The 280,330-nt window shown below is 41.2% G+C and overlaps 3 protein-coding genes and 1 long non-coding RNA gene across 11 annotated transcripts in view; 2 read left to right on the top strand and 2 right to left on the bottom strand.

Moving 5' to 3' along the window:
- Window positions 1–11,644, bottom strand: part of mtmr14.S (myotubularin related protein 14 S homeolog) — an 81,499-nt gene extending 69,855 nt beyond the window's left edge. For 2 of the 4 annotated variants that reach the window (XM_018259766.2, XM_018259767.2), the window contains exons 1-2: window positions 11,417–11,642; window positions 326–474 (exon numbers count right to left, since the gene is read on the bottom strand). In XM_018259766.2, coding sequence (XP_018115255.1) covers window positions 326–474; window positions 11,417–11,506 — 239 coding nt within the window. In that variant the 5' untranslated portion in view covers window positions 11,507–11,642. 4 annotated transcript variants of the gene reach the window in all.
- Window positions 11,645–48,274: 36,630 nt separating this feature from the next.
- LOC108715905 (LHFPL tetraspan subfamily member 4 protein) lies at window positions 48,275–142,593 on the top strand. 2 transcript variants are annotated; one of them, XM_041561759.1, is made up of 5 exons: window positions 48,275–49,146; window positions 128,575–128,811; window positions 131,052–131,068; window positions 133,566–133,678; window positions 139,388–142,593. In XM_041561759.1, the coding sequence occupies exons 1-5, from the start codon at window positions 48,741–48,743 to the stop codon at window positions 139,422–139,424; spliced, it is 810 nt and encodes a 269-aa protein (XP_041417693.1). In that variant the 5' UTR covers window positions 48,275–48,740; the 3' UTR covers window positions 139,425–142,593. The 2 variants fall into 2 exon arrangements, with proteins under 2 accessions (XP_041417693.1, XP_018116933.2); XM_018261444.2 differs by lacking the exon at window positions 133,566–133,678.
- A 15,332-nt stretch (window positions 142,594–157,925) lies between these two features.
- Window positions 157,926–239,307, bottom strand: LOC495433 (histone-lysine N-methyltransferase SETD5). Of its 4 annotated transcripts, none has more exons than XM_041561761.1 (24): window positions 239,092–239,306; window positions 204,697–204,758; window positions 197,789–197,972; window positions 193,733–193,847; window positions 192,451–192,665; window positions 192,265–192,323; window positions 191,124–191,311; window positions 190,631–190,669; window positions 185,351–185,593; window positions 184,702–184,844; window positions 183,724–183,841; window positions 183,027–183,136; window positions 181,325–181,574; window positions 180,109–180,354; window positions 179,063–179,383; window positions 178,101–178,343; window positions 177,357–177,474; window positions 176,220–176,476; window positions 169,047–169,103; window positions 165,961–166,440; window positions 161,248–161,540; window positions 161,021–161,154; window positions 160,507–160,586; window positions 157,926–159,379 (listed from the first exon to the last, which is right to left on the bottom strand). In XM_041561761.1, the coding sequence occupies exons 3-24, from the start codon at window positions 197,857–197,859 to the stop codon at window positions 158,810–158,812; spliced, it is 4,350 nt and encodes a 1,449-aa protein (XP_041417695.1). In that variant the 5' UTR covers window positions 197,860–197,972; window positions 204,697–204,758; window positions 239,092–239,306; the 3' UTR covers window positions 157,926–158,809. The 4 variants fall into 4 exon arrangements, with proteins under 4 accessions (XP_041417695.1, XP_041417694.1, XP_041417696.1 ...); XM_041561760.1 differs by having other exon boundaries at window positions 184,702–184,850; XM_041561762.1 differs by having other exon boundaries at window positions 184,702–184,850; window positions 193,742–193,847; window positions 239,092–239,305.
- A 50-nt stretch (window positions 239,308–239,357) lies between these two features.
- On the top strand, window positions 239,358–241,732 carry LOC121393372. Its single transcript, XR_005961031.1, has 2 exons — window positions 239,358–239,940; window positions 241,380–241,732. It is a non-coding gene; the product is annotated as an uncharacterized LOC121393372 (long non-coding RNA).
- Window positions 241,733–280,330: the final 38,598 nt, after the last annotated feature.

The following is a 280,330-nucleotide window of genomic DNA, read 5'->3' on the forward strand; positions in this document are numbered from 1 at the left end:
GGATAAAATGGAGTCTATGGGAGACAAACTTTCCGTAATTCGGAGCTTTTTGGATAATGGGTTTCCAGATAACAGGCCCCATATCTGTATATATAGATAGATATATTATGGAACAATTCATTCTGAACAATATACTGTAGCCTCAACTGTGTGTTCGCAATAATCCCATAAATAAGGAATCGGGAAGCACATTAATGTTTAACTTTGCCGTACAGTCTTCTAACTTGCTGCGACTTTTGGAAAACACGCAAAGGTTACTGATCAATATTCTATAAATGAGAAGTATAGGATATGCAGAAGTTACTGTCCCCATCCCTGCACATACATGTTTTTATCTTCCGGTGCGCTCTCATACTCCAGAAACACAATTTGCCGGGGGTAATGGCTGCAAAGCTCCCCATTGGCATTCTGAATGATGCTGAAGCGATAATCCTTGCTGAACAGTTCCAAACAGCGCTTCTCGATTCTCTCCACCTGAAAAACAAAGAACAGTTTTATAGCGAACATTTGCCCTTTACACAGGGCCGTCGCTAGAAATCACGGGGCCCCGTACAATATAATTTTCAGGCCACCCGGGCCCCGCCCACCACAAACCCCGCCCCAGATTCCGCCCACTCCACATCACAATTAAAAGACCACACAGACATCAGCGCTATAAAAGGTAACCCCCCCCCCCACACACACAAGTTTTAAAAAGCTATTGGCGACCAGGTCCCCCTTATAAGTTGAAAAAAAATATTGGCGCCAGGGCCCCCCCATAAAAGTTTTTTTTAAAAGCATTGGTGCAAGGGCCCCCCTTACAAGTTAAAAAAATTGGGGCCCCAAAAATTCAAAAAAATAAAAAAACAATTGATGTTCAGAGGAACTGAACTGATGGCTTCCGGATTTCAATTTCGGCTTATTTCGTGACTTTGGGTCTTTTCGCCGCTTCAGGACTTCAATTTTGCTGTTTTCGTGACTTTGGGTCTTTTCGCCGCTTCAGGACTTTAATTTCGTCTGTTTTCGTGACTTCGGGTCTTCTCGCCGCTTCAGGACTTCAATTTCGATGTTTTCGCGACTTCGTGTCTGTTCGCCGCTTCAGGGCTTCAATTTCGGCTATGTTAGTGACTACAGGTCTGTTCGCCGCTTCAGGACGCATTTCGGCTGTTTGGGACTTAGGAAAGGAGGCAGCACGGCTTCAGCGCTGTCAAGGGGGGCCCGGCTCCTTCGAAAAGTTCAGCACTGCCGGGCCCTCCTTCAGGCCCGGTACACTTGTACCCCCTGTGCCCCCCCCCTGATGGCGACCCTGCTCGGTCATATGGTGTATAGTCGTCCTTTTGTTGCTAGTTAATGGGGTTGTTGGGGGATGTTTATAGCTGTAGTTTAAGTACAGGTATGGGACCTGTTATCCAGAATGCTCGGGACCTAGGGTTTTCCGGATAATGGTTCTTTCCGTAATTTGGATCTTCATACCTTGTAAACATCAAATAGACCCAATAGGCTGGTTTTGCCTCCGATAAGGATTAATTATTTCTGAGTTGGGATCAAGTACAAGCTACTGTTTTATTATTACACAGAAAAAGGAAATCATTTTTAAAAATGTGGATTATTTGGATAAAATGGAGCCTATGGGAGAAAGCCATTCCATATTTCCGAACTTTCTGAATAATGGGTTTACAGATAACGGATCCATACCTGTACTGCTAGACAGCAACAGAATGGGCACGGCTAAGGTCCAACACGATGTACTGAATACCGTGTTATCACATTAGGTTGCAAGGCATCCCAGCATCCTCAGCTGAAACTCCACAGGATAGGCTTGCCATCCAAATTTACAAGTAGAATTTGATTTGCTTTTAATTTGAATTGATTAACTGAAACATATAGCGTCATGTTCAGGAAGTAAATGAAATGTGCCTTATCTAACATGTATATTATAGTATGATCCCATCCATATGTACCAATCCAAAATGGCATATTTGACATAGTAAATAAAGGCCATGAAGTTTGTCTAAACAAGTGCCACCTGTTCATTTTGGCAGACACAGTCGGCAAAACAAATGACATTATTGAGAAAAGAAAAGTCTTGTGATGTCATTAAATGAAGTTGGTGAGCAGGGAGGAGTCCTCTTATGTTTCTCTGGTCATTTCTGGGCAGCGCGACATTGCACGACTTTCCTCGTCGGTAACTTAATTTTCTGCTGACTGTGTGCAGCTGGCTGAAATGAACGACGGGTGGCACTGTTGTTTCAAATTTCAGTATACAAGCATTGTGCCGCCAATCTTGAAAACTAGAAAGACAATAACGGGCATTGCAATTTTCTATCAAATTATTTTCAGTGGTTTACATATTCTGTGGAGTGAAGTGGAAAGGTTTGCTATCTAGCAACTAGTAGGATGTAGAGGGGCCACATGTTTGCCACCTGTTTCATGGTTTGTATGGGGGAGAGAAATAACAAACAAATTGCAGTACTGACTTGTAGTGAGGAATGTCACCTGATTTGGTTCAGTGCTTGTTGTATGGAATTACAAAACATTACAAAGGTCAAGTCACGCATAAGCATACTAATTATTCATTGTACAACTAAGTTACACTAAACTACACTACGGCCTTAAATGAGAACTAAAGCCTAACTAAAGAAGTAGCTAGAAATGTTGTACATTATGTTTTGTGCTTCTGTACCAGCCCAAGGCAACCACAGCCCTTTAGCAGTAAAGATCTGTGTCTCCAAAGATGCCCCAGTAGCTCCCCATCTTCTTTTCTGCTGATTCACTGCACATGCTCTGTGCTGCTGTCACTTACTGAGTTTAGGGACCCACTCACAATATACAGTACACATAGAATAGAAATGTCACAATATAAGGCTGATTAGTAATTAATACAGATAATTACTACATGGCAGCACAGACACCAGTGCAATTAGCATCAGAATATAATAATCTGTAGCTTCAGTTTATATTACAGGCAAAACTAATTTTCTGGATAATTAGTGACGACCCATAGCTTCTCAACAGCTGCTCAGAGCCCACTGAGCATGTGAGTGTCACAGACACTTTCCAAGATGGTGACCCCCTGTGACAAGTTTGAAGTCCTGGATCATTGCTGCTATTGACAAGCTGAAAGTTTTGGCTGGTGCAATAAGTTCTGTATATAAAATATGGCATTTTTAGCTATATTCATACATCACATGAACTTACTGCACCACAAGCCTAATCAAACAAATGATTTATGCTTTCGAAGTTGGCCACAGGGGGTCACTATCTTGTAACTCTATTAAACATCTTTGCAAGACCAAGACTATGCACATGCTCAGTGTGGTCTGGGCTGCTTGGGGATCGTCATAAATTATCAAAACAGCACAAGTCAAATAATATCTGCCAGAAGTCGATACAGCAAGACTGATTAATAATCAGAATATACAGACTGCACTGGCTCCTGTGTTGTCATATAATCTAATGTGGATTTTATAGTTTTTGTATTTTTTAATACAAACTTTCTCCAACTCTGCAGAACCAGTGGCTGTAAAATAATTCTTCAAATAGAATCCAAGTTTATCTGTTTAAATCTGGCTCCATGATCTTTGCCCCTGCAGCTGGAGTTGGAAACAGTAAAGAGGTTATAAAGCCAAAATAAAATGCAATACAAATCTCTACACAGTCACCGACTGCTCTACAGAGAAACAAACAAAGCTGCTTGAGTTCTGCATGGCTGGGAAGTAAGGCGAGGGCTCCCCCTGCTGTTCATAAGTATTATTGTTTCCCTGCCCAGCAGTTAGGGACTGTCTGACAATTCCTATCCACAGCAGTAAATCAAGGGAGAATTTCACTGCATACAGTCAGGTTTCTCATAAAAACGGTACACATTTTAAAATTTAAAGTATATTTTTCATTTAAGAAAGTAAAAATTGGATTTGATTTTTTTTGCCTTTACATGCCCTTTAAACTATAGACTTTGATTTTGACAAAAACGGTAAAAAATAAAAAATGGAAAGTAACTGAAAAAAGTCTTTATTTCTGGGGAACAATCTAAAAACAATTGAACTGAAAAAAGTGTTTGGGAGGTGAACAACTCCTTCAACCAGTCAGTAGATTACAAGGGAATTGCTCGCTCTTTATTCACTATATAATGAAGATGTATAAATATACACTAGACCTGAGCAAACATTTGACTAACAAATATTTCATCCTGGTGCAGTGACAAGAAGCCATATACACCTGGGACAAAGGGTTTATATACTGTAAGTGCAGTCAGGTTATGACAACTGGATAGGGTTCATGATGATGTTCATGGGCCCCAAGACCTTTTCAATGAGGAGCAATTCCTCCTGCACTATTGGATGCAATCGTTTTGAAGTCCAGTAACGTCATTTGTGGTGTTCAGCACGCAACTGATTTGTGCACACTGTTCTGTAGGCACAAGAGTGCTGCGTCCATTGATGTTTGGTGCAACTGCCTGGTCCTATGGTGGCAGTAGCTCCGGGGTTTGTGTCAATAGGTGCTCAATTTGGGCCTTTTAGAACCACAAGTTCAGTTGCAGTCTAACAAATTTCCCAACAGCCAGTGGCACACAAAGCTAGGGATGCACAGAATCCAGGATTCAGTTTGGGATTCGGCAGAATCCTTGTGCCTGGCCGAACCAAATCTATGTAAATGAGGGGTGGGAAGAGAACTCACATGACTTTTTGTCACAAAACAAGAAAGTATAAAAAAAAAAATTAAAAAATATGTAAATTCAGATTCAGTTCGGTATTTGGCGGAATCGTTCACAAACCCAAATCCAAAATAGTGGATTAGGTGCATCCCTACACAAAATCCATTTCGCTAGAGTTACTTGTGTGTAAAATTGCATTTCTGTACAGCTGCATTCCATTTTGAATCAATTAAAGGAAAACTATACCCCCAAACCATGTAGGTCTCTATAAAAAGTTATTGCATAAAACAGCTCATATGTAAAACCCTGCTTCATGTAAATAAACCATTTTCCTAATAATATACTTTTTTTAGTAGTATGAGCCATTGGGTAATCAAAAATCGTATATTGCCATTTTAAAAATAAGGGCTGCCCCCTGGGATCGTACTATTCACTGTGCACACAAACAAACCAAACAAACTATACTTCTTAGGTCACATGAGCCAATTAACAGACAGAGTTGTGTCTTTTGCTTCCACACTTCTTCCTGTTACAGTTAGAGCTGCAGTATTTCTGGTCAGGTGATCTATGAGGCAGCACACAGAGCACCACAAAATGGTGTTTCAAGGCAAGAGATGTAAAATGGCAATATTTACTTAAATATAAATACCTGTTTGGCAAGATTCTTTTTATTATGCCACTTAATTTTATTTAAACTATCTGTGGCTTAACTATTCATTTTGGGGGTATAGCTTTCCTTTAAGTGCAGTTACACCTACTGACGTCGAGGAATCCTGGAGCTACTGCCACCTCTGAACCAGGTGGCAGTTCCAGGGTTTTTTGAGTGGCCTGCATAAATAGGGGCGTAGTTACGTGCAGGTCAGGAAAACCTCAAACCGCACCCGATCCGAACCCACAAAATGTTGCCATTGTAGGACCCACATCTAACCCGTAGCTGCATCTTCTTGCACTGTACACTACTTTTGTTCACGCTTCTGGTTCCAGGAGTAGAGGAGGAGTGTATAAGACCAGGCTAAACCACACCCAACCCTAACCCGCAAAGGGTGGCCAAATTTCAACACAAACCCACCCAACCGGTAAATGATCCTTGGGTCACCCCAGTTTGCAGGTCACCCTGCACATCACTAGTGCAATGCACTTGCACCTAAAGAATACGGTGTGTTACTTGCACACCAAAAAATGACACCTCACAATTGTGTCTAATTTTACATTTAAAGGGGTGGTTCACCTTTAAGGTAACTTTTAGTATGTTATACAGTGGCCAATTAAATTGGTTTTCACTATTTATTTTTTTATGATATTTTTATAATATTATAGTTATTTGCCTTTTTCTTCTGACTCTTTGCAGCTTTCAAATGGGTGTCGCTGACCCCTTCTAAAAAGCAAATGCTCTGTAAGGCTAAAAATGTATTGTTATTAGGGATGCACCTAATTAGGGTTGCCACCTTTATGTCTGGGCGGGTCCGTGGCGTCAGTGGGCGTGTCTGTAGTGTCAGTGGGCGGACCCGTGACGTCAGTGGGCGGACCCGTGACGTCAGTGGGCGGACCCGTGACGTCAGTGGGCGGGCCCGTGACATGAGTGGGAGGGGCTATGATGCAGCGATCAGCGATTGGCCAATCGCCTTGTCAATCAAGGGAATCCCACCCGGTTTTCCTTATTTGGAAAACCGGGCAGGAAGTATAGACCCGGGCAGCCCCTCAAAATACCGGGCTGTCCGGGTCAAAACCGGACAGGTGGCAACCCTACACCTAATCTAGGATTCGGCCTTTTTAAGCCGGATTCAGATTCAGTAGAATCCTTCTATCAGGCCAAACCTAATCCAAATTAGGGGCAGTAAAGGAAATCGCGTGACTTTTTGTCACAATAAAGGAAGTAAAAAATCCTTTCCCCTTCCCACCCCTAATTTGCATATGCAAAGTAGGATTCGGATTCGGTTCTGTATTCGGCCAAATCTTTCGTGAAGGATTCGGGGCTTTGGCCGAATCCAAAATAGTGGATTCGTTGCATCCCTAATTGTTGTTGCTACTTGGTATTCCTCATCTTTCTATTCAGGCCTCTCCTATTCATATTCCAGTACCTGATTTAAATCAATGCATGGTTACTAGGGGAATTAGCACCCTAGCAACAAGAATGCTTAAAATGCAAAGTCAAGATTTGCTGAATAAAACACTAAACTCAAAAACCTTAAATAATAAAAAATGAAAACCAACTGCAAATTGTCTCAGAATATCACTCTCTACATTATACTAAAAGTTATCTCAAAGGTGAACAACCGCTTTAATTTAAGTTTAAGTACATTCATTTTGACGAGAAAAAAAAAAGCAAGCCCTGCATAGGAAACAGCAAAGCCAAGTGAGTTCCTCAGATGTTAGTGGTGACCATCAGGATAAGAGACAAATGTTTTCCTATAATGGCAGAACACGAGACTCGAGGGAGGAAGTCACATTTATATGCAGTTCTGCACAGCCCACATGTCAGCAGAGAACTGATGCAATAGAGAGTACATGAGCTGACATTTAGCAGGAGATGTACTATACTGGCCTTACCACAAACACACACATATCAGACACCGTCTGCATTCCTACTAACCACTGCTTTACCCTCTTCCCTAATCTCTAACATCCCTCTGTGCTGCAAACACTGGCTAAATTCCCCTAGCAACCATGCATTGATATGAATAAGAGACTGGACTATGCATAGGAGAGGAACGGGATAGAAAGAGATGAGAAATAAAAAGTAGATATAACAATACATGTGTAGCCTTACAAAAGCATTTTTGTTTTTTAGATGGGGTCAGTGACCCCCATTTGAAAGTTGGAAAGAAGAAAAAGGCAAATAATCCAAATTAAGGACAAAAGAGAAATCATAAACAAACTGAACAGAACAAATGGATACAATAAACCAAAAATGCAAACGAGTTCATTATTCTAATCGGGATTAATGGTGCTCGCTATTTCAAGTTGCTGTCCATACAGCTATAGCTCTAGAGTTATTTCAAAGTGAACTGTATGGTTAAGATAGTTATATAAATTCCAATACCATGATAAATATAATAGAATATCTGTAAAATATTGGCATGATAAATATTATAATATATTTGTAAAATATTAGCAAAACAGTAAGGGGCCGATTCACTAAATTCGAGTGAAGGATTCAAAGTAAAAAAACTTCGAATTTCAAAGTATTTTTTGGGCTACTTCGACCTTCGACTACGACTTCGAATCGAAGGATTCAAACTAAAAATCGTTAGACTATTCGACCGTTCGATAGTCGAAGTACTGTCTCTTTAAAAAAAACTTCGACCCCCTACTTCGGCAGCTAAAAGCTACCGAAGTCAATATTAGCCTATGGGGAAGGTCCCCATAAGCTTTCCTAAGTTTTTTTGATCGAAGGATATTCCTTCAATCGTTGGATTAAAATCCTTCGAATCGTTCGATTCAAAGGATTTAATTGTTCGATTCAAAGGATTTAATCGTTCGATTCAAAGGATTTAATCATTCGATCGAAGAATAGTTGTTTCAAACGGGCCATTCTATAACATACTAAAAGTTAACTTAAAGGTGAACCATCCCTTTAAGGAAATGATCTGATTTGTTGCCATGAGTTACTGCCCAAGGTGCAAATTGCCTAGTGTTTAGGCTAGGGCCACTAGAGAGCAGAAAACTACTAGCCGAAATCCACTGGCTGCCTCATCTCTCTCTCTCTCTCTCTTCCGCATTGAATCAGCTCGGCACGAACAGACTTCGCAGGATTTCGGATCAAAATGCAGAGACTCGTGGTTCTTCAACGAAATACGCAGAGTCTGTTAGCACCGAGACAATTCAATGCGGAAGAGAGAGGAGGCTAATGCCCGCAGTAGGGCTGAAAGCAACAACCAAGAACGGATTGCACACTCAATTTACAAAAAAACATTAAATAAAAGTTTATTACATCAAAAAAAAAAAAGGGGGGGGATTACATAAATTGCAAAAAATAATTGTTTAGCCCAACGCTTTTCGACCATAATGGTCTTCCTCAGGGGCACAAATAATGAAACAAATCAAAAAGAAAAGGCCTTTTCTTTTTGATTTTTTCATGATTTATTCATTATTTCTGCCCCTGAGGAAGACCGCTATGGTCGAAACGCGTTGGGCTAAACAATTATTTGTTTATTATTTGATGGTCGAAACGCGTTGGGCTAAACAATCGTTTTTTGCAATTTATGTAATCCCCCCCTTTTTCTTTTTGATGTAATAAACTTTATTTAAAAAAAAAATTTGCAAACTGAGTGTGCAATCTGTTATTGGTATGTTAGCTTTGGAGACCCTAATGGGGAGCCTCCTATGGATTAGCACCTCGCATTTTAGTTTAAGGGTGGGCGCCTTCTTACTTTGATATTTGTAGGGCAGAAATCAGCCAATGGATTTGGGCTCGTTGTTTTCTGCCCCCCTTGTAGCCCTAGCCTAAGAAATTAACCTGCACATTGTTAGGGGATTGCACCTTGTACATAGGGAATGAATAGCTAAATGACGTCTAAAGGAGAGACAAACAGCCGATGTTACAATCCATGAGTGCAAAGGTCTGAGTTAACATAATCTAACTCTGTTACCAACTGGTGCATTGGCCACTAAGCAGTTCAGCAGGAGTGATATCTGGTGGGGGTTACATAAGTGTGGGGGTTAGCAAACATCTGTGAGAGGGGGAAAGAATATGCAAAGCTTTCAGCTTTCACTTCCCCCGATAGTTCATATAAGGATATTCTGATCAAACCACGAGGCAGAGAACACACAGGGCAAATGTATAAAGCAGTCAGGGGTGTAACTACAGAGGAAGCAGACCCTGCGGCTGCAGAGGGGCCACAGAGAGGAATAGGGGGCACCATGAAGCCCAAATGAAGAGCAATTTCAACATATATTGGTAAAACAGGACAACCTATGGATATGTTGGGGACCCTAAAATGAATTTAATGCTATGGGGCCCAGTAAGGGTCTGGTCACACAGGCAGATTCGGGGAGATTATTCGCCAGGCTACAAATCTCTCTGATCTGCCTTCCGCCGGCAAAAATGAAAATCGCCTGGGGGCAGGCACTCGGAGCGCTTTATTTTCCGAAGTCGCCCGAAGTTTCCTCGTGAGGCAATTTCGGGCATCTCGCATGCACACCGAGGCTGCGTCGTGCAATGCGTCACAGTAGGGGGGACGGGGGCCCTGGACTGGAGTCCCGTTGGGCCCCGGGCCCCCCAGTCCGACCCTGGCTGGTTTTGCTTCCAATAAGGATTAATTATATCTTAGTTGGGATCAAGTACAAGGTACAAGTATGGGACCTGTTATCCAGAATGCTCGGATCCTGGGGTTGTCTGGACAACGGATCTTTCCGTAATTTGTATCCTCATACCTTAAGTCTACTAGAAAATCATATAAACATAAAATAAACCCAATAGGCTGGTTTTGCTTCCAATAAGGATTAATTATATCTTAGTTGGGATCATGTTCAAACTACTGTTTTATTATTATAGAGAAAAAAAGGAATCATTTTTAAATTTTTGGATTATTTGGATAAAATGGCGTCTATGGGAGACCATTCTGTAATTCTGGGCTTTCTAGATAACGGGTTTCAGGAGAACGGATCCCATAACTGTATTATATATTTATATTATGCATTTTTAATCAGCGTAACGGATCAATGGAAAATATACTTTTGTTTTCATTTTTCATGCAAAAAAATGCAGTTTTTGGTTGGTGTTGCTTCTTTGCAGAACTTTGTTATTTTAAAGGTGTTGCTCGTCCTTTAAATTAACTTTTAGTATGATGCAGGGAATATTCTGAAACAACTTGCAGACGGTTTTAATTTTTTATTTGAGCTTTTTATTCAGCAGCTCTCCGGTTTGCAATTTCAGCAATCTGGTTGCTAGGGTCCAAATTACCCCAGCAACCATGTATTGTTATGAATAAGTGACTGGGATATGAATCGGAGAGGCCTGAATAGAAAGATGAGTAATAAAAAGTAGGGATGCACCAAATCTAGGATTCGGTTCGGCATTCGGGCAGGATTCAGGATTTTTCAGCAGGATTCGGATTCGGCTGAATCCTTCGGCCTGGCCGAATCCTAATTTGCATATGCAAATTAGGGGTGGGAAATCACGTGAAGTAAAGAAGTAAAAAATGTTTTCCCATCCCTAATTTGCATATGGAAATTAAAAAGCAAATTAGGATTCGGATTAAAAAGAAAATTAGGAGTGGGATTCGGTTCGGTTTTTTTCCGAATCTTTCGCGTGGGATTTGGGGGTTTGGCGAATACAAAATAGTGGATAGCAATAGTGGTAGCAATAACTACATTTGTAGCCTTACAGAGCATCTGTTTTTTTAGATGGGGTCAGCGACCCCCATTTGAAAGCTGGAAAGAGTAGAAAGAAGAAGGCAAATAATCTAAAAAGTATTAAAAGAGGAAAAAAAAGGGCAACTGAAAGGTTGCTTAGAATTAGCAATTGTTTAATATACTCAGAGTTAACTGAAAGGTAAAGCTCCCCTTTAATGAAGGGGGGAGAGGCAGGTTGGGTATTGCTGTAAGAAGACTGCAGGGAGTCTATAAGGAATGGCTGAGTGTTTACATGAATCCCATTCCCCTGCACTGACTATTAATAACCCACTACAATAACAACACGGGGTAATGCCTCGCGCTGACAGAGGGGGCGCTGTTGTGGCTCTTTCCCAGACCTCTGCTCTACATCTCTAGCAGAATCCCTCAGGAAATTCTTCCGTTCTTCAAGCCAAACACGAGCTGGGCACCCGCTGCCGACCCCACACTTACCCTCGCGCTCACGTCCTTTGCTCGGTATTGAGCCTTCGAGAATTCTTCCAGCAGCTCAGACAGCCCGTCCCAACGGACTGAAGCCTCCATGGCGGCGACACCGCCCGAATCAAAGTACAATACCCATCACGAGAACCGGAGCCCCGGGACCTGCCTGACAGGACGTGGCGCGTCTCTTTACGTCTTTGACAGCTGTCACGGGCGCGTGCAAATGACGTAAGAGAAACAACTCCTCCGCCATCTTGGTAGTGGAATAGTGAGCGGTGTTGTAAGTGTTCTGTTCCTGGAAGTGCAGGGAGTGCTGGGAAATCGAATCCAGTAAATGTTTGACAGCTCTCTGCCCAAACCTTCTTGTTCTTTTACCATATCATGTTTTATAGCTTCTTACAAATATAATAAAAAATGTTTATTGTAGTAGCTGAGTGTATTTGGTATTTATGTTTGCAGCAGAACAGCTCTGTGTTAGTAAGGCTGACACATTGCAACCTGACTTTGCAGGAGTTCATTGTACAGGGTTCATTGACATTACTGTGCTTTGTTCAGTCTAAGGTTGGCACTATTTCTGGACTGATTGGTAAAAAATGACACTTGCAAACTTTTACTGGGGATGCTGCCACATTTGCTGGGTCAGACTGGGACACCAGGCCCCACCAACAACTTTCCAAACTATTATTCCTCCTCACTCAACCTCTTTATTCTCCTAGTCTTTTATATCTACTTGCTATATTGTTTCATAAGTAAGCAGTTATTTCCCTGGGCCCACCGGGAGTTATCCTGTTAGGCTGGTGGCTAAAACCATACCTCCTAACTAGGGTTGCCACCCAGCCGTTATTTTACTGGCCTAGCCGGTAAAACACCTGCCAAGGCCAGGGCCAGTATTACAAATTTACCAGCAATGTAGCTGATACCCTTAAAAAAAGCCCTTGGCCACCCCCACTTCGCTCAGAAGTTACCTTTTTTTCGGCCTTCTGGCCATCTCGCTATGTGGCTTTGCCCCTGTTTGCATCACGGTACGTGGCTTAGCCCCTTTTGCTTCATAGACTGCCCCTTTTGTTCCCACACCCCCACCACCGGCCGGTAGAACCTTTCAGAAAAGGTGACAACCCTACTCCCAACTGTCCCAACCGTTTATCCCGGGACAGTCACAATTTTGACAGCTCAATCCACAGTCCCGGGTTTGTTTCTGAAATCTCCTGCACTGAACAGCCAGAAAAAGATACAAAGTTTCTTATTTAATTGGCTTCTGGCAGAGAGCCCAGAATAGATAATTAGATAATTTTGTAACAATTTAAGATAAGCTGGTCTCTCGGGAGAACTTCGACTCACAGCTTAAAGGACAATCAATCTTCATTATCAAAACTAATACATAAAAAACACAGAAATGTGTTCAAACTCATAACCTGTCAAATTTTGTAAAATGGGCATGGTAATTAGGGGATGTGGCCACAAAAATGGGCGTGGTTGAAATGTTTGTAGTGTGGCTTTTTATCCCTCTTTCTGTTTCCAAAATGTTGGAAGGTATGGCTAAACCCAAACAAAGGGGGTGGTGTAGAAAGCACTGGGGGTGGAGCAGTGATGACATCAGAGGCAGGCACAATGAAGTAGATGGAGTTATGACACCAGGGCTATCACACCTCTTAGACCAGGGGTGCCCAGGATGTTGATCGCGGTCTACCAGTTGATCACTTTAAAGCTCCTGGTAAACCTTGGAAAAAATTGTAAAAAAATTGTTACATGTAAAAAAAAATTGACGCGGGTAATAGTCTCTCATAGACTTCAATGTATTTCAGCGAATAGGGGAACTGGGGGTATTTATAGATGGAATTGCCTTTGTGCCATCCTGAGATCTCATGATGGCATCAGGTGGCAAGAGTAGATCACAAGGTGACAAAGTCTGGGCACCCCTGACTTAAACGCAACTGGCTGTATTTCCATCCCGTTTTCTCTATGTTTTAAACCAGAAAAAAAGTTTTGAATGGGCAGAAAGTTTTGATATCCAGTTCCGAACCACACGGATGGCAACCCTATTTATTATATATAATCTGCATGATGGGTAAGCCCAATCCTTTAATTACCGGTAGGGGATCTATTATACAGAAATCATTTATCCAGAAAGCTCTGAAATACTATAATGCTAATAAAGAAAAAAATTTTTTTTGATTGATTTGGCTTTTGTAATAATAAGAAATTAAGTGCACTTGATAATTAACTTATTGGCTAAAACAGAACAGAAACTTGAAACGCGACCAGGCCTTAGAAAAACCAAACAGTTCGGGTCAAAACTGAACAGGTGGCAACCGTAGCTGTTACACAGTTTGGTGTCACATAAATAACGAGTAAAAGGCACTAAACACTCCCAAAACTGCCTGAGATACAAGCAGAGCTGGGGATATTAATTTGCCTGGACAGGCTTAATGAGGCATGGTCAAATGCAACCAAAAATTCAAGCCGACCTTTCTGTACTTATATGTCATGATTGTCGAAGCAATACAAAAGACAAGAAGTGTATTTGTTTATTCTCCAGAAAAGGTGGCAACTTTGAGCTGACTTATACAAGCTGCCTGGTTATGTAATGGATAGGGTACCTTCAGGTTTGCCCATTAGCAGGGTCGGACTGGGCCAACAGGATGCCGGGAAAAAACCCGGTGGGCCCTGATCAACCAGAACCCGGAACTAAAAGATTTTTGAACTTGATGGCCCGGCATTTGTGCATGCGCCAGCTTTTGAGCATGCACACGGAGCCCCAGAGGTTTGAAACCCGGTGGGCCCCAATGCGCCAGTCCGACCTTGCCCATTAGAGTAAGGCTAGGGCCAGATAAGTCAGATCTCATCCTGTGGAGAAACCCAGGCTGAAAATCCACTTCTACACTGCTGCCCTACCTTCCCCCAGGTGTGTCATAGTACCTCAGGGGGCCCTGCCTAACCTCATCTCAGCCCTAAATGGGCTTCATTCCCACTAATCTCCTTTAAAGAAATGTTTTCTCCAGAAGATCTGCCGAGATGCAGAAAAAAGACACAGGTCCATCAAGTTCAACCTTTTAACTCTATATATAACCTGCCTAACTGCTAGTTGATGCAAAGGAAGGCAAAAAAAACCCATTTGAAGCCTCTCCAATTTGCCTCAGAGGGGGAAACCTTTACACAAGGGAAGGAGACTGGGCAATGAATGGCAGCTGGCCTAGGGGCGCCTGCTATTTAAATCCGGCCCTGACTGCATTTTAAAGGAGTTGTTCCCCTCTAAATGAACTTTAAGTATGATGTAGAGAGTGATATTCTGAGATAATTTGCAATTGGTTTTTAATTTTTTTATAATTTGTGGTTTAGGAGTTATTTAGCTTTTTATTCAAGCATCTCTCTGTGTTATTTTAAAGAGGTTGCTCTACTTTAAATGAACTTTTAGTATGACGCAGAGAATGATATTCTAAAACAATTTGCAGAAGTTTTCATTTTTTATTCGTTATTTTGCTTTTTATTCAGCAGCTCTGAAGTTCTGCAATCTGGTTGCTAAAGTCCAAATTATCCCAACAACCATACATTGATTTGAATAAGAAACTGGGATATGAATAGGAGAGGACCTGAATAGAAAGATGAATAATTAAAAGTTGCAATAACATTAAGGGGCAAATTCACTAAGATTCGTAGTTGTGCCAGGCGCAACTTCGCCGCACTTCGCCACACTTCGCAAGGTGTAGTTTCGCCAGTGCTCCGCAAATTCACTAAAATCCGAAGTTGCGCACAGGGGTAGCATAAGGTTGCGAAGTTGCGCCAGCGTTGATTCGCGAAGCGAAGTTACGCTAGCGATGGTTAATTTGCATACGGCGCCAAATTCAAATTTCAATGGAGGAATACGTAGAATCACTACAAATGCCTGGGAAACCTTCAAAACATCAAATAAAAATTTTTTTTTTGCCCTACACATGTGCCCACTGTATAGTTAAGTTGCCATGAGTTAGGAAATGTAGGGGGGAAGGAAGGGAGCCCCAAAAAATTTTTCGATCTTTTTCAGCCTATCACCCATAATATAGAAAAAACGCCAGCGTTTTTTGGGACTTAGAAAAAATTTGACCTTTTTTTGAAGCAACCCTATCTACTCTATTGCGCTTCGCCTGGTCTGAGGTGGCGAAGGAAGTCTAGCGTAAAAGGCAGTACACTTCTCGCCTAGTTAATTTGCGTAGCTACGTCCGTAGCGAAAATTCGACAGGCGTAAGGGTGCGAAGTAACACTAGCGAATTTACACCAGCGTTAGTCAATTTGCGAAGTAACGAAAATGCCCAACGCTAGCAAATTGACGCTAGCATTAGCGTCTAAATGTTTAGCCTTACAGAGCATTTGCTTTTTAGATGGCATCAATGACCCCCCATTTGAAAGCTGGAAAGAGTCAGAAGAAAAATAATTCAAAAACTATAATAAATAAATAATGAAGTTGCTTAGAATTAGCTATATACTGTAAGATAGTAAAAGTTAACTCAGAGGAGGTCAACCACCACCTTTAAAATAGCAGTCTTGGCATCACTGATCTTGTTAAAGTGTCTTGCAAAATGTTTTTTTAAAACATAGACAGAATTCCGTACCAGTGGCTACAGTTAAAATGATTGTCCTATTGGATATCTGCTTGCTGACACTAATGCTAGAGGGTCCGAGTGCCTCCAGTCACTCCAGTATTTTCCCAGCCAGGGATACAATTCATTTGAGACAACCCTAAAATAAGATCATCTTCTCTCTGCTCTTGTCATTTTCAGTAAGGAATAGGATTGTGTGACTGATACAGCTGAGAGCTGGCAGCTGAGGGCTACCTTGTGCCACTTCGCTTACCACCAGTCACAGCACATTTGTGCCAGTTTAATGCAGGAGCATCTGACGTTTTCACAGGTGCTGCCTCTCTGACTAGTAAGGCTCTGTCCTTTTTTGGAGACATAAAAACAGCCCTGGACTCCATGGGGCAGAATTACTAAAGGGCAAAGTGGCCGTCGCTAGCAAAAATTCGCTAAAAAGACCTGGACACATCGCCAATTTACTAAAAGGTGTAGAGGACAATTCAGTAGTGAAAGAGCTCAGCGCTAACGAAGTTTCTCACCCTATCGTCAGGCGAATTTTCGATCAGGCTAACGATGGTTACTCCAAAAATTCATCAAAGTGCAAAGTTTCCACTATGTTACTCTTTTCTCCAGAGTTTGAATAAGCCTGTTACTACTAAGGTGGCCATAGACGCACAGATAATATCGTACGAAACGAATTTTCATCCGATATTCGTTGCGTGTATGGTGGAAAAAGAGCCGACCAATATCGGCAGAAGACTTGGATATCGGTCGGCTCGTCGATCGGGCTGGACAAAAAATTTTGATCGGGTGCCTTTGAAGGGACCCAAACATCGCCCATTGTTAGTGCTGAATAGTCAGATACAGGTAGAATTCTATTGTTTCTTCCCGTATATCTACCTGTATATCTGACGATTCAGCTCTACACATGTGTATTGAAACGAACGATCGTTCTTGGAAAGATCTTTTTCAAGAAAGATCGTAATTGTTACGTCTATGGCCACCAGACTGAGAAGGACAACGGTGATAATGGTTGAGAAATACAGCAATGGTTCCAAGTAGTCTACTGCAAAGATAAGAAGGACATCTGATGGTAGGTAAGTGGTGCAGCATGCCTGAGAGCTGCAATACTACAAAGAGAAAAACACAACAGAGTTAACCAATAGGACAGCAAAGAAGAAACCAGTGCAAATGGTGAGTATCTGACTATAGAGGTTGAGTTTGGAGCTGTCATGGGCTTAAAGACTATATTTCTCATAAGTTGTGGGTCTGTTTCTAGTGTTACTGGTTCCAGTAATATAATTTTTTTAGTGAAGCACCACTTCAATGTGCTTAAGAAGCAGGGATGGAATGTCTGTAATCACTGGTTGATACTTAAGAAAGACTTCTTCAGATACTAGCAGCCTGTCTCTTCCATCCACCAGGCGCTATAGACGGAGGAGTATGTCAAATATGAGAACTTGTCTACTAGAAATACTCTCAAGCACACCAAAGGCTAGACATTTTTAAAGGTTAAAATGGAGTCTGCTACAAATGGCCATTAAATGTAAGAAATAGGGCAGCAAAAATATAATGACAAAATGTGCCTTTGGAAGCCAAATCTGACGTTGCTGGAAGGTTATTTGGACCCTAGTAACCAGATTGCTAAAATTGCAAACTGGAGAGCTGCTGAATAAAAAGTGAACTCAAAAGCCACATAAAAAATAAGTAAAAAATGAAAACCAATTGCAAATTGTCTCCTTGTATTGATTGTACTGTGGATAGTGTTTCTATATATACAGTATATATACATTATAATAAATATATATTGTACATGGACCCTATGTTGGACATCAAGTGTATTCTGCCACATCTAACAATTAATAGCGTAATTTGTCCTTAGTGGTTTTATTAACACTTTGCTAAAGTGGCCCCTGGGGGCCCTGGACAGAAGCCCTCTTTGCCCTGCACCAACTAGGGAGGCTCTAGTTTTATTCCCCATCAGAGCAGTGATGAATAGATCTAATGGATTCTGTGAAGCTGGATACTCTCCCCCTACTGCTGTTCCAGCCACGACAGGCATATTTATGGCCCTATAATGGTAATTTTGTAGAGGTGACTGTTGCAGTTACACATAAACCCCGACTTCAGAAGATGTCACTTTGCTTTCTCCATACAGAAATGGATCCCCTCAGGGCACACAGCACAAATAAATTGGCTGCAAAACAGAAGCTTGCTGCAGACATTGATCCAGACACAGAAGTAAAAGCCTCAGCCAGTGCAGAACAGGAGCCTTCAGTGAGACAGTTGGGAGCAGGATCTGAAGTCACATTGTTGGATGCATCACCCTGAGCACAGCCTGGGGCTATCATCCAATCAGAGAAAGGAAGGTTTTTTAGGATAAATTGATTCAGGTGCATGTGCAGCTGCTTATCATGCATTGGTGGTAGACAATTGTTATCTTTTATTATTAGGATTATTCACAGAGTATCTTTTTGGTCCAAAACAATTGCTTTTTTTTCAGTATCACTTTTATGGGCAGTATTATCAAAGGTCGAATTTCTAACTTTTTTTATTCTAATAAATTTCAATAAACTTGAATGGGAGGTTATTTAAGAAAAAACTCTAACGTCTAAAACTCAAATGATTATTACCGACCCAAAAACTCGAATCGAATTTGACTAAACTTGAATCGTGGTTTTTCTCCGAAAAATGTCAGGAAGGCAGGTGGTGAATAGTCAAATTCGATTTGTCCCCAGGATCAAGGTATGATAAATTTCGAATTTGTGAATTTTGACCAAAAATCCATCTTGAAAATTCGAATTCGAAGTAGCAATTCAAACCTTAATACATCTGCTCAAAGTACTGTCAGATATCAGTTATACAGAGTGGAGGGTTTTCTCAGCCAAATACTGCACCCACATGCCTGTCTCCATGTCCCTTCTTTAAATGGCACAGTCCAAAATGGTATCCCTGAAATCTATGGGGCATTGAAAAGTGGGTGGGGGTTTTGTGGAATCTGGCTGTAACTGGGCATGATTGGAACAGATCATGTGTGGCTTACACTGTCCTGCTGTTTAATCACTAACTAATTAAATCACTAAAATGCTACCCCTGGCGATTGCATTGAGCATAACTGCCATATTCTTCACAACTGCCATCTTCTTGCCTGTTCCCTGGAATTCTCTGGGCAGCCGCATAAGCGGTTTGGAACTTCTTTGGCAATATCTGTATTGCCCATGTGCCAGTCTTCAGTTAGTGCATGCGATTCTTGGGAACAGGCAAGAACATGGCAGCTGTATACTCTGCAGAAAGTGCAGCATGTCTGTGCTTTTATTTAAAGAAGCAGAGCAAAGGACCGGCATAACAGTAACCAAGCTACAAAGGTACCGGTGTAAAATCTTAACATGTACCTTATGGCCAGTGTTGAGGGGAGGTAAATTCAGAAATATAGAAAATAAAGATCAGGTTGTCTGAAAATATCATTCTATGTCATACAAAACTGCTCCTTTAAGCTTTGCTACCTGTCATTCAACCTGGGAACCTTTAGGTTGGTTCAATAAATTCAGTATATAAAATATGGCATTTCTATTCATATAAACGTTTAGGGTTTAATTCTACTTTTACAAATTACTGTAAGAGAGTTCATGTTAGTCATTCCCTCACATTTTCCCAGCCGGTAACACATGAGCAAGGTATCCTCAACAATAATCTCATGGTTCTATGTAGTTATATAATATGTGGGTCTGTATTTTGCACCTGTAGAAAAGGTGACTGTACACATTGCAGTGCCATCAGATCTCCAGCAGATGGCAGGGATAGAGCACAGCATGCAGCTTGATCTGCTTTTGTAGGTCGCCTGCAGGTGACCTGTGGGCCGGTTAAATGGACGGAAGCCATTATTTTCCACCCTATTATCATTAGAAGCCCTGGGAGCACAAGTGACCCTTTGACGCAGAAGGTGCCTGGAACCTAATTATGCAACCAGACAAGCTGCCAGGCGTCTCGAAATGTTGATTTATTCATCGATCTCTTCTTCTTTTGCCAGTGACGTGCTATTGCTGCTGTAGGTCATAAAGGGGATTGTGTAGATCCCTTATTTCTAGTGTTTATTCTGCTTTTTTTGTATACAAAACAAAAGCCTTCCTGCCCCATGGGACGCTCATAGAGGATCAAACTGTCCTGCTCTTCATAAAGTACTGTCTAATTGTACAGATTATAGTGCTATAAAAATATTTCTATGTATAAGTGTGTATATATATATATATATATATATATATATATATATATATATATATATATATATATATATATGTACTGTATATATATATATATATGTATATATATATATATATATATATATATTTTTTTTTTTTTTTTATATGAGTGGGAACTACCATGGTGTCCTTAGCAGAAACCTTCTAGATGATTGAGTTGTTATTCCCATTTACTGTATAAATAGCAATGTATAACACAGGAGGGTTTACAAGGTTGGACTGGGCCTGCTAGACCCTGGGTAAAAACCCAGTGGGCCCTGGCTCTGGTGGGTCCCGCAGGCCCGCTCCCTGCCCCAATCCATCCTCGCCGACCTCCCTCTCCTGCCCTAGTCGATGCAAGAAAAAGGTTGGAGGGAGGTTGCCATGGGGGCCCGGAGAGGGCTTTGCGGTGGGGAGGGGGACCCGAAGGGGGCCACCTAAAAAAAAACAGCCTCAGTGGGCCCTCTGGACCCCCCAGTCTGAACCTGATGGGAAGGGGCAAAAATGCTGGACAGCTAATACACATAGCCCGTACACAAAGCACATGTGCCCCTACTAGGGTTGCCACCTGTCCGATTTTAACCCAGACAGCCCGGTTTTTAGGAGCCCACAATGTCAAAGGAGGCCTCTTTCTTCAATGGCATGAATGAAGCAAAAGAAAGAAGCATGTCAGGGGATACCTAAATCTTGTCTGTTTGCTAGCTCTCTTACATGCAGTACCATTTGTCACTTCATATGAAGAGCCTGTAAGCACCTGCACCCAACCCTAAGCTGCTTGTTCCCAACCGGCACCCAACCTGAACCTGTCTGGCACCTCCATTTATAGACCGAACCTCACCCATCTCTGGGCAGGAGAGAGGAAGAAGTGTGCAAGCCAAACCCGCATGTGACTCGCAAAATGTATGTGGATCAGGCTGGTCAGCGTATCACTAACATGGAACTTCAATTAGATACAAACCATTAGAATAAACAAGCTCAGCGACTTGCAACCTTTGGCTCTTCACCTGTTGCTGAACTACAATTCTCAATGTTGCAATGACAGTCAATAGCTGTTATAGTTCAGCAGCAGCTGTAGAGCCACAGGTTGCTGTTGCTTCGCACACGTGAAGCTCCAGCACTGTATAGTGTATTTATGCATTATTATGGCTGTGCCCCAGTGTCGGTTGCCTCTGTCTTTGACAATTCTCCCCCCACCTGCTGAGTAGAAATTATAATGGAAGAAATCAGGGCTTCTTGTTTAAGATGCTGTTTACCAGTCTGTGCTGAATAGAGAAGGCAGAGCGGTGTGAGCAGCAGTGGGGAAGAAGTTATTAAGGGACAGTAATGGGGTTTGTAGCATAACAATGAGGAATTGTGGCAGAAGAGGGTGCTGGTGGTGGTGGTGTCAGCGGCGGGGGTGCTACGCTACACTCCAATCTAAATGCATTTCTAAAATATGGAAATACATTCTGCTCCATTAGTGCCCACGCAGACGTGCCTTGGGTTTGTCTCTTGTACTCTGCATCCCAGCAGGTTGGAGTGTTAATAAGACTTTCTCACTTCTCTCCTTCCTTTCTCCTCTTAGTTTCATTATCCCTAAAGGCCCCCCCCACACATACACACAAGTGGTTTTACCTGCATATTCCGTGAGCCCGATTTTTGTATATTCCGCTACACAGTGATGCAGGAGTTCAAAGAGACAAACCCACAGGATCAGATGTAAAAGCTGAACGCAGGTGAAAGTGGACATTCTCAATGTTATAAGTGTTCATCATTAACAAGTGTCCCCCAGGGTGGACCAAAACTCATGTGATGTCCCCAAATATGGGTACAAAAATGTAGCACTGCCATCATGGTGGTCAGAGGGGAGTCCTATCAAGGGCTAAGGGCAGTGGCGTAACTAGAGAAGCACCCTCCAGACACAGTCCTGCATATATACTTGTGGGCCCAGATGCATTTGCACCCTTTGCACCCCTAGTAGTTCTCTAAAACCAGCAAGTATAATCAAGAATAGGTGGAGCTTGGTTGTGTTGTGGGGGTAATGGGCATGTGCAAGTGGAGTGCAGACATTGTCAGGCTTGACTATAGATGTGTAAATTATTTTATTATTATTTTATTAGCTAGGACCCAAACTGCTTACATATTTCTAATGGCAGTCCTTGTGTATAAGGGGCCTGTATCTTATTTTGTATCAGGTTGTAGACAAATGCATATATTGTTTTACACACTATAAAAACAAACAGGGGTACAGTTTTTTATAAATTAGACAGTAAGGATAAATACTTTAGTGCTAGAAGTTTGTATACTCAGTTTGGATGAGGTCCCTGCCCCAAAGAACTTACAATCAATTATCACTTTTTGTGAGTGAATAAAATGTCAAAAGTTCTCAAGCAAGGTTTTCCCATCATCAGGAGGGCCAGGTTCATACAGTGGTCAGCCATACAGTAAGTGTGGACTTATTTGGACTTTGTTCTGGAGAATTTCCCTTTGGTTTTTTTAAAAGGAAGTTTGGACTTACAATTGATTATGGACTATATATTATGGACTTCTTTTTCTATTTGGAAATATTGCTTGATTGTGTCACAATGGATAATCAATCGCCTATTCCACTCCATTGCAATTTATGGATATGTTTCCCCCTGAATATGTTTGCAGAACTACTGTGGGCCTAATGAGGTCTAATTTAATTGAATACACAGAATGCCCTTGTTTTTATTGGGTTAAAGGTCACTTTTAGGTATAAATACGAGCACATTGTTTTGGTCTTTGTACACTTCATAAAGGGTATTGACCCGAAACATGCTGTTTAACCACAACCTGGAATAAAAGTTTTGCAGATACTCTGCTGATGTTTTTCTTCATTTTTTGTTTTTTAAATTACTAGCACAGTGGAGTTGTTAGCACAGAGCAACTTATATGGAAGTTGAACACACAACTTTATCCAATTGTACAGACCACCAACAATATTCTATGTTGGATTTCAGACAGATGGGAGATGAATTGGTCCCGGGTAAGTGGTACGGGACTCCATTCATTGTAATGATCTTGTGGAGGTCACCAGGTATGACCTGAGGAATTGGGTGCATCAGACTCTCTCTGAGCAAATTCTATGGGAGTGGGTATGGGGCTTCATTCAGGGCCAGATTTACATTGCGGGCGCCCCTAGACCCACTGCCGTTCGTCGCCCTTGTCCCCTCCCCTTTATTCGTGCAAATTTTCATGGAGATTGTATCTCCAGCGTATCACCAGTGTTTTTGAACCAATGTGCAGGGGTGCTTCGCCAATGAGGCGAGTTGAGGCTGTCGCCTCAGGTGGCAGCGCCCCATTAGGTACCAGGGGCAGCAAAAATGCTGCTCCTGGTACTTTAAGAGCAAATCTCCAGGGGAGAGGGGGGCAGCAGCAACTGATGCTGCCTCAGGCGGCAGAGGGGCCAGGATCGCCCCTGCCAATGTGGGTGTTGTTGGGCAGCATGCCACCCCTCTAAAATCCTGCCAACCTAGGCCTGGGCCTAGGTGGCCTTTCCACAAATCCGGGCCTGGCTTCATTATTTTTCTCCTGGCAGCCCAGTGTGTAAAGTCCTAGTAAGGTCACATTTTTAGCAAGGTTTCAAGTTAGGATTTTAGGCAGTAATCAAAAAGCCTCTGTCTGCATGTCACTGCTCCTAAACGACTGCAGATCTAGGATTGATTTAAGTTAAAGGGATTCTGTCAAGATTTATGTGTTGTTTTTATTCCTAATTTACACAGTAAATAATTCACTCTACCGTGTAAAATGTCATTCCTGAACCAAAAAGTGTATTTTTTTAGTTGTAATATTGGTGAGTAGGCGCCATCTCAGATCATTTTACCTGGTCATGTGCTTTCAGAAAGAGCCAGCACTTTATGGAACTGCTTTCTGACAGGCTGTTGTTTCTCTTCCTCAATGTAACTGAAGGAGTCGTAATGGGACATGGATTTTTACTATAAAATGCTGTTCTTGTATCTTCCAGGTTACCCTCCCATTGCTGATGGGCTGCTGGGGGAAGATGGGAGGGGGTGATATCACTCCAACTGGCTGTGCAGCAGTAAAGAGTGACTGAAGTTTATCAGAGCACAAGCTTCATGACTGGGGGCAGCTGGTTAAACTAACAATATGTCTAGCCCCATGTCAGGTTTCAAAATTAAATATAAAAAGATCTGTTTCCTCTTTTGAAAAAATTATGCATTTTGAAAAAATCATGATTTCACATAACAGTATACCTTTAAGTCCTTTGTTTACATTTATTTAAAAGGGGCAAAAAAATTCTTAGCACCAGCGGAAAGGCAATTTAGGTGTAGATGACTTTGCATATAGGCCAGATAGGCCAGATATCTATTGAGTAGTTATACAATTATGTTACAATTGCATGTTAAATGTTAATGGCTGAGGACCGATCTTGTTACAATTTTTGGTCTTTTAGCATCTCCAGCTACTCTACTTGCACATTCACGCATCTGTGTGTCTTATAGTGCTTGTTCTGACAAATCTTTATGCATTGCTGTTGGTTTACTTACTGTGCAAGTGCCAATGTCCTACCAGGCTGTGGTCAAGAATAGCTGCGGGTAGCGTTTGCCTGTTACGGGAAATTTATATCCAGTTCGGCATAACAAATGCGGCTCTTTAGTGGCCTTTTCAAACAGAGAAGAATGTGCTGTGTACCCTGAGCAATCAATAGCAGCTACCAAGTGAAAAGCTAGGCAGACACTTCTGCTAAATGTACAGTGTGCGTCAGGAAACTTCATCATTTATTGATACAGTGGCAGCATGTTCCCCAGCACTTCACATTCATTTATAACAAACAGGGGTCTTACATTAATTTAACGGGCAAGGATTACAAAATAATAATAAGGTCCCTGCTCACAAGACCCAACCTCACTAGGGAATCAGGCCTTATACTATGGATGCACCAAAAATCCTAATTTTCATCTTAAAATGAATTGTTCACAAAATCTTTACGTGTGTTCTGCAGCAAAGAAGTGATAGCTGCGTAGAAATTGACAGAGGTGGCAAATTTTAAACGCTTTGTAAACTTTGTAGGGTTTTAATTTGGTTCAGCCAGAATTTTGGATTTGCCCGGATCTGAATCCTTCTGAAAAAGGCTCAGTTTTGTCAGAGTCCCAAACCAAATCCTGCATTCGGTGCATCCCTAATATTGACGTCCTCTGCACACTTGCGTTTTAGACAGATGAATAACGTTGTGCAACAGGAGCATCAGGTCTATAGGTCTGCAGCAATGTGCCCAAGTCTTCCCACTCACTTGCTCGCCCAAATCCAAAACCTTCAAAGTCATACCCTTCCGTTTCCCCCCAGCTCACTCATCTGTACCGACTCCTAGTTCTGGCTCTGATTTTTTCTACTATTCAGAAGCCCATGACAGCTCAGCTCAGAGAAGATATTTTGTGTATTAGTCACATGAAAGAGAGATATGTTGTGCATTAGTACTCACCGAAATAAATCAGAGGTGACCGTAGGTATAAATTACACTTTGTTAAAGTAATAGAACAGGTATGTCCAACATGCGGCCCGCGACCCTCCCTCATGTGGCCCTCCACATCAAAATCTGCCTGCTGTGTCTAATTACCATATGTAAGGTTTAAAAGGTATCACTACAGAGATTAACTGCATTGTTTAAACCTCAAATTCAGACTAATCCCCTGTATTGTTCACACCTGTGATCCCCCTGCATTGTTCACACTTGTGACCCCTCTATTGTTCACATCCCCGCAGCCCTGTACTGTTCACACCTGAGACCCAGACTGAAACTGCCCACATTGTTCACCTGTTCACACTTTATTCAAAATGCTAATGGGGCACCAGCACTGTGTCACTGTATGTAGTACATATTAGACTGGTCCTGATTCCTGTCTCCTGCTCTGTTCTGCCTTCCATATACTCCCCGTGTGTGTCATACTTTGGTATTTGTTCTGGGGGTTTGTTAGCATTTGAATATTATTGTTAGTGGCCCCTAAGATGTTTAATCATATGCTGGGGTACTGTATTATACACAGGGGAGGAGGAGGTTTATGGATTTAAGGCTATGTCTTAATATGATTTTACAGTTTTCACATATGAGTGACATCCTTGCCAGGGCAGGCACAAGGTAGTTTGGCACCCTAGGCAAGAGCTTCAATCAGCGCCCCCTGTCCTGCATTACCATTTACCTCCTTACTATGATGGTTTGTAAATAAAGAGAGCAAGAAAATGTACAACACTTTCATTTATATTACTGCCCCCTGTACCTGTACCAGCAAGCTCAGCAGCCATCCATTATACAGCCCTCCTGCAGCCATCATATTGCCCCCAATCTTTACCTGTGCCAACAGCAGCCAAAAGTAAATCTGATCACATCATATTGCCCCAAGTATTTATGAGCACCAAGCATTTGGTTTTTTGGTGTGCTATTAATATGGACATGGTCTTGCGGTAACATATGCGTGGTTTAAAGTGGGTGTGGTCTAAAAACAGGGAGTGGCTAACACCGGCTTCCGTTATCGGCCCTCCACCATGTAGATTGGAAAAACTCCGTCCCTCGGTACCATAGAAGTTGGACAGCACTGTAATAGAAGAATAGCATTCATGCATTCTGTCAGTGTTCCATCATTGCTACGGCAACCTGAATGTACAGACCTCTACTCCCAACTCCCAGGATCCTTAGGTACATATATATTTATGGAAATATATTGCTGAATACCTGCAGATACTTCAATATCCCCCGTATGTGAGCTCCATTTTTAACTTTCTTTTTTTCACCCCAGATCTTGTTCAGCAGTCACTGCCTTGAAGATTATATGCAATCTAATAACATAGATGGGATTGTGTGCCAAAAAAAATAACTTCCTCCCTGACAGTGAGTGTGAGCCAAGGTGATAGATCACAGATGATGATTGATAGGGGTGTTGTACTATGCTGGGGACTCAGGGAGCAGAGGGTGCTGGGAATGAGAAGGAAACTGGGAGACTGGGTATCAGCAATAGCAGTTCATTTATTACGTCAATGATTCTCCTTAAACCTATTGCTCACTGCCATGGGATATGGAAGATTTTATGGACCCATAGGCTTATCAGTACAGAGGGACTAGGCTTAGTATAGAGTCTAGAATACAGTAATAGGATTTCCTCACTCACACTGCCACAAAAGCTCAGAAATGGGGTGCAGTATAAATTTAAAATAATCTTTGATGTTTTGTTAATTAAAATAACCATGTTATGCATACTATAATATCCTACACCTATAGAAGACAAACTATAATAACAGTATTATTGGGGTTTTATCAGGGACTACCTGGGTAAGTAATGAAGCAAAATATAAGATGGTAATATACTGTATGACTTCCTTAGATAGCTTTTACCTGTCCATTAATCTGATGTGTAGTTCTGCAGCAGCTTCAGAAATGCATACCAATTTTTTTGACCAGGCCCATTATTACAGTTTTGCCAATGGAGGTGAATTGCAAGTCACAGTTTCCCCCAAGAGACTTGCTTAGCTTAAATTGTTACAATTGTTTCTTTCCTTTTCTTAATTTGTAACAAAAGTATCCAAGTGCACCTGTCACATATTCTGTGCTCTCTGATAAAAGTCAGTTATATTTAAGAAATGTTGTATCTTTTTCTGGCTGTTCAGTACAGGACATCAAAGAGAAAGTCGTGACATTTCAGTAACAATCCAAGCAAGTTGAGCTGTCAAAATCGGGTCTGTCCCGCGAACAGTGTTGGACTGGGCCACCAGGATACTAGGGAAAACTGCCGGTGGGTCAGTGGGTCCTCATGCTGCTAAACATTTGACCCATTTCATGGCCGTTCTCTATTTCTTAGAAGATTGATTAAAGGAGACGGAAATCTACAAGACAGTTTATTGCCAACAGATTAGCCACAATAGTGCAAGCGAGAACGCTATATTTATTCTGCAGAATGCTTTACCATACCTGAGTAAATAGCTCTAGACACTGTCTGTTTGTTTCAGATAGAAGCTTCCATATAAGCTTGGTGTGACATCACTTCCTGCCTGAGTCTCTCCCTGATCACTTACAGCTCTGAGCTCAGATTACAGCAGAGATGGGAGGAGTGAGGGGGGAGAGGAACAAACTGAGCATGCTCAAGCCCTGCCCTGGAGGTTTAAGATGAAAACAGGAAGTCTGATACAGAAGCCCATGTGTACACAATAGAAGGAAAGAAATGTGGTGTTTCTTTTGACAGGAGGACTTAGAGCAGCATTACTTTAAGGGTTTACTGGTGTATTTATATAGACCTTTCTGATAAAGCTTACTTAATTTAAGCCTTTCCTTTTCCTTTAAAGGTGTGTTTGGAGACCAAGTTAATCTGAAAGTATTCACTTTTATTGTTCAATAAAATTATCCACTTTAAAACCTGGCTGGCCAGGAATTAAACATATAACAATTAAAATATATCAATATAAAGAGATGTAAAGTGCAAAAATGGATATTTAATTTAAATACCATTCACCCAAAGGGACTGAATAGTAAATCTGAGTTGGCACCTTTTCTGTAATGCAAATAATCTTTTCAAACTGTTTCTACTACACTGTAGGTAATTGCTGTGGTTTGGTATTTCTAAGAGCCAATTATGGACATGGCCCCTTTAAGAGCAGGGTACATTTTCTGTTTGTCACTGCTTGATAAAGCCTTATATAGGTGCAACGTGTCGCAGTATCCAGGTGGTGTGTCACTCCTACGGTTTCACTCCAATTCCGGTGTTTTACAAATTTTTCAAATTGGGTTGAAAAAAAGACAAAGTCCCTCAAGTTCAACCCCTCCAAATGAAAACCCAGCATACATACACACACCCCTCCCTACTTTTAATTAAAATTCTATATACCCATACCTATACTAACTATAGAGTTTAGTATCACAATAGCCTTTGATATTATGTCTGTCCAAAAAATCATCCAACCTTCCCAGCTATAGTCAGGTGATCCCACTGGTGTCTAATAAAAGGGCAGCCAAGTATGGGGGTTTACTTTGAAAGCAGCAAGTTAAGTTGCAGGTAAAACCAAGTCCCTTTGTAAAATGTATAATGAAGCAATAGAATTCTTAATGAATCAGATAAAATTAAGCATAGGACTGGCCAGATATGGGATGACTTTGACGTAGTTGGCCAGCTTAAATATATTGCGATATATGGACAAACAATCCCTGTGTTGTTTAAAGGGTAAGGCATTTTTTAGTAGCAGTATGCACAAAATGTCGCTGTCTTAAATATATTGATAATGGGTTGAGTGCAGAGGACTCTTGTATTTGACAAAAAATCATCCAAGCCATTTTTAAAGGCATTAACTGAATCAGCATCACAACATCACCCGGCAGTGCATTCCCCAACCTCACTGTCCTGACTGTGAAGAACCCCCTACGTTGCTTCAAATGAAAGTTCTTTTCTTCTAGTCTAAAGGGGAGGCCTCTGGTACGGTGATCCACTTTATGGGTAAAAAGGTCCCCTGCTATTTGTCTATAATGTCCTCTAATGTACTTGTAAAGTGTAATCATGTCCCCTCGCAAGCGCCTTTTTTCCAGAGAAAACAACCCCAACCTTGACAGTCTACCCTCATAATTTAACTCTTCCCTCCCTCTAACCAATTTAGTTGCACTTAGTCTCTGCACTCTCTCCAGCTCATTTATATCCCTCTTAACGACTGGAGTCCAAAACTGAACTGCATACTCCAGATGAGGCCTCACCAGGGACCTATAAAGAGGCATAATTATGTTTTCATCCCTTGAGTTAATGCCCTTTTTTATGCCAGACAGAACTTTATTTGCTTTAGTAGCCACAGAATGACACTGCCCAGAATTAGACAACGTGTTATCTACAAAGACCCCTAGATCCTTCTCATTTAAGGAAACTCCCAACACACTGCCATTTAGTGTAAAACTTGCATTTATATTATTTTTGCCAAAGTGCATAACCTGCATTTATCAACATTGAACCTCATTTTCGAGTTTGCTGGCCAGTTTTCCAGTTTAGACAAATCACTTTGCAAAGTGGCAGCATCCTGCATGGAACCTATAGTTCTGCACAATTTAGTATCATCTGCAAAAATAGAAACAGTACTTTCAATGCCCACCTCCAGGTCATTAATAAACAAGTTGAAAAGCAAGGGACCTAGTACAGAGCCCTGCGGTACTCCACTAACAACACTGGTCCAATTAGAAAATGTTCCATTTACCACCACTCTTTGTAGTCTATCTTTTAGCCAGTTCTCTATCCAGGTACAAATACTATGTTCCAGGCCAACATTCCTTAATTTAACCAGTAACCTTTTGTGTGGCACTGTATCAAATGCTTTAGTAAAGTCTAAGTAAATCACATCCACTGCCATCCCAGAATCGAGGTCTCTACTTACATTCTCGTAAAAAGAAATTAAGTTAGTCTGGCAAGATCTATTACGCATAAAACCATGCTGGCACAAACTCATAGTATTATGATTTGCTATGAAGTCCAGTATCTTATCCTTTATTAACCCTTCGAAAAGCTTTCCTACCACTGACGTCAGACTAACTGGCCTATAGTTTTGAGGCTGAGAACGGGATCCTTTTTTGAATAGAGGCACCACATTAGCAATTCGCCAGTCTCTCGGCACTATGCCAGATCTCAATGAATCCTGAAAAATTAAGTAAAGAGGTTTGGCAATCACAGAGCTAAGCTCGCTAATTACCCTGGGATGAATACCATCTGGCCCTGGACCTTTGTTAATCTTAACATGTTCAAGTCTCTTTTGAATTTCTTCATGTGTGAACCATGCATCATTAGTTGTATTACTAGAATTGGGACTGTTAAGAAGGAAACCTTCACTTACTGGTTCCTCATTTGTGTAGACAGATGAAAAATATGAGTTCAGAATCTGCGCTTTTATTTTGTTTTCATCAACCAGCTGACCCCCCTCTGATAGTAAGGGTCCCACCCCTTCCTGCTTCATTTTTTTACTATTAACATATTTAAAAAATAATTTTGGATTTTTTTTACTGCTTGCTGCAATATCCTTTTCTATAGCAATTTTAGCTTGCCTTATAGCTTCTTTGCATGATTTATTGGCCTCCTTGTACCTTATAAATGTTTCGGCTGTACCAGCTAACTTGAAAGCCTTAAAAGCACATCTTTTCTTACCCCCGTCAACACCAACGCTTCTATTGAACCAAAAAGGTTTTGCTTTGCAACGAAGTTCCTTGCTTACAAGTGGAATATACTGACAAGTATATTTATTAAGCAGCATTTTAAAGACTTCCCATTTTTGTTCTGTGTTTAACCCTGTGAAAGGCATTTCCCACTTAATATGTTGCAGAGATGCCCTTATACTGTCAAAGTTTGCACGTCTGAAATTTAGTGTTTTAGTTACTCCCAACATGTGATATCTTGAAATCGTGAAAATTGGTAAACGGTTGGGTTCGGTGTGAGCAACTTCAGAGTTTTGCGATCCGCAGTGGAACGCACGCGCTGAGACATATCAGGCGCCATCTTGGATTTCCGTAAAAGAGGTATCTGTGAAGTGAGCTTTAACGAAAAGATCTGCTGCTAAGGGATCCTGTCCAGCTGTACCCTCAAGGAAAAAAATGGAGCGCAGGATCTGGTGAGATCAATACAATACCAGGGGGCACTTATTGCTGGAAAGAGAGGGGGTGTGGGGGACTCCCCAGTTCATCCACATAAACCCTTTTTTCCATATACCTCAACACAATAAGCCTGACTATCCAATTGGGAAAATTATTCTACAATTGACTACCGAGTTGGAGAACTGTAACTCATAATCATTTTGTTCTACATTGTAGTTGTTATAAGACTAGCGGAATCATCTAAACATAACCCAATTGGGCAAATTATTTTACATTTGACTACCGAGTTGGAGAACTGTAACTCACACCATAATATACCCAAGTTGGAGAACTATAACTCTACACTGTAGCTGTTACAAGATTGAGGGAATCACTTAAATATAACCTAGGAGACTTTTGGTTAACAATTTATATCACTGTGATTTATAATAAGTGACCACCTACCTGAAATGTTTTAAATACAATTTTTCCTCTTTTTTAATCTTATACTTATATATTGATATATTATATTGTTATATGTTTGTATTGATATATTTCAATTGTTATATGTTTAGTTCCTGGTCGGCCAGGTTTTAAAGTGGATCATTTTATTGAACAATAAAAGTGAATACCTTCAGATTAATTTGGTCACCAAACACACCTTTAATTAATATTCTAATTCTTTGTTATCCTCAAAAGGAACTTGGGGATTTAAGTTGTGATCCAGACCAGTAAGGTTAAGACTACATGGACAATTTCGGTGCGATCCGACGCGCTGCGACAAAACGCTTGCGCCAAAACGCACATGGCGGAAATAAGGTAAGTGAAGGAAAGGTACTTTCATCTGTCAGGACTCACTGCGTCTGCATCTGACAGTTGTGTTGCGTTGGATCAATGCTGCGACACCATGCGACAATGTCGTTTTGTCGCAGCATGTCAGATCGCACCAAAATCGTCAGTGTAGTCCTACCCTTAAAGTTTCTATTTCCCTGAATGCCACATTACCTTTATTAATCATTCTCTATTTCTATGAGAACAAAGAGGCTAAATAGATGAAATAATAGATTATAGTATGTAAAGAAAAGAGACTAGGAGAAGAGAGGTTGAGTGAGGAGAGGAAGAATAATAGTATTTATGGGTGGGCCCCTGGTCTAAGGTTTTTGGGTGGGTCCCTGATGTCCCAGTCCAACATTGCCCGCAAAAAACAGGACAGTTGAAAAAAGCCGAAGGACCCGAAGCCAAGAAAACAGCCGAAGTCCCAAAGCAGCTGAAGACCTGAAATCACAAAAACAGCCGTAGGCCAAAGTCCCGAAGCGGCGAAAAGACCAGAAGTCACGAAAACAGCCTAAATTGAAGTCCTGAAGCGGCGAAAAGGGCTTAGGCGCCAGTGTGGGTGGGGCCCAGGGGGCCCCAAAAATTTTGTTGTATGGGGCCGCGTGATTTCTAATGGCGGCCCTGGGTATAGATGATATCTCCTGCCCATTAAAGCTGGGGGATTTTAATTAGCCTTTTGGAACATGATAAAGTAGGGCCATTCTCTTATTCGCCAGAAGATGGCACTTTTAACAGTGTTAGATTGATAAATAACATTACAGGTCTGTATGGGAACAGCTACAATAGAGCAAAAAGCACACCATTCTAAGAAACTTTTTTTTTACTCCACAAGATTGTTAGGGAAGGGCTTGGTAAATTATTTATGCCCTCCTTGAAATGTTACCTATCCATAGAGCAGGTGTGGGGTGACCTCTTCTTGTACAATACACATCTGCAGTACATCTCATACTGTGCCTTCAGTTGCGCCTCGACCCCTGTCTGTGCCCTGCACTTCTACATTTCACACAATATTCTGGACTCTGGGCCTTTCTGGATTCTGCTTCCTTCTATCTCTCACTGAATGTCAGCTTGACTGTCCTCACCCTGCCACGCAGCTCTCTGTGTTTGGTTGAAGGGTCTGCATTGCAGCAAGTTCAAATCTCCTAGAGAAACATCAAATGAAAATCTGATAATAAAAAAAAAAACACAGTTCCTACGCCCTCCCACTCCTCTATCCAGTCATTAAGGGAATTATTTCAGGAAGGGCAGTTTAAAGGGATACCATTATTTCCTATCCTTAATTATCTAATCCCTCCCAATTACAGTATAATATTATACTGTATAGAATATATTTAAAAAGAAATATGCGTGTGAATTTGTTTTAGTAGATTTACCTTAGCCGTGTCGTCCTTTCTGTAACACCTAGGGCCAGATCTGCTCTATATCCAGCTCTAAATACCCCAAGCAATAAAATGTGATGTCACGTGATCTCAGATGCCTCCCCAGGTCATGGTATATATCATTATTTAATACACTCCTCCCATCAGCACACTTTTTAACCTCCAAGGGCATAAGAACAGAGGAAGCACATCCTGTAGTTGTAGGGGGCCAGGAATGTGTGTGTGGGGGGGGGGCAGTAAGCCCCTAAATAAAAAGAAATGTAAAAATATCTTGTTAGACTAGGTCAACGTTCCATTACCAAAATTTTGGGTCCCTTAATTGAATTTGTTGTGGGACCCACTGACACCACTGTTAAACACATTTTTAATTTTATGTATAAGAAACTAGCTGTGGTGTTTACACAAATGGCCTGTAGGTGTCACTGTGCACAAGAGTTATACTGTGTACATAGTACTTTCTATACTGCTTAAGAGTTGAAGTTACTGTTGTGTAATGGATGCATGAATCTGCTAATAAAGCACTGTTCTACTCTACTCATCCTTGGCTACCACAACACAACACTAGCTTTATCAGACAGCACCAGGACAACATGGCAATGGGTGGGTCTCGCTCTAGAGGCCATTACTTATCATATCTGTTTTTAAAACTGGAGCAAAAATGATTACCATTCTATATAGTATTTCAGACTTCTAAAAAGAAACCAAAACAGAGGCCTTTAAAATCATAACAAATCTTCAGGATCTTCCGCCTTGCATTATAGTGGGATAATCAATAATTCAGGACCCTCCTTTGACTAGATAGATTGCTACATGCAAAAAAACATATTAATATTTCATTCCCCCCCCCCCCCGGGAGAGGAGAGTTTTAATCCAGCTTCCTTACTCTATCACGCATAGTTTACTTATTGCATCTCCACTGGTTCTCAGAATCAGGCATAATGAATTAGTTGGATCTTTTATGGCTTGCATCGTAGGGGCAAATTCACTAAGCAGCGAAAATGCGCCTGGGCGCCGCTAATTCACTAAAATCCGAAGTTGCGATCAGGGAGGCGAAAGGTAGCAAAGTTGCTCTACTGTTAATTCGTCAAGCAAAGCGAAGTTACGCTAGCGATGCCTAATTTGCATATGGCGCCAAGTTAAAGTTGAATGGACGTATATGTAGCAGCGAATACATTACACTACACAAGCCTGGGAAACCTTCATAAAATAAAATAGAGTTGTTATTTTGCCCTACACATGTGCCCACTGTATAGATTAGGTGCCATATGTTAGGAAATGTAGGGGGGAAGGAGGGTACCCCCAAAAAGATGTACAATTTTTTTCAGCCTATCATGCTTAAAAAAGGAAAAAACGCCAGCGTTTTTTGGGACTTGGAAAAAATGTCAACTATTTTTGAAGCAAGCCCTATCTACTCTATTGCACTTCGCCTGGTCTGAGGTGGCAAAGGCAAGTCTGGTGCAAGAGGTAACGTTCAGTAAAATGCGCAAGTTAGTGAATTAGTGTAGTTACGTCCCATTCGCCATAGCGCAACTTCGTCTGGTGTAAGGGTGCGAAGTAGTACAAGAGTAGGTCCACTTCACTAGCGAATTTACGCCAGCGCCCGTTAGTGAATTGGCGAAGTTACGAAATTACGTCACGCTGGCGAATTTGCGCCAGCCTTAGTCACTTCGCCCTTTAGTGGATCTGCCCCTTGGTGTGTAGGCTTGGCTGCTCTATAGGTAGAATTGTTGGACTGATACAGATGTTTGTGCTTAGGCTCAATAAAGCCATAGGGAGCCCCAAATATTAGAGACACTTGCTTTTAAAGGAGGCCATGTACCCTATCAATATTCTTGAGGTGCAACCTTCAACTCACGTTTGCTTATCACCCAGTTCTTGCTCACTGGAAACATCATTAATGGGGTGGTTCACCTTCAAAATAACTTTTAGTATGTTATAGAATGACTAATTTTAAGCAACTTTTCAATCGGTCATCATTATTTATGTTTTTATTGTTTTTTAATTATTCTTCTTCTGGCTCTTTCCAGCTTTCAAATTTGGGTCACTGACCCCATCTAAAAACAAATGCTCTGTAAACCTACACATGTATTGTTATTGCTACCTTTGTATTACACATCTTACTATTTAGGCCCTCTTCTACACAAATCCCAGTCTATTATTCAAATCAATGCATAGTTGCTAGGGTAATTTGGTTCCTAGCAACCTGATTGATGACATTTAAAACTGGAGAGCTGCTGAGCAAAAAGCTAAATAACTCTAAAACCACAAATAATAAAAACTGAAACCCAATTGTGAATTGTCTCCGAATATCACTCTCTACATCATGCTAAAAGTTGACTCAATGGTGAACAACCCCTTCAATACATTAGGTAGTTATTCAGTGTTGAATCTGGTTTTTATTTTTTGAACAGTTACAAAAGTCTTAGTTCTCCAGCAGCAAAGACAGGTCTGTTAATCAGCTATCTTGTCTTACATTCTATCAACAGTCTGAGACATCAGAGTAGAGAATAAAAAGGGACAAAACTGCTTTCAGTAGAATTATGTTCTCCTTCAATAAACAAAAATTATTTCCTGGGTTGACATTCACTTTTAAATGTTTATTTGATCTGCTGATTCGGGCATGTATGCCAATCTTGCTCATAATCTGTACAACTATCCCAAATTAACTTGGAAGTGGTCATTTAATACTAAACCCACCTATAATTGTATAATAACAATTAATGGGGGTTTGCAGGGGGCATATACTGCATATAGTAAATATTATTTGGATACTTTAAAACTGCCCAACCTCTCACACGAGGATGTAGCTCAGACCCTGCTATTTCCTAGTATTCAAGAATAAAATGTGACATTTATTATATACAGGTAAATCACTCCTATCATCTCGGTCACATAGGCCAAACCTGACAGCAGCATGAAATAGCCCTGCAGCATCTGTGGTAGAATAGATGACCCTAATCCGAAAATACTGGCAAGTATCACTGTGAGGGTTGGAGGTCACCAACATACTGAATATTAAACTGCTACTACCCAATACCACTTTCCCCCTGAGACCCACCTGTTAAGAATCCTAGCTGACCTAATTCTTATTAATGTGGCAAGAATAAGATAGAAAATTCCTTTGTTATAACAAGAAAGAAGTGACTTAGTACTGAGGTGGGGGCAGGGCCACCATCAGGGGGGGACAGGGGGGGGACAAGTGTCCCGGGCCCAAGTATGAAGAGGGGCCCAGCAGTGCTGCATTTTAGAAAGAGCCGGGCCCCCCTGCCAGCGCCGAAGATCTGTGGCCAGCCGAACAGCCGAAAATGCTGAAGTGCCGAAAAGCCGAACAGCCGAATTGCCGAAGCCACGAAAATAGTCGAAGCTGAAGTCCCGAAGCGCCGAAAAGACCCGAAGTCACGAAAACAGCCGGAATCGAAGTCCTGAAGCGGCAAAAAGACCCAAAGTCATGAAAGGAGGCGAAGTTGAAGCCCTGAAGCCACGAGTTCAATTCTACTGAACACCAATTTGTGTTTTTTTTAATCCCCTGGCCACCAATGTATTATTTTAATATTCTATAGGCCCCTGCCACCAATGTTTTTTTTTAAATTATTTTTTTGGGGCCCCAATTTTTTTTACTTGTAAGGGGGGGCATGGCACCAATGTTTTTTTTAAAAAAACTATTATGGGTGGCCCTGGCGCCAATGTTTTTTTTTAAACTTATAAGGGGCCCTGACCAACAATAGCTTTCTATAACTTGTGTGTGTGGGGGGTTACTTTTTTAGCGCTGCTGTCTGTGTGGTCTTTTAACTGTGATGTGGAGTGGGCGGGATCTGGGGTGGGGCTTGGGCACCAGGGTGTGGGTGGGGCCGAAAATGTTGTACTGGGCCCTGTGATTTCTAATGGCGGCCCTGGGTGGGGGGGAAGAACCCCCTACTCTCTAATGATATGAAGTTACATGTGAATATTTGCTGCCCAAAAATAGGGTAATCTGGGGGCTAGGTTTCCGTCTCACAGTGAACGCACCCCCATAACAGTGACTGAACCAAGGCCTCTGCTGTATTCCCATTGAGTACACCTCATGCAGGCCAGGTACAATTGGTCCATTCTAAAGGTGGCCAAACACAATAAGATCCACTCTTTTGGTGAGGTTCCCAAGCGGATCTTAATTTGATATGTCCACCAAAGGCAGGGCCAACGGATCGGATTATAAATAAGGAAATGGGTGCCAATGGGTCGTAGGAACTCATCAACTATCCGATGCGGTCCTCAATTGCAGGAAAAATCAAACCTGCCCAATCGATATCAGGCCAATTTAGGATCAGGAAGACCCATCGGAAGCCCCCACACACAGCTGCTGAATCAGTCTAAAGGACCAATATCAGCAGCTTTATTCTGTCCCTGTATGGCCACCATAAGTCCCAGACTAACAATAGGTACTATATGAATGTATCAAATGGGATATATTTTCTTGTAACTTTACTTAAAATGACTTAGACAGGGTTTGGATTTAATCCCTTCCCATCCTTAGAAGATGCTGCCCGCTGCTCGGCCACATTGATATCCACAGAGTTGCTTTTTGGGTTTGCTCTTTGCTCCACCACAGACATGTGTGAGGGCAACGGGAATGGGAATTCTATAAATTAACTCCTTTAGTGCCGTAAATCATAGAATCTATGGTGCTGATACATCATTCTGGCTGCACTACTTGGGCATGCAACACTACCAGCACTCTGGTCTGACATCCAAAACGATATATAGGGATACTGCCATGATTTTTATGGTGTATTTTTTATTTCTAAATGGCACTGTTTAAACTGCAAATAATTCACTCTACCATATACAATCTCATTCCTGAACCAGCAAGTGTATTATTTAAGTTGTAATATTGGTGTGTAGGTGCATCTCAGGTCATTTTGCCTGGTCATGTGCTTTCAGAAAGAGCCAGCACTTTAGGATGGAACTGCTTTCTGGCAGGCTGTTGTTTCTCCTACTCAATGTAACTGAATGTGTCTCAGTGGGACCTGGATTTTACAATTGAGTGTTGTTCTTGATCTACCAGGCAGCTGTGTTAGGGAGCTGTTATGTGGTTACTTTCCCATTGTTCTGTTGTTAGGCTGCTGGGGAGGGGGTTGGAGGGAGGGGGGTGATATCACTCCAACTTGCAGTACAGCAGTAAAGAGTGACTGAAGTTTATCAGAGCACAAGTCACATGACTGGGGGCAGCTGGGAAACTGACAATATGTCTAGTCCCATGTCAGATTTTAAAATTATATATAAAAAATCTGTTTGCTCTTTTGAGAAACAGATTACAGTGGAGAATACTGTTAGAGCAGCACTATTAAATGATGCGTTTTGGGGGGGGAAAAAATTTCCCATGAAAGTTTCCCTTTAAAAAAAATGTTTAACCACACAAAGTGTCAAATCTGGCACAAGACACCCCATCTGTGACCTGTCTTTTTAGAGGAAGACATATGCTGGCCAGCACCCTTATATCTCATAATGAAAAATCAGAATATTTTGCACCAATCCATGCTCTGTGACTCCCTTTCCACACAAGGGTTAACACAATGACAGCTTTGTGGAATCGTGCGTGTTTTCTGAGGAGTTCACTAAATAAATCATCACTGTTGCTACGCTGGAGACTTGGTAGCGTTAGACGTCCATCTTATCCGGATTTTCAGCACATCTGGGTAGTGTATGTCGATTTGACGCAGGCGTCGGATTGCGCAGAAAACGTCCATGTAGTCCTACTCTTAAAAATTCTAATAATAAATTGCAATTGCATTTCTTCCAGTGCTTGTATTTAAGATGCAATTAGTGTGTCATTCTTTGGAGCAAATCTGTTGTGGCCAGTGTAGGACTGGGGGGTTCTGGGACCAACAGGGCTGCCACATCAGGGGCCCACACATACCTGCCCAGAACCCCCTCCGTCACCTTCAGGGCCCCCCCTTGCCAGCCTGCCTCCTTCTGCCTTCCCCCTGCCCCTGAACAGCACATACCTGTTTATACTATATGGTTGGGGAGAGATCAGGTAGGGGGAGCAGGTTTTTGGGGCCAATGGATCCAGGACAATTTTGTTGTATGGGGCATCGTAATTTCTAATGGCCGTCCTGCTTGAATCAACAATACTTGCACACAATTCAGTAAAAGAAACAGACAGCAGAAGGAGGAGCCTCTCCATGGTTAAAAACTGTCAATCAGGGAGGTCCAACCTACAATCCTCAAAGGGAAGGCCTTTACCTTACTGGGGTTATTTTATTTAATGACTAAGAGGTTTGCTGAGAAGATGTGAACCACTGAGGAATCAGCAGAAATGAAAGCAATCAGCAGGATATACCAAGACTCATTAATCACAGACAGGAGAGCGGCACATCTATCAAAGCCCCTGCACCCACAGAATGGCTATTTCCCACCATATAGAGGAATCCCCTTGCAATTAGAATGTATCTGTGTGGCCTGCCACTAGTAGTGACTCCACCTGAGATGAATAAAAGTGTTGCTTGGCTTTGGGAATTAACCCAGAGGGCCCTGAAGTTTGACACTGTTAATGCCTTTAAGAGGGACTTGGACAGACATAATATCAAAGGCTATTGTGATACTAAACTCTATAGTTAGTATAGATATGGGTATATAGAATTTATGTGAAAGTAGGGAGGGGTGTGTGTATAGATTCTGGGTTTTTATTTGGAGGGGTTGAACTTGATGGACTTTGTCTTTTTTCAACCTTACTATGTAACTATGTAACTCTTCCCATTCCAAAATGGAAGTAAAAGGGAACATTGCCCTAAAACTATTGCACATATGGGATTTTGACAGCTGTGGTGTTCTCAGAGATTTACAGTCTTGCCATGAAGAAAAGGCAAGCAGCAATAGCCTGAACCAAAATTTTACTCTACTCCATTATTTGAGCCACAAAAAATTCTTCTCCACTTACTTTGGGTCCCTTAGGACAACAGGCATTTAATTGACATGGCTGGTCAGCAAGATGAATGTGTCTGTGTAACAGCATAACCCCAGGGGAGCTATTATTTTGGTGGGGAGGTGATGGCGTGAGCAGGAATTTTCTAAAACAAACGGAACATATTATAGCAATCTGTGCATACACTTAGAAATACCTTTAATAACTTTTAAGAGAATCCGATATATCCCAACGCTTAACGCGTTTCGTGGCTTTCGCCATGTCTTCAGAAGCGATTGCTCAATTTTTTTGTTCCCTCTGGTTGCTCCTTGTTTTTTCAACAAACATATACGTGTGCACCTGTGGGGGACAGGCTGCACGGGGAGAGCTGTTTTGTTTGGGGTGTTTGTTCCCTTTAAATGGACGTGGCTGTTAAATTATGTACAGTATATATAGAGGCAAACATTAGCTCTGTGTTCTTTTTGTACGGGGTGCAAGAAGATGAAGGGATCTGTAGAAAAGCAATAGCTGGTTGGACATCCCTGTAGTAAGCTAATTATCACCCTTCTGATCAGGCAGTAGTACAGATTGTATACAGAGCAGTAATTGTGTAACTGTAACATAGGCTGCATTGCCAGGGCTCCAGCCTGTGTATTTTTGCAGGTAGACTAAGAATGGCAGTCTGATATCAAATAGTAACTCACCAAGTAATGGAAGAGGCCCAGGTGCACTGCCATGAGGCTTAAGCAACGGGAGAGGTCCGAACCAGAAACTTGTAGAGCTGGCACTCAAAACACGATCCTCCACCAGGCAGTTGAATTAAGTAAAATTATATTTATGTCGGATCATTATAACATTCCGCGTTTCGTGTTCCACACACTTAGTCATAGGTCAACCTATGACTAAAAATTATATTTATTAGGTCAGATCATTATAACCTTTCGCGTTTCGTGTTCCACACCCTTAGTCATAGGTCAACCTATGACTAAATGTGTGGAACATCAAATGCGTAAGGTTATAATGATCTGACATAATAAATATAATTTTTACTTAATTCAACTTCCTGGTGAAAGATCGCCTTTTGAGTGCCTGCGCTACAAATTGTGTATTTTTGCAGGCTGAGAGAAGTGAATCCACACCGTGCCCCTGCTCAATTGATTTGAATCTGATCTGACTCCATGCGACACACAGCTGCGGTCAGTCCAGAGATGCCTTCTTTTTTGACGTAATTGGGTGGACCTTCGCTTTCGCTCAGGTGTGTGTGCACTTGGAGGCGGATCAATTCCTCTATAGTTACACCACTGATAAGAACTGTGCCACAAGGTTACAGCCTCTGTAGTCAAAGCAAATGTATTTATTTTTTTAACGACAATAGCAGAAAGATTGCTCATAACTGCAATTAACATCCCAGTTGTGATATCATAATTGTATCATAATAATATAAACAATGTATAGACAATATACTGTATTTTCTTGAATGTTTATGAATGAGGACAGAAATGACAAACAGTTTACATTCTGTTTCACTGGCCCGAAAATATCTCTTTCTATCAATCTAATGAAGATGATCAGGATTAGTGGTCTTTCCTACCCCCTAGTGGGCAAGTGCCACATCACATCACCATATGGCAGGGCATGCTGAGTTGTGTGTTAAAGGGAATGTCTGGGGGAATCCTGCCCAGCGTAGCCCAGACGGCTGACTTTGAATACATGCCATCAACTGTTCTCAGCTTTTCCCTGCTGTCTCTTGCTATATATACTGTGTACAATATATCCATTAGAGCTATCTTTATGAAGTGCAGGAAGTTACTGTTGTTAATCCCATTGAAGTGTAGCCAAGAAGAGTCTGAAAAAGCCCAATATGTAATAAAAAAATTACCTGTTTGCTGCACTGATAGTTTATCCACTTCCTATATTAACAGTGGGATAATAGTCCCTGGGAAGGGAGTGTGACTGTGGGATAGCAGGTATAGTAGGGAGAGATGGTGCCTATAGTAACAGTGGGATAATAGTCTCTGGGAAGGGATTGTGACTGTGGGATAGCAGGTATAGTAGGGAGAGATGGTGCCTATAGTAACAGTGGGATAATAGTCTCTGGGAAGGGAGTGTGACTGTGGGATAGCAGGTATAGTAGGGAGAGATGGTGTCTATAGTAACAGTGGGATAATAGTCTCTGGGAAGAGAGTGTGACTGTGAGATAGCAGGTATAGTAGGGAGAGATGGTGCCTATAGTAACAGTGGGATAATAGTCTGTGGGAAGGGAGTGTGACTGTGGGATAGCAGGTATAGTAGGGAGAGATGGTGCCTATAGTAACAGTGGGATAATAATCTCTGGGAAGGGAGTGTGACTGTGGGATAGCAGGTATAGTAGGGAGAGATGGTGCCTATAGTAACAGTGGGATAATAGTCTCTGGGAAGGGAGTGTGACTGTGGGATAGCAGGTATAGTAGGGAGAGATGGTGTCTATAGTAACAGTGGGATAATAGTCTCTGGGAAGAGAGTGTGACTGTGAGATAGCAGGTATAGTAGGGAGAGATGGTGCCTATAGTAACAGTGCGATAATAGTCTGTGGGAAGGGAGTGTGACTGTGGGATAGCAGGTATAGTAGGGAGAGATGGTGCCTATAGTAACAGTGGGATAATAGTCTCTTGGAAGGGAATGTGGCTGTGGGATAGCAGGTTTAGTAGGGAGAGATGGTGCCTATAGTAAACAGTGGATAATAGTCTGTGGGAAGGGAGTGTGACTGTGGGATAGCAGGTATAGTAGGGAGAGATGGTGCCTATAGTAACAGTGGATAATAGTCTCTGGGAAATGAGTGTGACTGTGGGATAGCAGGTATAGTAGGGAGAGATGGTGCCTATAGTAACAGTGGGATAATAATCTCTGGGAAGGGAGTGTGACTGTGGGATAGCAGGTATAGTAGGGAGAGATGGTGCCTATAGTAACAGTGGGATAATAGTCTCTGGGAAGAGAGTGTGACTGTGAGATAGCAGGTATAGTAGGGAGAGATGGTGCCTATAGTAACAGTGGGATAATAGTCTGTGGGAAGGGAGTGTGACTGTGGGATAGCAGGTATAGTAGGGAGAGATGGTGCCTATAGTAACAGTGGGATAATAGTCTCTTGGAAGGGAATGTGGCTGTGGGATAGCAGGTTTAGTAGGGAGAGATGGTGCCTATAGTAAACAGTGGATAATAGTCTCTGGGAAGGGAGTGTGACTGTGGGATAGCAGGTATAGTAGGGAGAGATGGTGCCTATAGTAACAGTGGGATAATAGTCTCTGGGAAGGGATTGTGACTGTGGGATAGCAGGTATAGTAGGGAGAGATGGTGCCTATAGTAACAGTGGGATAATAGTCTCTGGGAAGGGAGTGTGACTGTGGGATAGCAGGTATAGTAGGGAGAGATGGTGTCTATAGTAACAGTGGGATAATAGTCTCTGGGAAGAGAGTGTGACTGTGAGATAGCAGGTATAGTAGGGAGAGATGGTGCCTATAGTAACAGTGGGATAATAGTCTGTGGGAAGGGAGTGTGACTGTGGGATAGCAGGTATAGTAGGGAGAGATGGTGCCTATAGTAACAGTGGGATAATAATCTCTGGGAAGGGAGTGTGACTGTGGGATAGCAGGTATAGTAGGGAGAGATGGTGCCTATAGTAACAGTGGGATAATAGTCTCTGGGAAGGGAGTGTGACTGTGGGATAGCAGGTATAGTAGGGAGAGATGGTGTCTATAGTAACAGTGGGATAATAGTCTCTGGGAAGAGAGTGTGACTGTGAGATAGCAGGTATAGTAGGGAGAGATGGTGCCTATAGTAACAGTGCGATAATAGTCTGTGGGAAGGGAGTGTGACTGTGGGATAGCAGGTATAGTAGGGAGAGATGGTGCCTATAGTAACAGTGGGATAATAGTCTCTTGGAAGGGAATGTGGCTGTGGGATAGCAGGTTTAGTAGGGAGAGATGGTGCCTATAGTAAACAGTGGATAATAGTCTGTGGGAAGGGAGTGTGACTGTGGGATAGCAGGTATAGTAGGGAGAGATGGTGCCTATAGTAACAGTGGATAATAGTCTCTGGGAAATGAGTGTGACTGTGGGATAGCAGGTATAGTAGGGAGAGATGGTGCCTATAGTAACAGTGGGATAATAATCTCTGGGAAGGGAGTGTGACTGTGGGATAGCAGGTATAGTAGGGAGAGATGGTGCCTATAGTAACAGTGGGATAATAGTCTCTGGGAAGAGAGTGTGACTGTGAGATAGCAGGTATAGTAGGGAGAGATGGTGCCTATAGTAACAGTGGGATAATAGTCTGTGGGAAGGGAGTGTGACTGTGGGATAGCAGGTATAGTAGGGAGAGATGGTGCCTATAGTAACAGTGGGATAATAGTCTCTTGGAAGGGAATGTGGCTGTGGGATAGCAGGTTTAGTAGGGAGAGATGGTGCCTATAGTAAACAGTGGATAATAGTCTCTGGGAAGGGAGTGTGACTGTGGGATAGCAGGTATAGTAGGGAGAGATGGTGCCTATAGTAACAGTGGATAATAGTCTCTGGGAAATGAGTGTGACTGTGGGATAGCAGGTATAGTAGGGAGAGATGGTGCCTATAGTAACAGTGGGATAATAGTCTCTTGGAAGGGAATGTGGCTGTGGGATAGCAGGTTTAGTAGGGAGAGATGGTGCCTATAGTAACAGTGGGATAATAGTCTCTTGGAAGGGAGTGTGACTGTGGGATAGCAGGTATAGTAGGGAGAGATGGTGTCTATAGTAACAGTGGGATAATAGTCTCTCGGAAGGGAGTGTGACTGTGGGATAGCAGGTATAGTAGGGAGAGATGGTGTCTATAGTAACAGTGGGATAATAGTCTCTTGGAAGGGAGTGTGACTGTGGGATAGCAGGTATAGTAGGGAGAGATGGTGCCTATAGTAAACAGTGGATAATAGTCTCTGGGAAATGAGTGTGACTGTGGGATAGCAGGTATAGTAGGGAGAGATGGTGCCTATAGTAACAGTGGGATAATAGTCTCTTGGAAGGGAATGTGGCTGTGGGATAGCAGGTTTAGTAGGGAGAGATGGTGCCTATAGTAACAGTGGATAATAGTCTCTGGGAAGGGAGTGTGACTGTGGGATAGCAGGTATAGTAGGGAGAGATGGTGCCTATAGTAACAGTAGGATAATAGTCTCTTGGAAGGGAGTGTGACTGTGGGATAGCAGGTATAGTAGGGAGAGATGGTGCCTATCGTAACAGTGGGATAATAGTCTGTGGGAAGGGAGTGTGACTGTGGGATAGCAGGTATAGTAGGGAGAGATGGTGCCTATAGTAACAGTGGATAATAGTCTCTGGGAAGGGAGTGTGACTGTGGGATAGAAGGTATAGTAGGGAGAGATGGTGCCTATAGTAACAGAGGGACTGTGGCTTTATGCAGGCCTAATAATGCACAGTCACAGGCAAAATACAGTGCTAAGGAAAGGGATTCACCTACACTGCCAAACCATACAGCAAATCTTACTGGGAAATCTTGGAAAGTATTTACAACAGAGTTCCTACATAACTACAGAGCAACGTGCCATGCAACAACCCAATCGTCTCCTGCTGAATTATTACATGGCAGATGCGCACTAAGTTACATGTTGCAGACATAAAACTTCCACAAAATACTGTGCCTACAAAATCATCTACTGCTGACATTGTGAACATCAACAAGTCAAATGCAAGGCTTATACTAACAGAAAAGGTGGTACCAGAGAAGTACACTTTCAGCCTGGATCTTTAATCAGAATTAAGAAACCAGGAATACTGAGATAAGGACAATCTAAATTTACTACACCACTTGAAGTGAGTAGGCAGCGAGGACCATACACATATGAACTGTCTGATGGTCGCATATGGAATGCAAGTCGTCTTGCTCCTGTTAGATATGACTTTGGAGAAGCTCCATTTGATGAAGGACATTTTCCTACTCCTGTTGTCAACTGCAATAGGCCTGAAGAAAGTGAACCTATAAGGCGTACTGAGAGAATCAGAAAACTACCTGCATGGACCAAGGACTTTGTGATGTGAAGAATGTATAATATTGTTTTAAAAAAAGAATGTTTAATTGTTGCTGTTTATTATAGTTGTCCAAATGCTTTCCTACTATAGGGGGTATATGTGGTGTTTCTGCAGATGGCCTGTAAATGTCACTGTGCTCAGACTTATACTGTGCATACTTCCTGTCAGCTTAAAAGTGAATGTGAAAGTTACTGTTGTGTAATGGCTGCATGACTCTGCTAATAAAGCACTGTTATACTCTACTCATCCTCGGCTACCAAAACATAACACTAGGCTCCTACTTCAACGCAACTCGGCTCCTACTTCAGCGCAACTCGGCTCCTACTTCAGCGCAATCCGGCTTCTTCTTTGGCGCAACTCATCTCCTACTTCAGAAGCTCAAGGGGGCCAGGCTAATCCAAGAAACGCAGCACGGCCGGGCCCCCTTTACATATATAAGCCATCAGGCCCGGGACTATTGTCCCCCCAGTGCCCCCTGATTCCAGCCCTGCTTGCAGCAGAGGGGCCCAACAAATAGGAATGTGCGATTTGCAGGTTGTGAAAGGGGCAGAAGTTGCATGGATTGGGAGGGGGTTTGGTGGGTCATGGGTGGAATTTTAGCATAATTTGGTCATGGCCAAGGTAGATCAGGGTTATGGCCTTTTGTGTGAATGGCAAATTTTGTCATTGGGGCCCTATTTTACTTGTTGCCAGGCCCACCACCTACAGGATCCAGATTTGGCTCCTGCTAATTTAGTAATATGGGGCCCTGTGATTTCTGATGGTGGCCCTGATTGTGTATCCTACATACAGTTAGACTGCTCTGGAAATTATTAGCTGTCTGTACTCTGCACATTTGTGGGGGGGGGTCATTCCATAATCACAATCCAATTGGTCCCTGAGTTGGAATCCCTCCAAGTAATAGCAACATTATTCATATCTATATGATCTCTATATTAAAAATGCCCCATAAGATTATTTAATCCTCCCATGCCATCTTTAAACAGCAGATGGCGCTGCAAAGCTTTTCTCATTCCTACACTCACTTGGTCAATTTGTTGCAGCCTCTTCCAAGGCAGAACATGACGAGGTCTCACATATCCAACCCGTATCCCTCCAGCTGTCAGTGAACTACAACCCTCGACATCCCACTGGCAGATCAATAACAGCTGCAGGAATATAGACAGTACAGTAGTATTAGGAACCCAAGTGAATTCTGGTGTATTTTCAACTGAAGTAGGTGTCATATAATATTTAAATCTATATATACTACAGCCCTGCCCGACTGCTCGAGCATTAAAGAACCGCTTTCTGTCGTGCGCTGACATTTAGTAAGTGGCAAACTGTCATGCTCTGGGCTGGCAGTGATCGAATCTCACAGCGCATGAGATCAGAGCGTTTCAAAAAACCCAGGGCTGCCTTGGAAACCGTTCCCTCTATTCTCTCCCCCAAATCTGCATTGCCTCGGGAGCGCGCCTGGGAACGGGAGCGCGCAGCAGTCAGCAGAAGGAATCACAGAGCAAAGATGGACTCCCAGCAGCTGCAGAGAGGGATCAAGCCATCCAAACCTCTGCCGTGCAGTTAATGCTGACTGTCTCTCTCCTTACAAATGGCAGGGGATTTTGGCTTCATCTCCCACTCCTTCCCTTGGTATTCCTTTGTCTCCTAGACGTATGCTGCTTGCAGGGACCCTGCTCTTGCACATTAGCTGCCTCTTCAAAAGGAATCCCCCTGTCTCCTTCTGCGTCCTGGGCTCTTAACTACTATTGGCATCCAAAAAAAAAAAAAGCATCTGGCCTGGCCCCCATCACCACATGAACTGAATGCCAAGGGGTAATCAGCTTGGGTGGGCGCACACTCTCAAGGGGTGATTTATTGAGTCCAGAGGAGAAGCTGATCGTCTCCAGCCAAGATGTTGCCTTCACAAGAAGCGTCCAAGCTCTACCATGACAATTATATGAGGAACTCCAGAGCCATAGGGGTCCTTTGGGCTATATTCACCATCTGCTTTGCCATCATCAATGTGGTGGTCTTCATTCAACCCTACTGGATAGGGGACAGTGTCAACACACCTAAGCCAGGCTACTTTGGCTTGTTCCATTATTGCGTGGGAAACGGTGTGGCCAACAGAGAGTTAACCTGCCGGGGATCCTTCACCGATTTCAGCACCATCCCTTCTGGAGCCTTCAAGGCAGCCTCATTCTTTGTGCTGCTGTCCATGGTGCTGATCCTGGGCTGCATTACCTGTTTCGCCCTCTTCTTCTTCTGCAACACAGCCACTGTCTATAAGATTTGTGCTTGGATGCAGCTCTTTGCAGGTAAATGAACGGGTTAATAATAAAGGGCACAACTGGCTGCCCATTGGTTGAAAGGAAGAACTGCAATTAATTCCATGGCACGTTTAATTAATTAAAGAGCACTTGGGTTTTGCTATGGGCTGCATGACAGTCCAACCTTCATTATGCACACTTGTGTTTAAGGGAGGTGGAGGCATGCCCCTCTTACATCTTTCCAGCTGGTGCTGAACTGCAATTTCCACCATCCTCCATTGTGGGATTCTAAAAGTTGTAGTTCAGCCGCAGCTGGTCAATGGAAATGAAATTGATGTATTTCAGTTGGAAAATCTTCACAAGGAACTTTGCACAGGGCACAGGTTATGAGGGCACTATTGCGTTGGTTTCAAGCTGGATAGGTTATGTATGACCTTTCAGACAATATGCTCTCTAGTGGGAAGCTTGTTTTGTATCCTTGGGCTTGTCCTTACTCCAAAATCTTGGTGTGTATTGTGTTCATTAGTCATCCTGGTTCTACTGACAGAAAGAAAACCTTTGTTGGAGTGGCAAATATAGAAAATGTAATGTTTGCTGATTGGCTGCAAACCTCAGGGTGCTGTAATGCAGCAGATATATATTAGTCTCATGGATGCAATGTACCTCTAAGTGTGTAATTTCATTAGGAATTCAGAGATAAGCTATTAATAGTTTTTTAGTGTCCCCCTGCATCACACAATGGGAGAATTAAATGGATATCATATATTGTAGCTTTTACATAGTTAAGAAGACTGAAAGTAATAAAGTAACAAGTCCGTTATATGGAGTCCCTGAAAAACCTTTAGTGCGGTGGTTGAACCAGAGTATGAAACCCAAAGTGGTGAAATCTCTGCCCATTTTTGAATCTGCAACTCTCATCACCACTCAACAGTAGAATGCCTGAACTTGTAGCCCTACAACCAGAAAGTCATAATGGATTCCCTGACCAAAAAAGTGATAAACAAATAACCCTACTGCCCTAGTTACGTTTTGCTCTTATGAGTCCAAAATGCCAACTGAAAGCTTCCAGGGTTCATATATTCCGTTTGTTTCATTACTCACACAGTTGCAATGAAGCCACCAAAATACTGTATCTGCCGTGTAGATTTGTTTCACATTGGGAATCAATTGGTTTACTAATATGTTGCAGATATATAATACTTTGTGGCCACTTTGACCCATTAATCATTTACAGGGAATTCTCTGTTCTTAAAAGATGTGCTAGACTATCACTTACTGTTGTGTCTCAAAAGCACATTGTGGCCTTTAGAGATTTATTATTTGCATTACTCGTGCTTGATTGAATTGAATAATTTTTTGTAAATGTCTCTTTTTCTTGCTCTGGATTTGAATGTGTAAATTTTACGCTACAGAAAGGCAATGGTGCAAAAGGGAAATGCTTGAACCCATTCTCAACCCCCTGCAATATTACAGATATATCTAGTACAGGTATGGGATCCGTTACCCGGAAACCCGTTATCCAAAAAGTTCCAAATTATGGAAAGGCCGCCTCCCATAGACTCCATTATAAAGAAATAATCCAAATTTTTTAAATGATTTCCTTCTTCTCTGTAATAATAAAACAGTAACTTGTACTTGATCCCAACTAAGATATAATTAATCCTTATTGGAAGCAAAACCAGCCTATTGGGTTTATTTAATGTTTACATGATTTTCTAGTAGACTTAAAGTGTGAGGATCCAAATTACAGAAATTTCTGTTATCCGGAAAACCACAGGTCCAGAGCATTCTGGTTAACGGGTTCCATACCTGTAGTATAAAGCAGAGGGAAAGATACGAATGCAAGTTAAAACAAGCAACACTGCAGAGTTACATATTTTTATGCAATAACTTTTATATATTCATGAGTAGAAAACAGACCTTTGGCAGTAAACCCTTCCTGAGCCTGATAAAAAATACTAATTAACCAATGGAATTTTGGTTGCAATGTGGGATTAAAGAGTAACATGACCATAGTGTGTCCTGCCCTGTAACCCGTAGCAACCAATCACTAGTCAGCACTCACAGGTCGAGTGCAGCGCAATTACTGAAAACTAGCATCTAGATGGTTGCTATTGGTTACTGGACTGGGGAAAGCATTTCTACATGACTGCACTGTAAGTAAAATCCTGGCAGGTTAGGACAATCCTCCCTGTAACAAAATCACTGCTGGTCTGCCTCTGTACAAAGGAAGCAGACCCTGCCAGGAGGACAGGGGGGAGAGTTGTATGGGGGCCCGGCCACGCCACACTTACTTGATTAGCCGGGCCCCCATCTTTCTGAGAGTTGCTGACTTCGGGAAGGCATGGACGTTTAAGAGCCCCTGGCCACCAATTTTCTTATAATGTGGGGGGGGGGCTGGCAACCAATTTTGGCCACCAATTTTTTTTTCTCATGTGGGGTCCTAGCCACCAATATTTTTTAATGGGGAGGGGGCCCTTGCCACAAATGTTTTTTTCATGGGGGGGCCCTGACCACCAATATCTTTTTATTTTTTATTAACATGTGGAAACCCTAGCCACCAATATTTTTTTTGTTTTTTTACTGTGTGGTGGGGGGCGGACCTGTGCGGTGGGGAGGGCGGACCTGTAGGTGGGGCCGGCGGTGGGTGCAGCTCAGGGGGCCCAGGAAATTTTGTTGTATGGGGCCCTGTGATTTCTGATGGCGGTCCTGGGTATAGGAGTCCAGTGAGACCCTAATTAATGAGCCATTTGAATATATATTGGTAAAACAGGACAACCTCTCGATATTTGGGGGGGTCCTAAAATAAATTTGCTGTGGGGCCCAATAATAATTACTCCACTGCCTCTGTGAATGGGATTTGGCATTGGTTGCATTGTGTACCTGCCCAGTCTCTAACAGTCTCTTATGGGGTAAGAAAGTATAATTGAACTTTACATTTATTGTTCAATCATATTAGCTATGTCATATTAGCTATGTCCAGTTGTCCACACTTCAGCCCCCCCCCCATACACACACAAGCAACTGAACTGCAACTTACCAATGTTTACAACGTTTCTTTCCGTTTTGGGCTCCAGCTCCAGCCCTAGGCCCATCTTCTTGTACTGATGCTCAGCTACATGACTGTGTGCATTATGGGAATGCATAGGAATAGTAGTTAATTGTTTATTCTTTTGGGGGAATGTAGTGGCAGAATGATGCGTTGGCATTGTTGCACATATATTGTAGTGCTGTTTGTTGTATGTAGAACCTGTAAGCACCCCATGCTCTGATTGGCTACTGGTTAGTTATAGCCCCATACAAAGGCAGATTCTTCTTTAGCTGTGGTGGGTCAAGTGGCAAAAGTTTTGATGGTCCCCATTATTAATTAAAATACAATGCATTTGATTGTTGGCAGAAGCTACAGGTTATACTAAAGGACCAGATGAACTTAAAGGAATTCTGTCATGATTTTTATGATGTCGTTTTTATTTCTAAATTACACTATTTACACTGCAAATAATTCACTCTACAATATAAAATGTCATTCCTGAACCAGAAAGTGTATTTTTCTAGTTTTTATATTGGTGTGTAGGTGCATCTCAGGTAATTTTGCCTGGTCATGTGCTTTCAGAAAGAGCCAGCACTTTAGCATGGAACTGCTTTCTGGCAGGCTGTTGTTTCTCTTACTCAATGTAACTGAATGTGTCGCAGTGAGACCTGGATTTTACTATTGAGTGCTGTTTTTAGATCTACCAGGCAGCTGTTATCTTGTGTTAGGGAGCTGTTATCTGGTTACCTTCCCATTGTTACGTTGTTAGGCTGCTGGGGGGGTGATATCACTCCAACTTGCAGTACAGCAGTAAAGAGTGACTGAAGTTTATCAGAGCATAAGTCACATTACTTTAACAGAGCAGACTTGATAGTTCTTAAAATTTCCCATGTGCCAGTCTTCAGTTCTCTGGACCCGATGATGGAAAGTTGCACATTTCAAGGGGAGGGGGACTGGGGCAATGAGCAGCGGCAGGCCTAGGGGCACCCGATATTTTAATCCAGTCCTGAGTTGGCCCAGGTTCCAGTACAATTTGCCTATACAATGGTCATTCCTCATTTCTGTGTGGGAGCAAAGGGAGGGAATGATAGAGGAATATGTAAAGAGAAGAGACTAGAGAGTGTGAAGAGGCTTGTGGTCTAAGGATTTATGGTGGGTCCTTTGCACCCCAGTAGAGTACTGGTTCTGTTAACGTTTAAAGGTAAAATACTCTACAATGTTGATTACTATTCTATATTATACTATACAATGTTTATTAGCTATAGGTTAAATAAAGCACCACCCCCTTTGTATTTGGTAACATGTAAATACACAAAACGATCTGTGCTTAAACAATGAAAAACATCAAATCATTTGTCCCCACGCCCAAACAGTACAAACCTATGCTAACATGCACTGAAGACACACAGAGCTACAAGTAGCAGCTACAAAATACTCTGCCATAGACAACACTGAGAATTTCCTCATCTAAAACACGTGTAGCGTCATAGCAAAGCCAATTATCACTATTGTCTATTTTGTAGCCGTGACAAGAAGCTGCTACTAGAAGCTCTGTGTGTTTTCACCTTAAGGGCTCTTACACACAGGTGTTTTTTTAATGCATGCTGAGCGCGGAAAAAAACACATTTATTGTGTTTTACTGCTTTTTTTAATGCAGTTAAGCGTGTTTTTTCCCATTCTAAGCACAACCCTCTATTCTATTGATAGCTGAATGAGTGTCAAGTGCAAGGAAATGCAGCATGCTGCTTCTAAACAAATGCAACTCAGAATGCTCATGAGTACAGACAGGCAGAATATAATGGAATCAATTAGCAAATGTGTTTATTTGCTCTCAAATCTGCGTTTAGACATGCGTTAGACGCATAAAAAATGTGTGTGCCCGTGTGTAAAACCCCTAATGGAGCTCAGCCTTGTTAGGAGGTCTGACTGGGGGTGCTGGGAACACCGGGGTCGCCGCATTAGGGCCCCCTGCCACCCCCAGGGGCCCCCAGCCCAAGCCTCAAATCCCCCTCTGTCCTGCTTACTCCCCTCCCCCGCACTAGCATGGACCTTTTTCTCTGCATTTTTTTTGCAATCGCACAGGGGCAGGTCACAAAGGAGCGCCGGTTTTTTCCCGGTGTCCCGTCGGTCCAGTCCGACCCTGCTTGTCAGTTGCATTTTTACAATAAATTAGCCAATCAAGTTCCCAATTTGTAATCACAAACCAACAGCGGTTTCAGTATGGGGAAAGGGATCCATGGATTCCCTTTATAGACATGTGGACATTATAAGATTTAAGTTTAGGGGAGAGAGAGTTACACCCTACGCCGTTTGGCCACTGACTGAAGCAGCTGCAGATACAAAGTGGTCGCATTTATTTGAATGTAAGTTACTTAATGGACTGTGTGTTGTCAGTGTGCTAATGACTCGTTCAGAACATGCTGAGATTCTGGCGTGCCGTACCGTGGATAACAATGGGACGGGAAATTTGATGGAAACCCAAGTTAACGTCTTGCGTAGCTTTAGCCACAGGCTGTAACAGACATGGGGAGAATGTGCAGTTCACCTGAAGTTGTTTCTTATTTGCCTTTCTATTCCATTTCTGAGGTTTTCTATATTTCATAAAGAACATTTTCCCAGGCTGCTGAGGGAGATGGTATTTCAGTTCGGCTTTACAGAGGTCTGTTACTCTCCAGCTTTTATTGAGATAAGTTAACGGCATCCTGAAGCTGCCCCCACAGCGCTGGGTACCCATTCATTGTGTAAATATCTTATATGAAGTAATGTTGTACAATTAGTATGGTCAGTTTGTGGCCCTTTGCTGAACTGTTGGACTACAGTCTTCAGCTGGAGGGTGGTTCTGGGGGTAAAGAATTAATACATTAAAGGTATGGGATCCGTTATCTGGAAACCTGATATCCAGAAAGCTCCGCATTATGGGATGGCTCCCATAGACTCCATTTTAATCAAATAATTCTAAATTTTAAAAAAAATAATTTCTCTCTGTAATAATAAAACAGTACTTTCTACTTGATCACAGCTATGGTTTAATTAATCCCTATTGGAGGCAAAATAATCCTATTGGTTTTAATTAACGCTTAGGTAATTTTTTTAGTAGACGTAAGGTATCAAGATTCAGATTACAGAAAGAACCCTTATACAGAAAACCCTAGGTCCAGAGTATTCTGGATAACAGGTCTCATACCTGTAAATTGCACTGATTTGTGGAATTGTCCATTGTTCATGGGTGGACACCATATTCCACCCCACCCAATGCATTTGGTGCCAGGTGGGTTCCATATCTACAGGTATAGCTGGTCATGCTCCTCTATATAAGTGGTCTTTTTTGGTTCAAGCCCCCTTTGGGGTTCATCATTTGTTCAGGTCCCCCCTCTTATGACATAACTAGGTTACTTACATACAGTATATTTTAAAAATAAACTCTTTTAGGCCATTCCGCCATAATTCCAATAATATCAAGGATAGCAAATAAGCCTTCACCTTAAATTAACCTTAAAGTTGGGCTTCTATGAGCTTAAATAGGTATTCCCCCGGAATTTCACCCTAAATGGCTTTCAGGCTTGTATGTATGTATAACTTTATTTGAAAAGCGCTGTTAAGGAGCGGCAGTGCTGTACAGTGCATAAAAGTACAATATATATATATATATATATATATATATAAAAGTATACATGGGGGAAACAAATCACATAATAAATATATACAGAATCATAGGACAAAGAACTTAAGTGCTATGTGGTAAGAGACATCGTGGGAAGGAGGTCCCTGCCCCGTAGAGCTTACAGTCTAAGTGCTTGGCCATGGTTTGCATTTTGGGCTTTCCTGCTCTGTAGTTTTATGGATGAAGCTTGCACTTCTTTGAATCATGGGGCCAATATTTGAGGTCAGGTTTGCCAAATTTAGAAGCCAATAATCTAGATCACCCGCTATGTGCTCCACCTGTCTTTATATTATAGCTTAAAATGAATAATTCTCTTTATACAGCTTACATGGCATAGCTAAAGGAGTCAGTGAACGCATCACTTAGATGTGACCCACACTTTATATAAACAACTTATTACAAGCTATTCTGCACCCAGTACTTCATAGTAAAATAAAATACGAATTAACTTGTCATTAAGAACAAACCGCTTAAGTCAGAATGAACAAGAGCCATCAGACGAGGGTCATTTCTTGCTCTTTATTGCAGAAGAGATCCAAGAAATTGCAATACAAACAATATTTCTTCCAGGTAAACCTTGTCTTTAGAAAGAAATGAAAATGGACCAGTGGAATGTCCACCCTGAAATAAGGCTTAGGTCCTTCCTATCCTTTTTGGGTCCCATGTTTAAAGGGATCCTGTCATGGGAAAACATGTTTTTTTCAAAACGCATCAGTTAATAGTGCTACTCCAGCAGAATTCTGCACTGAAATCCATTTCTCAAAAGAGCAAACAGATTTTTTTATATTCAATTTTGCAATCTGACATGGGGCTAGACATATTGTCAATTTCCCAGCTGCCCCTGGTCATGTGACTTGTGCCTGCACTTTAGGAGAGAAATGCTTTCTGACAGGCTGCTGTTTTTCCTTCTCAATGTAACTGAATGTGTCTCAGTGGGACATGGGTTTTTACTATTGAGTGCTGTTCTTAAACTGGCCATAGATGCAAAGATCCGATCGTACGAATCATCGTACGATCGGACTTTCCCATCTCCCGACCCGCCACTAACCATTCAGATCAAAGTCTTTCCATTCCGATCAAATAAAGTAGTAAAAGAACAGATCAGCAATGTTCTGCCCCTGACAGCAATCGTACGATATCTATGTCCAACCAAAGCTGGTGACAGTCTCCCACTGAAAATTGTACGATCGGCAATACACGCAGAGATATTATCGGCAGCCGACAGAAATTTTCTAACCTGTCCGATCGACCAAACGACCGATCTCCGCCGGGCGAAAAATGTCGGGACTCTCCACACACGGTTCGAAAATCGTACGAATCCTCGATTCGTACGATCAGATCTTTGCGTCTATGGCCAGCTTAAGATCTACCAGGCAGCTGTTATCTTGTGTTATGGAGCTGTTATCTGGTTACCTTCCCATTGTTCTTTTGTTTGGCTGCTGGGGGGAAAAGGGAGGGGGTGATATCACTCCAACTTGCAGTACAGCAGTAAAGAGTGATTGAAGTTTAGCAGAGCACAAATCACATGACTTGGGGAGCTGGGAAATTGACAATATGTCTAGCCCCATGTCAGATTTCAAAATTGAATATAAAAAAATTTGTTTGCTCTTTTGAGAAATGGATTTCAGTGCAGAATTCTGCTGGAGCAGCACTATTAACTGATGAATTTTGAAAAAAATGTTTTTTCCCATGACAGTATCCCTTTAAATAGGCATCAATCACAGTAAATTGGGGGGCTGCTTGTGTACCCATCATTTAATTTGAAGGTGTCATAATTGCTAAAGATATAACACATGTGAGATATGAGAACATATTAGACTAAATACTTGTCCTAACCTTGTGTTCCAGTGTACTTCAATGTGCCACATGATCAGTTTAGGTAACATATGCATTAATATACATTGTACTATCATTTTTTACATGAAAATCTGAGACAAAGCTACACAATTAAACTACGAGGAAAGTATCGGACATGAGTCTTTACAAGTATACAGTGGCATAACTTGGGGACTACGGCCGCTGGCACTTACCTTTGGGCTTCAGTGTGCACCACAGTGACTCCAGCAGTGACTCCATGCACATGGGGTGGCTTTGGTGGGTCCTACTGGGGGTGTAGTCACACCCGCTGCTCCCCTACTAGTTACACCACTGCAAGTACATTAGATGACAATATAGCTGGTTCTCACTTTTCCCATAGAAATGATCAAAGGACCAGAGCCTGCATTAGACCCCCTTAGTGTAGGTGGTTCTTCACAAGAGAGAACACAATGGAGTTGTGTAATGCACTGCCGTGGGATGTTTGTGATGGCAGATTCTATTAATGCCTATAAGAGTGGCTTGGATGTTGGGCAAGCAGAATACTGAAGCTATCTGAATCTCATAAAGTTATTGGTATAGGAATTGATATAACATATAGATAGAATTATATATCAACTGTCCATAGTGATGGCACTCACATGATTGATACAACGCCAACGAAATATGATAAAAAAAAAAGTTTATTTACAGTTTTGGGATTATTATATGTATGACACACTGTGTATTCATTATTATAGATATTGGAACCTTGTAATTAGTATTGGAAAGTGACTATGATGTTTTGAGTTTGCTATGTATTATGCATATGAAAGGTGTGTCAATTACATGTGTTTTGCTTTATAAAGGTCATGATGTCGTGACAAGTGATGATGCTTGAGAAAGGGGCGGGAGCCCCGAAACGTTGCCTGTTTGACTTGGTAAAATCCTATTTTGAGTGTTTAAATAGGTCTTTATACATATAAACATATGAGTATACATGTGCACTGGAAGAGCCAAGTTTGACTTTTTCTTCTTTCTCTTTTTCAACTACATTAACTATGTAACAATGAAGCTGTGAGAAGCCCCTCATATAAGTTATTTGTTTTAATAACCCTACAATTTAAATGGGATCTATTATATGCTAATCACATTGAGTCCAATAGGGCAGTTGGATCAGACACTGGATCCCTATTGGCTAAAAGAGGCATTGACCTTTGCTTGAAACTAGTGTAGGTACAAGTACAATGACTTTATTGAGAGGTGATTACAGCTTCATTATTGCCTCTCTTATAAAATCGAATTCATTTATCAGGATTCATTTCCCCCCACAAAGTCTCTTCTACTGCTCTTTACTGGAAACCAAAAGTGCACCTCATGGTCTTGATGGAGACTTACCAGTAAAGAGCAAGAATTACTTATATTCTTATATCCCGCTGCGCCTGTGCTCTGCACCTAGCTATGACAGAGTGCAACCAGGCCCAAATTTCCCCCTTGGGCTCCCCTAGGCTGCAGGTTCCTTGCAAGTGCATTGCCCACCGGACCTGAGCATGCATCCGAGCACACCCATATGCATCCCCAGTGCTTCTAAGGGTAGGACTACATGGAAGTTTCCGACGCGATGCAGCAAAACGCATGCGACGGAACTAAGGTAAGAGATAGAAATGTCAGACGAAGTCGCATCGTTAATCCGACGCGACACGACTGTCGGATGCAGACGCAGCATGCAGCTTCTGCATCCTGACAGTCGTGTCACGTCGGATCAGTGATGCGACTTCATCCGGCATTTCTCGCATTCGTTTTGTTGCAGCGCATCGGATGGTGTTGGAAACGTCAGCATGCTTTGTGGCCTCACCACAAATCTGGGCCTGGGTGCAGCCAAACTCAGAAGGCACCACTTACATATTAGTCTTTGAAAGTGACGTCTGGTATAATGACATAAATGAATCAGTATAGGCAAAGCCCAGAAAGATATGAGGATCACCTACTTTTCTCTAATAGTAACCAATGGGCGAGACACAAAAAGGAAAGTACACAGTTTATTTTTATTTGTACCTGAAGAAAGAAACAACTCCCTAGGTTAAAGGGGAATGGTTTAGCCACAGTATTGTTTCAGTATTCAGACTATTGGGGAGTTTAATAAGCTGTATTGCATGCAGTTTCATGGACTGCGCAACTCCAGTTGTCAGTTAGTGGCAGCCTGAGTTTAAGGACATCTCTTGGCTTGAGAGCCCCAGTGACTTTGATTAATGTACTGTACTTGTGTTCCCAGACAGGTATGTTCTGAGATCCTTGCCGTGAGGATTTGGGTCATGCCACTGGTATGGAACATTGTGTTAACCACTCAAGTGCTAGAGGCAATCAATTAGTGCAGGGGTTTTAGATTTGCTGTTCTCTAAGACTTCAACTCCCAGCATGCACAGTAGTTGTACCAGTAAACAGGTGGTGTCAGGGATCCCGCCCTCAGGCTTTATCCTACTGAACTGCAACTCCCAGCGTTTACACTCCGTCTTCTCGAATTCCTATCTTGGGTGATTTCATGCTCGTGCCCCAGACTCAACAGTGATTCCCTAATGACTGTATCCATTCCGTCTGTTAAGCTGTCATCACGTATCCATTTTGTGGCATGTTTAAGGCAGTACAAATGACTAGGTGCAGCTGCTAATTGTAGTGCTGTTTGTCTGCAACATTTCGTTAGCACTAATTAGCATTGCAATGAGTTTATCTGCCTCCCATTTAGGATTGGGCGCATAGGTGAAGCAGCCCTGTAAGCAGCTTATGTGAGTTACATGTGATTTTGCTGGGGAATTCGCATGAGAAGCCTGAAATTGGCTGCACCTGAATGCAGTATTCAGCCTGCGGTTTTTAAGCCCCTATGGTATATATTGGAATATATTGAGCTGGTAGCATTGCTAGTTATTACTGCAGTCTCCACTGCCATTTGCTCGTCTGCTTTGTTCTATAGGGACTACTGATTTCTTACAGAGATAAAGCACCAAGAGAAAACCGCTTGCTTGTTGGTTCATTAAAGTGAAAGCCTTTTTAACCTCTGCCGTTCAGCATGGAAATTGGAACAGTGTCAACCCTAGTTTGTTGTATTAGAGTGTAAGCTCTACAGGGGCAGGGACTGATGTGAGTGATGCTTTCATAGACCATCCTTATTGTTAACCAAATCTGTTTGGACAAATGATTAGAGCGCTCATTTACTGTCGGTGAGGCCGGGTGCAAAGTGCAAAAACAAGTGCAAGCTGCCATGTTTTTACTTGCTTTACACCATTCCATCAGTGTCTGAGGCTATAGGTCCTTCCACTCCATGTCATGAATTCCTCAGTCAATGGCAAGGAACAAACCAGCGCATTACATTACCTTTACCCAGAATTCAAAACGCAGGCGTCAAATCGGATGCAACGGAAATAAGTGAATGCATTGTCGGATGGTGTTGCATCGTTGATCCGACGCTACATGACTGGATGCAGACGCTGCACACTGCATCTGTATCCGACAGTCGCGTCGCGTTGGATCAACGCTGCGACACCATCCGACAATGCATTTACTTACCTTATTTTCGTCGCATCCGATTTGATGCCTGCGTTTTGTCGGATTGCTCCAAAATTGCCAGTGGAGTTCCTCCCTAAGTGTTGGTCAGTACAAGCCCTTATTTGCAGCCATGCAGCATGCATCTAAATTAATTGCCAACTAGCCATGCAGGACATGGATTCAATATGTGGCCTGTATAAGGGCTCTTATACCCTGCATTGAAATTTCCTGCATGTCACCGCAGGAAAAAACACAGTCTATTCTTATTGGCCTGTACTGATACAATTGCATCACAGGTGTGGTGGAACACAGGAAAATCCAAGGTGTTAGAGCCCTTAAAGGGGTGAGTTGGCACACGTATTTGAGGAAGGTCAGATTCATAGTGATCATTAATATAGTGATGTATTGAAAAGAATTGTAGTGCAGGATTTCTTGCTCTTTACACACATTATTCTTGGCACAAAAGGATAAATCCTTCAAGACATACATTTCACCCACCAACATTTATACATGGACTTTTATTGTGGATTTTTTTGTGGATTTTATGGCCCAAATGGATTGTGTAACCCAAATTGACTTTTGTACAATATTTTATGAATGCAATGGACATCTTTAATGATCTTTATTGCAGGCACTTCAGCAACAGACTTTTTGAGCTTGCTTTTGAACTCGTATGGATGTATATCACTTTGATTGGGTTAATTGTATCCCGGGCGTGGGAGGATTTTTGTAATCCTCACTCCTCCTCCCCCCCCCTCCATTTTAGGCTTGATAAAGGGCCTGGAGGGGCTCAAAATGTTGCCCTTTTTGCAGAAACACATGGGCTTAATAAAACACCAATTTCACTAAGCAATCCATTGGTGTGCTTCTGTATTTCTTACTACAAGCTACTGTAGGTACAAGTGGCACTGCATGCTCTTAAGGGTAGCACAGGTGGGCTCAAGCTCTCGGTACCTAGCCGTCGATTGGCCAAATTTTGGAGCCCTTGATTGCTACTTGTGCTGCACCTCTGTCATGATATATGAGCCCTAAAAACGACAATATTATTTGGTACAGATTTTTTTTCACCCTAAAAGGGCCCTTCCACATTTTCATTCCTGCATCTCCTTGCATCAAGTTGTGTTCCAGCTGCATTTGGAGATTAAATGTGCCTTAACAGCCCAATCAGGAAGCATGTGCTTGTTCCTGCAGACCCCAGTGGTGGAACGCATGAAGGATTAACAGCGGGGGGACGCAGCAACAAATATGTTTATTGGCCCTAAGAGGGATCTAAAGATGGAGACTTATTTTAGCTTAAGCAATGGACCTTTATTAACTGACATGGATTCCCTGGCAGTTTCCTCAAGCTAAAATGTTAATATTCATATCAGTAAAGATTCCAGTAGCTCTATGGGGATATTCTGATCCTCGTTTAATGTTGGTGCCTCTTTATGCAAGTCAGCTCTTATACCTATAGCCAATGTTAATAAAGAATCTTTCAATAATTCAGGAATCCTAGGGAGCTTAATGGGTGACAGAGCAGGATAAAAAAAACAGAATAGAACAGTGCTGAACGTTTCTTGATATCAGTTGCCCCACCTCAGCCACCTGCTAGGATAGAAGGGAAACAAAATATTCTGCCTCTGAGACAGGAGGGTCTTTGACCAAAAACATTTCCCCATAGTCCTAGTTTTATTTTAGCATTGACTTATTTAACCAGCCAGGTGCCCAACCTATGCCTGCCTCTTATGTGCATTGCAGAGTTAGGATCTACATATGGTGCAGGTTCCTAAATATTTTTGTGTACATTCAACGTAATGTTTTGCACTGGATCAGACAGATAATGCAGTTTTGCTCCTGACAAGCAGCACAAGCTGCTCAGTTGCACTATATTGCAGGTGAAGGTTAATAAATTTAGTTGTCCAGCGCAATTGTAACCCCAACAGCAGGAAAGGGGGTGGCAAATGCTGAGCAGTTCTGGCTGGTCGTCTTATGTTTCTATACAACTAACCAAGCAATATTAGTAGGCACAGAAGACAGGTATGAAAAAGAGAGGATTAACCCTTAACCCTTTCCATGCTGTAGTTTAGGGAACTATGGTAGGCAACTTGTAGATTGGCTGAATGAAGGTGCAGTGGTTGCTAAGCTGCACTGGAGTCCTAGGTTTGATTCCAACCAGGGCCTTGTCTGCATGGAATTTGCTCTTTCTGTGTCTGTGTGGGTTTCCTTCCACATTCCGCAAACATACAAGCAGGTCCCTAGGCTCCTATAGCATTGGCTGAACAACTGGTGGCCTGCCAGACGCTTGTCACAAATCCGGCTCAAAAATTGAGTTTGGGGACCCAGGTGCACCTGTGCCTGGCAACTACTAGTTTCATTATTGGACTATAGTATGTGCAAGTGGATAGTAAGGCCCTTGGGGGCAAATTCACTTACCGGCGATGTGGCTAAGCCAAGCTAAGCCAGCGTTACATCATTTTGCCACTTCGCCAAGTTACTAAAAATTTGCTAATGAAGTAGATAGACTACCGCAGCCTAACGCCAGACGAAGTCGCACTCTGGCGAAGGGGCGAAAATACGCAAATTTACTACGTTTTTTTTTTCTGAACGTTACCTCTTTCGCCAGAGTTTACTTCGCCAGGTCAGACCAGGCGCTGTGCAATAGAGTAGATATGAGTTTGTAAAAAATTTTCCCAAAAAACGCTGGCATTTTTTTACTTCTTAGAGGGTTATAGGCTGAAAAAGATCAATTTTTTATTTTAGGGTACCCTCCTTCCCCCCCTACTTTTGTTAACATATGGCACCTAAACTATACTGTGGTCACATGTGTAGGGTGTTAGAACACCTCTATATCATTTTATTAAGTTTCCCTGGGCTTGTGTAGTGTTATTTATTTGCTGCAGCATACACGTCTATTCAAACTTCTATTTCGCGCTGTATGCAAATTTCCGATCGCTAGCGTAACTTCGAATCGCTGATCGTAACATCACTAGCAAATGATAGGTGCGCAACTTTGGATCTTCTCTAATTTGCGCAGCCCTGGCTAAGTGCGGCAAAGTCAACGCTGTCGCAACTTCGAAGGCATGTAAATTTGCCCCTTGGATTGTAAATTCAGCCGGGCATGGATTGATAGGAATGATATATTATCTCAATTATATACTTTATTATTATTCTATATCCTGCAGAATATACATACTGTATGTGTATATATATATATATATATATATATATATATATTTACCTGCAACCCAGAAATACAGAATCTACAGGGCTGGTACTACTGCTGTGTCAGCACCAAAGATTCTACAATCTGTGTCATGGTAAGCATTAAATTAATCATTGTGTCCTTATAAGATAAGAACATTGACCTGTACTCACATAGGGATTTATTAAATATTTACTGGGCCTGGGCTGCAGGTTTTTTTTGTCCCAGGGCCCACACGCACATATGAACAGCAGCCATGCAGCTGCACTCATATCAGGATCCAGTAACAGTATTTTCATGTATCTTCATGTGGGGTTCAGTTACCAACACCAGGCAAGGTAGTAACCTATAACAACCGATTAGCAGAACAAAGAAAGCTAATTTTTTATTGGTTGCTATGGGTTACTGCCCAGGTGCAAATATGCCCATTCTTGACAAATGAGCCCCAGCCTTGTGAACCTTCAACATAGCTGCACTATAGCCGCCCTGAGACAGCCTTTCTGATGCCGCCCAACACGGCGCATACTATTTTGAGCGCCGGAGTGTGTCCAATCGCTAGTGTGCAGAGTGCAATTGCCCTTTATGCACTAGCAGAGCTAAAATTCCAAAAATCTGAATTTTGGCTCCTAAAGTTATCAGGAACAGCTTTTTTGCCGCCACCTATAACTTGCGTCCCTGGTAGACAGCCCACCTTTGTCCTATGTAATTTCCCTACTGATTGGCTGCTCATGTTAGCAAGTCCCATATTAACTGTTCAGCAGAAACAGATTGCCACCTCTCCTACATGGTTGGTGCGCACACAATACTATCTATACAAATGCACCAATCGGGTAAGAGGAAGGTAACCCCCAACTGATCTGCTGCAGGATTTTGCTGCAACTATTCACATAGAAAATGAAGGCAGATAACTTTTATTTTCCGTTATGTCACGGGGGAATCTCTGGAAACAATGAATCTAAAGGGGAAATTAAATCAAAATCAGCTTTAATTTACGTTTTAGCCCTCAAGTCATCAGCGCTGGCGCATGAAAGTAAAGTATGCGGTATCACTGAAAATATCCCTTTGTCTGATCTTATTAAAGTATGACACAGAAATGTCTAGTTGCCAAGCCCAGAGCTCACGGAATGGTTATGCTAAATGCCTGTTTTTAGCATTAAAATGCAGCTTGCGAAACCCGTGCCGATATATTGCATAAACGGCATCCCTCTGCAGAAATTCACTGCATCTTTACATCGTCATGAGAAATATGGAAAAGAAAAAAAATCTTAAAGGCCCGTTTCAGAGAGACGATGGCTTGCATACGTACAATAGGCATACTCATTATGACTAAGATGATGATAATGTAATAAAACAGCAATTAGGCCAATTATTGCAGCTGTGATAATGCTATTTAATTAGACAAGGCAATACAGAAACTGCTCCAAGATGTTAGACTGTTAACATTGCAATAGCCGTAATATTCATACAGATAACTGCGCTATATTCCCTAACTGGGGCTGCGTCAGATACAAGAGCAACCCACCGGACTTATCTAACTTAGGGCTCTTACACACAGGTGTTTTTTTCTGCGTTATATTCGCATTGAAACGCAGGTTTGAGCGCAAAAATATGCATTCGCTTATTGATTCCATTATATTCTGCCAGGCTGTTATGAACTGCGTATCCTGTGCTTGAATTGCTGCCCCCATGGCTACACAGCAGCTTGTTTATATAAACTATAGTAGTACTCATCTGTTATCTACTGTGTATCCTGTGCTTGAATGGCTGCCCCCATGGCTACACAGCAGCTTGTTTATATAAACTATAGTAGTACTTATCTGTTATCTACTGTGTATCCTGTGCTTGAATTTCTGCCCCCATGGCTACACAGCAGCTTGTTTATATAAACTATAGTAGTACTTATCTGTTATCTACTGTGTATCCTGTGCTTGAATGGCTGCCCCATGGCTACACAGCAGCTTGTTTATATAAACTATAGTAGTACTTATCTGTTATCTACTGTGTATCCTGTGCTTGAATGGCTGCCCCCATGGCTACACAGCAGCTTGTTTATATCAACTATAGTAGTACTTATCTGTTATCTACTGTGTATCCTGTACTTGAATGGCTGCCCCCATGGCTACACAGCAGCTTGTTTATATAAACTATAGTAGTACTTATCTGTTATCTACTGTGTATCCTGTGCTTGAATGGCTGCCCCCATGGCTACACAGCAGCTTGTTTGTATAAACTATAGTAGTACTTATCTGTTTTCTACTGTGTATCCTGTGCTTTTGAATGGCTGCCCCCATGGCTACACAGTAGTGGTTTATATAAATTATAGTTGTGTTTCTGAAGCCAACACGCCTGTTTTACCAGTGAAGAGCAATACTAAATTATATTGTCTTTCCTTTAAAACACTTTCATTTTTTTGTGATACTGTTCCTTTAATTTGCACACTCAAATTAGAGCAACATTTTGCATAAGCAATATTGCCTTTAGTTATCCAAATCTAAAATCACATGACTTTAAGGCAGTGGTTCCCAAACTATTGGCCCGAAGTATAGCAAAGTGAAGAGGCAGCAGCAGCTCTGGCAGAAAGCTAATTTGGGTAAAATTTGGAGTGAATGCCTATTTGTACTCCTAGACAGCATTCAAAGCCCAACTCGAAGGTCAATTATGGTAAAATTTGAAATGAAGAGTTTTTATTGTCATAGATATTCTTGTCACTAAGGCTGAATGAATAATCCACCAATGTCTTCCTATATCTATAGACTTGTTATGAAGTAAGGGGAGCCTTGTGCAATGTAATCATGCCAAGATTCAGCTGCACCTTTATAGATGGTAGGGGAAATAACCCAACAGGAAAATAATGGTACAGATGCCATTGAATATCTCCATTCGACATATCTTTAACATAAGTTTAGGAAGCACAATGGATTTTCTTCACTTCCCATTTCATAAAACTGTGGGAGTCAAGGTTGCCCCCCCTAAGGACAGTTCTGATCATATGAAACCATTTAGCAATGACTGATTAGGTATGGGACACACTGAATAGAGGGATTGGGTAGATGAGACTGCTGTAATGAGCCACACACTGGAATGATTAATAATATGGACTCTTTTAAAGAGCAGGTCAGGAGAGCTTTGCTGGATAAGGCACAGGCCGTCTCTTGGGCCCAGAACTGATGCGACAGTTGAAATGAGAAAACTTTGGAGAGAAAGAAAGAGAAAAGACAGATAACGTCTCATGCTGTGCAGTTCGGGGAGGCAGCCGAGAAACTCCTGCAGGGGGGACTAATCCATGAAGATAATCATTTTGTTTTTAATTTGAACATCAGATCATTAAGCAGCCTGGTGAATTGAAGCCTCCAATGCTACGGTTCCTTTAGTATCCCACCGATTCATAAACAGATCCATTCACATAAGCACCCCCCAAAAAAATATCAGGGCTGAGATATGGCTGCTTGACTTGCAGGAGTTCAATTAAAGAGAAACTGTTACGTTTAAGCTTTAAAAGAATGTTATGTTTCTAAGTAAAAAAGAAATATAAATGTACAGAAATCCGAAAATTATCCTTACCACAGGGAAATACCTATACTGGCGTAGTTTTTTTGTATCTCTATGTACAAGCTATGAGTAAACCGTAGTCCATGCAATACCAGCACAGTTTTAGGGCAGAGGCACACGGGCAGATTCGGGGAGATTTAGTCGGCTGGCGAGTAATCGCCTCTTATTCGGGACGACAATCTCCCCGAACTGCCTTCCCTCTGCCTTCCACCTGCTATAATGAGAAAAGGTCAGCACAATGGCACTTGCGGTGCTTCGATTTCCGAAGTCGGCCAAAGTTGCCTCACGAGGAAACTTCGGGCGACTCTGGAAATCGAAGTGCCGCGAGTGCATTGCCGCAGGCGATTTTTCATTTTAGCAGGTGGAAGGCAGTTCGGGGAGATTGTCGCCCCGAAGAAGAGGCGATTAGTCACCAGGCGACTAAATCTCCCCGAATCTGCCCGTGTGTGCCCCTGCCCTTATGGTATCTCTCTGCACAGGCATTGAGTCCACCTAAGGGGATGTTCCTGCTAAATTGTATCTGTCTATACAGGATTTGAGCAAACATAATGGGCTGTACTTGCAGAATTGTACTTGGTTCAGGAGAATCTCTGTGTTGGCAATGTTTTATAATTTATCTCTGAGCAATCCCTTCTGCGCTGTGCCAAGAACACAGGGGAAAATGGTATCACAATCAGTGTCGCACTGGGGTGTCCGGGACCCACTGGAGATGCTACTTAAGGGCCCCCATTGGGAGCCCCCAATGTCCCGTTGCAAATTCCTGCCCCAAAATTGCAACCCTTCTGATACTTGAAGCTTTGGCTCCTGTTGATTCTTCCTACCCCTAGCTTTGTCCCTAGGCCCCTTCTAAATAGAAACTTATCCTCCTAACTCTGGCTTAGAAATCAATAGGCTTCAGGCTACAGCTGTTTTTGCCTTTTGCTGATAACTGGGACTCCAGCGGGGAAAAGGGGGCTAAAATGGAACTGAAAAGGTGTTTATAGCTATTTTTTATTTATATAGTTTCAACCAGAACAACTTGTGCCTTATAGTGGCCAATGCACGTAATTGATGTGCATGTACAGGTAATGGACTTGTTATGCAGAAAACATAGGACTTGGGGCTTTCCAGATAAAAAATCTTTCCGTAATTTGGATCTTCATACCTTAAGTCTATTAGAAAATCATGTAAACATTAAATAAACCCAATAGGCTGGTTCTGCCTCCAATAAGGATTAGTTATATCTTAGTTTGGATCAAGTACAAGCTACTGTTCTGTTATTGTCCATGTTGCTACACAGCCACCATACATTTGAAGTATCTGTTTTTATACAGTGCTTCTAATTCTTCATCTACAGAAAGCCACGGAGCTAACAATCTAAATATGGTGTCCGATGAATAGAAGTAGACTATGTTACTTGACAAAGTTTACAAGAAGGTGATACGGCGAGTTAGCTAATGCCAAGGACATCTGGAGCCTCGTTATTCTTCATCTGGTCATTACTATTAATGTGTATGGATTGCTGTACATTATAATGGGGTTAGCACAGCAGCCCCATCATTTGACAAAGATAAAAAAACTCCCATTAATAAAATGACTTCCCATTCATCTTTTACCCTCCTACTAATGACATATTCACCTGGGAGAAGGTTCTCCTTGATATTGAATATATCTCTGCGCATCTGCATGGGGTAAACGTTAGACCTGGTATCTCCAGTGCAATGTTTAGTGATGGGCGAATTTATTTGACAGGCGCAAAGTCACAGCAAAATTTCGCGGTGCGCCGCTGTTTTTTGACTCTGGCAAAAATTCTGACGGCAGTGACAATTAAACGCATGCCCATTGACTTTAATGTGTCAAACTGCCACCAGCGTAGGAATTGTCATCGGCGCCAATTGACATTGGCCTGTGAATTGGCATCAAAATTGGCGTTTCGTTAATTTTTCGCCGTTTCGCAAAATTCGCCGTTTTCCCAAATTCGGACAAATTAGTCTATCACTAGCAATGTTCCAATGTTCCCTATAGTTGTGGATTTGTCTTTCAGTTTACACTATGGCCAAATGGGCCAAATGTATGGGAACATCATCCCATCCGGCATCTCATTCCCAAACCAAGGGGATTAATATGATATTGCAACCCCTGTGCTGCAATGAGAGTTTTACTCTTCTTGTAAGGTTCCGCTAAATGTTGGTAGGACCGACAGCCACAACTTGCCCCAAAAGCATTAAACACTAATCCTGTTTTATTGCCATGCACCCCAAGTGATATAATCCCACTCATTTGAAAATATAAATTTGCAGACTGCACTGCCTCTTTAAATGCCCCTTAAACACACATTAACGTTAAGGGGTTCTTCACCTTTAAGTTAACTTTTAGTATGTTATAGAACGGCCAATCATAAGCAACCTTTCAATTGGTCTTCATTATTTTTTTTATAGTTTTTTTAATTATTTGCCTTCTTCTTCTTCTAAAATCTTCAAAAATCTAAAAAACAAATGCTCGGTAAGGCTACACACTTATTGTTATTGTTACTTCGTATTTGCTCATTTTTAAATCAATCTCCTATTGATATCCCAGTCTCTTATTTAAATCAATGCATGGTTGCTAGGGTAATTTGGACCATAGCAACCAGATTGCTGAAATTTAGCTGTCAAATAAAAAAGCTAAATAACTCAAAAACCACAAATAATAAAAAGTTGGCAAACCTAGTGGTTCACTTTTTACTTAATTTATAGGGATAGGTATAGAATGGTCAAATCTAAGAACCTTTTCAATTGGCCACCATTGTTTATTTTTATAGTTTTTGATTATTTGCATTCTTCTTTTCTAGCATTCAAATGGGGGTCACTGACCCCATCTAAAAAGTAAATGCTCTCAAAGGCTCCATATTAATTGTTATTGCCACTCATATTTGTATTCAGGTCTCTACTATTCATATTCCATTTTTTTATTTGAATCAATGCAGGGTTGCTAGGGGACTTTGGACCCTTACCAGATGGCTGAATTGCAAACTGGAGAGCTGCTGAATAAAAAGCTAAATAACTTATAAAACCACAAATAATAAAAAATGAACATCAATTGCAAATTGTCTCAGAATATCCCCCTCTACATTATACTAACAGTTAACTCAAAGGTGGACAACCCCTTTAATAACTTGTATTTCCAGCCATGGTTTTACTATCTCAAAGCCCTGAATAAGGTGGTGCTGTCCTTTAATTTGTCCATTTCTACGTTTTCTCCTGCTAGTTCCTTGACCTATTCACAAGGCCATTCAATGACAATCATGGAGCAACTAAAGGCCAAGCTCACTGATAAGCAGCATTTTTATGATTATATTGAAATGTACAGCAGACATTTATTATAGATCCCCCTTAAGATTTGGGAGAACAGAGCAACCAAATTCAAGAGGGGGACAAGGGTACAGAACAGTACATAATGGGCCATGCTTGATGCTCAGTGTGTAGTGATGTAACAAATTAATGTTAATCAATGCAGAGACACTTAATCAATAAATAGGATACTTAGGAGGGGGAAGGTGAAAGTCTATGTAATGATTTACCTATAACAGGGTCATGACTTATGGAGACACCGTGGGGACGTGACACAACAAACTCAGGGAGGGATTCCAGAGTCTTTGCAATGCAGTCTGGGTATAGACACAGTCATGCAAATAATCAGGACAATGTCAATACACTAGTCATCCATAATCAAATATCTCAAAATCTTGAGAAGATACACCAAGAGGTCCACCAAAGCCACAGCTTTATAAACAGCAACAAATAAATAAATCAGATTAACCCTGAGGCTGGAATATTTACTCTTGTTACTTATCTGGCTGCTTAGGACCCGGACAGTTATAATGGCATCCTAGAATAAGGCTTCCAGAGCATTCTGATAGGCTACAAATTGTTCTTTATTTAAGGGGAAATTAATCTCCCCTGTTTCCTACCCCTTGTACTCCAAAAACTATGCTTAGGATAATCATTTAATAGTAGAAACCCCAACACTAATTTGCTCCTCATTGATCAATTTCCATGGCAAAATATTTAAAGAACCTAAATAAAACAGAGCAAACAGATTTTTTTATATTCAATTTTGAAATCTGACATGGGGCTAGACATTTTGTCAATTTCCCAGATGCCCCTCGTCATGTGACTTGTGCCTGCACTTTAGGAGAGAAATGCTTTCTGGCAGGCTGCTGTTTTTCCTTCTCAATGTAACTGAACGTGTCTCCGTGGGACATGGGTTTTTACTATTGAGTGTTGTTCTTAGATCTCCCAGGGAGCTGTTATCTTGTGTTAGGGAGCTGTTATCTGATTACCTTCCCATTGTTCATTTGTTAGGCTGGTGATATTACTCCAACTTGCAGTACAGCAGTAAAGAGTGATTGAAGTTTATCAGAGCACAAGTCACATGACTTGGGGCAGTTGGGAAATTGAGAAAATGTCTAGCCCCATGTCAGATCTCAAAATTAAATATAAAAAAATCAGTTTGCTCTTTTGAGAAATGGATTTCAGTGCAGAATTCTGCTGGAACAGCACTATTAACTGATGCGTTTTGAAAAAAACATGTCTTCCCATGACAGTATCCCTTTAAACACACAAATACACATGGACTCTTCATCTCCGGAATGGGCCTTCACGAACTTGTGGAGTCGAGGGAGTGTGTTGCAGAAACCTCAGGCTGATTAAATCGATTAGACGACAGTGGTTCTTAAACAAACAATAATTCTTTATTTATAGAAAAATATAGGCAACCTCCAGGTGGATAGTACATAGCACAGATATTCGGCAGTGACTGTTGTACAAAGAACACTGTTGGTGCTTTACCCATCAAGGGTCAATAATTGAACAATGGATATAGCCAATCAGAAGTGTCCAATACCAAGTATCAGGCCTATCAAGCGGACCCCAGGCAAGCTACAGTAGTCCCTAAAGGTGGCATAGACACACCAATATCATACGAAACTAATCGTACAATATTCTTAGCGTCAATGGGGAAGACAAGCCAACTGATATCAGCAGAAGACTTGGATATCGGTCGGCTAGAGCTCTTACTTTATTAGGAAAACTGTGCTTTGCATGACTTCAAACCTTACATTTGATTACGTTCTGCTCTTTGGGGGCCGGCTGTGCAGGCAACAGAGAAACTGCATTTCTAGCCAAGTTCTGCAAATTGCAAACTTCTAAGAACCCAGAAAATGGTTCCTGCTCAGCAAGGGGAACATGAAAATCGGACTTGTTTCAATGGCACAACAGTGGGACATTGATCTACAGAGAAATTCCTGCTTCCCCCTACAATTCCCATCATGATTCTAATGCTTTTAGTTCAAGTCAAGGGTAAACAGAAGTGTATTTTTCAAATCTCCTGGGGATAAGGCTAATGAAAATAGGTGTTTGTCTTTTAATCCAATAAGGGCAAAAAAATAGATTTAAGCATGAGTATCCCTCTCTACTCCATTTAATTCCAGCCCTTCGTTTATTTTATGGTTCTACTTAACAGTTTATAAAAATGGTGGCACAGTGTCCACGGCACTTTACAAGAATACAGGTATGGGACCTGTTATCCAGAATGCTCGGGACCTGGGGGTTTCCGAAAAACGGATCTTTCTGTAATTTGGATCTTCATACCTTAAGTCTACTAGAAAATTGAATAAACCCAATAGGATTAATTATATCTTAGATTGTATCAAGTACAAGCTACTGTTTTATTATTACAGAGAAAAAGGAAATCATTTTTACAAATAAGAATTATTTGGATTAAATGGATTCTATGGGAGACGGCCTTTCCGTAATTCGGAGCATTCTGGATAATGGGTTTCCGGATACCAGATCCCATACCTCTACAACAATTAATGCAATGCTTTACAGTCCAAGTAGATGCTTGGGAACATGAAGGACCAGTGGAAGTACATGGCACCCACTGAAATGGATATGTTATTAAATCACTGACCAAAGCCCAACACAAAGTGACATTTGTGCACAGTTGCACCCGAGGCACATGCTGACTACCCCTAGCTTTGGCCCTCCTGCTGCCACTTCCATTCTTCTGCATGGGAATCCTTTAAAGGGAAACTGTCATGGTAAAAAAACATTTTTTCAAAATGAATCAGTTAATAGTGCTGCTCCAGCAGAATTCTGGACTGAAATCCATTTCTCAAAAGAGCAAACAGATTTTTTTATATTCAATTTTGAAATCTGACATGGGGCTAGACATATTGTCAATTTCCCAGCTGCCCCTGGTCATGTGACTTGTGCCTGCACTTTAGGAGAGAAATGCTTTCTGGCAGGCTGCTGTTTTTCCTTCTCAATGTAACTGAATGTGTCTCAGTGAGACGGGTTTTTACTATTGAGTGTTGTTCTTAGATCTACCAGGCAGCTGTTATCTTGTGTTAGGGAGCTGTTATCTGGTTACCTTCCCATTGTTCTTTTGTTTGGCTGCTGGGGGGGGGAGGGGGGTGATATCACTCCAACTTGCAGTACAGCAGTAAAGAGAGACTGAAGTTTATCAGAGCACAAGTCACATGACTTGGGGCAGCTGGGAAATTGACAATATGTCTAGCCCCATGTCAGATTTCAAAATTGAATATAAAAAAAATCTATTTGCTCTTTTGAGAAATGGATTTCAGTGCAGAATTCTGCTGGAGCAGCACTATTAACTGATTCATTTTGAAAAAAAAGTTTTTTCCCATGACAGTATACCTTTAAGTTAACTTTTCATATGTTATAGAATGGCTAATTATAAGCAACTTTTAATTTGGGCTTCATTATTTATCTTTTTTAAAGTTTTTGAATTATTTGCCTTCTTTATCTGACCCTTTACAGCTTTCAAATGGGGGCCACTGACCCCATCTAAAAAACAAATGCTCTCTAAGGCTTCACATTTATTATTATTGCTACTTTTTATTACTCATCTTTCTGTTCAGGCCCTCTCCTATTCATATCCCAGCCTTTTATTCAAATCAGTGCATGGTTGCTAGGGTCATTTGCCCCAGCAACCAGATTGTCGAAATTGCAACCTGGAGAACTGCTGAATAAAAAGCTAAATAACTCAAAGACCACAAATAATAAAGAAAATGAAACCCAATTGTAAATTGTCTCAGAATATCACTCTCTACATCATACTAAAAGTTAATTTATAGGTGAACAACCCCTTTAATGAGGGGGTCAGGGAACTTTGTCCCATCAGGAATCACAGAGCCCCATAGTAATGAATTAGTGTCCTCCCCCATAGGGACCCCCAATTATTAACCCATTGGTAATCTGGGCCCCTGGAGGAGAGATTTGCTAAAAAGTAGAATGGTTTCCCAATTAAGGGCTCTTACAGACGAGCGTTTGACGCATTCCAGTTTTATGCGTTCAGCCGCAGTGGAGAGCAGGAGTAGACACATTCAGTTTTTTTCAATGGGGCTGTACTCACACAGGCGCGTGTAGGCGCCGAACACAGGTTGAGACGCAACATGCTACATTTTTCCTGCGTTCGGCGCCTACATGAGCCTGTGTGAGTACAGCCCCTGGAACTGGAATGCTGGGGAGCACAGCTTCAAACGCTCGTCTGTAAGAGCCCTAAATGACCATATCCCTTATCAACCTCAATCATGCCCCATTAATGTTGATACCCCACCCATGTTCCACCCCATCCAGTTTGCCACAAGCCCCAACCCTTCAGGATCTGCCAATCACACTTTTACATCTCTAGGGGCAGGCCCGGACTGGCAATCTGTGGGTTCTGGCAAATGCCAGAGGGGCTGCTATAAGGTGCCATAGAAAGTCACTATTTAGTGGGCTGGTGGAGGCTGTTTGGGCCTCTATGTGGGCTGATTGGGCCTCTGTGTACCTGAAATGCCAGGGCCTATTTTAATTCTCAGTCTGGACCTGTCTAGGGGCCTATGATTCTGAACACTAACCTATTTGGCTGTTAATCATCTAAATTCCTACCTACAGTAGGTCCCATGCATGCATCACAGACCTAGTAAGTAAGTCAAACAAATGGACTATACTGCCTGGTCATGTTGTCTTCTTTATATTTACAGGCAGTGTCCTTTTGAATTAAAAAAAAAATTAAACCAGCTGAACAGCTACTAGCGGCATTGCATATATTGTTATTACAGGGTATAAAGAGGCACATCTGAAAGTCGTGTCAGACAGGACACTTTGTCTAGCGCTGGGGCAGCTGCTCTCAGACTGCAGGATGAAGAAAGCAATGGCCCATAATTCTTCCTCTGTCTGGAGACACGGCTCTCTCACTCCATTACTCCGCCAATATACCTTGCTGCTGCTAAGTGGCAGAGACTGCTTTAACAGATTTTCAAAAATGATAAAACTAATCACATTGGCCTAGGAAATAATTCATCAGCAATTATTAGATAACTTGGCATGCACCGGGAAATGCGGCCGCATTAAGGGCTGAGCCTCCGGGAGATGTGATTGTAAGGCATGGAATTCCCTCTGTTCTAACATCGGCTCATAATGTTGGGCAAATGAGACTTAATTTTACCTTTTGCCTTCTTCTGTCCAAAAACTGACACAGAGAGTATTCAGGGCATTTAGGCTTTTACCTGTAAAACACTTATATATCATTGTCATATCCGATTAATGTTGGCTGTCTTTAAACTTTACTTTTGTGGGAAGAATTATGACTTATGCATCAGTTTTAGAGAATTCATACTCAAAATTAGGCTAGGATTGTCATAGTTTGGGGCTCTGCACCAGCCCAAGGCAACCACAGCCCTTTTGCAGTAGATCTGTGTCTCCAAAGATGCCCCAGTAGCTCCCCATCTACTTTTCTGCTGATTCACTGCACATGCTCTGTGCTGCTGTCACTTACTGAGCTTAGGGACCCACTCACAATATAATATAAAAATCCCAATACAAGAGACTTACTAGTAAATCATTCAGATTCCCATGACATGACAGCATATAAATCAATCAGAGCTGATTAATAATCAACTCTGTAGCTTTATCATCTATGACAGATATGACCTCACTTTTTGCTCATGTGTTGATGATTTCCAATGACCCCTAAGCTTAGCTTCTCAACAGCAGCCCAGATCACACTGAGCATGTGCAGTGCCATTGACACCCAAAAGATGGTCTATCATGAGCCAAGAAGGGGGAGCTGCTGAGTGCAAATTTGAAGGCCTGGATCATTAATGTTATAGGGCTGCTGAACCTCTGGGCTGGTACAGTACGTTCATTATAAAAACAATACACCATTTATAGCCATGTACTTTTTAGGCTTTACCTCTCCTTTTAACCTTATGGCACACCAGGGGTGTTCTGACTGTCGCTGTTCTCAAGTGGAATAGAGAGGCAGGATTGAACTGGGCCAGTGAAAGCCCATACTGGCCCTGATCATGGCCATGAAAACAGTAAGGTAAGTGCCTGGTAGTGTCCGTGAGGGGGAGGGGTTGGCTGGGGCGGAGGGAATGGAGAGGCGGGGGGAGGAGGAAGAGGGTTGAGGCAATGCCATGTTTCGTTTTGGCAGAATGACAGGTGATTCTTGGCTTTTTTACTACAGCTGATTTATTAGCGTAAGAGAAGCGAATTCCATAAGCCTTAGATATTGATGATAGTATCTCCTTGTGTCAATGATTTGCATGGGTCGAAGCATGGGGAGCTGAAAAACTCTGGAGGTAATGTAGCAAATGCTATAAAGCTTGTTCCAGGCCTAGTAACGCATAGCAACTAGGGTTGCCACCCGGCCGGTAAATTTGTAATACGATTAAAAGGAGCCCTCGGTCTGCCCCCAATCCCCTGGAACATCCCCTGGAACTTACCTTTTCTCTTACTTCTTCTAGCGTCCGTGGTGTCCATGCCATGGCCCCGCCCCTTTTGACGCCATGGCCCGCCCCGCCCCTTTTGACGTCACGGCCCGCCCCTTTGTGTCCCCGCCCCCCAGCAGCTGGTAAAAGATTTTTAAAAAGGTGGCAACCCTAATAGCAACCAATCAGATCTTTGCCCTCAAACAGCATGCCATTAAATATTACCTGCTGCTTGGTTGCTATGGGTTAGAAGACCTGAAGCAAACAGCACACATGATGAAAAAATAAAATTACCCCTAGATCAGTGATCCCCAACCAGGAGCAACATGTTACTCACCAACCCCTTGGATGTTGCTCCCAGTGGCCTCAAAGCAGGTGCTTATTTTTGATCTCCAGGCTTGGAGGCAAGTTTTAATTGTATAAAACCCAGGTGCACTGCTAAACAGAGTCTCAAAGTAGGCTGACAATCCACATAGGGGCTACCAAGTGGCCAATCACAGCCTTTATTTGGCACCCCAAGAACATTTTTCATGCTTGTGTTGCTCCCCAACTCCTTTTTCTTCTGAATGTTGCTCACGGGTGCAAAAAAAAAGTTGGGGATCCTTGCCCTAGGGACAGAGGCAATCCTGGCCCCTCCACCGCCTGAGGCAACAGCAGTTGCTGCTGCCCCCCCTCCCCTGGAAATTCGCTCTTAAAGTACCAGGAGCAGTATTTTTGCCGCCCCTGGTTGGGCCGCCTGATGCGACAGCCTCAACTCGCCTCATTGGTGAAGTACCCCTGCCTAGAGATCACAGTAAAAACAAACCTGTCTCAATGAGGGGAACACAACTATAGGTGTTAGGGTTGCCATACTGTGCTCCAGTGACTGTGAGAGAGAATATGTGATTCACACACGGTGAATTCTGAAAAGGAACTTTGTTTACTCCGTTCCGCAGCTTTGAAACTGCATAAATTAGCAGCTGAGCCGTCTCCTTCCTCGCTGCCTGTGATTTTCTGATGTGCTAAACGCTCGTTAATCAGTTTGCTGCTGCCTCTTTATGGATTCAGTCAACTCAAGCAGTTTGCAGCCTCTTACACTCACCGAGATTTCTACAAATGATGGAAAATAAGCAAATGGAGGGAAATAACATGATGGACTTTTTTTTTTTTAATTTGACTAATATCCCCCTACTTCATGGTAAAGATTATGTTGCTTTCCTGGCAGGCAGGGGGCACATGAGAAGGTCAATGTTGGTCATGTAGCTGCCACTTTCTCTACATCCCTGACCTTTAGTCGGACGCTTGGCTGTCCCTTTAGCGGCGCGCCCAACAGACGTCTGATAAAGGTCAGACTACAAGTGGCTGTGTTTCTCAGATGTACATCCACCGCATCTGGGAAAAAGGCGCCACTTAACCCACAAGGATTTGCCATTAATGACGACAGGAATGGACTAAAGGCTGTTTATTGTGGGGCCCAAACCTGTCACATGAACAGCAACTTCTGGGCAGAGGACGGGTGACTCATGGGGACAAAGCGTCGGTCATTTTTCTGAATAATTCAGTTACAGTGAAGCAGATTTATTCAGAGGGATAAAAGGGCATGAGCTGCTTTTGTCTGCAGGGAAATATGCGGCCCGGGTAATACAGTGCAGCTGGGGCGCCCCAGACTGAAGGAAATAATAATCAGTCTCTCGTTGCCTGGGTGCATGCCACTAGTAACACAGCTGAAACGTTAGTTTCTTAATAAATTCTTTATACCTTTGGATAAGACCTGTGAGTGTGGCTTCATCGTTGGAGGATTATATATATATATATATATATATATTAATTTTCAAGAAAATATTTAGAAGATGTCATCAGTTATTATAGATGCCTATAGTGATGTCACACCCAAAGCTGCAGTGGGGCTTGGGGGAAATGGGCCCAATAGTTCTTGTTACCCTTTTATAATGCTTCGTCCCCCCAGCCTCCTACCAACCCCACTTACAGCCTCCAATTTGATACACCACATGCCTGCCATAGACTTCTTTGTATGACATCTTAATGTAATGCCTCCCTGGAACATATTGTACAGGTATGGGATCCATTATCCAGAAACCCATCACCCAGAAAGCTACTAACTATGCAATGGCCATGTCCCATAGATCCAAATAATCCACATTTTTAAAAATGATTTTCTTATTCTCTAATAATAAAACAGTATCATGTACTTGATCCCAACTAAGATATAATTAATCCTTATCGGAAGGAAAACCAGCCTATTGGGTTTGTTTAATGTTTACATGATTTTCTAGTAGACTTAAGGTATGAAGATCCAAATTATGGAATGATTTTTATCTGGAAAACCCCAGGTCCTCAGCATTCTGGATAACAGGTCCCATACCTGTATGAGCAATATTAGGCCTGGTACATGCAGGGAGTTGCACAGCACTGCCTTAGCTGATTCCTGTAGTGTGAGAGGCTGGGGGTTTAGCTGGTCAAGCTCTGGGAGTTGCAGGATGACTTGTAAGAGTCACAGGGGGTCATTTATCAACACTGGGCAAATTTGCCAATGGGCAGTAACCCATGGCAACCAATCAGCTTGCTGCATTCATTGTTCTTCTTGCAGCTGGCTTTAAAAAACTAATTACTGATTGGTTGCTATTCATGGGCAAATTTGCCCAGTGTTGATAAATGAGCCTCACAGCGTGGACCCTGCTCTCCAGCTGTGCTGCTATTGAGATACTGGGGACTCCCGGTTTCTTTCCAGGGAAAGGATCCAGTTCCTTCAGTCCTGGAATCAGCACTTAACAGAAAATACCTATTGCGTCACAACTTTGGGGGGCCTGTGCTGCATCAGGAACCCTTCTCTGTGTCTCTTGGGCACGGCAAGATGTTGGCACTGGTTCCTCCGCTTGCCCAGCTCAGCACATCTCTGCCTTATAAAGTTTAGGAGCTGCAAAAAAATCAAAGAGGAATTGTGTGCAGTCAGCATTTTGCACTGCAGTGCCGGCCAAGAGACAATGTTTGGCTCAATACAGTAAATGTAAAGTGCTGATCTGATCTTTCCACAGCCGGGGCCACTGTCAGGTGTATTATGCAGTGTGGCCATTAATCTACTGCAATAGAAGGCCTCTGTGTCAGCCTGTCTGTCAGCTTTCCAACGTGTCTGTAAGAAAAGTATATTCCCTTTGCATAAGTGTCATTGATCATTATCACTTGCCTTTATTTCTCTACATGTTCAGTTCTGCATTTTGCCACTAGGGGGATGAATGCACCTGCTAAAACCCATGGAAAATGGCACTGCTGCAAAAGCTCCAGAAATCACATCAATGATGGAAGGCGTGTACTAATAATATTAGGAAGAAGGGAGCTGCACTGTCCCTTGGAGAAGATTCAGGAGGCAGACGACAGGGGGAAATGCTCTCAGAACCACATTCCAAGCATAGACCCAAACAGCCGTCTGTTCCCACCGAACTGTTTTAAACAGAATTTCTGTATTGCCATAAATAAATTATACCTATTCAAGCTTTGGATTCGATTCTGATGACCAGGATGAATCAAACTGCCTATATAATAAATAGAAATTAGATTGTTAGCTGCTCTGCCAAGCCTGCACAGTAGGTTCATGTTGGGGTAAAGCTGGAAGAGACTTAGTGGATGACTATGTTCTGTAAAAAAAAGTATTAAAGCAGATTTACATTTTTAATCTCTGCCCAGGATTTCTCTCTCCTTTCCCTTTTGTTGCTTTTAACTCAATATAATCTCTGGCACACAAATGAGAACCGGAGACAGCACCTATGGGTTCATTATTCCTTCTAAAGCCTCCTAGTCACATGATGTGCCTGAGCTTGGCAATGAGCTACATAGCCTATATAGACTTGGGTTGGGGAACAGGGGGCTATGGACGGTGCAGGGGGTTGTGGCCCACATCTGCTGGGAAGGGATATCACAAATCAGGGGTGTCAGACTTGTGACCCTTGAGTTGGATTCCAAGTGGCAGCATTACCCTGGCAGACAAATGTTGTAGAGTGCTACTTACTGTAGTGTAGCCAAGAGAGGCTGCTCTAAACAAAGCACGACATTGCTTCGTATGCCCTGGCTCCTCTCTAGACATAAGACAAGTGTAGACTGGGTCCCATTCATAAATGAACACTATTCTTATTCACCCCTACCGCATCCCATTATGCAAAAACCGGGGCCACTGGGAGCCACTGGGAGGCCACTGGGAGCAACATCCTAGGGGTTGGAGAGCAACATGTTGCTCATGAGCTACTGGTTGGGGATCATTGGTATAAAGAATAGATTTTGCACCAGACTGGCTGCTTTATTTTTTAATTCCAGGCTTGGAGGCAAGTTTTGGTTGTTTAAAAATCAGGTGCACTGTCAAACAATGTAGGTTAACAATCCACATAGTGGCTACCAAAGCCAATCGCAGCACTTATTTGGCACCCCAAGAACATTTTTCATGCCAGTGTTGCTCCCCAACTCCTTGTACTTCTAAATGTTGCTCACGGGTTCAAAAGGTTGGGGAACCCTGCTCTATACCCAGCCGATGGACGATGCCGGTCCCATGACATATGACCTGGTAAAGTGTTATTAAATATATATTAAAGGGGTTGTTGACCTTTACATTTACTTTTAGTATGGCAGTTTCTAAGACAGTTTCTCATTGGCTTTATTTGTGGTTTTTGAGTTATTTAGCTTTTTATTCAGCAGCTCTCCAGTTTGCAATTTCAGCAATCTGGTTGCTAGGGTCCAGATTACCCTGGCAACCATGCATTGATTTGAACAAGAGACTGGAATATGAATAGGAGAGGCCTAAATATAAAGATGAGCAATAAAAAGTAGCAATAACAATAAATGTGTAGCCTTTCAGAGCATTTGTTTTGAAGATGGGGTCAGCGACCCCCATTTGAAAGCCGGAAAGAGTCAGAAGAAGAAAGCAAATAATTCAAGAACGATATAAAAGAAAAAATTAAAGGCTATTGAAAAGCTGCTCAGAACTGGCCGTTCTAGTGTATGTGTATAAACATAAGGAAAAACCCTCTCTTATCCACCTTATACTAACATCATTTTCTAATTAGAAGTTTATTAGAAGTTTATGTTAAGGTAGATAAGAAACAGAGAACTTTTTTCTTGAACAGATGTGTTTATACCCATTCACTCCCCCCATACACACACACAAACGATGAATTGTTGAAGGCTAATTAAGGACAGTGATTAGTGCAGCTGCTGTAAACGACTGAATAATTAATATATAAAGCGAGAGGGATGTGACCCCTCACCTCTTCATATTCAGCAACCTGATCATTTATTATGTGTTTCTGCTCAAACCATTAAGCACCCAGCACAGGAATTGGTCCAATCTTGCTCAGTGACAGTAATAAAATATAGATGTTCAACCCCCCCCCAGTCCACTTATAAGGATATACTTTACACGAGCTGCATTCAGATTCTTCTCTGATCTCTAAGTTCATTTCCTAAGCAGAACAACATCACAAGATATTCCTTTTCTCACAAAATGAATCTTCAGACGATTGAAGCCAGTAACCTGAAATGGCCAGCAGGTGGCGTTGTTGTTTCCCATTCATTATGTTACCAGTTTGAAAGCTGCTAATCTCTTGAAAACTAGAAAACAACAATATCACTTGAAGGACCACAGGGATTCAGTAAGGTAGCAACACAATTTGTGCCATTAAATGTTTTGAAGTATGTTTCTGCATGCAGGTTGCGTATGAACATGATATTGAGATTTATTTTGAATTCAGAACTTTGGCACCCTCCTGTATATGTATATATGTGTGCAAAAGAGCCACGAATATCCTGTAAATGATATCCTTATAAATGGGGCTTACTGATGTCATCAGTTATAAACAGTGCTTAGTGAAGTTCTTCAGGCTTCCACCTTTATATGGACATGGAAGGCCTCTGTGACTTCTAATATCCTTATCATTTACAGTAGGGGGTACATTATCCCTTATAATACAGGAGTGATACTCAGAGTTCCCTGTATAACTCAGCCTGCAGCCTTGTGCCTTTATATGGTCACAGAACCCCTCAGTGACTTCTAATATCCTTATCATTTACAGTAGGGGGTACATTATCCCTTATAATACATGAATGATACTCAGAGTTCCCTGTATAACTCAGCCTGCAGCCTTGTGCCTTTATATGGTCACAGAACCCCTCAGTGACTTCTAATATCCTTATCATTTACAGTAGGGGGTACATTATCCCTTATAATACATGAGTGATACTCAGAGTTCCCTGTATAACTCAGCCTGCAGCCTTGTGCCTTTATATGGTCACAGAACAACCCCTCAGTGACTTCTAATATCCTTATCATTTACAGTAGGGGTACATTATCCCTTATAATACATGAGTGATACTCAGAGTTCCCTGTATAACTCAGCCTGCAGCCTTGTGCCTTTATATGGTCATGAAACATATATTTACAAGTACATTATCCTTATGTGTATATAGAGAGACAGAATTCAATACACACTACAAGGAAATCATTTATTATGGAGCAAGAAGTTTGGGGGGGAAAAGTTTTGGGGGCAGAGTTACATATAAAATTTCCCCTGTGCCTTATGCACATTTGTGCTGATGTTGCATTGGGGGTGGGGGACTACCAATAGGCCCTGGCCACATTTCCTTTCCCTAAGTGGCTACTGATCCTGCAAAAAAAAACTACATACCTGCCAACATTTGAAAATGAATAGAGGGACAAAAACATCAGCAAAGTAGTGAGTCAAATTTTTTGTCCACACCCATTTAATGGCGACACCTCCTAATTATCATGTTCATTTTACAAAAGCAGGTTATGAAAGTCTGAACACATTTCTGGGAGTTTTAGGGTCATGTTTTATGTGTGATAACAGTTTTGCTAATGATGGTGAGGAACAGTTCAGTATAAAAATAAAAACGGGGTAAATAAATAGGCTGTGCAAAATGAAAAATGTATCTAATATAGTTAGTTAGCCAAAAATGTAATGTATAAAGGCTGGAGTGACTGGATGTGTAACATAATAGCCAGAACACTACTTCCTGCTTTTCAGCTCTCTTGGTTGGTTACCAATCAGTAACCAATCAGTGACTTAAGGGGAGACACATGGGTCATAACCAATTGCTTTTGAATCTGAGCTGAATGCTGAGGATCAATTACAAACTCTCTGAACAGTTATGTCCCATGTGGCCCCCCCTTCAAGTCACTGACTAACACAGAGTTAGAGAGCTGAAAAGCAGGAAGTAGTGTTCTGGCTGTTTTATTAGACATCCAGTCACTCCAGCCTTTATACATTACATTTTTGCCTAACTAACTATATTAGAAACATTTTTTATCTTGCACATCTATTTACCCAGTTTTTATATTTACACTGAACTGTTCCTTTATTCTGTGAGTTTCCCCAAGATACCTGTTTCTCTTATTAGTTACAACTGTTTCTTTGTTTATCTTAAATTATTACAATTGTATCTTTGCTTATCTTTGCTTATCTTAAATTGTTACAAAGTGCACTTGGGCAGTGTTCTGGGCTCTCTGCCAAAAAGCCTCTTAATTTAATTAAGTTAGAGACTTGGTATCTTTGTCTAGCGTCAGTGCAGGAGATCAAAGAGAAACTCAGGACATTTTAGTAAGAAACCCGGGACTGCGGGCTGAGCGGGTCCTGCGTGGGTCCATTTTTTGAAACCCGTACTGGACTCATACCCGCAATTTGCCATGAATTTGGCAAAATTCCAAACCAAATTCTCTAAACTGTACAAAAGCATTCAATGAGCGATTTGATTTGTCTAATTGGGTCAGGGTCGGACTGGGCTGGTGAGACACTGGGAATAAACCTGGTGGCCCCAGGCCTCGTGGCCCCCGCAGAACCAGTTCTTCTCCCTGCCCTGGGAGCTGCACCCTTACCTTCCCCCTGGCTCCAATTTCTGGAATGAGGGGCCCACGGGAGCAGGTCCCTGGTGGGCTCCTGATCTCCAAGTCTGTTGCTGAATTGGTTGCTATTGGCAATTGGACTTGTGCAATTTACCATGTAGGGGGAATTCTGAGTTTCCTTCATTGCCTGGGGCCCCTTTTATGTAATTCAGGGCCCATCTGTGCTCCTTCTGTGATCTGAAACTCCCTGCACCTGCGCTCTGGCTACGGCTAATGACCCAGTGCATATCTGCTAATATATATATATATATATACTGTATATACACGCGTCATGTCCCTATCACAATAATTTCTAAGAAAGGCAGAGAGGCAATTGCTTGCGCCCCCCGATAGCGATGACACGGGGTAGAGTCGGGGGGCTGAATGAAGAGAGGGATGAGAATCAGAAGAGAGAGAGGAAGATAAATGGAGAGAGGGCGGCAGCTGTGTGGATAGAACAGCAGGAGTCGGCCAGAGAAAGCGCACGATCACAGAGCACCGCTGCTGCAGATAGTTGCCATGGCGACCCAAATCTAGAATCCACCAACTCAGGCAGAAAAAAAAACAGAATTGGGGGCTCGGAGAAGAGCGATGAAACACTGCGAATCTCAACCAATGGCGTGCTCTATCCATCATATCACGCGCAGCTCACGGAGCTAGTGGCTGCCAGCACTGTGTGTGGGAGCTGCCAAAAAGCTTGCCATTCTGGGCAACAGTCAACATTGAAATATATGCAAAAGGGATGTGTTTGCTTCAGAAACACTACTATAGTTCATATAAAGAAGCTGCTGTGTAGCAATGGCGGCAATTGGAAAAAGTCTATATGGCACAGGATAAATAGTGGATAACAGATAACACCATTATGTTCTACAGAGTTTATCTGCTGTGTAACGTGAGCCTTTTCTCTTTTAAATGGCAGCCCCCATGGCTGTACAGCAGCTTGTTTACATAAACTATAGTAGTACTTATCTGTTATCTACTGTGTATCCTGTGCTTGAATGGCTGCCCCCATTGCTACACAGCACCTTGTTTATATAAACGATAGTAGTACTTATCTGTTATCTACTGTGTATCCTGTGCTTGAATGGCTGCCCCCACGGCTACACAGCAGCTTGTTTATATAAACTATAGTAGTACTTTTCTGTTATCTACTGTGTATCCTGTGCTTGATTGGCTGCCCCATGGCTAAACAGCAGCTTGTTTATATAAACTATAGTAGTACTTATCTGTTATCTACTGTGTATCCTGTGCTTGAATGGCTGCCCCCATTGCTACACAGCAGCTTGTTTATATAAACTATAGTAGTACTTATCTGTTATCTACTGTGTATCCTGTGCTTGATTGGCTGCCCCCATGGCTACACAGCAGCTTGTTTATATAAACTATAGTAGTACTTATCTGTTATCTACTGTGTATCCTGTGCTTGAATGGCTGCCCCCATGGCTACACAGCAGCTTGTTTATATAAACTATAGTAGTACTTATCTGTTATCTACTGTGTATCCTGTGCTTGAATGGCTGCCCCCATGGCTACACAGCAGCTTGTTTAAATAAACTATAGTAGTACTTATCTGTTATCTACTGTGTATCCTGTGCTTGAATGGCTGCCCCCATGGCTACACAGCAGCTTGTTTAAATAAACTATAGTAGTACTTATCTGTTATCTACTGTGTATCCTGTGCTTGAATGGCTGCCCCATGGCTACACAGCAGCTTGTTTAAATAAACTATAGTATTGTTTGTGAAGCAAAAAAACTTTTACCAGTGCAGGGCAATACTGTGTTATATTTGTATTACACTATTACACTTTCGTTTTTTGATGTGACTGTTCCTTTCACTAGTCTATGGAAATACAGTACAGGGTCGAGATCTGTTATCCAGAAACCCGTTATCCAGAAAGCTCCAAATTATGAGAAGGGTATCTCCCATAGACTCCATTTTATCTAATTGATCCACATTTTAAAAAAAATATTTCCTTTTTCTCTGTAATAATAAAACAGTAGCTTGTACTTGGTCCCAACTAAGATATAATTAATCCTTATTGGAGATAAAACCAGCCTGATGGATTTATTTAATGTTTAAATAACTTTCTAGTAGATCCAAAGTACAGAAAGTTCTGTAATCCAGAATACATACTGGATGAGCATTCTGGATAACAGGTCCCATTCCTCTATAGGTCATATACTTATCCCCCCTTCCTGGGCAGAAGTGCAGGACATTAAAGGGGAACTATCGAGAAAATGATAATTTAATATAAATTACAGGACACTGAAATAAGAAACTTTCTAAATACAGTCAATTGAATATTCTGCATTGTTTCTGAAAAAATCAAGTTTATCTTCACTCTCCCTCTCTCAGCATCTGTTTCTCTTCATTCTCTCTTCATTCAGGAGTTCAGTGTCAGATGAATGATCCAATGTATCATATAGGGGGGCTCCTTTTGCCTAGACTGGGATTCAAAATAGACCCTGGCATTTCAAGTACACAGAGACTAGGGATGTAGCGAACCGCCGATAATGTGTTCGCGAACGCCGTTCGCGAACACCGGCAAAAAATGCGAACAGTTCGCGAACAGTTCGCGAACTTCGAACATCCGAAAATCGTTCGATTCGAACGATTTTAGCGATCGAATGGTCGAACGATTTTGACGCGAACGCCTATTGGCGAACGTCGCGCGACGTTCGCGAACTTGCGGCGGACGCGAACAGCCGATGTTCGCGCGAACAAGTTCGCCGCCGAACAGTCCGCGACATCCCTAACAGAGACTCAAACAGTCCCTCACCAGCCCACTAAATAGTGACTTTCTATGGCATCTTACTTGGGTTGCCGCCTTTGCCGGTGACTAAACCGAACAAAGGGGGCGTGGCAGATAGCAGTGGCGGTGGATCTTGGGGTGGGCGTGATGATGTCAGGGGCAGACACAATGATGTCATGGAGTTATGATGCCGGGTCAGGGTTATTACATCACTTATATGCAAATTGCTGGATTTCTGTCCAGTTTTCACAATGTTTTAAATGGGACAGAAATATTTGAACAGACAGCTGTTTGACAAACTGAGATGTCCAGTTGAAACCCGGCTGGAAACCCTACCTCTATCTATTCTGCCTGATGAGTAAGACTACAGGTATGGGATCTATTAAACAGAAATCAGTTATCCAGAAATCTCTTTCTGTTCGGTTTTCACAAGACTGAAAACCAAACAGAAAGTTGAAACCTGAACATGCCTTAGAAAAAACGAACTGTTCGGGTCAAAACTGAACAGGTGGCAACCCTACATTTTAGAGCAGCCACGGTGGCATTTGGTAGAACCCACAGATTGCCAGTCTGGGCCTGGGACTAGGGGTAGGCAGAAGAAACTTGAACAGGCACCTGCCCAGCACCCCCACAGCATTGCGCCCTACGCAGGTGCCTAGGGTTGCCACCTTTTGAAATGGTGGAGACCGGGTAGGAGGGCGGGGGCCGTGATGTCAGGGGGTGGGCCGTGACATAGATCGGCGTGTCTGTGATGTCAAGGGGCGGGGCTATGACATGGCGATCGCCGTGGCCTTATTTCCTTATTTGGAAAACCAGGCAGGAAGCTTTGACCCAGGCAGCCCTTCAAAATACCGGGCTGTCCGGGTCAAAACCAAACAGGTGGCAACCCTACAGGTGCATCTTCTGCCTACCCCTAGTTCTGGCCATGGGAAGATACTAGAATTACTTTAGAGTGCCTAAGAGCTTGCACCCCAATTGATTCTGCCTTTCCTTGTCCTTTAAATAGTATAATACAGGGGTGCCCAAAAGGTATATCGGGATCTACCAGTAGATCTTTAGCTGTTGATCAGTAGATCTCAAGACACTATCAACAAACAGCTTGTCTAAATCAGCCCTTCCATATACCAGGCAGGTGGCAACCCTATGAACCACCCTTTTAAAGTATCATTGATTGCAAGTCCAGCTCCATTGGATCATCACTAAGAATGGCCTTGAGTAAGGCTAGTTGGCAATTCAAACTGTTGCTTTAGTAGCCTTCTTTGCTGCCTTGGGAGGAGATGAGGTTTATTCTCCATCTATTCCCCTTTTTGAAGGCAGGTTTTAAGCATCAGTACAGAACAGCCTTTGTCTTGCTTCGCTCTGTCGATGAAAATAAAGAGTTCTTATGTAGAACTGTTGTGATGAATGATGTTTTGCTTTTCATGGACATAGAGTCCTTTCTCTCACTGGCAATTATGATTCTGTTGACTTGAGTGGAACTGAACCTTGTAAGTGTCTTTGAATAGATAATTGCTCCTTGTAGCTTCTGTGGCAAGCCTTGGCTTAGATGGGACCAACATTGACTAGGGTAGGAATGATAAGTAGTAGGGAGCAAGAATATTATAATGTAGGGATGTCAAACTATCCCCTAAAAATGGTTAACACCATTAGTGGGCTTGGTATGTTCTCAGTTGAGAGAGGGAGCTGTGTTCCCTTTCTATTTTAGAGTTTCCCTAGTAATTATGTATTGGCCAGAGGTGTCCCTTGTCTTTAAATTGACATTTGCCATATGGTTTTGTCTCTTTAGACCCCATTTCTGTGTGTGTGGGGGGGGGTGCTATTAGGTAGGGGGATTCAGTAGGAGAGAAACTAGAATTAGCTAGTGTAAACATCAACGCTGGGTCAGGGTAGTTAGTTGAACAGCCTGAGACTCCAATGAGAAGAGTTAGTACCCTGGATGTCATCCCCTATGGGCTCATCTGTACAGATTTAGGGATAAAGACATCTCACAGTTCCAGCTGGAGGGCCTTGTACTTGGAGACTGGGTGCTTTTGAGCTTTCACTAGTTATAACTGCAATTCCTATCTATCCTGGGAAAATATTGTCAAGAGAGTTTATTCATGATCTATTTATCAACCGATTGTAAGGTCCAATAATTAAACTACAGGTAAGGGATCCACTATCTGGAAACCTTTTGCATTCATAAGGAGATACACACTCTGGTATCTTTATCAGACGGAGAATGGAGCAAGTGTGATGCTTGATAGTGGTGTCTTGTCTCCTGCTGTGAAAATCTGTAGAGTTGTTACTAAACTGTGAAACGGTCTTGGAAGGATTGTGTTTTTGGCTGTCGGGGACAGTGACCCCACAATAACCTATAGACAAACCTGGAGCAGCAGAGCCAATGCTCCATGTTCCCAGGGGTGAAAATACTGGAGATGCAATCACACTAGGGTTGCCACCTGGCCGGTATTTTACCGGCCTGGCCGGTAAAAATAATGGCTGATTCCAATGTTATTAATAGGGAAAAAAGATAAATATATAGGAAGGCCAGTATTTTTTTCAGAAAAGGTGGCAACCCTAGATCCCGCCCTGTCCCCTCCCTTCTATTCAATCAAATTTTCATCTTAGGGACCAAAGCAATGGGGATTAGCCTACAGCAAATTCTAAAAACTATTGTATCTCCTGCGCCTCCCCAGGGTTTCTGAACCAATGTGGGTGTGGTTGGGCAGCATGCCACCCCCTAAAATCCTGCTGCCCTAGACCCGGGCCTTGGTGGCCTCTCCACAAATAAACCTAAAATCAGTGGTGGGTGTCAAGTAGGGTTGCCACCTTTTTTAAAATTCTTTACCGGCTGGTGGGGGGGCGGGGACACAAAGGGACGGGCCATGAAATCAAAAGGGGTGGGTTGTGACGCCAAAAGGGGCGGGCTGCGCCACGGACGCTAAAAGAAGCAAAAGAAAAGCTAAGTTCCAGGGGATTGGGGGCAGGCCGAGGGCTACATTGCCGGTAAATTTGTAATACCGGCCCTGGCCTTGGCAGGTATTTAACCAGCTACCCTAGTGTCAAGTTGGGTCCCCTAACTACAAAGATGGTTAGACTTTTCCTACAAAGTTTGTATCATTTATAGCCACAAAGCGAGACTATCTGCAATGTTATCATGATGAAAAATGTGCAAAACATTGATTTGCAGTAATAACACTGAACTGATAGGAACCGGTGACTGGTGGGATTTCAGAAAAAAAATTATTGAAAATGAGATATTTATATGAAAGTCCTGGGAATCTTGAAGATAAAAGTCTAAACCTTCCCTTTGAACATGAAGTCCTTTCTTTCCCAATGTCTGGGAAGAACGAAAGTTTTGAGATATTCAGTGGCCGCCACCAGCATAAAAAAGATCACATCTGATAAGTGAGCCTAAAGTAAAGGTAGAAGGCCCCTTGGGGAACCGTGAGTGGAACAATGGAGCCGGAGAAAATTGCAGAATTTTATTGTACAGAAAATAGTTTTGGGAGGAGGTTTCAGATTACACTGCAGGAGAAATATGTTCATTTTATTTCTTTCTCATGGCATGAAATACAGTATATGTGAATAGGTGGGATTGTCTTAAGTTAATGGGGCCCCTAGAAAAATAACTTTAGGGCCCCACCTAAATATTCAGCATAAAGCATGCGTCTTGAACTTATAAGAGCTGAACCCCTTATACCTACTGGCAGGGATACCATCAAGGGGGTACATGAGGTACTACAATAAGGGGTGACTGAGCTGTTACTGTGAGAAAACCATCATGGGGGGGACTTCATAATAACAACATAGGAAAATATAGTTATAGAAAGTATAGTTCAATTAAGGGTAGACAGTTGGATTACAGCAAATTGCAGTTGGACAACCACTGGAGGGAGTTAGTTTAAAGATGGTGAATGTAAGTTCTCCCTACGAATATGAGTGTAAATAAGGTTGCACAATAATATATGTTCCTTTTAATATTCTCATCCATATTCAGTAACCCTCTCAATGACACCAGTTGCCTTCTCCTCTACTATAGCCGACATTAAAATATTCCTCCATTAATCCTGCTCGTTCTCTCCCTCTTGTCTTCTCTCCCCCCCTTGATTGTCTTCTTCTCCTCGCTGGCTTCATTAGCCATTCCAAGCAGCTCTGCTCTGAACAAGCTTAAGCCGAATTCTTTGCAACCTGCGGGCGGCATGCACTGACCTTGCCATATCAAGTCATTTGAATATAAATTAGACTTCTCAGTTCCTTGACCACACCAGAGTCAGAGGGAAGCAACGGATACTGATGAAGAATTGTAACCTGGGGGGTCAGGAGAACTTAATGTGCCGTGGGTTTGTTGATTTCTGACAGCAGGGACGGCTGGAGTTGCAAAGATGGGAAGTTCATCTTGTAATTAACTTTTAGCATGATATTGGCAATGGCATTTTATGTCATCGCTAGCAACTGGATAGCAACAGCAGAACTGAAAGGCATAGGGTATATAGGTATATTTATACTAGATGTATAGAACGAAACTGGCTTCAGAATTATTTAATTGCTTCCTGTTCTGACATAGAAAATTGTAATTTGAAGATGAACATCATTTTTGAAGGACAGTTAAGGTGGCCATACACGGGCCGATAAAAGCTGCCGACAGACCAAGTCGGCAGCTTATTGGCCCGTGTATGGGGGCCCCCGACGGGCTTCCCCGATCGAGATCTGGCCGAAAGTCGGCCAGATCTCGATCGGATGGGGTTAAAAATCCCGTCGGATCGCGGCCGCATCTGTTCGTTGATGCGGTCCCGCGATCCGACCGCCCGTTTGGCGAACGCTAGGATCCGATCGTTGGGCCCTAGGGCCCACGATCGGATCAGCCCGATATTGCCCACCTCAAGGTGGGCATATCGGAGGGAGATCCGCTCGTTTGGCGACATCGCCAAACGAGCGGATCTATCCGTGTATGGCCACCTTTATACTGGTTGGTCCTGGATATGCTTAGTTCAAACATTACATTCTGGTAATACAAGCAAGAATTCTGCCATTGAACAAATCACCTTAGGGTTGGATTGGTCTACCAATATATTGGTCCCAGTTGGCACCTCCACCCGGGTTTGTCTGGCCAAATAACACCAATCCCCTGCTACCTACAACAACAGGCATTTTATTCCTTTCCCCCAACTCCTGGCCTTGGCCATCACCAATTAATCTTATGCACATATGAACATTAATCTACAACCACAGTGGTGGCAGGAGAAAAGCTCCCTATGAAGCAGTGGCACTTACAGTATGTATTTGGCATGGTCTGAGCCTGGCAAAGGTAGTGTTGGCATCCAAGGTAATATTTCTATCTCAAATTGCACCCTTGGCACCTGCCTCTTCTGCCTACCCCATAATTTCTTCCCTTGAGGTTCACCCCCTTCCAGGTACCCCAATCTGACAATGGATATACTATCCTTTTATGTTTTACAGAACATTTCTAGACATGAAGTTCTCTTTACAAACTTGGTATATTTTCTTCATAAAATGAGATTGCAGTTTTATGACACTGGCAGTGAGATTTTAAGAGCAGAAATATCCTTACTTCAATGCTCATCTTGGATCGTTAGGAGAAAGTCAATATCTTTGCTACAGTAAATCGCTTCAGGGTTCTGTTTGTTGCCTTGATTCATGGTATTGGCTGTATCTATTTTTCTCCAAAGCAGGAACCTTAGGAGTATGCACCCGGCCTTCAAGTACTGCCAAATATATTTATTCTCTGAGCCATTGTGCAAACTTCAGCTTTGAATGTGATGCCAGTTCAACTTTGATACACCACAGGCAGTGTCGGACGGGATGCCAGGGGCCCACCAGAAAACCTTGGGCTCATGGGCCCACTTTTCAAACTATTATTCCTCCTCTCCTCACTCAACCTCTTGAATCTCCTAGTCTCTTATCTCTACTTACTATACTCTATTCTTCCATTATTAAGCCACTTAAAGAAATAGGGAATGGGCATAAAAATAGGCAATAGGATTAGAAGCAGGAGGCCCACTGACACCTGGACCCAACGGGAGTTTTCCTGGTTTTCCAGATTTGGGACATTTGGCCTCCCTCATTTTACATGCTGCTAACTTTTTCTCTTTGTAGTTGTAATGCAATGCAATTGAAGGCAACTGTATTATCTCAAAGTACTGAGTGCCTCTCGAACCTTCTTATGTATAATAGAAATGTATACATTTGGAGCTACCTGAATTCATTCCTTTCATTGAACCTTTGGGATTGGTTCATCTCAGTCCATGGGGCTTACTTACCAACCCTTGTCCTGGTGAAGTAACCAAGTGCAACCAATCAGCAGTGAGCTTTGGAAGAGGCAGGAAGATCTGTGTTGCTTTCTTGTATCATATATATATATATATATATATATATATATATATATATATATATATATATGAGTTACTGGGCAGAGCTATTTTTTGATGGTTAGAAGAAGGGTGACCATGAAGGGATGTGGACTTAGAGCAGAATATGAAGGTAGGAAGATTGATATACAGTACAGTCCTTCAGTACCTTCTGACACTTAAAAAAAGTCCACCTTAGTTGACATGACCTATAAGTACCAGTCTCAGCAGAGCTTTGTTTGGCTGTGGTACAGTTAAAGAACCAATGTGGAATCTTAAAAACAAAGGTTTGTCCAAAAAAAAGCTAATGGCTGATGGCAAATAATACAAAGAAATGGCTAGCATGGCAGCGGAGTGGGCAGCAATTCAGAGCAGGAATGATATGATTTGCATTGTTATTTATGTGGGCTGTTTGGGCTCAGAGATACGAACGCAAAGCAGATGAATCACTGGCGGATTAAGTATGAACGTGCGAGGTACGAGGAGTCCTTGGCTTTTATTGCCACAGCCATTTGACACAGACACTTTCATTCTGTCACCTGGAAATCCAAACAGCTTTATATGTATATTTACACTGCCTCATGTTACCTTTTAATCTCTGGACGGATTTTACACGTCTTTGCATCTTGTTTGTCAGAAATTACTTCTGGGACATTGGTGTCTTGAAAGCATTATTTAAAAGCCCTTACTGTGTTATAAATGGTTGTTATTATTATTACTATGTAGGGTTTACTGGATTTGCTTAGAAGGCATTCCTCCCAATATTTTCAAGATCATTTTAGATATTTTTCATAAAAGAGGAGTTGAAGCTGTAACCCATCCTTACTGTGAGGACAGTGTATAAATACCCTGTGGGAGAGATGTTTTTCCATTGGGCCCAGGGGTATTGAGTTTACTTTTTGTTCCTGGTTCTATAAAAGGGGAGGGAGAACATGGTTCTGTCTCTTTGGACAAAGGGCTTGAGATAGAGTAGGACTTGAGAAGGAAAAGAGCCTGACATGGAGAAGAACCTGACATGGAGAAGGCCTGAGATGAAGAAGGACATGAAGTAGAAATGGGCCTGAGTTGGAAAAGGAACTGAAATGGAAAAGAGCCTAAGATGGAAAAGGACCTAAAGTGGAGATGGGGCTGAGGTAGAGATGGGACTGAAGTAAAGATGGGCTTGAGATGCAGAAAGGCATAAGATGGAGAAGAGCCTGAGATGGAGAACAGCTTGTGATGGAGAAGAGCCTAAGGTGGAGACGGGCCTGAAGTGGAGATTGGACTGGAATGGAGATGGACCTAAGTTAGAGAAGGCGATGAGATGGAGAAAGGTTTGAGATACAGAAGGACACAACTGTGAAGAAGAGTTGGTTATAAACAATCCCACCAAGGAGACTTACAGTAGATACTGGCAGGTAGCTGTTGTTATAAGAGTTGGGAGTGAGTAAGAGTAGATTTGTTCTCCACAAGGAGATTATAGTACATGGTAGTTTCCCAGCTAAGACCATATTGTAGAGACTCAAGTTGGTAAGACTCAGGGACACCTTTGTAGAATCTCTTGGGTCACATAGTGACATTCTTAAACAGTAGGGGCTAATATCTGTGGTGTGAGCAATACCCATGTGATAATACCATGAACATTTGGTGTACAGTATAAATGAAGTACGTTTCTTCTATTATCTCTTCAATAAAGCTATTGTTACTTGTTCAGAACCACTTGCACCTAAGCTTGTGTGAAGTTAGTTCAGTATTGAGTTATATCAGCTTGGAGACCTATTCTCAAATACTAGGTAGGTGTCACCCCTCCCGTCTTCTATGGCAAGTACAGAGGTGCCTTGTAGTGCTTTAGCACTTGCATCTAGGCCGGGCATTAATAAATGACCCCTTAAAATTCTGAATTTTTTAACCATAGTCCCCCCCTAGGAGGCAGAGAACAAATGCCCTACCCTAAAAAAAGCCATGTTTGGAATAACAGTGTAGTTGCCCATATAAATCAATCAGAGAATTTCTATAAATATCCTGCCTGCATTGATGATTGGTTAATTCAGGTAACTGCATGGGGCCAAATGTTCTCAGTAAAAGTATAAAAGCCCCAATGTGAGACATGAGCAGCAAAAAAACTTTTACCCACTTCATACACATTATCCCTTCTGGACTTTTGTTTTTTGCAGAAATGGTCCATAATGGAAGAAAGTCCAAATAATCCACAGTAGTTAAAAGGTAAAATGCTCTCCTATTGTGTAAGTGCTGGAAAGACACACTCATAAATTGTTTTCAGAATGTTCCCTTCCAAGCAGCGCCAGATAATGCATCCGCCGGAGATAATTGATTGTTAAGAGCAACAGTCAGCAGGTGAAGGCTCTTACCGACCTCTCTGGCAATCATGGCCGGAGATTCAAAAGGCTTTTGCCAGACTTAAGCCTCTCCCAGCGGATCAGAGGGAAGTTAGAAGCGCCGGATTCATCAGTTGGAACTCTCCAAAATGATAAAGTAGCAAAATAAACAACTTAAAGGACGTGGCCAGGCAATGAGTTTAAACAGCGCTGTTATTGTGAGCAGGGATAAAGTGCATTTTCCTGTAAGTAACGTGAGTGTTTTATAGGGCGAAAAGATTCCTCCTCGGATAAATGTCTGATCAGATTATACTTTATTCATAGGCAACATTAACCGTTCTGCTGCTCAGTAGCTCAGCAGTTCTCTCCTGCTTTATGCTGGGGATACAATGATAAAATGCCAGTAGTGTGGGGTTAACTAGTGATGGGTGGCCAGACACAAATTTGTGGCGAATTTCCGCATTTCGCCGCAAGCAATTTAATTCACCAAAACTGCAGCAACAATTATCAAAATAATTCATACGCTCATTGACTTTAATGCGTTTGGACCAAATAGTTGCGCGTATAAGAATTGTTGCACGTGTCAATATTGACCCGCATCAATAATATTTTGACGCCCATTGACTACAATGTGTTAAATTTTTGCCACTTTGCGAATTTCGTTGTAAATTTGCGAGTTTTTCAGCGAATTGAAATGGCACAGATTCGCCCATCAATAGACTTAACCATGACTCAGGTCTGCCTTCAGAAATCATGGGGTGTCATGTTACTTAACAACCCACGCAGGAGTCCCACTTATCAACTGGCACCCCAGGGCAGTGTGATGTACCAACTAGAGATGTCGCGAACTGTTCGCCGGCGAACTTGTTCGCGCGAACATCGGGTGTTCGCGCTCGCCGGAAGTTCGCGAACGTCGCGCGACGTTCGCCATTTTGGGTTCGCCATTGTTGGCGCTTTTTTTTGCCCTCTCACCCCAGACCAGCAGGTACATGGCAGCCAATCAGGAAGCTCTCCCCTGGACCACTCCCCTTCCCTATAAAAACCGAAGCCCTGCAGCGTTTTTTCACTCTGCCTGTGTGTGCTGAAGAGATAGTGTAGGGAGAGAGCTGCTGCCTGTTAGTGATTTCAGGGACAGTTGAAAGTTTGCTGGCTAGTAATCGTTTTGATACTGCTCTGTTATTGGAGGGACAGAAGTCTGCAGGGGTTTGAGGGACATTTAAGCTTAGGTAGCTTTGCTGGCTAGTAATCTACCTTCTACTGCAGTGCTCTGTATGTAGCTGCAGTGGGCAGCTGTCCTGCTTCTGATCTCATCTGCTGACTGCTGCAATAACAGTAGTCCTTGTAAGGACTGCTTTTATTTATTTTTTTGTTGTTTTACTACTACTACTACTACTACTACTATTATAAGAGCCCAGTGCTATTAGTCTAGCAGTGTTGGGGAGTGGGACTGGTGTGCTAATCTGCTGCTCCTAGTAGTTCAGCAGCACCAACTGACAGCACCAAAATGACTATTTTCAGCATTTATATGGCATATTTTTTCTGGCAACTGTGCTTCAGTGGCTGCGTCCAAAAAAACTGGGCAAACAATGCCTACAAGGTCAACGTATGGCAGTTGTTTAAAGAGAACAGTAGATTACTAGCCAGCAAAGCTACCTAAGCTAAAATGTCCCTCAAATCCCTGCAGACTTCTGTCCCTCCAATACAGAGCAGTATCAAGCAGATTACTAGCCAGCAAGCTTACTATCATCTGTCCCTGAAATCACTAACAGCTCTCCCCCTACACTATCTCTTCCAAGCACACACAGGCAGATTTTTCAGATACATTTTTGCCCTTGATCCCCCTCTGGCATGCCACTGTCCAGGTCGTTGCACCCTTTAAACAACTTTAAAATCATTTTTCTGGCCAGAAATGTCTTTTCTAGATGTTAAAGTTCGCCTTCCCATTGAAGTCTATGGGGTTCGCGAACCGTTCGCGAACCGCTCGCATTTTTGCGCAAGTTCGCGAATATGTTCGCGAACTTTTTTTCCGACGTTCGCTACATCCCTAGTACCAACTAAGAAGAACGGGGCAAAATTAACAAAAAAAAAGATAGCTATAATCCCCACCTGGTCACACCCCTAATCTGCCCAAATCCTTTGCGTACAACAAATTGCACCTTAGCATCTCTTAGAGTCCCCAATGAAACCCCTACCTCAGCATCAGAGGTGACCCCATCATCATCATCATCAGTTACAGTACATACTGCCAATGCCATTGCTGTATGGCTTAGTCTATGATATTTGCCAAGTGACTAGTCAGTGCAATCTGGCCTGGAACAATGGGTAGACATGGAGGGGGTTTCATGTTTTATTTCCAGTTAGGGGTAATAGTGTGGTATGTATGTGGGAGTAAGTGTGGTGGCATATGGTGAGGTTGCAGATAGACACAGTTGTCTTGGGTCCCAAAGAGCTTTGACCCAGCTCTGAATGCCATCCAAGATATTCTACCTGCTCTGTTCCCTGGTGTGTGACAGATGATTGATCAGGACAGACATTCTCAAGCCATGGATATTGATCATATCAGTTATCAGAAATTATATTGCTTTGTCTTGAATGTACAACGTTATTTATATCAGTTTTTAGTTGGAGAATTCCCCTTTAAACATAAACCTGTGTGACCCTTTTAGTGCCTAATGGCCCTTTAAGGTTCCGTGGATTCATTCTCTATGCTTTAGCTGTGAATGTCAACATCAACTGCCATATTAACAGAAGGCTCTCATGTGCCCATACTGCTAATGAGCCATGGATACTCTATGTTATGTATCGATTCCAGCTCATTTCCTCCAGACATGTAACCAGAAGTGATCAGGGTTCTTATGTCCTTATGTTTCCCGGAGTGCTTACTGGCATTTTGAGCCTCCACCGTCTCCCAGTGCGCAAGAGCCTGTTGGCACTTCATGAACAAATTGGATAAATGTATGTAATGTATAAATGTCAGTTGAGTTATTGGCAAAGGCGGCAAGTGAAAGCAAAATATCAGAGACGAATATTTAGGGGCTGATTCACTAACTTCGAGTGAAGGATTCGAAGGTAAAAAACTTCGAATTTCGAAGTTTTTTTTGGGCTACTTCGACCATCGAATGGGCTACTTCGACCTTCGACTACGACTTTGAATCGAAGGATTCGTACTAAAAATCGTTAGACTATTCGACCATTCGATAGTAGAAGTACTGTCTCTTTAAAAAATACTTCGACCCCCTAGTTCGCCATCTAAAAGCTACCGAAGTCAATGTTAGCCTATAGGGAAGGTCCCCATAGGCTTGGCTAAATTTTTTTGATCTAAGGATATTCCTTCGATCGTTGGATTTAAATCCTTCGAATCGTTCGATTCGAAGGATGTAATCGTTCGATTCGAAGGATGTAATCGTTCGATCGAAGGATGTAATCGTTTGATCGAAGGAATAATCCTTCGATCGTTCGATCGAACTATCTGCGCTAAATCCTTCGACTTCGATATTCGAAGTCGAAGGATTTCAATTCCTAGTCGAATATCAAGGGTTAATTAACCCTCGATATTCGACCCTTAGTGAATCGGCCCCTTAATATTTGTCAGGGGCTGCTGGGAGCTGTAGTTGAGAAGTTAGAACGCTGCAGGTTGAATAAACATAAAAATGTCAATGCCACCACTAAAAATGGTATTGTTAATGGATTATAACACAATGGGAAGGCTATGGGTCACAACAAGGAAAGCAGAAACCAGTCTTGAACAGATAATGGCAATTGTAACAAGGTTAAAACTGCAAGATGAGGTAGTAACAGGTAGCGCAGAGCTCGCAAACTGAAGGGTCTAGTGCCCCCTAGTGAGCGCTTCAGCTGGCATCAGATGGGCAACACTGATATAAAGTGTTTCCACCTTGCTCTGCTCATATCTACCTGTTATCCACCCTACCCTTCCTGCTAACAACTGTGACTCTATGGACCCCACCCTACAAAGACCCCACAGCAGTTGGCCTAATCAACCCACCCCCCTGGGAGCAGAGAGAAAATCGGCAGGTCTGAAATGAAGGAATAATCCATTGGTGGTGGACTGGTGTAATTATCCCCTAGATAAAAGCCTGGATTATAGGATAACGATTAATGATAGGTATAGTCATAAAATCCTAGCGACCACATAGATTATACATGCATTCATGTGACCTACCTTCTGGGTGTCCCATTTATCCATCATATACTGTCATCAACATATTATACTGTACATGCATATTAACCAAGAGCTTGGCTTAACCTTAAAATGCTTGAATTATTAACCCATTGAATGTAATAAAACATTGGTCTGAGAAGCATAAACCATCTGTTGTCTGATCTCATTCAAGGGCTCATAACAAACTGAAAAAAAGAAGAAACACATGGGTAGTACCTTACTGCTTGGTGGAAGATACAATAACACGAGACCAGGGATCACTGCCTGGCTGTGGCCAAGCTACTCTCCTTCTAGTATCTCACCTGCCAGTCACTGTTAGCAACTGTAACCCAAATTACATTAGAACATCTCAAAAGCACAGTGAATCCAGTATATTTTGATACTATAAGGGCAGACTGGCACCCACTAGACATCTGGCCACTTACACATAGGCATAAACATTCATTTTGAAAGACACTTTTGACATCACCAGGGCCATGCACTTGATCAATGTATTCCACACCCCAACTTGCCCATTACACCACCCACGGGCAAATTATTACATATGGAACCTAGGCACAACCGGTGACCCTTATTTAAAGGGCATGTAAAGGCAAAAAAATAAAATCACGTTTTTACTTTCTTTAATGAAAAAGAAACTTATCTCCACTATACTTTAATTGAAAAATGTGTACCGTTTTTATAACAAACCTGACTGTATGCAGTGTAGAGATTTGTATTTTTGACTTTCCATCAGGGACAAAGATCATGGAGCCAGATTTAAACAGATAAACTGGGATTCTATTTGGAGGATTATTTTGCTGCAGCCACTGGTTCTGCAGAGTTGGAGAAATTTTGTATTAAACAATACAAAAACTATAAAATCCACATTAGATTACATGACAACACAGGACCCAGTGCAGTCTGTATATTCTGATTATTAATCAGTCTTGTTGTATCGGTTTCTGGCAGATATTATTTGACTTGTGCTGTTTTGATAATTTATGACGATCCCTAAGCAGCCCAGATCACACTGAGCATGTGCACAGTCTTGGTCTTGCAATGATGTTTAATAAAGTTACAAGATAGTGACCCCCTGTGGCCAACTTTGAAAGCATAAATCATTTGTTTGTTTAGGCTTATGGTGCAGTAAGTTCTTGTTTATGTTTAGTATACAAAATACAGCATTTCTAGCCTTATTCTTTTAGACTTTACTTCCTCTTTAAAGCCTGGTGAGGTCTTTAGCCAATAGATATTTTCTCCTGGCTTGATCAGTATGTGACCTTTGAGTGTCTGCCAGGGTCTGCCCACCTTAAAACATACAACTGTTGGCCAACTGAAGCTCATTCAACTTAAATTGGAATGCAGAAGTTTGTCGTGACATAATTCAGCCAAATGAGAGTGTGTCAGTGCCGAGAGCTGGAGACAGTCAAATGAATGTGTCAAGCTGGAGACCAGACTGTCCTTGTCTCTCCCTTTCTGGTTTGTCCCCCTCCTCTCATCATGAATAACAGCTCGGAGGTGACAGCCTGGCAGAGGCAGCCCTCCCACATCCAATCTACAGTGTCATTATCCGCTTCCATCTCATCAGCGAGTGCAAGGCAATCCCACTAGTTGGAAGAGAAGTGATATTGTCGCTCTGTTAGTAATTAATGTCCGACACTCGGCAAAACGAATCCATTTGGGATTAACATATCCACATAAAGAGAGGCCTTTCATGCGCAGTCCAACTGCTTTGCCCTTAGGTCAGCCATTCTGCCAAAAGAATGTACAGAATTAATGAGGATCTTTGAAGATACACAAAGGAAAATGTATAATGGGTAAAATTATAATGTAATTAAGTACTTGCAAATCAGGCCAAACCTCTAGGTATAAAGAGGGCAATGTATTTTAATTGATATCATTCCAACTAGAGCTGGGCATACACGGAAAGTTTAGTGCTGTCGAGACCTGCAAAGAGTGAATTTGCCTGATATAGCCATCCAGGAGGTGGGCTCATCCAATGTCTGGCCCCTGGGCAATAGAATGAATCACAAAAGAGCAGCTGCCCACCCAAAGACAGTCCAAAAGCAGGAGACCAGGGCCAACACCAAAAGCTATTCATGGTGATATCTCAATGTGAGAATGCTTTTTGGCTGTCTAGGTAATTTCTGGACCATTACTTGCTGACATTTTTCAATTAATATTGGCAATGCCTTAAGCCACACCCCAGTCTGCCTAAGCCACACCCATTCCTATAAACCATGTCACTTGCAGGGAATATCATGGCACATTTAGGACAGTTTGGAAGTATTCTGGAGCTAGCATTGTCACTGTTATTCCACATAGCCATAAATATGTAGCTTAATAGAGTCATTCCTTAGGCGTGTCAGATAGTTGGAACTCTCACTTTTGTTACAGCTGTGGATACTTTTCCACTAAATCAAACATTTAATATTTTGCAACAATTCGTCATGGACAAACAGTACAGTCATCCCAGCACTGTGTGACACTCCTTAGTGCTACTCTTTGTTCTTTTATCACACTCGTCCATTCATACTCATGTTTCTGTGCCTCCAGCTAGTTTGGATAAAGGAACCATCTCCTACCTAGTGGCACCATCTTCCCTTATATATCCCTGTTGTGTTCAGCACCACAATACACAATTACATTGCTGAAGGTCCCCTTGGATCCCACACACTGTTACGCACTATTTTCCCTTGTTGCCGCACTATTGCCAGGGGTCTTACCCTCCCTTTTTAGCTATCCTAGCTTCCTCTCACATCTGAAATGAATTAGTAGATTAGTCAGGGCTCTTACAGACGAGTGCTGCGCTCCCCTGCGTTCTGGTTTCATGTGTTCATCCGCAGGGGAGCGCAGGAGTAGACGCACTGAATTCTTTTCAAAGGGGCTGTACTCACACAGACACATGTAAGCGCCAAACGCAGGTTGGGACGCAGCATGTTGCATTTTTCCTGCGTTTGGCGCTTACATGCGTCTGTGTGAGTACAGCCCCTTTGAAAAGAATTCAGTGCGTCTACTGCACTCCCCTGTGGCTGAACGCATGAAACCGGAACTCAGGGGAGCGCAGCTAAAAATGCTCGTCTGTAAGAGACCTAATTTGCTCTTTGATAGTCTAATCAAGGATGACCTGCTCTGCCTGGGCTGGTGAGGCATCTGTACTGTCCACTTGATGTTATGTAGACCAAAGAGGCTCTCCCTTTATTCCCTCTCCTTTATGTAGATTACAAGGTTTTGTATGGGAATCCTAAATAGGGGCAAGAGAGCAAAAGGGGATATTGCCCAGGGCTCAGTGATTCTTGGGGTGACGTTGCCTATATTCTTTTTTTAATACATTCTTACTTACTTGTCCCAGCCTCTTTCATCTATGAGTTCATGACTTGGCTCCTTCTATGTCATCTATGTTGCCAGGGCCGCCAATAGAAATCAAAGGGCCCCGTACAACAGCATTTTCGGGGCCCCCTAGGCCCCACCCACCCTGGCGCCCCAGACCCCGCCCACTCCACATCACAGTTAATAGACCACACAGATATCAGCGCTAAAAAAGTGGCCCCCCACACACACAACTTATAAAAAGCTATTGATGGTCAGGACCCCCTTATAAGTTTTAAAAAAAAAAACATTGGCGCTAGGGCCGCCCATACAAGTAAAAAAAAATTGGGGCCCCAAAAAAATATTTGAAAAAACATTGGTGCCAGGCCCCCCCCTTACAAGTTAAACAAATTGGGGCACCAAAAATGTTTTTAAAAAAAAACATTGGTGCCAGGGCCCCCCTTACAAGTTAAAAAAAATTGGGGCCCCAAAAAATATTTTTTAAATATTTCGTGACTTTGGGTCTCTTCACCTCTTCAGGACTTAAATTTCGGCTATTTTCGTGACTTCGGGTCTTTTTGCCACTTCGGGAGTTCAGCTGTTCGGCTTTTTGGCACATCCGCATTTTCGGCTGGCCCGAAAATATTCAACGCTGGCAAGGGGGGCTCGGCTCTTTCTAAACTGCAGCACTGCCGGGCGCCCCTTCATGCCTGGGCCCGGGACAATTGCCCCCCCTGTCCCCCCCTGATGGTGGCCCCGCCAGTTGCACATGACCCACTCCTCACTGGCCACAACTCCTCTCCCTGCTCTTCTCTGGTCTGAATCCCACTTGCCATTAATAGTATATGCATGAGCTCCTGTGGTCGGTGCAAAGTTGAGGGCAGCCCACAAATTTGGTATTTGCCCAGGGCCTCCCAAGGTTTTCAATAAACCCTGCACAGGAGAGATGTCTGCAGTCGAGGGAAATTGACACAAGGATGCAGAGTTTATCTTCTCTGCTCAAAGGCTGGATTCAAATGCTATGTGAATTGTATGCTAATGGATCCATTTACACATACTTTAGCAATAGTGCCCACAATTTATAGATGTTCCCTAGAAATAGACAACTGTATGTACCTACAGCAGATGCTCGGGAATAGATTGTGATTCATCGGGTGCAGTTTCTCATTGACGACTGTTACAGCTATCCAATCACCATTTTCAGTAATGCTCCAATGACAAGCAACAAACACTACTGGAAATGACTGTATAAGCTGTATTCTGGCAGTGGGTCGGAGGGTTATCTAAATATTTACAGTGATATACTCATATTCACACACACTATATCCATTCCTTTCAAGTTACATAAAATGCTAATCATAGAGCTCAGGAGAGCAGTTGCTATAATATGATCCCAAAAAACAACACAGATGTATGTGCATAATTAAGTAAATGAGGGATCGTGCTTGTGCCCAACTAATGAAGGTGATAGGCCTGGAGAGAGCTTGCAGCTCAATGTGCTCTCCCTTTTCTCTAATTAGATGTTAATTGCCAACTGTCCAATATTCGCTGTGCATTTCATTTGAGAAAATCTGTATTTTATACCATGTTTATGTTTTACACTAGGTATGAGCAACCTGCAGATCACCAGATTGTACAACTTTCAACACTTGGGGGTTTATTTATTATGAAGTTAGAGATGGCCACAGTCCACTAGTGTGAAATACTGCCTCTCTCTATTCATTTCTATGGGATTTTTAATGGCGTATTTATTAAATGGTGAACTTTCACATTCACCCTTTGATAAAAATCCCATAGAAATCAAAAGAGAGAGGCAGTATTTCACACTAGTGGACTGTGGCCATCTCTAACTTCACTCTTTCATAAATATATCCCTTGGTCTGGGAGAGGAATGCAGGTAGTTGGAGTTGAAGAATGTCTAGAAGGATACAAGTTGATCTAGCCAGAAAATTCTAAATATATGGCACCAACAAAATCAGCCAACAAATAAATAAATTTTTGACTGCAAAATAGCACCTGGACCTCCTTAGTTAAACCTTGAACTATGAGTATAAATACAAATAGTTGTAACCAATGCTTTTCCCTTCAAATCCAATGTTGCAGGGCAATTGCATAATTATGTTCCTTTCTGTACTGGTCCTGACCACAGCCAGTTTCTCCATAGGCTTTCCCAGATCAATGACACTAATTGTCATTATTGTTGATAGTAGTCCAACTCCAATCACTATTATTGGTTGTGTGTGGGGGAATGTAGGGATGATCCTTTACTTACTGAGAATGAGTCAACTCCAGCCTTGGGCTGGATCTATAGAAGGTTGAAAAAGAGTTAGCTTTCTAACTTGGGATGTCCTCGAAGAAACTGTAAGCTTCCTATACATCAGGGATATTAGGTGGGTTTAATTCTCCATTAAATGGAAAGCATCCCAAGGTAAAGCCTTTGAATACATTTGTTTGAGGGTGTGGATGGTGTTGAAGAGCCTGAAACAGGACACCTCAAAAGGAAAACAAGATCTGAGCCTGAAACAGGACCCCTCAAAAGGAGAAGAAGATCTGAGCCTGAAACAGGACCCCTCAAAAGGAGAAGATCTGAGCCTGAAATAGGACCCCTCAAAAGGGGAAGAAGATCTGAGCCTGAAACAGGACCGCTCAAAATAATAATAAGATGTGTATGGTAGGACTGGCCAGTATGAGGTCTAGCTACTGTTATGGCTCACTCTAGGGACAAGATGTAGGCCGAGGATAGGTAGTAATGAACCTAGAGGCTCAGCCAATGACAATATTGAAGTAGTATCCAAGATGTCACCAACCAATATAGAAACTCAAACAGATATGGTCAGCAATAGAGAGATCTCAAGAGAAGCACCAGAGAGAAAGAGAGAGAGAGAGGGCTGGTGTATGGGTAACTTTATTAGGAGCTACAGGGAGTCACAACTGTCTTGGTCTGTGCCAAGTACTAAGCAGCCAAGAGTTGATGGGTGATTAGCAAACGTAAGAGACAGATTTATATATAGAATCACTAATGATATGTTTATCTCTGCTTGGAAGACTTTACTTACCCTTTAAAATGCCAGTTACCCAGTGAAAACTTTCTGGCTCAGCAGAGCCTATAACATAGCAATTTTGTTGGGTGCCACAGGCATAACATGGTTGCCCTTTGGTTTGTAAATATTGGTCATGAGCTAAAGTGGGATGTAACGCTCCAGTAGGCTCCAGCTTTGATTTTTATGCCGTTAGGCTGTCTCCACTCTACTGTACAGCTGTGTTACGTGTATAGAACTTGCATGTAATTTTCATATATCCGAACTGTAAATAAACAACATTCAGCATGGCTATAACCATTGATATGTATCTACTTCCCAGTGTGGAACAAATCTATATACTTTAGGGATGCACCGAATCCACTATTTGGGATTCGGCCTAATCCCCGAATCCTTTGTGAAAGATTCGGCCGAATACCGAACCGAATCCTAATTTGCATATGCAAATTAGGGGCAGGAAAGGAGAAAGTGAAAAAAATCTTCTTTTCTGACGAAAAGTCACATGATTTCCCTACCGCCCCTAATTTACATATGCAAATTAGGATTGATATTCAGTTCGGCCAGGCACAAGGATTCGGCCGAATCCGAATCCTGCTGGAAAAGGTCGAATCCCGAAACTGAATCCTGGATTCGGTGCATCCCTAATATACTTTGATTAGGAACAAGTTAATTTATTATGTTCTCGGTGACATAATGTGAATTTTGGCCCAGTCGTTGGAAAACAAAAATTGCAGTCACTAAAATCATCGCCTGTTACACCTCTCCAAAGTGATATAACAAGGTAAGGGGGGTCTCCTCAATAATCCATACACACTAATGGTTAAGGAATAGGGATAAATAGAGTAGAAGGAAATGCTGGAGGAAGAAGTGTTTGAGCCCGGGCTAAAGGAATTAGATGTCACTAATAACACATGCGGCACAGAATGGACACTGTCTCTCTGTCACGTTGAATTGCTTTAATTTATTCCTCTCCATGCAAATGAATGGAGCACTAATTATCACAGACTCTGGGAAGTCACGAGTATCACAGGCACTTAGGACAGTGTCATATTGGTGGTTCTTCCATGTAGAGTTACCTTTGCTCTGTAAGACTGACTATGGCTTTATCAGAGCGACAACTAAAGAAAATACCCAGGTTACCATAACTGGTGTCCTGCAGGGCTCTGATTGGCAGGCGTATCGTCTTTGTAACCAGGAACGCTAAAAAGCTGGGAGAGTTCATACCAGAAGGCAGGTTGCAATATGAGATGAGATTTATACATGCAAGTTGAAAACCTCTGTTTGTGAGGACCCACCTAAAAAGTTCATATAAGGAAAGTAAAAAAGTTTCTTTCTTTACTTTGCCTATGGTGGTGGTGAGAGCAACAAGGAATTAACACATAAGTGGTGGACTTAATCAATCTTTCTGGGCACAGAAAGTGGTGCTTTTGTTGAAGCGATATTACCCTATATTTGTGTTTGTCTGTTCCCGTGCTTTTGCCTTGGCTCTTTTTTAGATATTGCGATTTGGTCTTGAAGGGATACAAGTACGAGCAGGATAAGGAATCGTGGGACTCTATATACTTTGGACATTATTTGGCTGCCTGTGAAATAATTCACAAGGTGAGTCTTATTAGGGTCATCAGAGTTGCCATCAGAAATTGTGGATCCCCTTTTTGCCCATCTGGCAATTTTTTTGCCCAATCTGACCAACCTGCCCTGATCTGACCAGTCCTGCCCTTCATCTTACCAACCCAGCCTCGATCTTTTCAACCCTGCCCCTCATCTGCCCAACCCTGCCCCTCATTTTCCCAACCAAGCCTTGATAGTCCCAACCCTGCCCTGATCTGTTCAACCCTACCCTTATCTGTCCAGCCCCTTCCCAACCCTGCCCCTCATCTGCCCAACACTGCCCCTTATTTTCCCAACCCTGCCCTGATCTTCCTACGCTACCCGAGTTGCCCAACCCTGCCCCTCATTTGTCCAAACCTGCCCTCATCTTCCCAACCAAGCCTTGATCTTCCCAACCCTGCTCCTCATCTGCCCAACACTGCCCCTTATCTTCCCAACCCGGATTTGATTTTCCAAACCCTGCCCCTCATCTGCCTAACCCTGCCCTGATCTGTGTAGTCCCTCAGCCCTCCCACACCCATCTTGAATTTCCCCTTTAATGGGTGCAGCATTTACCTGAAGCACCCAACAATCTCTTTAGGCCCCCACTATTGTAACCCTAGGGAATCTTTTCTGCACACATATAATGAGATTGTTCATCAGTTGGGAACTGTCACTGAAAGCTCTTTGGGACCCCACTTTGGTCTGTTGTGTGTGACCTCCAATTCCTGAATGGCTATTGATCTGTTTGGTTAAGGGCACTGTGCCAAAAGCATTTTGGCCACTGGACAGGACTGTGCCACAACTGAGATGGATTTCAATGGTGAAAGAAAAATCAGACAAGCATTTAAAGTTTGATTTTTTTATGTTGTCTGTTTTGTGACATTTTTACAACACACGTCCCCTTTAAATATGGAGGTCCCTTGGACTGACCTTGTGTTACCGAAGGTGAATGTAGTGAAAGGTGTAGTGTACAATTTGCACTTTATTTCAGATGTGTGAGGGCCAAGTGGATGGTGCCCTAAAGGACACAGTTGTGTGCCATGTAGAACACCAGCACATTCACCTATGACTTCATAAATGATCTCAATCAGAAGCCAAAACATAAGTTATGTGAAAGAGAGTATACATTGGATATGTTTAACCTAACTTTCCTTGTCATATTCCATGGTCAGGGGAGGAGATGTTGTCCATAAAAGAACAGATGTCCACCTTAGAATTGGGACACGTTATGCAACCTGAATGATTAACTGATACACTTGAGTTGTGCAAGTGATTTATGCGATGGTTCTGCCCATTCTATTGTGCCATATCATGCAGAACAATTCATCGTTCACGCTAAGATGCGCACAGGCATGAACACTAAAGGGCATTTAGTTGCCTCTGGTTATAAAAGGGGAAACATGTACTGTAGATGGTTATGTACAAACATACAGCTGTAAAAACGCATTCTTCTTCATGTTTACGTCAGTATTCCTATAGGGATTATGCACCTTTAAATTAACATTTATTATGACGTAAAGAGTGATGTTCTGAGACAATTTGCAATTGGTTTTCTTCTTTATTATTTATGGTTTTTGAGTTATTTAGCTTTTTATTCAGCAGCTCTCCACTTTGCAGTTTTACCAATCTGGTTGCTAAATGACCTTAGCAACCATGCACTGATCTGAACACGAGCCTGGAATATGAATAGGAGAGGCCTGAATATAAATGAGAGAAATAACAAGTAGCAATAACAATACATTTTTAGACTAACAGAGTATTTATTTTTTAGATGGGGTCAGTGACCCCCATTTTAAAGCTGTTTTTATTTTATATTAAAAAAACGAAGACCAATAAAAGGTTGCTTAGAATTAACCATTCTATGACATACTTAAAGTTGAACACCCGTTTAACCTATGCATTGTAGTCCCCCATTCTGTTTGAACCCCTTACATTGAAATTCCCTTCTGCAACAAACAGTAGTAATTTAAAGGAGAAAGGGAATTCATTGACATCAAATCAAACAGGTTTTATCTGGGTCTCACTCAAAAAAGGTCTCCCTAACCCCCTACATATTTAAGTACAGGTATAGGATCTGTTATCCGCATACCCATTATCCAGAAAGTTATTTAAAGGCCATCTCCCATAGACTCCATTATAACCAAATAATCCAAAGTTCCATCTCTGTAAGAATAAAACAGAACCAGCCATTTCATGTTTACATGATTTTCTAGTAAACTTAAGGTATGAAGAGCCAAATTATAGAAAGATCCATTATCTGGAAAACCCTGGGTCCCGAGCATTCTGGATAACAGGTCCCATACCTGTTCCACCTCCACATTCCTTTATACTATCCCAGCACCAATTCCATGTATAATAACATATTAAATAAATACAATACCCTCTCCAACCCTTCATTAAAATCCACCAAAGTCTCTGCCAAGTGTGGTCTGAATTCTCTGTTATAAAGAATCCTAGAAGCTCGGCCATAAAGCAAAGCACAACTGCTGCTTTCTGTTAAAAGGAGACAGTACTATATTATCAATTTCAACTTTGTTTGTTAAAACCATGACAACAGAAAATCAATCCAAAATAACTTCCTTTTACACATGGGTTTCACATAGAAATAGTAACTTAAAATGTGTATATATGACAGCGTCCCTTTAAATCTCTTTATTCTGTGGGTTTTCTGTAGACTTACTGCTTTTTATTGTCAGAAATAAGAACAATTGTATCTTCTTGCTAGACAGATAGATTTCCATGTCTGATTTGTGGCTGGCTCCAAAGCCAGGCTCTTCGCTGTTCTTTATAGTTACTATGGCAACTGAAATATAATATAATTCCATTCATTTAAAAGCAATTCTCCGACTGTATCACAAAAAAAAAAAAAAAATAAGGTTATCTTTGGTAAACCTCAGCCCTGTGTGGTTATAAACGGTGCCTTGAAGTGGCAGGTTATGTATGCACATTAAACTGGTGCAGTTCTATTAAACCAAAGTAATCTGATTTATTCCTAGTGACCTCCACTGGATATCATATCAGACTATAGGGAAAAAATTCAATAAATGCAGCCAAAATAAGGAGGGGAAATTCTTTTTCTCAGCAGAAGAGAACTGTACAGAGTCTTGCTTCTACAGAGGCCACTCACCTAAGTGCAGGCTGAGTTATACAGGGAACTCTGAGTATCACCCATGTATTATAAGGGATAATGTACCCCCTACTGTAAATGATAAGGATATTAGAAGTCACTGAGGGGTTGTTCTGTGACCATATAAAGGCACAAGGCTGCAGGCTGAGTTATACAGGGAACTCTGAGTATCACTCATGTATTATAAGGGATAATGTACCCCCTACTGTAAATGATAAGGATATTAGAAGTCACTGAGGGGTTCTGTGACCATATAAAGGCACAAGGCTGCAGGCTGAGTTATACAGGGAACTCTGAGTATCACTCATGTATTATAAGGGATAATGTACCCCCTACTGTAAATGATAAGGATATTAGAAGTCACTGAGGGGTTCTGTGACCATATAAAGGCACAAGGCTGCAGGCTGAGTTATACAGGGAACTCTGAGTATCACCCATGTATTATAAGGGATAATGTACCCCCTACTGTAAATGATAAGGATATTAGAAGTCACTGAGGGATTCTGGGACCATTTAAAGGCACAAGGCTGCAGGCTGAGTTATACAGGGAACTCTGAGTAACACTCATGTATTATAAGGGATAATGTACCCCCTACTGTAAATGATAAGGATATTAGAAGTCACTGAGGGGTTGTTCTGTGACCATATAAAGGCACAAGGCTGCAGGCTGAGTTATACAGGGAACTCTGAGTATCACTCATGTATTATAAGGGATAATGTACCCCCTACTGTAAATGATAAGGATATTAGAAGTCACTGAGGGGTTCTGTGACCATATAAAGGCACAAGGCTGCAGGCTGAGTTATACAGGGAACTCTGAGTATCACCCATGTATTATAAGGGATAATGTACCCCCTACTGTAAATGATAAGGATATTAGAAGTCACTGAGGGATTCTGGGACCATTTAAAGGCACAAGGCTGCAGGCTGAGTTATACAGGGAACTCTGAGTATCACTCATGTATTATAAGGGATAATGTACCCCCTACTGTAAATGATAAGGATATTAGAAGTCACTGAGGGGTTCTGTGACCATATCAAGGCACAAGGCTGCAGGCTGAGTTATACAGTGAACTCTGAGTATCACTCATGTATTATAAGGGATAATGTACCCCCTACTGTAAATTATAAGGATATTAGAAGTCATTGAAAAGCTCTGCTGCCAAATAAAGACACAAAGCTGCAGGTTTAGTGCTTTTCTACAAGTTATAAAACCTCAAGGAGCTCCAGAGAAAGTGTGCATGGCTGGATTTACATAGCAGACCCATTGCCGTTCGTTGCCCATGTCCCTCCCCTTTATTCATTCGAATTTTCATCATTGGGACCAGAGCAATGGGGATTGGCGCACAGGAAATTAATAAAACTATTGTATCTCCTGCGCATCCCTAGTGTTTTTGAACCAATGTGGGTGTGATTGGGCAGCATGCTGCCCCCTAAAATTCTGCCACCTTAGGCCCAGGTCTTGGTGGCCTTTCCACAAATCCGAGCCTGAGGGTGTGGGTGTCCCTGGGGTAGCAGCCCTGGTGAGCCTTGCACCCCTCCGTTTTAATTATGGTTTTAAAGGAAAAATATACCCCCTGAACAATGTAGGTCTAAATAAAAAGATATTGCATAAAACGGCTCGTCTAAAACTCTGCTTCATGTAAATAAACCATTTTCATAATAATATACTTTTTTGTAGTATGGACCATTGGGTAATCCTAAATAAGAAACATCTTTTCCAAGAAGGATGATAATTGTTAAATCTATGGCCACCTTTACTCTGAAACAATGTAGATGATTAAAAGACTTGTAAAAGAAGCATAAAAGGCAGCGTGAGAACTGACGTCATGTAAAGTTTCTATGCTCTGTTCTGAGCAGAGCAACATCGGAAGACCTTCTTCTCTTTCTTCATCTGAAGGTCGGCAAACTCACCAGCAGATGCCACTGTTTCATTAAAAGACCAGAATAAAAACGAATAATATCTTGAAAACCAAAGAAAAAATAATTTGTAAATTTGTAAAGACCTTTTCAGAAGAGCACAATTTCATGTTCATTTTTTTTTTCATTATCAAGATTTTCTTTTAATCCTTTGCCTGCCAATGAAATCTATTCAAGGTCTTCGGCAAGCAATGTAACCTCATGCCAATGACATGGCACATACATTTCTGGGTTTAAAGGACAAGGAAAGTCAAAAATATAAAATCCCATTTTTACTTTCTTTAATGAAAAAGAAACCTATCTCCAATATACTTTAATTAAAAAATGTGTACTGTTTTTATAAGAAACCTGACTTTATGCAGTGAAATTCTCCCTTCATTTACTGCTGTGGATAGGAATTGTCAGACGGTCCCTAACTGCTGGGCAGGGAAACAATCATACTTATGAACAGCAGGGGGAGCCTCCGCTTTACTTCCCAGCCATGCAGAACTCAAGCAGCTTTGTTTATAATGATCCCTAAGCAGCCCAGACCACACTGAGCATGTGCAGGGTCAGGGTTAGGCAAAGATGTATAACAAAGTTACAAGATGGTGACCCCCTGTAGCCAACTTTGAAAGTATAAATTATTTGTTTGATTAGGCTTGTGATGCAGTAAGTTCATGTTTATGTTTAGTATACAAAATACAGCATTTCTAGCCTTATTCTATTTTAGACTTTCCTTGTCCTTTAATCTTTTACATTTCTTGTGCATCATGGTTATGCCCTGATCCATGCCAGTTCTGCGGAAGCCTCCATCCTGCACAGGTCACCCAAAAATGCTCTCTGTTCTGTCCATTTTTGAGGATTTGGGGTTCATCTTCTGGACTCTCAAGGGTAGTGGTATGATAAATGCAGGTGACCATTTACTTAACCCCTGATCAGTAAAGTAAATCAGCCCTGTTTTTAGTTTCTGTTAAATCTGTCGATATCTCTAAACGCAAGGGACTATCCCTCCAAGCCAAAAGCTCAAATGTCAGCTATGAACTGTATGACAGTTTTGTGCCTCTGCCAGTTGTGTCTTTGTCACAAGGTGATAAATCTCTATGGCAGCCGTTTCCCATGTGACAGGGAGACAGAGCACCTTTAGAACAGATATAATCACTCCCATGCCAATGATTGATGATCTCAGTCTGGCGCGGGCAAGGGAAGCCTTTTGATTGACAGAGGCTATTGATCACTGCCGGGGCAAATAGTGAATGTATTTTAGGGTAATATACCCCTACATACAGCTCTGAGCACCATGATTAGGACTTGTGTCCTACTGAAATGTATTCCGATTTCCTCATCTATATTATTCTTTTATTATAAAGCACTTGCACATCGTTGATTTGTTTTTACACTTTCTCTTCCCTCTCCCTCAACTGAATTTGTTTAAATAGGGACAAAAATGAGCTCTGAGTAAACAACACAGCTTTCTGGTCTTGTCTCTTTTTCCGCTATATAAAGGTGGCCATAAACAGACAGACCCATATAGAACTAGGACGAACAGCCTGTGGACCAAATGGTTGGATATCATACAGGTGATTATTGCATTGCTCCGTTCGTTTGGGAATAGATCCCCAATGATTGCAGCTGCTGGAGGTAATCCTCCTCAATCCACCGGGATTGCAGTACAGGTATGGGATCCGTTATCTGGAATCCGTTATCCGGATCCATTATGCAGAAAGCTGTCTATTGTAGACTCTATTTTATCCAGATAATCCAATTTTTTAAAATTGATTTCCCTTTTCTCTGTAGTAATAAAACAGTAGCTTGTACTTGATCCCAACTAGGATATACTGTAACTAATCTTAATTGGAAGCAAAATCAGCCCGTTCAAAGGGAAAGACAAGACTAGTCTACGTTAGATTTGGCATGCTTGAAGGATACTTCATTATTTTCCATGGAGCAGTATTCCTAGTGTAACCCGTAGAAACAACTTAATCTATTCCTAGCCAAAGTAGAAGTTAGTGGTCCCTGCTACTTGTGAATCTCCCCCTGCTCAAGAAAAGGCCAAAAGAGACAACCCAGACCCACGGGATGCTCAAGAAAACCAGCCCTGGCATGATTTATAGCCTTAAAAAATGCCTTTATTCACCATCATCTGACCTGCAGCCTAAAGCAGAGGATCTGTCCGTCAGTGAAGTGGTTGCACGAAGTTCTCCTACCCAAGAGACAGCAGGACAGCCATGAAACTCATGGGGCTGGGCAACTGGAGAGGCTGGCTGTCTATATGGTCACATCCAGGGGTTAGGGTAGAGCAGATTATGGGGCAGATTTCCTAAAGGGCGACGTGACTAGCGCTAGCGAAAATTTGCCAGCATGATGTCATTTCGTAACTACGCCGATTTCCTAATGGCCGTAGGTGTCACTTAGCTAGAAAAGGAGATAGTCACTAGCGTTTCTTCACACTCTAACACCAGGCAAATTTTAGCTCTAGCGAACGAACGTAACTCCGCAAATTCAGTAAGATGCAGATTTTATTGAACGTTACCTCTTGCCTTCGCCACCTCAGACCAGGCGAAGGGCAATGGAGTGCAGAGGACTTCCTACATTTTTTATTGAAAAAGTCCCAAAAAACGCTGGTGTTTTTTCCTTTTTTCAGTGATAGGCTGCAAAATACCGTAACAATTTTTTGGGGTAACCGGCTTCCCCCCTACATTTCCTAACATATGGAACATAAACTATACACTGGGCTCATGTGTAGGGCAATATAACAACTTTATTTTGTTTTATTAAGGTTCCCTGGGCTTGTGTAGTGTAATGTATTTGCTGCAACATATACGTCCATTCAACTTTAACTTCCCACTGTATGCAAATTAGGCAACACTAGCGCAACTTTGATTTGATTAACGCTAGCACAACTTCGCCAGCATTCGGCGCCCTGGACACAATTTTGCATTTTAGGGAATTAGCATTGTCCTGATGAATTTACGCCTGGTCCTTCTGTCCGAAATGTAAACAACAAAAAGTAGACTTATTTCACTACTTTTTGAGTTGTCCTAATGTATACAGGGTATGGTTCACCTTGGAGAAGTTTTTGAATCTCAAATTTAAGCTCCATATTAAATTAAACCCAAAATTTTCACTAGTACATCTGGATTCTCCAGGACTTGTTCCAACGGGGCGACCCAAACCCCTAAGTGATTTATTGCTCAACCTAATTTTGTTGTTTACAGCCACTACTAAGAAATTATTGTTCTTAAATTGGCTGTCTGAATCCACTCCTTCTTTACCAGATATACAGTCCCTTTTAAATCAACTCTGATGGCAAGAAGCGATAAGGATTAAATCAGCAGAACCCCATCTTAAAAGAAGATTTACTGAAACTTGGTCAATATTCTGGGACCAAATTGATTCTAGCTTTAAACCACGTATTCTGGACTTGTTACAGTTATAATTTTCTTATAGTGGTTAATCTGATGTGTTCATAAAAAGTAGTTTTTTTCCCCTGTATAATTATACGGTTAAGAACCTTACATAAATTCACTGAGCGTAATTAGGTTGTTGGTTTTGGTTTAATTTACTTGTTTGTAATCTAGTAAATTGTTTAGGTGGCATCACCAATTAAAAACTATATTTTATTTTTCTTTCTGTGCATTTAGCCACAACAAGTTGTATAGGTGTGCCTTATTGTATAGCTTTGTTCTTTGATCTTTGTTTGAAATCCTGCTTGTTTTGTATGAAAACAATAAAAACAGTTAAACTTAATTTACGCCTTGGTGAAGTGTTGCGAAGTGGGCGAATCAGTCGCTAGCAAATTTGTGCTGCTTAGGGAATTTGCCCCTATGTATTTGATATGGGGTAAATATAGAAAATAAACTATAAAATGTGTGTTATATATTTGAGGCCACAACACATACGCCTTGACCGGGGCTTGGCTGAAATAACACAGAGATTAGACAGTCTTTTCTCATCTCGCTGACTCGTCTCCATCTCAATCTCTTTCTACAGCCCCTCCACTGAAGCCCATACAGCAAAAGTCTCTCTGTACTTGTGTTTGATCCCTGCCTCCAGTTGTTCCCTCCTCCTCTCTAATGGGCTGCTCCATGTTCTGAGCAATCTCTTGTCTTCGGCCATAATCTATGGTAAGAGCCTTTCTGTGCTCTCTGTGCATCAGACTTCTGCCAATGCCGTGACTTTAAGAAGATAGCCCAGTTAATGATCCGTTCGTCTGATATATACTCAGCCTCCCCACAAGCTGTTCTCCAGACCAGTCATATATGTGTCCCTTGAATACAAATAAAGTCCCCAGTGCACAGCCCATTCGTCCATTTAGATTTTCAGCCAATTCTCCAATATTCATGAATTTCTGTCCTACACTGCTGTATTGTACCCTGTTCTGTAGGTAATGGGGGTTACTGGGAATTACACTTTTAATTAAAGGGGATAGTTGCCATTATATTAACATATAGTACATAGATCTATTCTATGGTACTTTTCAATCGATCTTCATTATTTATTTTGTATGGTTTTTGAATTCTTTGTGTTCCTTTTCTGCTCCTTTCCAGACTGAGAAAGCTATTTGGTTGTCTGGGTCACTGACCCTAGCAACCATAAATCAATTTGACTTTGACATTGTTTTTCTCAGTTATAATTGCTTGACTTTCTTGTCTCCTAATGACCTTATTTTTTGACTTCCAAACTGCTGCCCAGTTGCTAAGATAATTAAGGCCCTAGTAACCATATAAAATCCAATATTAATTGCAAATTTTATTTGAATACAGCTGCTTACATCATACTAAAAGTTCATTTTGAGGATAATTAGCCTTTTAAAAGACATTTGCATTATACTTGCCAGAAGTACCCCGAGGGGAAGTGAATTTAACCTGCTTTTTACACTTATTGGGGCCGCAGGGTGGATCCTATTATAATCATTATTTACATTTATAGAGATTAGAGAAATACCGCAATCGTCCACTTAATCCTGGACCACTGTCAACTATCCTGAGGGACCACATTGCAAGGTGCACAGAATACTGATGAGTACCCTATATATATATATATATATATATATATATATATATATATATATATATATATATATATATATATATATATATATATATATATATTATATACAGTATATACATACAGGTATGGGACCTGTTTTCTAGAATTCTCAGGACCTGGGGCTTTCTGGATAATGGATCTTTCTGTAATTTGGATCTTCATAGCTTAAATCTACTAGAAAATCATGTAAACATTAAATAAACCCAATAGGCTGGTTTTGCTTCCAATAAGGATTAATTATATCTTAGTTGGTATCAAATACAAGCTAATGTTTTATTATTACAGAGAAAAAGTAAATCAATTTTAAAAATTTGGATTGTTTGGGAAAATTGGAGTCCAAGGGAGATGGGCTTTCTGTAATTTGGATCTTTCTGGATAATGGGTTTCTGGATAACGGATCCCATACGCTTCTGGGTAGCTCTGTATATACGTGTGCCTTCTGACGGGATTATTGTATCCAGAAAGAGACGACATTCAGAAACCTTTATAATTGATAGGAAATAAAGTGAACTGCTTAATCAATATAACCGATTATTTCCTTCCTTTTCTTTAGATCATCATATGTATAATGGAAGTATCTGATGGATTCATTGTGTTGTTCAGATGGAATGATTTGTTCTGGGTGTGCCACTAATGTACTGACACAGGGAGGCCATTCATGTGTCCGTAGAGGTTCCCAGAACAGCAGTTATAAGTAGAGGGGAGCTTTTATGGATTTATTTTTAATGGGTTCTAACACAATGATTTGCACGTCTCTGATTAGCTGTTATCATATAGAGGTGCAACATCCATGGTAATGAGTAAAGTAACAAACATACTGTTTTTTTTTTTAATGTTTTCAGCAGTTGCATTTCTGGGCCCCACAGCAAATCACATTTTGGGTAGGGATGCACCGAATCACCTTTGCGAAAGATTCGGCCGAATACCAAACCGAATCCGAACCCTAATTTACATATGCAAATTAGGGGTGGGAAGGGGAAAACATTTTTTACTTCCTTGTTTTCTGACAAAAAGTCACACGATTTCTCTCCCCACCCCTAATTTGCATATGCAAATTTCGGATTCGGTACGGCCTGGCAGAAGGATTCGGCCGAATCCGAATCCTGCTGAAAAAGGCTGAATCCTGGCCGAATCCCGAACGGAATCCTGGATTCGGTGCATCCCTAATTTTGGGGCCCTAAAACATTGGTAAGTCGACCTATTCTATCAAGATATATTAAAGTTGTTCATTAATTAGGACCTTACTGGGCCCTCTGCAATCCTGGGACCCTCTAACCATAGGGTTTGCTTCCTCTGTAGTTATTATGCCCCTGGTTTTAAGCATTTTTATGTTGCATTAGAATGCAAAAGCTTTCCACTTTGTAAGAATAGGAATTGATCAAAATCTGAGCAAATACTCATCTCCAATGTCCCAACCTCCCCCTATGCATTACAACCACACCCACCACATGTCATGACTCCGCCCCCAAACATCACCCATCTGCCTCCAGCATCACTGCTCCACCCATAATGTCAGTGGTCTGCCCCTAGATGGCATTGACCCATGCCCTTCTCTAGTTTTTGCTGAGACCAAAAGTGGCAACTCTATGACCCAGTTACATTTAAAGCTGCCAAAGCTATAAATTGTTTTTGCTCCGGAAAATTAGATTGGGAAGATTTTGGGATCCTAGGGGTTAAGGGGTAGATAAGAGCAGTTGTGAGTGTAGATTTAATATATATTTGCAATTTTGCAATACATTTTGCAATACATTTTGCAATACATGTTACATGTTACAATACATCTTACTTCAGTTTTGGGGTCCCTATAAATATTTTGCTGTGAGATGGGGCCAGAGTGAAAGATCAGAGGACCCAGACAATGCATAAAGGGATCCCAAAATCAGAGAAACAACACCAGGAAACTCTTATTTTCACTTATAGTAGTGAAAGACTGCCCGGGATATCAGCATAAGGAAGTAGGGGTCCAAGGTAAACACCAACTTTTAGGACAATGACTGAATAAATTCCCTTATAAATACAGTTCCCTCTAATTCCATTTGTTCTCTTTGGGTCTTCAAGCTTCTCAATGTTATGTTCATGGTTGTTAGGATCTATCCATCTTGTTGCTGATTGTCTTCTTTCCTTTTCCCCTCACCTCTTCTGAATTTGTCCTAATTATGATAAAATGGTCATCAAATGGATTCCTCAGTAGGTCAAGTTGGATTTGGCTCAACACATGGAAACCTGTTGTGGTAACTCTCACTCTTATTAAGGGCAACAAAGACCTAGGCTTTTGCCTCATTGGGAAAATATCTAATGTTCTCCTGGCCAGTCCTGCCCTGACCATATGGATAGCGTTTATGTAGAATTCCCAGTGTTCTCTTTGGGTCTTCAAGCTTTTCAATGGCATGTTCATGGTTGTTGGGATCTATCCATTTTTTTGCTGATTGTCTTCTTTCCCTTTTCCTTCACCTCTTCTGAATTTGGTCTAAATATGATATAATGGTCATCAAATGGATCACTTGTGCCTGAAGTAGTAGGTTAAGTTGGATTTGGCCCAAAATAAAAATATGGAACCCTTTTGTGGTAACTTTCACTCTTTTTAAGGGGCAACAAAGACCTAGGCTTGTGCCTCACTGGGAAAACCTCTAATGTTCTCCTGGTCAGTCCTGCCCTGACCATATGGATAGTGTTTGTGCAGAATTCCCCAAAAAAAAAGCTTCTCAGTGATATGTTCATGGATGTTGGGATCTATCCATCTTGTTGCTGATTGTCTTCTTTCCCTTCACCTCTTCTGAATTTGGCCTAAATATGATGGTCATCAAATGGATCACTTGTGCTTGAAGTAGTAGGTCAAGTTGGATTTCCAGAACATGGAAACATGTGGTTAGCTTGACTATTATTAAGGGTAACAAAGACCTGGCAGAAACCATCTAAATTAGTTATGACTTGGTTCATATTTTTTTCATGTTAGACTGAAAACATATTACATGTGAAATGTGTGTGGATGGTACTTACCTGTGTGAGGTTTCTATGAGAAAATATATTCAAATATTAAGAGATACTAAGTTCACCTGTAAGAGGACATTGGATCAATTAATCTCCTCTTCTCCAATCGCATATATCTGCCATCTGTTCCACATAACACTCAGTTACAGGGGAAGAGAGAAGTGTCAAACAGTGTGAAATGTTTTATAATGATTAATTATGGTGATGATACTCCAGGCTCGTTATCTGACAATTCTTCTGAGTGTATCAGTGTCTTCCTTTGCACTTAGGGGTCTCTCTTTCAGTACTGAGTGTCACGTTCAGCTGTAATTCCCTTTGTCAGTTTTTCCCAAAGGGGTTTCATTCCACAGGGCTTGTCCCTCGGGGGGGGGGGTGAACAGGGAGACGGGGTGTCAGGAGAGGAATGTATAGCTGGAGCCTTCAACACTTGGCATTCAGCACATTGCGCTTGCAACGAGACCTTATTACAGTCACTGCACTCACATTACAATGAGATCACTCTGTTGAGTAAACGCTATTAAACCATGTCAGTAATAATCTTGCTTGGCCATTACAATATCCACTTTAATTAGGGTGGTTAGAAAGACAATTTTCCAATAATAACCAGGCTTAATTCAACATTAATGAACACCCATCAGGAACTGGTCACATTTAGATGCTCAAGATTGGCAGTGCAGCCATGTGAGCCTCCGGCAAATATCATTGCAATGATTTAGGAGTGATGATGGGAAATGATGTTCTGCAGAATCCATTCTAATGTAAGGGAAGGGTTGGCACCTAGAATTGCAGGAAGAATGGGTGCCTTTATCTGGGGCAGGGGGATGTTCAATCTTCCGTGTCTCTCTTGGACTACAACTCTTCAGTAGACTGTTTGGGCTTAATAAGGAAGACCATCTTTGAACCTTTGAAGGACTACATCTGCCATGAGTAGAGGGGTAGAGAACACATTGTCTTTCCTGTCACCCTGCTATAGTGTTACCAAAGTATCCAGACTATTAGGATTCACTAGAAATTTCATGCAAATTTATATTTCAGCTGAACCTTCAGTTTGCAGTCCTGAGATGCAATATTATTTTATAGCATTTTGTGCCCCAAAACCTGACCCAGCATGGCATTAATCTTTCAGGCTGCCTTGTTGAGCCTCCAATGTATATCATAGACATCATACTATAACGTATGGTATCCTAAAACTCACAGCAAGCCCCAGGGTCCCGGTCTCGGCTCTCACTTCTGCTTATAGCAGCCGCCTTTAGCTCCGGGAGGAGCCCACCACTACTCAGATGCCGCTATGACTTAACGTGAGAGAACCAAGGGGGAAGCAATGGGCAGACTAGGGAACCGCAACATATAAAGAAAGAACAGGGAACAGATAGTGCAGACAGTGCAGTACAGGATCAGGAACTGTGACTGACAGTTCCTTTGAGTACAAATGGGCATCCCATCCACTGAGTTATTACAGTTCTTACTGTCTTCATGGCCAGACATCCTATTTAAGTCAATTTGTATCTTGCCCAATGAACAAAACCCTGGAAGCTACAAGTATAGGATCCATTATCCAGAAACCCGTTATCCTCAAATTATATGAAGGTTGATTCCTAATTTGATTAAATTTTAAAATATATTTCTTTTTTTTTTTTGTAATAACACTAAAGTCCCTTGTACTTGATTTTTGGGTATGGAGATCCAAATTACAGAAAGATCTCTTAACCAGAAAACCCCAGGTCCTGAGCATTCTGGATAATAGGTCCCACACTTGTATTCTCACAGCAGATTTTTTTTTCTGAATGCACCTTTTTTAATAGGATAAATCAGGTTATTTAATCCAGCCCCTGAGGAGCAAAACATCAGGCAGTTGGTGTTTTTCACCAACACATATTGAAACTGCTTCTCAGTCAGTTACCCATTACTGTTTTAACACTCCTGGACTTGCCAGCAATCACCTCAGGGTCTATTGTTCTGCTTTGACTAATACATTATATTATTATGAAGACCTGGCTTGCAAGCTAAAATAAGCTGGTCCTGATCCAAAGTATTGGTATGGGACCTGTTATCCAGAATGCTTGGGATCTGTGGATAACAGATCTTTCTGTAATTTGGATCTTCATACCTTAAAGGGGAAGAAAAGGTTAAAACTAAGTAAGCCTTATCAGAAAGGTCCACCTAAATATACCAGTAAACCCTAAAGGTAATGCTGCTCTGAATCCTCGTCAAAAGAAACACCACATTTCTTTCCTTCTATTGTGTACTCATGGGCTTCTGTATCAGACTTCCTGTTTTCAGCTTAAACCTCCAGGGCTAGGGCTTGAGCATGCTCAGTTTGTTCCTCTCCCCCTCCCTGCTGTAATCTGAGCCCAGAGTTATGAGTGAGCAGGGAGAGACTCAGACAGGAAGTGATGTCACACCACATTAATACTGCAGCTCCTATCCTAAACAAACAGAGAGCTTCTAGAGCTTTTTACTCAGGTATAGTAAAACATTCTACAGAATAAATATAGCATTCTAGCTTGCACTATTGCAGCTAATGTATTGCCAATAAAATGCCTCCGTAGCTTTCCGTCTCCTTTAAATCTACTAGAAAATCATGTAAACATTAAATAAACCCAATAGGCTGGTTTTGCTTCCAATAAGGATTAATTATATCTTAGTTGGGATCAAGTACAATATACTGTTTTATTAATACAGAGACAAAGGAAATCAATTTTAAAAAAACTGGATTATTTGATTATATTGGAGTCTATGGGAGACGGCCTTTCTGTAGTTCGGAAGCTTTCTGGATAACGGATCCCATACCTGTACCAGTTTCACATTCTGGGTGTGAAACTTGTAAATCCTTCCTGAATTGACTCACTGCCCTTCCTATTTTATTGGCAAAACACCAACACAACCAAACTGATTTATAAAAATGGAAATCATCATCAACAGTTCGGTGCCATTTGCCATCACACTTTGTACAGCGATGCTCTGCGGAGCTGGAAATAAAGAGAGATAAATGAAGAGTAAAGGGAAGAAGTGGAGGAGGCAGCGACTGCAAAAATGGAAAATGTATGAAAGTCCTTTTGGGAAGCCGGGGAGCAGCTTTTTCATTAGACCTAATATTGGCAATGTTAATTTTAATTTGCAGAGGAGGAATGACGTTAATTTTCAGAGGAGGAATGATGCTTTAACTAAACCTCCAATATTAAAAGGCTCCTTGATAAAGAGGGGGAATTACTTGGCCAAATCTCCGTAGTCTCCTTAGTACAGGGAAGTTCATACTGAGTATCAATATTGTATTGTGCCCTGCGTTTGAAATGCAAATCCGCTCTCTTTCCCCTTTAGAATCCAATCCTAATTGCAGACTGAATGGAGAGCGGAGATTTAATAAGCGCCTACCCATTCCTTGTTTATTGTGAAGCCTCCCCGAGCCTCCCGGCAGGGAATGAAGGCAATTACGGCCGGCTTTGCAAAAAAAAAAAAAAGGATTTGGAATTGATATGTTTTCTACTAAATACAATTCTTATTAACCCCTGTGACACCAGTAAGTATATCAGCAAGAGGTTATGATAGTATTATTACTAGGGATGTACCGAATCCAGAATTTGGCCTTTTTCAGCAGGATTCAGATTCGACCCTTGTACCTGGCAGAATCCTAATTTGCATGTGCAAATTAGGGGCAGGGAAGGAAATCTTGTGACTTTTTGTCACAAAACACGGAAGTATTTGCATATGCAAATTGGGATTCCGATTCGGTTCGGTTTTCAGCTGAATCTTTCGTGAAGGATTCGGGGATTCGCCCGAATCCAAAATAGTGGATTCGGTGCATCCCTAATTATTACTACAGGTACGAGAAACCGGAAACCCATTATCTAAAAAGCTCTGAATTATGGAAAGGCTGTCTTCTATTATATAGTGAATAAAGTACCCCCTCTTGTAAAATATAAGGATATTATAAGTTACCGAGGAGTTCCATGAACATATAAAAACACGAGGTTGAAGGCCGAATGTTTTTATACAGGTCATGGAACTCAGAGGTAACTTCTAATATCCTCATATTATGCAACTGGGGGTACTTTATTTATTATAATATACACATTTCAGTGAGTCATGTGACAGAAATGACATCAGAACTCACCGTTTATAACTGATGACATCAGAACTCACCGTTTATAAGGATATCATTTACAAGATATTCATGGCTTTTGTGTATTATCATCAAATAATTAAAATTTTTAAAACGTATCTCCTTTTTTCTCTGTAACAATAAAACAGTTGCTTGTACTTGATCCCAACTAAGATATTCTGTATATACTCGAGTATAAGCCGATCCGAGTATAAGCCGAGGTACCTAATTTTACCTACGAAAACTGGGAAAACTTATTGACTCTAGTATAAGCCTAGACACAACTACAGCCCTGTCTCCCAGCAGCACACATTCCGCCAAAGAGACCCCCCCCAGCGATCAACCGGACTTCTTTGCAAAGTTGATGGTGACAGAGAATTGCCAAACGGATTACTGTGTGCATTGTTCCACTGCCCCACTACCATGTGCAGAGGGTGCTGTTTGATATTGCCATCACTGTTAATCTTTTGTATAACCAACAGAGGGCGCTGTGTGATATTGCAGTCACTGTTAATCTTTCGTATAACCAACAGAGGGCGCTGTGTGATATTGCAGTCACTGTTAATCTTTCGTATAACCAACAGAGGGCGCTGTGTGATATTGTCATCACTGTTAATCTTTCGTATAACCAACAGATGGTGCTGTGTGATATTGCAGTCACTGTTATTCTTTCATATAACCAACAGAGGGCGCTGTGTGATATTGCAGTCACTGTTAATACTTCATATAACCAACAGAGGGCGCTGTGTGATATTGCCATCACTGTTAATCCTTCATATAACCAACAGATGGCGCACTGTTATTCTTTGACATAACCAACAGAGGGTGCTGTGTGATATTTCAGTCACTGTTATTCTTTGATATAACCAACAGATGGCGCTGTGTGATATTGCAGTCACTGTTATTCTTTGATATAACCAACAGAGGGCGCACTGTTATTCTTTCATATAACCAACAGAGGGCGCTGTGTGATATTGCAGTCACTGTTATTCTTTCATATAACCAACAGATGGCGCTGTGTGATATTGCAGTCACTGTTATTCTTTCATATAACCAACAGATGGCGCTGTGTGATATTGCAGTCACTGTTATTCTTTCATATAACCAACAGAGGGCATTGTGGGATATTGCAGTCTCTCCCCAAGTGAACTGTTGGTATAGGAATGATTAAAAGTGACTGCAATCTCAGCTACTCGGGTCGGGTACCGCTGACCCGAGTATAAGCCGAGGTAGACTTTTTCAGCACATTTTGGATGCTGAAAAACTCGGCTTATACTCAGTAATTAATCCTTATTGGAGGCAAAACCAGTCTATTGGGTTTATTTAATGTTTATATGATTTTCTAGTAGACTTAAGGTATTAAGATCCAAATTATGGAAAGATCCCTTATCTGGAAAACCTCACGTCCAGAGCATGGGTCCCATACCTGTATTATTGTTTTCACTGTTATTAAACTAAATTCGAATTGGCCCAGGATGGGATTGTTTATATTCTCTGCTGGTTCTGACTCCTGAAACAATGGAGTAGACGACAACTGACAGATCCAGAGAAGAAATGACTTCTGCTCTGTTTCGGGGATCAGAAAAAACAAACAAACAAATATTGTACAAGTATGGGACCTGTTATCCAAAATGCTCTGAGCCTGTGATTTTCCAGATAAGAGATATTTCCGTAATTTGAATCTCTATCTTTCTGACTACTAAAAAGTAATTTAAACATTAATTAAACCCAATAGGCTGATTTTGCCTCCAATAAGGATTAATTATATCTTAGTTGGGATCAAGTACAAGCTGCTGTTTTATTATTACAGAAAAAAACTATGGGAGAAGGCCTTCCCATAACGGGTTTCCAGATAACGGATACAATACCTATAACATTGTCTGTAATGGGGTGGTTCACCTTTAAGTAATCTTTTAGTATGAAATAGAATGGCCGATTCTAAGCAACTTTTGCATTGGTTTTGATTATTTATTTTTTAATAATTTTATAATTATTTGCCTTTTTTCTTCTGACTCTTTCCAGCTTTCAAATGGGCGTCGCTGACCCCGTCTAAAAACACATGCTCTGTAAGGCTACACATTTTTTGTTATTGCTACTTTTTATTTCTCACCTTTCTAGTAAGGTTCTCTCCTATTCATATTTCAGTCTCTTATTCAAATCAGTGCATGGTTGCTAGGGTCATTTGGACCCTAGCAGCCAGATGGCTGGAATTGCCAATTGAAGAGCTGCTGAAATAAAAAGCTAAATAACTCAAAAACCTTAAATAATAGAAAACTAAAACCAATTGCAAATTGTCTCAGAATATCACTCTCTACATCATACTGAAAGTTAACTCAAAGGTGGACATCAGTTTTCTTGCATTGACCTCTCTTTTGCATTGTCCGATAACCATGTTGTCCCTGTGTTTGCCTTGCTAGCTGTCTGCTTGGTGCTGGCCTGCATGATATTCCCAGACGGGTGGGACTCAGAGACCATCAGAGATATGTGCGGAGACAAGACAGGGAAATACTCCCTTGGCGACTGTTCAGTGCGCTGGGCTTACATCCTGGCAATTATTGGGATCCTCAATGCCCTCATCCTTTCCTTCTTGGCCTTTGTCCTGGGGAACAGACAGAATGACCTTCTACACGAGGAGCTAAAGGCAGACAACAAAGGTACGTCAGTGAGTCACTTCTAGGGATGTTGTGGGCCTGAAATAATCTTCTTGACAACTCAAACTTCTATAAAGTGGTCTTTATTTTTTCATTATCTGTAACAAATTACTGGTTGCTCAGGTGAGCAAGCTGACCAAGCATTGAGCATTATTGGGTCAGGTAATTATAGGGGGAAATTACCCTGTTATTGTGAGGGACCCAGGGGAAGAGATGGTCTGACTACAGCCACCAACCCATATGCTGCCAGAGGGGAAGATCTGTGCAGGATGGTGGTGGGTCACTAAAATATAATTTTCTGGAGCCCAGGGATGCCCAACTGCAAACTTTTTGGAATGCAGATACAGTCATATGAAAAGGTTTGGGAGCCCCTCTCAGCCTGCATAATAATTTACTCCACTTTCAACAAAAAAGATAACAGTGGTATGTCTTTCATTTCCCAGGAACATCTGAGTACTGGGGTGTTTTCTGAACAAAGATTTTTAGTGGAGCAGTATTCAGTTGTATGAAATTAAATCAAATGTGAAAAACTGTCTGTGCAAAAAAAATGTGGGTACCCTTGTAATTTTGCTAATTTGAATGCATGTAACTACTCACTACTGATTACTGGCAACACCAAATTGGTTGGATCAGCTTGTTAAGCCTTGAACTTCATAGGCAGGTGTGTCCAATCATGAGAAAAGGTATTTAAGGTTTAAACTGTCAGTTTCAACTGTAAGGAATGTAATCAGGAAATGGAAGGCCACAGGCACAGTTGCTTTAAAACCCAAGTCTGGCAGGCCAAGAAAAATACAGGAGCGGCATATGCGGAGGATTGTGAGAATGGTTACAGACAAACCAAAGATCATCTCCTCCCAATATGCACAAAGAACATTTGTATGGCAGGGTGATGAGAAAGAAGCCCTTTCTGCACTCATGCCTCAAACAGAGTCACTTGTTGTATGTAAAAGCTCATTTAGACAAGCCACAGACATTCTGGAACAAAGTGCTTTGGACTGATGAGATAGAAATTTAGTTATTTGGTCATAACAAAAAAGCCATTTGCATTGCACTCCAGCTACCTACTGTCACATTTGGTGGAGGTTCCATCATGCTCTGGGGCTGTGTGGCTAGTTCAGGGACTGGGGCCCTTGTTAAAGTCGAGGGTCGAATGAATTCAATCCAATATCAACAAATTCTTCAGGATAATGTTCAAGCATCAGTCATAAAGTTGAAGTTACGCAGGGGTTGAATGACCCTAAACACACTTGGAAATCTTCAAAGACATTTATGCAGAGGGAGAAGTACAATATTCTGGCATGGCCGTCAAAGTCCCCCGACTTAAAGATCATCAAAAATCTATGGGATGATTTGAAGCAGACTGTCTATGCTCGGCAGCATCAAATTTAACTGAACTGGAGAGATTTTGTATGGACGAATGGTCAAAAATACCGCCATCCAGAATCCAGAATCAAAAGCTATAGGAGGCGTCTAGAGGCTGTTACATTTGCAAAAGGAGCTCAACTAAGTATTGATGTAATATCTCTGCTGGGGTGCCCAAATGTATGCACCTGTCTTATTTTGTTATTATGTATATTGCATATTTTCTGTTAATCCAATAAACTTTATGTCACTGCTGAAATACTACAGTTTCCATAAGGCATGTTATATAGTAAAAGGAAGTTGCTACTTTGAAAGCTCAGCCAATGATAAACCAAACTCCAAAGAATTAAGAGGGGTTCCCAAACTTTTTCATATGTCTGTACAATATAAAGTATGCCTATATTATAGTAAGGCAAGAGATCCACTTGTAGAGAGAACTGATCAATGCTATTGGGCCATCTCCAACCACACAAAACAATATCTGAATTCTATAGCAGTGATGAAAATTGGGCATGTGTGTTGGCTCCACCTACCAACATGGCTGTCACTTGGAACCCATGAGGGCACCCTAGTTCCCAACAGAATGATGTTGCTCTGGGCTCTATAACTATAAAACCCAAGATTGTGGTCTCTTATTATTCTATTGCTATGGTCCTGTGCCAGCTTACATCAACATTGTACGCCTCTGTGTGCCAAAAATACTCAGATAATCTAATCCCTATTATCAGGCAGCCGGTTAGAAGTCCATGAATACCGAATACATAACATGACCATTCTTGCTTCCTTCACATTGTGAGCAAATTGTCTCCCAATTACCAAATAATACGAATGTTCTGAAAGTAATAAATATTTAAAATTGTCTTCTTCTTCTTTTGTTTCAGATTTTGTTGGAACTGCGGTAGGTTAATAAAACATATTCATCCCCACCCCAACCCCACAACTGTTCCTTTGTATCCTCATCTCACCCAGCAAATCCTTGTTCCATTAGTGCTTTGTGTTTGTAGCAGATCTTCCTCTTAAAGGGGCACCCATGATTGGGTTTGAGATAATGAGGCAGAGATAGAGACCCTTCGAAGCATAAATGAAGATGAATATACATATTATATTGAATAACAAATATACACCAGGGATATACAACCTGTGGTCTCCAAGCTGTTGCGGAAGATGATTGGAGATATATTTTGACAACAGCAGCAGGTTGGAAATCACTGATTTATGGGATAACATATCCAACAGATGTGGGCCCCAATGTATCTAACCTATTGGTTAGCAAAGAGCATTGTACTTACAAGTAGTAAGTATTCTGGTAGTCTCCATGACCAGAAAGATGGGGGAGAACAGGAAGCATGCAGACAGAAACTATTGCTCAACAGGCACTTTTCTGGGATAGGGGGTGTAAAAGTAAATGGCATAATGGAACTCACCATACCAAGGACAACTCAGTTTTGTACCAGAATAATTATTACCTATACCAAGCACAGCTGTACAGGGACATTGATGGTAGTCTCTTCATAGAGACTCTTCATAGAGACAATTCTGTAGGTATGAAAGCTGTTCTAGCAAGAGAAATATAATATTGAAGAAATGGTGGCCATAAGAAGAAGCATTAGAATTCATAGAGGGCTCTAGAGAAGTGGATGGGGTCAAAAAGGTATAAAAAGTAGAGAGAGAACAGACAGGGACATCTTTGGCCAGAAACATGTGGTCAGGAATAAAGGCAGAAGCCTGAAGTGTCAGGCCCATTGGCAGGTCTGAACATCATGAGATAGACCAGTGCTTTATATTGGGCCTGTGTGTGGTTGTTTAGGCCTTGTGTACTACATATGCCATGGGCTGTTCTGAATCTCAGTCTAGATATGCTCAGACGAGCAAGGTGTTCCATAGGCTTAGCCAGAGCATTGTCGGCTGGAGTCATAGCATATAGTGGTGAGAGTTAGTAAGTGGTTACGGGCAGCTCTAGCCTCACCAATGAATGAAGGTACCAATAGGGAAAGAGTAAGGTAGAATTGATACCCTAGTGTCCTAGAGCCCAAGGTGTTGTCCAGAGGCCTGTGAGACAAATGTCTGGGAAGGCTTGTACTGGAGGGTTCTGCCTTATAATAGGGAGTAAGGGAGGTGTTGCCTTGAGAGAATGGCTGGAGGTTGATGTTAAAATGGGAATGGGGCGGGGGAATCAGCAGTATGATGCTTGGACCAACGCTGAATGATGACTGTGAGATAACTGAGCCTGTCTGATTGTGAACTATCATAACTGTCAATATCATGAATGAGAGGTAAATGAATGTTGTGGCTGAAGAAACTTCTGAGGCGGTGCGGAATAAAAGATCTTGTGATTTTGGATGATTTCCTGATGTCTAGCACACGGGGGTGCATCACAATAGGATGGCAGCAAAGTTAATGAGCAGAGAAAAGTCTTTCTGGCCAGTTCTAAGCAGAGCACCATTGCAAGACTTCACTTTGCTTATTAACTTCATTTTCAGCCATCTGTAGCCAATCGTGTAAAATAAGCAAAAGGTGGTTCTGTTGTCTCAAATTCACCATATTAGTGGAGTAAAAACTGCTTTTAAAAACGTTTTCATGATATTATTATCATGACAATTACTGAAAAAATGGCAAAAGTGCTCAGAAGATCACCCTGAGCAAAATTACATCCTCAGGTAAGAAGGAGTGTTTGACCTCCACTCTTCTCCACCAGGGGGCAGCAGTGGATCAAACACACCGGTGCAGCTGATTGTAGCCTTAGAATGATTATAAGCTGTTGGAGTTACCCTAAGGCAGGAGTCCCCAACCTTTTTTACTCGTGAGCCACATTTGAATGTAAAAAACAGTTGGAGAGCAATACAAGCATGAAAAATGCCATGGAAATGTCAATTAAGGGCTGTTGTTGGCTGTTTGGTAGCCCATATATGGACTGGTACCCTATAGGAGGCTCTATTTGGCAGAACACCTGGTTTTTATGCAACCAAAACTTGCCTCCAAGCCAGAAATTAAAAAATAAGCTCCTGCTTTGAGGCCACTGGGAGCATCATCCAAGGGGTTGGTGAGCAACACGTTGCTCGCGAGCTACTGTTTGGGGATCACTGCCCTAGGGCAATACTGCTTGGTAGGAAATAAATGTAAGTAGGTTATAAAAGAAATGAAACAATGGACCTGTTACCCTTTAGGTGACCCATTTCAGCTCATAGATCAGTAACAAGTCTTATTTTAGGGAAGGGCAGAGCAGGTATATGATGTGGCCCTCATCTCCCTTGCCTGCTTTATGTTATATTATTTGTTCCTCCAACAAAGTTGGGACCCAACCTTCCTGCACTTCTCCCCTGTCCCCTAACTCTTTGCCTTGTCCAAAAAGGAAAACAATCTAGAGATGATTTATAACTATTTTCTTCTTCCTCCAGCCGTCCCTCCAGAGCAACCCTGTAGAAACCAGGGCAAACCTGGAGGGCTGGCAGCCAAAGTGTATCCCTCCTTCCTTCGGGCCTGGACTGCCAAATAACAGCTACTTAGCCAGGTATATATATAAGGACTATGTTTGCCCCCCAGGGGCCACTGTGTGATTGCCAAATATACAGATACATATATCCAATGAGAATGCAGCTGACTTTCACAAACAGAAATAAGCAGAAAGTAAAATAGGGGAAAGGGTGTATTATATATTTCTAGTTGTCACCCACCCCCTGAGCTCTTCTCTGTCTCCCTTCTGTTTATGCTTTCAAAGTTGGTCACAGGGGGTCACCATCTTGTAACTTTGTTAAACATCTTTGAAAGACCAAGACTATGCACATGCTCAGTGTGGTCTGGGCTGCTTAGGGATCATCATAAATTATCAAAACAGCACAAGACAAATAATATCTGCCAGAAGCCGATACAGCAAGACTGATTAATAATCAGAATATACAGACTGCACTGGGTCCTGTGTTGTCATGTAATCTAATGTGGATTTTATAGTTTTTGTATTGTTTAATACAAACTGTCTCCAACTCTGCAGAACCAGTGGCTGCAGCAAAATAATCCTTCAAATAGAATCCCAGTTTATCTGTTTAAATCTGGCTCCATGATCTTTGTCCCTGCAGCTGGAGTTGGAAACAGTAAAGGGGATGTAAAGGCAAAAATAAAATCCAATACAAATCTCTACACAGTCGCCGACTGCTCTACAGGGAAACAAACAAAGCTGCTTGAGTTCTGCATGGCTGGGAAGAAAGGCGGTGGCTCCCCCTGCTGTTCATAATTATGATTGTTTCCCTGCAGAGCAGTTAGGGACCGTCTGACAATTCCTATCCAAGGCAGTAAATGTAGGAAAATTTCACTGCATACATCAGGTTATGAAATAGGCCAAATTGTTAGAAGTAAGAGGCCCACTGACACCTGGATATCCCAGTCTGATAATGACCACCAGTTTCAATCAGTCAGTGACTCGCAGCAGGACTGTGTTGTCTGCAGTAGGACAGAAATATGTTAGGAAAGTCACAAATCCTTAAATGACTAAAACAATATGGGAAAGAAAATAAATATGTGAAAGCAATAGATTTTGTTATTATTATTCATGATGGTTCCCCTTTAATATCATGTTATTTGTCCCAGTGTCCAACCTCAGAGCAGTATGGCCGTATAGGATGAGCTTGGCAGGGGCAAAAACTTCAGCTGGTTTGGTTTTAGCCCAGGGAAGAAGGGAAAATTGCTTTGGATACTCGGGGTCAGGGGAGTAACTATAGAGGAGGCAGATCCTGCGGCTGCAGGAGGGTCCAGGAGGTATAGGGGCCCCATGAGGCCCTAATTCATATACAATTTCAATATTGGTAAAACAAGTCAACCTCTAGACATTTCGGGAACCTGAAAAATAATTTGCTGTTGGGCCCAGTAATATCCGGTTACGCCACTAATCAGTCAGGGGGACCCCCTGTCACCACAAAAAGTCCATTCATAGATAGAAAGGTGATATGGCAGCAACAACCATGAGCTGTATTAAGAAATAAAAGCATCCCCAACATTTTATTCTGCCCACATCAAGCTCTGGCTACAGAGAGAGGTCCCTGAGGAGAGAGTGACCCCTTGTGGCCAGACAAGACAATATCACCCTCTTATAATGTTGTGTAGATTGAAATGTGCTCAAAGATCACTGGTTCCGACCCGCACCCCAGGCCCCTGTAACGCTGCATCATGTTCTCAGAATATCCTCAGGGCTGAATCAATAAGCAGATGAGTCACTCAGACAGACCTGCCAGTGCTGCCATGAGCTTATCTTTATATACATTTAACCATCTTTATATACTGTATATATATATATATAACCATGCGCAGATGGGGGGCTGGTTATTGAAAGTCTAGAGCAGTGGTTCCCAAATTGTGGGACTGGCCCTTCTAGGGGGCCCAGACTAATGGGCAGTTGTACTTGGTGAGATTGTGCTAGATCCCCCCTATAAGCCCAGTCTGAAGAAACAGATGAATAATGATAACTCAATGGCTGATAAATCAGTGTATTCACATGTTTGGAACCTTGTCAAAGGCTAAAGGAGGTACTGACTCTCTGATCTGGACTGTAGAGATTGTACAGAATATAGTATAAATATTGTACAGCATAGAATATAGATATTGTACAGAGTAGCAAATAAATGGCCCCAAATCATTCAGCTTCATAACCTGTGTCTCTAGATGTTGGTGAACTACAGCTCCCAGCAGCTCTTCCTATACAATAGTTGGGAGAGGCCCAGGCTACATGAGTCAAATACTTTCTGTTGGCTTGCCTGCTAAAGGAAAATCTCAGCTGTGCTGGTAAAATATGCTAATCATTGCCATAGTTACAGCCCTACCTGTTGCCCTTTGAGTTAACATTTAGTATGACGTAGAGAGGGATATTCTGAGACAATTTGCAATTGGTTTTCATTTTTTATTATTTGTGGTTTTTGAGTTATTTAGCATTCTCCAGTTTGCAGTTCCAACAATGTGGTTGCTAGGGTTCAACTATAAATAATAAAAAATAAAGGACAATTGAAAAGTTGCTTAGAATTAGCCATTCAATAACAGACTTAAAGTTAACTTAAAGGTGAACCACCCCTTTAAACAGGACGTAAAGTCTAACATAGAATAAGGCTAGAAATGCTGTATTTTGTATACTAAACATAAACATGAACTTACTGCACCACAAGCCGAATCAAACAAATGATTTATGCTTTCAAAGTTGGCCACAGGGGGTCACCATCTTGTAACTTTGTTATACATCTTTGCAAGACCAAGACTGTGCACATGCTCAGTGTGGTCTGGGCTGCTTAGGGATCGTCATAAATTATCAAAACAGCACAAGTCAAATAATATCTGCCAGAAGCTGATACAGCAAGACTGATTAATAATCAGAATATACAGACTGCACTGGGTCCTGTGTTTTCATGTAATCTAATGTGGATTTTATAGTTTTTGTATTGTTTAATACAAACTTTCTCCAACTCTGCAGAACCAGTGGCTGCAGCAAAATAATCCTCCAAATAGAATCCCAGTTTATCCGTTTAAATCTGGCTCCATGATCTTTGTCCCTGCAGCTGGAGTTGGAAACAGTAAAGGGGATGTAAAGGCAAAAATAAAATCCAATACAAATCATTACACAGTCACCGACTGCTCTACAGGGAAATAAGCAAAGCTGCTTGAGTTCTGAATGGCTGGGAAGTAAGGTGGGGCTCCCCCTGCTGTTCATAAGTATGATTGTTTCCCTGCAGAGCAGTTAGGGACCGTCTGACAATTCCTATCTACAGCAATAAATGAAGGGAGAATTAAACTGTCAGGTTTCTTATAAAAATGGTACACATTTTTTAATTGAAGTAAATTAGAGATTTAGAGTTTCTTTTTCATTAAAGAAAATAAAAATGGGATTTTATTTTTTTGCCTTTACATGCCCTTTAAGTTGGCTTGATGCAGTGGGATGTGGAGAAATAAAGCAGACTTTGCACAAATGCCTCTGCCTACTCATATTTGTGTGTATCCATCACACCTTCTCATATGTTATAGCAGAAACAGTGTCACGAGTAATATTGTGCACGGGAATGTATATGTGTGTGGGTGGGTGTGGGGTATATGTCTGCATGGGGGGGATTAATTGTACATGTGACAATCCCTACTCCCAGCTAGTGGATACACAGCACAAGACTAGTAGCACAACCAACAAGCACATTGTTTGGCCTGTAACCAAGGAAGACCTTTATGGATTTAAAGGAATTGTAACATCGAAAAATGAAAGTGTTTTAAAGTAATAAAAATATAATGCAGTGTTGCCCTGCACTGGTAAAACTGGTGTGTTTGATTCAGAAACACTACTATAGTTTATATAAACAATCTGCTGTGTAGCCATGGGGGCAGCCATTCAAAGGAGAAAAGGTTCACGTTACACAGCAGATAACTCTGTAGAACATGATAATGGTGTTATCTGTTATCCACTATTTAACCTGTGCCATATAGTCTTTTTTCAATTTCCACCATGGCTACACAGCAGCTTGTTTATATGAACTATAGTAGTGTTTCTGAAGCAAACACATCAGTTTTACCAGTGCAGGGCAACAGTATATGATATTTTCATTACTTGAAAACACTTTCATTTTTTGGTGTGACTGTTCCTTTAAGTAGGAGTAATAACAGATAAAAATTAGCTGTAACCAAGCAGTGCCACTGAAACTGGATGACTAATGTGACACAAAATGCACAGGAGTAAAGTGAATAGTAAAAATGAAAATGGTATAATTACTATGTGTAATATTCCATCCAATAGTGGTGGGTGGGTGGTTGAGGCATGTAGGGACACGTTAGGGACATCAGGAGGCGCTGCCCACATAGAGGACCTGTTCTTTCCAGCTGCCCCATGTCAGGGCTATGCTACACTCCCTGGCACTCAGTAAGCACTAAGGGTGCCCTCTTGTGCCCATTACTGGACTTGCATTCCAGGGATTGAAAAAGACCCCTTATGTTTTTTAATGATCTGGTTATTAAAGGGGTTGTTCGCCTTCAGATTAACTTTTAGAATGATGTAGAGAGTGATATTCTGAGACAATTGGTTTTCATTTTTTATTATTTGTGGTTTTTGACTTATTTAGCTTTTTATTGAGCAGCTCTCCAGTTTGCAGTTTCAGCCTGGTTGTTAGGGTTCAAGTTACCCTAGCAACCATGCATTGCTTTGAATAAGAGACTGGAATATGAATAGGAGAGGAGCCAAATAGAAAAATGTATAAGGAAAAGTAACAGTAACAATACATTTGTTACCTTACAGAGTATTTGTCTTTTAGGTGGGGTCAGTGACCCCTGTTTTAAATCTGGAAAGAGTCAGAAAAGGCAAATAATTGAAAAACTATAAAAAAAAAATAATGAAGACCAAATGAAGAGTTTCTTAGAATTTTCCATTATACAACATACTAAATGTTTTCTTAAAGGTGAACCACCCACATACAGGTCCCAGCACCAAACCAAATAGCCTAAACCAGTGGTGCCCAACACACACATTGTGATCTACCAGTAGATCTTGAGCAGGTGACCATTACATCCATTAGCGCATTTGGCCTTTTTCCCGATCATCAAAAAATGACTTTGAGAATGGACGGCCTTCAATTTATACACATTTTTATATTGTCATTTCTTAAGGGCCAGACACCCAGAGGGAGGTGGAGAGTGACGTATATATATATTTGGGGAGGCATTTCCCTTAACATAACAGTAGATGTGGGTTCCTCCAAAGTAAAAAATACTTAATATCTTTTAGGACATGTAATGCGTTTCGTGCCTGTTATGAGTAAATGCCCCAAAAGACAAGAAACGCATTAGGTCTTTGCCCAACATGTCCTAATAAATATTTTGTATCTTTTTTACTTGCTGGCTTATTTCTTTGAAAGAACTCATATTTTCGGTTACTGTTGCTTGCAACCCTGGGACTGGGGTGAACTGTGAGTATGCCCTCCTGCCAACATTCATTTTTCTCTTAAATTTTTTGTTCATTTTGGTCGTACTAACACTTTTGGCTTTGTGCACCAATCATTTTTGGAGGCATTTCCCTTTATTACTTTAGCCCTCAGAACACATGGCAGACAAATACAGTGCCGGTTCCATATCTAACAGCTCCATCCTGTTTGTTGTCAGAAATTCATTGGTATTAGTTTGGGGAGACTTAGACACCCCCCAGCCTTCATTAAACCCCACCCATGCACTCAGTTCTACATATGGGATGGTCTAACCCTCTCTTTCTTTTTCTTTACAGAGGATATAAACTTGATGAAAACCAATTGAGGCACTAACACCCTTTTCAGCGCAGAACAAACCCCTCCTGGCTCCCCCTTATTTCATGAGTATTTTAAAGCCCGCGCCCTGTCTTGCTCTGCTGTGCCACACTGCCTTGGGCCCCTCTAGTAAATTCTGGCACCGCATCTCCGCCTTGAAGAGACGTCTCCCTTATCCAACATGGTGCCTGCGCTTCAATCAGACTCAAATCCCTTTGCTTTGGAAAAACCAACAATGCTGCCCCACTCCACCCCTTTCCCCCAATTATAACCATGGATGTACATAGGAATCAGAGGGAACCAGACTTCCAATCAAAAATGTTTACCCACAATCCTCTGCTTTTTTGCCCCTTTTATGGCGACTTTATCACGCCACTTACTTTGCAGTTTTGTAAAGCAATTTAAGCTGGGGGAAAAAGAAATAAACCATTTATACCTCTTAGCACCAACAGAACTTGAATCTTCACCCCTTCCCAATAAGGATGTTTTATTTAGTGGCGGAAATTTTAAAAAATAATAATAATAATGAAACTTTCCTCCATCTTTGTACATATGGAACCAGAGGACAGGCTGATCTTTGGCTCAAAGGAATCGACCGGCCAGAAATCAGCAACTGCCTTTTGTACAGAGCAGAGTGTCCATCGACTGACCGTCAGAACTGTTTGTTATTTTTATTGTAATTTGCTCTTTATCTTCTCATAACAGGGTAAAAACAAGAAAAAAAAAAGGCATTCTAGATACGTTACATTAGCACTAGTGAGTCAGAACTGATCTTCGATGTGTCTTTTTAACCATTTTTTGGAGGTGAAAGAGGTGCCGCCGGCGAGGCAGACGCTCTGCAACTCTAGAGAAACAAATCAAATATCCTCAGGTGGTTAAAAAAAAATTTACCCTCGAAACCAAATTTATAGTAGAAAAGTACGTTTATTACATAAAAAAAAAATCAAAAGTATGCTTTTTCCATATGGTGAAGATATACTTTAAATTATGGATACATTTTATTAATAGAGAGACAATGTATTATTGCTGAAAAGAGTATCTGAGGAAATGAGTATTATTATTATTATGGGATTCCGGTAAGGGTGAAGTTCCTTGTACTGCCAGAAGGGAGAACAGATGGGCCAGAGGGAAAGGAAAATATAATGGATTATAATACTTTAGTCTTCATTTATTTTCACTTATATAGACAGTAAGCATGAAGGCATAGCTTATTGTGTGCTCAGGAAATTGATATATATATATATATTGTGAGATTCCCTATTGCTTGCCGCTCTACATTCTCTCGAAGTTGCTGGTGCAACAGGACCCTCTACTGATCATAAACAAATGTGTCATTTTCTTGCAATTGTATGGGGAATGGCCACTGCTATTCATAAAGGCAATAATGCAGAAAAGGAATGTTTAGTGCACACAGAAAGCCATGCACCCATATATTACTGTACATTAAAGTTAAAATAAATGAAAAGCTAAGGTTTACTTATAAATGGGTTGTGTTTCCCCTTGGAAGGGAAAATGTTACCAAAAATGATTAATTTCATGAGAGAGTCTCTAATGGACAGTTGTTTTACTCAACAGCATTACAAGTGCCAATGTTTTGTTTTGGAAATTATGTTTGGGGGGAGGGTGTGTTATATATAGTAGACTTGGTACAGTCTAGGAGAGTGGGTGGGAGAGTGGACAGTACAATAATATGATGAAAAAAACTGTGTCAAGCTTAAAATGTGGTGAGGCTTAAGCTCCTCTCTCCAACAACATCAGTGGGAATTGCAAAGTAAGAGCAGAAGGATGGAGTGACAGGGGCAGGATGGGAAGGGATGAGTGCGGGTAGGAGAGGAAGAAAGGGGAAGGAAGTAGAACAAGGGAGCAGCAGAAGACAGGAGAGGAAAGGGGAACTAGAAAGTCAGCCAGATGGTGGGAGAGAAAGAGAGCAGAAGTAGAGAGAATATAAGTAGAGGAAAAGAGGACTGCAGGCTGGAGACAGAAGGATGAGCAGAAAGAAAATGTGAAAGGACAGGAGGCAGCACTGCAGGCAGAAGAGAAAAAGAAGGGCTAAAGTTGAAAAAGAGGAAAGAAGTGGAGAAGGCAGAGCTGCATTACAGGAAGGAAGGAATACAGGCAGGAAAGGAAGGGGTGAAGGAAGGAAGTCAAGATTGCGGAAGAGAAAATGGGCTGAGAAGGTGGAGCTGCTGGCAAGAAGGAATGATTTTAGGCAGGAGAGGAAAGAAGAGCAGAAAGGAAAGACTGAAGGACAGGAAGGCAAGTTTTCAAAAGACGAAATGAGCAGAAGGCAGGCAGGCAAGGGAACAATGAGCAGAGAAGGAAGGGCTCTGGGCAGGAGAGGAAAGAAGAAGAAGAAGAAGAAAGAGAAGAATGGAAGTGCTGAAGGACAGGAAGGAATTCAGGTCAGAGCGGAAAGGAAGGGCTGAAGGAAGGAAGCCAATATTGCTGAAGAGGAAATGAGCAGAGAAGGATTTGCTGCGGGACAGGAAGGCAGAACTCTAGGCAGGAGAGGAAAGGAAGGGTTACAGGCACCAGAGGAAGGACACAGCAGGATCAAGCCAGTCTGTCTTTGTAACCAAGTAGGATATCAGTATTTTCTTACAAGGGAATCAGAATTCCAAATTAAATTGTTGTTTCCATCCCACATGACAACAAAGCTTTTAAATAGCTTTGGGTCTTGTCTATAAATTGTGTTGTTGGAGGCTCATTCACACTGATGATCTCGTGTGTTGGGATTTGTTGGGCGGCCATTTCTCTGTGTGAAGATGCTGAGAGGAAGGAAGGCAACACAAAACATCACACTCTGTTGGTTGCACAGGAAACAGAATGGGAAACAGAATCAGTGATGTAACGAGCAATTAACCAAATTTATTACTAGAATAGAATCTCAAGCAAAATGCCAGTCAGTCTCCAGTGCTTCTAGTTTCACCATCACAAAATCAGCTACAAGGGGGCATTTACCTAAAAGTTCATCTTGAAGTTTGTTGTGGGCAAAAGTAACCTTGATATTGATTTTTTTTTATTATTTACATTTCTTCAATTTACATTCTACCACTCTCCAGCCTGAGATTTCAACTGCTTTACGGTTGCTGGGTGTCAGACATTAGCAACCAGAAATAGGTCAGAAAGTCAGGTTGGTTTTCAAACTGTGTGTTTGTTGTGTTTAATAAAACACTTCTCTTCCTAATGGGTCTGCTGTTTTCTCCTCCTTTCTCACTCCAACCGGCTATTCAATAAATCTGTTTAAAATCTGCTAAATATGTGAATCCACAAAAAGAAAACAATGTGTGAAAGGGGGGCACAAACACTGCTTTCAGTAGCCATGATGTTTGCCAATAACTCTAAGACCATGGGAAATGGTAAAGCATATTTGGGTGGCTTTGTCCTTTAACCACCTCATTTCTCTGATGCCCATTGTTGGAAAAGGCCTCCTAGACCCCACCTTTACATTCAGTGCCCAACAATTACATGAGACAGCCAAATTATATAGAGGTGATATAGGCTTATGATGGAGCTAAGAAAGGGAACTAAAAAAAGGAAATTGTCCACACAATTAGGGAATCCTGGTGTTCAGGCCAATACGATCCTGGACATCATTAATTGCAAGTAGATGTTCTGTAAATAAAATCAGTTTAGACCTATGAAGCTTCATCCTCAGTTTATACAAATATGTTCTACTACACCTTGGGGTTACAGTGGTTTTGTTGAATATTATTTCTGCTTTACTGCAAAAGCAATGAATACGTTGTTACTTTAAGGCAGTGATCCCCAACCAGTGACTCGTGTTGCTCACCAACCTCATGGATGTTGCTCTAAGTGGCCTCAGATGCTTATTTTTAAATTTTTGACTTGGAGGCAGGTTTTGGTTGTTCAAAAACCAGGTGTACTGCCAAACAGAGTCTCCTGTATGCTGCCTGTGTTCTTTAAACCTCAAATTCAGACTGTAATCCCCCGTATTGTTCACATTTATAATCTCCCCTGCATTATTCACACTTGTAACACCTCTATGGTTCACACCCCATATAGCCTTATACTGTTCACACCTGAGACCCAGAATGAAACTGCCCACATTATTCACCTGTTCACACTCATCCAAACTGCTGGAGAGGCACCAGCGTTGTGTCACTGTATGTAGCACAGTATAAACTGTCCATCCTAGAGTTCAGATAGGGTTCCCTGTCTCCTGCTCTATTCTGCCTTCCCTATGCTCCCGGTGTGTGCCATACTCTGCCTGCCCTGTGCTCCCGGTGTGTGCCATACTCTGCCTGTCTTACTTTGCCTGTGTGTGCCATGCTCTGACTGCCCATACTCCTTGGGTGTGCCATACTCTACCTGTCCTTGGCTCCTTGGGTGTGCCATACTATGCCTGCCCTATGCTCCCTGTGTGCCATACTCTGTCCGACCTATGCTCCCTGTGTGTGCCATACTCTGCCTGCCCTATGCTCCCTGTGTGCGCCATACTCTGCCCGCCCTATGCTCCATGTGTGTGACATACTCTTCCTGCCCTATGCTCTGTGTGTGCCATACTCTACCCACCCTATGCTCCTTGTGTGTGCCATACTCTGCCTGCCCTATGCTCCTTGTGTGTGCCATACTCTGCCTGCCCTATGCTCCCTGTGTGTGCCATACTCTACCCACCCTATGCTCCCTGTGTGTGCCATACTCTGCCTCCCCTATGATCCCTGTGTGTGCCATACTCTGCCTCCCCTATGCTCCCTGTGTGTGCCATACTCTACCCACCCTATGCTCCCTGTGTGTGTCCTGCTCTGCCTGTGGAACATAAGTCTGGTATTTATTCTGGGGGTTGTTAGCATTTGAAAAGTATTGTTAGGGGCCCCTAAGGTGTTTAATCATGTGCTGGGGGGGGTTGCTGTGTTATCCACAGGGGAGGAAGGGTATGTCTTAATATGAATTTACTTTTTTTCACATATCCCTGCAATGGGCACCAACCATTTGGTTTTTTTGGTGTGCTACCAGAATTAATGTGGACATGGTCTTGTGGTATAATGGGTGTGGTTTGAAGTGGGTGTGGTTTAAAAACAGGGAGTAGTCAACACTGGTTTCCACCATGTAGGCCAGAAAAATTTGGACAGCACTGTTGTAGGCTATTTGCCTGCCTGGCCTCCAGTTTTGGTATTATATGTATATTATATATTATATGGTGTTTACAAGTCTGTCTAAGATCCTTGTTCTTCACTGTACATTTAGGGGGACAACTTTCTCTTTCCCTTGTTCTGTGTAAGCCATTATGACATTTGAAAGCAGATATTTTGTTTCAAATAATCTGTGGCAGTGGGTATTACCAGGGTTACATTTTGAAATGTCCTCTTTTTTTATATAGTAGAGGTGGGAAAGTATGAATCCAGAAGAATAGAACAAGTGAATTGTGTCCCAGAGGTTGGTATTATGGCCAATTTAGAGCCAATGAACATGAGGTTGTAGAAGAGTAGAATCTCCTTAGGTATCCCTAGCAAAGTACATCAACTTAACCTGCAATTAGTTAAGCAAAGGAGGTTTATTTGAGTTGTGGGGGCCATCTAGTGACCCTGTGTATTAGGAGATACATGGGCCTTGACTTGGTTAAAAGTTCATCTGACATATTACAGCTAAATGGCATGGTGAAACCGTCACCATCCCAATGACCACTGAAGAAAAATGATTGATTTGTATGAGAATGATGGGTCTTTACTCAATACATCATCAGAGTATGACCAGGCCAGATTATGTTAGGCTACAACTTTGTGTAACCATCAAGCCAGTTCTCAGTTTACATTATCTAAGGATCCTTCAGATCATCATCAACCAGAAGTCTTCAGGCCCTTTTTATGATCAAATGTTTAACTTTTTTCAAATTGCCATATTTTATTATATACAGCATTTCTGGCCCAACTGGAGTGCTTTAAGAAATCCTACCCTGCTACCCTATAAAAAATGAACAACAACATGGCTTCTGGTGTTTCATAAAGACTGGGACCTAGAAGTTCTTGGGGCTGTAGCTCTCAAGGGAATTTTGAGAAAAATTAAAGGGTCATCCAAATATACTGGATGATGGAAATAGCTCAGCAAGAAATGTAGCAATTGATTTGTTATCTCTTTAATCCATTTTGTGCATATCACTTGCATACTAGAAGGTTGTCCGTCATTCTATTGGGTTTTATACATATTGTGTAATGTGACCCTTTTATGAGATTCTTTCTGTTGCAGAAATGCGTATTGGCATTGATACAACTTTCTCCCAGTGGATAAAGTTCTCTAGAGTGATGAGACTGAGCCAGCCTTATTCATTGTCCTTCAGCAGCCCCCAACCCCAGCAGAGTTCATTTCTAGTGGGTGCTTGGAGTCCACCAACAACAACTCTGCCTTTGGATAACAGGTTCTTTTTCACCTGCCGCCATCTTGTTGATCCATTCTCTCCCTGTCTCTCTGATGTGACTGTGCAAAGCCAGGTGCCAAGTATTGTATTTTCTCAAACGTATATTCATGTCCTTGTCTTGGGAACCCTGTGCATTACTGGTATATGTCAATAGAATCTGGCCTCACCACTTTCTTAAAAAAGAAAAGAAAAAAAAATTATGAAAGAAATGATAAAGTCTGTAAATGATTTTGATGGGCTGCCAGAAGCCAATAGAAGGTCACATGAATAAAATAAAAGCCTGTGGCTATAAAAAAGAGACTTGTGGATGGAGTATTTATTCCCCCGGCGTGTAAGTGACCTGGCACAGTGAAGCTGGTTTTTCTGGACTGGATTAGAAGTTTTTACTGCTAGGGTGGAATTTATTTATATGTTTCCAACTGCAAAGCTGCAGCGTAGGGGTCCTGGGCACTGAAAGAAACTGGGGATCCAATCCAATGAATTATTTGGGGTTGTTTGACCTGTAAACCTACAGATTTTGGGCTACAAGCCCTGGCGACCCTCAGCAGCCTTCAGCAGTCAGACAAGAGAAGGAGGATATACCTGATACTATTACTGTATATACAGTATTTCCTTTGCACCTTTATTTACGTTACCAGAAAAGGGGACCTCAGTTACTGGGGACCCAGTTTAAATGCCCTTTCTGCTGTACCCTAATACTGGCCAGTAACACCAGCACATGGAAATGCCCTTTTTGACATTTCAAGTTCACTTTGGCTATATAAAAACACTTTCTTTCATATTGTGAGTCTTTCTTTCCCAAGGCATTTAGTGTCAGACTGGCCAACTGGGATACCAGGAAAACTCCCGGTGGGCCCAGGTGTCAGTGGCCCTCATGCTGCTAAACTTTTGGCCTATTTCATGGCCATTCCCTATTTCTATGAGAACAAAGTGGCTAAATAGATGGAATAATAGATTATAGTTTGTAAAGAAAAGAGACTAGTAGAATAGAGGTTGAGTGAGGAGAGGAAGAAAAATAGAGTGGGCCCCTGGTCTAAGGGTTTTTGGGTGGGCCCCTGGTGTCCCAGTCCGACACTGTTTCTAAGTACATTTGAATACTGAAGAGTAACTTTAGAAGAAGCAGACCCTGGAGGACCAGGAGGTACAGAATAAAAATATTTAGGGGGGCCTTAAATGGTTTTATGTGGGATCCAATAACTTCTGCCCTGTGCAGGCTGTTGGGACTGTCCCCCAAGTAGGATTGTCAAAAGGGTACATCCCAACTTAGCCTGCTACATCCTGGTGTCAACCCATATGTTCAAGTGTGGGGAGATGTAGGAAAAAGGACACACAAACCCTGAATGGATGTCCAGCTTGTGGTTGTGCAAAAACAACTCAACAGCAAGCACAGGAAAGAAAAAAATCAGTCCCTGCAATGGCTGGGGGCCCAGCAATATAGAGGGCCCAGTGGAGTCCTGCAATTTAAATATATGATTGGACAATAGATAATCTTTAAAGCTCTTGACATCTGAATAAAGCATTATGTGTGCAGTACGGCCACCCAACTGCAGGGAAATGTGGATCAACAATGTTGTGTTCTGCTCCGAGTTACACATAGGTCAAGCACCAAAGCTGAGTTGCAAGACTGCCATGCATCAAGTTGATTGAGTAGAGTAGAAATTTAGATCCATGCAAGCGTTTGCTCAGGGTGGAAGTCAACCTGTGATCTCCAGATATTGTTGTACTTCAAGACACGAATCACCTTGAAGATCCATATTTGATTAATAATCGATGGTGGCCAATCTTTTCAGCAACCACTCTAAGCAGAGACAGTGTTGGACTGGGACCCTTGAACCCACCAGAGGACCTGACCTCCTGGTCCTCACTACCACTGACTGCCTTCAGACCACCCCGACCAACGATAACTCGTCTGACACCTAGAACCAAACTTTCCATCATCAAGACCTCGGACAGTGTGGTCCATTAGAGCCAGAACCCACCAGGATTTCTCTTAGTATCCTTCTGGGCTATTTGAACCCTGAGTAGAGAAATCTCAGTCCAACCTGACCCAGGCCCTATCTACACTGTACCTTTAGCTAAGCACTCCTACAGCTTTCCAGGCATCGTTTTAGTGCAAGGTGACACTCAAAATCTAAAAAAGAGTCGCCTTGAAAGAGATTTGTGCTGTTTTCACATAAAGGTGCTCATCTGGGACAGATGTTGGTCATGTCTGAGTTTTTAATCCTAAACCAAGGGACTCCATAGATGAAAGGTTTCCAATCTGTCTTGCTTCAAGCCCCTGTTGTGCAAAGGCTGCCCAACAGTGTTTAAGAGCCACATAAAATATGGTCATGCTGCAGTCTTATTCCAGGTATCAAATAGAGCAGAGTAATATTAATCTCAAGCCTTATCACGACACCTTTAGGGAGACGCTCTATGACAGATACTGGGTCTGAAGGTAAATAATTATGGTAATAATACATCCCAGGACACAAACACACTCATACTGTATTAATTGTTTTAAATTCATATCAGGCCTTAAACGGAGAAGAATAATTAGGTTGCTATAGGCACATTACTGTTGCCATGGAAACTTTGCAGTGGTTGCCATAACGATGCTGATGCTGATGCTCTGTCAGCACATGGTGTGGAGGTGGGTTAGCCAGAAAGTAGGCAGCAGCAGGGAGTGGGGGTTAATTAAAGTGAATTCTCCCAGGAGCAAGAGATCACGTCACATGTAATTGACTGGCATGTAAAGACGGTAATTACACACGTTCGTTAGAAGTCTCCAATCAATTCAATGTCACTTCGGAATCAAAACCAACCTACACATTCGATTAGTGGCAGGCAGTTGCACATATGGGGGTTGTTTATAACCATTGCAGAGGCAGAACTTGACTCCAGGGAGCGCAATAGCATGGTTTTCTTTTATTAAAAGTCCCCTAAGGTCTGTGGTTCCCAACTGTGGGGGTGACCCTATTAGGAAAGGCCCAAGGCAATGGAAGAGTATACCCAGTTATATGGCCAGCCAGGGTGACATTTGAGAGTGAATGCGTAGTTGTCATCTTGAATATAACTGGAACTATATCAGAGTGGCTATTTAATCCATCTGTAAGCTAAGGAGGAAGAGAACCAGAATCAGACTGGGGTACCCAGGGCCTACCGGGTATCAGACTCAAATGCCCATCATCCAACCCTCTCCACTCCCCACTACCGCTTCACCCCCAGCCATACCCAGTGGTTCCCAACAGTGTCGGCCTAAGACTGTGAAATAGTAGGACCCATTTGATGGCCAACTAGGGTGACATTTGAAGGTGAATGCTTATTTGACAGGGCCCACTGGGCATCTGAATCAAGGGTTCATCACCACCGCCATTCCCCAATCCTGCAATGCCCCCAGCCACAGCTGCTCCCCATTGTGACATTTACTTTGCTGTCAATTTGGCCACACCTCCAGGGGAAATAAGTTAGTGGAATGCATGGCAGTGGAGTTGGACAGGTAACAGCACCCAACAGGGTTGAGGCCCACTGGGACTTTTTCCCGATATCCTGATGGGCCAGTCCAACAAGAGAACCAAAAGACTCTGGAAGGGAATGTGGCGTAAAAGTGCCACAGTGACAGCGTTGTGCTCTATACGACCCCCTGGCACTGACAATTAGTGACTATCCCTGACAATGGGACACAATGAGCTTGTGCACCAGGTGCTTCAGAGCTAGATGGCTAAACTTGCATTCGATTACCCACAATCCCTTCATGCTGGCTAAAATTCTTTATTTTCTACCTTTGTGGAGAAATGTTGACTTTAATTGGCTATGAGCCAAACTTCATGCTTACCGTGCCACTTACAGAGTAGGATTTATTTTCCATCTTCATTTGACCCCTCATATAGAGATCTCCCAACCTCAGTGGTGGCCCTATCAATTAGCAGGGACAAAGGAACTTCTCCAAGATCCTGACAGCCAGTGTAGGAATGGGCATAACTCTATCACTCAGCCCTGTTGTATGCAGTTACTACTCCTTGCCGATGGGTTGTTAATCATCAGGGTAAATTAGGAGTAAATAGAATGTACTGTATCTATTGTACTGCATCTATATCAACTGTACTGTATCTGCCCTTGTGCACTTGGATTACAAGATCTATGGGGTAGGGATTACTTCTTGTCTCTTTAATTCTCAGCACTTAACTATATTTTGCATGTAATGCTCTTCCTCACCTCTAAACTCAAAGATATACTGAACTCATATATGGGATCACTTGTAGAGGCAGGTGAGCCTCCTGTTATAACCTAATTAACCCCTTCCTCCCAGGTGTATAATTTTTTTTAATTGGAATGGCGACCCCCAATTTTTTGCACCCTTGCTCCAACCCTGGGGATACGGTCTGGTCAATACGTCATATATAGCCATCTTAAAGGGACATCCCATTTTTTGCAATAGTTTCACTATTCCTATTCACCTTTTTTAATTATATGGTTTAACGAGTATCACGATAATAGATTCTGCCACATGGGGGCGCAGCACACAGAGAAAAGAATGGAATTTCTGCAGGGACTCCAGACATCACTAGGACTATCCCTCTGAGCATTCTATTCTTCCCCTTCACTCTAAATCAGGGATCCCCAACCTTTAGAACCCATGAGCAACATTCAGAAGTAAAAAGAGTTGGGGAGCAACATTAGCATGAAAAATGTTCCTGGGTGCCAAATAAGTGCTGTGATTGGCCATTTAGTAGCCCTTATGTGGATTATCAACCTACATTGAGGTTCTGTTTGGCAGTACACCTGGTTTTTATACAACCAAAACTTGCCTCCAAGCTAGGAACTCAAAAAATAATAACCTGCTTTGAGGCCACTGGGAGCAACATCCAAGGGGTTGGAGAGCAACATGTTGCTCACAAGCTACTGGTTGGGGATCACTGCTCTAAATGAACTGTTCATCAGTATATGCAATGCCATGTTTTTTTGGGAGTGGTATAAAGATGACAGGAGGACTGCTAACTGCCTGGAAGCATGAGGTCAACTGTAAAGTTTGGTGGAGGTGAAATAATTGCCTGAGGCTGTTTGCCATGGTTTGGGCTTGGTCCATCGGTTCTACTGAAAGAAAACGTAAAGGCTAAACTATACGATTACTTCTTGACAATTTCATGCTTACTAACGTGTGGCAAAAGTTTGGGGAAAGGTCCTTTCACATTCCAACAGAAAACTCGTGCACAAAGCCTGGCTTGTAACTGTGGAGTTAGATAGGACTGTAAGCAACCGACTGTAGATAGGACTGTAAGAACCCGACTGTAGATAGGACTGTAAGAACCCAACTGTAGATAGGACTGTAAGAACCTGACTGTAGATAGGACTGTAAGAACCCGACTATAGATAGGACTAAGAACCTGACTGTAGATAGGACTGTAAGAACCCAACTGTAGATAGGACTGTAAGAACCCGACTGTAGATAGGACTGTAAGAACCTGACTGTAGATAGGACTGTAAGAACCTGACTGTAGATAGGACTGTAAGAACCCGACTATAGATAGGACTGTAAGAACCCGACTGTAGATAGGACTGTAAGAACCCAACTGTAGATAGGACTGTAAGAACCTGACTGTAGATAGGACTGTAAGAACCTGACTGGCCTGCACCAGAATTTTGACCTCAACCCAACTGACCACCTGTATGATACATTGGCTGATCAGTGCCCAACCTCACTAATGCTTTTGTGGCAGAATGGAAGCAGATCCCACCAGCAATGTTCCAACATTTAGTGGAACCTTCACGGAAGAATAGAGGCAGCAAAAGATGAAACCACTTCATGTTGATCCACTTGGTTTGGGAATGAAATGTTGGACAGAAGGGTGTCCTGAAATTCCAAAGGAAAGCAGAATTCATCATCATTGTACCTTGATCTTATGAGGCGCAATCCCATTTACAGAAAACACGGTCACTTCTTAAGGTAAGTATTTTATTATCAAAATTATTACATCTCTTTTGAAAGATCAAATGTTACATCGTTGTGTAAAAACCGCACGTGAGTGATGAAACTGCAGGTTCCTCGTTCCCTCGCCTCGCGCCATGAGTCTTATTTAGGTACGATTCTGCTGACTGGGGAGGAAAAAAAACCCCAGAAGATCCCAGTCGTTTTGAGGCATTGCGTCATGGCGTGAAGCGAAGCTTAGAGGTCCCTGCCATTTAAACCCTGTGATGTTTATACACACATAATATAAAGTATACAAGAAGACCCAAAACAAGGGTGATACGATTTCCATCCCTAACCAGTCTCACAGTTGTACAGCTTTGGAAAAGAGGTGACAAGTTTTAATTTTTTTTTTCCTTTTTTGTGCAATTTTTTTTTTTTTTTTTAAGAACGAAAAATAAAATGATTTTATACTTGTCTCAGTAATGATTTAAACCGCTCCCTCCTAATCCAAGGGGCACCTGATTCCTATTTCAACGGAGAAAAAAAAAACATTTTGTAACAGTCACCGAAAAACTTTAAAAATAAAAACGAAAGACAACTGCGGCTTTGGAGATCTGGAGAGGGAGAAAAGAGCGAGATAAGGAGTGAGAGGGAAGAGGTAAAGACTCACAGCATTATCTTGTCTGAACGGGAGAAACTGATTGTAGCACCGAGGATTAGAACGTCTGTATTATGAGCTAGCATATAACTGAATATAAAATCAGATAAATAAATATCTCTAACTGCCGGATATTGCTCGGGGAAGAGACGCGGCATCTGACCGGTACTGGCAAACTGTGGTGATGCCCATGTGGTGATGTTCGGTCGCAGATTTCCCGTGCCATATTACTGGAAGATATAACGGTTTACATTTATAGGACTACCAGGAACTGTATGGGGACAGGAATATGGTTTCTTGTACAGTTAAAACCTAAAATAATCTCTTTAAGGGTCAAGACACACGCTCAGATTCGAAGAGATTAGTCGCCCGGAGACAAATCTCTTCTTCAGGGCGACTAATCTTCCCCGAACTGCCTCCTGCCGGCTAGAATGTAAATCGTCTGTGGGATGGCACTAAGAGCACTCGTTTTCCGAAGTGCACAAAGGAATGCCCATTCTTTGCTAATGCGAGGTCTATTTATAGAGGCCCATTTATCAACGGTCGACATTTCTAATTCTTGTGAATTTTTTTCAATTCGACTTGGAGGTTATTTAAAAAAAACTTTGAATGTCTAATATTCGATTGAATGATTCAGACCAGAAAATTCGAATCGTATTCGTTTCATATGAATCAAGCTTTTCTACAAAAAAACAAAACTTGACATCTCACATTCGAATAGGGGGATTAAAATTTGAATGTGTAAATTTTGTAACTCGAAAATTCGTAATTATTATTCGACCCTTGATAAATCCGCCCCTTAGTGATATTGTCCCATTATGATCTACATCTGTAAAAGCATTGTTTGCATTCTGTTCCATGGCAAAATATAAATTAAATATGGACTTATGAGAAAAAACTATTTCTTATGTAACGGTAACAAAAATCTGAATGAAAAGAATGAAACAGGAGGGTGATTTAGGCAAGCTGTTTGTTGACAGAGTCTTGAGATCTACTGATCACCAGCTAAAGGTCTACTGGTAGATCCCCTTCTACCTTTTGGGCACCCCTGCTTTATAATTCACAAAGAGATAATTTCCTAAAAACCATGTCCCTTTCTACTAACCAGATCTGGGTCCCTTTTAAAAGCATTTCTGTGATGTCTAAAGAACTTCAATTTGCCAATTTTCATGACCACCACCATGCCCCAGGCGCTCCATCAGCATTTTCCTTCAATGACATTATTTCAATATAATACACAAAAGCTATGAATATCTTGTAAATTATATCCTTATAAACGGTGAGTTCTGATGTCATCAGTTATAAATGGTGAGTTCTGATGTCATCAGTTATAAACGGTGAGTTCTGATGTCATTTCTGTCACATGACTCACTGAAATTTTTGTATTATAATAAATAAAGTACCCCCAGTTGCAAAATATGAGGATATTAGAAGTTACCTCGGAGTTCCATGACCTTCAGCCTCGTGCTTTTTTATACGGTCATGAAACTCCTCGGTAACTTATAATATCCTTATATTTTACAAGAGGGGGTACTTTATTCACTATATAATACACAAAAGCCATGAATATCTTGTAAATTATATCCTTATAAACAGTGAGTTCTGATGTCATCAGTTATAAACAGTGAGTTCTGATGCATTTCTGTCACATGACTCACTGAAATTTGTGTATTATAATAAATAAAGTACCCCCATTTGTAAAATATGAGGATATTAGAATTTACCTCGGAGTTCCATGACCTGTATAAAAGCACTCGGCCTTGTATTTTTTATATGGTCATGAAACTCCTCAGTAACTTATAATATCCTTATATTTTACAAGAGGGGGTACTTTATTCACTTTATGATACACAAGAGCCATGAATATCTTATGAATTATATCCTTATAAAACGCGCTTAGTGATGTCATCGGTTCCATTCAGAGCTTAGTGATGCCATTTCTGTCACATGACTAACTGAAACTTGAGTATTCTAATCAAGTATCCCCTGTTGAAAGATATGAAGGTATTAGAAAACACCTTGGAGTTTAGTGACCAATATAAAAGCACTAGGCCTTTGACCTCATACATTTATATGGTCATGTAGCTTCTTGGTGACTTATAATATCCTTATATTTTACAATAGTGGGTACATTAATGCACTTCACCGTGTGTAAATGCCCAGGGCAGTATCCTTGCCATTTTGAAAGGAATTGTTTCCCCCTCTGAGGCAAATTGGAGAGGCTTCAGATGGTTTTTTTTGCCTTCCTGGCATTTAAAAAAAAAGTGAAAAGGTTGAACTTGATGGACGTGTGTCTTTTTTCAACCTAACCTACTATGTTACAAAGGGGTGCAGTAGAGATCAACAGTGTGAACGACCCTTTACAGATGTGACCTCTTTATAAACGTTACAAGTAATTCTTTCATTCGTGAACAACATGAATTCTGTTTCTCCGATAACTAAAATGGCAAATATTGGGTCCTAAAAACATTTCATCCAGGCATTGACGCGTTACCATATAAACCTGAGATGTAGAGCACTTCTTAGATCTAAACGCAGAATTATTTCTCAATTCCGTGTCCTCTCTCTGCCATATATTTGATACAGGGATTGTATGACTTAGTCCTATGCACGTCACGTTTCAGTACACACGGACGCACTGGGCAGAAATGATAACTAGAAGTGCCCATGGCTCGATATGACACTCCAAAAAATGTTTCAGCCAATTTACCTGATATGAGATTTTTTATTCTAATGATGCATCTATGGCCATTTTTAGTGGAGACAGCAGAGGTTAAAATGTTAGATGCACCACGTACACTGCTCCTGTGTCTGAACCTACTACAGGTATAGGATCCGTTATCCGGAAACCCGTTATCCAGAAAGCTCCGAATTCTATTATAATGAAGTAATTCAAATTTTTAAAAGCGATTTCCTTTTTCTCTGTAGTTATGGAACGGTACCTTTGTACTTGATCCAAATAAGATATAATAAATCCCAATTGGATGCAAAACTAGCCTATTAGGTTTAATTAATGTGTAAGTGATTTTTTTGGTACGAGAATCCAAATTAGACACATTAGAGGCTGGTGTCAAAACAGCTTCTCAGCAATAGATCAAAGGGTTTGTACATAAGTGCATTTAACTTCAAATTATTTTTAACAACGAGGCAAAAAGAGCAGCCCAACAATACTAATTCTGTTCAGTGTTTGGCCATGGATGGTTTTCCGTTGGCTCCCTGTATATACATAGGAACCAGCCAGCCTGATCTATTCTTGCCGTGGCATGAGTTGGACAGCAGAGAGGACACACTGTACAAGTATGTTATCTGGAAAGCCCATTATCCAGAATGCTCCAAATTATGAAAAGGCCATCTCCCATAGACTCCATTGCAATCAAACAAATTATGATTTTTAAAAATGATTTCCTTTTTCGCTATAATAAGACAGTACATTGTACTTGAACCCAAATAAGTTATAATGAATGCTTATTGAAAGTAAAAGCAGCCTGTTGGGTTTATGTAATATTTAAATTATTTTTTAGTAGACTTAAGGCATTAGATCCAAATTATGGAAAGATATCTTATGAGGAAAACCCCAGGTCCTGAGCATTCTGGATAACAGATCCTGTACTGTACTACGTGTGGGTTAAAGGAGAAGGAAAGGCATCTTGCACTTGGGGGTGCCAAATGTTAGTCACCCCCAAGTGATTGTATTTACTTACCTGAAACCCCGATCCGGTGCTCCTATCAGAAAACTGCACCACGGAGCGATCCTCTTCTGTCCAATTCCAATTTCTCCATGCGGCTGAGCATGCGCAGTAAAACGAAAAGCTGAACTTTAACTAAAAAGTTGACTATTTCGTTCAACTGCGCATGCGTCTGCCCTGGGAAATTTTAAGCAAGAAGAAGCCAGAAGAGGATAACTCCGTGGTGGTCACTGGTATAACCCTGGGCCTGTGCAGTTTTCTGCTGATAGGAGCACCGGCTCGGGGTTTCAGGTAAGTCAATAGTTTAGGTTGTATAAAAACCAGATGTACTGCCAAACAGAGCCTCAATGTAGGTTGACAATCCACATGGGGCTATCACAGCACTTATTTGGCACCCCAAGAACATTTTTCATGCTTGTGTTGCTCCCCAACTTCTTTTACTTCTGAATGTTGCTCACGGGTTCAAAAGGTTGGGATCTCTGCCATAAGCATTTTAGTGAAGAGACAACACCCTTTCATCTCAAAGGGCCACTATACCGTCTCTTTCTTCCCCACTGAAGTTTCAAATGGAAAATCAGAAGATGCATAATCAATGTGCACCCCCTCACTAAGCTCCTGTTAACTATAACTTGCCTTAGCCAGTGGTTGTTAGAATTCTTCAGCTCAAGCCCATCTTGCAGTTCCAACATTTGGTCAGGACACACCATAGCTCATACGTTTACAGATACAGGTATATCAGCCATTTTTCCATGATATCTAGGACAGCATATAAACACTCACCCTAACGGACCTTTACATTTGGTCTTTCATGTGCATCAAGGTGACAAAACCAAAAATATCACCATTTTGGGATAACCACTGGCTTATAGGATAAGTAAACATTTAAAATAAGTGAAAGTAAAATTGATGAGGGGACTATTCTAAGCACTTTTGCAATATACATTCATTATTTATTTATATTTAATATGAATGAATTGTGTTACAACAACGCCACCTGCTGGTCATTTCCCCACCAGTCTGACCAGCAAATAGTCAAGGAAGTTGTCAGGAGAAAGAAAGATTTTATTCCTAAGCAGAAGAACATCAGAGCAGTCTCTTTCGTTCTCCTGACAACTTCTTCCTTGACTACTTGCTGGTCAGACTGGTTCAAAAATGACCAGCAGGTGGCACTGTTGTAACAAAATTCATTCATATTAACAGTACATGCATCCTTTAATATCTCGGAATTAAAAATAAATAATGAATGTAAATTGCAAAAGTGCTTAGAATAACCCCCTCATCAATTTTACATTCACTTATTTTAAAGGTTTACTTATCCTTTAAGCAATCATGATCCCCCTGGGTGACTGGCACACCCCTTCTTTATTCAGTCTGTTTTAGAACCTCATTACAAGAAACTAAAACAGAGACCATGCCTAAGAATCAAGGGCTGAAGCATATTAAACAGAGCCATATACCATACCGCCCAACATTTTGGAAACAGAAATCGGGGCAAAAAGATTTTTGACCATGCCCATTTTGTGACCACACCCCCTAATTATCATGTTCGTTTTGCAAAATGTGGCAGGTTATGAAAGTTTAAGTACATTTCTGTGTTTTTTATGTGTTATTACAGTGTTTCTAGTGAAGCTGAATTGCCATTTAAACTGTGAGTCTAAGTTCACCCAAGAGACCTGCTTATCTTACATTGTTACAAAATGATCTATTCTGGGCTCTATGCCAAAAGCCAATTAAGTTAGAAACTTTATATCTTTTTCTGGCTGCTCAGTGCAAGAGATCAAAGAGAAAGTTGGGACATTTCAGTGACAACCCCGGGAATGCGGGTTGAGCTGTCAAAATCAAAACTGTCCCGGGAAAGATGGGACAGTTGGGAGGTATGATATATGAGACTCTCCAGAGAAAGAGACAACCATGCTAGAATGTCTCATAGCCTGTACAGAAAGATACAGAAACTATGCTAGTATATTCACTTGTAGGAAGTACAATTCTTTAGAAAACAAACATTATAGTGGCAATTTAAACAATCTGGATTTGGTGGAACACTTCTTTCCTGTAGTTTGCTCGGCATTATAGGTTTTTGATAAAAAAAAAATGCTAAACACAGAAACTTACAAGCCCTTTACAGATTTACAGTGCTATCTGTTCTGTGTATATCATAATACAATTAAAAAAAAACACCAACAAAAAAAAAAAAAAAAAAAAAGCAAAATCAGTTTCATTAATCCTCTGCAACAATGCTTACATCCTATCAGAAGTGGTGACCCCCCAAAACAAAGCGAATGGTGAACAAATGTGCGCGCGCCTGGAATGAATGGCCATAAAAGATGCCAGCCCACCCAAATGTTGCTGCCCCCTCCCCGCTCCCAACATGTTATAACCCGATGCTACAAATATAGGTGCTTCTTTAAACTCCTTCTCCTTCCGCTTTGAATTTCACTTTTAATTTGAAGAATTTTGTTTTGTTTTTTTAATCATGTAAAAAAAAAAATTGTCCTTACTGCACAAGAGACTAAAGGAGATTTCTGGTGACATAAAAAAAAAAAAAATAATCGAATGATGCTAAATATTCGCATCGTTCCTGTGATCATGGTTTGTGAAGTCTCTGCAATGTTTGTGTGTGTGGGAAGTAGGGGCGTACGCTACTCACAAGGCTACTTTCCACCTGCTTCAAGTCTAAGACTCATACAACCCAGCTCCTTAGGTGCTGGCCAGAGCCATTAATTATCCCAACCATCTTGTGGAGGGAATCGGAATGGCTGATGGGCTAGTGCTGTCCTGGTTCTCACTTAAATATCAGTTCTAGGAAAAGCCAGTCTGAGACTTCACTCCTGATCCTTGAACCTGCTGCAGCCTGTACTGTTGCACCCCAGGAACACGTTGCGGGGGACTGGACATTGCCGATATCCTGGAACTTTGGAGTCCAGGGCTGGGCAGCGTAATAGTTCGTGAGTCTGTTCTTGATCCTTGTGTGGTGCTGGAGTTGCTAGATGCCCCAGTGCTCGGCTGAGAGTCTGTGGGTAAAGAGTCTGTCCTGAGCAACTGAGCTGGACTTGCCTCACAGCTGGGGCCTCTGTGATGGAAGCTCTTCCTTGGCTGGCTTGTGCCGGCGTTGCTCCCGTAAAGCTGCTGGCTGTTACAATAGCCAGAACCACCTGAACACTGGGTGGTTGGGGAGTCCGTGGAAGCAGTGTGAGCAGGGCTTGAGTACGAGCCAGAAATTACAGAGGAATCGGACAACGAATGTCCTGCTCTTTGAGGTGTCCGATAGTTGCAGCCGAGGGACTGTGCTGAGGGTCCTCGGAAGGGGGATGAACTCTGAGAAAGGAGGTTGAGGGATTCCGGTTGAGGACTGTCACACTGGAGGACTTGCTGTAAAACAACATACACAGATAAAGCTCTGGTAGATGATATTGGGCATAAGATGCCTACACTAAACAGAAGTGGACTGACAATATCCCAGAGCTGGGTGAGGAAATGTGGGAAGAGGCATTGAACAATATCTGCTAGAGACAGGTACATCCAAATTAAATTTCTCCACAGGGTATATCTTACTCCTCATAAGATATAAAATATATTAAGGTGTGTCGGACACATGTCCAAAATGTCTAGTAGAAGTGGGAACCTATTATCATGTATTTTGGGAATGACCCCTGATACAAGGTTTTTGGAGGGAAGTTTTAACATATAATATAAATATTTATATTTCTTTATTTCAAAAACAACTATTTCTTATGTAGCCTTAACAGAATAAATATCTGAATGAAAAGAATAAAACAGAAGGGTAATTTAGTCAAGATTTTGTTGACAGTCTCTTGAGATCTACTGATCAACTAAAGGTCTACTGGTAGATCCCAATGTACCTTTTGGACACCCCTGATCTAAATATTCCCACATTCCCTTATGCTTCCAGCCAATCCCTAATCAACATTATTGTGACCTCACAGCCAACCCACCCACTACCTTGCCTTCTAGGCTTTCCAAGCTTGCCCACCTATGTTTTCTCTTCTGCCTTCCCTAGATTGCCTCTGCTTTCTACCTACTCGCCTTCCACTGCCCTACATATTTTGCATGCCAGTTTGTTTCAGATTTATTGAATTCCAAAAGGAAGGGCCAGTCATGCATGACATATGCATTTCGATTACACTGCCATATTTAAAGGGGAGGTTAACCTTTTAGTTAACTTTTAGTATGTCATAGAATGGCCAGTTCTAAAATACATTTCAACTGACATGAATTTTTTTTATAGTTTTTGAATTAATTCTCTTCTTCTGACTCTTTTCAGCTTTCAAATGGGGGTCATTGGCCCCATATAAAAAAACAAATGCTCTGCAAGGCCACAAATGTATTGTTATTGCTACTTTTTATTACCTCTACTATGCATATTGCAGGCTCTGATTCAAGTAAATGCCGGTTTTCTGCATGCCAGTTTGTTTCAGATTTGTTGAATTCTGAATGCAAGGGGCATTCTTATTATAAGACCTATGCATTGATATTACCTGGTAACTGTATCTGGAAGGGCTATAAACAATTGGTCCTTTGGTGACAGCCATGCTAGGCATCTCTGGGTCTCCCTCCTCTGTGTGGAGAAGCAGTGTATTAGGGTCACTGAATTATTGGACATTTACAAACACAAGACTTTGAAATAGAAGAAAAACAAAATGTTTCAAACAAGATCATAAAAATCTGCAGCCCTGAATAACCTTTTCTATTGGTACAACAATAAATACAGCATATCCTGTGCCTTTATGTCAGCGATGCTTAAAGGATACAGCAATCATATTAAGAACATCTTATGAAAGAGGAACTATCGCAAAAATGAAAATTTAATATAAATACAAAATATAAATGCAATCAGTTAAATATTCTGTACCGTTATATATCTTAATATATCCATTATATCATATGGGGGGGCTCTTTTTGCCTAGAAGATGTATTAGAGCTCACTCTATTAAAATCACCAGACCGTGTCTTTTAAAAAATAGTGGTGTCTATTATCTTTAGGCACTTTACCTGGGTCTCTATCTGCAGTGGTGTCTCTGGAAGGGGAAGGTTCTCCAAGGTGCGAGACCTTCACCCCACTACCTAAAACCCTTTGCAGAATGCTCTGCCCCTCGCGCAGCCGTTCCACTGAAGTTGGGACCATCCTGGAAATTAAAATAGAAATTAATGTAAACCTGCACACTGACCCATGCACAAGCAGAGACATTAAAGAGACGTATTGTCTAAGAGGCACTTACCACCTGCTGCTGATGTTCTCAGAATGCTTGCAATGAGACGACCCTGAAGTCTTTGTGTCTGGAGGGCTGACGTCCTCTATCTGAGGCATTGAGGGATGGGCAGGAGAAGAGAACCCGCTATGTGGAGAAGACTGAGCCTGAAGGTGCAGGGAACTTGACAAGTCCGTGTCAGAAAAAGACCCATTACTGTTCTGGCGAGTTGGGGTCCCCACACAGCGAAACAAATCTCTGCCAGGGGAAGAAGTCACCTCTTTTGCCTCCTGTTTTCGCTTGCGATATTCTAGCAGGGACACCTAGGGAAAACCAATTAAAAAAGAAGAATCAAAAAAACATAGTAATGACAGAGAAGTAATTAAAAGTTATGGACCAGGGCAGCACCTATACATCTGCCAGAAAATGGGTCTGATTCTTCGAAGAAGGGGATGATCTACTACAATCGACCATAACTACTTCCACAGGGAGGCAGACAACTGTACAGCTTTACCGCCATGTTTAAAGGGATGATTCACCTTGATAACATAATTATGTTATAGAATGACCAATTTAAAGCAACATTTCAACCGACATACATTTTTTATAGTTTTTGAATTATGTTCCTTTTTTGACTCTCTGTGGACTTCCAGTGTTCAAATGGGGGTCACAGACTCCAACAAAAAACAAATGCTCTGTGCTTTCAGATAGAGCCAGCACTTTAGGATGGAACTTCTTTCTGACAGACTGTTGTTTCTCCTACTCAATGTAACTGAATGTGTCTCAGTGGGACCTGGATTTTACTATTGAGTGCTGTTCTTAGATCTACCAGGCTGCTGTTATCTTGCGTTAGGGAGCTGCTATCTGGTTACCTTCCCATTGTTCTGTTGTTAGGCTGCCGGGAGAGTGATATCACTCCAACTTGTAGTACAGCAGTAAAGAGTGACTGAAGTTTTTTGAAGTTTTTGAGAGCACAAGTCACATGACTGGGGGCAACTGGGAAACTGACAATATGTCTAGCTCCATGTCAGATTTCAAAATTAAATATAAACAAAACTGTTTGCTCTTTTGAGAAACAGATTTCAGTGCAGAATTCTGCTGGAGCAGCACTATTAACTGATGTGTTTTGAAAAAGACATTTTCCCATGACAGTATCCCTTTAGGGCAGGGGCACACGGGGCAGATTCGGGAGGATTTAGTCGTCTGGCGACTAATCGCCTCTTCTTCAGGACGACAATGCACTCACGGTGCTTCAGTTTTCGCCCAAAGTTTCCTCATATGGCAACTTCGGAAATCAAAGCACCGCGAGTGCATTGGCGCAGGCAAATTTTCATTTTAGCAGGCGGAAGACCGTTCAGGGAGATTGTCTCCCTGCAGAAGAGCCGATTAGTCGCCAGGCGACTAAATCTCCCGGAATCTGCCTGCGTGCCCCTGCCCCTAGAAGTGACCAACCCCTTTAACTACAGGGACCAGGAAGCAATGTGTTGTTGTGGGTTTATCTCTTGAAAAAAAAGTGAAAAGAAGCACACCATACTTCGGCTCCTGCCTTTAAAACATTTTATTGCAGCAGAGATGTGGCACAAGCTTTCGGGGACAACCCCTTTTTTGTTGTCGTGGGTTAAGCCTCAATTTCCCCAAATATAACAGCAACCAGATGTAGGGAAAGACCACAAAAGTCAGAGCAAATTACTTCCACTCCCACACATAACTAACAGACTCATGTATTCACAGTGACCTAGTTTCTGAGCTATTTCTGATCACCAGTCCGACAAAAAAATATGTTCTCTGCGAACGTCATGACATGGAATGAAGCGTGTCGTGTGTAAAACAAAAATACATTTATATTTCTGGCAGTTCAGTGAGGCCCTGGCTGCAACGCCCGGTAATAAATAAAGCTTTGACATAGTAAGGAATCTGATCTGTGATCAACTCCATTGTGTGCGCCTATAAAATCCTAAGGGGACCCCCGGCATGAGATTGAGACAAGCAATATGAGAAAAGATGAATATTCTTCACAGTGCTTCTATTTTCTTGGAGTTCTCCCAAAGCTCCTTTAGTCAGTTTCTCTATACACCGCTGTGGTTTTCTGTATTATCCACCAACGCTCAGAAGCAAAAGCAGACTAATGGAAAAAGGTTGTGAGGATAAAACAGGCAAGGAATATAAAAAAGACAGGAATATTAGAAATGGATATAGCAGCCCCGGCTGAGAAATGAGACGATTAACATTCAGGCCACGTTTCGCTATCTCTCAGGATGGCACCACTCTGACCTCGGCAGGAAAGCTAGCTCTCCGTTGATTTCTCTCCGGACAGCTTTCCCATTCTCATTACACTTGCCGCTGACCAATCTCTTGATGCAAAGAAATAAAAAAATGATGTTTCAGCGGGTAAAAAAAAAAAAAAAATAGATAAAGGCTGACAAAATATTCTACAACAACGGCTATTTTACAACAGGGTGACCTGTGGAATAACCGGTTTGGGAGTCGCAGCTCAGCAGGGCAAGCACCAACACAAACTGTATTGTCCATTTGTTTTTATTATGAGCTTTTCCGACAACAGAACTGCTGTGCTAGTAAAAAACAAAAAACAAACTAAAACCTTGCATATAACTTCATAAAGGGCACACAACCTTTCTCCTTTTACAAGGAGAGCAGTATGGGACTTGTTATCCAGAATGCTCGGGACTTGATCTTTTCCAGATCCATAATTTGGATCTTCATACTTTGTCTACTACAAATTCATATAAACATTAAATAAACCCAATAGGCTGGTTTTGCCTCCAATAAGGATCCGTTATCCAGAAACCCATTATCCAGAAAGCTTTGAATTATGGAAAGGCTGTCTCCCATAGACTCCATTTTATCCAAATAATCCAAATTTTTAAAAATGATTTCCTTTACTCTGTAATAATAAAACAGTAGCTTGTACTTGATCCCAACTAAGATATAATTAATGCTTATTGCAAGGAACACTAGTCTATTGGGTTTATTTAATGTTTACATGACTTTCTAGTGGACAAGGTTTGAAGATTCAAATTACGGAAAGATCCATTATCTGATATAATATTCTGCATAACAGGTCCCATACGTGTATTACTAAGCTGGACATGTGAACTATATTGCCTTTGAAGCAGAAGGCCGTGTATTTTGCGTGATGTGGTTCCTATTAACTCTGGTGTGGGCAGCCATGTTTAAACACAGACCAGTCCTATTAAAGGACCAGTAACATCAATTTTGTTTAAAAAAAATTTGTCCAAATTTTGTGCATAAGCCTGCAAACCTTTGAATGAGGCACACCATGCCATAGTTATCAGTTAATAATATTGTTCCCTCCTTTAAACAAAATGATTGCATGTGGTTTTGTTGTACAGACATGAAACAAAACTGTACTCAAATGGCGGCAAAACTCCCAAGTCTACTTTCTGTTTTAAATGATGCCACTTCACAAGCAAAGCTTTACTTTGAATATAATGTTCTGCCTGAAACCCAGAGCCAATCACAGTCCAGAGGCAGTGCACAAGAAAAAGAATGTAAATCACATTTTTCGTCAAAGAACAAAAAGATTTGATTGTTTTCTGAATGATTTCTGTAACACCCCTGTCTATCCAAGACCAACAACCTACTGTCTTTGCTACCCTTAATGCTACTAATAAGCTTTGGTGTTTGAAAACACATTTTTTAAACCATTTTTACATTTATGCAGTGCTATAACCAATATCCAGATGGCAATTTTTGTTGCTGCAATCTCTTTTTGGGGTTGCCTGTTGACTTGCCTATACTTCATACCTTAAGTCTACTAGAAAATCATTTAAACATTAAATAAACCCAATAGGCTGGTTTTACTTCCAATACGATTAATTACATCTTAGTTGGGATCAAGTACAAGCTACTGTTTTATTATTATAGAGAAAAAGGAAATCATTTTTGAAAATTTGGATTATTTGGATAAACTTATATTTATTAGAAGTCCGAATGCCAAAAATTCAAAACATTTGAGTTTTTTTTTAAATTCCGAATTTTTAGTGGGAAAAAAACCCCCAAATTTTTCGAAATTTATTGTAACCCGAGGATGAAAGTGATGGAGCCGCTGTGTTGGTATCAGGAGTGCATGACACACTGTTCTTACAATATTTAAGTGCATGGTCAGATGTAAACAGATAAAAAATAAATGTATCATGCTCACTTTATTAAAGGGGAACTCTGTATTCTGAGTCAAAATTTGTTAAAGAGGCCACATAACACAGAAACCCCTAATATACCCATCACAGTTACCGGTTTCTTCAAAAAGTATGAATAAATGCCATTTCTATGCTGAAATCCAGCTGTTTTAACATTTCTTCTCTTTCTGCATCATTTGAAATCCTGGCAGGGAAGGAGGAACTAAACACTGATGTTACACATTGTAACAACTTCTCCACAGCTTACAGACAGCATGCAGGAACTACATAACCCACAATGCACTGCACTGTGATGTTCTTATCCTTATTGAAATCACATGTGCAGGGAATTGTGGGGTTTGGAGTAGTTATCTAGCTCAGCAAAGTAGTCAGACAGATCAGCAGGAGAGCAGGGGGCAAGGCTTACGGAACTGTTCGAAACCATTAGAAATAATGACAAGTCTGCATATCTTTTAATTGACATATATATATATATTGCTAAGTTGCTTGAAATTATGTTTATTTTTCAAAAAGCTTAAGTTATGTTTGTGTGGAGTTCCCCTTTAAGGATCCAATAATTATTTACCTTTTTCCTTTGTGGTGGGTTTTGCGGAGATGATCGAATACCATCACAAAGTCTTTCACTGCATGGAGACATTGAACCCTGTGCCACCTCTTTCAAAAGCCCTGTGCCAAGTCGTCCATGGTAGGCCTCTACCGGAGAGCCACAATAAGCCTCTGATTGTGAAGTTTTCCTTTCCCCAACAAGAGGGGACCCTCGTAATGAGCCATCAGCGCGAGGCATAGCATTCAAGGGGGAGAAGGCATACATTAAATTGAATTCTGTCCGGACAGACTGTTCTGATGTCCTTAGCAGCGTGGACCCTTCTGAACCTTTCCCCATTAAGTTATTGTCTGATGCTCCACCATATGTTATAGATGTGCTGGGGGACTGACCAGCTAATTCAGAGAGACCAGTGCTGAATGATGATTGATCTGGGCAGATCTCAACGGTGGAATCCAAGAAACCAGCTTTCTGAATCTCCAGGTCTGGCTGCAGACAAGGCTGGAAAATTAGAGAAATGGAAAATAACAGATAATAGATTATGTATGTGGAAAAAAAAAAAGGTTCGGGGGGAGGGGGGGAATACAATGCAAAAGATTAAAACATAAATCAATTTACTCAATATCAGAAGAGAATGAAATCTCTTAATGGACGTGGAATACAAAATTAGAAACCCAATGATTTATTTTACAATTTTACTCACAGGCTAAACTTGGTATAATAAAGTACATGTAATGTATATAGGTACTGTATAAATTCAACATATGCTCAAGACTGCATTCATTATGGAATTTAGAGGCTGCAGTGTAGCATGGCTTGCCTATCACATGGATACTTTATTGAATATCAAAGTGCTTACTGCTGCCAAAATTAATGCACAATACTGCATTTTAGTGTAAGAAAAATGGCACATTTTATGTTTGGAAGGGGAGAATCAGTTTTATGGTGCTGGTTTGAGTATTTCTATTCTCTTTCTAGTAAAGAAGATGGGGCAGTGCTGAGCCATGGATAGCTGCACTGCTACAGAACTTAAATAGAGCCTCGTACAAAACGTAGTCTTTGCTCTGCACTAAGGATTGGGGTAAAAGTCTAATTTAGATTTCTATCTGAAGACAACGAACAGCATTATCTGACTGTCTTCTTAAGGTTGGTGGCAGACGTGGAGATTAGTCGCCCTGCAACAAATTTCTACTTTGGGCGACTAATCTCCCCAAAATGCCTTCCTGCCGGCAAGAATACGAATTGCTGGCAGGATGGCATAAGAAACATGTCGGATTTCCGAATGTCGCCTCAAGAGGAAATCGATTTGTATGCCATCCCCCCCATTGATTTGTATTCTTGCCGGTGGGAAGGCATTTCAGGGAGATTAGTTGCCTGAAGTAGAGAAGATCTGTCGCTGGGCGACTAATATCCCCATTTGCCGCCACCCTAAAGGAAAAGTAACATTAAAAAATTAAAGTGTTTGAAAGGAACAACAATATTATTTACTGTTGCCCTGCACTGGTAAAACTGGTGTGTTTGCTTCAGAAGCTCTACTATAGTTTATATAAAAAAAGCTGCAGTGTAGCCATGGGGGCAGCCATTCAAGCACAGGATACACAGTAGATAACAGATAAGTACTACCCTATAGTTTATATAAACAAGCTGCTGTGTAGACATGGGGACAGCCAGTTAAGCACAGGATACACAGTAGATAACAGATAAGTACTACTATAGTTTATATAAACAAGCTGCTGTGTAGCCATGGGGGCAGCCATTCAAGCACAGGATACACAGTAGATAACAGATAAGTACTACTATAGTTTATATAAACAAGCTGCTGTGTAGACATGGGGACAGCCAGTTAAGCACAGGATACACAGTAGCTTGCTAATATAAACTATAGCAGTGCTTATCCGTTATCTACGGTGTATCCTGTGCTTGAATGGCTGCCCCCATGGCTAGGAACTTGGATGAAGCAGCGCACACTCTCCTCACAGTTTGATAGTTTGAGCCCGGTGCACAGTGTAGAGGGCACGGCAACCCCCAGGAATACGTACTAGGCAAACAGAATCACTGGCACACGTGGCAATTCAGGTGCCGGGTTACCCCGTGCTCTTTATTGTGCGGACGTGCAACGTTTCGGGGTGACAACCCCCTTTATCAAGCATCATATGATAAAGGGGTTGTCACCCCGAAACGTTGCACGTCCGCACAATAAAGAGCACGGGGTAACCCGGCACCTGAATTGCCACGTGTGCCAGTGATTCTGTTTGCCCCCATGGCTACACAGCAGCTTGTTTATATAAACTATAGTAGTACTTATCTGTTATCTACTGTGTATCCTGTGCTTAACTGGCTGTCCCCATGTCTACACAGCAGCTTGTTTATATAAACTATAGCAGTACTTATCCGTTATCTACGGTGTATCCTGTGCTTGAATGGCTGCCCCCATGGCTACACAGCAGCTTGTTTATATGAATTATAGTAGTACTTATCTGTTATCTACTGTGTATCCTGTGCTTGAATGGCTGCCCTCATGGCTACACAGCAGCTTGTTTATATAAACTATAGTAGTCTTTCTGAAGCAAACACACAAGCTATTTCCCTGCATGGCAACAGTATTTATATTGTCATTCCTTTAAAACGCTTTTATTTATTGGGGTTACTGTTCATTTAAAGTGCCATCAAAAGCAAATCAATCGCTTCTGCTTCCTGCCCTAGCAGGAAGCATCCAGTTTAAATTTCTATTGATCGTGACACTAGACTAAAAGGCAGGCTTCCTACATGCTCGATATGAAACATAATCTTGTAGGCGGGGGAGAAATCTAGCCTCTGCAAACAGCATATTGTGAAGAGGCAGATTGAAACTGCATTTTATTGAGCGCAATAACCCACACAATACCCGTTTTAATACTTTACTGCAGGATAAATATACACAGAAAGAAATATTGTTAGTGGAATCATTTCCTAGTAACAGATCCTATCTGTGTGTGTAAAAGCCGTCGCTGCATGTTTCATGTCTTTAAAACAATCGGTACACAAAGTGCTGTCTTTTAATTGCATCTCACACGTTTCTCAACACAACAAACGCTTCTCCTGTGCAAATGACACGGAGTGATAACTACCTCTGGTGACAGGGACTCGGGCCTATGCGCTGGGGAGGTCTCTGGGGAGGATATGTTCTAGGAGGGAAAAGCATCTGGTTATTCGTCTAATTAAAGTCAAGAAGCAAAGAAAAATAAACTGCAGAAAAAAACAAGCAGATATGTTAACCACAGCTATTGTGAAAGGCAGATATGCAGTGTGAAATGCACTCATTATTTACATTTGATAAGATTTTATACAAACCCGATATCCAAAAAGCTCCGGAATTATGGGAAGGCCATCTCCCTTAGTCTCCATTATATATCAAATAATCCAAACTCTTATAAAATTATTTATTTTTCTCTCTGCAATAATGAAACAGTCCATTGTACTGGATACAAAATAAGATATAATTAATCCTTATTGGAAGCAAACCCAATTTATTGGGTTTATTTAATGTTTACATGATTTTCTAGTAGACTTAAAGGGATCCTGTCACCAGATATGTTTTTTTCAAAACACATCAGTTAATAGTGCTACTCCAGCAGACTTCTGCACTGAAATCCATTTCTCAAAAGAGCAAACAGATTTTTTTATATTCAATTTTGAAATCTGACATGGGGTTAGACATTTTGTCAATTTCCCAGCTGCCCCAAGTCATGTGACTTGTGCCTGCACTTTAGGAGAGAAATGCTTTCTGGCAGGCTGCTGTTTTTCCTTCTCAATGTAACTGAATGTGTCTCAGTGGTACATGGGTTTTTACTATTGAGTGCTGTTCTTAGATCTACCAGGCAGCTGTTATCTTGTGTTAGGGAGCTGTTATCTGGTTACCTTCCCATTGTTCTGTTGTTTGGCTGCTGGGGGGGGGGAAAGGGAGGGGATTATATCACTCCAACTTGCAGTACAGCAGTAAAGAGTGATTGAAGTTTATCAGAGCACAAGTCACATGACTTGGGGCAGCTGGGAAATTGACAATATGTCTAGCCCCATGTCAGATTTCTTCTCTTTTGAGAAATGGATTTCAGTGCAGAATTCTGCTGGAGCAGCACTATTAACTGGTTTATTTTGAAAAAAAATTTTTTCCCATGACAGTATCCCTTTAAGGTATGAAGATCCAAATCACGGAAAGATCCGATATGAGCGTTTTAATTCAACACTCAACTGTTTAGAACTGAAAGTGCTCAATCTACCCTTTCATTAATTCAGCTGAAAGCTACTCACTCATGCTTTGAGACTGCAAAGCAACAGCAAGAACAGCTGTTAGTATGGGATCTGTTATCCAGAAACCCTTATCCAGAAAGCTCAGAATTACAGAAAGACCGTCTCCCATAGACTCCATTTTATCCAAATAATTACAATTTTTAAAAATTATTTCCTTTTTCTCTGTAATAATAAAACAGTACCTTGTACTTGATCCCAACTAAGATATAATTAATCCTTATTGGAAGCAAAACCAGCCTATTTGGCTTATCTAATGTTTACATGATTTTCTAGTAGACTTAAGATATGAAGATCCAAATTACGGAAAGATGTGTTATCTGGAAACCCCCAGGTCCCGAGCATTCTGGATAACAGGTCCGATACCAGTATCAAAGTTGTTTTTTCTTTTCCTGGTTAAACAAATTGGTTCCATATCAAGTCAGCTATTTGGAACGGGCCTTTGGCAGCAATAAATAAATTGGTTAGCGCAAGAACCGAAACAAAAAGCAGAGTACTGCAGTTTGGGTTCATTTTTATAATTATGAAATTTAGGCTTTTTGTTTTATTTGTTTTTAATGTTTATATTAAAGAGATAGACCACGTGTAGAGTCCTTTTGTTTAGTAATGATATGGCCAGACAGAAGGTAATATACTAAAGAAAACGTATTAAAAAAAGCATTTATAGCTGTGGTTAATGTTCAGCACAAACAGTTAAAAGAAACAAAATTTAAAAAAAGGCACAAACCATTAAGGAAACAAGCATTTATGGTTCTCTATGAACTGTGCACTAAAGCAACAAAGGCAATGATGAGCACAAACAGGTTCTCAAAAGTATTTTAAGATGTGGTGTTCTTTTAATCTGCCACAGTGTATAAGGACTGGCCAATTATTATTTACATTACTTGCCCTAAACAGGGATTTGCTTAAAGGGGTTGTTCACCTTTGAGTTAACTTTTTAGTAATAGGGAGTGACAATTTGCAATTGGTTTTCATTGCTTATTATTTGTGATTTTTGAGTTATTTATCTTTTAATTCAGCAGCTCTCCAGTTTGCAGTGTCGGCAATCTGGTTGCTAGGGTCCACATTACCCTAGCAACCATGCACTGATTTGAATGAGAGTATGAAATATGAATAGGGGAGGTTCGGAACAGAAAGAGGAGTAATAAAAAGTGTCAATAACAATAAATGTGTAGCTTTAGAGGGGACTTGTTTTTAGAGGGGTCAATGACCCCCTTTTGAAAGCTAGAGGCAGAAGAAGAAGGCATATATATAGAAATTTGTATTACTTACAGTGATTTCTAGTCACCTACCATGGCAGCATTCACCAACATGAGTATTCCACTCCCCTCAGGTCACTGGACAGGAAAGAGTTAATCCCAAATTATAACATCCGGCCTACGCCCCCCCCCCCCAATTGTCTATGTACCCTAGCTTCAGAAGGGAGGGAAGTTGGTGAATGCTGCCATGGTAGGTGACTTGGAAATAGCAATTACGGTAAGTAATAAAAAATGTCTCCATTTCCCAAGCCACCCATGGCAGCTCTTCACCAACATGAGAATTCCCAAAGCAAGAAGAATAAGAAGGGAGGGACACAGCTGATGATTATAGAGTTGTTTATGAGTGCAACACAGCCTGCAAAACTTTCCTCTGAAATCTAGCATCTTGGGAGAGTAATACATCTAGTTTATATTGTCTGATGAAGGTGTTTAAGGAAGACCATCTGGCCGTTTTACAGATTGCATCTGGCGGAGCTTTCGCTTCTGCCACCCAGGAGGCAGCCAATGCTCTGGTGGAATGAACCTTCAAGTTTCTTGGAACCTCTCTGCCTGCCTTTTGATAAATAAACACGATGCAACACACAATCCATCTACTAATGGTTGCCTTAGCTTAGAAGGAGCCATCCCTCTTCTCGGACTCCTGGGAATAACGAACAATCTCTCTGTTTTCCTCCATGTTTTTGTTCGAGCCAAGTAATGAGTTATTGCTTTCACCAAGTAGTCTAAGGTATGCCACAAACGCTCCTGTTCAGTCTTGGGATTCGGACAGAATGAGGGTAGCGTTCTCTCTAAATCCAGATGAAACTGTGACATTACCTTTGGAAGAAACTCAAATGCAGGCCTCAAAACAACCTTGTCCTCAAAGATAACAGTCTCTGGCTCCTTTGCTGAGAGGGCATGAATTTCCCCCACCCTATAGGCAAAAGTAATTGCCACGAGGAAAAGAACTTTCAAAGTAACATGCCAGTCTGACGCCTTTTCAAGAGGTTCAAAGGGAGCAGCTGTTAAACCCTTAAGGATCAGAGGTAAATCCCAAGGAGGAACTCTCACCCTTCTTGCTGGACAAACTCTTTTTAAAGCGTTGAATAAGCGAATAATCAGAGGATGTTCTTCTCAAGATTTTCCAGTCAATGCCGAAAGAGCCGATACTTGACCTCTTAGGGTATTTACACAGAGTTTCCTCTTGTATCCTGAGAATAGAAATTGCACCACCAAAGCTGCTGAAAGATCTCTGGGATCAAAACCTTGATCTCCTGCAAACTTGGCAAAGCAAACCCACACATGATAATACTGATTCGATGTAGACCTTTTTCTGGACTTCAACAGTAATTCCACTAGGCCCTCTCCATACCCCACATCTGGGAGCCTCTTCTTCTCAACTTCCATGTCATTAGTGACAAGTGGAGGACATCCTGAAAGTGTACTGGACCTTGCATCAAGAGATCCTTCAAGGCTGGTAACTTCATTGGAGGTTCCTCAGCGCAGTAAATAGTAAGAGAGAGGAAGTGACGCGGCATCTGGCTTCTGGAACACAGAAGCGCTGGCTCTGGGAAACAAAGCTTCCTGTGACGCGTTTCTGTTCGTTGAAGCGCATCAGCGCCATTACTGATTATTGACCGTGCGCCCGGAAGCCATCAGTAGCACCAGACCGCACCATACCACCATTGTTACGGGCAGCAAAGCTGTAAGCCTAATGGATGGACAAATGACCCAGCCATGGTCCTTCTCCACCGCAAACCCCTTCTGGGAGCACTTGGGAGGCATCAGGGGAAGGAGAGAGAGCAAGCCCCTGGATAGATGGTAAGCCAAACACAGTGATCTGGACAGGAAAAAAGACAATTGGCGGGGGGGGCGTAGGCCTGGATGTTATAGTTTGGGATTAACCATTTCCTGTCCAGTGACCTGAGGGGCAGGGAATACCCATATTGGTGAAGAGCTGCCATGGGTGGCTTGGGAAAATTCATAAACCATAAAAAATAAACAATGAAGGCCAATTGAAAAGTTGTTTAGAATTGGGCATTCTACAACATACTAAAAGTTAACCTGAAGATGAACCATAGATTGTTTCTGGCTTGGTTCATCCCCATACACTGCATTCAAATGATTACAAGTTAGTATTATTTAGTATTAATTCAGATTTACAATACAAGCAACAAGAGAAACCAGCGTATTGAGAATCAGAATTAATGATTAGCCCTACCTTCTGATAATATATAGATCATTTCCAATGACCCCTGAGCCAGTGTAGTGCCAATAAGAATTTGCTTAAAAAAAGATGGGGAGTTACTGTAGGTTGAATCACAACCGATTTAGGGCTACTGAACTTCTGGGATGGTAAAGAACGTTCAATATATAAAATATGGTATTCCTAGCCATATTCTTTTATAGGCTTTAGGCTTGAACTCTTCCTCGTGCCTCTCTAGTATACCTGGATGCTGAAAATGGCCAGAAACCACCTAATGCAGCTCTTCTGTTCACTTGAAAGGGACATTTCTGCAACATCTGGTACAGGTGCTTTTCAATTTAAAAAAAAAAGTCATTTTGTGTTTCTGGCCTCAAAAACGTTAAAGTTTCAGACATGCCTGAAAAGTAGGCAGGTGAAGGGGGGTAGAGTTTTTTAGCCAACCAAGATGCCCCTGGCAGAGAAGAGAACACAGTCACCCTTCTGACTTCTGGTTAAAAATAAGGGATGCACCAAATCCAGGATTCGGTTCAGGATTCGGCCTTTTTAAGCAGGATTCGGATTCGTTCTGAATCCTTCTGCCCGGCCGAACTGAAGCCAAATCCTAATTTGTATATACAAATTAGGGTCACAGGGAAATTGCGTGACTTTACAAAGAAGTAAAAATGTTTTCCCCTTCCCACCCCTAATGTGCATATGCAAATTAGGATTCGGAATTCGGCTGAATCTTTCGCAAAGGATTCAGGGGTTCGGCTGAATCGAAAATAGTGGATATGGTGCAACCCTATTAAAAATCTTTTTAAACATTTGGAGGAACTGATCTGCTAAGGAGAAACAGAAAAAGAGTGTGTACTGTCTAAAAAGAAAGCTAGATAAAAAAATTTAAAACATTATTTCATTTCATTATAAATATACTAATCGTTTTCTAGTAAGTTGCAAGTTATAAGAGAGAAAGCTGCTGGAATGATATGACAGGCAGGTGAGGGTAGCTGATGGGAAACATGGAGAGGCATTGGGGTGAGCTGTTCAGAGACAAGTAAGGTTATTATTGTAAAGATGGGATGTTAAAAGAACAGTAACATCAAAAAAGTGTTTAAAGTAATAACATTATAACACAGAGTTGCCCTTCACTGGTAAATCTGCTGTGTTTGCATAAGAAACACTACTATTGTTTATATGAATAAAATGCTGTGTAGCAATGGGGGCAGCCATTCAAAGGAGAATACACAGCAGATAAGCTCCGTAGAACATAATGGTGTTATCTGTAATCCACTATTTAACCTGTGCCATTTAGACTTTTTTCAATTTCCGCAATTGCTACACAGCAGCTTTTTTATATGAACTATAGTAGTGTTTCTGAAGCAAACATCAGTTTTACCAGTGCAGGGAAACACTACATGATATTTTCATTACTTTAAAACAATTACATTTTTTGGTGTTACTGTTCCTTTTAATAAATTCCCACTCCTCCAACTGCTCCTAGCTGAATCTTCCCATACTTTCGTCACTGCTAAAGGGGAAATTCTAAGCAAATTTTCAACATACATTAAAATTCTTGTTTTCATGTAATTTGTAAGTGTAATTGCAATTGAAAGCAGTTTGTTTATCCCTATCATTTTTCTCTGGCGCTGACTTATGAAACAATGCAACAAGATCCAGAACCGTCAATAGATTTGGAATTCTATACCAATTACACTTATAACTTACAAGATATAGGACATCTGTAGTGTATTTTATTGAAAAGTTGCAAAGAAAAGTGTTTGTGTGCAGATCGACCAAACTCAACAATGATCAGTAACATCCCTTGTGGGGAAAATAACAGGTTCTTGTTCTGATTAATTCAACTCCCCTACTATTACACTTTTAATACTCCTTTACCCAGTGCATCAGAACAATGCTTTAAAGAGGTGGTTAACTTTTAGTATGTTGTAGAATGGCTAATTCTAAGCAACTTTACAATAAGCCTTAATTATTTTCTTTTTTGGTTTTTAGAGGATTTGCATTCTTCTAACTCTTTCTAGCATTCAAATGGGGGTCACTGACCCCTTTGAAAAACAAATGCTCTGTAAGGCTACAAATGTATTATTGCCACTTTTAATTACCGGTACTCATCTTTCTATTCAGACTGTCCCATTTTCATATTCCAGCCTCTTATTCAATTCAGTACATGATTGCTAGGGTAATTTGGACCATAGCAACCAGATTGCTGAAATTGCAAACTGTAGAGCTGCTAAATAATAAGCCAAATAACTCCACAAATATTAAAAAACGAAAACCAATTGCAAATTGTCTCAGAATATCACTCTCTTCATCATACTAAAAGTTAAATCAAGGGTGAACAACCCCTTTAAAGCTTCAAGTGTTTCAATCTCCCAATTCCAAGAAAAGAAGCGAAATATTTGCAACACCTAACTGCAATCACATAAGTAATAATGGGTCTAGGACTGGGAATCTGGAAAAAGATGGAAACAGAATGGAAGTTAAGAGAAGTGTATCCAATGAGATGCCGATGGCTTGTTTCCGTTAACCCTTGGTCGGTAGCACCTTTCTCTTACCTCAAACTGTAGTGGAGTATTACAGCGGCTAGCAGCAAGGGAAGGAATCGGAGAGAACATAAGTCCATATCCAAACCGTGATTCTTCTTCCCCAGGTAGGGAAGAGCTTGGTGTTGTTTGCAGTGGACTTAGGGAGTCTGTGGTTGAGGAGTTTGGGAGCAGGGGAGGTGTGACAAACGACAGAGGACTTGTTAAGGTGCCAGAGTTTTCTTCCAGGATATATTTCAACTTCCATTTTTTAAAAGGGGCCGTCAAACCTGTTAAAATATAGATATCAGTTGGGTGGATTAAGGACAGTTTTGTATGATCTGAAGCTCTGTGCAATGCTGCCTTTTACACATTACCCACATGATTCTGATCCAAGTTGAGTCTAAGTTTAGATCCAGCTGTGCAGTCAGGTCAGTATATCGGTGTGCTGAAATCTTAACCTGACCACTCAGTGAGAATTATACATTATTAGAGACCATTTTCTGATCCAGGGTCTATCCTACTGACTCAGGACCAGAAACACAAGAATAGTGTGAAAAGGGCTTAGAGGTGTACATGCCCATACAAGTGTCTTAATTCCTAAATGCAGTGCTATGCTGTTAAAGATTTACTCTATGGGGGTTATTTACTAAACTCCGAATGCCAAAAACCCAAATACTTTGAATTTTTATATAGTATAGTAGTAAGTATAAAATCAGAATTTTTAGTGGGAAAAAAACAAAAAACTTCAGCCTATTGAAGAACCAGCACTGAGAGACTGACAGACAACTCTACAGGGCTGATTTAATAATTTTCAAGCATTCAGTTCCTACAACTATATGTAAATTTAGGAACTGAAAGCTTGAGCATTAATAAATCAGCCCCTATGTGTGCAAGCAAAATCTGTTGTGTAGCAGTGTTCGGATGGGGTATGTGTGGTTGGGCTGGGGGCAGCTTAGGGGGTATTTTACTAAATCATCTGTGCACTGCTGCATTATTACACATATTAACATATTCCTTAATGTTATTAAGAGTGTATTAGTTATCCCTGCGCATGGAGATATAGCAAATAGCTTATTGCAGACTGCCCCATAAATTCTAGTAGAAGTGAAATTGCCAGGATTTTGCAGACTGGACTACAATTTTCTTACATTATTATGATGACTGTACCTATATTGTTGGTGGAAGAGAGGCTGCCCTCATTGCTTTGGTATAGAGTTTGGGTTTTTTCCTGTGGGGGGCTGACGGGCTGAGTTTTCAGATCATCCATGGCTTGTTTCATCCATCTCTGAAAATCAACGCAAATTATAATTAGTCACATATTCTATGCATTTCTTACATCCAGTTAAGTGCTGCCTAGATGATTCCATGTAGAGGATGGATAATTCAGTACATCAACTGCTAGTTCACAATCCCAAACACTGGTCTTCCCTCAATTCTTAGTCAAGGGAAGAACTTTTTTTTAAAGATGTCTAATTCAGATATGATATGTGTGTTTATCTACACAATTCTTTCATGCAATGTCTGATATTTTCCTAACAACTACCAGGGTAACAACTTAATTAGTTTCATAAATGTTATACAATTTGGTTTACTACTGAGTGGGAGATCGATATTCCCTGGTAGGAATATGCAGGGTGTTTAGGTGTAAACCTTAAAAGTAGCCAGAAAACATCAGGGCCTAATAGTCCAGGGGAGTGATGTTATATAAGCAATAGCAATGTAAAACTATTAGGGATTCTTTATATCAGGAACATAGCTAACACTATGCTAGTATAATTTTTCCCCTCGACTAAGCACAATTCAGTAAGAACAGCCCTTATGTTTACTCATTTGAAACCAAAGAAATAAGCACCTATTTGAAAGGATATTTCTGAAGTAAGACACAAAAGGAAAGTTCTAGAAGTGTGAAACCTTTTTACAGGAGCCATAGGTTCCGTCTGCTTTTGATGGCCTTCTCCGTCGTTCCGGCATGAAAGGAGATACAAAACGTATGTAGTGTTTGGGAGCAATACAAATGGAAGGAGAATGAGACAACCCAGGCAGCATGTTAAGTGTGGTTGCCAGAACAGTTGGATCCGTGGTAATCCGCAAAGGGTGGTCAATAGGACAATCGTCCTTCTCCACCTTGTCATTGAGCCATTCTGTAACCGAGTACTGTGACAAAGAGCAAGTGTAAGTTACAATCAATGGAATTAACAAGACCAACCGCAAAATAAAAGTAACAGTGTACATATAATCTTTAAGTTAAGGCGACAATAAGGAAAACAATATATGACACTGTTCTACCAATGAATAAAAAACAAAGCTAAATCAATGATCCCCGACCAATGGCTTGGGAGCAACACAATGCTCACCAATCCCTTGGTTGTTGCCCCAAAGGCCTCAGAAGCAGGTACTTAGTTTTGAATTCTTGAGTGGAAGTAAGTTTTGGTTGCATAAAAAGCAGACGTACTGGCAAATAGAGGCTCCTGTAGGCTGCCAGGCCACATAGGGCCTACTAAATAGTCAATCACAGTCACAGTATTTGGCACTCCAGGAACTTTTTTCATGCTTGAGTTGCTCCCCAACATTTTTTACAATTGAATGTGGCCAGTAACGTAACTAAAGGGGAGCCCCCCCCCAGGTATTATCTGCTGGAATCCAGTGGCGCGCGAGCTGCCGGGGGCCCCTAAGGGGCCCTGGCCCAATCGCACCCCCTGCTCCCCCAGTAGTTACGCCACTGAATGTGGCTTAAGGGTTAAAAAGGGTGGGAAACGCCAAAGCTAATTACTTCCCACATGGTTGATGTGTACAATGGCTATTTTAAGGGTGCAATATTCATTCATACGAGTACAATATGTACGATAAGTGTTGCCAAAAACACTTTTACATACCTTTTTAGTTTTGTGGTATTTCAGGTTAGCTCGGACAGGCTGAGATGTTGCCTGCGAAACTGCTGGTGAGTCTGCACCCTGAGGGTTGCCACTCTGCCCTTCACTTTCGGCTGCTCCTAAATCTGTGGCTGTTGCAGATGATGTTACTGATCCTTCCTCAGCAACTGTATGACCTTGTTCAGCCTGCTGTGCCACCGCTTGCCTCTGTCTTCTAAGCCTCTGCGCTGAAGCACTTCGATAGCGAGACATGCGACTCTTTGGTCGGGGCCGGGTGGATTTTGGTGGAACTGGTTTCGCAGCGGATTTCTCCGCCACAACTTCCTATTCAAAGAATCTCAGAATTAACACTGTGTGCGATTCCACACTACCTGCCTACTAAACAAGTCCCATTCAAACTTAGATACGCTTAAAATCTTTTAGATACATTTTAGCAAATGTTCAAGCAGAAAATGCCCAGATTCCTTTACGACGGATTTTTCTTAGTGGAACGGCTACTGGATTTAAAAATTCAATCTGAACCCTCAAAAATTAAATGTTTAATCAACTACTTCTCCATTCCTATTTAAATCTACAAGAATTGTGTGTAATTTCTAAAGTTACAAACAAACACAAAAATGCAGGCGGGAGGGTATGAAAAAAAAAAAATACAAAAAATAAAACAAGAAAGTTCTCCATGAAACAATTCAGGATCCTTGTTTTCACAGGACTGTGAGAAAATTTCATACCATTGGGAGATGTTTAGCATTGTCATCCAAGAAAAGTGGTAAGGGGCTCCTCGAAGACACTGCATAAAGAATGGTTGCACAATGTTTTAAATGGTGTTTTATTGGACAAACGACACTGAATACATGCCAAATTTTTAAATGTCTTCAGAGAACATGACAGCCAGTGACAACCTTTATATGGAGACATTTCTTTCAGTGAAGAGCTCTCAGGCATGGGATGTAGATAAGGTCCCTGAACTGCCTACCCTGTTACTCGCATAATCCAGTCTCACTACACACACACACATACATACATACATACACACATCCCCATCTCCTCACCGCTGGCTGTGAAGATCTTCGTGTGTTTACTCCAACATTGTTAGAAGAAGTCTCTTTTGCCACCATACTTTCAGCCTCAGGATCTGTAGCTTCAACAGGAGAGGACTCCTCTGATGGCTTAACATCTTCAACAGTAGATGGGACCTCAGGTTCAGGAAGAGTTTGCTGCAACGCTGGATCTTTACGTTTTCTCCTCCTCTCCTCAACCACAGGAACAGCAGGCTCTGCCTTCTTCTCCTCCCGCACCTGAAAAAGAACATACACAATAGTGAGTATGAACAGCAACTGGGTAAAAAACAAATTGCATCTGCAGCAGGTAAATGGCTTCCTGTCAGTCTGAATGAGAAGCAAATACAGGCAGGGAAAAGCATTTTTAGACTGCAGATGTTCTTTGTAAAAGGACCACAGTGGTCAAAACAACTAGTGACAGATCTTTAGTTTTAGTATTTAAGTAAAGATGAGAAAAAAGTCATCTATTCTTCTTGTTAGAATATAATGGTTGACTACATTTAGAGTGTCAACGTTTCTTTTCCTAAAGGAAAGGTAAAATAAAAAAAATTAAAAAAGTGCTTTAAAGTAATTAAAAGATAATGTAATGATGCATGCACTGGTAAAAGTTGTGTTTGCTTTAGACTACTATAATTTATATAAACAAGATTCTGTGTCGCCATGGGAACAGCCATTCAAAGCCTGAAAATTAAAAAATGCACAGGTTCACATAGCAGATAACTGATAAGCTCTGTATTCAACAGCACTTCTCTGTTATCTACTATGTAACCTGTGCCTCTTCTCCTTCTCCAGCTTTGAATCACTGCCCCCAGGTCTACACAGCAGTTTTTTATATAAACTATAGTACTCTACCTGAAGTAAACATCAGTTTACCTTAATTAATCATTGCTGTATCAAAAATGACAAAGTGTTTATACAATCCTAATGTCTCAATTGTACCCTAACCTTTTAGTTTGTAAACCCTATTGTACTCTGTAATCCTTGTCTGTTATCCACCATTTATTCCGTTTGCTATAACTGCAGTAAAGCACTGCGTATCTTGACAGCGCTATATAAATAAATGATGATGATGATCAGTTTTATCAGTCCAGCACACCAGTGAATCATAATGTATTTACTTTAAAAAGTGTTTCCTTTTTCTTTTTGTTGTTCCTTTAACAACAACATCAAACTCTCTGGGTCTGACTTTCTTAGCGCCATGGGTTACCTCTTGATCACAAGTGGCTGTATCTGCAACAGGAGTTTTTGGCTGCTCTCCTGTTTGATGGTTTGCACGGTCCTCAGTACAGCCCTGCAGCTCAAGCTCTTTCCGCTGGGCTTTCCTTCGTCTAGTTTCTGCACCGATGGATAACACAGGAGGAGTGGCTGGTGGAGGCAGGTCTAAAGGAATAGGATTCCTCTTCAGAATAGGACAGCTTCGATTGCCTTTGTGACATGCACAGTCCACTTTATAATTACTGTAAAGAGGTAACAAGAAGTGCTTAAAGCCCAGAAACATTGTAGCAAAACATTTAAATTACGTTGGCCATTGTCTCAAAACTTAAAGCAGAATTATTTCTCTTGCTTTGTTTTCCTTAGCTTTTATGACAGGATCTCAAGCTCAGCTTATATCTGCAGCCCTGCATGAACTCCACTGTAAATTGGCTGGTTAAAATCTCTTATTCTCCCTGCAGCTTCCTGCTTACCAGTTAGCCTGGACTCAATCTAACAAAACTATTATGATGTTTAGAGTACAAAATGCTTAAAGGGCACCAATCATGACCAAAATCATTTACTAAGTAAATACACTATGTGAAAGTTCAAGAAATCCGATTTTTAAAACAGTTAGAATTGTTTGTATAATGTAAATGATCAGCTCACTATTCCTTCTGCAAGATCTCCCCTATCTCCCCTGCAGTTCTAGCTGAGGCAGCCATCTTGGATTCCACTGGCTCCTCCTACCTATATCTTCCCAGCCAACTGTAGCTCTGAAATCTCGCACATGCTCAGTTCAAATTCCTTGCTTGCTTATCAACCCTTCTAAGCTATTTTCAAATCAGCCAAACCTGTGTGTTAGCTGCTGTACAGTAGTGCTGCCACCTGCTGGAAGTTAGCAGATGGCAGCACTTCTACTGGATACTTCTAGTGGAGGAGTTTACTAAAACAAGGCATTCTGGGTAGAATACTCAAAGCAATGTTACAATCTGAGCATGCTCCTGAAATTTGCATATTAGAGTCTCTGTTAGAGTCTCAATATGGCCTCCCTCAGTGAAAGAACCCATTTGACAAAGTAAGGAATTTTTTTAAAACCTGCAGTTTTTTCAAAAAACTATATATGTAGTTTGATTAAACGTGTTTAGCTTGTACTGGTCAGATTGTCAATATGTGTTTGATTTTGGCTGTGATAGGTGCCCTTTAAGTCTGACCATAACTATGTGATTTAAGCCTTGTATATGCACCACTGACCCAAAAGTGTACTAGAGACAGGATAAAGCATATAACGATGTAGAATGTAGACACTGTGTGCTGCTCTGCTATATCTAGAATAGATAACATTCCACTATTATGCATCATCGGGTGAAGGAATCAAGGCTTTCTTGGTACTGGAGTAAAATGATAAACTTGCCTATGGGCCTACATGTGAGAGCTCTTAGTAGCACTTACAGACAATTTTTTCAATCTCTATCATTGCTACACAGCAGCTTGTTTATATGAACTATAGTAGTGTTTCTGAAGCAAACACATCAGTTTTACCAGTGCAGGAAAATAGTACATGATATTTTCATTACTTTCAAACACTTTCCTTTTTTTGGTGTTACTGTTCCTTTTAGCTTCACACGGATCTTACTGTATGGTATTACTATGATGGTACTAAAAGTATTAACATGAAGTTGTCCAACACTTTACTGCTTCTGCCGAAAATAACTTACCAGTTACTGTAATCATAATCGAAGGCAATGGTGACTTCAGCATCTTTTGCAATAGCAGCAACAGTATAAATACAAAGATGGACCATACCATCTGAAATCATGTGCCGAACCTAGGACAGAGACAGAGAATTCTGCAGAACTGAAGAATCCTTGCGCATGCCTTTTATAAACACTACAGTTTATATATATATATATATATATATATATATATATATATATATACACACACATACAGACATATACATTTTATGCACACATTTATGAGCTTAATGGGTACTACTGGTACCTGAGATACAGTATCTTACTGCCATAAAATGTATTTTAATACTAAACATTTTAAAATTTAGAAAACTGCTTGTTTACTCTGGAAAAATAACAAAGAAATGAACCATATTAAACAAATTACCATAAAAACTAGTGGAATTCATATTGGCAGGTTGTGACTGATGGCAGTTTTTAGTCAGCAGAAAAGTGTCTTTAATCCTCTAAGCACCAGTAGAGTGCATTGCCTAGTACTCTGTAGGCTTACAGGGCAAGTATACTGTTCTGCTAAAGCCAAGATGCAGGACATAGGCGACAACTAATTTCACCTTCTTGCATTTGGAACGGTTAAGAAGAATTATACATTGATAGCATCACTGTGCAGAAAGCATATCCATATTGTAATAATCCTTTTATTAAATAGGATGAGGCTTACCTCTGCATTAGGTGTACATGACCTCCTTATAAATCGAGCATCGTTTCCAAAGGTACGGGCATCCACACACATATCTAAACCGTTGAATTTGGAATAGAACAGCACAAAAGGGTATGGTCTGATAAAACACACAAAATCCGAAATATTACAAACAATTTTCTGATGTTTATAGCCACCTGCTCAGAAAGTATGGGGTACAATGCTTAGGGGTGGAGTCTAAGGGGGGAATTCACAAAAGTGTCGGTAAAATAAGTAACCCAGAAGTGGCGGAGACAAATTTGTAAATTTTTCTCGTAAGTCTCAATTTTAAAAAATGTTGTATATCTTTTCATCGTACAAACGACATTTACCAAGACTTTTCAAAAGACAATTTGACCGACATTTTCATTTTGGAGAGCCTAAAGTGTCTGAAAAATTGTCGGTAAAAAAAATGAGTTTACAAGTAATTCATAAAAATGTCGGGAAAAGTGGTGCAGAAAAAACCACGCCCACTTTTCACGACACTAATTCAAAAGTGTCGTGCATGTCAGAAAATTGGCGGAGAAATGCTCTGTGAATTTGTCGGCTGTTGCTACGACACTTTTGACGACATTTTAATGACATTTTTTCGTTCCCGACACTTTTGTGAATTCCCCCCAAAGTCTCTTCTATCTTGTACAACAACCTCTTTCGTCTTCAGAATCTACCTACTGTATATATCCATAGTTTTATATGAGCTATAGGGTTTGATCCTGCTCCTTAGAAATCCCCTTAATAATGATATCCCCTGAAGACCAAAACGGCAGCAAATCGACAGTGATGGACTACAATGCTTCAAGTTGTTCCCTCCTTTCCAAAGCACCATTACATGAACTGTCTACACTCTTTATGGTGCTCCTGTTCATACTGAATTCAAAGCGAAAATCTTTCAAAAACTAATATGTATTCACTAATTTACTAAGAACCCATCATGTCTTTTATTTCAATAACCGTTCATACCTCTTAAAGAAGTGCCCATTGACCTCAAACTGCTGCCGTAGCATGACCTTTCCACGATACTCTATTACGAAGGTGTTTGACGCTAGATCTTTTGCTGACCGAAGTATCTTGCGATGTTTCTGCACTCGGGTGACTCGTCCCAACTGTAACTGATAAGAACTGATAAACTTAGGAGGCAGGAGCTGGAATCAAAATCAATCAAATTCCTACATAAAATGCAGTGCAAACCTCCTCAGAGTAAGTTTATATTAACAAAGAAACCAATATATAATTTTTGTGCAACGTTATAAGCTATAGTAAGAAGTAACATTTTACAAATTGCAACAGACTACTATTTCAAAGTAAAATGTACCATTGTTTTAGGAAATGCCCTCTGTGATATGTTACACTTGGTAGCCACAAAATGTTCACTCATTTACAAAGAAATGTCTGAAACCTGACTAGGACACTCGTCAAGTAACCTGATGAAAGGGAGGGTGGGCGCACAGATACTTTTCTTTATCAAGTATTATAAAATACCATACAGAAGTTAGAGAGGGCTCTACTCATTCACCTGCCGACCACATACATTTAATACACTTAATTTGCTAATTATTATTCACATGGATGTCTATGCTGCAAATATGTTTTATGACTTCAAATGCAATACCTGCATTTGGGAGCCGACAACTGTATTATTAGAAGCCAGCTCAGTCTTTTTAATCGTTTCAACGGCTCCAGCTTTGCCAATAAGCTCTTTGCTAGAGCGAACGTGACTCTCCAGCAGGTTCTGCATATCAGCACTATACTGGTTGGTGAAAGCTTCTTCATACTGGTCAGTCCACAGCCGAATCCGGTTCTGCCAGTCTTCCGTGGTGTTTTCATCCAAAATGTGAGCATCGGATGGAGAATTCTACACGCAACACATTTCATATGATTAATGAGAGAAGAAAACCAGCATAGTGTTAAAGGAACAGTGCATTCTATTCAAACTGTTTTATAATATAAAAATGCTGTGTGGTACCATATGGCAAAGTTAGGTTAGTCAATGTTCAAATTAAAATATTTAACCATAGCAAATTGCAGAAACTATTCATACAGAAAAATTCAGTTTTAAGAAATAAGTTCCATAATGCACTTTTTTCTTGTTTCATTACAGATATTGATCAACATTTATCTCCAGATGTACATTTTAGTCATGTCCATTTGTACCAACATCATTTGTATCTGTATTTGGCCTGCTTGATGGCTCCAAGCCTCCGCCTGGTATGCAAAAGTTCTCCTTAAAGGGGAACTATCGCTAAAATGAAAATTTAATATAAGCTTCATCATACCGAAATGAGAAACTTCCTAAATATAATCAAATAAAAATTCTGCATTGTTTCTGAAATAGTCTTCACTATTCCTCTCTCAGCATTTGTTTCTCTGCATTCTCCCTTCATGCAGCAGTTGGGTGTCAGATGAGTGATCCAATATATCTTATAGGGGGTGCTTCCTTTCCTAGCAGATGTAGTAGAGCTCACTCAAATAACATTCCAGTACAAACAAAATCTAACAAAATAACTGCCTTTTGTACAAATCCTGCATGTAGAGACACGTGCGGTCTGGTGATTTTAATAGAGTGAGCTCTAATACATATTCTAGGCAAAAGGAGCCCCAAGTAAGATAACAGGATTTTTAATACTCACCGTAAAATCTGTTTCTCTGTAGTCGAAAGGGGGACACAGGGACCAATGGGGTTAAGCTCCATCCTCTGGAGGCAGGACAATTGAATATTAATTAAAGTGGGCGTGGCTTATCCCCACACACTCCTATTCAGTTTGTTCCAAAGCCGTGAACGGAAACTGTAACTTAAACCTTAACCATAACAAGCAGAACTGTAAACCAAAGTTTATTCATAAGCAAGCAAATGGTAAGCTCGCCCAGGGACAGGAAGCCCTGTGTCCCCCTTTCGACTACAGAGAAACAGATTTAACGGTGAGTATTAAAAATCCTGTTTTCTCTGTCGTCTTAGGGGGACACAGGGACCGATGGGGATTTAACAAAGCAGTCCCGGATACAGCAGGGTGAGAGCAAGTGTAATTGGTTGATGTATTTAGGTAATTACAGATTGTAACACCTTCCGTCCACCTATCACCATCTTTTCTAAAAAGGCTTGATTCTTTTTTTGGGTTGGTGGGAACACTGGACATTAGGAACTTCCTGGGTGGAGTGGTTATAAAGTCCAGATGATATCCTTCCATAACAATTTCGCTGAACCAGGCATCCAAAGAATGACAAATCCAAACCTCCCAGAATCGTAGCAATTTTCCCCCTATTTGCTGCAACGAATCCGGAGGGAGTGCCCCATCATGTTGAAGCAGTCTTCTCTCCAGAAGGCTTGTTGTGCGGACTGTTGGTCTTCCATGAGGTACTGTTCTTCTCACCACCTTTGGAACGAAAGTTAGACCTTTGTGGTGAATTGGTTCACTTCGTAAACCTGCCACTTTGGCCATGAAAAAATCTCCCCCTACGGTTACTTGTAGCGGCTCTGCTTTTGGTCTGTGGAAGGAAGGTACTCTTTCCTCCCGTTGCCTGTGAGATGATTTTCTCCAGCTCTCCCCCAAACAGCCGTTGGCTCTTAAATGGAAGTGATGTTAATGCTTTCTTAGAACTCAGATCCGCCGACCAGTTCTTGAGCCATAATGTTCTGCGTGCCGCTATGGATAGTGCAGAAGTGCAAGCTGTAATCTGAGCAGTGTCTAACGAGATGGCACAGAGATAACTGGATGCCTCAGCAATTGATTGAGCTGATGCGAGGAGATCCTGTCAGGGAACACCCTCTTGTAAGTCTTTAATGAGTGACTCAGACCATGCCTGTATGGCTCTGGAGACCCAAGCTGAAGCTAGGCAGGGACACAGCGAGGAGCCAGCCAAAGCATAAATTGCTCGAAGGAAACCCTCTAGTTGTTCCTGCTCAGGGAAACAAACAGTAAACTTCTGCTGTCTCTTAAATAAACTGGATGACCCTCGTGTCTTATTCGGCTTTTGTGAGATGTTCAGCACCTCTAATACTCTTTTTTTTTTTAAATTTGTTTTTAACTTTTTTCAAAAAGACATACAAAGTACAGAAGAAAAGAGAGTCTTACAATTGTCTACCAAAGGTTACATATTAGGTACTACAAAGCAATATACATGCATTAGCTTCATGAGGAGCAATATCACCATGCCTAAGTCAATGCTTGAAATGAGTGAGTAGCAGTGTCAGGCAACTCAAGCCAAGGACCCCATATCTTTAGGAATTTTTCCGGGCACCCTCTAGCTAAATACACTGCCTTCTGCAGGGGGAGAATTTCGTTTATCAGTCGTTTCCATCGACTTAAAGAGGGAGGGGAAGTATCCTTCCAAGTCAACAAAATGGCTTTCTTAGCATAATAAAGTAATTGCAAATAAAACAATCTCTGGCACTGGGGAAGTGGTTCAGTGTGACCCATTAGACATAGCTCCGGGGAGCGAATATTCGGTAAGTCAAAACTAGATTGAATAAAATCTAGTACTCTCCCCCAGTAACCTTGAATACTAGGGCATTCCCAAAACACATGGAAGAGAGTACCAACCTCTACCCCACATTTGTAGCAGGTGTCTGGGGTTCCCGGGTAGATCTTGGCAAGCCGTTTGGGAGTAAGATACACCCTGTTGAAAAATTTTATCTGTATCAGTCTATCCCTATTAGACATGAAAAGTTCTGGAATCTGCTCTATGACACCCGTCCAAGCCTCCTCATCCAGAACTGGGATATCCACTTCCCATTTTAGGCGTAAACGTTCCATATGTGAGCCCGAGGATTTCTGTAAAATAGCATAAATCCAAGATATGGCTTTTTGCAGCCCTGGCTGCCTGAGGTATCGTTCAAGCGAGCATTGGTTTAAGTTTAAAGGATGAACCCGAAACTGGGCCTGGAAGGCATGACTCAATTGCAGATAGCGAAATATCATATTAGTAGGGAGCTGGTGCTCTGTTCTCAAGGTCTGGAAGGGTTTAAGCTGCCCTCTCTCTACAATTTGGGTTAAGTATTTGATTCCCATAGACGCCCAAAGCCCAGAATCGGGAAGCCCCCTAAAGTGTTGGAGTTTGGGATTTTCCCATAAGGGGGTGCCAGGTGACCAGGTGTCTTGGTGGGGGTACATGCGCTCAATATATAGATTAAAAAATTTTATCACTGGGGTCATAGATGAAGTCTGAGGAAAAACGGAGTTCTCTCCTCTGTACAAATGATTTGCCAGAGCCTCAAGTGAGGTGGCACATGCCGCTTCCGCCAAAAGGGCATGATTATTCATATCAAACGTCTGCCACCAGTGAGCATAAACCAGTTGTGAGGCGTGGTAATAGAGTAAAAAATTTGGCTCTAATACTCCTTTAATGATGTCAACATCATGCATATTATCCCTGTCTCTACTCTCCTCCTGGTGCTCTTCCTCATCTTCGGATGAAGAGCCAGAGGAATAAACTTTACCCTCATAATGGGAAGAGGGGTGTTCAAATGAAGAATCCTCAAAGTGAGACGGGTTGGCTGTATCACCCTTTGCATCATTGCCACGTTTGCACTTACCAGAGGATTTGTGGTTAAGCTTAGCTAGGGCCTTTCCTAAATTATCTGCGATGGTAGGCAAACCTTGTAATGAGGCGAGAGACTGGGAAAATTGTACTGCCCAGAGAGGGGGTTCTGCTGCTGTCCCAGACCCTTGAATTTGAGGGATGACCTGAGTACTAGCCTGCAAGGACCTGCACAGCGGCTCACCTTGGCCCCCTGGAATTTTATTCTGACATTTAGTACATGCAAAGTATCCTGCGTTCCACCAGACGCGGTCCATTTTCCTTAGAGCACAGCACCGCCGTAACAGTGCAGCACCTCTCCAGACTCGCTCCCCAGCTGACTGCCTGAAAATTCTGACTGCATATTCCGGCCAAAACATACCCCACACTAAGGCAACCAGGTAACTCCAAGGGGGTGCCCCATGGTAGTCGGAGGAGAGGGTGGGGGGGGGGGCGAGGGGGCAGTAGGGGGATAGACATACCCCAGTCAATTTTATGGCAATAACATTGTGCGTCTATGCCACTCCCCCACACCGGCCGGAACATCTGCCAGTGTGTTGCGCCACGTAGGGGGTTAACCTCTTTAAGTCAGGTAATCCTGACTAGGGTATCACCCCGGGTATTAGCCGCAGCTGAACGTAGTTATCTATGGAGACCTTTGTAGTCTCGGGTAGGTCCATCCTCCCGTGAGCAGGACACTTAAAAGCTAAATAGGAGTGTGTGGGGATAAGCCAGATGGCCATACCCACTTTAATTAATATTCAAGTGTCCACCTCCGGAGGATGGAGCTTAACCCCATTGGTCCCTGTGTCCCCCTAAGAAGACAGAGAAATATTGGATCATTCATCTGACACCCAACTCCTGTATGAAGACAGAATGAGGTGAAACAAATGCTGAGAGAGGAATAGTGAAGATAAACTTGATTATTTCAGCAACAGTACAGAATTTTTAATTGATTGTATTTAGAAAGTTTCAGTATGCTGAAGCGAATATTAAATTTCCAATTTCACAACAGTTCTCCTTTAAAAAGGCCAGCTTTAGCAATACATGTAACATACTTTAAGGGAACTTTAATTTCTTGTTCTTACTGGTCCTTTAAGAAGGTTATTGAAAGCTTCCTCTGCAGCAGGCAAGCGATTAGGCTCTGTGCCATTTTAGTGTGGGTTACAGCTGATGATCCTGCTCTCTAATGTTTATGAATAAGGAGCTTTATAGTGCATTCAAAATGACTCATAATTCCAGCAAAAATATTACACTGCAATAGTGTTATGCTGTGGTTTAAATGGTCCACCCGGTGCGTGGTGATATTTTTGCTGACGTGGAGTATTTGAAAACACTTCGAAATATTTCAATTAGAAAAGCAAAGAAAAGACCTCACCTTCATTCTCAAGGACTTGCGTGAGCCTTCCCGGAAAGCCTGCAAAAAGTGAATTACAATTAAGAGCCACAGGTAAACGATCAGTCCTATCATTTAAATGTAAGGAAGAAATTTAAAGCCACTGCCCTACAGTTTTTGCACAGTTGTGACTACCATCATACTTCAATAACAGTCAGCTGCTGCAATTACTGCCAAGCGCGTAAGGTCACTTTGTTCTTGAATCCATATCAGAAAATACAAACCCTCTGCATGAGAAAAAAAAATCTAAACAATGTCATAGATCACAGTCTGAATCCAACCCTGCCTTGACTGCAATATTGAACCAGAATCTGCTTACAATAAGCCCTGTCCAATTACCAGAAACTGGCAATGAACTTAGACTCGGACAGTCCCCCTCCCCGCAGATCACTAATGAATGGAATGGTGGTTGTTATTGGAGGAAACCTTTCCTTGGTAGCTATGCATTCAAAAGCTGAAGAGCCAGAAGACATACCTTTATTTTCTTTGCCTTAGGGGTAGTACGAGCCTTCTCCGTGCTTTTCTTTCTTTTTTTTGATTTATTTTTGCCAACCCGGTTGACTGTGAGAGTAATGCTGGTTGGTGTATGTTGGGTAGCCGTGTACAGCACTGTGGATGGAGACAGTTCCTCATCCCAACTTTCTGTAGCGCTACTTTCACCTCCTGAAAAAAAAAAAAGATTGCAGTTTTGTTAATAAAGATATAATGAATAAAGGAAGTAATCCATTCTTTCACTTTGCCTCAAAAACAGAAATGTCTCCATCATCGGTGTCAAAAACACTGGTCTTGATGCAGGGGAGGAGGATGTTCAGTGGTTAACTGACTATGCTTTTTACAGCTTTTAATCAAGTTTTGTCAGACACGATGTGCCTGATCTATCCTCTGCACAGTTCTGTTCCAACATATGAGTGCTATATAAGAATAATACAGTGACAGCAACAATGGAAACTGTACAGATAACGAATGCTATGTTCTGTGCATTGACAACTGTATTGTAGGGTAGAGGGATATGGAGAAAATATGGCTGGTTCATCTCAGGCAAAATGTGAGAGCAGTTCCAGCTTTTCTTAAGAGCTATAGAGTGGGAATAACCAAATGATATTATGTGTAAACAATATAAAAATGCTGAATTGTTCACAATTCAGGGCAAAAAGACTGCATTATTATGTCAGTGATAGAATAAATATACAGCATGGTATCAGTGTAGCCCTGAGCAGTTTTTTTTACACTAATCAGGATTTGTGCTTAGTTGAGCTGTGTCAGATATTGTAGTATTACACTAGGTTTTTCATCAACCATGATGGAACTGCAGTCCTGCTTGCTATTGCTAAGGGATATGGACTCCACCAGATGTCCATCCATGATTATTTTAAACCATGGTATTTCATTGTACCTGTGCCTGTCCGCCTGCATGTCCCCTCCCCCTGCGTCTGCATGTCCCTCCCCCTGCGTCTGCAGGTCCCTCCCCCTGCTTATGCAGGTCTGCCTGTTCCACAGCAAACTATAGTAAAGTATTTTATTAGTTACTAAGAAATAATCAAAACCACCACCAAGCTATACACAAAAACTAAAATAAGTCAAATTGAGAAGATGACGCTATTGGCAACACCTCATACCTGAGACATTGTCCTGCTTCCTATGATTAAGCTGGATGACTTTTCCACGATTCGCACCCCTAGGATTGGTAAAAAATTAGGAAAATCTCAGTATTGATTCAGAAGCATGTGGCCAAAGATCACACTTGTAGGTTAGGTATATGGTGATTTACAGATACAAATAATTCACAGTTAAAAGTAACGTACTTGCACTTCTCACACTTGATGAGAAACCCTTCCTGGGAGAGGCTGCACTGGCACCAGTTGGTAATGTCTTCTCCCTCCGAGGAGCTATCGCTCTCCCCAGTGTTCTCCTCCTCGTCTGGTGAGTGAATCCCATTGTGCTCTGCTCGAGGGATGACTGCTTGGACAGGTGGTGATGCAGGAGGTGTAGGTGGAGGAGGGGCACCATAGTTGTGGTCCTGCAATGTGGGGTGGACTACATTTTAACCCATGTTAAAGGAGAAGGAAAGGCTAAACCTAAGTAAGCTTTATCAGAAAGGTCTATATAAATACACCAGTAAACCCTTAAAGTAATGCTGCTCTGGGTCCTCTGTCAAATGAAACACTGCATTTCTTTCCTTCTAATGTGTACTCATGGGCTTCTGTATCAGACTTCCTTTTTTCAGCTTAAACCTCCAGGGCTAGGGCTTGAGCATGCTCAGTTTGCAACTCTCTCCCCTGTCCCTGCTGTAATCTGAGCCCAGAGCTATGAGTGAGCAGGGAGAGACTCAGGCAGGAAGTGATGTCACACCAAGCTAATATGGCAGCTGCTAGCCTAAACAAACAGCTGTTCTAGAGCTGTTTACTCAGGTATGGTAAAGCATTCTGCAGAATAAATATAGTGTTATAGCTTGCACTATTGTGGCTAATCTATTGACAATAAACTGTTTTGGTAGCGTTCCTCATCCTTTAATGTTTAAATATTATAAAACTATAAAAAGAAGATGCTTTATCTATTTAAGTTTAAAACAAGAAACATAACCTGAATTTTAAATGCATATATTTTAATATATATGTATTCAAACAATTAAAAGCTTGAAATAATTAAATCTTATTAACTTATTTAAAAGCCCTAATAATTCAAATATACTGGTTTTAGTGTGGGTGAGTGTGTCTAGCACATATTTGTCCTTGAAACTTGCCCCTAAAAGTGTGCACAGTGGGACACAGACACATTGCTCATATAGAATATAGGGATGCACCGAATCCACGATTCGGTTCGAGATTTGGCCTTTTTCAGCAGGATTCGGCCAAATCCGAATTTGCATATGCAAATTAGTGGTGGGGAGGGAAAACGCATGACTTTTTGTCACAAAACAATGAAGTAAAAAATGTTTGACCCTTCCCACCCTAATTTGCATATGCAAATTAGGATCCGGTATTTGGAAGAATCTTTCGCAAAGGCTTAGGGGGTTCGGCCGTAACCAAAATTGTGGATTTGGTGCATCCCTAATAGAATATATAATAAAAGTTCAAATTTACACACCATACTTACTGCATATGGCAGGCCTCTGTAGCCATGACTCTGGGTGCCAGGGTAATTGTGGGTAGCGTAAACCGTTTTCCCACTGACAGCTGGGCTAGCTTCTACTGATTCAGGGCTGTAGAGGAGAAAAAGGTTTAACTTTTAGCTATTATGTGTAGTTAATGTTCATTTCCTAGTGAAAACATTTTTTTATGTGTCAAATAACCCAGGTTAGCTAACTGTGGCCTTCCAGATGAACCATTCCATTTAAAAATGAACTGTAAGCCATTGCACTTTACCAACATTTGCCTCCATGAACTTAAACATGAAGAGCTGTAACTTCCTAACTGCTGGGCTGTCACCAACCTAAAGTGGTTTCTTGAAAATTGTAGTCAAAGCTTCGGCCAGTTGGTGGCAGTATCCGGTAAGGCCTGGCCAAGGAGATGTGAAAATTGCATTTTATTTTCCAACAGATTCAGGGAATGTTAGACACAGATAAGAAAAGGGACTATTTTAAGACATATTACAGCGCTCACCTGAGCACACAGATAATAGGCACGTACACAGCAGGAATGAAAGTACCGGGTGTATTTATTGCGAGTCCTCTGGGGGGGTTTAAACGCTGAACCCCACACGTAATGGTTTTTATAAAGTTTAAAAAGCAAACCCAGAGAGTGATTAAATACAGTATGCCAGTATTTATTGGGGATGCCCCGAATCCAGGATTCGGTCTTTTTCAGCATGATTCGGACGAATCCTTCTGTCCGGCCAAACCGAATCCGAATCATAATTTGCATATGCAAATTATGGACGGGGAGGGAAATCACGTGACAAGGAAGTAAAACAATTTTCCCCTTCCCACCCCTGATTTGCATATGTATAATAGGAATCGGATTTGCCCGAATCTTTCACAAAGGATTTGGGGGTTCAGCCGAATCCAAAATAGTGGATTTCGGTGCATCCCTAATATTTGTATTTATATATAAACGAAAGGCAACATCTCCTCCTAGCCCAGTAGGACAAAACTATGGCATTCCACCTGTTAGAACCACCACTTTAGCCGCACTCCTGGCATTGCTGGGAGTTGTAGTTCTTGGCAGCTGGTAGTTAGATAGTCTGACAGCCCTGTTAAAGGAATTTATAATGATGCTGATGCAAGTCATACAGACAAACACTCCAAACAAGCTTTGTATCAACAAGATTGAAAGCACATAAAGCGAGTTTCCTTTGAATGAACCCACAAACTCGCAAACTCTGAAAGTTAAAGGGTAAGTAAAACCCTAAAACCAATTCACGATCTGTAGGCTGTCCTTATGCTACTGTTCAAAAGCCAAAACTATGAAGACGTGAAAAGGACTGCTTTTTATGCCACGGAGATACTGAACCTGCAGGCTCATACTACAGCCCTAAGGCATAATAACAAAGAACATTACATAAAGCAGTTTAAGGCTTTACTTGTTGTTTAGCAAGGGATTTGTTGTGTACACAGAGTATCCCATCCCTCACCAGCTGATTTAATGCATGAGAAGAAGCAGCCATGCTATTTGGGAACCTTTGCACCATTGAAATGTTCTCACTACTAATGTTGCCTCTAGTGAATGATTTAAGGGGAAAAATGGCTATGGATATAGAAAAAAGTTATTTTCTGCACACATCAAGAGCCATTCTTCCATAATATTCTCAAGGCTGTGTTTACCTTCAATCATTCTGCTGCCTGCAAAGAAACTATCTGAACAGGCTGCTAGAGTAGCCCCAAGGTAATCTAAAAGTCAGTACAGGTATGGGACCTTTTGTCTAGAATGCTTGGGACCTGAGGTTTTCCGGATAACGGGTCTTTCTGTAATTTGGATCTCCATACCTTAAGTCTACTAGAAAATCATGTAAACATGAAATAAACACAATAGGCTGGTTTTACTTCCAATAAGGATTAATTATATCGTTTGGATCAAGTACAAGCTACTGTTTTATTCTTACAGAGAAAAAGGAAATCATTTTTTAAAATTTGGATTATTTGATTATAATGGAGTCTATGGGAGACAGCCTTTCCGTAATTTGGCGCTTTCTGGATACCAGGTTTCCAGAAACGGATCCAATACCTGTATATCCAATCTTAAGTCCCCATACAATGAAGTGGTGGGAAGTGACCTGTCCATGGTGCAGCAAGATGTGTTAAAAGAGTTGGAATAAAGTACATCCAGGAAGATGTTGGTTACAGGACATTGAAAATCTTGGGAAGGAGATGCCATAGAGAAAGACAGCCGACACTGATCCGATCCTTCCATTAAAGGAACATTGGGGAGCAACACAAGCATGAAAAATGTTCTTGGGGTGCCAAATAAGGGCTGTGATTGGCCATGTAGTAGCCCCTATGTGGATTGTCAACCTACATTGAGGCTCTGTTTGGCAGTGCACCTGGTTTTCTTGCAGCTAAAACTTGCCTCCAAGCCTGGAATTCGAAAATAAGCACATGCTTTGAGGCCACTGGGAACAACATCCAAGGGGTTGGAGAGTAACATGTTACCCACAAGTTACTGGTTTATATAAATAAGCTGCTGTGTAGTAATGGGGGCAGCCATTCAAAGGAGAAAAGGCTCAGGTTACACAGCAGATAAGCTCTGTAGAACATAATGGTGTTATCTGTTATCCACTATTTAACCTGTGCCACCATTGCTACACAGCAGCTTGTTTATATAAACTATAGTAGTGTTTCTGAAAACAGATCAGTTTTACCAGTGCTGGGCAACAGTACATGATATTTTCATTACATTAAAACACTTTAATTTTATGGTGTTACTGTTCCTTTAGGGTAAGGACACACGGGCAGATTCAGGGAGATTAGTCGACCAGGCGCCAAATAGCCTCTTCTTCGGGGCGACAATCACCTCGACCTGCCTTCCCGCCTGCTATAATGTAAAATCGCCAGCGGGATGGCACCCGCGGCGCTTCTTTTTCTCGAGTCGCCGAAGTTTCCTTGTGAGGCAACTTCGGAAAACGAAGTGGTGCGAGTGCCATTGCGCTGTCGATTTTTCATTCTAGCCGGTGGGAAGGTAGGAGGAAGGCAGTTCGGGGAGATTGACGCCCCGAAGAAGAGGAGATTTGTCACTGGGGCGACTAATCTCCCCGAATCTGCCCTTACCCTTAAGTGCTGCACCACCAACTCCATCCTCTTTCTGGGGATTCCTCTCGGCTGTCCTGGGCTGTGCACACATACAGTACCATAGCAATAGCAATTGGCACATGTGAAGTAAAATCTGAAATTTTACAATACTGCTCATGTGCACAGTCTAGGACAGGATATCTTTGGGAAGCTACACAATGCATAGAAAAGTACTCTGGGATAAACTTTGAACCCCCTTTGAATACCACTTTAAAGGAAAGTCAGCAATGCACCTACGTGCAAAGAGACACAAGAGTGCACTTTGTGTGAAAAATCTATTTATAACGCAAAATATAGGGCAAATGTTCTGTGACACACCAAGGTTTGCCCTTTTAAGGAAACCGAGTGGCCTTGCTTAAAATATGAGGCACGTTTTGCTTTTAAATCACTGTGCAATAGAACATTAAGGTCAGGAAAGTTTTACAGACAATAAAATATATATTACAGGAAAACTGCAGAGGAATAAGGAGCAGAAAGTAAAGTAGAAAGCACAGGAGGGTAGGTCAGAAAGTCTTTCAAAATGCACTAAGTCAAAAAGCACTTTCTTTCATAACAGGATTTAGTGTAGGGATGCACCGAATCCAGGATTAGGGTCAGGATTCACCTTTTTCAGCAGGATTCGGATTTGTCCGAATCCTTCTACCAGGCTGAACGGAATCCTAATTTGCATAGGCGAATTAGGGGTGGGAAGAGGAAAATCGCATGACTTTTTGTCACAAAACAAGGAAGCAAAAAATGGTTTCCCCTTCCCACTCCTAATATGCATATGCAAATTAGGATTCGTTTCAGTATTCCGCCGAATCTTTAGGGAAGGATTCGGGGGTTTGGTCGAATCCAAAATAGTGGATTCGGTGCATCCGTAGTTTAGTGTGTTAAAGGCCATGAACCCAACACACAAATCCTATGGAACTAGCACTCACTCTGAACCGGCGGCCATGTCTGAATAGGATGTATCTGGTGTGGTGACTCCCAGAGGGATTGCAATGCTCATGACGTCCGGCACTGCAGTCGGAGAGAATCACGGGGTCGGAATCGCAACGACTGACCACACCAAGGGCGGGAAGCCGCAGATCCTCGAAAGACACTTCACGGACATGAGGAAACCTAGAAATGAAACATTGGTATTACTCGTTTTGTACAAATCAAATATCCGATATTTCATCTAGCTAAATAAAAACAGTAGAAATGACAGTCAATACATGGGGCATAGAACAGATTACATGTGCATGTACCAAGGCAATGACTCCCAAACTCTAGGAGCTTTGTACCCTAGGGAAAGCCAATACAATTCAATTTTTGGGAACACCTGCCAGCCATAAGGTCAATCTGTTACAGCAAAACAGAAACAGCAGCTTGGTGTTAATAAAGAACTTGCTTCCAGTAAATTCCAAGGTCCGAGAGCAGCCAAGTCCAGTGAGAAGCTTGTCACTAAAAATCTAAAGTGCTAAAGGTGCTAGCTATCAGATATTCACTCTTGTAATGCTGGGATCCTGAGTTTAAAGGGATACTGTCATGGGAAAAAATGTTTTTTCAAAATGCATCAGTTAATAGTGCTACTCCAGCAGAATTCTGCACTGAAATTCTTTTCTCAAAAGAGCAAACAGATTTTTTTTTTTATATTTAATTTTGAAATCGGACATGGGGCTAGACATGTCAGTTTTCCAGCTGCCCTCATTCATGTGGCTTGTGCTCTGATAAACTTCAGTCACTCTTTACTGCAAGTTGGAGTGACATCACCCCCCCCCAGCAGCATAACAACAGAATAATGGGAAGGTAACCAGATAGCCTACATGAGTAATAACCTAATGTTTTACTGAAAATGTATTCTTTCTTCTGAGAGGCTATATGCCATAGAGGTGTTTTGACCACTGTTGTTCTCAAATGGTAATAGCATGCAGGGACTCAAATGGAGCTTTCTGAAAACCCAAATCAGTGCCAGTTCATAGAATGCACGTGCAATATGGTTAAGCTCTGGCAAAAATGTCTGAACATCTGGGTCCCTTGAAATACTGTTTTAAAAGGAAAACCCACATAGCTGAAACCTGTACCTTCAACCAGAAACGTAACTAGAGGGGGGCGGGCCCTGGCGCAGGACGCGCAGCGCCCCCCCCCCCCTCCGTACACCCGGAACTGGTCGACGCAAAGCGGCGCACGAACTGCCGGGGGGCCCTGAGGGGGTGCGGGCCCTGGCCCGCTCACACCCCCTGGTCCCCCGGTAGTTCAACCACTGCCTTCAACAAGAGATATTGAATCCAGCAGGACAGAAGCCGAAAATAACTGCCAAAGCACATTTTTGGGTTCAGAAGTTAAACCTGATGATATATCATAGATGACGTTCCTAAACATCAGTATCATGGAAATCGCCTGCCAAGAAAACATTTTTTCTTAGGAACTTGGATTTAAAGTCCACACTGCTAAAGAGATGAAGAAATGTCAACAACTAATTCCTTGAAAAGAGAAACCAAGAAAACTGAACATGGACTTTCACTTCCCAAACTATGACTTATGAGCTGCTGAGTATTCACATTTCACATGATTCATTCAGTTATAGCACACACAAGAATTCTATTATTTTCAATTTATATATATATATCAAGTTCTGCTTCCATGTTGAGCTATAATAAACAAATTATATCTTTCCCAGAGACTATTATCCCACTGGCACCATCTCTCCCTACTATACCTGCTATCCCACAGTCACACTCCCTTCCCAGAGACTATTATCCACTGTTACTATAGGCACCATCTCTCCCTACTATACCTGCTATCCCACAGTCACACTCCCTTCCCAGAGACTATTATCCACTGTTACTATAGGCACCATCTCTCCCTACTATACCTGCTATCCCACAGTCACACTCCCTTCCCAGAGACTATTATCCACTGTTACTATAGACACCATCTCTCCCTACTATACCTTCTATCCCACAGTCACACTCCCTTCCCAGAGACTATTATCCACTGTTACTATAGACACCATCTCTCCCTACTATACCTGCTATTCCACAGCCACACTCCCTTCCCAGAGACTATTATCCTGCTGTTACTATAGGCACCATCTCTCCCTACTATACCTGCTATCCCACAGTCACACTCCCTTCCCAGAGACTATTACCCCTACTGTTACTATAAGCACCATCACTCCCTACTATACCCGTTATCCCACATTATTACATAACAGATTTTGGTCTTGTTAGTTACAGGGTAACCAGCTGTTGTAATAAGTAAAGAGAACTATGTATCATTTCTACTGAAGAGGCTTGGGCTCCTGGTGTTGATGCCACAACTATGGCTTACATTGCATTTCAATAACTATTCCTTCTTTTAGTCCCATGATGCAACAGCAGAGTGTCCTATTAGGACAGATACAGTTCAAGGCAACCGGGTTAAGTAAATATATAAAATAAGATGGGACAAAGCTTCAATCCCTTTCATGTTTCCTATTAGCATGTTTGCTGTGCTTCTAAGCCACTGAAAATCAAAGCAAACAAGCCTGATTATTTTGAGCTTTGCCCAGAGCTGATAATTGGCTTGCAAGCAACGTCTGTATTTCCTGTTTTGCCCATGAAACACACATGATTATTTTTAATGATGACCATTTTTTCATGAGTAGTTTACTTTGTTCCCCGATCTTGACAATTGGATTTCTAGGCTTCCATGTATCATTAAAGGTGAATTATCTCGAAAATGAAAATTTCATAGAAGCTTTAGCATACTGAAGAAGTTTTCTAAATATAATCAATTACAATATCCGTAATATTTTTGAAATAATCAAGTTTATCTTCACTATCCCTCTCTGAGCATCTGTTTCTCTTCATTCTTTCTTCATGCAGCAGTTGGGTGTCAGATATTCACTGACATTTAGAGCCAATAGATCTTATAGGTAGGTCTCCTTTTGCCTAGAACAGTGATCCCCAACCAGTAGCTTGTGAGCAACATATTGCTCTCCAACCCCTTGAATGTTGCTCCCAGTGGCCTCAAAGCAGGAGCTTATTTTTTAATTCCAGGCTTGGAGGCAAGTTTTAGTTGTATAAAAACCAGGTGTACTGCCAAACAGAGCCTCAATGTAGGTTGACAATCCTCATAGGGGCTACCAAATAGCCAATCAGAGCCCTTATTTGCCACCCCAAGAACATTTTTCATGCTTGTGTTGCTCTTCAACTCCTTTTACTTCTGAATGTTGCTCACAGGTTGAAAAGGTTGGGGATCCCTGGCCTAGAAGATGTATTAGAATTCACTCTATTAAAATTACCAGACATCATGTCTCTCTACATGCAGGATTTGTGCAAAAGGGCATTTATTTTGTCAGATTTTGTTTTTACTGGAATCAGTTATTCGAGTGAGCTCTAATACATCTGCTAGGAAAGGAAGTCTCCCTATATGATATATTGGATCTAACTAACAATGAATATCTGACACCCAACTGCTGCAAGAAGACAGAATGAAGACAAACAGGTGCTCAGAGAGGGATAGTGAAGATAAACTTGATTATTTCAGAAATAATTCATAATTTTTCAGTATGATGAAGCTTATATTGAATTTTCATTTTTGCAATAGTTCCCCTTTCCAAAAAAACCCCCAAAAAACTGATTTCACCCCTGGATACACTTGTAATCAAACCCCGCACATGACATTGCTTTAGAGGCAAATTGCTGGTGAGTTACTCGGACAACAGCCAAATTTACTTATATTTTCATTTCTAAAAACAATTAAAGTTTTAATTGTTTTGACCCTGTCTCAGCAACAGTGGCCACAATAAAAGACCAACAGTCACAAAGCTACTACCCATACACAAAGAAAACAATAGCATATTTTAAACTAACAACAAGGATGATGTGCCATGAGTTAAGTGGTGTTCAGAGACTGCCATGTCTATGGAGATATGAAAGCTAAGCAACTGATGGCTCACATGACAGCACATAATTGTATACACAGTTGTTATTACATAAAATGCTAATCTGCATGGCATCAGTATGGAGGTATTTTGCATAATGCAGCCTTTGCCAAATCACTAACCAGGCAGTAAAAGGCAAAGCTATGCATTTTTTGAATGATTTGAATCTGACAATTTCCAGGTTGATAATTACAAGTCTTTTTAGACAATAAAGCACCGTGGCACTTTCTGCTTATTTCGCCAGATAAATTCCATAAGGAGGATCATTCTTTGTGTCAGAAAAAATTACTATTTGAGATAAACATTTGTTTGATGCACACAAGTTTTTGACCTCTAATAATTAAAAGGGTTGTTCAGCTTCCAAACACTTTCAGTTCAATTGTTTTCATATTGTTCATCATAAACAAAGACTTTTTTTAATTGATTTCCATCTTTTTTCTTTTACTGTTTTCCCCAAAATTAAAGTTTAATGTTCCTGTCTCAGTCTGGCAACTCAATGATGCAGGAACATCTGAACTGTTACACTTTGCTACATTTAGTTGATACAATTAGATGATACATTTCTCAGCAGTCTCTCTGGAATATTAGCAAATTTTGTATCAATTCTAACAGCTGCCTTTAATAAAACTCAGGAATTCTGATCAGCAGGGACAAAAAAACAAAATTTATCAATCTAAAACAGCCATACAGCTGGACAGCCATAGCTTGAAGAGTTAATACTTTCCCATGAGCAACCACAGCAACAACAACCAGGTTCTAGGGCAACTGCCCTTAAGCTTTTGTAGAAGCACTTTACCTGCAAAGAGGGATGTGCAATGGTTTGTCTATCTATAACAATCACTACAGAAATATTAGCAGAAGTTAAAAACGAGGGGTGGTTACTCTGGCGATAAAAAAACCATGCCAAACGCTGGGTACTGCAAGAATTCGGGGCTCCTATATTATCAGAGCAGGCGGAGCCCTATACTATCAGAGTAGGCTGAGCCCTATACTATCAGAGCAAGCGGAGCCCTATACTATCAGAGCAAGCGGAGCCCTATACTATCAGAGCAGGCCGAGCCCTATACTATCAGAGCAGGCCGAGCCCTATACTATCAGAGCAGGCCGAGCCCTATACTATCAGAGCAGGCCGAGCATTATACTATCAGAGTAGGCCGAGCCCTATACTATCAGAATAGGCCGAGCCCTATACTATCAGAGTAGGCCGAGCCCTATACTATCAGAGTAGGCCGAGCCCTATACTATCAGAGTAGGCCGAGCCCTATACTATCAAGAGTAGGCCAAGCATTATACTATCAGAGTAGGCCGAGCCCTATACTATCAGAATAGGCCGAGCCCTATACTACCAGAGTAGGCCCAGCCCTTTACTATCAGAGTAGGCCGAGCCCTATACTATCAGAGTAGGCCGAGCCCTATACTATCAGAGTAGGCCGAGCCCTATACTATCAGAGTAGGCCGAGCCCTATACTATCAGAGTAGGCCGAGCCCTATACTATCAGAGTAGGCCGAGCCCTATACTATCAGAGTAGGCCGAGCCCTATACTATCAGAGTAGGCCGAGCCCTATACTATCAGAGTAGGCCGAGCCCTATACTATCAGAGTAGGCCGAGCCCTATACTATCAGAGTAGGCCGAGCCCTATACTAGCAGAGTAGGCCGAGCCCTATACTAGCAGAGTAGGCCGAGCCCTATACTATCAGAGTAGGCCGAGCCCTATACTATCAGAGTAGGCCGAGCCCTATACTATCAGAGTAGGCCGAGCCCTATACTATCAGAGTAGGCCGAGCCCTATACTATCAGAGTAGGCCGAGCCCTATACTATCAGAGTAGGCCGAGCCCTATACTATCAGAGTAGGCCGAGCCCTATACTATCAGAGTAGGCCGAGCCCTATACTATCAGAGTAGGCCGAGCCCTATACTATCAGAGTAGGCCGAGCCCTATACTATCAGAGTAGGCCGAGCCCTATACTATCAGAGTAGGCCGAGCCCTATACTATCAGAGTAGACCGAGCCCTATATTATCAAAGTAGACTGAGCTCTATATTATCAGAGTAGGCTGAGCCCTATATTATCAGAGTAGGCTGAGCTCTATATTATCAGAGTAGTCTGAGCCCTATATAATCAGAGTAGGCTGAGTCCTATATTATCAGAGTAGGCTGAGCCCTCAAAAAACAGTAAACGTTTTTTCCCCTCTAATTTTAGAGCCCTATATTATCAGAGTAGGCTGAGCTCTATATTATCAGAGTAGGCTGAGCTCTATATTATCATAGTAGACTGAGCCCTATATTATCAGAGTAGGCTGAGCCCTCAAAAAACAGTAAATGTTTTTTCCCCTCTAGTTTTAAATTGACTTCCTGCCATAACTGCCAGACACTGAAAAGGTTAATATGACATATTCCACCCTGCCTGAAAGAGCGTCCATTTACAATCACAGAATAAAAGAATGTCCCTGAAGTGACCTAAATGCTGCTGAATTTTGTGCAGTGCGTATAAGAGCTATCTCCTATGCCTCTATGAATATGCACCAAATCACTCTCTTTATTGATTCCCCCTCCTCTTCTCCTGCCCACAGCTGGCATTCTGCAGTAAGACTCCCAGCAGTACCCAGGCACGTTCTAACCTCTCAGCTTCTTCTAAATCAATAGTGAGATTTGCAGCAGTGCCGTCAGCTTGTGCTAATGGCAAGTGGACTGGGTCCCCTCCTTTATCCTGTCCCCAGGGGGCGCTGTGATTTTCTCAGACACCTCTCTGTGGCTGGAGGAGCTATTGACCCCAAATCTTCCCACAGGGATTCACTCCATCCGTTCAGCTCAATTAACCAGGACATTTCATTCCAGCAGAAGAAAACAAGATATTCCATTAACCCAACATATACCAAGATATAAAGATCGTGGCACAGAGCAAATGGCATCTAATAAATAAACCACAGCGTTACCTTTAGACAGGCCAATGGCCGTGAAGTCCCAGTAATCTCTTTAGACCCAGTCCTCCGGAGACCTGCAGAATGAGAGAAATCAAAGGTTTTGATACCATGACAACACTAGGAAACCAACATTCAAACCATTTGCCTTAAGGACCCATATCCAGGTGTAGTGCTCGATCTGAAAATTCAGCAAAGGTGTGAACAGGTCAGAGAAGCCAAAACGATACTCCAGGAGAGGCAAAATTTAAAGAGATACGGTCATGTGAAAAAATCTTTTTTTCCAAAACGCATCAGTTAATAGTGCTGCTCCAGGAGAATTCTGCACAGAAACCCGTTTCTAAAAAGAGCAAACAGATTTTTTTATATTTTATTTTGAAATCTGACATGAGACTAGACATATTGTCAATTTCCCAGCTGCCCCAGTCATGTGACTTGTGCTCTGATAAACCAGTCACTCTTTACTGCTGTACTGTAAGTTGGAGTGATACAACCCCCCTCCCTTTCCACTCCCAGCAGCCTAACAACAGAACAATGGGAAGGTAACCAGATAGCAGCTTCCTAACACAAGATAACAGCTGCCTGGTAGATCCAAGAACAGCACTCAATAGTAAAATCCAGGTCCCATGGAAACACGTTCAGTTACATTGATTAGGAGGAACAACAGCCTGCCATAAAGCAATTCCATCCTAAAGTTCTGGCTCTTTCAGAAGGCACATTACCAGGCAAAATGACCTGAGATGCATCTACACACCAATATTACAAAAAATACACTTGCTGGTTCAGAAATTAAATTTTATATTGTAGAGTGAATTATTTGCAGTATAAACAGTGTAATTAAGAAATAAAAACAATATAAAAATCATGACAATCCATTTAAGAGCTGGTTAGAATGGACCTGGCTAAGTGAGAACTTGAAGTATCCCTAGGAAAAGTGTCAAAAGATTCTCTCCTGCTGTCACACCCTCTTTTCTTCTTCTAGTCCAGGGGTCAGCAACCTTTACTATCAAAAGAGCCATTTTGCCCCCTCCAGAAAAATAGTCTGGAGCCGTAAAACATAACAGTTTATAAACTTTTAAAAGTTTTAACCTTTTTTTAATTTTACAACATCAGAATACAACAAACAGAAGTGCAGTGTGTATGTGTAGGCCTACTTTGAAATAAATAAAACACTGAATAGCCCTATTAAATGTTCGTCTTCTCATCTGTTTAATGTGACTTCTGTTTCTGAAGCTCCATGCTGATCTTTCCTCTCTTGTCTTGAGTGTGTGACCGCTGTAAGGACCATGAGGAATCATCTTGCTGCGGCTCAGTCTTGCCCGTCACTCCTGGGACGTCTATACAGCCCTCGCACCTGCTGGCGGCTTCCCGGTCTTACACTCAAGAAGCAGCCAGCAGGTGCAGGGGCACCTAGATGACATCAGGACAGGACTGGCAATCTGTGGGTTCTGGCAAATGCCAGAGGGGCTGCCATAAGGTGCCATAGAAAGTCAGTATTTTGTGAGCTGGTGTGGGCTGATTGGGCCTCTGTGTACCTGAAATGCCAGGGCCTATTTTATTTCCAGATCTGGACGACATGACAGGGAAAGCCACAAGACAGAGCCGCAGCAAGCAGGATGAAGAGCCGCATGAGGCTCCAGAGCCGCGGGTTGCCTACCCCTGTTCTAGTCACATAGTCTCATATCACAAATGGCTGCCTAGCCGTGTGTGCTGCAATGTGCATTAAGTTGAAGAATACTGTACAAGTCTTTTGGGAGGACTCCCAGATTATGACAGACAGCAGGTGGGCAAAGTCAGTTGTCTAAAGGGCACAGCAAAACACCTGGGTACTACCGAGATGCAAAGAAGAAATTACTGGATGTGAGGGTAGCTAGAAATCAAAATGCATGTCCCTACCTCTCATTACTGTACTTGGAGAGAGGAACATCTGCCAGTTAGGAGGGCCCGCGGCACCTCGTTTTGTTGATGTATGTCAATGTAACATCACTATAGAGGGCAGGGGAATAAAGTGCTACTCTATAAATAAAATGCTCTGCAAAGGAGAGTACTAATAAGGTAAATCCCTTCCTTTCCCTGACAGGATGTGTAATGATACATGCAGCACAATGCTCAGGAAATCACTGCACCGCATGATAACCAAGGGACACACAATGCCTCTGGATAGTATAGGGTTAATGTTGCAGAGATACCAAACCTGTGGTTGAACACAAACTCCTAGGTGTGTGTGTGTGTTTCACCTCCAACTACTCTGTTTTTAAAGGAGAACACCCCCCCCCCCCCGAATAATAAAACATTATTTTAATTACTTTGAAACGTGAAGTATATTAAAGTAATTAAAATATAATGCAGTGTTTCTCTGCACTGGTAAAAGATGTGTGTTTGCTTCAGAAAGACTATTATAGTTTATATAAATAAACTGTTTTGTAGCCATAGGGGCAGCCATTCAAACTGCTGTAAAAAAGGAGAAAAGGCATAGGTTACATAGCCGAGAACAGATAAAACACCATTGTATTGGACAGGGATTATCTGTTGGACAGCAGATTATTTATATAAACTATAGTAGTGTTTCTGAAGCAGCTTTTAACAGTGGATGCTAACGGTTTATTATATATTCCTTTAAAACACTTTCATTTTCTGGTTTTACTGTTACTAATGTATTTTCCATGTTGACTGAAAGAAGTTAAGTACCGAACATACAAGGCTTTTTATCACTGCCAAAGCTGAAAAATAAAAAACCACATCCTTTGATAATTTCAAAACAAAATCAACACAAACCAAAAACAATTGGGGAAAAAATTCAGGCTCCATTTACCCAAAATTGCTTCCGATTCCACAGCTTTGTGATTGGCGGAGCATGTTGAGAGGTGAAGTTCTGCAACAGGCATCCTACACAGAAGTTGTGTTCTTGACAGTGCTCAGCAGTAATGTTCCTTACACATGTTAGCCACCACAGAGGACTCTGTGTTTTGTGCTTCTGTACCAGCCCAAGGCAACCACAGCCCTTTATCAGAAAAGATCTGTGTCTCCAAAGATGCCCCAGTAGCTCCCCATCTTCTTTTCTGCTGATTCACTGCACATGCTCTGTGCTGCTGTCACTTACTGAGCTTAGGGACCCACTCACAATATACAGTACACATAGAATAGAAATGTCACAATATAAGGCTGATTAGTAATTAATACAGATAATTACTACATGGCAGCACAGAAACCAGTGCAATTAGCATCAGAATTTAATAATCAGCAAACCTGTAGCATCAGCTTATATTACAGACCAAACTCATTTTCTGCTGGATAATTAGTGACGAGCCCTAAGCTTAGCTTCTCAACAGCCAATCAGAGCCCACTGTGAGTGTCACAGACACTTTCCAAGATGGTGACCCCCTGTGACAAGTTTGAAGTCCTGGATCATTGCTGCTATTGACAAGCTCAAACTTTAGGCTGGTGAAATAAATACAGTATATAAAATATGGCATTTGTAGCCAGTCATTTTTAGGCTTTAGTTCTCCTTTAACGGTCTGCTGTATGCGGTACAGCTCTGGGAGCTGCTTCACAACACAGACTGCATGTCCCAGGAGCACAATCCTGATAAATGCTGCAGTAAACCAAATAAAGCACAATGGCTTGGCATGGGAGTGGATAGCAAAGAGACTCTGAAACAAGGTTCTGGGGCCAAAGTACTGATCAGAGACACTGGTACATGATATGCAGAGACCTGGTTTGGATTCCCGGTCAACTTGATGTGACCTTGGGCAAGTAATCCAACCTCCTTCGGCCACAGGAACCAACAATACAACACTGTTCTACTTGCTGCTCTATATGAGAGCATTATTCACAGCTGCATTGTCAGCAATATGAAAGGACTGAATGGCAGCATCAAAGAAATAACCAGGACAGAATAACCTAGAGTAGCAGAAAAGCAAGGGGACCGTGCGGAGGGGAATTAGAAGCAGAAACATGTGCTCATGGGAAGATGGCCACCCAGAGGAGCAGGTGTTTATGCTCCAGTGATTTTGGGGAGGGGGGGGGAAGTAAACAAAGGAGTTTCTATGGGGGAGGGGTTAATTAAAGCATCAGTGAAAACAAATCATGTCGTTTTAAATAACGGAGCAGAGGATCCATGGCTTCAAAACAAATCCTGAGAATAGCCACTGAGATTAAAGGGGAACTATCGCGAAAATGAAAATTTTATATAAGCGACATCATACTGAAATAAGAAACTAAATACAAGCAATTAAATATTCTGCATTGTTTCTGAAACTCTGAAACAATCAAGTTTATCTTCGCTATTCCTCTGTCAGCAACTGTTTCTCTTCAAGCAGCAGTTGGGTATCAGAAATGAACTGACAGTTAAATCCAATATATCTTTTTTTTTCCTAGAAGATGTGTCTATCGCGAAAATGAAAATTTTATATAAGCGACATGATACTGAAATAAGAAACTAAATACAATCAATTAAATATTCTGCATTGTTTCTGAAACAATCAAGTTTATCTTCGCTATTCTGCTGTCAGCAACTGTTTCTCTTCATTCTCTCTTCAAGCAGCAGTTGGGTGTCAGAAATGAATTGACAGTTAAATCCAATTTATCTTTTTTTTTTCCTAGAAGATGTATTAGAGCTCACTCAAATAACTGATTCCAGTACAAACAAAATAACTGCCTTTTGCACAAATCCTGCATGTAGAGAGACATGATGTCTGGTGATTTTAATAGATTGAGCTCTAAGGGCTAGTCCACACGGGGAGATAGCGACGCGTTTGCGGTGACAAAGCGCCGCAGGCGACAGTTTTGTATGGGCGCCTATGTAAAAACGCCTGTGCTAACCACACGAGGCGATGCGCTTTTCAACAGTCGCCTGAAAAAGCCTGGCGAGGCATTTTCAGGCGACTGTTGAAAAGCGCATCGCCTCGTTTGGTTAGCACAGGCGTTTTTACATAGGCGCCCATACAAAACTGTCGCCTGCGCCGGTCGCGGCGACTGTCGCGGCGCTTTGTCGCCGCGACCGCAAACGTGTCGCTATCTCCCCGTGTGGACTAGCCATAATACATCTTCTAGGCAAAAGGAGCCCTCCCTATAAGATATATTGGATCTAACTGTCAATGATTATCTGACACCCAACTGCTGCATGAAGAACTTGATTATTTCAGAAAAGATGCCGAATTTTTAATTGATTGTATTTGTAATGTTTCTTATTTCAGTATGACTAAGCTTATATTAAATTTTCATTTTTGGGATAGATCCCTTTAGGTTTATCTCCTAGGAAATGACAAAAATTTTTTTTAAATTTTGGCAAGCAATGGCAGACAGCAGAGGTCCAAACCAGACCAATAAATAGTGATTGTCTATGGCATTTTTACAGCAGCCGGTCTGGCAATTGCCAGAATCTACAAATTGCCAATCCGGGCCTGATGTTGGGTTTCAGACTACATGGCGACTGCTTCAGGGGCACCCAGAACTGACTTTTGGGAGCAGCAAGAGGGAGTCTGTTACCATAATGCTTCCTTTAGGTCGCACTGAACAATTGTTTTTACTGATGTAATGTCCCACGTGGCATTCTCTCAAGCAGCTGAAGGCCATGAGTGGAGAAAATGGCAAGGCTATCCTTTCTGCTGGCAGTGACTTTAAAGGAGAAGGAAAGCTACCAAAGCAGTTTATTGCCAATAGATTAGTCACAATAGTCCAACCTGTAACACTATATTTATTCTGCAGAATGCATAACCGTACCTGAGTAAAAAGCTCTAGAAGCTCTCTCTGTTTAGGATAGCAGCTACCATATTAGCTTGGTGTGACATCACTTCCTGCCTGAGTCTCTTCCTGCTCACTCATAGATCTGAACTCAGAGTACAGCAAGGAGGGGAAGGGGGAAAAGGTAGAGGGAGTGAGGAGCAAACTGAGCATGCTCAAGCCCTAGCTCTCGAGGTTTAAGATTAAAACAGGAAGTCTGATACAGAAGCCCATGAGTACACAATAGAAGGAAAGAAATGTGGTGTTTCTTTTAACAGAGGACTCAAAGCAGCATTACTTGAGGGTTTACCGGTGTATTTATATAGACCTTTCTGATAAAGCTTATTTAATGTGAGCCTTTCCTTTTCCTTTAATGGCATTACGGGGCAGATGCCAAGTCATTAGCAGCAGGCACCGTTGGAACTGACATTTTCTCAGTTGACAATTACCAAGTGTCAGACTTTATAGGTCCAACTCCACAGTAAGGCAAACCGGTATAGAAAACCATTGTAAGCTCTTTTTTTAAAAGTCCTTCTTCACCTCTCTTGTCATGGATTGTACAGTGTCGCTTATTATGCTGGCGCTTTATAAATACATATTAATAAGTGTCCACCCAATATTTCCAGAGCAATATATTTTTAGCACAAATCTCACCCTATTGTGCCTCTAGGCTGCCTGTACCCTTGGCACTGAAAGCATCGGCACATGTGCAAGGACTGGAGCCCTCCTGTTACCAGAGAAGCGGAAGCTCAGGTTACAGCTAAACAGTTGCATGTGCATAAATCTGTTTAATTGGGACAACCAGCAAGGAGACATTATGCCAACGGGCATGAGAAAAGACGCAGCATTTGTGTTTATGTAGACCCAAAAGAATGGCCAGCAGTGCTTCATATGCAACTGGAAACAAAATAACACAATTATGAAAGAGCCACCTACACAGAATGATATAATCGGGAGAAACTCAGCCAAAGCAAGGGGGGTTCTACTTTCAGGGAAAGGTTTTATGCAAAAACTTGAGTGTGATACCTTGAGTCGGTTAATGTATACACACACACATAGGCTCTTACCCACATTACCTGCTCAGACTCACTAACCAATGCAAAATGCTATCCGTAGCCTGACCAGATACCTACTGCTTACATAAAGTGCCATCATCATAGACATGAAGCAAACGCATCCTGGGGTGGAAGTAGAAATAAAAAACCGTAGCTAAAGAAAAAAATAATGCACCCGAAAGATATACACCAATAGCCGTAACCTCAAATCCTAACCACCAAATGCATTTTTGCAGGTAACCTGCATGTTCCCAACCTGCTACAAGACTATACGTCTGCACCGTACATGTAGAGATCCATTTATTTGGCAAGGTCGCTTAAAGGAACAGTAACATCAAAAAATGAAAGTGTTTTTAATTAATGAATAAATAATGTAGTGTCACCCTGCACTGATAAAACTGGGATGTTTGCTTCAGAAAGACTACTTTAGTTTATATAAACAAGCTGCTGTGTAGCCATGGGGGCAGCCATTCAAGCACAGGATACACAGTAGATAACAGATAAGTACTACTATAGTTTATATAAACAAGCTGCTGTGTAGCCATGGGGGCAGCCATTCAAGCACAGGATACAAAGTAGATAACTGATAAGTACTACTATAGTTTATATAAACAAGCTGCTGTGTAGCCATGGGGGCAGCCATTCAAGCACAGGATACACAGTAGATAACAGATAAGTACTACTATAGCTTATATAAACAAGCTGCTGTGTAGCCATGGGGGCAGCCATTCAAGCACAGGATACACAGTAGATAACAGATAAGTACTACTATAGTTTATATAAACAAGCTGCTGTGTAGCCATGGGGGCAGCCATTCAAGCACAGGATACACAGTAGATAACAGATAAGTACTACTATAGTTTATATAAACAAGCTGCTGTGTAGCCATGGGGGCAGCCATTCAAGCACAGGATACACAGTAGATAACAGATAAATACTACTATAGTTTATATTAACACGCTGCTGTGTAGCCTATATATATATATATATATTATATTATATTATAATATATATATATATATATATATATATATATATATATATTCGCCAATGGGAGAAGGAAAAATTGCAGCATATTTAAAAGGTGTAAGTTAGAACTATTAAAAACCTGGACATGTTATGAGCATCTCCATGATTATGGTCCAATAAAGCTTTCTCAAAGTAACCAGGAATAGTTTCAAGCACATTAGAGGGGTATGACACCTTTATGTTATCGAATGAGCTATTCTTAGGATTGGACACCCATTTATAGTTTTAGGATCATTTCCTGCCTTCAAGATGCCACATAAAATATAAAATGAACCATTGCAATTTTTCCAAAATATCATCATCTACATCATATCAAAAGTTCATGTTAACACCTACAATACATGTGACAAGCAATGGCTGGAGCCCAGATTATCGTCTACAAGTCCCACAATCCCATCACTTCAACATGAAACTAAGTAAGGGAGGGGTCGGACGACTCTGCAAAAATGGGGGGGGGGGATGAGACAGACTATCATGGTAAGAGTTCTGCAGCGGGTTCCCTGTGGGTTGCAGGTAGAAGTTTCCGGAGCAGGTATAGACGCGGGTCGGCGGTCAGCGAGTTTTACTCCTTTTTTTCTGAGCACTTCCTGTTTTACTCCTTTTTTTCTGATCACGCCTTCTTCTAATGATGTCACTTCCAGTTTACAATGACAGCACTTCCTGTTTCTTGATGGTCAGCGGGTCGCCCATAGGGTACTTGCAGGTCGGGTAGTGGGCCCAAGCGGGTAAGTATGGGGGTTGCGGGTCATATCCGGGTTTAACAAATTGGTTCCTCTCAGGACTCTATATCATGGTTTTCTCTGAGTCTGAGGAATCATGCCCATGACAATAGGGTTTTTTTCCCCCTTTAGAATCCAGCCTAGTGTCTAAAGAGACTGAATTGTTTGTAAAGAAACAAAACAGGGTTTTTTGCTTTGCTCTGAAAGTTTATGCCGTAATTAACACACAGTCTAGCTCCTCCCTCCCAAAGCCTTATTCAGCTCAAAAATAAATGGATTAATATGAACTCTTGCTGGGCTTAATATTAAGCAAGATACATTAATGCTTATTGGTTATGGTTCCCGAGAGCAAGTTCAATGAACAGCGTGAGGTTTTGTACAATGTCAGTGTGTATATAGGAGCAAGGGGAAAGGAAGAAGCAGCTGGGGAGGCGGCCTCGGGAAGGAAGGAGTGAGCTCTGGAACAAAGGTGACTCTTTTCGGATCAGCCAGACTTTGTGTGGTTTTGGGAAGAGGCAGGAAGAAGGGAGAGGGCACTGAAGAGACAGGGCCTTGTCTGCTTCCCTCTTTGTAGGGAAGGATAGAGTTGGCCGCTGTCCTACAGATGATGCAATCCTGGTGTAAAGAGGCTGAGAGCAGACAAAGTGCAGTATCAATAATCCATGCAGACTCAAGGGCACCTCCGTGGATCTCTCTCTTTCGATCTCTCGTTAACCTTTTTACTTCCAGCCTGAAGTTCAATTCAAGCACCACAAAACAAAACAGTTCATGCAAAAACAAGGCTGCATAATAAAGCTACTCTAACAGAATTTAGCTGGGCATACACCCGAAAGGCCCCCATACACGGGCCGATAAAGGTTGCCGAAAGACAACGTCTGCAGCTTATTGGCGCGTGTGGGGCCATCCAACGGGCTTCCCCGATCGATATCTGGCCAAAAGTCGGCCAGATCTTGATCGGGCAGGTTAAAAAATCACGTTGGATTGCGGCCATATCTGTGTGTGGATGCATTCCCACGATCCGATTGCCCGATATCAGGATCATAATGCATCCGATATGGGCAGACGGATAGCGGGACCACATAAAACGCACAGATGCAGCCGTGATCTGACGGGATTTTTCGGATGACCCCACACACGAGCCAATAATCTGCCGACTCAGTCTCGGACATCGCCAAATGAGCGGATGTCTATGTCTATGGCCACCTTAAAGGGATACTGTCATGGGAAAAAAAATTTTTTCAAAATGAATCAGTTAATAGTGCTGCTCCAGCATAATTCTGCAATGAAATCCATATCTCAAAAGAGCAAACAGATTTTTTTATATTCAATTTTAAAATCTGACATGGGGCTAGACATATTGTCAATTTCCCAGCTGCCCCAAGTCATGTGACTTGTGCTCTGATAAACTTCAATCACTATTTACTGCTGTACTGCAAGTTGGAGTGATATCACCCCCTCCCTTTTCCCCCCAGCAGCCAAACAAAAGAACAATGGGAAGGTAACCAGATAACAGCTCCCTAACACAAGATAACAGCTGTCTGGTAGATCTAAGAACAGCACTCAATAGTAAAAACCCATGTCCCACTGAGACACATTCAGTTACATTGAGAAGGAAAAACAACAGCCTGCCAGAAAGCATTTCTCTCCTAAAGTGCAGGCACAAGTCACATGACCAGGGGCAGCTGGGAAATTGACAATATGTCTAGCCCCATGTCAGATTTCAAAATTGAATATAAAAAAAATCTGTTTGCTCTTTTTAGAAACGGGTTTCTGTGCAGAATTCTCCTGGAGCAGCACTATTAACTGATTCATTTTGGAAAATTTTTTCCCCATGACAGTATCCCTTTAAGATGCAATCTTTTCCCACACAGGCCAAATCACACTAATCTTATTGGCCCTGCTCTCCCCCTCTCATTTAGCGAGGGGGGATCTTTAGATAAACTACAGGCCCCTAAAGGATGCCATCAATGCGCTGTAGCAACCCTCACCCAGCTGTGCACTGGAGTGTGTGATATAAAACGCCTCATTCTAAGCAACTTTTCAACTGACCTTCAATTTTTTTTTTTTTTTTATTATTTGCCTTCTTCTGACTTTTCAGCTTTCAAATAGGGGTCACCGACACAATATTTAAGACAAAAGCTCTGTTAGGCTACAAATACATTATTTCTACTTTTTATTATTCATGTTTCTATTCAAGCCTCACCTATTCATATTCCAGTCTGTAATTCAAACCAGTGCATGGTTGCTCTGGTAATTTAGGCCCTAGCAACCAGATTGCTGAACCTGCAAACTAGAGAGCTGCTGAATAAAAAGTTATAACTCAAAAACCACAAATAATGAAAACCAAATGCAAATTGTCTTAGAATATCACTTTCTACATCAGACAAGTTAATTTGGGTGAACAATGCCATTTCAAGGTGGAAACACCAGATTTTGAAAGTGGCAAGGACACAGGTTTTTTGGCTGCATTGCCATTTCTAGAATGCAGATTCATGAAGCTCATTAGCAAGGACATTATGAAGCAAAGGGGCTCTGCCCAGCAACATGTGTGGCTAAAAATACTGTCTGTCCTGGCAATCACTGGCACCCCTGCTTCTTTCAGCACCCTTAGCCTCATACTCTTCTTTACTCCTAGCTTTACTTTAAGGTACCAAGTTCTGAGATCAAACCTTTCTCTTCCATTAGATGGATTCTACCCCTCAGACCTGCAATCTGTGGTTATTGGCAACTGCCAGAGAGGCTGAAAAGTCACTATTTATTAGGCCTGTGGAGGGCATTTTGGGTTTCTGTGTAAAGGTATGGGATCCATTATCTGGAAGCCCGTTATCCAGAAAGCTTAGACTTACGGAAAGGCCATCTCCAATAAACTCCATTTCATCCAAATAACACACATTTACACAAGTTATTTCCCTTTTCTCTGTATGTAATAATAAAACAGTAACTTGTACTTGATGCCAACTAAGATATAATTAATCCTTATTGGAGGCAAATTCAGTGTAATGGGCTTCTTTCATGTTTAAATTAATTTCTAGTAGACTTAAGGCAGGGTTCCCCAACCTTTTATACCAGTTAGCCACATTAAAATGGGAAACGATTTGGGGAGCAACATTGGAATGAAAAAAGTTCCTTGGGGTGCCAAATAAGAGCTGTGATTGGCCATTTGGTAGCCCCTATGAACTAGCAGCCTACAGGAGACTCTACTTGGCACTATACTTCGTTTTTGTCCAATGAAAACTTGCTTTCAAGCCTAAAATTCAAAAATAAGATACTGTTTAAAGCCACTGGGAGCAACATCCAAGTGGTTGGTGAGCAACTTGCTGCTCATGAGCCACTGGTTGTGGACCATTGACAAAGTATGAAAGATCCAAATTACAGAATGATCCGTTATCCGGAAAGCTCCAGGTCCCACGCATTCTGGATAACAGGTCCCATGTACTTGAAAAGCCAGGGGATAGTTTGAATCCTAGTCCAGACCTGCTGCCCCTGATACAGTAATGTTAATCTTATTCCCACTGAAAGCAGCAGAAACATCAATGGGCCTCTGTCTGCTTTTAGTACAAATTATACATAGAAATATAACGGCTAAGTGCCCTGGTGATAAAGCCTGTGACATCAGGTGACTACTAGGGATGCATTGAATCCACTATTTGGGATTCGGCCGAATCCTTTGTGAAAGATTCAGGCCAATACAGAACCGAATCTGAATCCAAAATTGCATATGCAAATTAGGGGCAGGAAGGAAAAAGTGGGGAAATGAAACCGAGGGAAAACTTAAAATCAGTGGATGTAAAATTGAGGTTTCCCTGTGTGTGTGAATTAAGAATGATTAATTGATATTACCTTTGTAACTATAACTGTGCATAATACATTTCCCTGATTTTACATTTTCCTGGATTTTACACCATTTTTTTTCTGGTCCAGTGAAAAACGTAAAATGGGGGTTCAACTGTATTAAAGGGGATCTGTCACCCTAAGAAGTAATTCCAATTTCTTATCTATTGTGCTTGTTAAGCAAAATAAACTTTACTAACATTATAAAAATGAATCGGATCTTGGTTGTAGTGAGCTTCGAAATTCACCACCACAGCAAGCAGGCAGCAGCCATTTTGTAGACACTGTTATTAAGACAAGCAATGAAAACACCTCCGAATCCTGTTTATGCGCCAGAATGACATGATGCCCATGCCTTTACATTGGCTACACAAATACAGACTGTGAACAGGGTGGGGCAATGTGAGGAGTGCAGCAACATGTAGGAAATGCAGAATAGAAAGTGAAAGAAATAGCTTAGCCCGCCTCTATGCCTAAGGCAGACAGTATATGATTGACAGCTAAAATCTTTAAATGCATTTCTAACAAGTATGAATGTTTTAATGGAAAAAATAATTTGGGCTTCATGTCTAATTTGGAAAGAGCTTTTACTATACAGCTTTTTATGTCTGGGTGACAGGTCCACTTTAAGAAAGCGGTCAATTCCATTAGGCAAAATATTATTTTTGGGTTCACCTCCCCTTTAATCTAAGTTCATCACAAAATAATACAACATACATGCGCTGCCTCCAGCCCATGTGCAGAAGTCCATAATACAGCAATGCTGTTAATATTCATAAGGTTGTGCAACAGTCCTATATACTGTGATATTTACTGTACAACAGTGAGACAGAAGCCACCTCCCTTATCAATGCAGGAGTGTTAGGAGAAGAGATTGCCAAGATTTGGTCTCTGTTACCATGGAGACAGGACATGGAACACGGCATGTGAGGGTTACTCCAACATACGTGTAATGACATCCTAGCCCCATATCGCTGCACGTTATACTGTACAATAACAGCCATTATAACATGCTATCCTTTGCTTTGGGAAATGCAATATTTACTGGTTTTTTTTTGTTTTTGTTTTTTTCCAAAGACAAATAAGATTCCTGCATTTTTTAGTATTTGCCATCTGGACGGTTCATACCCCTTCTCTCCCACTGAGAGGGAACTGGGGGAGGGATATTTTAGCAGCATCCCAGGTCAGGCTGCCATGAGAGCAGATCTGAATATATAATGGCACATTTTCCTTTGGCACGGTCACAAGGCTGCATACAAACGACTTGCTGCAGATGATTGTGCAGTCACAGACATGCCCTACGCATTACTAACGACTTTCCGGCACACGGCTGTAGGACATTATAAGCACACTACTAGGGGAATGCTTTTAGATTGTAAGCTCTATTGTATAGGGCCCAATTTTCCTCCTGTATTCATCATGTTTGATGTATTAAAGAGCACCTATCACAGCCAAAATCAACACATATTAACAATCTGACCAGTACAAGCTAAACACATTTAATCAAACTACATATATAGTTTTTTGAAAAAACTGCAGGTTTTAAAAAAATCCCTTACTTTGTCAAATGGGTTCTTTCACTGAGGGAGGCCATACTGTGACTATAACAGAGACTCTAATATGCAAATTTCAGGAGCATGCTCAGACCTTGTCCTATAACTGACCCAGTGACATAATAAAAAGAGCTGGAGTGGAACTATGCCAGAACCCAAGTGTTGCAGCAGAAAGTTTGCAGGGGACTCCCAAGAACTGCGTCGAGAGGGGTGTCAAAGTACAAACTTAGCCCAGGGTCAATGCACCTTAAGGTGTCCATACATACAGAGAGACACTCGTTTGGCAAGGTCACCAAATGAGAGTTTACCTCTTCCCAAGGTGGGCATATGTTAAAACCGGACCCGCACATCAGTAATAGTCAGCCAAAAATGTAATGTATAAAGGCTGGAGTGACTGGATGTGTAACATAACAGCCAGAACACTACTTCCTGCTTTTCAGCTCTCTTGGTTTCCACTGATTGGTTACAAGGCAGTGACCAATCAGAGACTTGAGGGGGGCCACATGGGTCATAACTGTTGCTGAATGCTGAGGATCAATTGCAAACTCACTGAACAGTTATGTCCCATGTGGCCACCCTTCAAGTCACTGACTCAGTTAGAAAGCTGAAAAGCAGGAAGTAGTGTTCTGGCTATTATTTTACACATCCAGTCACTCCAGCCTTTACACATTACATTTTTGACTAACTATATTAGAAACATTTTTTTATGTTGCACAGACTATCTTTCCAGACAGTTTTTGTTTTTACACTGCACTGTTCCTTTAAATCAGGTCAATACTCTCTGCTATTATTATACCATTTCATTTCACTATTCTGCCCTTTAAATGTGATATTTGAAAGCAGCAAAAGTATAACTAGGGATATATGCCAGAACAAGTTCAAATAAATCTGTTTTAAAAGCCTGACAAAATGCCACAAGGTACCCATGATGTACCCAGCAGGGCTTAAACATAAGCTGCTTAAAAATGACTCAAGGGGTAAGTCATAGCCAGAACTGAAAGCAGCAACCGGAAGGAAGATGTAACAGTGAGCAAACCAACACACAGCAGCCTACACATTGCAGCAGTACAGCCAAAAAACTGTATTTTTCACAACAAGATAAAAATGATAAATGTGATCAGCTGTACATCACATCTTGCCAAAGGTCCAAGATTAAAGGGATTCTGACATGATTTTATGGTGTCGTTTTTATTTCTAAAATTACACTATTTACACTGCCAATAATTCACTCTACAATATAAAATTTCATTTTTGAACCAGCTTTCTGGCAGGCTGTTGTTTCTCCTACACAATGTAACTGAATGTGTCACAGTGGGACCTGGATTTTACTATTGAGTGTTGTTCTTAATTCTACCAGGCAGCTGTTATCTTGTGTTAGAGAGCTGTTATCTGGTTACCTTCCCATTGTTCTGTTGTTAGACTGCTGGGGGGAAAGGGAGGGGGTGTTATCACTCCAACTTTCAGTACAGCAGTAAAGAGTGACTAAAGTTTATAGGGGACAAGTCGGATGACTGGGGGCAGCTGGGAAACTGACAAAATGTCTAGCCCCATGTCAGATTTCAAAATTAAATTAAAAAAAAATATTTTGCTCTTTTGAGAAATCGATTTCAGTGCTGAATTCTGCTGGGGCAGCACTATTAACCAAGTTACCAAACAGACCATACATGTATAAAGTCTATTGTTTGTATTCTGGGACTTTCCAAATAAAGGGTTTTCAATAATTTGGAGAACCATGCCTTAAAAAAACAACTGTACCTAAAAAAAAAAAAAAAAAACTAGTGCAAACACTGATAACCACACAGATACTGCTTTTAATTAGGGATGCACCGAATCCACTATTTTGGATTCGGCCGAATACCGAACTGAATCATAATTTGCATATGCAAATTAGGGATGGGAAGGGGAAACAATTGTTTACTTCCTTGTTTTCTGACAAAAAGTCACAATTTCCCTCCCCGCCCCTAATTTGCACAAGCAAATTAGGAATCTGATTCGGTTCGGCCTGGCAGAAGGGTTCGGCCTGGCAGAAGGATTTGTCCGAATCCAAATCCTGCTGAAAAAGGCCGAATCATGGCCGAATCCTGGATTTGGTGCATCACTACTTTTAATAGCTATTTCATTTACAGTACAGGTATAGGACCTGTACTTCAGAATGCTCTGGAGCTGGGTTTTTCCAGATAATGGATATTTACATAATTTAAGTCTACTAGAAAATCATGTAAACATGACATAAACCCAAAAGGCTGGTTTTGTTTCAAATAAGGATTAATTATATGTTAGTTTGGATCAAACACAAGTTTTACTACTAGAGAGAAAAATTAAATAGTTTTTAAAAAATTTGAATAACTTGGATAAAATGGAGTCCACGTTAGAAGGCCTTTAAGCAATTTATAGCTTTCTGGATAACTGATTCCACACCTGAACATATAACTAAAATCACTTAAAAAAAATTGAATGAACAGGAAAGTTGTTAGGAATTTATTTTATCCCCATTGCTTTAAATTCTCCAAAACACATTTAAATATTTAAAAAGCAGAAATACTATGTGAACACACGTTTTGTTTCACTGTGCAGTCAAAGGACTAATGCAAACTATATTTTGAAAAGAATATATTTCATTAAAAAAATACACGTAGTTTTTCTGGTAGGGCTTTGGCAGCAGACTATAAATATTTATTATCGAACACTAAATTGAACACAATTGACCAGGTAGAGCTTTGTTTAGACAACAGATAAAAAATAAGGCAGAACATAGCTGATCACAAACTGTCATCGAAATACAGGACTTCAGTGAGGACATTTTTAAACTTACAGGACAGAAGAATAGCATGTCAAGACGAATGAATAATTCTAAGAATTAGTCTTACTGGTTCTTTAAGACATTTGATGTCACAGAGAACAGAGTAGGAGAAAATGGGCCTTCCCCAGAGGCCCATAATTTAGCCTAATATAAATGACAACATGACAATGCAGTAGCTTATCTAAGCAACAAAACCGAATAGGCACAAACAAGAATAATACATGGAAAGATATAGCCATTTCCAAAGATACAGATCCAGCATCTAAAAATAATAAAAATTGCATTTTCTGCTAAGTTTTCACAGGGAGAATATTTTATTTTTATATGAAAAACAGCATGTTGGACAGTCCACCGTATGTGAGATCAGATTTACTGTCAACATCAGAAGCTGGGGCCACTGGGGAAAGAAAATTCCAAAAAAAGCTGAGGAAAGCTCCAAAAAGTGCACACATATGAACCTCAATTCAGATATATATGTATGTGGCTTAGGTACCTACAAAAAATCTGAGTGTTGGACAAGAATGTGAATGATGGTAGGTCTTTACCTCCCTTCTTTATATGAGAATAAGGTAGTGGACCATAAGCTACACATAGCTGCTGTCTCTAGGAGCCATTACACAACATTATGCCCTAATACAGGGTTGGGAAACTATATGAGGCCCTACACAGGAATATTATGACCCTCCCTAGCCTTCTCAATGGCTCCACGAAAGTGTTTTATAGTAATGTTACTAATATGTGCTGCTGCTCAGCACTGGTAAAACTGATGTGTTTGCTTCAGAAACACTACTATAGTTCATATAAACAAGCTTCTGTGTAGCAATGGCGGAAATTGAAAAAAGTCTATATGGCACAGGTTAAATAGTGGATAACAGATAACACTATTATGTTCTACAGAGTTTATCTGCTGTGTAACCTAAGCCTTTTCTCCTTTGAATGGCTGCCCCCATGGCTGTACAGCAGCTTATTTATATAAACAATAGTAGTGTTTCTGAGGGCATGGACACACATGTGGATCTTAGGCGAGTTTTCAGAGCAGTTCGTGCTGCCGTCTCTAAAAAAGTAGACGGCCGTGGAGATAAGCTTAGTGATTTAGCTTAAGGCTATGGCACATTACGCTAGCGTATACACATCGGTCAGCTTTTTTAAAAACCACGGCATGAACCGCACTGAAAACAAGGCTAAGATCCACGTTTGTGTCCATGCCCTAAAGCAAACATCAGTTTTACCAGTGAAGGCCAACACTACATTATATATTTAATACTTTAAATCACTTTTTTTGATGTTACTGTTCCTTTAAGTTATTTTAATACAATCCTAAACATGGGGAATTACATAATATTGGCACACTACATATAAACATTTGCACAACCTCTGAAAAATGCAAACAAAAATCGACATAATTTAATGGAAAGTGTGCCACAGTACAAAAATGCAGGACTACTTGTTTTAATTAAAAGAAAATGATGTTACTAATTCAGCCCAGAGAAGAATGTGAGCCATAAAATGCCAGCCCTACAATTAGAGAGATGGGCAGAAGGTTAGATAGAGATCAAGCCATATCTCCATGGAGAGAGATCAAATATGCATTGGTGATTAGGTCTTTCATAGGAGCACAGAGCGCTGCAAGCAGAAACTGTCTGCACCAAATTCTATTCTATCTCAGCAGCACAAGAGTGTCAGAAAATAAACATTACGCACTGCAGGGGACCCCATCAATAACGCGGAGCCCAGAATTTTGCCTGTTATTTATTTGCCTTGCAATTCTGCATTATGTGGGCTGGGAGGTCGTCACGATTGAAATGAAAATGGCTTTTGTGACTACATGGCCTACAATTCATAACCTGCCCTTAACGCCCACTGATCTCTGGAGTGAAATTAAAATGGTTTTTCTGAGAAGTCCTATAATTCATATGCTTCTACCATGTTGGCTAACAGGCTTTTGGAGTGAGCTGCCAAACCACTGGCACAGCAATGCCAAAAATCAGTGTAATTTGGCCATCCAGATGCGTGCCCAAAATACAGAACGTCCAAGCATCCAGCACAAACAATCCACATTTGGGTAAAGACAGACTGGATTGGTACCTTTATTGCCGAAATGATAACAGTTTCACTGGTCCCGATATCAGGGTGGCCAGAGTTTGAAGCTTAAAGCCGATGGGACACAGAGGAATTTGGAGTTTCAGAATGAGGAGGGGGGGGCAGACTGATTCCCAAATGTCATTATGGAAAGTATTAAAGGTACCGCAACGTAAAAAAATAAGTGTTTTAAAGTAATGAAAATATAATGCAGTGTTGCCCTGCACTGGTAAAACTGATGTGTTTGCTTCAGAAACACTACTATAGTTTATATAAATAAGCTGCTGTGTAGCCATGGGGGCAGCCATTCAAACACAGGATACACAGTAGATAACAGATAAGTACTACTATAGTTTATATAAACAAGCTGCTGTGTAGCCATGGGGGCAGCCATTCAAGCACAGGATACACAGTAGATAACAGATAAGTACTACTATAGTTTATATAAACAAGCTGCTGTGTAGCCATGTGGGCAGCCATTCAAGCACAGGATACACAGTAGATAACAGATAAGCACTAGTATAGTTTATATAAACAAGCTGCTGTGTAGCAATGGGGGCAGCCAGATCTGATGTAATTTCACATTACAAAAAAAAAAAAGATCTCAAATAATGAGCATTCAATATGAATAAAGCGAATATTTCAATAAAAGGATAACACGTCTCTCAAACATGCAATGTTCTACAACACCTACAAACTGAGGCATGCCACACACAAGCACTGGCAGAGGCCAAGTCCCAGACAATGTTATTTACTTATATCAGATCATGGCTGCCCAGAAGACAAGCTGTTTTTTGTTTTTTTAAACATGTCAGAATGAGATATTCAATACCTAGATGAAACATATGCTTCACTGTAAGCACATGGAACTGCTGACATGTTTCATTTAGAGGACGAATAACCCTCAAGGTGAAGAAATGTGTTTCTTTTCCCACTGCTTGGGCACCAACAATTGCAGAGCCATTAAGTTAGTAATTTTTACAGGTTATTTACTGTAACTGTTGAAACTAAAGCCCATATGTAAAGCCCCACCCAAACCAATACTGTTAAATTCACTCAATGGCCCTGCCTTCAGATTAAGGTAGGCTGGCCTTGTCGAATATCTAAATTAATGTCAGGTGATGGCTGAAAAGTATTACAGTACTAATATAAGACAATTCCTGGGGAATGGTGTCAATATGTGAGACCGCTAATCTCAGACCCTGCAACGCCATCTTTACTCTACATAGTAAAACTACAGACTTGACTTAAAGTGATACTGACACTAAAAACTATTTTTTAAAAAATGAATGTACATTAAAAGTTAACTATAGGTCATGTTGATCGTTTTATTGCTGACCGTTTATTTTTGTAAGTAATTATTAGTTGAAGTTTCTAAACCTGACTGTCCCATCTCAGCCTGTCAGTTAGAGCTTCTAATGCTAATGGACTCCTGTTGCACAAATATGGCAGCCCCCTCATACAGGAACATGGGGCATCAGACAGGTAATGTAAAAGCATTGCCCAAATACTTGATGGCAAAGTTATAAATAGCTTTCAAAGGCATAATTATGACAGATGTAAAAAAACAGAATTTAATTTCTGGTGTCAGTACCTCTTTAAATGTGAAGATGCCTCTGGTGACTGCTATGCTATGGGCCAAAATTAGTATTGTTTACCTAACCAGTGGTGCAACAGATTACTAATTTTACTATAAGTACCCTTTAAAGTTTAATTTTCATCCTCTCGTTTTACAGAAGCAGTGCAGTAATGGGGGTGGTATCTCCGATTCGCTAAACTGTTCAAAATTGATACATTAATTGACACATGACTATGTCAGTGATGTGACTGAGAATGACCAATGTACAATATTGGAGATTTCTTAAAGGGGTTGTTTACCTTCCAAACAGTTTGTTCAGTTGTTTTCAAATTGTTCACCTGAAACAATGACTTTTTTCAATTGCTTTCCATCTTTTATTTTTTACCGTTTTCCCACAATAAAGGTTTAAAATTGAATGTTCGTGTCTAGTGTTTCAGTCTGGCAACTCAATTATCCAGGGGCATCTGAACTGCTACAATTTGCTACATTTAATTGATACATTTCTCAGCAGTATCTGTGGAGGGATATTAGCAACTATTGTATCAAACAGCTGCCTAAAACTGATTCTGTTCAGCAGAGACAAAGATTACAAATATATCAACTAAATGTATCAATTTAGAACAATGAAAGAGTCTACGAACCCTTTAGGCTGGTGGCACACATGAAGATTCCGGGGAGATAAGTCGCCCGATAATCTCCTCTTCTTCGGGCAACTAATCTCCCCAAATGCCTTCCCACCAGCAAGAATTCGAATCGTTGACAGGATGGCATATGTAGCACTTCATTTTCTGAAGATGCCCCCGAAGTTGCCTCACTAGGAAACTTCAGGCGACTTCGGAAAACCGAATCCATGTGCCATCCCGCTGGCAATTCACATTTTAGCCTGCGGGAAGGCATTTTGGGGAGATTAGTCGCACGAAGAAGTGGAGATTTGTCGCTGGGCAACTAATCTCCCCTGAATCTTCAGGTGTGCCACCACCCTTAGAAGGTAAAAAAGTAAACGATAAACTTCAAAATTAGAAAAAGAGCCACAGATAGAATATAGTAGGAAAAAATATATTTCGGATGAACTGTCTCAAACCAACTGAACTGAAAAAAGTGTTTGAAGGTGAACAACCCCTTTAAAAGCTACTGACAATCTATCCCCCCTCAATCACCACCTCTGCAGACAAAAAAGTATTTAAATGAGGAGAAAAACAGTGCAGCACAGACCATGTGCAGTGAATCAGCAGAAAAGATGGGGAGCTACTGAGGCATCTTTGGAGACACACATCTTTACTGCTCAAGGGCTGTGGTTGCCTTGGGCTGGTACAGAAGCACAAAACATAATGTACAACATTTCTAGCTACTTCTTTAATTAAGCTTTAGTTCTCCTTTAAAATGCAAGGCTATACTGAAAAAAACCATAGAGGCCAAGGCTTCAACCAAATCTAAATTGTTTTATTGCTGCCTGTGAACACAAAACCCTTCACCCACTCATTTCCTTGAAAGGTGTCAGCAATGGAGTTTAGTAATGAGCGACTCTATGAAAGGCAAATAATTGATTAGGAATAATTGATTCCTTTCTCTATCAGAGAGTAAGGAAATGGTGTGTCCTTGTCACTACTGGTTCTAGTGTCTCTCCTCAAATGCTTGAAGCTTACAGGAGAAGAAAAGCCTTTTATTTACAATAAGGCCCCCCCCCCTAAAAAAAGGGGCCCTCTTTTCTGTTGTCCAAATGCAGAGCTGGCCGTCTCATCCTGCCATCCCAAATAACAACCTTTGAACTGAAAGGCAGGGGACAAGTCAACTTTCAGTGACCATGTTTCTGAACAGGGGCTTTTCAAGAGTAAGGGTAGAGTTGGTAGGGAAGGGGGCTCATGGCTTTACTTCTCCTTTAAAGCAAACAATGGCCCAAAAGCTGACAAAACTGAGATAGACCTTTGAGAAAGTGAAAGTATGTATATGGCAGAAATGTCTCCCATAGTGGTGCACTCAGCATTTTGAATACTGTAATTTTCTGAAGGTAAAAGAAAACCCTCTACAATGAAACCACCTTCAAATGGTGGCATTATGTTTTTAACAGAGGCTTTGATGGGCAGGCACTACGGCATATCCATCTTTAATGTATATAGGGAAATAAGCAGAAAGGAAAAGCTCTGTGAATACAAAAAAAACTGGTTTTCTCATTGATTAGGTATGTTTTCCACTGCAGCAGTGCCCATTACCATCCCCTGCTATGTATAGATGAACCTATGTAAGTTCTCTCTATATTCACAAATACAGCTATGGAAAGCAAAGAGATATCTCAGTTTGAGTATCCATGGAAACATCATGGCATAAAATTAAAAGCCCTTATTTGTTTTTCTCAAATTGGGCAAATGACTACTACAGGGCCACATGGGCCAAAATCAATACTAGTACAAGATTTTTTTTATAAGAAATAATCGAGAACTGGTGTTTTCTGGATAAAGGTTTTTCTCCTTAATGCGGAACACCAAATCTTAAGGCTACAAATTGTAATACTCCCATCTAAAAATATCTGTAAAATTCCACAGTATTACGTCGGCACTATATTCATCTAGACTGTATGCAGAGAAAAGCAGCAGATCTGCATAAAAAAAATCCCTGTAAGTAGAAGTCCTAAAAGGGGAAACCTGCTCTAGGTCAGAAAAGGAATAGTACAAAGCCAGAAAATTAAGAAAATCTCCACTGTGTGCCAAGTGGGAAAGAAGCCACTGCGAAAGGCTCATACGCAAAATGATTCAGAGCCAATGAGGTCGAGAAGAAACTGCACTCAGAATCAAACAAGGAGACCAGATTTACAGGGATTCAGAGTTTTATTTGAGCAGTTTGGGCTAATATATATATATATATATATATATATATATATATATATATATATATATATATATATATATATATATATATATATATATATATATATATATATATATAAATAAAAATAATAAGTGTGTGTGTGTGTATATACACACACAAACATACATTATATATATATATATATATATATATATATATATATATATATATATATATATATATATATATATATATATATATATATATATATATATATATATATATATATATATATATGTATATATATATATATATATATATATATACACACAATTCCAACAATCGTGATGCACTAATCCCAGGGTTCTTTACTGATACACAGTGGAGTATAGGGTGCTGATCTCAATAGCAGTGAGTAATTCCGCTTTTCAAACTATATTTGTCCAACCAGATCGCACTCCATATTTTGTATTTTTTTGTATTTTTTTGTACTTTCTTCGTAAATAATTTTGTAATTCCATATCTTTATCAATACTCCAATGTGCCCAATTGATTATGACCATTTGGCATAGTGAAAAATGTCCATGATTTGCCGTTAATAGTATATTTTTTCTTAGTTGTAACTATGGATTCTGGATAGCAATGGGAGGGTGGAGACATGTGGTTACTGACGTGCAGATCTGTCCCTATTGTGAGGACGCGTCATCACAGTTACTTACCACGTAAGCTCCTCCTGACAAGGAAGCTAACGGAAGCTCCTCCTGACAAGGAAGCTAACGGTTTTCGCAATGGAGTCCTACACGCCACTACACGAGAAATACGCTTGAGAAAGGGAACGGACGATTCCCGAAACGTCGCGTGAGTGTGGTCTGATGGACTTCCATCAGATAAGTGTCTTGTTACAAATGACGCTATTTCTTTGACACTTAGAATGTTACCATTTGCTACATTTTAACAAGCTAAATAAAGGCTATGTTTTAAATATGGAGTGCGATCTGGTTGGACAAATATATATATATATATATATATATATATATATATATATATATATATATATATATATATATATATATATATATATATATATATATATATATACACACACACACACACAAACACATATATATACATATATATATGTATATACATATATAATACACAAAAGCCATGAATATCCTGTAAATTATATCCTTATAAACGGTGAGTAGTGATGTCATCAGTTATAAACGGTGAGTTCTGATGTCATTTTCAGTGTATTATAATAAATAAAGTACCCCCAGTTGCAAAATATGAGGATATTAGAAGTTACCTCGGAGTTCCATGACCTGTATAAAAGCACTCGGCCTTCGGCCTCGTGGTTTTATATGGTCATGAAACTCCTCGGTAACTTATAATATCCTTATATTTTACAAGAGGGGCTACTTTATTCACTATATATACATACATATATATACACATATACATATATATATATATATATATATATATATATATATATATATATATATATATATATACACATATATATATCTATATACACATATATATATCTATATATACATATAAATATATACACACATATATATATCTATATATATATATATATATATATATATATATATATATATATATATATATACACACACACACACATCATACATGGTAAGTATAAAGGAGAGCAAGGTGATGCTGATGTTGCAGTTTAGTGATTTACATGCATAAAAAATATCAAAGACAAAAACGACAGGCATAAAATGTCATTATAGACAAGATGATATTAATGTATTTAAGCCCGTGTTCCTTGTTTAGGTAGTAACCCATGTTATAAAAAGATCAGATGGTTTATCATTTTAGGGCAAGGACACACTGGACGATTTGTCGCCAACGTTTTTAAAAAGTAAATCGCAGCGACAAGACGATCGTCTTTTTTGAACAGACGATTCACAGCGACTATTGGCACAGAGCGATTTGTATCCCATTACTCTGTGCGGTACGTGCTCCACCCAAACCGGAAACGGTTTGTGCTTCCCGCTGTAACCTGGCGTCTTTACGTGCTTGCGTTCTTGCGTCATTGCGTTCGCATTGTAATTTGAATACAATTGCTGCTACTTATCTGTATGTGTGTGTGTGTGTCTAGGAGATTTCAGTGCTTTTCTAAGTACATGCTATTTCTGATAAATCGCTTGGAAAAGGGTCTCAGTGCGTTTTGGAGCTACAGGCGATTCACAAACGCGCTGTGGGCACAGGAGCTGGCGTCTTTCATTTGGTTTTGTTCAGAGACATAACGAGCGATATGTCGCCGCGATTTGCTTTTTAAAAACGTTGGCGACAAATCGTCCAGTGTGTCCTTACCCTTTAGAGTTCAACTGTGAATAATTACATAGCTTTTGTATTCATGAACCAAAAAAATGTCATCTGTCATAAAAGATATAGATCTTCTTTTCATTGTAGAAACAATGAAGTCTGGATGAGAGGAAAGGTAACATCAAAGAAAAAACAACACAGGTATGTGACCTAATACGGAAAGGTAGTCTCCCATAGACTCCATTTTAAATAAACTTTCTGTGTAATAATAAAACAGTAGCTTGTACTTGATCCCAACTAAGATATAATTAATCCTTATTGGAAGCAGAACCAGCCTATTGGGTTTATTTAATGTTTACATGATTTTCTAGTAGACTTCTAGTAGGTATGGAGAGCCAAATTACGGAAAGATCCCTTATATGGAAAACTCCAGGTCCCAAGCATTCTGGATAATAGGTCCCATACCTGTATTGGAGTCTAGGTTAAGGCAGAGACGAATGCCACCATGAAGCCTAGATAAGTAATTTACAAAAAGCAATGGGGTTTGTACTAGAGATGCACCAATTCCAAGCCTTTTTAAGCACAATTCACAAGTCCACCAAATCCAACAGCGTGGCTGAACCAAATCCTACAAAATCCCAAAAATTTGGCAAACAAACAGAAACTTCCAGGTTCATATTCATAAAGGATTGAGCGGAATTGCGAATAATAGGGTTCAGTGCATCCATATTTGGTGTGATTATTGGTACATGGTATGGTGTCCCTATTGTGATCCAAGTACTATATATATTGTGCCTGAACTGACCAATGTGGCCAATCTAAAGGTGGCCATAGACGTTACAGCTACAATCCATCCTGGAAAAGATCTTTCCTTGGATTGTTTGTTTCAACACAAACGTGTAGAGCGGAAACGTCAGATATACAGGTAGAAACAATAGAATTCTACCTGTACCCGACTATTCAGCACTAACAATGGCCGATGTTCAGGTGCCCAATTTTCCAGCCAATCCGATTAACGAGTTCACTGATATCCAAGTCTTCTGCCAATATCGGATGCCTTGTCTCGCACCATAAACGCACCAAATATCGTACGGAAATTTGCTTTGTACGATATTATTGGTGTGTCTATGGCAACCTTAAAGGAGAACTAAGCTTAACCAAAGAAGTATGCAATATATGTTGTACATGTTTTGTGCTTCTGTACCAGCCCAAGGCAACCACAGCCCTTTAGCAGTAAAGATCTGTGTCTCCAAAGATGCCCCAGTAGCTCTGTGCTGCTGTCACTTATTGAGCTTAGGGACCCACTCACAATATACAGTACACATAGAATAGAAATGTCACAATATAAGGCTGATTAGTAATTAATACAGATAATTACTATATGGCAGCACAGAAACCAGTGCAATTAGCATCAGAATATAATAATCAGCAAACCTGTAGCTTCAGCTTATATTACAGGCAAAACTAATTTTCTGGATAATTAGTGACGAGCCCTAAATTTAGCTTCTCAAGAGCTGCTCAGAGCCCACTGAGCATGTGAGTGTCACAGACACTTTCCAAGATGGTGACCCCCTGTAACAAGTTTGCTGCTATTGACAAGCTGAAACTTTAGGCTTGGGGGCAAGAAGTTCATTATGTAAAATATGACATTTAGTCGTATTCATTTCTAGGCTTTAGTTCTCGTTTAAGTGTGAAACTACACAGGAGATTTTGCTGAATGGTGTCAGATCGGCAAAACACATACTACAAGTCAGATGTAGTTGCATAGGTCAATATATATATATATATATATATATATATATATATAGTCCAGAGCTGGTGCACCCGTCACTCAAAGGTAATGCCTGAGTGCTGGTTAAAAGAAGTAATCTGTAATGCACAAAAGAACCGCACACACAGGTCTTTATAGTGAAAAAACAAAAATTGTTTGCTTTATTGCTACGTTCGGCTCCTAAACTCGAGCCATCATCAGGATGATGGCTCAAGTTTAGGAGCCAGCACTCAATAGTAAAATCCAGGTCCCACTGTGATACAGTTATATTAAGTGGGAGAAACAACAGCCTGCCAGAAAGCAGTTCCATTGTGAAGTGCTGGCTCTTTCTGAAAGCACATGACCAGGCAAAATGACCTGAGATGGCTGCCTACGCACCAATAATATAACTATAAAAAAAAAAACTTGCAGGTTCAGGAATTAAATTATATATGGTAGAGTGAATTATTTGTAGGGTAAACTGTGTCATTTAGAAATAAAAACTACATCATAAAAATCATGGCAGAATCCCTTTAACCTATAACAGCTACCAGACTATAGAATGAAGATAAAAGACAGACTGTTTAAAATCCTGTCTTTTTAACAACCACATACACGGCGCATAGATATTGAAGGTTTTCAGCTCATTCTAACCTAATTTTTAGCCATGGTCTCACTAACCAAACATTCCCTCAATCCAGCAGGTGATCAGGGCAAAAGAATGCAGAGCCTTAGGAAAAAACAAAACTCCAAAATAGTTGGCAATTGTCAGTAAAGGAACGACAAACAATGCTGAGTCATTCAGCAAAACAGGCTGGTTAAGTCTGGAGACAAAGGCCTTTCTCTTTAAACGAAGGAAGGGACTGATGTTAAAAGTAAGCAATCTGGGTCAATTCTATAAACTTACAGTGCTGCTTTGACTCTAAAGGAATGGCGTGCTAGAAAATGCACTATAGAGGAGGTTGGGCCCCTGTGACGGGAAACATAGAAGCAAAGAAGCACGTCCCATCCTCCCCCTCCATGTCTTTTGGAGGACGCAAGGCTGGTGAGCTCATCAGACCGCTCCTGTTAGGTGAGAACACACACATATAGGGAGACAGGGAAGCCCTCATCAGGCCATGGAAACTGGAGAGGGAAGGGAGATTGGAGAAGGAAAGGTAGAGAGGATTGAACTGGAAGTGATAAAAAGAGAACAAAGTTATATGCAGGAGACCAGCCCACAATCTGATCTATAATGCCAAAGTCACATCTATAAAGAGTAGTAATAAAATCCACTTTGGATGCAAAGAGGCAAAACTTAAAATATTTCAGTAAGAGGCTTAGAATCTACTACAGGTATGGAACCAGAATGCTCAGGAGCTGGGGTTTTCCGGATAATGGATTTTTCTGTAATTTGGATCTTCGTACCTTAAGTCTACTAGAAAATCGTGTAAACATTAAATAAACCCAACAGGCTGGTTTTGTTTCAATAAGAATTAATAATATCGTAGTTTGGATCAAGAAAAAGCTAATATTTTATTATTACAGAGAAAAAGGAAATCATTTTTAAAAATTGGTATTTGGATAGAATGGAATCTATGGGAGACGGCCATTCCGTATTATGGAGCTTTCTGAATAAAGGATCCCATACCTGTACAGGCATACAATTTTTAATTGTTCAATTAAAACAAAAACTCAATAAACGTACCACTTTGACACTGGGGGTAGCTGGAGGAAACCAATGCAAACAATATAACACAAGTAATGCACCGACACTACCCTGGGGTCAGAACTGAACCCAAAATCACTGTCCTTAAAGGCACCAATACCAACCATTACACCACAGAGCAGGATAATATATGGACGTCACTCATAAGAAAGTAACCAGGCATATAAGCAGCAGTTCAGGCCTCTCATTTATAGACACACCCATTCAATAAAACAGACACTACATAAAACAAGCAGTAAAATGAACATTTACACGCATTAAATGTGACCTATAAGGAACAAGAGAAAGCAACTTAAGAGTGTAAGCTCTAAAGAGCAGGGGCATCTTTACCACTTGAATCAACTGGTATTTGTGTGTAATCTGTATGTTTAGTTTATACACCAGGCTGCATATGTTGCTCTTTTTTAAATACAGGTATGGGATCTGTTATCCAAAATGCTCAGGACCTGGGTGTTTCCGGAGAAGGGTTCTTTCCGTAATTTGAATCATGTCTTAAAGGGGTGGTTCACCTTTAAGGTAACTTTATTATGTTATAGAACAGCCAATTCTATGCAACTTTTCAATTGGTTTCTATTATTTATTTTTTATAGTTATTTGCTTTTTTTCTTTTAACTTTCAAATGGGCATCGCTGACTTATAAAAAACAAATGGTCTGTGAGGCTACAAATGTATTGTTATTGTGACTTTTTATTACTGATCCTTCTATTCAGGTCCTCCCATTTATATTACAGTCTCTTATTCAAATCAATGCATGGTTGCTAGGGTAATGCGGACACGTTACCAAATTGCTTAAGATGCAAACTGAAAAGCTGCTGAATAAAAAAGCTAAATAACTCAAAAATATTCAACAATAAAAAATGAAAACAAATTGCAAATTGTCTCAGAATATCACTCTCTACACCATACAAAAAGTTATCCCAAAGGTGAACAACCCCTTTAAGTCCACAAAAAAATCATGTAAACATTAAGTAAACCCAATAGGCTGGTTTTGGTTACAAAAAGGATTAATTATATCTTAGTTGGGATCAAGTACAAGTTACTGTTTTATTATTACAAAGAAAAGGGAAATCATTTTAAAAATTTGGGAGTATTTGTATATAATGGGAGTCTATGGGAGATCTTTCCGTAAATTCTGAGCTTTCTGGATAATTGGTTTCCAGATAACAGATCCCATACCTGTACTTTACTTCCCAATTGTCCACATAGCAGGCAGGGTGCACCAAATAACACAATGAGACTGTTGTTTGGTCAAGTAAGAATGGCACTATAAAGCAATGTACTACAAGGCTCACATTAATATGTTGTATTCTGCAACTGAACTGTTCCAGCTGCGAGATAAGCAAAAGTCATGATAATGCTGCTAAGGTGGTGGTGGGGGAACAGATGGTAAAAACAAAACCAGCCATCTCCCATATACACCTCAGCCTTTGCCTCCCTCCGAGGAACAGCAGTGCTAATGGACGCTGCCCCGTTCCCAGGAGACAGACCACTCGAGATTCTCATGTAGCAACAGCAGAGCAAGGGATGGGCACTAAACCCTTCTCTCCTCCAGATCTAGCAAAAGTGGCCCCGTCATACAATAAACATCTCCCAGGAAAGCCTGATAATTGTACAGATCATAATTCAACCATACCATGCCCTCCGCTCATGTGAAATTGCACAGGGTAAGCCACAGCACAACTTGGCAAGGGGAAATAACCCTACATTAGCACAGTGAGTCTGAAGAGTAGCTTGGTACTGGAATTCACATTCATTAATATAAGGGTTTTTAAAAAAAGGTGTCACTGGCTTCACTGGTCTCCATTCAGAAATTTACAGGCCAGTCAGAGACTTGAGATTAGAAACTCACAGACTGATCAACATGATAAAAAACAGCAGGAAATGCTCAGCTCATACCAAAACATAGAGCAAGCAGTCTGGCATACAAGGAATTAAAAATGGTGGGCAGATCTTATGAAATATGAGTGTGTGTATATTTGTGTATGTATGTATATATATATATATATATATATATATATATATATATATATATATATATATGTATGTATGTATGTATGTATGTATGTATGTATGTATGTATGTATGTATGTATGTATGTATGTATATATATATATATATATATATATATATATATATATATATATATATATATATATGGGATACGTTATTTGGAAACCCATTATCCAGAATTACGGAAAGGCCATCTCCCATAGACTGCATTTTATCAAACTGATCCAAATTGATTTCCTTTTTCTCTGTAACAATAAAACAGTAGCGTATAATACTTGATCCCAACTAAGATATTGTTAATCCTTATTGGAAGCAAACCAGCCTATTGGATTTACTTAATGTTTACATGATTTTCAAGTAGACTTATGGTATGAAGATCAAAATTAATGAAAGATCCATTATCCGGAAAGCCCCAGGTCCTGAGCATTCTAGATAACAGGTCCCATATCTGTATATATAAACAGTAGAAGCCCCATTTTACTTTTTTCAGGAGAACAGAAACAATAATCCAGGAAAATACATTATTCATTATAGATATATTGGAGGAAATACATGTGAGAAAACTTTAAAAAAATGAGTACATATATATATATATATATACATACACACACAAATTACAGTTAGCTACAAATGTTACTAGTTTAGTTGTTCAAATGCACAATGAACAAAACTGTAACAAAAGAAAAACCTTGCTTAAAAAAAAGGCAAGGGGGTCAAAGAACAGATCCTGCTATGGATAAACAAAAGCAGGCAGAGCAATCGCGCCCGCCCCCCCCACACACACATATATGAGCACAAATAATTAGCATACCAGCTACAGGCAAACCAAAAATGTGTTAGCTTTCCTACAGAATGACCACAGACTCAAAAACACTGGGCAAAAGATAAACTTCAGATATGAGGATACAAAGTTACAAACTGCATTCAGCAAATTAATTTCTATTAACGGCAGTTGGGTGCCCTGTGCTACTGTACACATGCTTACTTTGCAGCAGAGGCATAAGGCAAAACGCAGAAGTTTTCTAGAGAGCAACCTACCAGGAAAACAGAAGACTCAACAGAAACAGATTCCATGGATCTGTGACTGAGCTGAGCTTCCCTCCAATGCTGGCGCACAAAAGGTTAAGCCAAGATGTCTCTTGAGTCATCGACTAATGCAAGAGCAAAGCACACCAATTGGAAACGCTCAGTTTCTTTACTCTCTAATGAACTAAATACTAAAAAAAATCTGTTGAGAAAGGCCACCCATTCCAATGAGGAGGGCGAAAATGTTGAAATAGTGCACTGGATAAAGTGTATAGGCAATGTTTTCCTAAATATACAGGCATGAGCTTGAGTCCTCGTTCCTGAATTTAATAAGCGGATGCATAATATTCAAAATATTGAAAAAACCTGAAATCTATAGAATCTCTGAAAAATGCGTAGGCTTCCAAAATAAATGTACTACAGGTACATATATTTATTTAAAAATCCAACCTAACACACCTCTTTGCCCATCATGTAAACAGGGAAGATTGTAAGTCTGTACTATTGGAAATTGAGTTTATAGCCAAGGGAAGGATGGTGGTATGCAGGCGAAAAGACCTTGAGACGAGCCAAAAACAGTTTCAACAAAATATCACCATTTAGGGTGCAGAAAGTGAAAGCATCATACACTGAAATAAGTTACAAACCATTCCCAGCTGTTAAAGCTACAGTTTATTATTGAATTAAATAAGAATTCTCTGCTGTGGCTTTTTCTTTTTAAAAATGCTATTCTTTTCAAGACAAAATCTGATCTCAGGGCCTGAACTCCACCCTCCTGCTTGCTTGGTGTTACAATAGAAATGGAGGATAAAATGGGACGGCAGATTCTTCCTCTTGAATACTTGTTCAAGGGGGGGGGGGATGGGTAGGTGTGAATTTGCAACTGCCTCCAGGTACAGACAGAGATTATGAAGGGGGTGTCAATTTCAAAAATATCTCTCTCCCCTACCTCTTTTTTTCAATGCTGCAATAATTTTATTTGCAGCAATAGCTACAGAAGTACAAAAAGCACAAAAATGTATAAACAGAGGTATGGTACAGCTTCATAAAAAGTGCTCTCCGTGCTCTTATATTAAAGTATATGTAGGGTTGCCACCAAAATACTGGCCTTCCTACAAATGTATCTTTTTTCCCTATTAATAACATTGGGATCACACATCATTTTTACCGGCAAGATCGGTAAAATACCGGGCAGGTGGCAACCCTAGATAAACACAAACCTAGGGAGATCCCACAGTAATGAAGCCTTGTTAATCATATGCCTTTAAGAGCATTGCATAATCCAGCAAAGTTAGGCACGCCACATACACCATCACCTACACTAAACCACCATATTTATAACACAGTAACTTAGAAACAAGGAAATGCAGGGCTGCACCACCCCAATAAAAAAAAAATGCTTTATGGCCCCCACAAACAGCCAAGCTAACAACCGAGACACTTAAAAAGAAACATGGTTCCTCAATAGGGTTACCACCTGGCCGGTATTTTACTGGCCTGACCGGTAAAAATGATGGTTGATCCCAATGTTATTAAAAGGGAAAAAAATTATATATATATTATTTTTTTTTTTTCTTCCGGAAAAGGTGGCAACCCTAGTCCTAGATGACAGGAGAATAGCCCTGCTTTGCTCTCCGCTCCCTAATACACGAACAACTACATCAACTCAGAATACAAGTCGTTTGCCACTGAAATGAAGCTTGAGGGCAAGGGTTGTATTTTTTTTGACTGTCTGTCCACCCACAGGGGAAAAAACAAGGCACGTATAGTCCTGCTACAAAACATATATGAAGATGTGAATCTTATTCGGGCACTCTGGTATCATGCGAGACACGCACAACTTTCACCTATATAACACCCTAATCCCCCCACCAAAGCAGATTGGATCATTCCCTATTAACAACAACACAGTAACAGTGGACAATTCCAAAAACACAAAGATGGGAGATCCAGAGACACCCCCACAAGCATGGCATCCCTTAGCAGAGAGCTGTGTCTTTGTGGGTCTACTTTTAACATTACAGAAAACTATCTGTAGGTCTCCGGCTTGTGTACCCTGCTCCCCCTCCTGCTGAACTAGAACACTCTGTACCCCCACATATATATATATATATATATATATATATATATATATATATATATATATATATATATAATCCCTAATGTATTGTGTGAGCTGTTGTAGAGACATGGTGAAAGTTGGCATGTGTAGGTACAATCATGGAATATAAAGAGCACACAATGTCCATGGTAAAACAAAGTTGTTCCCAGATCTGAGCGTGGAGTGTAAGAAATACAGAGTGGAATTCACACACTCACACTTGTGCAAAACTCAGGGGGTTGTGCAGAGTCGAGAGGAGCACAGAGCACTTTTACCCAATAGGAAAGGGTTATTTGAGGGTAAATATGTTGGCCAGTGGGTCAGGCAGAGGCCCTGCAGTACTTACCCGCTCTTGGAGCGGCCTATACGACTTAGTTCCGTCAATAAACAACAGTCCCAAAGTATCCCACAACGAAAAATAAACTTGTAGGCCTCAAGTGAAGCCGCGGTGTTTCCTGAGCTTCACAGCCCAGCTCCAAGCGTCAGGCGGCGCCGCTGAGACTCCCAGGTAGAATGTTTGTGCTTGGGGGGTGAGCGTTCAGGGTACCATGCCAGCGGCCCCCCCACCACCCCCCTTACCCCGTTGCTCAGTGTGAGAGGAACTACCCCCACCCCCCAATCCGCATCGACAACCGCTCAACACCGCCTCCCCTCCCCCCCTGACGACTTGCTGCCTCCACAGGCGGAAACGCGACTGACCACACGGGGATCCCAGGGTCCGGCGGCAGGGGCAGCGGGAACAAGGGGAGGAGTTGGTAGCCACGCCTACATTCGGCGCCTCTATTGGTTGAAGGGAAACGACCTCGACGCCTACTGGGCGGCTGCGGACGTCAATCAGCGCTGGGCGGTGACAAGACCTTGAGACACCAGAGATTCTGACTGGTTTTCCCACAGTTACAGGAGAGACACTGAGAGGAGTGGTTGATGCTGTTCGTACAGTGTGTCATTCAACGCGGCTATATTTTTTTTCTTTTTTTTTTTTTCCACTTCCATTCATAAGTGACTATATCGTATTAATATGAATGCCCCTGTTACACGGGTTGCTGCCGGAGCCGGGGATCTTTGGGGTGGGGGAGGCTCTATTTCACCAATGATATAAATAGGGACGTGGACTTGGTACTAAGATCATCTCGGACTGTAATGGCGGAATTTGCTGAGGGGCATTATTCCTATTGTGGGTGCTGCCCCAGGGAAGGTAATACTGACGAGAAAGGCCATTGGTTGCTACGAGACGGCGCCTCTAGTGGCAGCTGTGATTGGCTAGTGTATTTGTGGCGGGAGGCATTTGTTTAGCATTAAAATCTCTTCTGTTTCCCAAAATTGTGAGGCAGCTTCCTCCTCCCACTCAGGGGCTGGTGGGGACTAGACTGGGGTTCAAATTTAGGGGCATGGTTATGTATTGCCCTGGGTGTATTTATATAGTGAATAAAATACCCCTTTTGTATAAGGATATTATAAGTTACCGAGGAGTTTCATGACTATATAAAAACACGGGTCACAGAACTCCCAGGTAACTGCTAATATCCTCATATTTTACAATATCGGGTACTTTATTATAATACACAAGTTTTAGTGAGCCAAATGACATCACTACTCACCGTTTATAACTGATGACATCATTAGTCACCGTTTATAAGGATATCATTTACAAGATATTCATGACTTTTGTATATACTTTATATCTTTATATATATGTATATATATATATATATATATATGTATATGAGGTTAAACCCCCCCAAATGTTGACCATACTGGTGATATAATAATAAAAAGAGGGGCCAAGTCCCCTACTGCAGATAATAGTGTGTGTGCGGATCCGTATATCTACTACTGTTACTAATGGACCTTGCCTGGTCAACGGAGAACCAGCAACATCAGTGCAATAAAAGAAACAGCGGTAGAATAAACACAATACATAGATGTGTATATATATATAAGCCTCACACTCAAATCCAGTCTGAATCCACTTTGGGTGCTGGTTCAAAATTAGACATGTAGAGTTTATCAAGGACCCTTACTCAGTATTTAGTCATATTTGTGCATTCATCGTTTCGGCCTGTATTCCTTGATAAAGGCCTGAATACTGGCCAAAACGTTGGATGCACAAGTAAGAATAAATACGGATTTTTTGCATGAAACATAGGAGTGCGGGTCCTTGATAAACTATATATATATATATATATATATATATATATATATATATATATATATATATATATATATATATATAATTATTCAGTAAAGAAGGTCCGCACTCTCAGGACTTAAAAATTAGATAATGTTTTATTAACAAAAGACTAACGTTTCTCAAAGGAGAGACCGAAACATTAGTCTTTTGTTAATAAAACATTATCTAATTTTTAATAATATAATTACTCTGTGTATATCTGGGCGAGGGCCAAGTATTCGGCCATAAAGGGAAACCCCAAAATGTTTTGGCGGGGTTCCGACTGTTTCAGAACCAGTGTAAAGACATAGTTATGTTTTATGATAGATCCAAATGAGGTAAGCTATATTTTTCAATGCAATATTTTCTATTAACCTTTATACGGCACAGCTTTGCATTTATTTTACAGATGTGAGGCTGGTCTCTTACAGTCTAACGTCCCTATCTATGTTCAATTTGATCAGGAGTCCGTGAACACGAGGGCTGTGAGAAAAGCCACACAGATTCAGCAAGGCAAAATCCTAGGCTGCAGTGAAATCTTAGGACCCTGTCTCTGCAGTGCAGCAATGCAAAAACCACCACCATTGCTGATGATATGTGTCGTTTTCCCCAGCAATGAGTCTGTCCCTGTCTTTGAGAGACGTAAATCAGAAGCAGGACAGTTAAACCAAGTGCTGCCTGGAGTCCTGACAACAAAATAAATGATGCGTCACACCTTATTAAGCACACTTTTGGGGAAAATCCGTAACGTTTCCGCGTATCCGATGAAATCAGCCGAGACTTCTCTCATTAAAGAGATACTGACATCAGAAAATAACCTTTTTTTATTATCTATCATAACATTGTCTTTGAATGCTATTTATAATTTTGCCATACAAGTATTTGCCTGATGCTTTTACATTACCTTTCTTACTACCCTGTTCCTCTATGAGGGGGCTGCCATATTTGTGCAGCAGTAGTCCGTTAGCATTAGAAACTCTAAAGGTGGCCACACACGGGCTGATAAAAGCTGCCAACAGACCTAGTCGGCAGCTTATTGGCCCGTGTACGGGACCCTCCGACGGAATTCCCCGATCGATATCTGGCCGAAAGTTGGCCAAAAGTTGGGACTAAAAATCCCTTGGATCCTGGACCCCATCTGTTCGTTGATGTGGTCCCGCAATCCGACCACCCGTTTACCCGTCGTTATGATCCGATCATTGGGCCCTAGGGATCTCTCCGTGTATTGCGGCCACCTTAACTGACAGTCAGGTTGGCAAAACAGTCAGGTTTAGGAACTTCAAGTGACACAAAAGCAGAGTTTTCAGCGAAAAACGATCAACATGACCTATAGTTAACTTTTAATGTAGATTAAATTTGTTGGTGTAAGTATCACTTTAAGCAATCGCCAATGTGTTCCGAGGCTCTGTCGGAAGGATCAAGGAAATCCTTCTAAAATAAAACTGTGAAGGATTTTGCATTGCCATAAGCACAATCTTCCTTTCCCACTAAGATCTGCAGGGAATGTGCTTGTACCTGCATTTGTATGATGACTTGTAGCACAGCCCCTTGATTAATTTTATACATTGCAGCACTGTATATGCCTGTAAATCAGGGTGAGGCTTTACCCTGGAATTTGTCCCATGAAACACCAGCATAATATTCTCACCTTGAGAAATCGAATGCAAGACGCACGTGGATCTCAAAGTTTCCCAAGCAAGGAAGACAGATAATTTTATGACTGTATAATTCAGATTTTTGTTATTTTAATCACTGACCTAGGATAGTCACCCCCATCCCCACTGAAATATCTGTCCTATTCTTTTCAAAGGATTGGTGGGGAGGGGGGGGGTCATGATTCTAATTACGAGCCCTGTAGCAGGGGCATAAGTGCTGGAACTAGCCCAACCCTTTTCTTTTCAGACCGTGAGCACAGGGCAGGGGGAAGGGTGAAATTGGAATGTGGATCTAACTGGTAGCTCCACCCCCTCAGCTTCTTGTTTTTCCTGTCCTATTCCCCCCCCCCCTTGTGCAGTTAGTGGGGGGCTCTGGGTCAAAAGCAGCTGGGGATGCAGAAGAGAAGGACAAAATAGGGGGTTGCCTAGAGTCAGGGTGGTATTTTCATGGAGGGTAGCTACAAATCCCTTTCATTGAAAAAAAAAAAAAAAAAGATCTGCTTGGAGTTTTAGGGAATTTGAATCTGGTTAGCTTTAGCTAGCAATCCTCGTGGGGCTTCCGATCCAGGAAAGCAGGGGAAGGGAGGCTGTTTTTACTGGCTGGCTTGCGCCCTTGTCTGTCACATTCAAAACTCACAAACATCCCTCTGCACTGGGCTAATATTATTTTCCAGTGGCCCATTTAATGTCACGCCAGCCTCTCTGGAACTAATAAGACCAGTGTTTATAAAGCTCTCATAAACCGAATCCTTTAAAATCTTTTCTTTAGTTTGTTACTCTGGACAGATTCTCCAACTGCTTCATCAGAGGCAACTCATTTGATAGAAAATCAAAATTCGTTCCATTGAAATACCCTTGATAAAGTCCCTATTTCAGTGGGGGAGGAGGGTGCACAAACCCTGTATCTTCACTGTGGGCTGCCGTTAATGATAACAGGTTTGATATCAGTAAGCCTGCTATCCAGCTGTTTTTGAACTACAACTTTCAAATATCACGATAGTGTTCACCCATAGCACCTAACTTGCCCTACTACACGCGCACACACACAACACAGTTAAGCAGGCCATAGATGTAAAGATTTTTAAAAGATCTTTTCATTATAGTGAGACCAAGATTATCTTGAAACGATCGTTTAAGGGTAGGGTCAGACTGTGAGATTCGGGGAGATTTAGTCGCCCGGCGACTAATTGCCTCTTCTTTGGGGTGACTGACGATTTGTCCATCAACTAAAAAGACCATTTCAAGCGATGTCGTCTAGTTGAAGCCAGGAAAACTGCGGGGAGCTGCCTGCTTGGCCCTGACAGATGTCGGACGAAAAATCGTAAGATGCAGGATCGTTTGATTCCCACTAACTTCACGATAATTTGACGGATTGGTTTGCACTAAAATCGGTTGTTCACCAAAGAAAAATCTTTGCGTCTATGGGGACCTTTACAGCTCCTTGAAGGGCATTGTAATTCAGTAGATGTTTGGAACCACCTCCAGTGGATAGAATTGCTTACTTTTTACCCCAGACTGGATCCCTTGCAGATGTCCAGAACATGTACAGTGTAAGGGCATCAGAAATATGCATGTTATACTGCGGTCCTGACCAAACACAAATAGATCTGCAAAGATGCTCGTACTGTACTCAGGGTTGCCACCTGGCCGGTAAAAATGAAGGTTGATCCCAATGTTATTAATAGGGAAAAAAGATATATATATATAGGAAGGCCGGTATTTTTTTCCAGAAAAGGTGGCAACCCTAACGGTACTTAGAGTATTTAGTATTAAGCGACAGAGTTTATACAGCTAACAGGGTGTATCCTCCAGATTTAGGACCTGCAGTTTTTTTATGTGACTGCTACAAGCTGTTGCAGTGAAGAGGTTAATGTGTTGGCGAGGATACGCCTTGTGAATGTGCGTGACACAGCACTAGTAAGGGACTGACTCGAGCAGCCTGCCAGGGGTGGGGACAGACCAACACCTCCCTTCGCCCTGGATTTTTTTTCTCATGTTTGGATGTTGCCTTTTTTTTATTTTCCTTAGAGATACTTTGCTCATTTTATTTATCATATCTGTATATACACAGGTACAAGTATCATGTCTCGACACCAGTCTGGGGATCCGGTATGATGAAAGGACAAGCTACGTGGCAGGAAGAGGTTTGGCTTCATACCGGGTGAGGCACCATTCACCTCCCACCCCATTACCTTTCCCGGTTTGACCTGCACTAACCAGATCACTCCTCAGTTTCCCTAGTTAGCTGGTTATGTCTATTGCTCAGGACAGGCAAAACAAAAATGCAGGAGGCTCCTCCTTGTATTAGCTATCCCTAGCCATGAGAACAGCTTCATGTTTGATTTGCCTGACAAAGGGAAAAAAAAATCCTATTTCACATATATCACTGCTAAAAATAGCACTAGGAAAGATGGCACGCAACGCTGTGTCCTCCCCTTCTTTAATTCTGAGAACAGGCATATTTCAGCAATAAATCTGTGCCATATTTTTTCCTTCCCTCTATTTGGTCTCTGCCCATAAACAATCAAAGTATCTGGGTTTTTTTCTAGCAAATGCGATCAATCTTGAATTTATTTTTTCTATAACTATATATAATGCTAAGAGGAAATGTAATTACATGAGCACACAGCACCCCTGTAGCATAAGAGTATATGACCCTGCTGTTCCACAAACATACGTTACTGTGATAATTAATTCGATTTTTCACCGTATAAAGCATGCTGTGAAACAAGTGCGGTGCCAAGCAGGCTTTGTTTTCATGCACTCCTAGCAGGTGCTAATGCTGGGTAAGATATAAAATACTTTTTTTCTCTAAATTTTGAGATTTTTTTTTTTTTAATTCTTAAATGCCAGCAAAAATGTTGGTAGTAAAATGGAGGTTCTTGCATAGCAGTTATAGCCATTAGAAATCACGGGACCCAGTATAACAAAATTTTTTATGGGCCCCGCCCACCCAAAAATAATTGGTGACCAGGGCCCCCCCTATAAGTTAAAAAAAATACATTGGCGCTAGGGCCCCCCATAAAAGTTTTTTTTTTTAAAAAAAATCATTGGTGGTTAGAGCCCCCCATAAGTAAAAAAAAATTTGACCCCAGGGCCCCCCTTACCATTTTAAAAAAACATTGGGACCCCAGAGAATATTTTTTTTAAAAAACATTGGTGGCAGGGGCCTATAGCGTATTAAAGTAATACATTTTTGCCTAAGGAGTTTAAAACAAAAAACACATTGGTGTTCAATAGAACTGAACTCAGGACTTCAGCTTCGGCTCCTTTCGTGACTTCGGATCTTTTTGCGGCTTCAGGACTTCAACTTTCGGCTCCTTTCGTGGCTTCGGGTCTTTTCGGGACTTCGGCGGTTCGGCTCTTTTGTGATCGGGGACTTCGGCTTTTCGGTGGTTCGGGACTTCGACTTTTTTGCCGGTTCAGGACTTCAGCTTTTTTGCTGGTTCAGGAGGAAGTGGCACGGCTTTGGCACTGTCAAGGGGGCCCTGCTATTTTGAAAAGTGCAGCACAGCCGGGCCCCCCTTTAGGCCCGAGCATGGTATAGGAGTACCCCCTGTGCCCCCCTGATGGCGGCCCTGATAGCAATGTAAATGGAGTGGCTTCCAAACAGTGGTGGCTGGCCCCTTTGGGGGTTTAAAGTCTAAATGACACCCCGGGCCGGTGCAGTTTTCTGCTGATAGGAGCATCAACCCGGGGTAAGTAGATCAATCACCAACTTTTGGCACCCCCAAGTAAAAATACATTTTCTTTTTCTTTAAGGGGTTATTACTTGGACTATGGGAGTAGAGTGTGTCTTAGCAGAAAGGTGTTAAGGATTTCCCAGCATTCCCTGTAGTGGGGGGCTATTTGTAGTCTGGTACCAGGCTCTCTAATGCAGAGCACTAACATCCAGCATTGGCAAAAGAAGAGGGGTGCTGTTCTTTACAATTGTCTCCCAGTTCGAGATTTGCTAATCCTCAGGTCACTTTAGAGGTGGCATTTGAAGTCCCAGTGGCGCTGTCACAGTTATTTGGTTGATGTGGGGTTTCCAGAGATCTTTTTCAGGGGCCCTGCAGCTAATCATCAAAAATGACCACTCATATGCTAATCCTAATGAGATGTAAGCAATTAGTGTTCTTGTATGAATTCTAAATGTCGTGCCCTCACATAGAAAACTATAGTGTTTCCCATTTTACCGTATCTATTAACGTGCAGCTGACAGGTATATTTTAAAAGCCATCTAATTAATTCTATATTCGAAATTTTTCCCATTCAGTCAAAAGACCATTGTACATAATCGGAGGCACAGCAACTCTGTGGTATAGAGAAATCTGTTGTGGGGAGCATTGTTTACAAACCCTTTTGGTGCAAAGTGCTCCAGTCTAGAAAAATATACTAACCAATCAGCTTTGATTAGCCTAACGCAGCTTGAATATCAAAAACAAATCTCTGAGTGGTTGCTATGGGTTACCAAGCTGGGACTGATTTGCACCATGATGCTTTATAAGCCCTTATGTGTCCTGTTCATCAGGCTGCCGTTACTCCTGCAGTGCTGTGGACCACTGCAGGTGACCAGTATGAATGATGACAACAGTTATTTGTGCTGTACCTGGTATGAATCATAGCTAGAACAAGGAACGCCTATGGTTTTCTTCATCCCTTTAAATTATAGTGCAGGGCTGTTTTTTATTGGACGCATTGGATCCAAAAAGCTGGAGGTTCACAAGCCAATTCACAATTTATAAAACCCTTAGTGTATTTTGATGCCTTTTCATGACATCATTATTTTAATATAATTTGGTCCTGGCCCATGTGATTTGTCAAATAATCAGCCCCCTACACGTGGACTTAACACAAATCAAACGCACCAGATGTAATAGTTATATAATATGCACTATGGCGTGTACTGCTGTATAACATATTAAGAAGGTTATACATTAAAGAACCAGTAACATCAAAAAAATTTTTTGAAAAATTCATTAGTATACCATGAAAAAAACCACCAAGACTAATTAAACTTTTTTTTTTTTTAACAAAAAAGCTTTATTCAAGTAGAGTACATTAACATGGTCATTAAGCAGGTTTATACAGCGTTCCTTAAATCACAGCCACCGTTGCAAACAGTGGTATCGGCTGACATCAAACATATCACAGTTTCCAACATTACACCATGCATGTACTGATATTCATATCGTGTAATCGCTTTACTACCATTTTAATAAAGAACTTCTACTAACCTAACCTAACTTATGCATTACTTCTTTGTACGTGTATCAAAGTCAACTCAGAAAACATAGGACAGTGAAGGAGGGAGGTTGCCTGTCCTACCACATTACTAGGAAATTTTTAGGGGCAATGTCTCAGCGGTCAATTATGGTCAACGTGGATGTCCAGCCATGGGGACCATATTTTTTCAAATTTGGCCGGGCAGCCTCTTCTCGTATAGAGAAGTTTATATAGCGGTATTGCATGTATGATCTGGGATTCCCAAAATCCAACAGTTGGGGCTATTTGTGCCTTCCATTTCAGGGTTATGGACTTTCGGGCATAGGCAAACAGTATGGAGAGTAACGATTTCTCAGCTATAGTTGGTGCTAGATCTGCTACCTGATTCAGTAACATACCTAGGGGTTCCACCCTGATAGGAATTTCCATCATATCAGAAATGTATTGCGCTATAGCCCCCCAGAACCTTTGTATCTTGTTGCATGACCAAACTATGTGTATGAAATTCGCTGGGGAATGATGACACCGTGGACATTCATCAACCGTGGCCGGGGACATTTTAGCCAATACACTTGGAGTGAGATATGCTCTATGCAGAAATTTGAACTGTATCATTTTGTCTCTGGATGCCACAATATGGTCAAAGACCGAATCAAGGGTCTCCTTCCATGCCTCAGCATCCAATTCGGGTATGTCACGTTGCCATTTCTCCAGTAATTTACCCAATGGGGAGGTCCCTGCAGTCATGAGAATGGCATAAAAAACTGACAGATTTTTAGTCTGCGCATCAGCCAATGCCCTCACTTCTATTTGGGAGGGGGTAGTTATCACCGGCCCCCCATTAAATTGGGAATGCGTGGCATGCCGGAGTTGAATATACCTAAAGAACATTTTGTTGGGCAGGTCGTATTTATTTTTAAGGGTGGGGAAGTCCAGTAGTTTACCATCAACCATAATGTCCTGAACATACTTAATATTGTGCATAGCCCAGGCTTGAGGATCTGGTACAGTGTGCATGTGTGGCAATTTGGGGTTGCACCAGAGAGGGGTGAGTCCTGAGCAATGCGCTGCCAGTTTAGGAAAGAGACCATTAGCTGTTTTCCATGCCCATACAATTTCTCTCATGGATATCGTTGCCTTTGCCGTATAGTTACAACCTCTGTAAAGGAGGTTCTTAAGTTCCTCATATGACCCTATAGTTTGGGCTTCTAAGCGTATGGCGGGATTGTCTAGTGATGGGGTTATCCACCACTTTGCTACGGCCAGTTTCGCTGCCAAGTAATACAGAAAGAGGTTCGGAGCAGCCAGTCCCCCAGCGTGGGTTGGGAGTTGGAGCTTGACTATGGCTATTTTTGGGGTAGATGGATGCCAATACAGTTGTATAAGGAACTTTCGAACTTTCTGGAAGAAACTATTCGGGATCCTTACAGGGGATTGCCGAAACATGTATGTAAATTTGGGGAGCATGATCATTTTGAAGAGGTTTATACGCCCTATCAGTGACAGTGGTAGACGGGTCCATAGTTTAATTTTCCGCTCCAGTCCCTGAAGTAAGGGCGCTAAATTTAAGTCTAAAAATTTACCTGGGTCCTTATGTATGGTGATGCCCAAATATTTAAATTTGTCTGTCCAAGTCAAGCCTTGAGGCAGTACCGGTAGAGGAGTTGGTAGAGGATCTATGGGGAAAAGTGCCGATTTACCCCAGTTGATCTTTAGGCCAGAGTATGTGGTGTGTACATCAATGATATCCAGTGCTGTCCCCAGGTCCTGATCAGTGTTAGCCAGATAAAGTAATGTATCATCCGCAAACATGGATATTTTTTCAGTTACCCCTCCTATTTTTAGCCCTTCTATCCTAGGGGATTGTCTTATCATGCAGGCTAGGGGTTCCATGGCTACAGCAAAAAGCAAAGGGGAGAGAGGGCAACCCTGGCGAGTCCCCCTGTGGAGCCTGAATGATTGAGAGGAATTATGGTTAGTGCGGATGGATGCTTCCGGAGCCCTATACAGCATTTTTACCCATTTCATGAAATTATCAGGGAAGCCCATACACTTCATCACTGCCCACAAGTAGGGCCACTCCACTGAGTCAAACGCCTTTTCATTATCTAGGGCTGCAATAACTCTAGAATTGGAGTTGTCATGAGTTACCATGAGGTTTGTATATAGCCTTCTTAAATTTATGTCTGTGGTCCTCTGTGGAATAAACCCCGATTAGTCAATATCAATTATTTGAGTGATAACTGTGTTGAGGCGCCGGGCCAGAACCTTCGCCAGTATTTTGGCGTCGCAATTCATTAAAGATATCGGTCTATAGGAGGCACATTCCTTAGGGTCCTTATTCGGCTTTGGGAGAACTATAATCAAGGCCTTGTTCATCGATTCTGAGAGTGGTGTGCCCTCTCTGACATTATTAAACAGCTTAACCAGACTGGGGGTCAACTCTTTTGTATAAGACCGGTACCATTCTATGGGGATCCCATCAACCCCTGGAGTTTTGCCTCTCGGAAATGATCCAATGGCTTCACTAATCTCTTGGGCTGTTATAGGAGTGTCTAACAGTAGCCTTCCTGGCATGTCCAATGTGGACATGTCAACTTTCCCCATGTACCTTAATATATCCTCATATTTACAGACCAATTTAGAGTCATAAAGAGCTGTATAATATTCCTTGAAAGTGTCATTAATTTCCCTGGGGTCCATGGTAGTGACCCCTGTCTTTTTGTTTATTACAGGTATCGCTGCTTGCTGGGAGGGGTCCCTGCTAAGATAGGCCAGTAATTTGCCACATTTGTCACCTAATTCTAGGACATTGGTTTTGTGATAGAGGATGTTTTTCTTAACCGCTTCCGTTTGGGCAAGAAGGAGTGCTGTCTGTGCATTTTGCCATAAAGCCATGGTGGCTGCGTTGGGATTGGCTATATACAGTATTGGGCTTCTTTAGATTCTGTTTCCTCCTGTTTCTCTTCTATGTGGACTAATTAAACTTTAAAATCACACAGCCTTTATTAAGAGAGAGCCTACCAAAACTCCCTTTGCGCTCCTCTTCACCGCACGATGGATTGTCAACTTTTTTGAAGAGGAGCGTAAGCGGAGTTTCGGTAAGTTATTTCTTAAAGTCAGAATGCAAAAAACACAAAAAATGTGGGGGGTTTTACTATAAAATAAAAATTTTTTGGCCCAATGCTGCAAAAAGTCTGAAAATCTCAGACCATAAGGCACCGGGGAGGTCCCTATTCTTTTTGGAAGTTTCTGTGGTCTGCGCCGGAATTAGTTCAGAAAATCTGAAAAAATTCCGAGCAAAATCCCAAAAATTCAGATTTTTCGGGAAAAAGACAGAAAAAAAAATCATATGGTTCTGATTTTGCTCAATTTCATTGAGTTTTTCCCCGATCCGCTTAAATCATGCTAATTTGTGTTAAATAAATAAGGTCAAATTGTGGATTCTAGTTTGCTCAGATTTTTTAAAATAAAATACTCTGAAAAATTCAAATTTTAATAAACAAGCCCCCCCCCGTGTAATGCATTTCATATCCTAGTTCAGTTGCTTGGATGACACCTTAAAGCCCACATTAGACTTATTGCTCCTATTTTTGTCTGCATGTTTCATTGGTGCTGTGTGTTGTTCACTGCAGTGTAGAGGGTGATAAAACGACATGTACAGTATGTAGTACACAGGCAGGAAAGTGTTAAATATAAGGAGCGGACCTGTGTAGGTGGTTCACCCCCTCTCACTCCTTTTGTGTGCATAAATAGCATTATTTAACAAGAAAATACAAATTTATACCAAATTTTAATCAGAAATAACTACCATTTGCATAAGCCGGCAGTCGTTTTAGCGCTACTAAATAGTATAATAACAGACTGAACAGGCACAGTGTAACATTGGCTTGATGTGGGTGAAAGTAGCAATTTCCCATTATCCAAGAACATTTGTACAACCCCAGTGTTTATTTTAACACAAGTGCGAATAGGCAACTCCTTCCTACTTATTTATACACAGGTAAACACATTGTGCCGGTGCAAACTCAGACTGTAAAACCAATGCACTGGGTGAGTGTTCCAGTATAGTGATGGAAGACATTATAAGAGCATCCAGTCTCATGAATATTTTATTATTCTTTGTTGGGTTTCAGTTAGATTGCAAGAGTTTGCTCAGGGATTGGATGCCCTTCCAAATGCTCCAAAACAAGCGGAAGAGACTCCGGATAAAACCGCAGTTCTGCTGCATGTAGAGATGGTGGGAGGAGGAGTGCAGTTACACATCTATACATTAGTGTCATACAGAGGATGGGGGGAAAAAAGGATGTTCTCTGCTTGTCGTCCCACGCAATCTATAGATGCAGTGGACTGCGGTTGCCTTGGGATTCTGTGGGAATGTAGGTTCTGAGATCACCTAAACAATAGGTTAGCATTGTATGAATTCCTATTTTTTTCTTATTGATACAGTCCCCAGAGAATGCAGAGGCATGTATGTATATATATATATATATATATATATATATATATATATATATATAGATATATAGATATATAGATATATATATATATATAGATATATATATATATATATATATATATATATATATATATAGATATATATATATATATATATATATATATATATATATATATATATATATATATATATATATATATATAGATATATATATATATATATATATATATATACACATTTACATACAAATACTATTTGCTCTTATTTGTTTTGTACCTTGACATTTACTATTAGCGTGACCAAGTCAGTAGTACAGGGGCGTGTTATCCAGAATTCTTGGACGTGTTATCCCGAATTCTTGGGATCTGGGGTTTTCCAGATAATGGATCTTTCTTTCATTTGGATCTTCATACCTTAAGTGTACTAGAAAATCACGTAGACATTAAATGAAACCAATAGGCTGGTTTTGCCTCCAATAAGGATCGATTATATCTTAGTTGGGATCAAGCTATTGTTGTATTATTACAGAGAAAAAGGAAGTCATTTTGAAAAAGTTGGGTTATTTGATTATAATGGAGTCTATGGAAGACATTCTTTCCATAATTCGGAGCTTACTGGATATCGGGTTTCCGGATAACAGATCCCATACTGTATATCAAAACATCTTTTTACTTAGATAAAGAGGCATTGTTATTCAACATTTTTTTATATATGTCTGTTAGTGATGTGCTGGGTCAATACCCGCGGGACCCTTCGTCTTTTAAAGAAGCCTCGTCTGCTCGACCTGCCCCTTTTGTGACATCATCCCAGAAGCAACCCGGAAGTGTGAATGCGGGCAGGCGCGGGCTAAGGGAGGGCGGGTTAGGGTTAGGGATGCAGGAGAACTAAACCTTAAACAAAGAAGTGGGGTAGAAATGTTGTACATGATGTTTTGTGCTTCTGTACCAGCTCAAGGCAACCACAGCCCTTTAGCAGTAAAGATCTGTGTCTCGAAAGATGCCCCAGTAGCTCCCCATCTTCTTTTCTGCTGGTTCACTGCACATGCTTTGTGCTGCTGTCACTTACTGAGCTTAGGGACCCACTCACAATATACAGGGCCTTATTTATATTAAGGCACCAAGGGCCTGTGCCTAGGGCACAGGTTTTGGGGCGGCCCTAAGAATGTATTTTTTTAAGTTAAAAAAAAATTGCCCAGCCTCTTCCACGGATTTGCGTAGAAAATGTTTTTCTCTAATTTGTTATATGCTTGATTTATACTGATTGTACAAAGCCTTGTCGTGGATGCATTTATATTACATAAAAAATGCTGTTAAGAATACCACTGTGTGAATATGTTAATGATTATATTTTGAGTGTGCATGCCCTGAATATCTATAATTCGAGATTTATCATACCTGGACTCTGGGAGCAACTCCAATTTGACTATTCACCACCTAAAACCTGCCTAGTTCACGTAGAAGTCAATGGCAGATGTCCAGTGACCCATTTGAAGATGTTAATATCCTCAGGGCCGGATTTACATAGTGGGTGCCCCTAGGCCCACTGCCATTGGTCACCCCATCCCCTCCCCTTTATTTGTGCATATTTTCATCATCTGGACTGGAGCAATGGGAATTGGGTGTAGTTAGGCAGCATGCCGCCCCCCTAAAATCCTGCCGCCCCCCTAAAATCCTGCCGCCCTAGGCCCGGGCCTAGGTGGCCTTTCCACAAATCCGGGCCTGAATACCCTTCCTTAATATCTGTACACGGTAGTATTTTATTTATACCTGGGCCGGAACTAGGGGTAGGCAGAAGAGGCAGCTGCCTAGGGCGCAATTATTGGGGGGCCCTGGGCAGCTATCTCTTCAGCCTACTCCTAGACCGGACCTGGCACTAGACTTGCGCCCAAAAAGGACCCTGCCCCTGGGGGGCGTGCTAGCCGGCTGGTCCACACAGGGCGGCCGGGCGGCCAGGCACGCCTCTGATTATTACAGAGACTAAGGAAGTCATTTTTTAAAATCTGGATTATTTATAATTATTGATCAGCACTGAGTGTATACAAGAGGAAAGTAAAACTAAAAAGCACAACAGAAATGAAGACAGATCACCATGTCAAGCATATTCAACTGTAGGCCCAGGTTCACTTTTGAACAGAGTTGCCAATTTAGGAGAAAGGCTCCCCTGTTGACCACAGGGCTTAACAAGGGACCTGGTCTGAGGAGAAAAGGGTGGGGCTTCTTGCGTTAAAGCCCATCTGAGATCTGGCATATGTCCATGCAGAATTTTGGGGACTTCCTCTGAAGCATATACTGTGATCTGTCTTCAACTGTGGAAGGTGTTTCCTCCTGTCAAAGACCACAGGCCCTGCTCCCTGACACTATGCAGCCAAATTCTGCAATCTGTGGTGAGCATTAAAAACAGAATTGCACAGTGTAGGGCAGGGGTCCCCAACCTTTTTTACCCGTGAGCCACATTCAAATGTAAAAAGAGTTGGGGAGCAACACAAGCATGACAAAGTTCATTGGGGTGCCAAATAAGGGCTGAGAATGGCTATTTGGTAACCCCTATGTTGACTGGCAGCCTACAAAAGGCTCTGCTTGGCACAATACTTAGTTTTTATACAACCAAAACTTGCCTCCAAGCCTGGAATTTAAAAATAAGCACCTGGTTTGAGGACACTGAGAGCAACATCCAAAGGGTTGGAGAGCAACATGTTACTCACGAGCTACTGGTTGGGTATCCCTGGTGTAGGGGTATGTTTATTTAGAAGATTCTGTATCACTGTAATTGATGAGAGGGCATCATACTAGACGTGTTTCTTTAATTAGCAGGGACAAAGAGTTGCAGCAGAGTCAATCTGTGGACACTTATAACAACCATGATAATTGTCACTTCCTAACCCGTAAAGTGCCCCTAAGAACTATAGGTAGGTGGTGACATAGCAGAGATTCATTTATTTTGCCCTTGAGGCTTTTTAAAAGGCTACATCAATAGACCTGGCTCCTCTCTGGATGGGACATGTAAAAACATTATATAATGAATGGTTTCTCTTTTGCCTCAGGGGATAGTGAGGAAGTTACAAGATTATGGCGGCTTTCTGTTTTTCCCTTAGCTCTTTCTAGGGCCTTCAATGCTTTCTTTAGATATACGTTGACCCAAATACGAGAAACAAGTTGGGAACAAGTGCCACACAAAGAGGCAAATTCACTAAAGGGCGAATTTTCACTAGAGACCGATTAGCCACACTCAGCGCCACTTCACCAGGTGCAAATTTATTAACACTACATTAATTCACTAAAACAGTGATCTCCAACCAGTAGCTCGTGAGCAACATGTTGCTCCCCAAACCCTTGGATGTTGCTCCCAGTGGCCTCAAAGCAGGAGCTTATTTTTGAATTCCAGGCTTGGAGGCAAGTTTTAGTTGTATAAAAACCAGGTGTACTGCCAAACAGAGCCTTCTGTAGACTGCCAGTCCACATAGTGGCTACCAAATAGCCAATCACAGCCCTTATTTTGCACCATCCAAGAACATTTTTTTTGCATGTGTTGCTCCCCAACTCTTTTTACATCTGAATGTTGCTCACGGGTGAAAAAGGTTGGGGACCCCTGCACTAAAATGTGAATTTGTCTCAGCAGCTGGACACAGCTACTTCTGCTGGGCGAGCATTTCATAGTGAATTTTCGCTACCGTTCATTTCTGCCTAGTGAAACTTCACTAGCACTCTTGTGATTAGGTTCATTATGAATAATGCGGGTATCTAAAAGTCATATGGATGGCTTTATCAGTAATTTTGGTGCAAAAAGTGGCCACTTTTTAAAACAAATGTCCAATGAGCCATAATAAAGACAGAAGAGATCCTCTAATGCCCTAGACATGAGCCCACCCTTAAAGGAGAATTAAAGTGTAACTAAAGAAGTAGCTAGAAATGTTGTACATTGTATTTTGTGCTTCTGTACCAGCCCAAGGCAACCACAGCCCTTTAGCAGTAAAAATCTGTGTCTCCAAAGATGCCCTAGTAGCTCCCCATCTTCTTTTCTGCTGATTCACTGCACATGCTCTGTGCTGCTGTCACTTACTGAGCTTAGGGACCCACTCACAATATACAGTACACATAGAATAGAAATGTCACAATATAAGGCTGATTAGTAATTAATACAGATAATTACTACATGGCAGCACAGAAACCAGTGCAATTAGCATCAGAATTTAATAATCAGCAAACCTGTAGCATCAGCTTATATTACAGGGGAAGCTCATTTTCTGCAGCTGCTCAGAGCCCATTGAACATGTGAGTGTCACAGACACTTTCCAAGATGGTGACCCCCTGTGACAAGTTTGAAGTCCTGGATCATTGCTGCTACTTCAAAGCTGAAATTTTAGGCTGATGCAATAAGTTCAGTATATAAAATATGGCATCTTTAGCCACATTCATTTTTAGGGTTTAGTTCTCCTTTAAACAAATGTGGCATGCCCCTTAAAAAAGTCGCCAGTGTTTATTTTACAACTTTAATGCATTTCCGGCATATAGGATATGATGTCACTGACATAAGATTGAGGAGATTGATGTAGCTTCTTTTATAAGTTTGCCTGGTCTGAGGTAGCATCGTAAACTCTGCGGAAAGAGGCAATGTTCAGTAAATTTCGCATCTTAGTGAATTTGCGGTGTAACAACCGTCCGACAGAGCTAGCAACAGCCACTTCGCCCTTTAGTGAATCTGCCCCATTGACTTCCCTCTAAGGCCTTCATTTGCTGCTGGAGATTAATCAAGTGATTAAACATATTTTATCTTTATAACTGCTTTATACTCCATTCTGGTGTCAGTATATTGCACTGCATTGTAACTACCTACTCATTAATAGTCAGGACTATGCTGGGGCTGGGTACTTAATGAGCATTTATTAAGCATTTTTTTGCCAGCAGATGCTGTGACACTCTATATGTATTCAAAACAAGTAGAATATAGATATATATTTATAACTGGGTCAGTTGCCTGCACTAACCTTGTTATATCAAGTTGATTGACCTATTTTTTGTAGCAGATGAAGTGGCTGATATAGTAGGTTGGTGTTGCTTACCCTTAAAGGAAGTTAATGTTTAGTATGTTATAGAATGGCTAATCTTAGGCAACTTTTCAATTGGTCTTCATTATTTTTTTTAATGATTTTCCTTTTCAGTATTCTAATTCTGACCCCAGCGGCCAAGATAAGTACTACTATAGTTTATATAAACAAGCTGCTGTGTAGCCATGTGGGCAGCCATTCAAGCACAGGATACACAGTAGATAACAGATAAGTACTACTATAGTTTATATAAACAAGCTGCTTTGTAGCCATGGGGGCAGCCATTCAAGCACAGGATACACAGTAGATAACAGATAAGTACTACTATAGTTTATATAAACAAGCTGCTGTATAGCCATAGAGGCAGCCATTCAAGCACAGGATACACAGTAGATAACAGATAACTACTACTATAGTTTATATAAACAAGCTGCAGTGTAGCCATGGGGGCAGCCATTCAAGTGGTACAAGAAAAGAACACACTGGCACACGAGGCTTGTATCTGCAGGGCGAACCCTTGCAAAAGTTTTTACTGCGGTGGTGCAAAGTTTCAGGGCTCCATGCTTGACAAAGGGGCGGAGCCCTGAAACGTTGCACCACCGCAGTAAAAACTTTTGCAAGGGTTCGCCCTGCAGATACAAGCCTCGTGTGCCAGTGTGTTCTTTTCTTGTACCAGTTGCCGGGAGGTTGCCATATCCTCCATCCATTGATCACCGAGCTAATCTTTATAGCTGCATAACGGGTGTGCGACAGTCTACTTCAATTGAGGCAGCCATTCAAGCACAGGATACACAGTAGATAATAGATAAGTACTACTATAGTTTATATAAACAATCTGCTGTGTAGCCATGGGGGCAGCCATTCAAGCACAGGATACACAGTAGATAACACATAAGTACTACTATAGTTTATATAAACAAGCTGCTTTGTAGCCATGGGGGCAGCCATTCAAGCACAGGATACACAGTAGATAACAGACAAGTACTACTATAGTTTATATAAACAAGCTGCTGTGTAGCCATGGGGGAAGCCATTCAAGCACAGGATACACAGTAGATAACAGATACGTTCTACTATATTTTATATAAACAAGCTGCTGTGTAGCCATAGAGGCAGCCATTCAAGCACATGATACACAGTAGATAACAGATAAGTACTACTATTGTTTATATAAACAAGCTGCTGTGTAGCCATGGGGGCAGCCATTCAAGCACAGGATACACAGTAGATAACAGATAAGTACTACTATAGTTTATATAAACAAGCTGCTGTGTAGCCATGGGGGCAGCCATTCAAGCACAGGATACACAGTAGATAACAGATAAGTACTACTATAGTTTATATAAATAAGCTGCTGTGTAGCCATGGGGACAGCCATTCAAGCACAGGATACACAGTAGATAACAGATAAGTACTACTATAGTTTATATAAACAAGCTGCTGTGTAGCCATGGGGGCAGCCATTCAAGCACAGGATACACAGTAGATGACAGATAAATACTACTATAGTTTATATAAACAAGCTGCTGTGTAGCCAAACTCTTTTCAGGAAAAAGCCAGAAAAGAAAGAGCAATTCGGGATTTGGGCTTGTTTTAGTTTTTACACGAACCGATTAAATCAAGCTTTTTTAAAGGGGAACTATCACAAAAATGAAAATGCAATATAAGCTTCATCATACTGAAATAGGAACCTCTAAATACAATCAATTAAATATTCTGCATTGTTTCTGAAATAATCAAGTTTATCTTCACTATACCTCTCTCAGCATCTGTTTCTCCTCATTCTCTCTTCATGCAGGAGTTGGATATTCATTGACAGTTAGCTCCCATATATCTTACAGGGGGGCTTCCTTTCCTATCAGATGAATTAAAGCTCACTCAAATAACTGATTCCAGTACAAACAAAATCTAACAAAATAACTGCCTTTTGCACAAATCCTGCATGTAGAGAAACATATGATGTCTGGTTATTTTATTAGAGTGAGCGCTAATACATCTTCTAGGCAAAAGGACCCTCCCTACATAGACGCAAAGATTTTTCTTGCCAAACAACCGATTTTAGCAATCCTTCGAAATTATCATGCGGTTAGTGGGATTCGAACGATTGTACATCTTACGATTTTTCGGCCGACATCTGTCAGAAAATTGATCGGCCAGGTTAAAAAATCTTTATCGGTCCCAGTGCAATCTATCTATGTTTGCAGGGCCAAGCAGGCAGCTCCCCTTTGTTTTCCTGGCAAATGGTCTTTTTAGTTGATTCGTACGATCATCATGGTCTCATGATGACGGTCAGATCTTTTAAAAAATTTTACATCAATGGCCAGCTTAACTGTCAATGAATATCTGACACCCAACAGCTGAATGAAGAGTAACGTGATAGTTTCATAAACGCTACAAAATTGTTTCAGATTTTGATAGATAAGCCCCTCGGTGTAATATTTCTAGTCTTTTTGTTGAGCTTTAGTTCCCCCTTTAACTCTACATTTTATTCCTTAGAATTATTAAATACCAAATCAAATATCCTAAGTTCTGTTGAGTTATGAATTTATATGTGTCAGTGGGTGTGCCGGAGGACTTACACCAAAAAGATGTTGTTCAAATCGAGCCTTGAGTCATATAAGCTTCAAATTGGGATTTAAAAAACCTTTTCCAAATGACTGCACAATTCACTGCAGCTGCCCATGCTCTAAAATGCCTAGAAAGGAAATATTAGAATGATGTTCAGCCTTGCTAAGCCCTATGGAAAAATCACACATGTTTGGTTAATAAAAAAAAAAACATTTTGACAACTTTTTTTTTTCTTAATTGCAACAGCAAATGTCTGTGCTGTATCAGCAATATCAAATACTCCATGATTTCAAAATGTATCGAAAAGGTGAATAAATACTACTGGACGTGCCTTGCTAAAGTTAGATCAGTTACAGCAGGTGCATTATTTACCTTTAAAAGTCGCTCATTAACCTGGATAATGTCCCTTTGTGTCGAGGGACATGTTTGTAATAGCAGAAGTTATTGACCTCAGCATAAAATACTGCCCACGTATGTAGGAAAAGTAAATTCATAAACTATTCTGGGGTAAAAACACATTATTATTACTATTAGGGCTTCACCAAATACAAGACTTTGCATGGGATTCGGCTGAAATTGGTTTAATCTTTATTAATGGTGATGTTTAGGAATTTACCAACCCCACCGCTTCTCTAAACTAGCCCAAGCTTGAGAAGTGGCTTGACCTGGGCCTAATGGAACACATACCCACATTTTTGCCCAGTCAGACTTGCTGACTGCCTTAAAGGAGAACTAAAGCTTAACTTAAGAACTATCAAGAAATATTGTACATTATGGGGCAAATTTACTAAAGGGCGAAGTGACTAACGTGGGGGCGAAAATTCGCCAGCGTGACGTCATTTCGGTACTTCGCCGATTTACTAACGGTTGTAACTTTGCTACCGAAGGAAATAGACTCTAGCGCTACTTCGTTCCCTAACGCCTGGCAGATTTTCACTCTGGCAAATGGATGTAACTGCGCAAATTCACTAAGATGCGGATTTTAATGAACGTTACCTCTTGCGCCAGACTTGCATTCGCCACCTCAGACCAGGTGAAGTGCAATAGAGTAGATAGGACTTCCTCAAAATTTAGTTGAAAAAGTCCCCCAAAAAAAAAACCGCTAGCGTCTTTATCTTTTTCAGGGTGATAGGCTGCAAAAGAGTGTAACATTTTTTTTTTGGGGGTAACCGGCTTCCCGCTGCATTTCCTAACATATGGAACATAAACGATACACTGGGCTCATGTGTAGGGCAATATAACAACTTTATTTTATTTTATTAAGGTTTCCCGGGCTTGTGTAATGTAATGTATTTGCTGCAACATATACGTCCATTCAACTTTAACTTCCCGCCGTATGCAAATTAGGCAATGCTAGCGCAACTTCGACAGCGTTCGGCGCCCTGGACGCAACTTCAGATTTTAGTGAATTAGCGTTGTCCTGGTGAATCTACGCCTGTTGCCTGAAGTGCTGCGATGTGAGCGAAGCTGTTGCTGGCGAATTTTCGGAGGTTAGTGAATTTGCCCATATGTTTTGTGCTTCTGTACCAGCCCAAGGCAACCACAGCCCTTTAGCAGTAAAGATCTGTGTCTCCAAAGATGCCCCAGTAGCTCCCCATCTTATTTTCTGCTGATTCACTGCACATGCTCTGTGCCGCTGTCACTTACTGAGCTTAGGGACCCACTCACAATACTCAGTACACATAGAATAGAAATTTCACAATATAAGGCTAATTAGTAATTAATACAGATAATTACTACATGGCAGCACAGAAACCAGTGCAATTAGCATCAGAATTTAATAATCAGTCCTGTAGCATCAGCTTATATTACAGGGGAAGCTCATTTTCTGCTGGATAATTAGTGACGAGCCCTAAGCTTAGCTTCTCAACAGCTGCTCAGAGCCCACTGAGCATGTGAGTGTCACAGACACTTTCCAAGATGGTGACCCCCTGTGACAAGTTTGAAGTCCTGGATCATTGCTGCTATTGACAAGCTGAGACTTTAGGCTGGTGCAATAAGCTCAGTATATAAAATATGTTATTTTTAGCCATATTCATGTTTAGGGTTTAGTTATCCTTTAAGACAAGACATGATGTAATTGGAGGGTAGCAGAAAAAGAAGTCACATTTATATACCCATTTGTCAGCTGCAGGTATCTCTTTAAAAGTCAATGTAGCGTTAAGCCAGTTACACAATGGAGAAAAGAAAGACGTTATACCACCCTGAAAGCCTATAACAAGGTGTTGTGGCCTGAGCTAAGATGAATCCCACCAGAAATGGGATGTGAGAGTTGTAGTGTAACCACCTTTAAAGGGTCACAGGCCGGCCATATGTAAGACAGATGTCTTCAATACAACCCTACAGAACAAAGCAATGTGGGCCAGCCCTTACTTTTGTTTCCCAAGCTAAGCCATTTTTGTGATGCTTAATCCAAGACATTGCAAAGTTGGGAGGTCAATTATTTTCTTGCACTGGTGGGGCCCAAAGCCTGCTACTCATGCACTTAAATTGTTATGTAGTAGATCCAAGATATTCCTATAGGTATAGCCTATGTGGCCGCTCAGATTACACAGGAGGGAGTTGCAAAGTTTGTGTTTCAACAAATCAATCTGACAATAATACCCTTTCATTAGCCTTATATTGTGTTACTATAACAGAAACCTTCACTTGTTTTTTTCCTCTTTCAATGTTTCATCAATTAACCAACGACATTTCACACAATATTTACATTCTTGTTGTTAATACTAAATATGTGCTACAACTATAAGGCTAAAATTGGCTACAAATACCACTTTCAGGACCTGCCACATAGAATTTTACACAGTAATGTGACAGAATGGTGCTGGATGACCATTCCCAATAGTATTTAGTCACAATGGAGGGCTGGTGTAATGTAAGTGTGGGCAGGATAGTGAAGCTCAACCAGAAATTATAATGCTTCTAGGTAAAATCACATTTTAAAGTCTAACATAGGATAAGGCTAGAAATGTTGTATTTTGTCTACTAAACATGAACTTGCTGCATGCACCACAAGCCTAATCAAAAAATAATTTATGCTTTCAAAGTTGGCCACAAGGGGTCATCTTTGTTAAAACATCTTTGCAAGACTAAGACTGTGCACATGCTCAGTGTGTTCTGGGCTGCTTAGGGATCGTCATAAATGATCAAAACAGCACAAGTCAAATAATATCTGCCAGAAGCCGATACAACAAGACTGATTAATAATCAGAATATACAGACTGCACTGGGTCCTGTGTTGTCATGTAATCTAATGTGGATTTTTTATTGTTTTTGTATTGTTTAATACAAACTCTGCAGAACCAGTGGCTGCAGCAAAATAATCCTCCAAATAGAATCCCAGTTTATTTGTTTAAATCTGGTTCCATCATCTTTGTCCCTGCAGCTGGAGTTGGAGACAGTAAAGGGGATGTAAAGGCAAAAATACAATCCAATAAAAATCTATACACAGTTGCCGACGGCTCTACAGGGAAACAAACAAAGCTGCTTGAGTTCTGCATGGCTGGGAAGTAAGGCGGGGGCTCCCCCTGCTGTACATAAGTATGATTGCTTCCCTGAAGGGCAGTTAGGGACCGTCTGACAATTCCTATCCAAAGCAGCAGATGAAGGGAGAATTTCACTGCATACAGTCAGGTTTCTTATAAAAACGGTACACATTTTTTAATTAAAGTATAAAAAAAGAAAGTAAAAATGGGATCTTATTTTTTGTCATCTTCCAAACACTGTGTCACTTGAGTTGTTTCAGATTGTTCTTCAGAAATAAAGACTTTATTAAAGTGCTTTCCATTTTTTATTTTTTACTGTTTTTCCAAAATCTAAGTTTAAAATTTAAAGGGGAACTCTGGCTTCCAAACCAAAATTTGATAAAGAGGCCCACATAACACAGAAACCCCTAATATACCCATCACAGTTACCTGTTTCTTCAAAAAGTATGAATAAGTGCCATTTTCTATGCTGAAATCCAGCTGTTTAACAAATTGTAACAACTTTTCTGCGTATTCCATGTATTTGTTAATTTAATTAATAACAGAAGATTTTTACATCATTGCTGATTTGTTTCCACATCAATTTCCAACAACTAGTAACAGGCTCGGTGCTTTGCTAGCGTGTAAGTGTCTGTTTTCTGGAGCAGCCAGAAAACACATCAAAGGAAACCTGCTGTCAGCATGGAAAATATCTAAATAAAGCCAGCTCCACGTAATGCCAGGGAAAACTGTAGCAACGCCCAAAGGGAGCTAATATGGCCAAGGATTTGCACTCTCATCAGCAGACGTGTGCATTTACAATACAAACACAAAGTTGCTGCTTCAATAAAATACTTGTTCATGCGCCCTCCCTACTTCCGGGAGTTCGAGCGCATGCGTCTGCGAATAAATGTTTGGGCCTCTCCTAGACATCCTGTGAGGGCCGGGAAATAGCGCAAAACTTCCAGCGGATGATGTCACCTGTTAGAACTGTGTTTGGATTGGTTCTGTCTCTCTGTAGCCTCTCAAAGCAGGGTTGCCAGGTTGGTGTTTTTTACGCCAAATTGGGCTACTAGTTTCAAGCCCAGGCAGGTTTCCAAAGTACAAACTAGCCAAGATACGGATTTGGGCTCGTTTTTGGAGCCTAGGCGGGTTTGTACTTTGAAAACTAGCCAAATTAGCCAAAGTTTTTTTCCCCCCTAGTTTTGTAGTTTCACATTAAAGGAGAAGGAAAGGCTTTGTGCACTTGGGGGTGCCAAATGTTAGGCACCCCCAAGTGATTGTATTCACTTACCTGAAACCCTGGGCCGGTGCTCCTATCAGCAGAAAACTGCACCGGCCTGGGGTTATACCAGTGAGCACCACGGAGCGATCCTCTTCCAGCTTCTTCTTTCTTCGTGTGGCTGCGCATACGCAGTAGAACGAAAAGCCGAACTTTTACTAAAAAGTCGCCTATTTAGTTCAATTGTGCATGTGTTTGCCCCAGGAAATTTGAAGATAGTTGGCGGGGATATAGTTCAGTGTATCTACGAAGTCCAAAAAAAACCAGAACAGTGTTTGTGCAAAGTCTTGTTTGCCCGGTACAACCAACGAGAGACCTGTACTTCCACAGCTTTTCCTTCAACTAAATCATCCAGTTGCTATGGTTAATGTAGTATAGGGGTGGAACAAATCTCGCAGCTGCACAGGGGTTCTAAAACAGCTCATGCCACCAAAATAATATTCTGTATTTACATTAGGGTTGCTACCTGTCTGGATTTCACCTGGACATTATCCAAAAAAAGATAAACCGGGCAGGATCTCCCCTGATTGATATGGCGATCAGCCAATCGCTGATCACCATGTCATAGTCCACCCACATGATGTGCACGCCCGCCCGCAACATCCCTGACCCGCCCTGGGGACGTCATGGCCGCCTCCTGGCCGGATCATGAGCCAAACATAGGTGGCAACCCTAATTTACATAGGACGGTCACCTGGGTAATCACTAGTAAATTTGTTCTTTTACCATCTCCCTGCCTAGTTTCACCCCCTTAAAGGGGTTGTTCACCTTTAAATTAACTTTAAGTATGATAGAGAGTGATATTCTGAGACAATCTGCAATTGGTTTTCATTTTTCACTTTTTTAATCAGCAGCTCCCCAGTTTGCAGTTTCAGCAATCTAGTTGCTAGGGTCCAAATAACCCTAGCAACCAAGCATAATAATAATAACAATAAGAGAGGCACCGAATAGAAAGACGAGTAATTAAAAGCAGCAATAACAATAAATGTGTAGCCTTACAGAGCATTTGTATTTTAGATGGGGTCAGTGACCTGGAAAGAGTCAGAAGAAGAATAAAAGAAATAATTCAAAAGCTATACAAAAGCGAAAATGAAGACCAATTGAAACGTTGCTTAGAATTATCCATACCCTACTAAAAGTTAACTTAGAAGCGAACCAACCCTTTAAATACCAAAACATCTCTGCACCCCCTGCATGTATCTTATTCCAGTGATGGGCAGATGAGACTGTAAGTGGGTTCCACGACACGTCAGCGAATGAGTAACCCAACTCTTCTCCACTGGGAACTAAACTGATGGGAGTTTATCTGTGTTCAGCATTTACATGATCAGTCCCCACAGAGAAGGTGTTAATTAACTCCTGCATTCCCCTATGGTGGCACACACTTAGAAACGCTTGCTTGCAAGAGTGCCGAGGCATATCCCTTTAATGTTCCCATTTAGGATCTGTATTCTTGTACATCAGTCCTGAACAAGGTTTGGTTTGTGCAGTCTGGTCCCATGGGTACAGACCAGTACAGCTTTACATAAGATGACACAGTGAAGGGTGTAACTAAAGAGGAAGCAGACCCTGCGGTTGCTGGAGGGGAGGCACAGTCAAACCCTCAGTGAACATTTCCACATTTAATAGGACAGGATACCCCCTTATTGTGCTCAACATACTTTTCGCCTACTGTTCTGTTGAAATTGAAAGTGTCATTCTACTTCCGGTTCTTCCAAACACAAATCAGCAGCCCACTGAGAAGCCATTAGTATAAACAAACCCCTCCCTTTCCCCAACGAAAGCCTTTGTTAAATGCTACTAATTATATAGAGGCTACTTAGTTGACTGCTGGTTTCATAGTAAGTTAGGTTGAAAAAAGACACACATCCATTAAATTCAACCTTTTAACTTTTTTTTAACCTGCCTAACTGCCAGTTGATCCAGAGGAAGGCAAAAAACCCCATCTGAAGCCTCTCCAATTTGCCTCAGAGGGGAAAAAAAATTCCTTCCTGACCCAAAAATGGAGTCAAATTCAAATTGATTGTGCTCAGATATAAGGGAATTGTGTAAATATAGATCTCTGTTTCTTATGTGGCCATAAGTAAATCGAACATTAATAATTGAAGTGCAGTGTTCATAGTAACAGTCCAGTAACATACATCCCAACATTTAAAAAACGAAAAGAGGGACCACATCCCCTTATTACCATGTCCATTTTACAAAATTTGGCAGGTTATTAAAGTTTGAACACATTTCTGGGCGTTTTAGTGCAATGTTTTATGTGTTATAACAGTTTTGCTGATAAAGGTGAATTTCCCTTTAAGCTGCAAGTTCTCCCAAGAGACCTGCTTATCTTAAAAAGTTACCCATTCTTTCTTCGCTTATCTTAAATTGTTGCAAAAGTATCTAAGTGCAGCTGCTGACTGTTCTGGACTCTGCCAAAAAGCCTCTTATTTTAATTAAGTTTCAGTAATGTTGTATCTTTTTCTGGCGTCAGTGCAGGAGATCAAAGAGAAAGTCGGGACATTTCAGTAGGAAACCCGGGACTGCTGGCTGAGCTGTCAAAATCGAGACTGTCCCGCAGAAAACAGTACAGTTGGGAGGTATGCGGTAAAGTGTGGATTTTAAAGACAATCTGGTTTTCTTACAGGTTTATACAAATGTCACAATGGACCTCTATGGCAAGAGATTGTCTACTGCAACATGAAACACAGAAACTAGGAAGGTTATGCACAATATCTACTCTCCTCCCTAACTCTTCATGTCTTCCAAGATATCCTCAGTGGAGCAGAGGTAGATCAATATTTGAGCAATTATGAAATATCCACCTGTGATTCAGTATACAGATAACATGAGAGCACCTGCATATCTCTCTCAATAATAATGCAGTTTGTTATATGTAATAAACAGCATGTTAACACATGCAAAGTTCTTCTGTCAGGGGGTATATTTCCCCTTTAATTACAATGTGATGCTACTTCAATTCAAAGCTGCATTTTATTGTATCATTTGTCGCTTCTTTGCAGAATTGTGTTATTTTGAAGGGGTTTTTATTTGTAGTTTTTGAGCTACAGTATTTAGTGTTTTAGTTGGCAGCTCTCTAGTTTGCAATTTCAGCAATCCGGTTACTAGGGTGCAAATTACCCTAGCAACCATGCATTGATTTGAATGAAAGACTGGAATATGTATAGGAGAGGCTTGAATAGAAAGATGAGTAGTAAAAAGTAGCAATAATGTGCATCCCTGAAGAGCATTTGTTCGGGTCAATGAAAGCTGGGAAGAGTCAGAAAAAGAAGGCATATGAGTCAAAGAGTCAAAAACACTTAAAATAACTTACAGGTGAACAACCCATTTAAAGTCACTGTAGCTAGCATTGTATAGAAAAACAAATCAAACTCATATAGCTTATAGCTTCAGGGCAATGGCATATAGTAGGGTCCAGAAAATTGCCATTTAGAAGGGCAGTTGCAGGTGTTTTGACTCACTTGCCAAACTGGAAATAGTTTAGTGGAAACCCGATATCCAGAAAGCTCTGAATTACGTAAAGGCCATCTCCCATAGGCTCTATTTTATCCAAATAATCCAAAATTTAAAAATAATTTCCTTTTTCTATGTAATAATAATCCTTATTGGAGGCAAAACCTTGGGTTAATTTAAAGGAGAAGGAAAGTCTTATTGATTGTATTTGCATACCTGCATAAGTATAAAAATCCATTGATGGTGAGGGCCCCCTTATAAGTAAAAAACAAAAACTGTGGCGCCAGGGCCCCCCATAAAAGTTTTTAATAAAGCATTGGTGGTCAGGGTGCCCCTACAAGTTAAAAAAAATAATTGGTGACCAGGGCCCCTCTATAAGTTAAAAAAAAAATTGGCACCAGGGCCCCCATAAAAGTTTTAAAAAAATCATTGGTGATCAGGGCCCCCTAAATGTTAAAAAAAAAAAAACGTTGGCACCAGGGCCCCCCATAAAAGTTTTTTTTAAAAAAAAACAAAAAAAAAACATTGGCGTTACAAGTTAAAAAGAAACATTGAGGCCTTAGAGAATTTTTTTTTAAAAAAAACATTGGTGGCAGGGGCCTATAGAGTATTAAAATAATACATTGGTGGCCAGGGGTTTAAAAAAAAAAACAACACATTGGTGTTCAGTAGAACTGAACTCGTGGCTTCAGGACTTCAACTTCGGCTCAGTTCATGGCTACAGAACTTCGGCTCTTCAGGACTTCAGCAGGTGAGGCACGACTTTGGCACTGTCAAGGGGGGCCCAGCTTTTTTGAAAAGTGCAGCACAGCCCCCTTTAGGCCCAGGCCTGGTTCAGCAGTACCCCCTGATGGCGGCCCTGCTTGGCTCAATCTCAAAAGCACTGAACTATGATAATAAGATGAAAAAGTAAGTTATTAGAGGGGTTAATCTGTGTCATCCTTAAAGGACAAGGAAAGTCTAAAATAGAATAAGGCTAGAAATGCTGTATTTTGTATACTAAATATAAACATGAACTTACTGCATCACAAGCCTAATCAAACAAATGATTTATGCTTTCAAAGTTGGCCACAGGGGGTCACCATCTTGTAACTTTGTTATACATCTTTGCCTGACCCTGACCCTGCACATGCTCAGTGTGGTCTGGGCTGCTTAGGGATCGTCATAAACAAAGCTGCTTGAGTTCTGCATGGCTGGGAAGTAAGGCGGGGGCTCCCCCTGCTGTTCATAAGTATGATTGTTTCCCTGCTCAGCAGTTAGGGACCGTCTGACAATTCCTATCCACAGCAGTAAATGAAGGGAGAATTTCACTGCATACAGTCAGGTTTCTTATAAAAACGGTACACATTTTTTAATTAAAGTATATTGGAGATAGGTTTCTTTTTCATTAAAGAAAGTAAAAATGGGATTTTATATTTTTGACTTTCCTTGTCCTTTAAATAGAATGGAATGCTGCTCTTTACTGGTGACGTGGAGAAACCATCCTGTGTGCATTCATTCATTTAGACATTTTGTGGCTTTCTGCAGATTAGAACCCAGCCAGAAAAGCCCAATTCCACCCTCATATTGGTACATTCCACACGTCAGGATCAGAGCAGTGTTCAGCCACTTTCCAGCAGCCTGACTGTCCAGGTTTATCTTTACAAATGAAAGCTGTCCATACGCAAATTACTGGACTGGTAGTGGCATAACTAGACTAGGGGGGGGTCCACTGCAAAAAAATCTACAGGGGGTCTGTCTTGCACCTTCAGCTCCTTTACTTCCAGCCCTGCTCGACCATGCATATTTATGGCAGGTGGTGGAGTTTAAGTGCAGAATCGGGTGGGGAGGGGGGACTATGTACAGCAGACATAGGGTTACATGGGGTCTGCTGTATGGTAGTTACCCCACTACTGACTGATATCTACATATTCTGGGTCAGGAGTGCCCATACTTTACTAATGCAAGGTCTACTTTAGGTGATGTTGTCCCATTATGATCTATATCCATAAAAGCTTTGTTCGCATTCTGTTCCATGGAAAATATTACTCAAACGTTATATTGATTTATGAGAGAATGTATATTGCTGTATTTAACAAATAACTATTTTTTAAAGGGCACGTGAAGGCAAAAAAATAAAATCCCATTTTTACTTTCTTTAACGAAAAAGAAACCTATCTCCAATATACTTTAGTTAAAAAATGTGTACCGTTTTTATAAGAAACCTGACTGTATGCAGTGAAATTCTCCCTTCATTTACTGCTGTGGATAGGAATTGTCAGATGGTCCCTAACTGCTCTGCAGGGAAACAATCATACTTATGAACAGCAGGGGGAGCCCCCGCCTTACTTCCCAGCCATGCAGAACTCAAGCAGCTTTGTTTGTTTCCCTGTAGAACAGTCGGTGACTGTGTAAAAATTTGTATTGGATTGGATTTTATTTTTGCCTTTACATCCCTTTTACTGTTTCCAACTCCAGCTGCAGGGACAAAGATCATGGAGCCAGATTTAAACAGATAAACTGGGATTCTATTTGGAGGATTATTTTGCTGCAGCCACTGGTTCTGCAGAGTTGGAGACAGTTTGTATTAAACAATACAAAAACTATAAAATCCACATTAGATTACATGACAACACAGGACCCAGTGCAGTCTGTATATTCTGATTATTAATCAGTCTTGCTGTATTGGCTTCTGACAGATATTATTTGACTTGTGCTATTTTTTATAATTTATGATGATCCCTAAGCAGCCCAGACCACACTGAGCATGTGCACAGTCTTGGTCTTGCAAAGATGTATAACAAAGTTACAAGATGATGACCCCCTGTGACCAACTTTGAAAGCATAAATCATTTGTTTGATTAGGCTTGTGGTGCAGTAAGTTCATGTTTATGTGTAGTATAATTCTATTTATATACTTTACTTCCCCTTTAATTAAGTAACTGTAACATAATAAATATCTGAATGAAAAGAATGAAACAGGAGGGTGATTTAGATTTGTTGACAGTGTCTTGAGATCTACTGATCAGCAGCTAAAGGTCTACTGGTAGATCCCGCTCTACCTTTTGGGCACCCCTGCACTGGGTAATGGTCAGTTCGTTGATTAAATTTAGATTTACTTTCATTGGTGCAAGAAGTTTTCTCCATTGGAACAACTTTGCACTTAGTTGATAATGTTATTATACCTGCAGGGAAAACACCATTTGTAGACAAAACTGAGCATTGGAAAAACAAACCTCTGGCAAGATCTGGAGAATCTTTAAAGAAAAAGTAAAGGTTAATACACTAGGCAGTGCCAAAGTGTTAAATTGATAACTTTTCTCGCTCAGTTGCTCCTGTTCAGATAAATTTACATCCGAAGTCTCCCTTACAGTTTTCTGAGCTTGCACAGCATCGTAAATTCTGAAAATATTAGTTGTCCCCAAGTCTAGGATGCTAAAGATGCTGGCGATTGGGGCACTAACCCCAGCGTATTACCCTCAATGTAAAACAATATTATGCATGCAAGCCCCTAGGTATAATGAAATACTCCTTAAGGTGGCCATACACGGGCAGATAAAGCTGCCGATATCGGTCAATTTGACAGCTTATCTGCCCGTGTATGGGGGCTTCCAATAGGTCTTCCCGATCGATATCTGGCCACGATATTGATCGGGAAGGTTTGATTTTTAACCGACTGACCCGTCGGAGCCCCTTGGCGTATCGTAATTCGATCGTTCTGCCATACATTCGAATTACCCCCGATATAGCCATGCCGTTAGTGGCATATTGGGGAAAGATCCGCTCCTTTGGCGATGTTGCCAAACGAGCGGATCTTTGAGTCTATGGCCAGCTTTAGGCTAGGGCCACGCAAGTCACATCTTGACCTGTGGAGATTCCACTTGTGTGTCGAGAATCCATTAGGATTCTCTGCTGATCCTAGGGTTGCCACCTTTTTTCTAAATTAACTGTGGGTGGGTGACATCTGGTGTGAAACTAATGACGTTGTGGGTGGGATGGGTGACATCAGGGGCGGGCTGATGACATGGCGATCAGCTGTCCTGTGCAGATTTCATAATTTGGAAATCCGGCCAGGCAATTTTGACCTGAACAGCCCTTCCAAAAAACGGGGTGTCTGGGTGAAAACCGGACACGTGGCAACCCTAGCTGAACCCCTTCTGCCTGATGTGACTGCACCCAGAAACATAGCCTCACCGGGGTGCAGGCAAATGCTGTGGATTTTGGCACGGAAAAGCGAGATTTTGCATTTCACACCTAAATCCTCCTTGTCTGCCTGCACCCAGTGGAGGTAATTTTTCTGGGTGCAGGCAGGACAGCAGCAAAAGAGCAGATCCTTGGCCTACCTTTCTCCGGAGGCCGAGATATCTAAAGGTGGCCATACACGGACCGATAAAAGCTGCCTTATCGGCCTGTGTGTGGGGCCCTCTGACGGGCTTCCGCCATCAATACCTGGCCGAAAGTCGGCCAGATGTCAATCAGGCAGGTTAAAAACCCTGTCAAGTCGCGGCCGCATTTGTTAATTGATGTGGTCTTGCGATCCGACCGCTTGTTTTGCCTACATTATGAACTGATTGTTGGGCCCTAGGGCCCACGATTGGATCACCTCAATGTGGGCATTTCGAGGAGAGATCCACTCGTTTGCAGTACTTATTAACATTTATTAGCAGGGTTTTAGTCTTATCTGACTGATATTTATCATAAAGCCTATTCACAAGAAAAGATAATAAAGCAATACAAGATGTTTGGGTGTTGTGTATGCTGGTTTAATCATATGACCTTGGAAGATAGTGTCAGTCGTGTTGTGGCCAGAATTTTTTCCTTTGGAAAAGTTGTGGTGACTAATATCCACCATGTGTGATATGTTTGTTAAGCTGCTGGACCACATGAAGCACCCGCTATACTGGCATTTCCTGCCTGCAGGGCTGAAGTCGCTCGCTCTTGTAGTTCAGACACATATTTTGGGGCTCTTAGTAACCCTAAGCAAAAACATACAAGCGCATTACAGTCAGGGGGTAATGTAGCACAAATGCCATCCAAATATAAAATTAAAGTACCCTGTGAAATTGTAATGCTAAAACACTGCAAAATGCTAATGGTTTTCTCTTTATTTGAAGATATATCTGCTATCGAAAGCCTTATCTGTTGCCCTGCACTGATGGTTCTACAATGAAAAATGTAGCACATACAAACTGACTGAGACCCACAAGGAAACACACAAGGCTGACTTTACTATTTCAGGAGACAGAACCAGCAGTGCAAAAAGGGACAGCAACATATATTGGAAAATTGCTCAGTTACATTTTCTTTCATTGGGTAAAATGTTAATCACCATTACTGTAACCAAACCTTTCCTTCAACGTGGGGCGTTTACAGCCAGAGCAAGGCTGGGTACAGAAAGCTGTGCGAATCTACACTGTCTTTTTCATAAGAGCCCGGAATTAATGGAGAGGCCTGGTCACCTAAACACATGGGCTTTCCCCAACCCCCCTCCTCCTCGTCTATCATGTAATGACTTCATAGTCTTGTGACTGAGGATGAGGAAGCTGAGCCAAGAGGCTTCTGGCATATTTGCTTAATAGGAAAGGGTTCCCTCTTGTGGCTCAATATTAATAGATTTCTGGAATTTGTTAGTAGGTGATTAATCTGGTGTTTGTAATGAAAAGGTCCAATGGTAACTCCACAAGATACCTTACACATGGGCGTTTTTTTCCTGCGTTGTGTATTCTTCCTTTCAGCAACAGGGGAGCGCAGGAGTAGACGCACTCTATTGTGAAGAGGGCTGTACTCACACAGACGCATGTAAGCGCCAAAGTCTGCGTTCCAAGTCTGCGTTCGGTGCATACATACATCTGTGTGAGTACAGCCCCCTTAATGATAATTGAGTGCGTCTACTCCTGCAGATGGAAGAAATCGTAACGCAGGGGAGCGCAGGAAAAAACACCCATGTGTAAGATCCCTTATAGGGATTGTTCACCTTTAGATTAACTTTTAGTAAAATATTGAGTGATATTCTGAGACAATTTGCAATTGGTTTTCATTTTTTATTATTTGTGGGTTTTGAGTTTAGTTTTTTATTCAGAATCATCAGCTCTCCAGTTTGCAGGTTGTTGTCTTGTTCAAACCCCATTTCAAGGGCATTTCCTCTTCAGCATAAGGCAACATGACCTCTTCAAGTATTTTGATGTATTGAAATTGATCCACGATCCCTTGTATGTGATAAATAAGCCCAACACCACAGTATGAGAAACATCCCCATATCATGATGCTTGTGCCACCAGTTTCACACAGTACTGTGACTTGAATTCAGTGTTTGGGGGTCGTCTGACAAACTTTCTGTGGTCCCTAGACCCAAAAAGAACAATCTTGTTTTCACCAGCCCACAACATGTTGCGCCATTTCTCTTTAGGCCAGTCAATATGTTCTCTGGCAAATCGTAAGCTCTTCAGCATGTATTGTTTTTCAACAATGGGACTTTGTAGGGGGCTTCTTGCCAATAACTTGACTTCACATAGGCACCTTCTAATTCAGGGATCCCCAACCTTTTTAACCCGTGAGCAACATTCAGAAGTAAAAGGAGTTGGGGAGCAACACAAGCATGAAAAATGTTCTTGGGGTGCCATATAAGTGCTGTGATTGGCCATTTGCTAGGCCCTATGTGGATTGTCAACCTACATTGAGGTTCTGTTTGGCAGTACAACTGGTTTTTATACAACCAAAACTTGCCTCCAAGCCTGGAATTCAAAAATAATCACCTGCTTTGAGGCCACTGGGAGCAACATCCAAGGGGTTGGGGAGCAACATGTTACTCACGAACTACTGGTTGGGGATCACTGTTCTAATTGTAACAGTATCACTGGTAACTTTACACCTTCTTTCATCTTCCTGGAGCTGATCATTGGCCGAGTCGTTGCCATTTTGGCTATTCTTCTATCCATTCCAATGGTTGTTTTCCATCTTCTTCCAGGTCTTGGTGCTATTTGAAAGCATTTGAGATAAGTTTAGCTGAGCAGCCAATCGTTTTCTGGACTTCTTTATGTTTTCCCCCCTCCAATCAACTTTTTAATCAAAGTACGCTGTTCTGAACAATGTCTGGAACGAGCCATTTTACTCGGATTTTCCAAGAGAAATACACAATAATACACAAAAGCCATGAATATCTTGTAAATTATATTCTTGTAAACAGTGAGTTCTGATGTAATTTCTGTCACATGACTCACTGAAACGTGTGTAATATAATAAAGTACCCCAAATTGCAAAATATGAGGATATTAGAAGTAACCTTGGAGTTCCATGACCTGTATAAAAACACTCGGCCTTCGGCCTCGTGTTTTTATATGGTCATGAAACTCCTCGGTAACTTATAATATCCTTATATTTTACAAAAGGGGGTACTTTATTCACTATATAACCAGCAGCACAACATTTGCTCCTTCCTTATATAAGGGCTGGAATTGACACCTGTTTTTTTTACAGAATGAATGAGCTCACTAATTAAACTCCACACCATTTGGAACAAGCTATTATTATTATTTGGAACAAGCCCCAATGAATGATTCAATGACACAGACTCAGCAGCATGTCAGGACTGTTGGGTTTCTATTTCTCTACTACACCTACTAGTAAATTATTTGCCATGGAGAAATATAATTTCTACCAAAAACATTGATCAGGTTAGTGATGTCGGACTGCTATTATTCTGAACATTACTGTATATCCCATAGTGGCAGTTTAAGGAGAATGGCTGAACTTATGCAAACAATATAGGTTCCAGACTAAATTCGGATGCATTGTGATTGCACAACAGAACACACACATATATTCTACTGCTTATTTAATGCAAAATAACCCTTATTATATATCCCAGGTAAGTGTGTAGACTACATGAAAGCAATACTGTTGTTTATGCTGCGCTGGCCAATTTAAAATGCATGGATGCCTTGAGAGAAAGCTTTTCATCTCCTCCTCCCTCCATTCATTGTTATATTGGCACATAGCAGAGAAAGCAAATGCAGCCTTTGTTATTATAATAGAATTGGATTTGCACACGCCTCTCATGCAATTGTATTTAGATGACAATAGGTTTTTACAAACTTTATTTCACATGTATATATGCAGTACCGCTCCTTACCGGTTTTCGCTTCTGCGGACCACTAATCTCTCCCAAATGCCTTCGCGCCGGCAAGAATATGAAACACCGGCGGGATGGCATAGGAATTGCTTCGGATTTCCAAAGTTGCCAGAAGTTTCCCCGTGAGTCACTTACCCCTGCAGCTACAGTTTCATTGTCATTACATTTAGAGGCCCATTTATAAAAGGTTGAATTTTGAATTCATGAAAGTCTAATATTCGATCGAATAGTTCCGACCCCGAAAATTCGAACCATATTTGATTCATACGAATCGAGTTTTTCTCCAAAAAAAAAAAAACCCTAAAATGTCAGGAAGTCTGTTAACATCTCCAAATGGCTCAACGGACCACTGCCATTGACTTGTACATGAACTCGGCAGGTTTTAGGTGGCGAATATCCGAATAAGGACCGTTTCCATGGCCGACGCGTGATAAATCTCACATTAGAATAGGGGGATTAAAATTCGAATGCGTGAATGTTCAGGTGGAAAATTTTCCATCTTGGCCGATTGACGGATATGAAAGTCTTTTGATGTCTCCAGCAACACACCCCGAATATTGCACAAAACTATAATATATGTGCGTGTATTGCCAGCTTTAGAATATTAATGTCTACATCACAGTGAAAGTTGATATAAATGTGAACCAACCCTTTAAAGGACAAGGAAAGTGTAAAATAGAATAAGGCTAGAAATGCTGTATTTTGTATACTAAACATAAACTTACTGCACCACAAGCCTAATCAAACAAATGATTTATACTTTCAAAGTTGGCCTCAGGGGGTCGCCATCTTGTAACTTTGTTATACATCTTTGCAAGACCAAGACTGTGCACATGCTCAGTGTGATCTGGGCTGCCTAGGGATCGTCATAAATTATGAAAACAGCACAAGTCAAATAATATCTGCCAGAAACTAATACAGCAAGACTGATTAATAATCAGAATATACAGACTGCACTGGGTCCTGTGTTGTCATGTAATCTAATGTGGATTTTATAGTTTTTGTATTGTTTAATATAAACTTTCTCCAACTCTGCAGAACCAGTGGCTGCAGCAAAATAATCCTCCAAATAGAATCCCAGTTTATCTGTTTAAATCTGGCTCCATGATCTTTGTCCCTGCAGCTGAAGTTGGAAACAGTAAAGGGGATGTAAAGGCAAAAATAAAATCCAATACAAATCTCTACACAGTCGCCGACTGCTCTACAGGGAAACAAACAAAGCTGCTTGAGTTCTGCATGGCTGGGAAGTAAGGCGGGGGCTCCCCCTGCTGTTCATAAGTATGATTGTTTCCCTGCAGAGCAGTTAGGGACCGTTTGACAATTCCTATCCACAGCAGTAAATGAAGGGAGAATTTCACTGCATACAGTCAGGTTTCTTATAAAAAAATAGTACCAATTTATTAACTAAAGTATATTGGAGATAGGTTTCTTTTTCATTAAAGAAAGTAAAAATGGGATTTTATTTTTTTGCCTTTACATGCCCTTTAAACGTCTCAGAGCTGGGGTTGTGTGATTTTTTCATGTATTTTTCTTGCCTTAAATCCATGGAAGGCCTCTGTTAGGGCAGAGACACGCGAAGATTCGGGGAGATTTAGTCGCCCACTGACAAATCTCCTCTCCTGATGAATGGGAGTAGAGAACAACATGTTGCTCACAAGCCACTGGTTGGTGACATAAACATTAACCGCCATATTTTTTCCAATAAAAATATTTCAGTTTTTAGAATTATATCTCAAAATTTTGGTTCAGACGCCACTGATTTGACAGCCATGACTGTGCGTCATTAAAGGGGAACTATCGCGAAAATGATAAAATAAGCTTCATAATACTGTATATAATATAATCACTGACCAAGCGGATGGGACAAGAGGGGGGAGCCAAAGCTTACAGTTTGCCCATTTATTTTAAACAGAGAATTGTGGCGTTTTGTATTTCATTATATCAAGAGCAAGACTGCAGGAGGGCCTGAAAAGAAAGATGAAGTAATAAGTAACAATAGCAATACAATTGCAGACTCACAGAGCAATCGTTTTTTAGCTGCTGTGTTAAAAATCAAGATCAATTGAAAAATTCTGAGAACAGGAATAATAATGAAAAACAAAATTTTTGCCCAGCTGAAATCCAGTTTATCCCCAAATATTCTTTGCAGAGTTTTCCACTGCAATTTCCCTAAATGCAAGATTCTGACCCATTAGAATGTGGCTTTCATTGGTCTCATATAATCACAGCCATAAAAAAAATAATGACAATTTTTCACAAATAAGAATATTTTAACACCCTTTTGTGTTAATTTATGTAGTTTATGTGGTAATAAAGTTGAGTGAAAAAGAATAGTTAATATTTTACTATGAAGCCTTTGCTGTAGGGTTACCTATACGGATTCCCCCAATTGTGGGTTTGTTTTTATCTAATCTATGTATAATCCGATCTTTACCAAACCCTGGCCAATTGAGATCATTAAAGGAGAAGTAAAGCCTAACTAAAGAAGTAGCTTTGAAATGTTGTACACTATGTTTTGTGCTTCTGTACCAGCCCAAGGCAACCACAGCCCTTTAGCAGTAAAGATCTGTGTCTCCAAAGATGCCCCAGTAGCTCCCCATCTTCTTTTCTGCTGATTCACTGCACATGCTCTGTGCTGCTGTCACTTACTGAGCTCAGGGACCCACTCACAATATACAGTACACATAGAATAGAAATGTCACAATATAAGGCTGATTAGTAATTAATACACATAATTACTACATGGCAGCACAGAAACCAGTGCAATTAGCATCAGAATTTAATAATCAGCCCTGTAGCATCAGCTTATATTACAGGGGAAGCTCATTTTCTGCTGGATAATTAGTGACGAGCCCTAAGCTTAGCTTCTCAACAGCCAATCAGAGCCCACTGAGCATGTGAGTGTCACAGACACTTTCCAAGATGGTGACCCCCTGTGACAAGTTTGAAGTCCTGGATCATTGCTGCTATTGACAAGCTGAAACTTTAGCCTCTTTCAATAAGTTCACTATATAAAATATGGCATTTTTAGGGTTTATTTCTCCTTTAACAATGTGGCAAATAGCTGCAATACTAGTTTAGAAACTAACCCTTCAGGCTACAACATTGAGTATGCAATATAGGATATTCCTTCAGTGACATTTTTAGAGGTAGATCACCTTTTCATTAACTATTAAATGTGATCTAAAGTAATACGTTCAGACAATTTACAATGGTTTACAGTTTACAAACTAATTATCTAAATTCTGTTTCGCCAGTTCTCCAGTTTGAATTTCAGTAGTGATCTGGTTACCAGTGTTGTTTCCCCTAGCAACCAGCTAGTTGTTTAAATGAGTGACTGGAATATAAACAGGAGACAAGGAAGGCATAAAAAGTAATACATTTGTATAATCACAGACTACTGGGTCAGTGACCCTCATTTGAAAGCTGGAAAGATGCAGACGATGCAAAACAAAATTTACAAAATGAAGGACAACTGAAAAGTTACTAAGAACGTTCGATAATGTGCTAAATGTCACGTTAAAGGTGAACTACCCCTTCAACCCATTGCATCATAGGCAAGCTGCAAGTGCGGCATGGCATACAGTCAGGCCCATAAATCTTTGGATAGAGACAACTTTTTTCTAATTTTGATTCTGTACATTCCCACAATGAATTTTAAATGAAACAACTCAGATACTTTTAAGCCCCTGAAATGAAGTAATTGTGTTAAAAAAAGGCTTTAATTCCTCACATTTTTATGCAATATTTTTGTTCAACCCACTGAATTAAAGCTGAAAGTCTGCAGTTCAACTGCATCTGAGTTGTTTCATTTAAAATTCATTGTGGGAATGTACAGAACCAAAATTAGAAAAAAAAGTTGTCTCTGTCCAAAGATTTATGGGCCTAACTGTAGATCAAAGAGTAAACCACAAATGTAATAAGGGGTCAGCCGGTGCCAAAAAAGCAATTAATGCTACCAGCTAATAAACCACAGTTGTACACAAGGAGCAGAAGAGCTTAACCTCATTGGTGATGAGCAACCTGCAGCCGGAAGTTGCACCATTAAAGGCTGAAAATCAAGACATATGTAGATTTTATACAGATGTATATACAAGTATGGGATCCGTTATCCGGAAACCCATTATACAGAAAGCTCCGAATTACGGGAAGGCCATCTCCCATAGACTCCA

The sequence above is a fragment of the Xenopus laevis genome, chromosome 4S, assembly GCF_017654675.1.
Source record: "Xenopus laevis strain J_2021 chromosome 4S, Xenopus_laevis_v10.1, whole genome shotgun sequence".
NCBI lineage: Eukaryota > Metazoa > Chordata > Amphibia > Anura > Pipidae > Xenopus > Xenopus laevis.

Coding starts and splice junctions, on each gene's coding strand:
- LOC108715905 (XM_041561759.1), top strand. CDS start 48,741: ATGTTGCCTTCACAAGAAGCGTCCAAGCTCTACCATGACAATTATATG. Junction 49,147..128,574: donor TTGGATGCAGCTCTTTGCAG/GTAAATGAACGG, acceptor TTGCCTTGCTAG/CTGTCTGCTTGGTGCTGGCC. Junction 133,679..139,387: donor AATAACAGCTACTTAGCCAG/GTATATATATAA, acceptor TTTTCTTTACAG/AGGATATAAACTTGATGAAA.
- LOC495433 (XM_041561760.1), bottom strand. CDS start 197,859: ATGAGCATTGCAATCCCTCTGGGAGTCACCACACCAGATACATCCTAT. Junction 166,441..169,046: donor CCGAGTCCCTGTCACCAGAG/GTAGTTATCACT, acceptor CTAATTTTCCAG/CCTTGTCTGCAGCCAGACCT. Junction 161,155..161,247: donor GAGAACATCAGCAGCAGGTG/GTAAGTGCCTCT, acceptor TTTAATTTCCAG/GATGGTCCCAACTTCAGTGG.